The 288,358-nt window shown below is 43.1% G+C and overlaps 12 protein-coding genes and 4 long non-coding RNA genes across 43 annotated transcripts in view; 7 read left to right on the top strand and 9 right to left on the bottom strand.

Annotated features, from left to right (window-relative positions):
* The window catches only part of LOC127595780 (cytosolic sulfotransferase 3-like), a 6,924-nt gene extending 1,918 nt beyond the window's left edge, over nt 1–5,006 (top strand). The window contains exons 2-8 of the mRNA XM_052057559.1: nt 841–985; nt 1,092–1,220; nt 1,357–1,457; nt 1,551–1,677; nt 1,769–1,866; nt 4,477–4,651; nt 4,741–5,006. Coding sequence (XP_051913519.1) covers nt 847–985; nt 1,092–1,220; nt 1,357–1,457; nt 1,551–1,677; nt 1,769–1,866; nt 4,477–4,651; nt 4,741–4,853 — 882 coding nt within the window. The 5' untranslated portion in view covers nt 841–846 and the 3' untranslated portion in view covers nt 4,854–5,006. The remainder of the gene's footprint in view (nt 1–840; nt 986–1,091; nt 1,221–1,356; nt 1,458–1,550; nt 1,678–1,768; nt 1,867–4,476; nt 4,652–4,740) is intronic.
* Nucleotides 5,007–6,264: 1,258 nt separating this feature from the next.
* On the bottom strand, nt 6,265–20,640 carry LOC127595763 (proline-rich transmembrane protein 3). The gene is made up of 4 exons (XM_052057520.1): nt 20,378–20,640; nt 11,294–12,047; nt 10,895–11,209; nt 6,265–9,006 (listed from the first exon to the last, which is right to left on the bottom strand). Exons 2-4 carry the CDS (start codon nt 11,991–11,993, stop codon nt 7,028–7,030), a joined length of 2,994 nt encoding a protein of 997 aa, XP_051913480.1. The 5' UTR covers nt 11,994–12,047; nt 20,378–20,640; the 3' UTR covers nt 6,265–7,027.
* A 4,449-nt stretch (nt 20,641–25,089) lies between these two features.
* Nucleotides 25,090–28,671, bottom strand: ogg1 (8-oxoguanine DNA glycosylase). 2 transcript variants are annotated; one of them, XM_052057545.1, is made up of 7 exons: nt 28,472–28,671; nt 27,724–28,073; nt 27,465–27,644; nt 26,331–26,509; nt 26,108–26,255; nt 25,982–26,031; nt 25,090–25,907 (listed from the first exon to the last, which is right to left on the bottom strand). In XM_052057545.1, the coding sequence occupies exons 2-7, from the start codon at nt 28,034–28,036 to the stop codon at nt 25,695–25,697; spliced, it is 1,083 nt and encodes a 360-aa protein (XP_051913505.1). In that variant the 5' UTR covers nt 28,037–28,073; nt 28,472–28,671; the 3' UTR covers nt 25,090–25,694. The 2 variants fall into 2 exon arrangements, with proteins under 2 accessions (XP_051913505.1, XP_051913504.1); XM_052057544.1 differs by having other exon boundaries at nt 28,360–28,663.
* An 803-nt stretch (nt 28,672–29,474) lies between these two features.
* Nucleotides 29,475–36,572, top strand: qars1 (glutaminyl-tRNA synthetase 1). Its single transcript, XM_052057525.1, has 24 exons — nt 29,475–29,686; nt 29,979–30,129; nt 30,876–30,985; nt 31,059–31,134; nt 31,228–31,292; nt 31,415–31,468; nt 31,755–31,815; nt 31,894–31,968; nt 32,057–32,142; nt 32,217–32,303; nt 32,376–32,475; nt 32,545–32,623; nt 32,723–32,962; nt 33,052–33,144; nt 33,258–33,395; nt 33,715–33,802; nt 33,864–34,010; nt 34,221–34,322; nt 34,400–34,492; nt 34,578–34,705; nt 35,350–35,416; nt 35,502–35,627; nt 35,780–36,131; nt 36,405–36,572. Exons 1-23 carry the CDS (start codon nt 29,576–29,578, stop codon nt 35,828–35,830), a joined length of 2,328 nt encoding a protein of 775 aa, XP_051913485.1. The 5' UTR covers nt 29,475–29,575; the 3' UTR covers nt 35,831–36,131; nt 36,405–36,572.
* A 2,493-nt stretch (nt 36,573–39,065) lies between these two features.
* Nucleotides 39,066–46,093, top strand: LOC127595767 (transcriptional regulator QRICH1-like). Of its 2 annotated transcripts, none has more exons than XM_052057528.1 (12): nt 39,066–39,291; nt 40,369–40,652; nt 40,736–40,816; nt 40,883–41,020; nt 41,107–41,874; nt 42,651–42,828; nt 42,893–43,047; nt 43,124–43,238; nt 43,504–43,612; nt 43,810–43,958; nt 44,047–44,137; nt 44,994–46,093. In XM_052057528.1, exons 2-12 carry the CDS (start codon nt 40,398–40,400, stop codon nt 45,178–45,180), a joined length of 2,226 nt encoding a protein of 741 aa, XP_051913488.1. In that variant the 5' UTR covers nt 39,066–39,291; nt 40,369–40,397; the 3' UTR covers nt 45,181–46,093. The 2 variants fall into 2 exon arrangements, with proteins under 2 accessions (XP_051913488.1, XP_051913487.1); XM_052057527.1 differs by having other exon boundaries at nt 41,107–41,889.
* A 418-nt stretch (nt 46,094–46,511) lies between these two features.
* On the bottom strand, nt 46,512–53,632 carry LOC127595776 (receptor-type tyrosine-protein phosphatase eta-like). The gene is made up of 11 exons (XM_052057553.1): nt 53,480–53,632; nt 53,063–53,141; nt 49,940–50,039; nt 49,622–49,712; nt 49,467–49,540; nt 49,249–49,383; nt 48,066–48,188; nt 47,791–47,951; nt 47,546–47,681; nt 46,853–46,914; nt 46,512–46,734 (listed from the first exon to the last, which is right to left on the bottom strand). The coding sequence occupies exons 2-11, from the start codon at nt 53,065–53,067 to the stop codon at nt 46,557–46,559; spliced, it is 1,065 nt and encodes a 354-aa protein (XP_051913513.1). The 5' UTR covers nt 53,068–53,141; nt 53,480–53,632; the 3' UTR covers nt 46,512–46,556.
* A 6,382-nt stretch (nt 53,633–60,014) lies between these two features.
* On the bottom strand, nt 60,015–93,661 carry LOC127595764 (prickle-like protein 2). Of its 4 annotated transcripts, none has more exons than XM_052057524.1 (10): nt 93,325–93,661; nt 77,238–77,298; nt 71,265–71,455; nt 69,708–69,821; nt 69,433–69,570; nt 68,560–68,763; nt 66,006–66,192; nt 63,097–63,251; nt 62,130–62,943; nt 60,015–62,043 (listed from the first exon to the last, which is right to left on the bottom strand). In XM_052057524.1, the coding sequence occupies exons 3-10, from the start codon at nt 71,394–71,396 to the stop codon at nt 61,109–61,111; spliced, it is 2,679 nt and encodes an 892-aa protein (XP_051913484.1). In that variant the 5' UTR covers nt 71,397–71,455; nt 77,238–77,298; nt 93,325–93,661; the 3' UTR covers nt 60,015–61,108. The 4 variants fall into 4 exon arrangements, with proteins under 4 accessions (XP_051913484.1, XP_051913483.1, XP_051913482.1 ...); XM_052057523.1 differs by having other exon boundaries at nt 71,265–71,452; XM_052057522.1 differs by lacking the exon at nt 77,238–77,298.
* Nucleotides 93,662–110,203: 16,542 nt separating this feature from the next.
* Nucleotides 110,204–111,713, top strand: LOC127595777 (rhodopsin). Its single transcript, XM_052057555.1, has one exon. The coding sequence runs from the start codon at nt 110,300–110,302 to the stop codon at nt 111,362–111,364; it is 1,065 nt and encodes a 354-aa protein (XP_051913515.1). The 5' UTR covers nt 110,204–110,299; the 3' UTR covers nt 111,365–111,713.
* Nucleotides 111,714–112,793: 1,080 nt separating this feature from the next.
* Nucleotides 112,794–209,796, bottom strand: LOC127595759 (membrane-associated guanylate kinase, WW and PDZ domain-containing protein 1-like). Of its 11 annotated transcripts, XM_052057516.1 has the most exons (25): nt 209,499–209,796; nt 189,721–189,837; nt 161,704–161,823; nt 159,848–160,036; nt 152,885–153,152; nt 152,593–152,640; nt 152,278–152,360; nt 151,878–151,916; nt 151,100–151,157; nt 150,845–150,960; nt 149,420–149,542; nt 149,040–149,225; nt 148,076–148,687; nt 131,806–131,840; nt 128,100–128,355; nt 126,471–126,562; nt 124,767–124,962; nt 123,304–123,606; nt 120,906–121,109; nt 120,002–120,089; nt 119,861–119,915; nt 118,800–118,943; nt 118,587–118,725; nt 117,091–117,182; nt 116,190–116,390 (listed from the first exon to the last, which is right to left on the bottom strand). In XM_052057516.1, the coding sequence occupies exons 1-25, from the start codon at nt 209,794–209,796 to the stop codon at nt 116,334–116,336; spliced, it is 3,918 nt and encodes a 1,305-aa protein (XP_051913476.1). In that variant the 3' UTR covers nt 116,190–116,333. The 11 variants fall into 11 exon arrangements, with proteins under 11 accessions (XP_051913465.1, XP_051913467.1, XP_051913466.1 ...); XM_052057505.1 differs by lacking the exon at nt 117,091–117,182 and having other exon boundaries at nt 112,794–116,390; XM_052057507.1 differs by lacking the exon at nt 117,091–117,182 and having other exon boundaries at nt 112,794–116,390; nt 150,863–150,960.
* On the bottom strand, nt 140,202–148,069 carry LOC127595790 (uncharacterized). The gene is made up of 2 exons (XR_007961329.1): nt 147,266–148,069; nt 140,202–146,398 (listed from the first exon to the last, which is right to left on the bottom strand). It is a non-coding gene; the product is annotated as an uncharacterized LOC127595790 (long non-coding RNA).
* On the bottom strand, nt 161,890–171,676 carry LOC127595788 (uncharacterized). Its single transcript, XR_007961327.1, has 2 exons — nt 164,464–171,676; nt 161,890–161,944 (listed from the first exon to the last, which is right to left on the bottom strand). It is a non-coding gene; the product is annotated as an uncharacterized LOC127595788 (long non-coding RNA).
* Nucleotides 209,723–224,325, top strand: ren (renin). Of its 3 annotated transcripts, none has more exons than XM_052057551.1 (9): nt 209,723–209,869; nt 220,113–220,260; nt 220,427–220,550; nt 220,652–220,770; nt 221,476–221,672; nt 222,789–222,911; nt 222,994–223,135; nt 223,239–223,337; nt 223,415–224,325. In XM_052057551.1, exons 2-9 carry the CDS (start codon nt 220,129–220,131, stop codon nt 223,574–223,576), a joined length of 1,098 nt encoding a protein of 365 aa, XP_051913511.1. In that variant the 5' UTR covers nt 209,723–209,869; nt 220,113–220,128; the 3' UTR covers nt 223,577–224,325. The 3 variants fall into 3 exon arrangements, 2 of the variants coding, with proteins under 2 accessions (XP_051913511.1, XP_051913510.1); XR_007961324.1 differs by lacking the exon at nt 209,723–209,869 and adding an exon at nt 217,735–218,041 and having other exon boundaries at nt 223,195–223,337; nt 223,415–223,440; XM_052057550.1 differs by lacking the exon at nt 209,723–209,869 and adding an exon at nt 217,737–218,041.
* Nucleotides 224,326–229,848: 5,523 nt separating this feature from the next.
* Nucleotides 229,849–255,659, top strand: csf1b (colony stimulating factor 1b (macrophage)). Of its 9 annotated transcripts, none has more exons than XM_052057560.1 (10): nt 229,849–230,130; nt 232,499–232,569; nt 238,045–238,164; nt 245,742–245,804; nt 247,689–247,859; nt 247,949–248,150; nt 248,233–248,369; nt 252,606–252,649; nt 252,735–252,772; nt 255,238–255,659. In XM_052057560.1, the coding sequence occupies exons 2-9, from the start codon at nt 232,522–232,524 to the stop codon at nt 252,769–252,771; spliced, it is 822 nt and encodes a 273-aa protein (XP_051913520.1). In that variant the 5' UTR covers nt 229,849–230,130; nt 232,499–232,521; the 3' UTR covers nt 252,772; nt 255,238–255,659. The 9 variants fall into 9 exon arrangements, with proteins under 9 accessions (XP_051913520.1, XP_051913528.1, XP_051913521.1 ...); XM_052057561.1 differs by having other exon boundaries at nt 229,851–230,130; nt 252,738–252,772; XM_052057567.1 differs by lacking the exon at nt 232,499–232,569 and having other exon boundaries at nt 229,852–230,134; nt 238,051–238,164.
* On the bottom strand, nt 250,050–250,801 carry LOC127595789 (uncharacterized). The gene is made up of 2 exons (XR_007961328.1): nt 250,672–250,801; nt 250,050–250,159 (listed from the first exon to the last, which is right to left on the bottom strand). It is a non-coding gene; the product is annotated as an uncharacterized LOC127595789 (long non-coding RNA).
* Nucleotides 255,660–261,276: 5,617 nt separating the features above from the next.
* LOC127595786 (uncharacterized) lies at nt 261,277–262,035 on the bottom strand. The gene is made up of 3 exons (XR_007961325.1): nt 261,834–262,035; nt 261,587–261,700; nt 261,277–261,487 (listed from the first exon to the last, which is right to left on the bottom strand). It is a non-coding gene; the product is annotated as an uncharacterized LOC127595786 (long non-coding RNA).
* A 5,389-nt stretch (nt 262,036–267,424) lies between these two features.
* On the top strand, nt 267,425–281,346 carry eif2d (eukaryotic translation initiation factor 2D). 3 transcript variants are annotated; one of them, XM_052057531.1, is made up of 15 exons: nt 267,428–267,648; nt 268,009–268,199; nt 268,293–268,376; nt 268,460–268,550; nt 268,637–268,744; nt 271,507–271,775; nt 275,174–275,291; nt 275,383–275,428; nt 275,514–275,620; nt 275,702–275,839; nt 277,627–277,716; nt 278,313–278,408; nt 279,391–279,511; nt 280,670–280,844; nt 280,923–281,346. In XM_052057531.1, exons 1-15 carry the CDS (start codon nt 267,593–267,595, stop codon nt 280,991–280,993), a joined length of 1,761 nt encoding a protein of 586 aa, XP_051913491.1. In that variant the 5' UTR covers nt 267,428–267,592; the 3' UTR covers nt 280,994–281,346. The 3 variants fall into 3 exon arrangements, with proteins under 3 accessions (XP_051913492.1, XP_051913491.1, XP_051913493.1); XM_052057532.1 differs by lacking the exon at nt 280,670–280,844 and having other exon boundaries at nt 267,425–267,648; XM_052057533.1 differs by lacking the exon at nt 267,428–267,648 and having other exon boundaries at nt 268,062–268,199; nt 268,336–268,376.
* Nucleotides 281,347–288,358: the final 7,012 nt, after the last annotated feature.

Genomic DNA, 288,358 nt, shown 5'->3' with positions numbered 1-288,358 from the left:
TATATTATTCTGTTGAATAAGTAGCAAAAGTTGGATAAACAGTTACTTCCGCCACTGAGTCAGAAACAATTTCAATGCTCTTCCGTCCACTTTAAATCACAGTTATCTTAGATTTACTATTAGATTAGATTTATTAGAAAATGAGCGACTTGCTTGCTATGTTCAAAAACAGGTTCAAAAGTGTAATACAAAAAAACGTGCATAAATCAAAATTAAGTTGATAAATTTAATACATTTATTAAATATAGTACGAAATCAGAATTAAGTTGATCAATTTATTAAATGTAGTAATGTAATTCAATATCCATTATGAATACATGAGAAAATCAACATATAAATGTGCTCAAGTGTGTATGTATGTAGTTCCGATACAAACCAAAAGTTGTAAAAATAGACCAGTATAGCACATATAAGGGTAAAAGCATTTGTTTATATGCAGACTTTTTCCTTTTCTGATTGATATAAAAATGATCTATTTATATATTAATACATAACTAGGGGTAGGACAAGACAAGGTTTTTACTTCTTCCCACTCCTTTGAACATATAATTGTGTTGTATGATGACTGTTTTCCTTTCTGAGCATTTTACTTACCTTTACTTTCTGTCAATTTATTTATTACTTTAACAATAAACAACCCCCACCCCCAAAAACCAAATAAAACAGAGACATTATTTATCATGACTAAATATTAATTTTTATGAAAATGAAGTGGAAATGGAAAATTGAATTTGATCAATTCATCTGATGATTTCTTACTACACAGTGGTAGGGAATTCCTGTTCTTGCCTGTTCTCACAAGAATTAAGTAAGGAAAATCTTCATTTTGCATTTAAACAGAACCTGATGTTCGCGCCACCTCGACCAGAACTATTTGACTTTTATGGAGTCTCCATGACAAATTTCTTCACTGACAACTGGCAAAATGTAAAAAACTTCAAGGCCAAACCAGAAGATATTATCATAGCCACTTATCCCAAATCAGGTCAGGTTATGGGTATGAATACATACTTCTCATAAATTCATTGACAATCAAACAAATTGTCTTGCTTTGCAATAGCTCTTATGGAGTATTTGTATTAATACCTCAGGAACGACATGGGTCTGCTACCTCCTGGATCGGCTCTTCTTTGGAAAGACACATCCAGAGAAAGACACATCCCTCCCTCTGTATATGAGAGTACCATTTCTGGAGCTCTGCATTCCTGGTCATCCCAAAGGTTGAAAAAAAAAAGCGGTTATATTTGTCACGCACATAGATTAGAAACAATGGACCTTTCATTATGACCTCACATGCACTTCCGGGTGCTTTTAGCTGTGAATGACACTCACTCATTTGTCCAATTCCTCATTAAGGAAAAGACCTGGCAGACCAGCTCACTATCACTCCTCGTCTTATCAAAACTCATCTGCCAGTCCAGCTTGTACCAGATACGTTTTGGGAACACAACTGCAAGGTTAAATGTCCGCCATGTATGCATACAGTTGTGGCAGGTGAAGAATTGAAAGCAGAGATGTGTTGACTCATTTATGGATATCTTTTCATTCAGGTCGTCTATGTAGCTCGTAACCCTAAGGACGTTGCAGTGTCTCATTTCCATTTTAGCAGCATGAATAGCATCCACCCTGCACCAGGAGACTGGGATGGCTTTTTGCAAAGATTCATGGATGGGGAAAGTGAGGTCAACGTGTCAACAGTGTTAAGTTTTTGTCAAACAGGCTTTTCCATCCTTCACTCCTTCATGAATGTGTTCTTCTGCGGCGTCAGTGGCTTATGGAGCTTGGCATAAGCATGTGGTCGGCTGGTGGGAGAAGAAGCAAACGTATCCAAATCTGCATTACATGTTCTATGAAGATATGATTGAGGTGAAATGTTTGCAGGTTCTTTCCTTGCAAACGCTCGCAACTTCTGAGTTTCAGCATCAGAATCAGAATCGCCTTTATTGTCATTGTATAGCATACAACGAAATTTGGGTGCATTTCCAAAAAATAACAAATAAATAAAATAGAATAAAATAAATACAAAACTCAATAACACACAACAATAGCAGCAGTAGTGGTAGTGTGGACTGAGGCGTATATTGCACACAAGACCCATATTACACATGAAATGAAATGGCTCAGATATTGCTCATTATTGCGCAAGTGAGGTAGTAAGTTTGGGTTTAAAATGCAGTAGCTTTGATTATTTTCATGGCTCGAGGAAAAAAAACTGTCCCTGAATCTGCTTGTCCGTGTCACGTCGAGTGTCCGCCAGCAGGTGGCGGGTTTTCTCACCCGCCATCTGCGCACCTGTCCGTAATTTCGGGCTGATTACCCTCCTATATTAATGGGACTCCGGCAGTTCTCCCACTGCCGGAGAATTCCTCACCGTGCCATTGATCTCTCGTGCTAACTCCTCTATTTGTAGATTACTCGTTGCCTTCTTGCCTTGCGGCCTTGACTCTTGCCATTCGCGTTAGTCACTAAATTGAATACTTAGATATTGCCTAATCAGTAGCTCCTCGCACTTTGTTTTTCAGCGAGCGTTTTCAGTTGTTTCCTTATTTCTTCCCTGGTCCTTATTTGACCAGCGTTTTGTGTTTCCGTTTTTTCCCTGTCGGGCTCTTTCTGTTTTTGTCATTAAAGACACTCTTTGCTTTGAGAAAATTCTTTCGTTGTCTGTTTTCCGGGGATCCAATCCTTTATTTTTTCGTTCTGCACGGAGCGATCATTATCGCTTCGGGCAGATCGTGACAGTCCGGGTTTTATGTGATCTGTAACGCCGGCCCGAGGGTAACTTGACAAATAGGTGGTAGCTGTCTTTAACACGATATTTAAAGTCCCTGGAAAGTGAAAACAAAACACGTCGTGATAATTCTGAATGTTAAAAATCGGCAGGTACGCGCTTCAAAATTGTGAATAATCAATCAACCAAACCAGTATCTTTCCCTATCCAAAAGGGAGATTTACTTTTGGGGTGGAGGCAAAGAATGTTTTGGACACTCGGGTAAAGAACGAGTGCGGAGCTGACAACTGATCAATACCTGGTGGTGAGTTGGCTCCGACGGTGGGGGAAGATGCCGGTCCGACCTGGCAGACCCAAACGGATTGTGAGGATCTGTTGGGAGTGTCTGGCAGAATCCCCTGTCATAAGGAATTTCAACTCCCACCTCCGGCAGAGCTTTTCGCACTTCTCATCTGGGGGAGGCGGGGGACATTGAGTCTGAGTGGACCTCCATTGTTCAGGCGGCCGATCGAAGTTGTGGCCGTAAGGTGGTCGGTGCCTGTCGTGGCGGCAACCCCCGAACTGGCTGTTGGACATCAGCAGTCAGGGATGCCGTCAAGCTGAAGAAGGAGTCTATCGGGCTTTTATGGTCTGTCGGACTCCAGAGACAGCTAATGCGTAACGGCTGGCCAAGCGGAACACAGCTTCGCGGTTGCCGAGGCAAAAACTCGGGCGTGGGAAGAGCCAATGGAAGCCGACATCCGGGCCGCTTCGAAGAAATTCTGGTCCATCATCTGACGTTCCCGGAGGGCGAAGCGGTGCACCATTTACACTATGCACAGTGGGGATGGTCCGCTGCCGACCTTGACTTGAGACATTGTGAGTCAGTGGGCAGAATACTTTGAAGACCTCCTCAACTCCACCAACTCAGTCAGAAAAGGATAAGCGATGGATGGATGAAAACCCTCAATGAGATTAACCTGCGAAAATTTGCTCCTCAAATGACGTCACTGATTAGCAAAACTGCTAATAGAGCGCATTAATGTATTAACCAGTGTAAAAATTTTTTTGCAGAAATATTATCCAGAAAATTAATAATGAAGGCAAACCCATGCAAATATAGCCGATAAGAAGAAAGAAGCAGTTATGGCTCAGGCTGAAAAAGAAACCTTGGCCAACTCTAACCCAAAAAGTAAAAACAAATAGCAAGTTTAAGAGGAAATATTTGAGAGAAAAAAAAGGTCAAGGGAAACAATGTCTTATAGTCCTTCCATTCAACGTATTTGTATGAGGATTACAGCATTATATGTCATAAGGTCAATACATTTTGCTTTATGTAAACTAAGTGTGCAAATAGCGCAGCTATAAAATGTTTTAAAACCTGTTGTCTTATTTTTGGGAACATTTGAAAAAAATGCAAACTTGATTTTTAAATCACACCTTGTATTTGACAGCACTCACGTCATTTGAGAGCATTAAATTCAACACTGTGTGACTTCTTTCAGTATAAACAAAGAACGCACAGCAAAATTCCTCAGGGCATATTGTAAACTTCCTCAACTTCTTCTAGGCAACATCTACACAAATGTATCAAAAAAGGCTAATTATAGAGTCTTAATTTCCCTTTCCAACACCCTACCAAACCATTGCGGTGCCAAGCCAAACCAAAAAGTACTGATACTTTGCATAATTTCTGAGTGTGCAATGCATGTTGTGAATTGAATGGAAAATGTTTTGATATTGATTCAACAAGTCTTTTGCGTGTGCAGAACTTGGGACGTGAGATGGACAAGCTGTGCAGCTTCCTTGGCATGTCTCCCTCCGCCGAGGAGAAGGAAAGCGTCATGGATGCAGTGAAATTTGACAACATGAAAGACAACAAATTGACCAACTTTACCAATGCCCCTTTAATGAATCTGAAGGTGTCTCCTTTCATGAGAAAAGGTACGCAGCAAGATGGCTGTGAGTGCTTTGCCAGCTTGTGAGCTGATTAGTTGGAATGCCATCTGAATTGATCTCTCTGCCTTTTGAAGGGAAAGTTGGAGACTGGAAAAATCATTTCACTGTGGCCCAGAATGAGCAGTGTGATGAGCACTACAAGCGCCACATTTGTTTCCCTGGACTGGAGTTCCGCGCTGAAGTTTAAGGCTTGATCAGATCAAACAAACTGGTTCTTCTTACAAGGCGAATGACGTTGAGTGAAAGCAAGCCCTTCTAGATTTCACCTCTTGTCATCATTGTCGTCCTTTTGGCATTAATTCATTTGGGTTATGGAAATAAAGTCAATGTTAAACGGAAACCGACTTTATGATTCATGTATCATACAGGGGCCATCAAACACAATACTGTAAACATGAATCATGATCAATTTGTTTTTTTATTGTATTTATTTGCATCCAGACATGAAATTCGGTGAAATGAAATAACAAATGTTAAATATAATCCTAAAATAAACAGCTGTAATACTGAGTCTCTGCATTGAGACAATGGGGCGGGCACATGTACTCATTTTCTATGGCACGTAGTACGCTTTGCAGAGGGAGCAACACTGAACACACTTGTTACTTTCACTCTGGTCTGGAATTCACTGGAATGTAGAGCACAACACGAGGTCATTGGACAAAAATCACTAAACAACTTAAGCATCACTTTGAAAACTGGACATCATCCTATCATGCTCTGAGACATGAATACAGGTATTGGCCACTTCTGGAAATCCTGCCTGCAGTCTAATAAAGATAGCATCATGATTTTGTCTTGTGCTGCAACCCAGCAATTGCACATGCTCTGTCAAAATCCACCCTGTACACTTCGAATATTTTTAATTACAAAAATACTTGTTTTCTAGTATTATTTTCAAAGAAAATCTAAATATTTTTCCAATACTCGCATCGATATTTCAATCCTCAGCGCCGCTGAGAAACTCCGGATATCAAAACAAGACGGCACAAGCAAAAAGCATTTTCGATTGTCTTTCACAGTGACAAATGTGACTACGTTTCAAAAATATCTGGAACATAAAAACAAAAAAGTATTTACATTGTTGCTTCTACATAATATATTTGAAAGATACTTCTATCGAGAGTAATAAAATACTTCAGTCTCGTGCGTTGCTGAACAGTGAAGTGCTGTGTTCGTGAGTTCATGCCAAGCCGGACGTTGTTTCTTGGCACAGTCCTGGAAACCCGTGGCAGGTTGAAGTTCAATATCTCTATTTAATTCCTGTATAATGCAATTGATGTCACCCAATATTGACAATCACCTACAGTTAAGCACATGTAAGTATGTACTGTGTGACTGTAGTTGTAGTTTTCTACTACAATGTGTCATCAGTTCCAAAGTACATGGGCCAAGCGGCAGCATATTAAGAGCTTAGAAATAGTTGATGAGTCACCATAATGTAGATAATAGGCTGCAGGTAGACACAACAATTACAAGCACAGAAAAAAGTCAAATCATGTATGGCACATTTTTACATGACGGAGGAAAATTGAAATTAAAATTCTCAGAACCACATGAACAAATGAAATAAGTCACTGTTGTTGATATACACACACACGCACACACACACACATGCACGCAGACACACACACACACACACACACACACACACACATGCACGCAGACACACACACACACACACACACACACACACACACACACACACACACCGAAACAAAAAAACACTTTCACTAGTAACAATTCTGATGTTTAGTGATTTTACCAGGCCACCATTTGATGATCTAGTTATATTTTATTCGGATACTGAAAGCAGCAGCCACCTACTCAGCAACCATCCTTAGAATCGGAATGTATGCATGTTCCATGATAAACAAGGAGTCAGAAAAATTTCCACATCAATTCGCAGGTCAATCATTTTGGCCAAACATTTTGAAATGACCTCAGTTTTCTACAGATTGTAGAGAAACAGAGCAAGATTTTATATGAAATTTGGGGTTCAAATTTTGGTTCTTGCCTTTGTATACTCTTGCGGGTATCATGTGACTGATTTTTTTTTTACGACGCTTTGCTATCAGGTATTGGTGATATTGGAATTTGTGTGGATTTTCTACCACATCCTAAAAACATACATGTGTGATTGACGATTCTAAATTGTCCATAGTTGTGTGAATGCTTGTTTGTCGATATGTGCTCTGCGATTGGCTGTCAACAAGTATGCTGGGATAGGGTCTAACCAACTCGATAGCCTAATGTGAATAAGCAGTACAGAAACTGAAGGCATGGATTGATGCTTTATAGTTCAATTTAATAGTGTGTTTGATCTATGTCAGCCCCTGGTTCTCAAGCCTAAGATTTGTTTCATAAATCAATAATTTCACTGCTCACACTGGCAGAGTCGTCGTGTCGGCTGACCTCCAGGTAACTGCCTGAACCGACGGGCTTTGTAGCCATCGCCCACCCTCGCTCAGAGTCCGGTGTGATGAAGGGTCGTGTGTCATCCACTCTATCTTCCCCCAGATATCCCGTTGATGTCCTGGTGGGGTGAAATGACACAGGGCAAGACACCGACGAGGTGACATTTCCCGCTTCATTACCGGGCCACCTGTGACCCTGGTGGGACGGTGTGGGTGGGGCAGTCACCTGCCTGCTTGGGACACTGCTGAGAACGCTGTCCCCCAGAGGCATGGAGGACTCTGTCGGAGCCTCACTGCTTTCTGAAAAGTGAGGGTCACTGTTTCTGCGCAGCCAGAGCCCCGGACTAACTCCAGATACGGGGGAGGGAGATTGATATGTTTGGTTAAAGGGATGAAATAAACTACCCCCTTCGAGTAGGTGTTCTCGGTGCAGGGCCTCATCAATGCTGCGGGTGAGGTTGATAGGAGATGGCGGCCGAAGATCAAACTCGCACATAGAGAGAGAGGTGTCCCTATCCGGCTCCAGACCTCCACTGACTGAGCGCTGTGATGTCAGTCCGAGCGCCTGCAGTCTCAGCAGGGAGCTCGCGGAGCTATCAGATATGCCGCATTCTGCAGAACGGCCTCTGTGGTTGCGTATTCGGTTGCTATCTTTGACGCATTGCGGTTGGGCAGCGGCTTGATCATGATTATGGTTCCTGATGAGACTCTTGGTGATGTCAACTCCAGAACGTTCTTGGCCAGCCCAATTGTTGGGCACCTCTGCTTGACCTCCTGCTGCAACACCGTTACTATCGGACTTTCTGCAAGGTTTCCCCGTCAGACTCTGGACGATCTTGGACCAGCATGTGTGTCTATGAGAGAAGCCTCCAGAATGGCCAGGCGACGGTGTGTCTCCTGTTATTCTTCCTTCTCCTGTTCTTCCCTCATTTCTTCCTCTGCAACACTGTGGCCTCCAGAACACCCACGAGGTCGATAGGAGGAGGCATAATCCCCAGGTTAGCTCCAGGAGTCTGGCCCAGAAATGGACAAGCCACCAGCCCCAGTTGAAGCTCATCCAGTCACCAAGAAGTCCATAGAGCCAAAGGGTGGCATGAACATGTATCCCACAGCACAGCCCTCCAACAACTGCACAAATCGCCAGCACCTTTCCAAGAACCATCCCTTCTCTCCTGCTACCTGTCCAAGCCTTTCTCCTGGCCTCTTCAGCGACTCCAGAGTGAGGAATCGGAGGGCAACGTATTCGCGGAAAGACATAGAAGAGGAATCCTAGACAGAGACCCAGACCCCAGCACAGGGAAAGAACCTGGAGAGTGACAGGTACCACGGGTGACAGAGCTGGCGAAAGCAGATCTGCTGCCAGCAACAGAGTGCACTGCAAGACAGCCAACACGGCCACCAGGGGAGGACGCTCCAACGTTGAAGGTAAAACTGTCACTCCGGCCACCCTCAGGGCCAGCAGAGCCACGGCAGCGTGCGACCACACCAGCAAGTGTAGCGGCAAATTGTAAATGGCCGCGACTGCCGAACGAGGGAGGATGTTCTGTGTCCCGTAGGGATCAATCAGAAAGAGAGAGGCCCTCAGTCCTCCAACCAAAAACAACAGGGCGTTGGCCAGAGAAAGAGCCCCCCGATGAGGACAGTTTGAACCTGGAGACAAGATGATCCCGAGAGCAGACCCAGCAAACAAAAGCAAGAAAAGGGTTGCTGACCCGTAGACATGCAACTCCCACGCAAAGGTCAGATTCCTGCTCAGGTCACCCCAGTAGATAAGGCTTCTATTTGGGGAAGGCTCAGCGTTAGCAGTAGGGGACGACTTTGAAGCTTGATAAGGATCCGCTAACAAGATGGAGCCATTCTTCTGATCAATGAAGCTTGTTTGGCTGACTGGTGCAACACTGTTAGTCATTAATGACAGGTTAGCTGCAAATAGTAAGAAAAAGAATAACGTTAGATATCTATCATTTCAAAATTGTATATATGAATATGTTCATATACTGTACATATATCGACAATATCATGAAATTTGTAACACTTGTATGTGAGGATGAGAAAATAGATTTTTTTTCTTGTCTTTTTGATATCGTGTTATCAGGTTGTTGTAAGACCAAGCAAGATGTCTGTGGTTGAAGTGGAGGCGCCATTTATATGAGGCAGATGATAAGTGCCTGGTCATGTATCTACATATGACCCCACTTCAGGAGAAAGAGTCAGAAGTTTCTAAGTTGCAACCCTCCTGGTTGTACTTGAACTGCCTCCTTGATGCAAGTTTTTATTAAATTGTATCTCTCAATATTTTTCAACCCACTGAAGGGTTAGCATTAAGGTATTATCATACTTATAATTCCTGAAGGGAATCGTAAGAAAAAAACTCCAAAAGAGTAAACATTTGAGATGTGGTGTCGAAGACACGAGTGGGCTGTTGTTCAACATCACGGTAACAAGCTATCGGGCCATCTGGTCCATTCCAGTCTCATTATGCGGCTAACTTGTAATGCAGCTAATCACCCGAGGTCTAAATATGATTTTGACAAAGGAAGGTAACTAAGTAATCTAATGAAACCTCTAAACTATAATTGTGTGCATCATGATGTAAGCCGCAGCACTGTAAATATCTCCTGCCTGAGCCCGACAGTACCAGTTCACAGGGTCAAGAGAATAAATTTGAGCCACTGAAGGGACTAGTGGACATTACAGTCAAGTCATTTCTTATGTAATTCAACTAGAATGGCAAAACATCAGCCGCATAATCTCAGATACAATAATATCACGAGGATAATATTCATTAACACACCAGACATAATGCAGAGCAAGTCATATTTGGAAAAAGGTAGCAATTACGTGCCTTAATTATATTAGATTTATGAAATGAATAGCAAAGTACGCATGTTACATAACGCCATAGAGCATTTCAGTGGAACTCAGAACACTTTGACATTTTACAGGATTATATGGTATATTAGTGTACATCTTAATCTGTCGTAATCATGTTTGAATGCATACCACTTCATTTTTTTGCTCCTGCACCGGGAATACACCATGGGGTGGCACCACGGTGGACGACTACTTAAGAGACAACAGATGTGCGATGTCAAGGGCTAATTTATGTCAATGTAAGCCTCTACATTTTGGGAGTTTGATGGATGGCGGCACAAAGAGGTCCAAGAGTAAGAGTTTCTTAACTTAGTCACTCGGAGCACGTGACACGGAGCCTAATGAGGTATTGTTCAATTCCAAACTCTTCTGTTACTTGAACAGCTCACCAAGCTATTAAGCATGTTTTTTGGTTTATGTCAAAGTGTTTGACTTCCTTCCTTCCAACAATTCCTTACTGGGCTGTGATCTGGACACATTCCACAATGCGCAGCTGGGTATGCTTAACTTACCTCTAACCTGGAGTCGTTCCCATCCCACATGCACCGTTGTGTGTATTGAATGCACACACGTGGCAAGGGACTCATACAAAATGCTGACAAATGTCTACGCCCAGTCAATACCATTACCGTGTTGTCCCCTAACAATGTTTCACACGTTCGCTTTACCATTTCCTTTTCCGCAAACCCGGATTCCGTTTTCTATACATCTGCTTTTCATTACCAACTACATTCTCAGAGTTTCTATTGCTTTTTTTTCTTTGCCACACATTCACCCAACCCAATGCTTCTGTTTCAACAGTCTTTTTGGGTTTTTTTCTGAACCCACTTTCCTCTTGTATGTTTGCATGCCAGCGATTCCAGTTATTTCCCTCCCTTGTCAAACTTGTCAAACTAGTTTAACCAGCTGGCTTGCTTCATGTACACTCTTCAAGTACCTGTTGATGTTGGTTGCACAATTGTCCTTGTTCTGTTTCTCTCCAAATGTTCAGTTTTGTTGTGTTTATTCGTAGCTTTGCTTGGTGTTTTCTGATCCAACTCGGTAGTAAGAGGGATATTAACTGCAGTTGTGACAGCTATTTTCTCTGTCATGATTTTTGGAAGTGGAATCTTCTTGCTTTGATTGATGACCGGCTGTCTGGTAGTCTGTGGGTGTTTGCCAGTAGAGCCGATTGTTGTGACAGTGGAGGGTCGGTTTAAAGTCACTGCAGCCTCAGACTCATTTCGTCTGCCAATGGCGAGTGTCATTTCACCTGAGAATGGGAAGAAAATACAATAACTGTGAAGTGCAAGTGCTGATTGTAATGTGAAAGGCAAAACTCAATCAAGTTCCTCACCTGTTGATACAACGGCAGGAGGAGTGGCATGTGTTGCTACTGGAGACGGCATAGCTCGTGATACAGTTTGTGTTGTCAGTGCCGACACTTGAGGCTCTACAGCCCGAGTGTCCACTGATGAATTGTGCATATCAGCTATTTTAGTCCGGGCTTGTGGTTGATACTCTGTTAATTTATCAGTAGTCGATGGCACAGGAGTGAGCAATTCCTCCTTTTCAAGCATCAGTGTTGCACTACCTGATCCGAGTCCCTGCAATTCATTCGTCTCTTTAAGTCGACTGCGAGCTGTTGCAGGGTTGTCACCGGAGGGTAAAGTGAGCACAGATGTCGTCAATTCTTTTTCCTTCTCCAACGTCCCACGTAGTGGCGGTGTACTTGAGCCCATCTTGGGCCCGGTAACGCTTGGCCAACTCATGTTTCCTCCATGGCTCCGCGTCTGAGAAGAAAGGACTGACGTCGGCTCTTGCTGCTCTGCATTTGTTGCTGTCATCCGACCCCGCGCTGTAACCTTAGCTGGCGCGGCAGTGCGCCCGCTGGGAGGCAAAGAAGACCAGGATCCATCTGTCTGCTTGGTGGGTTGAGAGTCTTCAGGAAGATCCAGAGGAGAGAAGGAGGGCGATGTGCCAATGATGACCTGAGCATCAGATGGATGGAGGGACGAGATGAGGAAGCTTACTAAAAGTAGTGGTATGGAAGCCATGGCCTTAGTAGGTAGCAGTGCCTCTTGCTGTTACACCATCCTCACATTGGGCTTCTGTCGATTCAGAAAAAAAGAGAATCATTTACCATATTTGCTGGTGCTGGTGTCATAACCCACAAGAAATTGTCGATTGTTATACAATAGCGCTGAGCAGTACCGTACCTAACGGGGTTTGGGTAGCTTCAGATTTTTTTTAATGGTCATTTATGTGATTAAAGTCAAGTCAATTATGATTAGTAACGGATGATATTTATGTTATTTTTAAGAGACAGGACATTGTAGAAAGGCAGGTCGTTTGTTGCTTGCCGAAGGCCAAGACAATATTTTTTTTTAAATGTGTGAAGATGTATGTATTCTTCTTTTTAGGGAATACAAATGTGTAAACCAAATTAAATTAAGTTTAATTTAAGTTACATCTTTGCACTTTAAAAGTTGTAACATAAATTCTGTGCTCTAACCACAAAGTCATATTTGGTCCCTGGTTTACGAGTTTAAATACAATTCGGAACTGACCGCAGTCTAGAGCTAAATTAATTAATTATAGGAAATATTTGTATGGGAAAAAAAAACAAAGCAACATGTCTATACCACCCTTAGCATTTAATAGTCTTCGGTTATTCTGTGGATTTGCTATGCTAACTGAGAGGTCATGTTATGGTGAGGTCAGTGAAACTCCTGTCGGGGGTTTTGCAGTCAGGCACGTCACGAGCATTCACACAAGGATGTGTCAAATGTTTGCTTTCACAATACACAGCACGGCGAAACAAGCAGAAACATACACTAAAGGAGGCAGTTTGACTTCATGAAAAAAGCCTTTCCTAAAAGTGTCAAACAAAATGATGCAAGATTCACAATTTATTGTCAAACAGGCACACATTTTAATAGCTGTTTAAAATTCACATTTTTTTAACACTGAATTATCGATGCTGTTTCTTTATGTGAGAGGTATGTCATGCAGTAAATGAACCATTAGTCATCTGGTTTGTCATTTTGACATATTTCATCAAGTATTTTGACTGACAATTTGTTCAAAGCATTGAAATACTTTTGATTCAGAACCCACTGTCACTCAGAAACGCAGCACCTCAAGCCTGAAGGATTACACAATCCCCAAGTATTAAACAGATAACCTTCCCGCTTCCCGAAACGAGTGTCTTCCTATTTTGGCTCATGGCTTACGTAAACCTTTCTTGTTCATACTGGCCTCTATCTGTGACTCACAATGGGAGAAACCCCCGAGCGGCAGAGTCAAGACCACGCTGAAACTTCAGCATGAAACATTAGCATGAAACATTAGCAGAAATCAGTCTGTGCATTTTGTGTGTGTGCGTGTGTGTGTGTGTGTGTTCGTGCGCACGCGTAGGCCTGCGGGAGAACTCATTCTGTCACCAATGACTAACCAAGGCTTCATTCACAGCTGTGATGACTTGCTTGCACCTTTGACGCTCATTTAAAGTACAGTATTGTTTTCTTTGGTGGGTGGAGGGGTGAGTATTCCATATTGGGAAATAACGACAGCTCCCACAAACACCAACCGAGAAGTCACAGACAGTGGTCAGAAAATCCCAATTACCTATGCAGAGAAATTAACAGATGGGTATTTTACCCTAGTTTGTCGGTTCGTCCTCTGTCTGCGACCTGGGTAGTACCCTTCCGTCATCGTGGCCTCTCTCCTTATTCATGCAATAATCGTCCTCTGTCCCTGTCCGTCCTCGTCCTTTTAAAGCGCTTTCGTCCCAGTCCGCCCCCCACTCCAAAAAAAAAGCATTTGTGCATTACGCCAATGGAGAGAGGCAATTAATACCCTACAAACGAGACAGCATTTACTTTGCTCCATACATTCGCGCAAGACTGCTGATCCCATCTTGAATGGCACCTTTTGCGACAACTGCGAGCAAGTACTATCATCGACAATATTTACATGACATACCGTATACAAAAAAAAAGCTGCAGCCATATTGGATGTGGCAAAGCAAAGCAAATAATGAATACGCTTCCCCCTTGGAGATGTACTGTATTATCCAGCACCAACTCACTGGATTAATATGGAATTATTGCTTTTGATTATGTGATGCTATCCGAGCTCAGTTTTACAATATTATTTGCCGAATTTATATCAGAATGCCCATCGTTGGAAATACAGTATACAAGGGAATTGACCAACAGTGCGGAAATATACAGGTAAGTGTGCCGCATAACAGTAGCCTCAGTGTTTATTTTGCTTCCGGTCTCAGTCACTTCTTCTACTTACAGGCTCATTGGCTGGTGTCCAGTTCAACTCCCTTCCTTTCCTCTTTTCCGTTTCTCTTCCCCTTAACCTGAATAATTCTAGCCCAGAAATACAGCATGCCTCTAGATTATTGTTGAATTGGGCCAGTGAAGATAGCGCAGCAGAAGACAGGCCATTTTAACAAAGTGGAGGTATTTTCACGACAGGGGAGGATAGGCAGATAAAGCTTCAAAGTAATAACCAAGACGGTGGAGAAGGCGAGCGATGAGATGAAGTGACAGCGGAGAGGAAGGACCGTGGCAGGATGGAGGGACAAAATGCTCACGAGGAGAACAAGTGAAAGTTTAAATTTACAGCCAAAGGTCAGATCTCTGTTCTATTCTAGTCCAGCTAAAAAGTGTTTGACGGGGTTGAGATCATCTTTCACATAATACTCAATCAATCTGAGCAGGTTTCTCACACTAGGGTGCTGTCATGATGAAAAAGGACCAATAGGAGCTACCTCATTGGTGTCAAATTCAAGGCCTGGGAGCCAGATCCACCCCATCCCAAACATTTAACATGGCCCACGAAAGCAAATCATGTGTCAACCTTGCTAAAATCTGTACCAATATTTTTTGTGTCTCTTTTTACACTACCTTGAACAATCCCAATACTATTAACGATTAGACTAAACTTCTAATTTTACAACTTGCAATCCATCAAGTTGCGTAAATGTAATAATATGATGAAAGGAATAAATACTTATTTGGTTTCACCGTCAAAATGGTTCTCTGAAGGAAGCTGTAACTTCAAAGTGGCCCGCCATAAAAATGAGTTTGACACCCCTGGGACACTTAACTCCTGATTCATTTATAAAATTATGTGTGCCATGACTTCAGTCTATAAACTATGCCCTGTTATAAGACTAAGACGTTCCATTTCCCCTTTCCACTTTGGTGAGGTTTCCATTTCGCCACAGAGAGGCTGCAGGCCAAACATAAACAATATCACCAGTGAGCAATGGCTTTAACAAAGACATCTCTCATATGAGTGAGATGAATGCATCTTGAAAGAATTAAGACTTCCCTGATGTTTGTGTTTGGATCGGCGCATTAAAATCAAACAACTATGTATGATTAGGAAAAGACAGCGCCACTCTGAACACATTTAATCCCCGAAGAGAAAGAACTGTCACATCGGCTGCCGTTGTGGCTGTCCATGGGGGGAGAAGGCAGATGGGTGCAGCCAGTCTGAGCATTTCCATCATGTTAGCCCCCCCAACCACTCCCCTCCCGCCAGGGGCCAAAGGACACATCACTCTGCTCATTCACTTGCAGACGGGTGTGCATGTTGTGGAGATGTCGTCACTCTCTCTTATACAATATGTCCTTTCTCCAGAACAGGAAATGCTTACGGCCAAGATGGAATAGTATCGCAGCGAAACATGGAAGATGACACGATCGCTTACTTTATCACATGGATCACAACAGGCACTAATGGCTTAATCAATGTGGTCCTTTCTGTGTTAATAAATTAACATGTGTAGTCAAGTGTTGGTTGGTTCATATAGAACTGTACAGACAGGGCGGTGGGGTGTATGTGGAAGATTTTGGAGACATTTTTTGTTTCTCCTTTTGTGCCAGCGTCCAGACAGCTTGGCAGCAAAATGTTTCCTTTCATTCCAGAGAAAGTTTAGTTGTAAACTGTGCTATTTCTGCAGTGACTGTAAAAAAGATGTACACATTTGAGCAGCAAATGTTGATCACAAAACACATCTGGTCTGTACTGTATGAAGTATAAGACGGATGTGACGTCAAATGTTACATTTGAATGTTAGCAGCATATAATGTAATTTGGTTCCCCAGTGATGAGATGTCAAACGGAAGTAAAGTAAATGCTAGGACAAATGCTCGTAGAGCCAAACAGAAGCAGATGAGTGGCGCTATTTTATTCCACGGGGGAACACTGTTTCACGCAACGCCGAACACATTTCCTAGTAAAGCTCCACCTCCAACAGTGTATCCAGAACTGAACAAAGCAATGTTCCTTTCCATATGATGCACAGTACTAAATAGCACAGCATTCAAAGAGAAGAAAGCAGCCTGAGTTAAGACCAGATGGAGAAATGTTTCATCCAAAAGAACCTTACAGGAAAGATAGCAGGTGTTTTAACACGTTGAATTTGCCCTTTGAATACTTTTATTTAACCTATCTGACTGTGTGAATCTGTTTTGACTCATCCATTACTGTTTGTGTGTGCACAGTTTAACAATTAGTGACTTGATCACAGAGTGCTCACCACGTAAACTGACTTCACACACTCTACGTTATCAAGGGGGCACCGTGATTAAAAATCACAGTCCGAGAAGAAGCTGAGAGGTAGAGCTGCTTCATGGAGGACGAGAAGGGACCTTAGCGCGTCCGTGAAAATGCAACCCCAAACCTTTCAAGTAAAAATCTGAAGGAAGCGACAACAGAAAATAAAACTGGATGAAATAAACTGTGTTAAACTGTTTTCTATGTTATTGCTGGAATGTCCACTCTCCACAGCAATTTACTGTATGGCATGTTTGCATTGCCTCATGTACTGTAGGGGGACACATGAGGCTGTGAAGCAGCGTATGCACAGCGAGAAATGGGGAAATGGGAGGGAGAGTATATGCGGTTATCTTGGTATGTGGTTGAGTGGGGGGAGGTTGCGGGTATAACCGTTAAAAATTCCACACCTTGGAATAACATGTGGATTGCCTGCATAATATTCTCCTGCTTCTCCTATATATTTGACAGATTTGCTCATCTGAACACAGCTAATAATTCAGTTTATGTTACGCTGCTTAAAACCTAGGAAAATAAACAAGAGTATAATTCATTCTACTGCAGTGCTGAGAGCCAACTAACTCCGCAAACAGTCCATGAGAACCTGCAAAACAACAGCGAGTCACATAGAGCAGCATATACAGTACTGTACTCCATGAATATTCAAATAAATAAATAAATAAAATTATGAATATGTTTGAAAAAATCCGCCATGCACCGAATGCGCGATAAATGAACTGCGAAATAGTGAGGGATCACTGTATTCTTCTTTTTTTTTTAATGTTTAAGACGCCCCAACTTCATTGGAATTGGGTTTGTATGATACCCAAGGTCCCAGGTTTGACAGTAACATTCACCTAACTAAGGAAAGCTGATGAACATTTTTGCCTTTTCTTATATGTTTGGGATATAAAGCTACCCAACTCGTTCCCAAAGCCACACATTCCACATATGCAAAAAGAATGAGTATGTTCAGGTGTCCAAATAGTGGCCCCACATTCCCAGTGACGCACCACAAGTGGCCGCGCGAGACAGGTGCTAAATCATGTGTAACCACCAAACACCCCCCGGCAAAAGACACTATGCACATCACAAGTCCTCAAGTGTTGGCCTGCAACAGAGAATGAAGCAAACGTCTCACTCTGTTGCAGCTTGATGCAATAAAAGGTGATAAATGAAGTGTTGCATGGCAAACACTGGCCATTGAAAAATTTGTGATGCATCTACATGAATATTTCATGCTTATGATACGAAGCTGTTAAAAGCCCGCAATTGTATTTAATGCAAAGGGGGCTTGTGCTTTTTTGCTATACAGAATGTGAGTAATGTTTTATTTCTCAGTTGTGACATCTTACGGTTGTGAGTTCTGGCAAGACAGTCTGCTGGAGTCTGCGAGAAAGTATGGAACTACACCGCTTGGTTAAAAGCCTCAAGGTAAGCCATTATTGTAGTAAAACACATGCAATTCAATACAAAGGCATGGCTTCTCTTCTGTCCTCTTAAAGCCTTTACGCAAAAGCCAACTTGTCCACGAGAAGGACTATATAACAAGCTGTAAATCTTTGTTGAACTGTGTTGGAGGAAAGATGAAGCCGTTTTGTCCTGCCAATGGATCAGGGTGTGTTGTTTTTCTTCTGAATGGAGTTCATCTGGCGGCTTCTGCTTGACGTCCAGTAGCACGTTGGCCCAGTTTCCTTTCTCTGTGTGATGTGTTCAAATTTTCCTAACCCGTGTGTTGCAACCACACACAAACACAACATGCTGTACATCTGCTAGTGTGAAACAATTGCAGAAACACAACTGAATTTGTTGCTTGTTTAAGTGTAATTAATGGCTATTTCCACTCTTTGTGCTCTAATGCTGTTTCAATTTGCTGGGTTATTGTTTAGGATAATTTGGTTCCTGCTTCAGTCTAATGAAACCCAAGAAGGTGATCTTACAACAGATCATTGGGAGAGATGTGACCATGGAAACAAACCCGGAAACCTCTGAACTAATAGAGTCTTTGTAATCCTTGCTTTACAAGTACTTACAACTGCTTGACAACATCTACCCATGGTCTATTTTCATGTTTACTGGGATTTCAGAATGAACTCATACAAAGTCTCTTTGCAGCATGTGGGCTGTGCTGTTTCACTTCCCAATATTCTGCCGATATGATTTCAACAAGCCCAAGCATGACTAAGTTGCAAACCAACATCCTTCTCAAACTGATACAGCAGAATAGAACTGAATGAGCAAAAACTTACTGCAAGGTCCATTGTAATCATGGCGCACCACAAACAAAAATGGCTTGTACAATAAGTCCATTTTATCCATCCATCCACCTTATCTTCACTCGGGCCGTGGGCGTGCTGGAGCCAATCCCAGCTGTCTTCGGCAGTAGGCAGGGGACACCCTGAACTGGTTTGCAGCCAATCGCAGGGCACACATAGACAACAACAACCATTCATGCTCACAATCACAACTAGGGACAATTAAGCGTGTCCAATTAACCTACCATTCGTGTTTTTGGAATGTGGGAGGAAACCAGAGTACCCGGAGAAAACCGACACAGGCACGGGAAGAACATGCAAACTCCACACAAGAAGGCCGGAACTCAGATTCAAATTCTGGACCTGTACTGTGAGGCAGGCGCACGAACCGATCGTCACTGTGCTGCCGTCCATCTTATCCAATGTGCAGAAAGATCTTATTTCTGCACATTGGATGCCAGGGGAATTAGTTTCTTTGAAAGTTCCAACCTAAATGTTCATCACCTGTTTAAAAGAAATGATGTATCTATCTCATGTATTAAAAGCTAATTCTAAAATTTTCTTGACAAATATTTGTTCTATGTTCCCCATTACACCCGTTTGCTGAGTTTGGTCATGTGACATTTGCAAGCTGAGCCATGATTGGCCGTTACTTGAGTCCTGAACAACTGTGAGGTCATTTTCAGTCAACAGCATTTGACTGCCCCCTGAGCTGGATAAAAATGGGTGGATTTTGCTGCTTAGTTCATATTCCACAAACACAATAATCAAATATTCAAAATACTGTGTTTGTACTAGTGGCACCGCATAGAACATATTACTGTAAAGAAAATTTCTGACTTAACTTCCCATTTAAATATAACTAAAATAATTTTTCTTTTTAAATCATGACGAGGAAGTATTGCAGTATATAAAATGGATGTATTAATATTATTATTTTGTTTAGGGGGGCTGGAACAGATGAATTTTGATAAATTGAAAAAAATTCATTCTATATATATATATATATACATATACATATATAATGTAAAATATATATGTAATATATATATATATATATATATGTGGGATATATATATATAATATAGATATATGTGGGATATATATATATATATATATATATATATATATATATATATATATATATATATATATATATAGGGTGAAATGACGCATAATTTTGACTTAGTGTTCCACTGTATTAAAAAAAAAGAATGACTAATTAAAACAATTTTCCCCATTTCCCATCGAGAAAATTTGGTCCACTGCACATCCCATAATCATCTGTATTTAATCAATATCTTACGAAAAAATAATAATTTCATTTGTTTCCACTAAAACATTATTACAATTCATGGAGGCCCCACTTCTTCCGCCACCACTCACTCACACACTGCAATGTTTTCCATTAGAAATAGGAAATTACTCAGATTAACAAGTGTTGTAAAATATTACAGTGGGTGATGTCGTGAGAAATGGACATGACCTGCAGTAGCCTTTACTAGCCTACTATTATGGCCACGACGCTCGTTCACGTTAGATTGTATGACTGAGCAAGAGTGACGCCGTACCGCAGTCTCCACGAAAAATATTGGACGTACCTGCTGGTTGCTACTCTGCGCCACGACACCGGTTGGGATGCGCTAGCTGCGGAACAAGTGACCATAGCCCACCGATGATTATTGGAAGAAGACGAAGAAGAAAGTGAACTCACGCTAGGGTCTGCACTGCTGCAATCAACCGGCTCGACAGTGAGCTCGCGAGGAGGACTGGAGAGAGAGGGTGACGCCCCCCTCCCGCTGACTGACCGCCGCATCTCTCTTCACGTCCAACTGTCCTCTCATGTGCCCCAACAACCCAGCTGGAGAACGCAACAGCTCACCATGGAACACGCAGCCTACACATTACGCAACCGCACCAACCACGCACGCCGTAAACTGGCAAATTGGACCGTGACGACACACATTCAGTGATATCTTGATTTACGAATTTAATTCGTTCCGTGACCACTCTCGAAAGTCATTCGCTAATGAAATGAAGTGAGATGCTATCAATCGGTTCCGGACCCCAACGTTTTTGGTTACGTTTGTTTGTTTATTGAACATATAAAGAACATACAATAACAGATTGACCAAAGTGAAGGCAAGAAAAAATTATATAAAAGGAGATAAATAAATAAATACATAAGTAAATAAAAAATCAGACATCATCACAGTTATATGTTCAAAGGAGTAGGAAGAAGTAAAAACACTTATCTAGTCCTACCCCTTGTTATGTAGTAATATGAATACGTTTAATGAAAGAAATATCACACCGTATTGTATAGAGCAGTACTGTACATGGTTATAAATCTAAAGCCATAATTCCGCTCCAGAGTCCCAAAATCACATACGTATTTTGTTGCGTTTTTTAAAAAAAGTATTGTATATCACAGTGACTGTTTTTTCCCACCAAGTACAACAAAAAAATCTCTGCAAGTACCCCCATCATTACCAACAATAGAATACAGTCGTGCAGTAGTTTCTTTAAAAAAAAAGAGATGGAGGTCGTGTTCACATCAGAATATTAACACTGCATTTAAACACAGAGGGGGGGGGGGGGATACTACAGTATACAGTACTTAATGAGTCAATGTAGGCTACCACACACACACATACACACAAAACTACAATACAAGTGTTTTTAAAAAGTACTGTGCTTGCTGTAAAAAAAGAGCCACTGTAACATTATGTGCAGTTCCAACATGCACATTTCAAATTAAAAAAAAAAAATCTGTCCCAAAATTGTATTCAATTTCAACTTATTGCATGTTACAAGTGTACATGTATGTGCACCTAGACCACAATTTGAGAATAACTGGCATTGACTTAAACACAGACTAAGACATCTGTAAAGGACGCAAAGAAAGAAATGGTTTTATAAAGTGTAATTATTATATGTTGGGGAAATGTTACTTAAGTTAACGTTAAGCGGTTACTTTGTGCTTCCCAGTATGATTAGAATGTATCAGTCAAAAACTCCCACCTTCTTGGATGGCTTCTTCGGAATGCCTGCTCCGCGCTCCTCTCCAGGCTAGCATCACAACATCCGTGTAAACAACCATCCAAGGTCAAGCGACACCAAGCCATCAAACTCCCTGTTGATACTTGCCATACATCTGTTCTACAAGTCTCCACACAAATAGCGTTAAGTCACTAAATTCAACGCTGGGTGCTTTTTTCCGCCCACTGAATTCTAGCAGCAATGACTCTGAAGCTTGCTTGGAGCATAAAGCAAAAAAAATGATAACGTGATGACTAATAACATGAAAATCTATCTCTTGGGGAATTCATACGTCAAGGTACCACATTGTACTATACGGACATCATCTCGCAGCACTAGTGACCCCAATGGCGCGTGTAAATGCTGTATGCGTTTGCAGGGGAAGAGATAGCTGAAACTGTACATATGCATCAGCAGAGGACAAGGGAGAATATGAGCTGACCTCCATCTTACTGCATCATCATGCTGCACTTTGGCCCTGTGCCTGCTTTTTAGCCCCCACCTGTTCAGCTTCTGTGGAGCAATAACACTCCTGCTGGGACATGTTGCTGTCGCTGAGGGAACAAACACACATATAATGACAAAGACCGTATATGACAGTATACACTCAGGAGCCACATATTGTGCAAGTGGTGACTACTTGTACAATATAATGACGTACAAAGGCTGCAAATCATATGCGTCAAACTTTCTTCATTAATTTTACTTTTAATTGACAGAGGTGGTAAAGGTTCACACAACAGGCACATGGGAACTAGGTGGTGCACAAGCACTTGCCCTTTTTTCCCCTTCATTCATCAATATTTTTAAAGATAAAATGAAAATGAACCTCTTCATTCTCTCTGAAATACACACACCCACACTTATTAATATATATTTAATTATTATATAAGTTGTAATTTAAGAAAGGTAAAATGATTATTTTTTATTCAATGAATCAGCAATCAATAAGATATCCTTTATTCGTCCCACACTGGGGAAATTTACAGCCTCCAGCAGCAAGAATGTATGTAGAAAGAAGAAAGAGAAAAAAAAACAACAAACATCTTTCAATTAAATGCAATATGAACACAAAATGGATAAATCGCAGTACTATTTACAATATTCCTTCACATCATTTAATTATTATTATTATGATGATTATTATTTTTTATTCATCAGCCTGACAGCTCACTGACGATCGCAACATTGGTTACCTTTATCTCTCTCTACTTATGGTATGTCTTCTTGATGAACTAAGGAGAACAGGTATCTGTTTTTATGTGTCCGGAATAAAAGTTATTTTTTTTTTTTTAAAGAATAGAAAAATACAGATACAGTAGCAAAGTATTTGTACTGTATTTCATTACATCTCACCACAATATGATCATTATTGTGGTTGTTGTTTGGTGAGGTTTGTTGCAGTACTTGTACATGCATGAAGCAGGAAGACATCATTGGTGTTATTTGTGTCCATGCAGTCTGCATTGTAATCCTAAAATAACCCGCGCACGACATAGGATTGCCATAATGCCATGACATGCTAACTGAGCCAGCGGGAAACGCCAAGTGGGTTCTAGACATGGGAAGCGACAGCTCTTCTGTTTTGTGAACAAAAAAAAGTTATGAGGGGATTATTTTATCGTACTTTATACTAGAAAGAAAAGCGAACTTGTCTGAAACATCAGTTCTGTCAGATTTATACTGTGATTGTTTTTGCGGTTTTGTCTTCTCTCTGTCCTCTTACTCTCAAAAATTGTTCTGTTTAACTGCATTTCCAATCACAACAAAATCACAGAAGGGATATATGTCAGCCTCCCTTGTCGAACAGCAAAAATGTTCTGCCATTAAAAGACATACAGATCTAGCACACTACATGATTGAGCAGGCGAACAGGACAGGTTAAAAATGAGAGAAACATGTGCTTACTGCTCAAGCCTTACTATTACTTCCTTTAGCGCAGGCACCTTCTTGTACAGGAATGGGCAACTTAAATGCTGCGGGGGCCCCCTACATAGGACCATCTACTTCCTGATCAGATAGATGGATGACAAAATGCTATTTTAAATATGGATACAATGCATGTATATGTGCAAAATATGTGCTCTTAAAAATATTTCATTTTTGACAAGATGCATGTTGAAAAGATCATCTTTCCTAAACTGCAAAGAAGCGTTTGAACCAAACAACAAAATAACCACATTATTACCAATTACTTTATTTGAGCATGACAAATTGTTCCATCCCTTGGTGTTGAAATCAATTCAGCACAGTAAAACAAAGCACATGATCACAACCAAGGACAAACCATAAGCTGAAAGCCATCACTTATATAACACAGTGTTGTGTGTAAGTTGTAGCACGTGGCCTTTCCTTTCAAATTCATGTGCCCAGCCTTAGCGTAAAATACCTTCACCAAACCCTCCCTTTTTGTTTCATTTATGCTGCTCTTTTGAATCAATTCTCACTGTGCTGTTCTTCTCTTGCCTGGCTCTACCCTGAAGCAGGGCCCCCAGCTTGTGTTCAGTTTAAATGGAGTGGGCATGAACGCTGACTCACATATTCACGAAATACACATGGGTGCACACTTCAACATAGAAAGAGCAACCACGGTAGTTCGATACACACATAAACGTAACATATGCAAAGCTGTATTCAGGATGTACTGAATTCCCTGAGTCGGCGGGCGGGGGGAATGAAACATACTGAATATTGTTAATGTGGCAAAGAGGCCAGTATTTTTTATACAAAGACCAAAGCAGTGACAGAGACAGCAACAATCCCTGCTGTAAAAAGGCCAGCTGACACAGTTAAACCAATGCTAATAAACACGGGACACTGTTGCACGACACGACATGTACTAAACTCAATAGAAAAGCCCTTAATTGAGATGCAGGATACAAACCCATGACCCCTTTTAGATATGAACTCAAAAGCCATGATGTGTTAATAGCAGAGATACTGGCAGAAAACACTCACTCAGTGAAAATAGGCTACTTGCTCTTCAATGCTTAAAATAGACAAGCAAATGGCCCATGTGTGACATTAACGTGTAAGGTAATATTTTCCGGTCGCTGATGTTAAAGTGGTACACTCTCCTGACTTGTGTGCGAGTAGCATGGGATGGGTTCCCACTCAATGACGGTGTGGATGTGGGTGGGAATGGTTGTTAGTCTCTATATGTGCCCTGCAACTGGCTGGTGACCAGTTCAAGGTATAGTCTGCCTTCTACTGGAAATCAGCTGGGATAGGCCCCAGCACCGCCACGCGACCCTGGTCATGACAGGCTGCGTTGAAAATGGATGAATGAAACATCCTGTAATAAAAGTTAGGCGGAACGGTGTCGACTGGTTAGCCTCATGGTAGATAGATCAAGGGTTGGATTCTGGCCGCGGCCTTCCTGTGTGGCGTTTGCTATGTTCTCGCTGTGCCTGCACAGATTTCCTTCCACATTGTAAAAAAACCTGCATGGTAGGTTAATGGAAGAGTCGAAAATTTCCTGAAGTGTGACTGTGAGCAGGAATGGTTGTTTGTCAATGTGTGCCCTGTGATTGGCTGACAACCAGTTCACTGTGTACCACACCCCCTGCCCAAAAAACGGGATAGGCTTGAGCATGCCTGCCACCATTGCGAGTATAATGGATGGATGGATGCCAGATATTCTAGTACATACTGCCATCTAGAGACCACTTCTGAATCTACTGGAGTTGCTGCTTTCTAAGCAAGAAATAACTGTTTGCGGACTGGGATTTTGCTATTTTTGATTAATTAAAAAAAGACTCAGCACGGTGCTAAATTTGTATATTCAAGGGATAGTTTACACAACAGAGGTTACATGAATCATACACCCAAACTACTATTTCACACACTTGCGGTATTGCAGAAAAATACAGTATGTCATACGACTTGCTCCTCCTTCACAGACCCCGTTCTTTTTTGTTGACATGCTGATTTGGGTTTCCTGTTTTTTACAGTACTACTTTTAACGGTCCTAATATTTGCTCTCTTGCCTGTTAATGTGCTTTCATTGTCGGATTCTTCCTTTGCCCTTTTTAAATGTGGTGCTTCTTTCAGCTTTTGGAATTTCTTGAGATCGGCACAGAACAATACCTAAACAATGGAGAGACGCTATGTGGTTACAATGGACAAAATGCATGGAGATGTTCAACAATACATGCACTTACTGACTGTGCCCAACCGGCGTAAGGACCCCACAGATTTCTGAAAAAATCACCTGTGTACAAGCATAACCAAGCTTTAGCCTTGTGGATACTTCCAAAATATGATCAGTGAGACTTATGAACACACACCAATGTCTTTGTGAAGCTTTTCTGTGATGCTTTTGGGTTCATTGGCAGCAGCATATTTATAGTCACGCTTGGCAATTTGCCACACGTGCGTGTCGATTGGCACAGCATCTGCCTTATCCAGGGACATCAGACATACGCAATCTGCCACCTAAAGAAGCAGACACAGGCCATGTTACCTTTCCAAAGTTCACTCCAGACCAGCTAGTCTTTTCAGCTGCTGTACCTTTGTGCCCACTCCAGGGAGGGCACGCAGAGCCTCACGGGCCTCCACATACGGGACACTGCGTAGACCTTCAAGCCATTTGTGACCATGGTTGTCCAAAATCTGCTTTGCACTCTGTTGCAAGAACCGAGCTCTGTATCCAAAACCGAGTTCTCTAAGGCATGCCTCTACACTGTCGTCTACAAAGTACAAAAGTTCATTTAGATATTGAAAACACTGTGTAGTACAGGCACATTGTTAGCCATGACACCACATACAGTGGATATCAAAACTCTACATATCCATAACAATGTTAGTATTGTTAGATGTCCATATTCAAAGTGTTTGTGACATAAAACAAAGTGAATCAAAAACGTTCTTTTCTCCAGTACAACCAGTAAAAATAAATAAAATAAATTCAATATTAACAAATAAAGAATATTTTCAAATTCATAAAGTCTCAGACTCACAAAACTGCATCGAAAATGTTTCAGGAAAAGCCAACTAGAACATCAGACATGTATTTCAGATGTATCAAAAGAACTTTAAAGAGGATGGCAGGTATGTGCTGACTCCCATTAACATTAAATTGAAGACATGTTTTTAAATTAACTTCACAATAATGGAAGAAAGGATTTTCAATTTTCACCAAAACCTGACTTTTCCAAACAAGCCAGAAATAACATCAATCGTGTTACACGAGCTATCTTCAAGAGTTGCTGAATAAAATATGATCCACATCTAAAGAGTAAGTGATTTGGAGTCACTCTACGTGACAAGTCGGCCATACACCCAGCTCTTGGTTCTCAAAGAGGTCTAGTAGTGACTATACAACACTTTGGGAGCCGTCGTCTGTAGCTCAGTGCTAGCTGCTAATCGGCAGCCTACACATGGTGTTTTAATTTAATTAATGTTCTTGGACATTACGGTACATTTAATGTATTTTAATGCAATTTAAGTCCTCAATTTTTCACAAATGCATTTAATGACTTTTAAAGCGCCTTTGACACAGGACAACACACTATTTGATTAAGTAGATCAGAAAAAAAATGCTGTGGAGACACAGAACTCTCCCCTGGGCCTTGAGGTTGACACTAGTACACTGGCACAACGCAAGGGCAAAGTATGAGTGCATAACAACCCGCCACACTGCACCTGCTAATGCGGACAGTGAAGGAAAGTCGTAGTATGAGGTTTGATCCAGCTGGCAGAGCAGATCACCCCGGGCCTCACACAACCTCTCCACCATGCCCTGGATACGAGATATATGGTTGTTGGAGGTGCAAATGAAGGAAAAGAGGCATTCAGTGGGGTCCTGACGGAGCATTCGCACACCTGTGGAAAGGAAATGTGAATGTGTTTCAATGTGAGTTATTAGATGTTGATAAATTATATCATACAAGCATATACTGACCAGTGAAGGTGTCAGCAATTTTTTGGAAGTGGGGGTCCGCCGCTCCCCATTTTCTGTACAAACTCCTCAAATTCACATTCATTTGGAAGTAATCTCTCAACATGGCTTCGTCCTCATCATGCTGGAGGTTTACAGTCGCTACCTCCTCCTTCACAGATGCTTCACATTTCACCTGTGACTCGTTTTTCTCATTGAGGGAAACACCACCATTTCCTGCCTTGACTTCTCTGTGCACTTGTATGTCATTAGGTTTGTACACGCTGTACCACAAAGTGTCCTCTGTCTGAGTAACAGTCCACACTTTTCCTCCCATCACTCCAGTCCAGTGGTCGACTGCCGTCTCCCTCCAGCTGTGGAAAAATATACGCATTATCTTTATCCTTGGTTTGAATTTGAATGCGACTGGTTGCTTGTCTTGAAGCAATACAAATGATGTGTCGTTGCTGGTGAATCTATGCCACATATAGTACGATGACAGGTCGGAACAATTCAATGCGCTTCCAGTAGATGGAAGAATGTGCATAATTAACCTGCGTCGACATTATTTCAGAAATATTTTGTTAAGTGGTGTGCTGTGAGACTTTCCCCGTGTAAACTGCAGGGTTCACCGTGGGTAACGCGTGTCAACTGACGTACCGGAACGACTGACCACAAGCAAGAGTAAGATCCAATCGCAGCTCTGACTTCTCACAGGACAAAGCCCTCCACGCGTTTGGTGTTGATGAAAGATTTGCATGTGTTGCCATACCTTTACGCATTAGTTTGCCTGCATGGGTGCATCTAAAATATTACTACGGTGGAAAGAATCTCGAGTTGCATCTTTGTCGCCCTTGTTTACAGCCAGTCTGCCGGCGGAACTTCGATGACGTCAGAACGGAAGTGATCAGCTCCCCTGTCAAAGTTGGAAATTTTTCATCCATACGTCCATTATCTGAACGGCTTATCCAAACATGGGCCGGGTGAAAATTATTATTATGAATACTAGTAGTAATAGTAAGGCTTGAGCAGTAAGCACACAAAATAAAAAAGAAAATATTTTGGCAACATACCATTACTATGAATACAGCGATCCAAACGGTCGGCCAACTTCCATTTTTCAAAGGAAGTGACTTTCACGAAGTTGTTTCGTGGGCAAAAATACCAAAATCGGAACCTTATATAAATATTGTTCATTTTAGTGTTTATTAGCGATGGTGGATTATGAAATGTCAACAATGCTAATCAATTTGAAGTTACATTGCGTTTTCATGCAATTATAAGCGTTGTTTCATAATTTCAAAAGACTGAGAAGCAAATACCAATCATTTTACTTTAAAAAGTCTGACTGGGACGAAAGCCCAAATTACACAATTTTTGAGTTGTTTTAGCGACAGTGTTATTTCACGGAAAACAAAAAAAGGTTGCATCATAGCCTGAGACAGACACACACGCGCGCGCACACACTCTTTCCGGAGAAAATGTGATATGACAACATATACCGGGTGTTCCGTTTCGTCTTCAAATTGAATCTAAAATAAGTACAAGTGTGTGGTCCTACTTTCATGATTAATAGAAAAAAATGTCTGTAATGACATTCTGACGCAATAGTTCTCATTTAGTAGTAGTTCGTAACACTAGAATGACACGTCGATGTGATTGGCTATATTCCTTATAGTAGGTGGTGCTTCTATTAAACTATTACATGATTCGCTGACATCGCTGAAATTCACGACTTCCGATTGGCTCATATGTTCTTTGCCTTTCCCCCTTTGATGCGAAAAGGAAGTGGTTTCTCTCTTTCAGAAGCGAGCCTGTGCCTTGTGGAGCTGTGGTGTGTCAGTGTTCGCCTGGACCTGTCGGAGAAAAGTGAAAAATGGACGATACATCGACACTTTTCATTTCCATTGGGCTTAGTGAGCAGAAAGTGAAAGAAACGCTGAAAAATGCAGCATTGAGCGCCACCTTGAAGAGCGCAATCGTTCAGGTTTGACACCCCCCATCTATTTGTGGAACTCATAGTAGGGACAGCTGTGACGGACAGGCGCTTAACACTTATTGTTTTACAACAACCTTTAAAATATGTATTACTCGATTGGCAGGGACGCATTTCTGTTCATTTGAGTGCCTTGCAGCTGTAGTTGTGAGGGTCGCAGGATTTCATTTTCACTTTTAGATGCATGTTGCTGGTGTTTTTTGTTGTTGTTGTTGTTAACGAAGTTTACAATATGTGTTGATGTTCTTCATTATTTCTGGTTTGCTTTCAATTATTTCTCTAGGCTCGCAGTGTCAGTGGAGCAACAGACGTGGACAAAGCAGCAGGGACATTGTTGTACAGCCTGGCCTCTCGCCTCAAAGACACAAAACGTCTAGCATTCCTCGCAGAAAACATAGCTCTGCGCAAAATAACCACAGAGCAACAACTTGCTGGTATTGTGACATTCTGCATGCAACGCCTCACACATAGGCCGGGGCCTACATAGGAATTTTCTGGCCCAAGGCAAAGTCACATTTTACACATACATCTTTCTCTACAGAGCACTTTCACAACAGCAAAAGCTGTAACAAACCACCTTACAGAACATTTAACTTAAAATAATACAACAGGACACATAAGATAAAACATGGGGAAAAACCCCAACTATGGTGCCATCTTGCACTGACAAACATCTTATCTTCACATAACGGTGTTCATCGATTAAACTGAAAATCCTTCTGGGGTTTATTATCTAATGAGTGAATCATATCAACGCTATTATTGTAGTTAATAAGAACATTGATCAACATTGTATGTAGTTTACCATTTAAACTGCTTTAATGCTTGGAGTGTCTTCACAAAGCTGTGTTAATGAAAAGTGTCACTCATGCCTCTCTCCCACTTCATATCTATTGCTACTGCAGGTTTCGGGTCAACTTGGGGCACCAGTCAACTGCCCATGTTTGTCAACTGTTATGTCTTTACCTGCCTTCAGAAATGAGTCACACGCCCTTGTAAACCAGGGTGATTTAGATTAATCGTTACCTAAACCAAACTGATAGTTTGCTTTCAATATCAGGCCAGATTGATATTTAACAGAGAATTTGAATTCTTGTATTATGTTGTTCCCCTTGACCTGCTTGCACACTATAAAAAAACATTGTGCTATTTCTATTCTGAAACATTTCTGAATCTGCAGCTGCTTTGGAATTTGTGAAGACTCATCCTCAGGACCCCCTCAACAATAGTGAATTTAATGAAGCCTGTGGAGTGGGTGTGGTCATTACACCAGAGCAGATTGAAGATGCCGTAAGTAGATACTCACATGTGCGACTTTCAAGTTTTATTGTACACCGCTCAGTGATGGGACATTGTTGTGCAGGTGGAGTCTGTGATAAAGAAGCACAAAGAAGAGCTTGAAAAGGAGAGGTACCACTTCAATGTGGGCCTGCTAATGGGTACGATCACTCTCCTAGCTGAGCAGATATTTCTGAAACAAGTGATGTTGTGCAATCGGGGGACCAAAATCGTGGTTCTGGTGTTTGTTGCAGGAGAGCTGCGCTCCGCTCTTAAATGGGCTGATGGGAAAGTTCTCAAAAATGAAATGGACATGCAGGTTGGTCTGAAGAACGGTGGTTTGGGATTACAGTATGGCACAGATCTGTCATTTTGAATGTTTGAATGAAATGCATTTGCCTTTAGCCGACTAGCTAAAGTACCTCACCTTTGGTTCGAAAGGTCCTGCACCTCTTAGGCCCCAAGACAGAGGCTGACCTTGAGAAGAAATCTAAGGTATTTAGCAAAAGGGTAACCTACTGAAATTGTTTTCAACAAGCAAATAATCTGTTAGTGTGGATCAAAAATACATGACAAATGATAATTTCGGATATTAGTTGTCAACTGAGATTGTTACCATTTGGGCTAGGTTAGGCTTGCTCTGTTTCACACATTCCAGTATTCGAGTTAAACAAACCAACCAACTCCTTAGATCTTCACACAGTGTTATCTCACATATGTCTAGCTGAAGTGAAGCAATTATTGACATTTTAATCACACTGTTTCTCTAAATGCAATGCAGACCCAGAAAAATAAAATTGAGAATGAGGTGAAGATGAAAAAAGAGGAGGTGGCACTTAATGGTAAGGTTCGGGATTGGACAATCGTGGTTGTCTGTCTGCAGTTAAGTTTGTCGTTTATGTATTTTATGCATTGTTTAGGTGAGACCACAGTCGTGGAGGGAAAGTCACTCATGGAACAGCTCAGGGGAGAAGCCCTGAAGTTTCACAAACCAGGTGACCAATGAAACAACTGCAAAATGAGTTCCCGTGAATGTTATCCATACTAAGCATGAATGCGCTGTCCCTCTTAACCAATATGCAGGTGAGAACTATACAACTGAGGGCTATGTGGTTACACCAAACACTATGAACTTGCTCAAAAAGCACCTGGAGCTCTTTGGTGGACAGGTGAGCTCAGGTGTAGAAAAGAAATAATACTAAAAGAATCCATTCAAATTTGACGGACGTCTCAACTGTTGTAGATACGTACCCGTTTCCCTCCTGAGCCCAACGGTATCCTTCACATTGGACACGCTAAAGCCATTAACTTTAATTTTGGTTATGCAAAGGTAGGTCCTTTCTTCCGTTTTAATCTCCCTTCAAACAATGCAGCTTCCTTTTACACGTACCCGTTTCTCCAGGCAAACAATGGGATTTGTTTCCTGAGATATGACGACACCAACCCAGAGAAAGAGGAGGAAAAATACTTCACAGCCATCAAAGAAATGGTAGAATGGCTTGGTAAGTTGGTGATGAGGATTTTCTACATGCAGAATATCAGTATCTGAATAATGTTGCGGTTTTCCTCAGGCTACACGCCGTATGCAGTCACGCATGCATCGGACAACTTCCAGCAACTCTATGATCTTGCGCTTGAACTGATTCGCAGGTGAGCATAACACGTGTTTGCGTGCGTGTGCGCTGTGCATGTGTGTGTGTGTTTGCAAAAGCACAATTGGGATTCATTTTTGAAATTGAATTCCCACAGGGGTCATGCGTATGTATGCCACCAGAAGGGGGAGGAATTGAAAGGCCACAATACTCCTCCATCACCCTGGAGAGACCGTCCCATTGAAGAATCTCTGGTTTTGTTTGAGAGGATGAAAAAGGGAATGTTTGCTGAGGGAGAGCTTACACTCAGGATGAAGACCGTCATGGAGGATGGGAAAATGGATCCCGTGGCATACCGAATCAAGTACACGCCGCATCATCGAACTGGAGATGAATGGTAGGCTAACTGTCTCGAGCGCTGTTCTTTTCACCATTCTCATTTCCCATGAATATGAATGTCCCCAATTCCCGAATGTTTGTCTCCAGGTGCATCTATCCTACCTATGACTACACCCACTGTCTGTGTGACTCAATTGAAAATATCACACATTCGCTCTGCACCAAAGAATTCCAGGCCAGGTTGGCATTGATCACTTTTTTTTCTCCATTTTATTATCATTACCCTTCGCTGAGGCACCCTTAATGGATTTGGCATGAACATTTCCCTCTGCTGCTTGTGTTTTTCTTGGCAGGCGATCATCATATTATTGGCTATGCAATGCTCTGGACTTGTATTGCCCTGTTCAGTGGGAATATGGCCGCCTGAACCTCACCTACACTGTGGTGTCCAAGAGGAAGATCATCAAATTGGTGGAGAAAGGAGTGGTCAGGTAAAATTGCAAATGGGAAAAAATGTTTAACCGTTTTTTTCTTTTATTTATTTTTCACATCAGATGACATTAAAGTGAACGTCCCATGTGGAATCAGAATTTTACATTGGCAGAAGCCTTTAGTCAAAATATACTTTTGACATTCAAACTGTTATTATTGCTCATTTAAACTACAAATATGTAGAGATAAGTGGACATACAAAGCAACCAGTATGCGCAATACTGTACTGACTATTATAACCTCAAAAGTATTCCTGACACAACAGTGTCAAATCTTCATGAAAGAAAACTCAATATGATATATCCTGTGTAATTGCAGAGACTGGGACGACCCTCGTCTCTTTACTTTAACTGCACTGAGGAGGAGAGGCTTCCCACCGGAGGCCATCAACAACTTCTGCGCTCGGGTAAGCAGGATGAATGGAGGACTGGATAGAGAGTCGCACGCATTTCTGACACCTTTTCTAGGTGGGAGTCACCGTTTCCCAGACTACAACTGAGCCGCATCTTCTGGAAGCATGTGTCAGGGATGTGCTCAACGAGACAGCCCCACGAGCCATGGCCGTGTTGGAACCTCTTAAAGTCACCATAGTAAACCTTCCTGAGGACTCAAAGGTATGTTTCATATGCTTTCTGTGGTCAAAGGTTTCAGACTTAAATACTGTAATCAATCAGATCAGGGGCTAAGCTTGAGCGTACCATGTTTTCTTCCTTTTTCAGGATTAAATGTGCCAGTTGACACAATACTTTTGTCGTTGTGTTGTGCCTGAGGACTGTTGATTCTGTCTTGATGATATCATTAGTACTCATCCCCTCCTCTTTTAGTCAGAAGTACGAGTGCCAGACTTCCCTGCTAATGAAGCTAAAGGCAGCCACACTGTGCCATTTAAAAGCAACATCTTCATTGAACAAAGTGACTTCAGAGAGGTTTGACACACACAAAAATACCCATGCCTGAGGTATTCTGTGGATGGAAAATGATGGTATAATTTTTTTTTTTCGAGGTGATGGAGAAAGGCTACAAGCGTCTGACCCCAGAACAACCCGTAGGCTTGAGGCATGCCGGGTATGTCATCTCTGTGAAGAAGATCATCAAGGTACGACACAGTAGGTTTCATTTTGAGATGAGCATTTTTCTTTTGGTAGCGTCTGTTCCTACCCTGCGTGCATCCTCTGTTGCAGGACGCTCAGGGTAAAGTGGTAGAACTTCAAGTGAGCTGCTGCAGCTCTGATACAGCAGAGAAACCGAAGGCCTTCATCCATTGGGTCAGCCAGCCACTTGTGTGCGAAGTGCGCATCTATGAAAGACTGTAAGTTGTCATTCATTCATAACACCACTCACAGTGTATATAAGACATTTGCACACCCTTGTTAAAATGCTTCCAAAAAAGTCCATAACATGTTTTCCCAAGTTTATCTGGGAGATTTTGTTGTATTCTAATAAGAACAAGGTTGAACCTTTTGGTCCTAATTGCAAGCCAACACTGCTCATCACCTAAAGAACACCATACATACCAGCATTATGGATTGTATTCGTTGTATTGGTATAAATGTTGTGGGGAAAAATAGAAGTATTCATGCATGGTACGAAGACTACAAAATGAATTGTAGTAGATGTACAACTGTTGCCATTTCTGGCCTCACTTCCGAAAACACAGGCACCTACTACTTGGTTTGTAATGTATATCAGGAATACAGACGTCTGAACTGACAAGCAAGAACATGTAGTCAAGACAACAGTCAGTCCAGCAGACTAACCACATCGAAGTGGAAAGTAGCTGGTGAATTAGCAAAAATACAGATGAATAGCCAAAGGAGTATGCAAAAATTGCAGTGCCTGGAAAAATAAGTCATAGAAGTAAAATGAGAAAGGATCAGAGCCTGGACGAATTTTGTGCATGTATGTGCATTCCAAAGAATGGATATTAATGTTCTACTCTGAACATGTTTGTAGATTCATACACAAACATCCGGAGGATCCAGCTGAGGTTCCCAACGGTTTCCTGAGTGACATCAACCCAGTGAGTGGTCCTCATATGCCTGCATCATCGGTGGATTGTAGTAGTTTATTTAAAAAACAACAACTTTTCCCTCCCCCAAATGTAGAATTCGATGCAAGTGGTCAACAGTGCCTTTGTTGATACCTCTGTCAAGGGAGCAAAGGTTCTTGACAGATTCCAGTTTGAAAGAGTTGGCTACTTCTCCCTGGACCCTGACAGCACTTCAGACAAGGTACATTAAAAGAGCTGCTTGACGCTAAATCTTAGAAAATAGAATACATTAATAGCCATAATAGAACCACATAGTTCTTTCTTTTTCCTGTAAGCACGTGCTGCCTCTTATATGCTTCTGTTTTGTATTCACTGGCTCCTTTGTCGTTACAGCTGGTCTTCAACAGGACAGTTACTCTCAAGGAGGATCCGGGAAAGATTTAAGTCTCAAAATGTGATCAAGCTATGTGTCCTACTTCCCAAGAGCCCACAGATACATGCAGAACCCCAGCAACTACTTTGGTGAAGATTGCAGTTCCCATATTTGGTCTGATTCATGTCATTCTTCCATATGCATCTAAATTGGAAAATATTTTTTTAATTTGAATTATTGTTTGAAATCTCTACAATGTCCCATCATTTTACTGGAGACTGGAAGTACTTCTTTAGTATCAAAATTTGCAACGTCATTATGAAAGTATGAGCACTTCTAATTGCTCACTGTTGCCTTATTGATTGACCTGGCGTCCACATGTGTGGACATGACATCTTTGGTTTTCAAGACTATAATGTGAAATTTTGGACTAAGGGCCTGGCGTCCACTTACGAGGACGTTACATCAAGTAAAAATATAATTATTTGTTTTTACACTCATCAGGTCCCAATTAGCCTAAATATCAAATAGAAAATAAAAACAGAATAAAAATGCATGCCTTGCAAGAGTTGCAAGAGGTCTTAGGAGTGCCTTCGTTGTGCCTTCGTTGATACCTCTGTCAAGGGAGCAAAAGGTTCTTGACAGATTCCAGTTGTCAAGAATGTACCTGAATTTCGTAATGATATTGTCTCTTGATTTGTATGACACAGAGGTGATGCTGTCAAATAAAAAACGTTATTGCAAAGCATATCTTTCTATCACAGAGGGTGCGCTCGAGTATCAGGGAAAATTAAAATTTATTACGAAATAACAGTTGTCTGGTTTTCAAAAAGGAACAAATATACCTTACTCACGAATCACACACTGATTAACCTAATGAGATCCCATTCACTGAACCGGGAGGGTTCAGTGAATGTCCATATACTGGTTGGGTTCGGTACCACTAAGGATAAAAAACACTGGAATAGAGTGACTACAATCATTCAAATGGGCTCTCATTAGTTTCATAGTTTTTAATTAGTGAAAAAAATAAACTATATATACTGTGTATATCACGTTTTTTTTGTACAATGTACTATCCCGACGGTCATACGTTGACTACTGAACGAACTAAATTTCCCACAGCACTGAGTTGACGAGCAATGCCATGCGATCATCTGCAGCCAGTGATGGGCAAGTGGGCGTGTCATAAGTAATTGACATGTTGAGTCGCGTGTGTCTTACCCTCCATGGTAGAGACTTCGTCGAACCCCTGAGGCCGATTTACCGAACCCCTGGTTAAGAACCGCTGCTCTAATCCATCAAGGGGAAATTCAATACACTACTGCAGGGGTCCCCAAACTACGGCCCAAGGGCACATTTGACCAGGCCCTCTAACCCTCCTGTTGTCCTTGGGTCAAAATGACCCGTCACTGTGTTAAAAACGCCCCAAAAACCTCCTAAATTATAATTTTTTAACTTGAAATTTAATGATTTTTCCTAGATTGTCCCCAACTGCAGAAAAAGTGAAATGTTGTTTTTATTCACATTTCCATGGAAGCTGCACCAAAAAAAGTACAAAGGTGGTCTTCGGGGCAAAATTACCTATGACGGAAATAGGGTTGAAATCAAGGTCACAAAGTTATTTACACACCATAGAATGTTTCAGTGTTTTAGTTGTGTCTCAGATCAATGAGTAGAACACGTGAACAAGACGGTAGCAGACATAAACAAGACAAGATGGGTGGTGTTCTCGTAGATGGCAGAAGTCTTATTTTGTGGATCTCAAGGGGCTATAAAGCGAGAGAGTTATTATTTATTTCCTGTTTTTTCTGTGAAGAAATCAGAGAGGGTTATTTATTTCATTAATAGTGTTGTTATTTGTGTCCTGACTTTTTTTCTGTAAAGAACCTGGAAAGGGTTATTTGGTCATGTGTGGCTTTATGGGAAACAATATTTTTTTTTAAGCTCCTCTACGATCATTGATGTTACAAACTGACACTGGCCCCCATCAGAGAAGGGAAAAGTTATGTGGCCCTCACAGGAAAAAGTTTGGGGACCCCTGCACTACTGTATATTACTAAGAACCGATCACATCACACATGCAGCAATGCAAGGAGAACGTGTAGGGAGTAAAAGACGTGTGGAAGCAATCAACGGGATTTGAGCGAGGTTTGGTACGTTCTGTGGCATTTGAAGCGGGACTCGAACATTAATGCCATGGCTCCTGGCCTGAGTCCTTCTCAAGCAATATTAAACATTGGCTACCAATATGATATTGTTCTGTTTGGATGTATTGTAATTTATTTATAAATATCAATACAATTTTGAATTGTATTTGTTGTAAATTACAAAGGTATACAACTATTAACACCATGGAACCTGAAATGTTGGTCTATAAGCTACTGGGACAGAGGGGCCAGGTCATGCATATGAGATAGCCCTAATAAATAGGGCAAATGTGGATGTAAAATGGATTATTTTACTAATCAAATTATAATTTTTTTTAGTAAGAATAAATGTAACTCTTGGTAACCATTACTTAAGTAAGATAAACACAATTTTGCTTATCACAGGACCCCACTATTCTTTGGAGGGATGAATATTTGGGTAAAATTGCTGCTACAAAAGAAAAAAAGAAAATCAAAAAAGGGAATTTGATTAAAGAATTCATTCCATCAACGGCAAGGCATATTTATTTGTATGGCACATTTCATACTCAAGGCAACTCTGAACTTCACTCAAGCAAAAGCACAACACCTAAACACAAGAACCAGAGGATAGCCATCAATTGAAGAAATATTTCAAATGGAAAAATAAAACCACAGACTGAGACTGCAAGAACTACATCTGAACATTAGTGGAAAAAGGAAATTGACAAGATATTTGTATGAAATTAGACCGTCTGCTGCTACCCAGGCACTTTGTTCCTCTTGGACCTCTTTTAATTGTTTTGTCGTGTCGTTTTCTGTTTGCGTTGTTGCAATGCCATTCATAAAATAAATTTTGAAAAAAATTAAGCGACAAAAAAATTCCCCGCACTGGTGGAACTGGGAATGAATCCTTCATTGCCCGGACCTTGGCAAGAACCACTCGAATTGTCCTAGTATCTCAATGAGACGACCTTAAAACCTTGAGATGCCCGTGAACCACTAAGAACAACTGTCTGGATTATCAAGCTTTTAAGGTAGACCGCTATCTAGCCTTTTCTTTGTGCAGCCCAAGTCAGCGTGTGGCGTCTTTAATGAATGCTCGCTCGGCGCCAATTCCTGCGAGAACATGCGTTCGTAATCCCGCGAGAGCAGGCCAGGTTTACACTTCGCGTGCCCATTGGTCTGGAGGCGCTGTTGTAAAATGGCGCCCAGCGAAATTTAAGTAGTCAAGAAAAAGGGGGGAAATCTGCTTTCAGCTTTAAACAAATTATAAAAAAGAAGAAGCCGAACCGCCATAGGGAGGCAACACAGAAAACATTTGCTTCCTTGACGAAAAAGAAGCGCCGTTTCGCGGCTAGAAAAGCGGGCGGCCCGAGACTCGGCACCGTTGAGGAAGAGAGGTAGCTAATGCTAACGGTCTGCAAAACCGTTGCCTGTTAGCGAGACCGCTAACAGAAAAACACTCATTTGCATATCGTCACAAACATCAAGATGTCGCGCTACCTTCAGACTGTCCCCCGTACGAGGAGCCAGATGCAAACGATTGCGCTCGCTACATAAGCCATATGTGGCTGTGAAGCAAACATGCGGCTATTAGCCGTACGGATGGCTAAACTGGCGTGTTGTGTAATCAGTTACAAACAATATTACATAGAGCTCGAATGTGTCCTATCAAGCAGTGAGAAATAACTGCTCCGTACAGCGGGTCTAGTAAACGTTTATTTCAGTGGCTGCTGTGCCGGATTTGGAAAGTGAGCGCGCTTTTGTCCCCAGCTCGACTACGGGTACTTTGAATTAACCCTTTCGTGTTCTCCTACGATTTTGTGAGAAGGCGCAAGACAGCAAGGGTGCATACCTGACAGCAACTGCAGATGAGTCTACGATCACAGTGTCACATTTTGTCCGAGTTGAGGTTTCTAGATTCCAGTCTAATTTGATTTGTCATGATTTTTTGGCATTGCGAAGTAAGCATTGCTGTCCCTCTTTACGGCCGTCACTTTCAAATTTAGAATCGGTAAGGATGCTCAAGGCAAAGCAGCCATGAGTTGTCCTCTCGCTCTTGGCTCACGTACTGAATAAAACAACTGTCGTGGATACCCCAGTGTCCATGATCTTATGGCCCACATTCAATGGCAAAACTGTTAGTTTGGGTTTGAAATAAATCCGATCCTGGAACCTTTCTGAAACAGGCTTTGTATGTCCAAGATGTTGTATGTGTTCAATGTATATTTTGTTATATTGTCAACGTTGATAGAGTGACTCCAGTGCCTTGTGTGTGATTGGCCACTTCAACTGATTCTGATCATGCGGGTATTAATGTGTGTTAACATTAAGCCATTTCCTATTTAGGTCGTTAGCCACCTCATCGATCTAACTATCAATGACTCATGTGGATTTAAACTGGAGCTTATATTGGGAAAATGATCGTTAACATATTTCGCCAATAAAGATGGTCTTTATTCTCAATCTTTCCACAGCTTCTCTTTTATAAAAACTGTGGGCAACCATGAATAATTCCCTGGATGGCACGAGCTCCTATGAGGAGCTTGTCCGTCAGAAAGCTCGGAGTATCCCCCAGCATCGTATGAAGGAGTTCCTCGAGTCCTTGGCCAGTAAGGGTCCAGATGCACTGCAGGAGTTCAGCCAGCAAAGTGAAGATGTTACAACCACCACCACAACCATGGTGTACCAGCAAGATGCCAATTGCATTTACACAGACAGCACTGAAGTAGCAGGCTCGCTTCTGGAACTGGCGTGTCCGGTAAGACTAAATGCTACACATTGATTTGAACCTGATGTGGGAGCTGGCGCCATCAGAACTGAGATGTCTGTTTTTTTGTGCAGGTTCAGGTGCAAGTTCAGCCGCAGCAGCAGATCCAAGAGTCGACAGCTCAGCAGGAGAATGACGATCAACAAATTATACAGGTTGGTCCATTTTCTCTTTTCATGCATCACTTTCAATGTTGTTATATTGCTGTGATTATGCATCAGGTGCAGATTGGCCAGCAGCCAGGTCACATGCTAGGTCAGGTCCTCCAAGTGCCCTCTGGATCCCATCAGCAGCTTCAAGGTGTGACAACAGCACAGCTGATTCAGCCAGGGGATCTCACTGAGGAGCAACAACAACAAGTATGAACGTTTACAAAGACACCCCTGATGTGGCATTGACAATTACACTTGGCATTCAGCAGATAAAATGTGTTTCTTTGTGTTAGCTCCAAGCCCAGTTGGTGGCGGCTGTTGCCGGTGGACAACAGATCCAAATTCAAACAGTGGGGGCCCTCTCCCCCACTCAGCAACAGGAGAGCGTTGAGAGGAGGGCTCCGGGAAGCACATCCCAAGGCGCAGGTGTCCTCCAGCCTGCCAAGAAACGGAAGGTGGACATGCCCATCACGGTGTCTTACGCCCTACCTGGTCAGCAAGTGGCAACAGTCTTGGCTATTCCACAAGGACAGGGTCAGCAGCAGAGTTATGTCTCCCTGCGACCAGACCTCCTAACAGTGGACAGCTCCCACCTTTACAGTGCTACAGGCACCATCACCAGTCCGACAGGGGAGACCTGGACCATTCCTGTCTATTCTGCCCCTGCTGGGGCCGGAGGTCGGGAGCAGGTCACACACATCGCCATCCCCCAGGAAGCCTATGGAACTGTGCAGGTCGCCGGGAGCAACGCTACAACCATGACCACTATGCCCACACAAGTCGCTGTGGAAAACGACAAATTGAAAAACTCTTCCAGTCAAAGTCAGACAGCTCAGGCCGTTTCCAGCATAACAAGCACCGCAGGAATGGGGGGACAAGAAGAAGTGGTGCACACGTTGGCTGCAAACACACTCTTCCCTGCTCAGCTGATGAATGGAAATATCCACATCCCAGTCGCAGTGCAGGGCTACTCCAATACTACACAGTCACTTATCTGGGACCCGCAGCAGCAAGTGCTACACACACAGGGACTAACAGGGCAGGATGGACAGCAGCTACAGGTACAAGCTGTACAGGTACAACCTTCGTTGCAAGTGCAGTAGATATGAAAAGTCTGAACACCTCCGTTCAAATACAATGTTTTGTGATACGAGAATGTGTGTCCACACTCTTATATAGTGATCTGTCTGTGTTCAGAATTAGCCAATAACATTCAAACTCTTGTTAAATAGGAATCAGCACATACCTGTCACCAGATGAAGTGCCACTGATTAACCTCAAATACGTTTCTAATGCTCTGATAAGCTCTTCTTAACTTTTTTGCTTTCTAGCAGATGCCTGGAGGTTTTATGATAACACAGGGTGCCATATGGAACTATTTATTCCCCAACCTTATGTAATGCCCCCTAGTTCCAACTGAAACAAAGCAGCCCCAACGCATGATATTGCCACCACCACACTTCATTTTAGCTATGGTGGTGGGTTTTTTTTTCTTCGAGCTGGGCAGTGTTGTGTTTGCACAAAACATTAAAAAGCATTTTAAAAAATGTGGTCAAAATGAAACAATAGCTCTCAAACACCCTTGGAAAGAATGCGTTATGAACAGCTTGAAATAGCAATCAGCGCTGGCACAAAACCTTCAGGCTTCCACGAAGAGGAAAACCACTATCAGGAAAAGCCTACAAGAACATATGAACTGTATTTGGAATGAATTCTGGGGAAAGTTTTGAACATACAAGCAGGGGTTTGTTGACTTTTTATTTCCACGATATAAACGCAAGAGTAACATTTCTTGGCATAAACTGGGGAACTGTTTGTCAACATACCATATCTACAGGCTCAAGCAGTTGTTACAGAAGTTGACGGACAAGGCCAGCAGCAAGTGCAAGTTCAGGAGCTTCTGCTCCCCGCCACTCTCAAACCAGATGAGGGGCTGGATGTGTGGTGCGCTTGGGCTCAGCGGAAAAACGCAGAGATGGATAAATCTGATCAACAAAAACTGGCTCCAATTGGCCGTAAGTTAATGACACGTATTGGTCTGCCTTTCCATCAGTTAAGTGAGTTGCCTGTGTGTTGTAGGACGGCAGGCGCTACGCTACCAGGAGGACTTAGTGTCGTGTGCTGTGGCTGAGCTCTGCATGGGTCTTTCGCTAATGACCATAGAGGCCCGCGGCCTGGAAGGGGAGCCCTATGAAGCGGACGTCCTTTACTATGTTTTTCTGTGCATACAAAAGGTAGGCTCCCTTAAAATACATTTGCCGCCTCTGTGTTTGTGTGGACCGCGGTTAAATCCATGCTCTCATCTTGCAGTATCTGTTTGATAATGGTCGCGTGGATGACATCTTTTCAGACCAGTATTACACTCGCTTTGCTCAAAGTTTGCACCAGATTCTCCAACCCTGGACGCCGTCTATCCATCCGCTCGGTGAGAACAAAAATATGTACCATATTCAAATTTGCAGTGGGTCTTTGTGTTATTAACCTAGAACTAAATTTCCCCTTCTTTTTTCCTGTTGGTATGCAGTATGAAATAGTAAATGTACAAACAACTTTGGGGTTATTATTTAAATCTATGTGAATCTGTAACCAAACAATTCCTCAATGACTCTACTCTTTCCATTTTTTTGTGTTGTAACTACAGGCCTGCTGTATATCCATTTAATCATTATTCTATTTATATTCCCGTCCAGGCTATATACTCCCCAGTCATGTGACAGAGGAGATGCTATGGGAATGTAAACAACTTGGGGCTCATTCCCCATCCACGTTGCTTACAACGCTGATGTTCTTCAACACAAAGTGAGTTGTCATGTCATGTCATGTCATGTCATGTCATGTCATGTCATCACACACACACGCACGCACGCACAGACACACACACACACACACACACACACACACACACACACACACACACACACACACGCGCGCACACACATACAGAAGTCGAGTCATTCCTTGTTTGTGTAAGACCATCATTTTAAAATTTTAAACAGGTATTTTCATTTGAAGACAATTGATCAGCATCTAAAGGTTGCCTTTTCCAAAGTTCTGAGACACACCAGGAAAAGCCCAAGTAATCCCAAAGATAAGAGCACCAGCATCCGATATCTGAAAACAACAGAAAGATTCATTGGCCAGAAAGGTAAGACATTAACAGTTCACAGATTGGTTACACACCCTCAATCAAGCCATGCGTTTAAAGGTTAACAAGATTGTAACTGTTTATTCAGTCACAGATGACATGTACTCAGAGCAGCTTGAGGACCCGGAAAATCCTCTGCGATGCCCCATCAAGCTGTATGATTTCTACCTCTTCAAATGGTAAAGAATACATTCGAAACAATACATTAGTGACTTGTTTTTAAATCGAAATGGGAACTGGTCAATGCAATGTAATCCCCTTAAATCCCCCACAATATTTCTCGACTTTAATGCAGTGGTGTGTTGAGATCGTTTTTTAATTTGTGACCATACCAAATGCCATTGATCTTTTGCAACCCACCTAAAGAAAAGGAATGTTTTTAATCAGAGGAATGGCCCCTGATAGTGTGCTCTTATAAAAACACTTATAATATTAATAAAATAGAAAATATCACAGCTTTCTTTCTCAGATTTTATGGTATGATTTTGTTATGCTTATACAATGTGCGCATACATTTTGTCAATCGATCACCAATTTTGTGCAGTAAACGACATGCTATTTCTTTCTCTGAGGCGTATTAAGAGAAAAGGCTAACAATGTCATTAAAATACAAAAATAGCTTTCATTCTAACATTTTCAGAATATGATTTGGACACTGCAAATACATGTGCACATAAATTCAGGTCTGGATCAATCACAGTTTTCAGACGTAGAACATTTCATAGACCTACCATATTCTGGAGGCTAACATGTTGGCTGCATTTGCAGATGAAGGGATGCCTTTTATTTGTCAACTGTGAGACTGTTCTATGGTTAAGGGATGTATAAATCAATTTGACTTGACTGCAATCCTCAAACATCAATCAGTACAGTATGTTTTTTTTGTCATGAAACAATAATGTGTTTTTCTGAATAAAACTTTGGAAAATTTGGATTGGTAGAGCAATATCAAGCAACATTTAATGAGCATGTTTTACAGACCCAATAGTCATTAACAGATGCCTCGTGTAATTGTCCCAATGTATTTGTCTTCAGTCCGCAGAGTGCCAAAGGACGTAACGACACCTTTTACTTGACTCCGGAGCCCGTCGTGGCTCCAAACAGCCCCATCTGGTACTCCACTCAGCCTATCCCAAAAGAGGAGTTGGAGCAGACGCTGACCCGTATCCTTGTTGTCCGTGAAATCCAAGAGACCATCAACATGTCAGAGAGTGCGCACTAATTGGACCGAAGGAAAAAGCCACATGAACAAGACTGCTTCCTTTTCTTCACCCGGCCTTTGATTGCTCACTTAGTAGTAGTTCTCGATCCTCTCACGTACTCTCCTGGGTATGTATGTGTTCATATTATTATGTCTGGGTACACACTATCCTTGTACATGTGAAATGCACATACAATCAATGCAGGCAATTCTTTGTCTTATTCAAAGGAATTATTGAACTACTCTGCTATTTTGTTCCTTTTTTTTTTGGCCAAAGGATGATTGGACCTGATCTCTCTGGTATCATTTGTACCTTATTTTAACTCTGGGTCTTTTTTGTGTGTTTTTTAAATCATTACTCTCTCTCGGTTCTTTATATGCTGTCCAGAAACAAAACTGTAATATATTTCTTTGCTGATTCTCATGGACATCCTCCTTCCATCTGTCTTCAATGAACATCTTGGCCGTAATGAGGCTGGGTGTGGTGTGACGTCTTTGTTGGTTTTTCCCGCTTTTGGGTCTGTTCACCCAAGGACTTGGAAATTAGGGGATGCCAGTTGCGCTACAACAGTTGATGTCATTGACTGTTGACTGGACCTCCCCAACCCCCCAAATGGAATAGAAACGTTTCTGAACACTCGCCACACCATGGACAGGTGGCAGCAGGAGCAGTCCCGGGTCGCCCGTACTTCAATACATCACCAAGCCTAAAATGATTCTGCAATTTATTAATTTGTTTTTTAAATTCACAGCTTAATATATGAGTTGGAAGACTCAAACAAGTGACACAAGCCCTTAATGTTCTATAGTGTATAATACTCTACTCCATGTATCAAGACTGGCTGTGCCTGGGGGTGTTTTGAAACATGAACTTTTTTTTGTACAGCTGCTATATCATGTTTTTGCCTTTCCAGTAAAGTCCAGTGTCAGTTCTGCACCTGCATCCTTAAGTACTACTAGCCTGCATTGTGTAATAATAAAATACTGCACAATGATTTTTCAATACAAAATTTAATTGAGAAAAAAAAGTCACAGTATAAAGCTGACGACATACAAGAAAGACCAGCGGCAAACTTTTGTGACAGACGAATGTGCGGTCGGAGCCGCATTGTTCGCTTGAAAGTAGTCCAGCATTTTGAACAGGTTTGTCCTGCCTTTCGGGTTTGTGTTTTTCTCTCGCCTGGTGGCAGGTTGCTTTGGTTTTCATGTGATAGAGCAGGAGTGCAGTTGCTGCATTGTATGTAGCTATCTTTTCCCAAAATGGAACTATAAACATGATTTGCCCGTGGGCAGGGGTACCATCCGGGATTTGGGGCCTTCTAACGGTGGTAGTGTGTAAAAAAAAAAAAAAATTAACGGGGCCCCTTTCAGTCAATGGCCCCTTAGCCCTTGCGAGGTCAAAAGGCATGTGGGCCTGGATTCAGCTGTGATGAAGAGGGTAGCATTCTCTGCAGTAGCTTCCTGGGTTGTAAAATCTGTTGCAATGTGCTCTGTGCTTGGCCCGGTGGAGATTTCCGTCTATGATGGCGCTTTCTCCTCCTCAGCTCTCGGTTTGTGTGTTGTAAGGGGGTTAAACTGTTCAAAATTCAGAATAAGGTAAACGGTCATCAAATGTCAACTCATATTCCAGGGAAGAAACATAATTTGAATAAGTTTGCTACTCATGGCTCAAGTACTGCTTCTGTTTGCTCACCAAGATGACTTGCCACCACTCAGCCAGTATAGCAGACACTGGTGAACGAATATGTACTGCTCCTAATACGTAAAGAGACAAGAGACAATTAACATTTTAACAAGCCTCCAATCTCCCTTCAATCAACTAATAAGTCATCATGAATTGGTAAATTTATTCCTAAAAATCAATGTATATTTTACAACATTTCTCTTGGTCGTATCTGTGGATGCAAGATTTATTTTTTCTTGTCCAATCAGATTTCAGCCTTTATATGTTGCCATGTTAGCCCATGTAAAATATAGCAACGGGACTGTTTCTTAACTATCCGATTTCAAATTCTCCTCACAATTACATTTTTCCATCCTCTCGTTGGTTCGTCAGGGTAAGCCAAGTAGGACTAGCAAAACAGTTTGCACCCAATAATACATTTAAAAATAAGCATCTCTGGCTACTGTGTGATGTATTTTATTCAATTGTTGTCACATTTTGAGATCAATATTGATTGTGCTACACTTATAGTGATGGTACTAAGGGGGGAATTAGGTTAGATAAGTTCCAACTGAAGAACCAAGTTCCAAACTTCCACTTGTCAATATTAACAAAGATTTAAATGCATTTTCATTGTTGCACACTTTGCTTTTGATCTTTTCTGCAGCAACTGTGTGACTACATATCAAATCGTTTTGTGATCCCCCCCGCCTGTGGGTTTACCAGTATCTGAACCATCCCCATTCGATGTAGTCGTAAGTCAGCCACAGCAGCTCGTATATTGGGCCGGATGCCCCTCACGCACAGCTGCATCAGCCACATCAGCGTGACGAAGGTCCCCGATCGGCCTACACCTGCACTGATATACACAGCACAGATGGATTGTAAACGGTGAATAAGTAAAAAGCCTCTGGATGGCAAGGCAGTTCATCATGCTGCCAGCATGATGATATTGCCAGAGGTCAGACCTGCAGTGCACAACAGCTGGACCCAAACGTGGAATGGCGTCCAAATGCTGCCGCACGTGATCTGTAAAGGCACAGAGTGAGGATGGGTCTCTGGGGATGCCCCGGTCCGGCCAGGATGGATAGTGGTAGTGTGTTATGTTATGATCTGTTGGACAGTCTCTCTAAAAATAGAAAAACACAGTGAACATAGTTTGCGTTATAACCTGTGCGAAAGGCATGCACCTCAGTTAACAGTTGGTGAAAAGTGGCAATTGGGAAGACAAATTGCTTCTAACCTGTCTGAGGTTAATGGTGGACATAAAATAGTCTGGGCCTTGTTTCCGAGCCATTGTCGTGACTTGGAATGGTCCGTGATAAACCGTTCCTGGTTCCAGAGACCAATACTCATCACATAGAACCTGCACCCATAGAAACAGTTGACTTGATTATACATTAAGTGAAAGTATATGTATGTTAAGCTTGCCGGAGTGATAGATGATGTATACCGCCTGGACAAAAAGTCAACATGTAGCTTTAAATAAACAATTTATATGCAAATCTTCACATGTATTTGGTACAAGGGATGGCACTTGATAATTGTATATTTAAAAAAAAAGGCTACTTTACAGATTTCATTTATCACGGGCTCTTTTTGGAAAGTAACCCCCGTGATAAACGAGGGATTACTGTACCCTTAAAATGTGATAAGTTGTTACTGAGCTCTATTAATCGAACTCATTTTTCAACAGATTGGGCGCCTTAGATGATTGTTATCCTACCTATACGTCTGTATTCCTATAGTGTCTGTGTGTGAATAGTCGTTATTTGAAGGACTATCACTCCCCAGGTCGATGCTAATATTCCATTAGCATGTCAGTGGGATGCACTGTAAATTGATTTTAGCACTGGTGATTACTTTAAAAACAAATCATGTCTTATGTACAATGTGTGTAATTTTGTTGTCAATTTAGTTTAACTGTAAACTTCGACTGGGGTGTCATATTTTTCAGATGAAGAGAAGTCAAAATGTAAATCAAGATCAACTTTCGACCAAGAGCCCAGCCTCGTATGTAGTGTATGTGGACAAGCTAGGTCACACAGACAGGTAGGAGAAAAGGTTTGCCGCGCTTGCATCAGCATCTCGTGTTAAGATGTATTTTATTGAAAGGTTTAATATTGACATACAGTATATTGTTTTTGACCTGCTATATTGTAGTGTAGAGGTTTGGAGTTGTTTGTTTCTTGCTTTAGTTAGCCTCACATATGCAAAATATCTCTTTCTGTTCTGTAATGCCACAAAGTTATATTCATTTTTGTACATTATTTTATTGTTTAGACGTGATGGTGTTATTAAGAGTGGATTAGGTCACTAAATGACCCAGGTCCGAAACTCACTGCCCGTCACAATGTTTAGGAATGTATTTATTGTAAACGGATATCTTGATACACACACGTCAACGTCGTCAGAGAGTATCTCACCAAGTCCCTGTCTCGCAGCGCTGTCACCATGACGATTATCCTGACATTCTGCTCCCAAACCATTCTCCAGAAATCCTCCATGGTGTTGCGCATGGGAGCCTGGGTGCAGATGAAGTCTCTCTCAGATCCTCCACCCTGCATGCAAATGTTGAGACATCCGTGCGTCTGTGTAAACCACGCTATCATATTCTTTTAGGCGAGTGTGAATGAACTCTTACGGGGACAAAATTGGCATTAATGTAGTCAGAGTTGGGGAAGTTTTGAATGGACAGCCTCACACGGCAGTGGTCATCTGTAGGAAAAACCGTGGTTGACAGAAAGAAAGACCTAAACACTGCTAAACAAACTATAAAAAATGATGTTCAGCACTTACATGGCAAGATGTATGGGTATCGGTTCTTTTCTCTGTTAGCCTCCAAGTCCGCCGTCCTGGTTGGAAGCTCTTTACCAACATCTTTCAGCTCCTTTACAAGTATATCAATGAGATTTTTGTTCGAATCCAGTCGATGGAAATGTTTAATATTTATAGTTTTCATGCTTGAACTTAATTTATCAAATAATCACATCCGTTCAAATGTGTTACTTATAGAGCATTCCTAAAAGAAGCAAATGGGTGTGCAACGAAATAAAATTTGACCTTTGCCAAAGCAAAGGTATTCTCTCCTCGGAAATATGAAACAAATGTTCTTACCTCAAATTCATGCTTATAGCCCCTGTTGTCACAAGCAGAGAGGGCCTGACATGTCGACTCAAACTCTCTCAGGATCTCTGCTCTTGAGGCGGTCTGCACTCTGCAAAACAAACCCGTCATTAATATCATCTTCACATTCACAGCGATCAAAAGTCTACACACCCTTGCATAAATGTAGTTTTTTTAATATAAAAAATGTGACCACGATAAATCATTGCAAAAAAAAAATCACTCATTTGACCTATTGCCTGCACAACTCAATTATATGACTTAAAAAAATATTTTTGAAGGTGGAAGTAAACGGTTGAACAAATGCACACACCTTAAAAGAGGGGATGTGTCTGTTTTAAGAATTAAACAATCAAATACTGTACAATCTCATTTTAAATGCGAGTCGACACAAAAGTGATTATAGTTCATGAAAATTAATGCAATAACAGCCTAAAATTGAGAAAACCTAATAATCAAATAATAATGAAAGCGCTTTATTAAAAAAAAATCAACACTAACTGAGGGTACATCTTAGAATTATAAAACTAACTGAAATTAACTACAACTATATCAATGTTTTTTGTCAATTAATATCATACATGAGCTCTTGAGATTCATTGTATTTTGGTATTGCTGTACCGCCATACAGAAGAAAGAAGGTCAACCTGTTGTTTGAGAAGTGTAGTTTACATTACTTTATGACACAATACGAAGTGACATTTTTTTTATGTCACTTGACAAATACTCCTTCCATCCATCCATTTTCCAATCTTATCCTCACAAGGCCCATGACCATGCTAGAGCCTATCCCAGCCGTCATCGGGGAATAGGCGCGGGTATACTCTGAACTGGTTGACAGCCAATCGCAGGGCACACATAGACAACCATCCGCATTCACAGTAACACCTAGGGATTATTTCGAGCGCTCCATTAACCCAGTGTTTCTCAAACAGGCTCCGTCAAGGGGGGCGCGTTTGACCTCGGGGAACATGCCTTTTTATTTTTTGACTGTCCTAAAATAACATTCAGTTGCACCTCCACTACGTTAGGGGGCAGTGGCGCTCTCTTTGGCAGAGTTTGCGCAGGGAGCATTCTAAGGGAGGAAATAAGACGAGGTGTATGTAGCACAGGGGTGCCCAAACTTTTTGCATCGAAGATCTACTTTTCGGTCAACTAACCTCCCGGGATCTACCCTTACGACACACGCACACACACACACACACACACACACACACACACACACACACACACACACACACACATGCACGCACCCACACGCCCTGATGAGAAACAGCCTGAAAATGAGGCATGTGACACACTTTTGCAACCCGTTACCTACTGTAGCTCACACGTACCGTTTTAAAGTGCTTCCCTGGGCCCTCCTAGATTCCTATTCTTTGCCCGTGCCCTCGGTGAATTGTACATGAAGCAAACTCTGAATGAGAATAATGACGATAAAAGATAGAGCGCAACAGTTCTGATCACAAGCTGCAATTGCAGACTGCTTAGAGCTAACAGCTTCCGGTGATGTAATCACGCGCCACAGTAAATTCAAGATTTATCTGCTTTATTTATTCTTTAAATATTTTTTTGGGTGAAAATGAGACTGATAAGATGGATGATCAGGGTGTAGTGTACATTAACACACAAAAATTATTACTAACATGTATAAAGACACACAAATGGTTGGTTGTTTTTTTTCTCCTCGACACTCCTCGGATCTACTTGGGACCTGTCTTACATCTACCGGTAGATCAGGATCGACCTAATGGGCACCCATGATGTATCACTTGGCTTCACTGTGACTACGGTGGCAGACGAGGAAAGATCGGTGAGTTTACTGTGTCTGCATATGTTGGTTGCGGACAGCATGAAGCTAAATAAATTAAAGCGCCATTTAAAGACATTACACCCCAATCACGCTGATAAGCTGCTCGACTTTTTTGTCCAGCGAAAACATGCCGAATATTGCCAGCAATCATGCCGCTTTGTGACCGCTACTTCAGTAAACTGAAATACAAGTCCCGGCTACAAATTGAGCAGGAGCCGAGAGTTACTGTGTCCTGCTCCAAACCTCGCTTCGAAAAGCTGTGCATTTCAAAACGTGCTCATTGTAGCCATTAATCCAGACATTTTTGATTAAGTTAAAAGAAAAAGCACAAATACTTTTATATATTTTTGTTTCGCTGATGAAAGTTTTTAAAAAATATTGTTCTCCTGAGATAATGTTGGTGATTAGTTTGAATGCATTATTAGTTATTGATTTTAGATAATTTTATTTTTCAGTCTTTGTATGGTTAGACATGGTCAGTCAAAAAATATTTATAGTTAAATTAAGGATTTAATGTAATTTTAGAATTTCAGATGCACTTTAAATCTTTTCTGTTCCGGTTACTAAAGCTATTCTTTGTTGTAAGTTGGTCCGTATTTCTTTGTTTTTTATTCTCTTATACGTTAATAAGGATACAATGTCATGCAAAGGTGTTCTTTTACAATTTTATAGACAAATGATACAATTTATAGTTGTGGGGGGGGGGGGGGGGGGAGGAGATGTTTTCCTCTTCCTAGTTTTTCCTAGTATTAATTGAGAATTGAGTGAGTAAAAATTGAGAATTAATTGAGTATTAATTGAGAACCACTGCATTAACCTATGGTGCATGTTTTTGGAATGTGGGAGGAAACCGGAGTACCCGGAGAAAACCCACACCGGCACGGGGAAAACGCACGTGCACAGTCCACACAAGAGGGCCGGAGCCGGAAGAGCTTTCACGATAATGCTGACTACTATTTGTAATTGCTCTTCCACTTTGACTAACGCTCCAGTTCCCGTTTAAAACAAATAGCCCTGAAGCATGATCCTGCCGCCATCATGCTACGTCACCTACTTTGTGGGTATGTTGTTGGCCAGCAGAGTTGTGTTTGTACCAAACATGCCTTTTAAAATGAGGGCCAAGAAAAGTTCAACTTTGGTTTGCTAGGACCGCAGCACATTTTCAGTTCATGTGTCGACAAGTCTATTCTGAATGTGTACTGCATGCATGTGTGCGTGAATGTGATTTTACTGACAATAGGGGAAAACTGATCTTTCGAGCATTTTCTGATAACTATGGAGTGAAATTTTACAGGCCTGACCTCATGTTTCTTCTTTAATGTGGAGCACTAAGTCAAGCAGGATGTTGAAGAATGGTCATTACCAGGCTCAGTCTTGATGCTGTAAAAAAGAAAAAAAACATTTCAGAACGTACACTAAATTGCCGTATGATGAAATAAGAACTGGAAGCAGTGACTGTACTGTACAGTTCCTGTTTCCCAGTTTTTCTCCTCAATGTGTTCATGTATTCAATTGTGTTGATTTAAAAGAGAACATATGAGGTTTAGCTCCTCATGTCTAGCATAGCCTTGTGTTGCACCCAACGACATACAGCACAAGCGTGACGCTCCAACAAGAAGAAAAACCTGCTCCAACAAGTTTCTAACCCCAACATTCAAACACGGGCACAGTTTCATGGATTACTGGTTTCATGCGGTATCTATAGAATAAAGATTTACCTTTGAGAACAATGTGTTCCTGAGGCTTTCTAGTGTGCTACAGATCCAAGACAAACCAGCATGCTGTTTTGCGTCTGTTTTTAATAATTTTCCCAGGGTGGCCTGGAGTCCAAGGCAAGCGGTGAGAAGGGTGGAGCCACAGGGTGGAGACTGGAGCTGTTATGAAATGAAGAGGCGCACTGTAGTCTATTGTATATCATGTGCCCTTGGCTATTCTTCATCATTCTTTGTATTTGATAAGCAAGGCATCTCTTCTGGGGAAAATTAGTTGTTGTTCTCAAGAACTTATTTCCCCAAGGTTAAGCCAATTATGCACATTCGTTCCAGACACAGTTTATTGTACTGTATAGTCGTAGGCTGATGTGCTCAGAATGAACATCTTCATGATCAGTTTCATTCTGTCATAGAATAGCAAACAGTATTGTAGTATCGTGGTGCTGAGGCCTCAGTCACTCCTCAGTAATGCTACTCATGTGTGCAACAAAAATCAAACACAAGCTCGCCCACTTTCAAATGGCTACATTTTCCGACATTAATATGTCCAAAGCCAAACTCATTCTCACAGTCAGAACACAGAAACCCAAAGAAGGCCCAGGTACCAATGCACCACCTGTCACTGCAATAATTCAAATAATGAGCTGTAAAAATTATGCGCAGAAGAAAAACATCTTTCTTTGTTGTTGATGTAACGAGATGGCAAATAGTGATTATATTGAATTAAAAAAAAATGAATGTATCTGAGCAGGCGTGAATGTTAATGAGTGATTCTCATGGTAACATCATGAGTGTTTGAAGAACAGACTGTAACCTTGCCTATTTTAAGACTTAATGGAGTGAGAATAAAGAGGAAGACTGAGAATGGTACTTGAAATGGATGGAAAGTACATTAACACCCTATGCACTTCCCTGCCCCCTGCTATAAACTGTGTATGTGTGAATGTGTGTGTGTGTGTGTGTGTGCGTGTGTGTAACTTGTAACACAACCATCATGAAAATAGCCTCGTGACATATGAAAGGTGATTATTGACAAACAGATTCTGTAACCTGTACAATGATTAACCAAGCAAGACGTTTAAATGTAACAATATACTTGTGTTAATGGCTCCGCCCACTTGGTTAACGGAGGAATTTGACGATCCTTTTTTCACCACCGGGCATAATTTACAACGTGTTGTTGCAATTTTTCGCATGTCCATTGGATGGCAGTGTGAGTTTCCCTGATGACAATCAATTTCAAATATTTTGGAGGCGACCAGCTCATGCAGGTTCAAGTGGTTGGCAGGCAGCCAAATGCCAGCAAAAAAATAAAAATAAAAAAATAAAGCAGTCCTACATAATGCTGAGTACCTTTTTCCCATGTCAACACTCTTACACTGACTTAGCTCCTGGTAAAATAATCAGAGTCCATGTTGCTCATATGTTAGTAACAAGAAAGATTTGTTTTGGTTTCAGTGTACAAAGAATATTAATTCAACTCGTGACGTGTACCACATTTTACCATGGAGCATGCTGTCTTGCATGTGCATCTTGAATATGTTGCATTGAACCAGCTGGTTTTCTCCCATCCTCTCTTGTGCACACACTGCATCACTGTGGAGGTGTGTTTGTGTGTGTGAGTGTGTGTGTGTTTGCTCCAGTGATGATGCGATGATGGTGACTCATCGCTGATTTGTGTGTGCCGTATATAAAAGAGAACAGGAGAGGCTGTATATAACGGTACTATTGCCTGCACAGGAATACTGCAGTCTCATATAGCAGCAAATTTTGCTGTACTTTCCTTTGCAAAACCATAATGGTGAGGTGGATACCACGGAAACAAGTCAAACACATCTCGATGTGATAGAGAAAGAGCCATGTAATGAAAAAAAATAATACATATACTTTCATGTCTAGAATCAACCTTGGGCGTTGTTTTCTTTCCAGTGCAGAATTAGTATTTTTTTCCAACTTCACCTCCAGCAGGGACAAGGACAATCAGTTCAAAGGATGTTTGTGAGTTTCACCATCTGCTTCTTTGTCCAAAACAAGGGCATGCTATCTCTTGGATTGTTTTCTAGTCCTTTTTTGTGGTAGGTAAAGAATGCTGGGACAGATACCCTGTTTAAGAAAAACAACATTAATGCGAATGGTTGGGGCAATTGTATACAATTTCATAGAGGTTGATTACCGTCACCTGCACAATGTGATGAATACCGGTAGTTAATATCAGAAGGCTTTCTGCTACAAGATACTTGCTAGCAAGTCAAGCTTCTTGGTTCATCACAAAAGAAGGGAATGCTGAGACCCACTTTGCTTCAGTGCGGCACACAGATCTAAAATTACAACTTTGCACACATTTCTTGGCTGACCCAAACACTGAGAGGAGCAAAGCAGCACATGATGGATCACTGCAGCACTGGAGTCAAAACTGAAGAGATGAGGAGGAATTTTCACGAGTCTTAAATTGTATTCACAACCAAGTTGGCATCGACAAAAAGACCGGCAAGAAAAACACATATGAACAATCATGTTCCACATCCATCTATTATCGGAACCGCTTATCCTCTTGAGCAGGGGTGGGCAAATATTTTTTGCATAGGGCCACATGAGAACCAGAAAATATTATGGAGGGCCGGATCAAAAGGGTGAACCCAATTCGACATAATATTAATTGGATTTCTTTATTTAAAAAGCAGTATTTTGCATTTTTTAGCACGTTTTTCAGACTTTAAGAGTACATTATTCCGTCGTATCAAACAGGATTTGCTTGACTTGGCGCTACTGCGGGCTTCCGTATCGTCTCCCCCTTCCTCCCTATGCTCTGCAACTTCAAGTAATTGTGCCACCTGGCGTTGAAATGCCTGTCATTACAAGTCCAAATGAAATGAATACAGTCGTTGACATCGAACCTTAATTGTGTACCAACCTTCGGCGGGCCGGATTAAAAAGACCAACGGGCCGGATTTGGCCCGCGGGCCGTAGTTTTCCCACAGCTGCTCTTGAGGGTCCCGGGCATGTTGGAACTTATCTCAGTTGTCTGCGCCGTAGGAGGGGTACACACTGAACTGGTCACCACCCAATTGCTTGGCACACATAAGACAAACAACAACCATTCACACCTAGGCACAATTTAGAGCGTTCTATCAACCATGCATGTTTTTGGAATGCACACACACACACATTTTAGAACATTAATTGGTAATTGGAATTTTTTTTATGGTATCTTTTTACTTTCACCTACTTCGTCACCCATCTGGTTGAGTTTTTTTTTCTCAAAAATCTCAATACAAAAATACCAAAGTGTGTTCTATTTTTTTTTTCCTGTTTTCCAAAAAATATTGAACAATGACTTAGGCACCCATGCCATGTGGCTGACGACATGGTCAAATCCGTTTTGTGCAAGCTTTTATCGGTCTAACTAAAACAACAAAAAAAGAAATCTTTCCAAAACTTGATGCGGTCGAAAAAAAAGTAAAGTAACTTTTGAAATCAGCAACAAACATACATTTAGAAACACATAAAGCTCTCGCTGAATAGAATTTGATGTTGACCATTGTAATGAACGAATGTGCAATGCTGAATGCAAAAGAGCCTTTCCCAACTGACTTGGGCCAAATGCAGGTGAGTGACACCCTGGACTGGGTGTCAGTCTATCACAGGTCACCACAAGGAACAGGAAGCAGATGATTGGTGTCCTGCTTGAAATGATCCATTTTAAATCGGTCCGAGGCTAATGAACAGTTGAGGAATCAACCACTGCAAACCACCCCCTACCACTATAAGGCAATCTATCAAACTCTTACATTTCTGATGTCAGTTCATTTGAGCCAAAAGAAATGAAAAACAAGCCATCTGAAGCAATCAATCAGGAATCTTGGCGAGAGGCTAGGCTTTCGACTCTCCCTTGCTCCCATTGAAAGTTGCGTCCAGGCTGTGAAGTGACGAGGAAGTGAGCTATAGCATGCAGTGGCCCGCTCGCTAAAGCTTTTAGCTACTGTGCACAGCGACGGCATCAGTCGAAGCTGACTCAGTACAGTATGCGATTGTGTTTAATAAAGTGATTGAATGGCCAACAGCGGCTGTGTCCATCCTCCCTCCATTCTAACAAGGATTACAGTTCATTCCAAATCGCGGCGCTTGATTTACCGAACGATGTCTCCTTTGTAATTTAGTGAGTGAAAATGTAGCTTTTTTTTCTGGGCAGATGAGCTAACCAACTGTAGCACCCCAAAAGAAAACACGGTGTGAAATCTTTCCGCCCAAACCCCCCAAACAAACCGATCTTAAAAATATGTCAGGCATGCTGTTTGAAGCGACTGTGGCCAAATGTCTGTTGTGTCCAATGTTGAGGCCTCGTCGAGAGACATGTCCTCATGCACTTTGATATGCTGTAAGCTCAAGTGAATCATTTTTTTCCTTTGACATGATTTGATAAAATGTGCCATCAAACAGGCTTAGAATTCACTGGTGCATTGTCGCAAGTCGACATGTGGTGCCTCACTTTCATCATCTTTGAGTCATTCCCAGCTCATCATTATCCCTCTCGAGCCAACTGTCACACAGAAACAGTCCAACTGTTTGGTACCATTTTCTTTTGCAGGTTCCTCAAAGCGGCCGCACACCAAAGCCGAGAAGGAGAAATCACAGTGAGAGCGGCATAACAAAGGCACCAAATACAGCAGGGGGGGAAACCAAAGATCCCATCAACTGAGAACACACGAGGTGGGGAGAGATACATTTTGGGAGAAGTTATAGTTAAGGAAATGAAGACGCAAACAAGTAGATTGACAGGGAAGACTTTACAAAACATTTGCAGACATGGAACATTTATTCTCTGCAGCCTTCAAATGGATGTGGATGTTTTTCTTATCCTAAGGTGCTTCACTTTCATTTGGATGTGCTACTTCTTCTGGTTACCTCGCCTTGCCAGCTCACATAAACGGAAAACAAATCCACGTCCCACGATACATAACGATGTCCATGTAACGGAAGAAGGGAAAGCGGAGAGTTTCAGCTGTTGAGGACAACACATGATCGCGCAAAGAAATGAAAAAGAGCCCTTGATCTGAAGAAAAAGGAAAAACTAAGAAACAAATTGAAACATAAAACAGAAACAAGATTTTCAGACAGAATGATCATTATGTTGGTGCAGCACACCTGTGGGATCTCTCATCTGAAGCGCCGCAAGGATGCGCCAGCCATTTTTCTCACATAATTGCTGACAAGAGAGATGGTGGTGTTTCTGAGGTAAGGTCATAACAGTTGCTCGTCTTTACCGTTAGTATGGATGTATAAAGACAAAAGTGTCGTGAGTTTAATGAAGTATTCAGATCGTACAGGCACTTTTACAGTGTCTATCTCTCTATCTGTGTGTGTGTAAATGTATAGTTCATTGATTTTAATTGAGTTATCAGATGTAAATTCCGACCTTAATATTGAATCATCTGCTCTCTGAGGAAGGAATATTGAGAGCCACTTCATATTAACGTACAGTATGAACTTACTTGCTTTTCATTGGGCAATATTGATATGTTATGGCTGGTGTACGCGATACTGTCACATCATGAGAGAACAGTGATATTTTGACCCACCACAAAGCTCGTTTACACATTGCTTAATGCCAACTCCAGCGCGCGTGTGTTTGCTTGTTATTGTGTGGACGTGTGTTTGCCACCCACTCGGGAGGCAAAATGGCCTCCTTGACACTTCTTCATAGTTGCAGGGCCTGGTAACAGAATAGATGAAAACCTGTCGGCAAATGACAACTGCACACGCTCCCTATTTAGTCGGCACTGCAAGCGAATGTGCAATCCGTTCCACAGATGCTATGGAAACATTTATAGAGGACAAGGCACAAGATGCTTTGTGCCTCCTGCCTCCCGGGCATGGATATCTATGGTGCAAATATCAAGAATCGTTTTGCAGGTGATCCAGTTTGTCGCTTGTAATTTCTGCTGCTCTCAACCATCCATGAAAGCGGCAATAATGTTTGTACGTAACGTGAACTAAAAGTGCTGAAGCCCGACCACAATCGCACCTACTTTTAGTTGCTAATTGTGTCCAAGCACATTCATCCTTCTTTGAGATGAAGCTCAATTTTAATTGGCACTGTCAGGGAGATATTCCGTATGTTTATTATTGGAGCTGTATTTTCCAGTGGTGTGAAATTGCACAGAATCATGCTGGGAGCTGTTTCTATTTTTTTATTATTATTTTATCCCTTTTTTGTAGCTGTGCAAGTAACGGTAAGCAAAATCTCAGGAGAAAAAAAATGGAGTCCGACATTCATGATTTGTGCCAGTAAACCAACAGCGGTCTAAAACAAAATATCCTAAAATGTGTGTGTTGGGTTCAGGAACCGAGTCTGACATTCGGGACACAATTCAATGATATCATGTGATCATAAAACCCTTTTGATTTTAATGGAGGAGAAGAGCAAGTTGTGACCAGTCAGCGTCTTCAACTTTTTTTCTTTTCACAAGGGATTTGAGCATGGAATTTGCCACGTAAGGCCCGAGGGGAGTCGCACACAAAGATCAGTCAGAAATATACCTGATTGGTTGTTCATAGAAGTAGACTTTATTTTAAGTATGCGACAACAATAAAATGACATGCAAATATCCCTATCTCTACATGATATCATACAAATAATGATTGGTGAGTTACAAAATATAGAGATATTTAAGACCATATGTACAGAGCATTTACATCACTATATCCATTTTGTTAATGTGTGTATTACTATATAAACATTTAATAGGTATTCTTTTTAATTTCCATAAGATGATTATTTGCATTATTTGTTCTTACTTCTTTATTATAAGGGTTATTATCTTTATTCGTACGCGTCTATAAGTTACTCTCGAAAAAACAAAGCATGTTGCAGAAGAGAAAACGGGACCATACCTGACGTTACTGTGCCTGAATGGTCAAGGAGCAGAGGCCACCCAGTGAGCGCCCCGTCCTCGGTAAAGCATGGAGAGTTGGCTATGCAGAGCACAAGGTTCAATAGACTATTTGTACAAGGTGCTAACCGGGCTAGCGAGCTGACACTCCATTCCAGCGTCATTTGGATTCCACTGAGGGGAAAACCATGACGCCGTCTGGGATCCAGCACGTAGCCTTCACTAGCCCGACACAACTTCCGCAGTGTCCACATGGATACATTTAATGCCAAAGCCTTTGTTTAGACCTCTGAATGGCGTCATCACTCCAGTGTCTTATTTACCTGTAAAGCGGTTTGGTCAATCTCCCCAGAACATGGACACACGCACAGACACTCACACAAAGTCGTATTTACCTTGACCACATTCATATTAAGCAGTCAAATTAAGCAGTGCTTCTTCTCGCTACTGTTGGCGTCCAACATTGTAAACATTCCTTCTGTTATCTGTTGTGTAAGAAAACTGAGCTTCCTCTTGTAGTTAGATCATTCTGCGTAGGTGTGCACAAACACTACCCGAGTTGTGTAAGCTCACAGCATGAAAAATAGGCCTAATGTCTCTTTACATCCGCCCCTACACGCACACTATTATCTGTCACTATCTCACACTTAGCTACCCACTCTCTGTTGCTTTTATTGTCTCCTCACCTGTCTCTCTTGAACGTTCACATCCCTACTTATGCCCTCACCATGATTTTTGTCTAAATTTATGAAATGATGCAGTTTTTGCTCTTCCTCCGCTGGCGGGCATGCAGCTGGCCATGAATGGGTCCGTGCAGAGGTCCGTGATGGCCTCCCATTCCGGAGGGGCTGTATCGATGGCGTAGCTCCTCGTTGTTGATGTAGCACAGCTGTACGGGGCGAGGGATCGGTTCACCCATGAAGTAGCCCTCGTTTTCCTCCGATTCAGAGGAAGAGGAGCAGCTGGAGCACCACGCGTCAGCGGCTTCCATGTAGCCATCGCCCCAGCATGGCCCACCCAGACCAACAGGTTGCCAGCCAGCATTTTGTAGGGTGAGATCAGAAGTGGTGCGGGGACACGGCCGGTGGGGTTGTGGTCGGCACCCGCTCGGCTCTTGCCCAAACAGCTCCCGAGCTGCGTGACCAGAAGGGAAACGATCGTAATCTTCCTGGACGCGGTGGTACGGCAGCTCCACCGTTTGAGTAGGTCGGTCGGCCACCAGGTGCAAAGCGTTGTCGGAGCGAGAACGGCGGGAGCGTTTGTGGTGGCGGGTGCTGCGGTGCTGACCCCGATGGTGTTTGCGACGTCTCGGTTGAGGTTGTTGATTCTGGGACGCAAGTTCCGGCCCGTTTATGAGTCGACGGGGCATTCGGTCGCTCATGGGAGCCATTCGCAAGTTGCCACTGCTGCCAATCAACCCCACGCGACCTTTACTATCAAAACCCAGGGGCTGTGGCCCATCCCAGTACTGCAGTGGGTAGCCAGCTCTGTGCGGTGTGTACATGTTGTTCAAGGGACGAGATGAGGACAGAGACTCCGTGCTGTGGAACTGAACTGAGGAGCTGAGCGTTCCCATGTTGCTCTTTTCAGACACATTTACACCTGAATCCTTGCTCAGGTCAGGCATGGAGAACCTGGACAAATTCTCCTGACGCTTGCCGACCCCGTCCAGAGAATTGCCTGTGAAAATTAGAAAGCACATTTCACATTTGCATCCCATTCACAATTAGGGCAGAATGTGCACGCCGCCCGCGCAAACTCTTTACCTGTAGCATTGGACACAGTGAGGGAGTCCACGGAGCCATGAGGTGTCTGTTCCAATGGAGTCAGTGGCTCATTGAAGCTCATGGCATTAAAGTGCTTCCTTCTGGTGAGTGGGGGCCTTCCATCTCTCTGGAACCCGTGAAGGCTAATGCTCCTCTTGTCAGAAAATGCTTGGTTCGGGCTTGACATCTCATTGAAACTCATTTGGGTGCGAAGCTTGTTCGGCCTGAACTCATCCTGGCTATGGTGGATCCAGTTCTCATTAAAAGAGTGACCCCTTAGGGCAGCCATAGGTGTCCTCTTTGCATTGCCTTGTTCTTTCCCCCAGGAATCTGGCCTCTTTCCGGGGTTGACGGGACTCTGGGCTGGTGGGTGAACATTTGAGTTGGGATTGTAGCCCTGCCTGGCATTACACTGACCTAAAAAATGAACAGATGTTGGGGTGGGAGATGAGTCTTGCTGGGAACCCTCAAAGGCAGCAGGGACATAAGGGTCATCCCGGCTCATCCACACCTGGTTAAGGCTTGGAGCGCGACTTGGAGTGCGGCTCGGAGTGCGACTGGGAGTGCGGGTAGGTGTCCTACTCGGGGTCTGGCTGGCTGATACACTCAGACGGTCCATCTGAACAGTCAATGGATCAATTTCAGCAGACAGACGGTCGGGCATCGGGGGAGGAGCTGAATGGCGGGCCTCCGCGTTCCTTCGTTCCTGCTCGGCATTCCCGCGCTCCTTTTGACCGATCTTGGTGCTGTGGCGAGACTCGCGAGATCGGGCGCTCTGGAAAGCGGAGTCTGATGAATCGGACTCATCCGGATCCTGATTCAAACAACAAAACAGTTGGCATAAATCCGACTCACCAGAGCATTGTTCCCTAAATTTGTATGCCGTGAGAGATAATCAACAGTATAAAGGTTGGGAAACACTGCACTAGTTTGAATTATTCTCACTTAAATAAATGACTGTTATTACCTGTCCAGCACTGCAGGACCGTGAGCAGAAGATCTGTCCCTGCTTTGGCAAGAAAGGACGGCCGAGCAGAGAACGCTTGCAGTGAGCACAACAAAAACATTCTTCGGTTGCGTGCCAGTGCTGCCCATCGTATGCCATCTGGCCTTGATCAATGCCTTCAAGTAAAAACACACAGAAGTTGAGTTTCATTATCTTTTGAATGAAAGTTATGCTGACGGCACGGATTCATATAGATGATAATTGTCATGATTCTGTTTGTGACCAACAGGTGGCACTGTAGGGCTCTCCCTGCAGCTGCCCACCTGTTGGTCGTTATGAAATTATTGCTTTAAAAGGACTCCCAGCACGACCACTCGGTGTCGGGTCATTGTTTGTTTCTTTGTTGCTGTTATGTATGTTTGTCATGTTTAGGTCGTGTTTTTGGTCATGTTTCTGTTATAGATAGTTGTTTTGCTTCATTCATGGTTTTTTTTGCTACTTTGGATTCGTTTCGTTCTTAGGACTTTGTTTTGGATTTAGTTTTCTGTGTTTTATTAATAGGCCCGGTAGTCCAGTGGTTAGCACGTGGGCTTCACAGTGCAGAGGTACCGGGTTCGATTCCACCTCCGGCCTCCCTGTGTGGAGTTTGCATCTTCTCCCCGGGCTTGCGTGGGTTTTCTCCGGGTGCTCCGGTTTCCTCCCACATTCCAAAAACATGCGTGGCAGGCTGATTGAACACTCTAAATTGTCCCTGAGTGTGAGTGCGAATGGTTGTTCGTTTCTGTGTGCCCTGCGATTGGCTGGCAACCAATTCAGGGAGTCCCCCCGCCTGCTGCCCGAGGACAGCTGGGATAGGCTCCAGCACCCCCCGCAACCCTAGTGAGGATCGAGCGGCTCGGAAGATGAATGAATGAATGAAGGTCGTGTTTTTGGTCATGTTTCTGTTATAGATAGTTGTTTTGCTTCATTCATGGGTTTTTTTTGCTACTTTGGATTCGTTTCGTTCTTAGGACTTTGTTTTGGATTTAGTTTTCTGTGTTTTATTAATAGGCCCGGTAGTCCAGTGGTTAGCACGTGGGCTTCACAGTGCAGAGGTACCGGGTTCGATTCCACCTCCGGCCTCCCTGTGTGGAGTTTGCATCTTCTCCCCGGGCTTGCGTGGGTTTTCTCCGGGTGCTCCGGTTTCCTCCCACATTCCAAAAACATGCGTGGCAGGCTGATTGAACACTCTAAATTGTCCCTGAGTGTGAGTGCGAATGGTTGTTCGTTTCTGTGTGCCCTGCGATTGGCTGGCAACCAATTCAGGGAGTCCCCCCGCCTGCTGCCCGAGGACAGCTGGGATAGGCTCCAGCACCCCCCGCAACCCTAGTGAGGATCGAGCGGCTCGGAAGATGAATGAATGAATGAAGGTCGTGTTTTTGGTCATGTTTCTGTTATAGATAGTTGTTTTGCTTCATTCATGGGTTTTTTTTGCTACTTTGGATTCGTTTCGTTCTTAGGACTTTGTTTTGGATTTAGTTTTCTGTGTTTTATTAATAGGCCCGGTAGTCCAGTGGTTAGCACGTGGGCTTCACAGTGCAGAGGTACCGGGTTCGATTCCACCTCCGGCCTCCCTGTGTGGAGTTTGCATCTTCTCCCCGGGCTTGCGTGGGTTTTCTCCGGGTGCTCCGGTTTCCTCCCACATTCCAAAAACATGCGTGGCAGGCTGATTGAACACTCTAAATTGTCCCTGAGTGTGAGTGCGAATGGTTGTTCGTTTCTGTGTGCCCTGCGATTGGCTGGCAACCAATTCAGGGAGTCCCCCCGCCTGCTGCCCGAGGACAGCTGGGATAGGCTCCAGCACCCCCCGCAACCCTAGTGAGGATCGAGCGGCTCGGAAGATGAATGAATGAATGAAGGTCGTGTTTTTGGTCATGTTTCTGTTATAGATAGTTGTTTTGCTTCATTCATGGGTTTTTTTTGCTACTTTGGATTCGTTTCGTTCTTAGGACTTTGTTTTGGATTTAGTTTTCTGTGTTTTATTAATAGGCCCGGTAGTCCAGTGGTTAGCACGTCGGCTTCACAGTGCAGAGGTACCGGGTTCGATTCCAGCTCCGGCCTCCCTGTGTGGAGTTTGCATGTTCTCCGGGCCTGCGTGGGTTTTCTCCGGGTGCTCCGGTTTCCTCCCACATTCCAAAAACATGCGTGGCAGGCTGATTGAACGCTCTAAATTGTCCCTAGGTGTGAGTGTGAGTGCGGATGGTTGTTCGTCTATGTGTGCCCTGCGATTGGCTGGCAACCGATTCAGGGTGTCCGCCGCCTACTGCCCGGAGACGGCTGGGATGGGCTCCAGCACCCCCCGCGACCCTAGTGAGGATCAAGCGGTACAGAAGATGAATGTGTTTTATTAATACACTTCTTCAAGTTAACCCTGCTCCTCCTCTCTGCCTGCGTTTTGGGGTCCACCACCACCTCTCGCACCGTGACAAAGAAGGCACTATTCAGATCAATCTGAAGATGTTTCTTTTTTGTTCTTTTTCGTTTTACTCTTTCCAAAGAAATCACGTTGTCTCTCAGCGACAAATACATGTCTCCAGCCTTGCTGCTGATCTCAATCAAGCAAGTCATGCTTATTTACAGATCCCATCTGGATACAAGATGGGCTCACACTTAATAGGCATCTACGTCTCGTTGCGCTGGCTCGGCCTCACCACAGCTGTGGCAGAGCAGGCCAGTGCTTACAAAGTACTCTCTCTTGAATGTCTTTGAGAGGTTTTCTCAGGTGTGAGTGAACGAAATAAATGATCATGTCTTGCGACAAGGTCACGTCATTTCAATCACTCTCTTGAATGTCTTTGAGAGGTTTTCTCAGGTGTGAGTGAACGAAATAAATGATCATGTCTTGCGACAAGGTCACGTCATTTCAATCAAACGAATCACGCATTGCATACCTATATGTTCTCCACATGCATCACAGTACTCTGCAAAGAGGGACTCGAAGCAGTTGCAGCAGTGTGGCCGTCCATCCTTCATGATGTAGCGCTGGCCACCGAGGGTGGTCTCGCACTCGTAGCAGCAGAAGTGCTTCATGTGCCAGTGTCTGCCCTCCGCCTCTGTGCACTCATCAGCAAAGATGATCTGCATAGACAAAAACATTAATTTCATTTCAAAGGTCATTTGGAACCCAAGAGAAACATATTTTTCCCCCACTCCAATTGAGGTGGAATACATTTTTTCAGCCATGATATCTGGCCGCTGAATTTCATGATATTTTTTTCATTTAATTAATCCGTCCATTTTCTGTACCACAAGACTGCCCGTATGCATGATACCACATGCCCCGTCATCTCTACTGAAGCCAATCACAAGCACATACATCCTATACTCAGCTCTGCTTGTGCTTGAAAGTGATCTTAAAATATGATAATTTGGTGAAACAGTCCAAGAGAGCTGATTGGTGATATTGTATTTGGTTTTCTTGGGTGTTCGTTGACCATATTCTGAGGTTGCTTGCGTAGCTGCCGATAAGGAAGTAACAGGTAGGCTTCTTGCTCAGTTCGCAGCATATTCTCCCGTTGGCACACATCAGATTTGAGAGACCTCTTTTGGGGGAGAGACTGGTCTGCTATTATGATACCGAAAGGATGATTTGTACTAATTCATTCATTCATAAATCAGCGGCATTGACAGTCAACTATGTTGATATCTGGGCACTTTTATTTTGACATGCAGCACCGGATTTGGATGCGACCTCTTTTGGTGAAGAACTACAGTGATCTAGTGAAATCCAAGACTGATCAACTGGATTATTTTGGATATATTGTTTGAAATAAAGTGTACTTGCAATCATATATGCTTATTTCAAATAAACATGATTTTTTTAATGCATCTCAAGATTCAAATGAACCATTCTGCTTTCTCTCAGGAGTGGACTGGTGGCATTATCACAGAGAGCTTATTTAATATACCGGTAATTATTCCTGACTAGAAGCATTGACGTTCAGGTCAGACTCGTGCCATGCTTTCAAGGTATCTTTCGCTGGTCATCAGTGATTTATTACCGTAATGAAGTATGAAAGAAATTAGGGGCAACTGACTTGACTTTGACTTTTTGAGGCTGGCTTGACCGCTGTGATTTCCGGATCGCGGAGTTTTCATGAGACATGAATTCACAGAGATCCATTTTGAAACTGTAGCACACAATTAACTTGCCTCGTGAATATGGAAGTCATCGGCAGTGACGTATGCGTGTCTCATCCACGGTCTACTTTGCCGTGTTGTTTTTGCATTCACCTTTTTCATAAATCCAACACAAGCATTTTAATCTGAATATACCCTCCTCAGTGCGGAAAGCTTAGGAGACGGTGCAAATTGAGAGTTGACCAGGTTGCCAGGCAACCCGCTGCACATGTGGCGCATCAAATAGGGACACCAGGCATTCCGTCCTCGCGCCCAGGTACTAGATAACCGTTTACCAAGGTGTGTGTTGCTGTGTGTGAAAAGGCCCAAGGTGATCAGGTCTGATGATTGTTGGCCGCAATCAAGTCGGTCGACAGGATCTTGAGGAGAACAGTCACAATAAAGTGAACTGTGCAATCAATGCGGTGCGTCACTTTGGAGGGTTAGGGTAAAGGGTTATATTTAAGTTTGAAAGGCTTTAATTGTAGACACTCAATTACTCTTAATTTTATTCACACACCATAATATCAACCATTATAGTAATTTTATACATATGTGAACATGTTGGAGTAGTCTGTTTTTGGAAGAAAATGGATGTTCTTGGAATTTACTAGTTTTGTGAATAAACCAACCATGATCTCCCCCAATAAAAATCATTAGCTTGAACCTGGAACAAGGAATCATCATTGATGATTAAAAAAAAAACAAACAAACTAATTTGACTGAATTCACAAAATAATATCCTCTGTCATTGGAACTCCACATATTAACAAAGAAGCATTCGCACTCTGATTCACACCTGTTCATTTCGATCAGGGGTGTCGATAATGCGGTTCTCTGGGGTAGATACAAGTAAAAACAACGCGCTTGCTTTATTGTGTCCAGAAATGTCAATAATTGATCATTTCAAGATTTTCCAACTTTAATCATTACTGTTTCAGGTGTCAAAAATACAATTTATGTTTTTTACAGTGTGTGGACAAGACGCATACTCCACACAGAAAGGCTGGTACCAAGATTCCAAACCGCAACTGTAAAGCTGTAAGGCCAATGTGCTAACCATTCATCCTGCCCTCTTTATAAAAGTAGTCTCATAATTATTACAAGACTTTAATTAGTGAAAAGTGCTATGATCAGTTTGCCGTCGTGACTTGCTTGCTTGGCTCACATACGGTGCATCAAAGTGCAAGCAGATTTTCTGAGACATGGCAAGAACACTGAGCCATCTTTTCACACCAGACTAATTCCAACCAGTTTCAAATATCGGAGCTTGCGAGCATTCAGCCTTTTTCAACAGTGTAGGGCAGCAGGCACAGAGAGGCGCACCTCATCACAGGCACAGCAGCGGGGCTTCAGTCTCTCGGCGTGGTGCCGGCCACAGTAGAGCTTGCCATCCTGGTAGAAGTAGATGAGGTCCACCAGCATTTCCTCGCACATGCAGCACACGAAGCAATTTGGGTGCCACCATTTTCCGTGTCCCGCCCTGGCGGCAAACACCACGATGTCGCCTCCCTGTATTTGACCACCGCACTGGGAGGCAGGACAGGGGAAAGCAAATTTCATTGAAAAAAGCAAGGAGGAACTAAGAATTGAATGCTTGACAAGAGTTTATGCTCTTTATTACTCTCATTAGGGATGGGCGAATAGTCTTTAATCACGGCGCACCTTCTCTCAGCTCATCAGCATCAATATTAGTTTTTCCTTGCAGGAAGATGATAAAGAATGTATGCCAGTGAGTACCGTAATATTGGCTGTTTACGAGTGTATAAAGGTTTGTTTGTCCCTCTGAATTGATACTATTGAGTGTTAACATAACCAAGGGCCCTGAAAGGCAAAGCTCACTTGGATGAGGTTGTATTAACCACACAAGGTGTCATTCTCATTTTTTTGTCCCCTTTTTTCTTTGCCAGTGATATTCAACCGGGAGCCTAAATAATCATATTGAAGCCTGGTTTTTTTTACTTTCATGAATTGTTCTCTCATTGCCAAAATGCTGCTTCTTATGAAGAGTTTGTTACCACACACTTAAATTTGCATTCGCAAGTTTGAACAAAAAATGAGCCAAACGACGGCTCAATATTGAACAACTTGTAAACTGAGTCACTTGTATCTTAAGGTGCAGCTGTACGTTTTTCCTTAAAGATAAACTGTAGCTGGGACGACATCCTCGTTATATGAAGCCTTTTCCTTTCTTCCTACCTTATCACAGATGGCCCCATTAATGGTTAAGGGGAAAGGACGGACGTTGCCTCTGCCCAGGTTGTCCTTCTTGCGTTGGTTGCTGAACAGCTTCAGTTCTCGTTTCTCTTCCTCATCCAATGAGTTGCAGTAACGCACCTGGACAACACAGTTTATCACCAGTCCCAAATATGCGGCTCCCGCATGCATCTTAAAGCTGGCTAGACTACACGACATCATGTCAATCTCGTCGAACAGCACAAAGGATTTTCTTGTTCGGCTTGCAAATGCTTTACCTCATTGTCGTGTGGTGGTAACTGATGCAGCAATTGTTTGATGCGGTATTTCTCCCCGGGGCTGTTGATGTAAGGGACCTTCTCTTCGGGTAAGGAGTTGTAATACTGATGCACCTGTTGCAGACAAAACATTCATCCATTTTCTAATCAGGTTATCCTCACGAGGGTCGCGGGGGGTGCTGGAGCCTATCCCAGCTGTCTTCAGGCAGTAGGCGCGGTACCCGCCCTGAACTGGTTGCCAGCCAATCGCATGGCACACTTAGACAAACAACCATCCGCGCTCACACTCACACTTCGGTACACTTTAGAACGTTCCATTGACCTGCCATGCATGCTTTTGGGATGTGGGAGGAAATCGGAGTGCCCGGAGTACACCTACGCAGGCAGCGGGATGATTTTCAAAATATAATACAGCGAGCGATTCAATGGAAACTGTATTGCAACACTAGAAATGACTCTGATTTGATTTGCATTACTAATGGTCAGTTGAAAAATTGATCAACAAATTGAGTCGATTATCCGTTTGGCTGGTTTGGAAATCACTTCATTGCTACACACGTAAGACTGCCGATTTCTCTTGCTGGTTGAAAGATGCTTCAGCCTTTACCCACATTCTATCATAATGGCTGATGCAGGCAATGGGACTGACTGGATGCACAACTTGCTTTCATATTTTTTTTATGATGCCCCCCACAGTTAAAGAAAAACTGTTTATCGGATGTCACCACTGATGAAAGCAACACGTACGGTTTCGTCTTCCTCTGCCATCGATGAAATGAGCTTAGTCATGCATACAATTAAAAGGAACTTAACTGCAAATGAGCCCATTGTGGCACCCAAACACATTAACACACATTTCAATTAAATTCATCCATACACCCATTGATGTAAATGACTTCCATTCCTTTGGGTTTCACTTTGAAAGGCAAGTTTTGAATCCCACTGAAAGTAGGAATCATCAATTCATTTCTGGAATGATACGTTTCTGTCGTATTTCCAGACAAATTGCACAGTTGCTTCTGGAGGAAATTGCTTTTTCGGTCGAGTGATGCAGGCGACATTTGTTCACTACATCACAGACTCTTTTCAAACACTGGAATCAGTCAATCAGTATGGGGTTGCTTTTTAACATTTGGTCATGCTTGTCACTCTGCCGGAATGTGAACTGAATTCCGACACAGTGTTGGCCTTAATGTTGCCTCAGAAAAAAATGTCTTCACAATTATTCTTCCAGGAGAAGCCTGCCGGATTAGTTGCGGTGATTTGTTTGACCCCTCCCCACCCCAATCACCCTAACCAAGTGCAAGCCAAAGACTCCTAACACACCGTGAAGGGAATCAGTGAATTAACCATCTCAGTGTTATTGGGAAAATGCCACTGATCACCCAAATAATTTAATTCTTCTTCCTGATTGAGTTCAATTCGTTGCAGTCTGGCTCCAGCACAGAAACAACATTAGCTAATGGAGCGTGAAAGAGTGGCGGCACTGCGGTGTCACATATGAGACGAAAATCTCTTGTGAGTTGAAGATGAATAAGGAGAAAATTGGGCGTTTACCTGCTCCGGACTGAGGCCGGGTGGAACCCAGACGTATTCCTCCAGAGCGCATCCGGAGTCATCATCAGAGGTGGAGTTCCTCTGGAAGTCATACATCAACTTGGTGATGGTCTTCTCCATCTCCAGAGACATGGCTGTCACAACATGCTCCGTTGCACACGTTGCTTCAGGGGAGGCTGGTACACCTGCTACTGACCCGCCCACAAAAAGGGAGCCAAAAATATGAAAAAAAGAGTGATGAGGATATGGCAGCGCTTGAGTGTTTATCTTCTCTGTTTACAAGGTACCATGTGGACCGCACAGATTTAGTGGCAAACATTAAATGCACCAAAATGTTTGTGGAGCGAGCCAAGTTGCGCTGCCAATTCTGCAGATGCCCACTAACATGGAGGAGCCTTTTGCATTTTTTATATTTAACGGATAGATGGAGATTGCCCGCACCGATGCGGTCTGGCAAACAAAGAGAGAAGATGGCGCTGGCAAGACATTTTATGTTATGAGACCTTTTAATAAAATGAGGTGCAATATGATGTAATATGATATATATATATATCATATATCATATATATATGATGATATATATATCATATATATATATATATATATATATATATATATATATATATATATATATATATGAATGATAGACAGATAAGATAAGAAAACCTTTATTAGTCTCGCCATGGAGAAATTCCAGATTCACAGCAGCAAAGTTAAGAAAGGAAGAAGTAGAACAACAAAATATAGGAGCTACTGGAAAGGCAGCCACTCTCGCGGCGCCATTTTGAAGTCAAAATAACAACAATAACACGACACAACACATAGGACACAGACAGTCATGCAATCTTCACCACTTTTCTGCATACACTTTGTTGTCTGAAGCGGTTCTAGATGAAAGAGGAGAGGATCAAAGTGTCCTTTCACCAGTGGGTCAGAGACGTCATGCTGAAAATGTGCACACGTCTGCTACAAGTTAAGTTTTGAAAGCAAACACTGCAAACACTGTAGCGTCCATGTAGCGTCTCTGTTCTCAACCAAATCGGTTTTCAAACAAACATTTCGATTTTGTTATGCCTCGGATGACGACCGAATTTCGGTTCTCGAATAAACTGAATGCGTCACTTGACTCCTCTCGCCTTCCTTACACAAGGAGGTGACGGTTCCTCAAGTAGACAAGGAAGTGACGCTTCCTCATGTAGCGTTCCATTGTGAACAGACGTGTTCAATATTTATTTTTTATTTATTTTCGAACAAATCGTTTTTCAAACAGCCTTCTGGAACGGATTATGTTTGAAAACCGAGGTATCACTGTACATCCATGTACGGTACATACATGCATCCGTCCATCCAATTTTTGGAATCTTGGTCATTTTAAATGATTTGAATCGATTGGGAAATGTGGACGGAGATCACAGAAAAAGTGGTGAGAGTAATAATGATTAAGAATATTGTTATAAGATAACTTACAATTTAGAATACATTTTTAACCAAAACAACACAACTTGACCTCAGCCAATGAGGTAATGTTCTTTGGTTGTGTGTTTGTACATTAGCAGGATTCCACAGAACAATTCAATACAATACATCTTAATTTATACAGCACTTTCACAACAGCTGCAGATGTAACAAAGAACATACATCCCGTCCATCCCTCATCCATCCATTTTTTTGAACCGCTTTATCCTCACAAGGGTCACGGGCGTGCTGGTGCCTATCCCAGGTGTCTTCGGGCAGTAGGCGGGGGACACCCTAAACCGTTTGCCAGCCAATCGCAGGGCACACAGAGACAAGCAACCATCCACACTCACACAGTTTAGAGTGTTTAATCAGCCTGCCATGCAGCCTGCCAAACCCTCGCAGACCTGGGGAGAACTTGCAAACTCCACACAGGGAGGCCGGAGCTAGAATTGAACCCGGTACCTCTGCACTGTGAGGTCGACACGCTAACCACTGGACCACAGAGCCGCCCGCTTAACAGAACAGTTCATATAAAATAACAAAATATCACAAAACATAACATAAAACATGGACAGTCATACAATCCTAACTGTCGGTGCTATTCCACCAATACATTACGCCTTTGAGGCCAGCGTAACGACGAGTCTTGAACGCAAACAATAGGACAAGGACTTCTTTGTATTGTCTATTTATTAAAGAAGAAAATTGGGTTCTCTTTGTTTGTTTGACTGTTTGGTCAAAAAACTATATCGCTTCAGGCGTGAGCTGGCCTCATCTGTCTCTTGTCTCCAGCTCCTCCTCCTTCTTCAAACTGTTGCCAGTCACGTGACGTCACAACAATTAGTCAAAGAAATATTCGAACATACTACAGTATATTTTAAACAAACTGAATCTAACATATGCATATAATAATAATGACAATTATTTCAACTTGGTGATAAAATATGCCAATTCAACTTATCAATAGTACAAAGCATATGGCACACGCCCCGAAAATGGACCAATATTAAATTGACACCTACAGTAACAATTATTCCTGCAGAACAACATAAAAAAAGCCAAACACTCCACCAGTTTCCAAGATTAGTGGGAGGACCATTCCAAAAAAGTGAAGATTTGTTTTTACTGCTGTAACAGTTTGTCCTTGATGTTGTTGTGCCCCAAAGAGTCCACTGAAATATGAAAATGAAAGTCATTCTCCTGGCATGCAGAGTAAAGAAGGGCAATCGATGAAAATGCATCTTCCATCACAGCCAAAAATAAGCCTCGCCAAATGACATTTGTGGTTCACAAAATCCCAAACCTGAAGTTGCTCTTTTGTGGTTGCTTTTGAGAGCAGCTGAATGCAGGTCATATACAGTACAACGGTAGCATGAAATATGAGTTAACGCAAAACAATTGGATCTCAAATCATCATTTCCCTCCGGAAACAATGGAAATGCCATTAATCCAGCCCCGCACCCCTCTAAAAAATAAAAAACAAAAAAATCCAGATACCAAAATATTCTAAAATTTATCTTAATGAGTCACTCTTATTACAAGGCTGCGCTGTATATTACAGAACATGAGATATTCAAGTATCTCGTCAAAATATTTCAACACAAAGTGTTTCCACATGTGACAGCAGATATTTTTAAACTAATAAGACAATCTGTCGGCCTCTGTCCGGGCCGAGCTGGCAACTGTTTATACCTGGAACATGGGTGCTGCTTATTTCTTTGCCAGGGAAGATTGCAAGTTTGCAACCTTGAGCCGGAGGCTGTTCTTCTTTCGCGGAGCAATGAGAGTGGACACACTGGCAAGCAAAAAGCCTGTTTGGCAGCTCGACATCAGTTCAAACGTGACTTGTCCAATGTGTTGTTGTTTTTTTTTTTTGTACACGTTTACTTTCCAATCCTCGAACAGACATTTTGCCTCAGTTTGTCTAAGCTTGTTTCAGCAGAACAAAACAAACATATTAGCCTTCGCTTACAACTGTTTTCTGTTGTAATTGTTCTCAGAAAGCGGATGTGTTATCAGCAACAGTTCTTGATCAACCAAGGAGCTGTACATTCCACAGATGCGGTTGCTTTACTTTGTAAAACATCTGCAAATTAACACAGATCGTAAGATTCCGCATTGTGCTGCCAAGATTTACATTGGGTATTGTAAAGCTGCTTTTTGTTGGAGCCTTGCTAGCTGTCTGCCCAAGTTTCCTGTCTGCTACACTTTATCAACATAACGCAAGTTATTTCCAAGTGACACATTTATCTGGAAAGCGGCATTATTTTTGGGAATACAGTGCGGCGGTGTCTATCGCTGCATTCCTAAAAACAACATTTTGAAATGAACCGCCTTCACAATGGCCATTGTTAAAAATATATGTACAGTATATAAATTATATTTGCCCGTTATTAATGCCAAGCCACTACCAAAGCACTGTATTTGGCTGAAAGGTTTGTGAACCTGACTCCAACGTCAGTGCTTCACCAGTCGTGAACTTCACAAGTCAATGCTTTTTCCGCTTGACATGGGTTGATGTAGTCCACTTTTCTAAACAGTGACAAAAGGGCACTACAGAAGGCTACCAATGAGTGTGTAACGTTTTGACGTAAAAGTGGCCCGGCCAAGGGTTTAGTCATATCACTTCTTCCCCAGCGTCACAAGAAGCAAGCACGCAGGGGCAAGCTGCTTCCTCAAGGGAACATGTTTTTCAATGAGTTCATGCTTCAGAAATGAGCGGTAGTAGATTCAGAGTCAAGGCAGTTTTGGGGTAATTGTGGCGAGTGCTGATTGAACAGGATATGAAATTAGGATCCACAGACGTTTGTCAGTTTAATTTATGCCAAGTGAGACTTCTGCCTCACAGTTCAACCACATTTCTCATCATGACAATTAAAAGTGGGAGCCTTATGCCTTGGGAAGACGTTTGTTTGAATTATGTGCTGTATTCACTCAGAACAATTACATTTAAAATACTTTGAAGCATTTCAAAGTTTTGAGTCTCGAGAGCTTCCAATTTGTCTTAATTCATCACTGCATTGAGAACGTAAAGAACCAATCAACAGGACGTGCATGACCAGCCTCATCACATGCGTCACCAGCCTCGTCTCTCGAGACATCTTTCCCCATTGAGAATTCCAGCCTCACCAAAACACCCAACAAAAATGTGAATGTGTTTTGAAACGAGAAAAATAGCTTTGGTTAATAACGTGCTTTATAAATGTTGTAACAACATAATTAAATACAACATAAAAACAAAAGTCAACACTTTTTACATGATTATTTTTGCAGCTCCTTCTGGTCTGCATCACTTGGCTAGCGGTGGGTGATATAATAAAGTTATGAAAACACAAATGAGGAAGTGTCTCATAAATTCTGCAAGCAACGCTGTAAGGTAAAGCAGTTTGGGCCGTTTTTGGCAGGGAAAAAGAGGATATGCCCATGATGTATTGTTATATTGTTTGTCTCCATGTGTCGATGCACCATGTGTGTGCGACCATCCATGCCAGTCGTTAGCCCATCCATTGCATTGTAAATTGCGTGTTAGCATTAAGCTAGCGGAAAGCAAAGTCACGTGGTTGTTTTAAATACACAATGTGCAATTCAATTCAATGTTTAATTTGACAGCCAACCTTTTGGAATGAGTTACTGAGAAGTCCGTTGAAACTTTGGTGGTGACGCGCTATAAGAAAGCCTAACTGGAAAAAAAATGAACCGAATGGATTTTCATTTTGTGATGTCATTGAATGGTTATAATCATAACATTATTTTCTCGTGTGCCAAGAAGTGCAAAATAATCTGATTAAAATAGAGAATGAGGAATTTGGGGGAAATCACCTGAGCATGAAATAGTCGTTAATTAAAAGGATAATTGAATTTTAAAGCTGCGCTTCGACCGCTGAATGGAGATCACTGCTCATCTAAACTGGACTCCAGTGAGAAAGGAGAGATGGTGGATCAGTTGGGGAAGAGACAGAAAAAGACGAGTTTCCGTAGCAACCAGTTGGTGTGCATCATCTCGGTATGTGAAGACATGTACGCGTTACTGATTTAACAAGGCAGAATGTTCGTAGAGTGACTTGTAAAAAGGTGTCTTCTGTGGTCTTTGTCATGCATTATTGGTGGTATATAATAAAGGATGCACGTGCTCGAGGCGTATCATGTCTTACAGATCATAAATCCCCGTTTAATCTTTCGTTTCATCATGATTTGCTTCGTCTCCCGTTAGATCCAATCAGCACAGCCTTCATTTACACATAAATTAACGCCGATTAATCATCAACTCTTAGCCAGAGGGGAGATTAGTTTCGCGGGAAATCAGGTATCTTCTTTTTTTTTTTTTTTAATAAAAGGAAGAAGGGAAGAGGCTTTGCACGTGAAGATCAACTACAGCTGGAATTTCTGCAAGAGAAAAAAATCATCGGAAGGCATAATGGATGTGCAGAAGGAAAGTGAAGAGAGAGTGGAGAGAGGGCTGCAGATGCAGCGTTAAGAGCAACGCTTTTCCCTTTTCACGTGTCATGCTTCACCCACCTCCGTCTTTCCCTTCCTCCTCCCATCCTCATGTGCTTCTGACAGCCACTGTGTGGGCGTGCTTGAGAGAAAGAGATGGATGGAAAAAGCTCTTATTTATGTAAAAGCTAAAGAGCTTCTCGGCTCAAGCACACAACCTGACCCAGGCTCTCGTCGTAACCCTTCATGCTGAGAGCAGGGCTTGTTTCAATGAATGAAAAAAATATTGATTTGCTATCTTCTCATCTATTACTATCGCGCACCAATTTGACTTCCTGTTTACCAGGCTTATCTCCTTCCAGGCTGAAGAAAGATGTTGCTGACACCGGGGTTGGATTGGGTAGGAATCATCGGAGTTCGTTTTTATTTCGTTTCGACCGTTGTTGTTTAATTGTTGTTTTTTGGTGGGGGTTATTATTTTTTTTTAAGTGTGTCCTTTTAGCTTGGTTTCTAGAAAATTTAATACAAGTTGAGACTTTTTTTATTCCATATTTCATATTTAGTCATACATTTTTCAACGCAACAACAAAGGGTTTGAAGCAAATAGCAATATGCTGTAATCACATACCGTAATATTTATTTTGGTGTAACCGATGAGTTGTCGATGACTTTTATGCATTTTCAGAAAGCCCAAAATGCCCATCCCACATGCGTCAACAACAGGGCAAAAGGCGCTGAAAGGATTCGGAAGTGATGTAGAAGTTTAGTTGTTGTACATTTACAAAATAATAATATTCAAACTACAGTTACGAATAAGTCATGCTACTAGTGGAGCACTCGGCCAACGTCAGCTTGTTCACAGCGCTAATGCTAGCTTAGTGTTGCTAGCACCGCTGTTCTATTGAATAAGGAGGGTGACTTGAGGCGACTTTCAAATCTTTCTAGCAGTTCAAGCATCGCAAACCCCCAATTCAACTCACAGTAAAACATAAAACATTATGCTTGAACACTAATTTTCCAACTTTTCCAAATGAATGTTGGTGATCCAGAGAATGCAAATAATCTTGACGGTTTATTGGTTGTCAGCTCATCTCCAAAACTGCGTCTCGGCAATTATTCCATTGTAAACAACTGCTGTGTGTAATTGTCATTCCAACACAAGCAAATTAATCACCTCTCTCCTGGTGAGGATTGTGCAACACTCAGAATGTATGCATGCTCTCAAACCACCAGCTTTATTCATGAAACAACTCGTCTTGATACAATCTAGTCATGATGTCACATTGCAGATAATTAATTTAATCTCCTGATGCAGCACGTTTGCAAAAAAAAAATAAAAAAAAATAGATGTCTGCAAGCATAGTAAAGAAAGAGGTTTACTTTATCTATTTTCTGCTTGCTCCACATTTCTTTGAATGTTTGTGCCGTAACAGTAATTCAGCTGCCCCGAAGACCTTGTTGCAAAACTGTTTTAACATCAAACACTTCACCAGTATGCTACCCGGAAATTCCCATGCCACACAAGTGCATGGCGAAACAAAGGAGGCAAAGTTTGATTGGTGGAAAAATGAGAAATTATGCTGAAATTGGCGAAAGGTTGGCGATGCTGGATTGAATTGAATGTTTTCATTGCCCTATTCCATCTGTTTACTCATGTTTCTGACTGTGAATCCAAATCCCAATGCAATATGAAATACTATTGCTAAGCTGTCCAATATTACACAACCAGTATAACTCAGAGCTTTATTTATTTTAAAAAAATGTGTTATATGTTCAAGGACAGGAGAAAAACTGCCTTCGCCTTTTTTATTATCATCCCTTGTTTTGTACAACACAGCATATTTTGAAATATAAAGCAGTGGTTCTCACACATTTTACTCCAAGTAGCAATAATATTATCTCCGTTATTATTTGTTTATTACCTCTTAGTTTTATCTCTCCAAATACCAGCATCATGACCAAATTACAGTAGCTTTCCAAGCTTTCATTCAAAAAGAGGTAGCGACCGAAGGTTAAATTATTGTAAGCCACTCTAACATTGCACATAGTTTGGACAGCAAGGCAATGCAAAAAATAGGAAAATCATAATTTCATTAACGTGTTTTGCATATTACATAAATATAAACTGGACCTGAATGGGTGTTTAAAAAAACGACTCACTGAGTAAATGCAAATGTATAGGACTCCTAAGTTAAATATCATTGAAAATTTCGTGGGTTATTTTCTGCCGTTATTTTGACATATAAAATGCTTTGGTATGTTATGAGGATTTTTTTGCTCTTTATAAGGATTTTTGGGGTATTTTATAAAAGTTGGCGCTCCGAAAATCCATCCTCCATTCTGATCTAGCAGCATTCGGAAATGTCAGGCCGTGGCCAGTCCGTCTGCCTTCCTGCACTCACTTATGTTTGATTAATGATAATAACTGCTTGGAGACACATGTGCAATCCTTTCACTCACTTCTTCGACCTTTGCAGGTTGCACAGTGATCCGCCAAAGATGATAATGGCCACATCGAAGCCAGTCACCATGCTGTCAGCGTGCTTGAGTAAATAAATTAACACCCGCAGATATGCTTTGAACGATAAAAGGTCGAAGGACGGCGGGAAACACTGGCTTCTTGCACTAGCCAGGAGAGTGTCCACCATGTAACCCCCACGCCCTCCCAGCCGCCCTTTAATCAGAATCACAATCATCTTTATTGGCCAAGTATATAGAACACACAAGGAATTTGTCTCTGGTAGTAATGTACACACTGCACTCGTATCATCATAAACAAGGACATGACAAATAAGTATGGAAAGACATTCCATAATGTAAGTTGTGCGATGGTACCACCCAATGTCAACTGTGAGACAATGTCCAAAGTATCAAGCTGAGCTAAAGTGATCAGTGGTAGAATACAAATACTACAACAGTTATACAGTCGGTGCAGAAAATCATTTTAAAGTGACCAGTAGCAATATTAGTAGTACAAGTGTGCAATTATGCAGATGTCCTTGAGCTCTTTAAAGTGTCTGGTGCTGTGGAATATAGTGACAGTGGTTCAAGTGAGTACAGAGCTGGAGCTACAATGATTATAACGGTAATGATGTAAAAACGGTTAACATTTCTTATTTTCTGTTTTACAATGTAAGCGCTTAAGCAGTCTTCATTCCTCCATTTTGTTTCTTAATCCTCATGCGCACCCCAGAGGAGTTGTCCAATCATGTGTGTGCACAGCCCATGTCTGTGTAAATTATCAAGGTCACCGGGAGAGTCTCATCCTGTCTCATCTTGGGAGTGACCCACCTTTCCCTCAACGCACATTTTCTGAACTCGTTACCAATACCTGAAAAATGTCGCCCTTTATTTCAACAACAAACGGCTCTCATGTAGCATCAATCGGCTCATAATTCCTTTGTGGGGATTAAATTCTTACTGCGTCTTATTTGGATCAGGACTAACAAGAAATTAATTGAAGGGGGTTGACCCGGTAGGAATTATGTTCTGCGGTTCAGCTGGCAGAACAGAAAAAAGCTCTGAGTGGGTGACAATACCGCCGATATAATTGAGAACATAACACGCACAAGTTGGCCGCCTGAATTACTCACATGCTATCATCAGTCGCTGGAAGGACTTATTTATTTATTGATTTATTTGATTCTAGGAGCCAATACAGATAAGTGATATATGTGCGTACGCACACACACACACACACACACACACACACACACACACACACACACACACACACACACACACACACACACACATACACGCTAATTGCTGGAGGTGTGTTCCTGAAATGCAAAATAGGGTTCTCTTACTTCCAGCTGTACAAAATTTCACAAGGAGCTGAAATGATGTAATTAAAGGGTGACACATTCAGCCCCCCCACCCTCCCACTACGTGTGGGATGGCCTGAAATAGAATTGCAGGCTTTCAACAACATCTCTCGATCTCGAACATCGCTCGCGCAAGCCCGTACGCTTCTGAGGGGGAAATGGATGGCTCCTGGGCCCATGAGCCTCCTCGCTTGGTGGGGATTTCATCAGATCACTTGACAGGCGTGATCAGGTGTAATGGCAGGCGAGGTGTTGTCGCAGTGAGAGCACAATGTCACAGAAAGCAACCTGGAGGGGAGACAGAGCTCATGACCTCTGTGGGGCGGGTTAGCAGTGCACACGCTCCCTTGATTGCCGTTCACGCACAGAGACAAATCCTCTTGTGTGAAGCCATTTACATGTTTTGCTTGAGGGTACACGAGGCTGTTATCATTGTGTGTGTGTGTGTGTGTGTGTGTGTGTGTGTGTGTGTGTGTGTGTGTGCGCGCGCGTGTTTTCGTGGGAGTGTGCATTTGTGAGAAAGAGGACAGAAGAGAAAGAGTCTGTTGCTATGCATTTTTACACGTCCTCCCACTGGTCACAGAAAACACATCACGGCAGAGAAGAGGACTGGAGCACATGCTACTGCGCACAACATTTTGACACAAAAAAAGCACTTGGAGGGTTGAAAGTCTGAACTCTTTCAATCACTTTGTTCCTTTACTTTGCCGAATTCCTGATATAAATCATGGAAATGCTACTGCAGTGTTGTGTTGATAACGACAACGGGCCTTCTTTAAAGCGCAACGATGGAATGTTTTCTGGCATCATGGTGGGTTTTGCAAATGGACAGCAGGAATATGGAAGACTGGAGAAATACTAAAATGTATGATAACAGAATTCTGATTCATTTCAAGGAGTTATGTAAGGAGGTCTATACTGGGCGCGTGCTTATGCAAGACGCTTTAAGGGCCAATCTGTGGGACGCCATGCATGTGTGCGTCGGGAATGATTGGCCCTTGTTCATCTGGGAGGTCCGAGTTGCAAAGTCGGAAAAAAAGGACCCTGAGATCACTGACCGCCTTCAATGTATGTCACGTGACAATGGCAACCCCCATGGAGAAACAGACCACGAATGGCAAAACATCATTTACAGGATCATAAACATATAAGAAAAGAAAAAGATAAGAAAACCTTTCTTAGTTTCGCAATGGAGAAATTCCTGATTCACAGCAGCAAAGGCATGAAAGGAAAAAGTAGAACAACAAAATATAGGAGCTGCTGGAAAGGCAGCCACTCTTGCGGCGCCATTTTGAAATCAAAATAACAACAATAACACAACACAACACATAGGACACTGACAGTCGTGCAAGCTTGATCACTTTTCTGCATACACTTTGTTGTCTGAAGCAGTTCTAGATGAAAGAGGAGAGGATCAAAGTGTCCTTTCACCAGTGGATCAGAGACGTCATGCTGAAAATGTGCACACGTCTTCTACAAGCTAAGTTTTGAAAGCAAACACTGCAAACACTGTAGCGTCCATTGACGAAAAGAGATTAGTTCCCTTCTGCTGTCCCTCGTAATCCGCTTCAAACTCCAAGCCGCGACTCCCAGTTCCAAATCTGCATCGGCGCTCCGCGCTAACGCTCCTTTCTTCTCATCGTCGGCTCCTCAAGCCTTACATCCATCCAGCCGCAGACCGTTCAACACCACCGATCTCTCTGCTGAACAAAGCGGGGCTATGAAAAATGATGCCCATTACAGGCGCAAGACACAAGCGCCCCTGGGACTGTCCAGCAACGACCGTCAAATGGCGCCGACATTCCTCCCAGTCAAAAACAGTGCTGGTATACCCATGCTGCTGAGAAGGCGCAACCACCGAGCACAGAGTCTCCTCCTTGATGAATGTCGTGGCCAAAAAATGCTGAAAAAAGTCTACATCAGGTCCACACGATGTAACAACAAACACAAAGTGACAAAACAAACACAAAAACAACAAAAAAAAGCAAGGCTCATGAGAGCGCTTGCCGACGGCTGCCTACTCGGGCGCCATCTTGACTTCAAAGAGATATCTAGCTTTGTAGTACATTCATTTACCGGTAGTTTTTCCAAATAACTTTCTGTTAAATATCTTTTTTTTCTACTGTGCTAAGAGAGGCCATTATCTCTCTGCGTTGTGTTATTTGGAAGATTAATGGAATGCTTTGAAAATAAAATATTCCATACATCCATCTTCAAAACCGCTTTTTCCTCACGAGGGCCGCAGGGCATGCTGAAGCCTATCCCAGCTGTCATTGGGCAGTAGGCGGGGTACACCCTCAACTGGTTGCCAGGTAATCGCAGGAACAACCATCAGTGCTCACAATCACACCTCCGGACAATTTAGACTGACCGTTCCATTAACCTTAATTTTCGGAATGTGGGAGGAAACTGGACTACCCGGAGAAAACCCATGCCGGCACGGTCAGAACATGCAAACTCCACACAGGGAGGCCGGAGCCGGAATCGAACGCTGCACCTCTGCGCTGTGAGGCGGACGTGCTAACCAGTCGACCACCGTCCCAAGCATAAGGTATTCCTTGATTTATATATTTTAAGGAAACTATGAAGAATGTTTAGTGTGGTGGTCATGAGGACATGTAAGCTACTGTAGCATGTTCACACTTTGGTAATCAAGTGCACGGGTTCATCTCCTACACTTGGCAACAATCGGGTCAGGGGGGTTACTTCAGCTCCGTTGGCTGTCTTCAGGGTGTCAACAGCATCGGTGAGCGCTGTCAATTTGTTTGTTGTGTCCTGCACATTAATTTTATGTTGTATTTAAAAAGTACAATGGAAGTGATTTCAAGTACCTTGAACAACACATTCTATTTGTCCCTCCACCATTTTTGTACCTGCAGAATTTGTATACATTGTGATACTGTTTTTCTAGCTACATTTAATTTGATTAAAACTAACTTAAATTAGGTCAGTTTCCTTTTTTTTAACTCAGTCATATCAATCCAACATTTTACTCCTGAAGGATTTTCATATTGAAGTCACATGGTCCATAGAAAGTTGTCCCAATCATATCCTCTGCAGGCCCTGAGAAAGCCAAAAGTAACAGATGTTGAAATCACTCCGCAATTATTTTACCCAAATTATTTTTCATGTTATTGGTTTTAAAACGCACGTTTTGTCGAATCCCTGCCATGTGCTTCTTTTTCACGTATTTGCTAATTATATGCTAGAAACTCATTGGCCACTCATGGCCCAAACAATCAAGTTGCTGCATTTGTTGTAATTCGACACTGTAAGAATGTGTCTTAACAGAAAACTCTGGACTCAACTCTTTCGGTTTCTTTGGAGAGCGTTAAAAGCAGCAAATGGCACAGAATCTATGGAATGTCACTTACGTACTGTATGTCACTTTAAAAAAGGTTTTTGTTTGATTTGTTCAGAGGTTTTCTCCGATGTAAAAGATGTGCCTTAGATAAATAACTTCAATGAAGGTTAGAAATGACTGACTTAGACCGACATGATATATACTGTCATAAACTCCTTTTATCTATGACGCCATGCCTGAACTTCATCTGGCGGAAAGCTACGACACACGGCAGCGGGACATCAAGGTGCAGATGTGTTTTGCCATCTCGGCAGCTCGAGATGTGGATGTGCACCAGATGGCTGACATTTTCACATGCTTCACTGTAAAACAAAACTACTTCAACTCAAGTGATTCCCCCCGCTCAAAAAAAAGTCATTTTTAGATTCCCAGAACGGTTAAAATACTAATGATAATGAATTTGGTTGAGACCCAAAATGAAAATGAGCAAAGGGGGTATGATTCATTCCACTCCCTCTGAAAAAAAAAACAAGCTCTTTTGTGCTCGAGAGTAATCAAGTGACTCACATTAGTTGTTCCAACATGAACAAAGGCAGAAAGTTGACTGTGACAAGACGAAAACAGACAACGGTGGGACAAAGGGTGCAGATGGGGGGAGCTCAAGCCAGACAAAGATTCCGACGCAATTCGACCTTCTTGCAATGCATTGACTGTGTTGCCGTGTCTGTTATCTCACCGAAATTCCAAAACATTTACACCAAAATTATTGAGAGTACAAAGACGGACGGAATATCGACCTAGCGAGGCTATCATCTGCGGAGAGGGCCAATACTGTACCTCTAAAGGGGCCTTTTTCACAAACAACAAAGGACAGAAAGTGAGATGCAAGTTCCACCTGTATCTCACATGAAGCAGATGAACTGACAACATTAGAAGCGAAGAGACAAAAGGGTCCACAAGGAGAAAGTTTTCGTTCACGACCGAACTGCAGATTTGAAGGCAGTCATCCTTGAAGCTTTTGAATTTGAGAGCAGCCTCGCAAACCGCCGTCTGTCTGGAGCCAAAAAAGAAAAACGCTTCGACAGGTTGTAATTACACCTCCCCCTACTCCATTTTCAATTCGCCTTGTATCAAAAATCAATTAAAATGTGTCTCTACATTCTGAGAACTACTGAAAAAGGATTGATGCGTCTCCAAATCAAGTAATGTCGGAAAATAAAACAACTCTATTAAATGTATTAAATGCATTTTCCACGTTGATTAATCTCTGACTTATTTGGAATTCCCAGTGAAGTCCTCATCTGAAATCGGTTAGAGCTTCTCTTATCTTCTCGCCTACTGTGCAACTGAATCGCTACTGTACAGAGAGTCATTTTATTGCCGCCGCCGCCCCCAGGAACAGGATGCATTTATCAAAATGGTGGAACACAATCAGATTGAGTCTAAGCGACATGCAGGAGGTCACGAAAGAGCACCAATACAAAACTAAGGTCAAGTTGAAAAAGCCTCGTTATTTGACCGAGTCCCGGTTTGATCACGACTCTGGTTTCTCTCGCAAACGTTTAAGTCTTTTTTACAAACACAGTGATGAAATGGGTTAGTTTAGTCAACTGTTAGTTACTATATGTCCCTGAAAGACCCAAATGGAACATTCAAATGTTTTCAATGTATTTTTTCTGGCAAAATAGACTGTCACGGTGAACTGCTGTAAAATATCATCCATTCCACCCTTCATCCTATGAGATTCACAGTTATGGCCAGACGCAGCCTTTGTGAGGTTACGGTGACTTTGTCAATTCTACTTTTACATGAGATAGAGTAGGGGGGTTGGGGTGAGAGAGAGAGAGAGAGAGAGAGAGAGATAGAAAACCCCAGAAGGTTCTTAGCAAGAGGGGTGTCATCTTACTTTGCCGCTATTACTGACAACTTCTGTGATGGGATGTTTAAATGTGTTTCAAATTGTAAACATGGAACCATGACCTGGACTAGTGTGCAATATAGTAAAGCCCGTAGCTTGCGCAATATAGCATAAAGCTGTAGCAGTACTATGCACTTCATCACCCCTTGCTCAAATATGCAAATTGATAATAGACGCCTTGACAAATAGTGAGGGGGATTCAGGTGCTGAACAATGTGATGTCTCCCACTATGTTCAATATTACAGTTCAGTATTAAAATACGGGAGTCATCATAATCATTTAATTGAAATCCCAGTTACTTCAGGGGCCCCTCGGAGTGCGGATGTGAGTCACATGCGGCCCCCCAGGTGCACAACCCTGTTCTAAACTGCGGATGTGCGGGAGGAATCGTGCGCCCGAGGGTGAAAAGTGGCTGAGCGGTGATCACTTTGTGCTGCTGAGAACCTAATTGTTACCATCTGTGTTTACATCACTAATCAAAGTCATCGAGAGAAATTACAATCTCAAGTATGGAAACCAAACAAAAATTGTTAGGAACTTCTACAAAAGCCTCTCAAATGGATAATTTCAAGGTTCGACTGGGTTTTGTTGATCAATTATTAATTATGTTGTACAGAGTTTCAGCATGAGTATTTTTAAACAAATTAAGTGCAGGCCCTGAAAAAATAATATCTGTCCATAGATGCGAAAACATTTGCTGGGCTCCCCATGCCAAAGCAGCAGGTGGATCAGCTCCAAACATCAAGCCATACAACCAGTTAGTCATCTATCATTTCATGAAAAGGCACAAAAGCAATACTGACCAATCAACGGTAAAACCGTGCAGGTTTCAAAAAAGTTTCCACTTGATCAAAACCCATTTGAGAACAAACGTTTCGTCCTACTTTATCCTCACCAGGGTCATGCGTGACAGTGCCTGTGATGGCTTTTGGAGCTTCTGAATGATCTCGGGGCCAGAGCTGGATGTGCTAACCGCTCGATGACCGTGCCACCATTAGTACAGAAGTATTACTGAAATAAATCTCCTGACAGGGAGGCATCAGTAGGAAGGGAACAACTTGCAAAAAAAATAGTCTGTAGTGGCAGTAGTGTGCAGCTATCAGTATGAATCATCGAGGGGATTGAATTGATAAAGGCTGCCACCAGGGTGAGGTTTAAGATCATCCATCTTGACTCACTCACATCTTTCACCACAGTTTTCATCAACAGTGTAAAAAAAAAAATCAAAAATAATAAAATCTCAGACTTAATAGAGTGATTCATTAAAAAGACATATAATGCACATGGGTTAAGAAAGCGCCGACTGACAGTGTGCAAGGAAAAATGCTACTCCATTTTGACATGTGTCATATGCAATTGTACATGCATGTGGGTGGTACATTCGGTTCATTGTGTGATTACGTGTTCATTGGGCTTTGAATGAGTGCGCCTACACTTCTAAAAGAATCGATGCAACATCGTCACTAGTTTAAAGACAGAGTGAGTCAGCAACCTTGGGGCAGCGTAGCACCACAGAAGATTACCTCAACTCCATGAACAAATGTGACCAGAAGCGGCCGTAATATTTACATCCCACTGTCAGGCTGGCTGAGCGCAGATCAATCCACATGCAAGCCAACTGAGTCCACTTTCTTTTCCTTCCTTTGACTCCCCCAAAGATGCAAATTGTAATTTATTTTTTGGGTGGGTGGGGGTGGGGGGAGTTTGCGGGGGCAGTCTCCCTCTCAACATGCATAAACCGCACATTGATCCAGTCAGCATTTTCTGGGCTCTGGAGAAAGTACGGAAAATGCTGATACAAACATTGCCACAAAACAGAACTAACTCTGCGGTCAATCAAATATGAAGCCCAAGCTTCAAGGGAGACTTCACATATATATGATATTTGCAGCAGTAAACAGTCAATATTTTGTCTATAAGTAATTTGCTGACGTCAATATTTTTCCATGAACATTTAATAACTCAGTCCAGTGGTTAGCACGTCGGCTTCACAGTGCAGAGGTACCGGGTTCGATTCCAGCTCCGGCCAACCTGTGTGGAGTTTGCATGTTCTCCCCGGGCCTGCGTGGGTTTTCTGCGGGTGCTCCGGTTTCCTCCCACATTCCAAAAATATGCATGACAGGCTGATTGAACACTCTAAAATTTTCCCTAGGTGTGAGTGTGAGCGTGGATGGTTGTTCGTCTATGTGTGCACTGCGATTGGCTGGCAACCGATTCAGGGTGTCCCCCGCCTACTGCCCGGAGACGGCTTGGATGGGCTCCAGCACCCCCCGCGACCCTAGTGAGGATCAAGCGGTACGGAAGATGAATGAATGAATGAATGAATTTAATAACTCTAAAACCGATAAAAAAATAATATAGCTGGCCGCCATGTTCAATGAACACATCACTTGATAATTCTCACATGTATGTCAACATTGGATTCGGCTGCATAATGATATACACACACAGCTACATGGAATGGAATGCATCCACAGCATTAGCTCTGAAAGAATGAAGCCATATCGTTTCCAGCCATTTTGATGGTACAAAATACACTTTGAGGAACAAGTGGGACCAAGAAGTGGAGCAGACATGATGCCTGTTCGCTCGCAAGCCACACACGCATGCACACTGCTGGAATTGATCCAGCATGTCCTCTTAACTTGTGCGCATGATGAACAGAGCTTTGCTCCGGTGTCTCTAATTTAAGCAAACGGGCTCCGCTTGAATTATGGACATAATGACCCTCAAACCACCACCTGCTGCAGGGATGGCGAAGGTTTGTGAGGATGCACACAGTTAAGCTCATCTTCCGCCCCGGGATCATTAAAAATACTCGGCACGGCATTGGTTTTTAATGTCACCTGCGTGACATGTCCCCTTTCAAACTGAAAATGACTCCTCTTCATTCTTGTTCGCTGCACATGCATGCTTGCCTGCCTGTTCTTGTGCTTGACAAAGCTTAAGTACACTTTTTGTAAAATACGTGGAATAACATACCGGGGTGAATACTTTATCAACACGACACAATAAGAAACAAAATGAAATCTAATACAAATCGAGTCAACAAAAAATGGTACTTTTTGTTCAAGCCATCAGAACTTCAAATTGGTCCGCGGACAATCCTAGCGGGGGCCCTGCTCCAGTGAGTGCTTGACTTTGTTCACATCCTTGATGGGTTCAATGCGGAGAACAAATTACGTGAATATGAATATAGCATTCATGATACTAAAGATATTATTTTTGCCATTGTCTAGTGTTGACAGAATTGTGCAAGCGAATGCTCATTTATGTGAAGTAACCTGAATATTTCCTCTGCAAAACTGCACTGCTCCTTATGTTTCCCCAGTTATACCAACATTTGTTTGGATCCTCACTTATCTTAAAGACTAACTTTTCCCCCCAAGCGAATATCAACAATTTCAAGGAGTGTGCGTGCCCAGAGGCTGTTTGCACATCCTACTCTGCATCTCCTTGCCACATTGACTAAAGATTCAAACAAGTCACTTTTCTAGCCTTAATGCAGCCTCCCTTCAGTAGTTCTGTGTGGGATCATACTTCAATATTTTTGCGTGAAGTGACAGAGAGGTTAGGAATAACTTTGGACAAGGAGCTTTATGATTGTGAAAGTCTCCATTTTTGTTTGTCATTTATTAATGCTTTGTACTTGATTTCCTAAAGTTTTGCATATGCAAAAAAGTGCAAACTTGCTTGCAATGATAATGCTAACTGTATACATCCCGGAACTGGTGCCTGTCAAAGATGCAAAATTGCCAGGCAATTCATTTTGCACATTCTGTAAGGGGCATAAATACATTGTTGAATTTAGCATGCACAAAGTCATTTATAAAATCCGACATGAAGTGAAACCAGCACAAACCAGCACCCAAAATGATGGAAGCGTAGTGCAGGCAAAATGAGAGGCGGTGGGTTTCATCTTGTGTAAACGTTTTTGAAATCCCCAAAATAATAATGATCCACCGTCTATTCGGCAACTCAATTTTAGAGCTTCTCAATGGTTGCAGGGCTAACTTGGAGCCAGTCACAAGAAGGTGTCATGCGATTTCAGAAAATGTTGCCTCGCATTTACCCTACAGACAATGGATAAAAGCAGTCGTGGGCTGGCATAATAATGGTGTAATGACAGTCTCCAAAAGATCCATTTTCAATTTAAGAAACACATTTGACTTGTAATCTCTGGTCTTAGTGTGCCTTTTCGTGAGTATCAACAAATAAAATTAACTTAAGGCTGTTCCTTCCTTTCAAAATATTTCATTTATTAGAGTGGAATTGTTGTGGGCACTCTGTGAAGTTGCACATTTCAATTTTATGTTTTTGTCTACTTCAAATTAATTTTCAGATTACAAACTGAAAGCTGCAGGTGCACCCGGGTATCATGTCATACTCTCCCAATCTGCACCTCTTTGATACGCTGTGAAAGAGCGACATCTTTGTCGTCATCTGTGGTGAGTTTGTCTCCGAGATGACAGTGTGGGCTCTTTGTTCTGGCACTCTTGTGACGGGTCTGCAGTCTCAGGCTGCGTCACCGATCAACACTGCAGGGTGGAGAAATCTCTGCAGCCAGCTCATATTGATATATACATACAGTATTTAAACCAAAGAGAAAACACATTTTTGCTGCAATTAGTTCTGTTGTGATTAAATTACAGACTGAGAGTCGCTTTCTTCAGATCAGTTTCGACAAAAAGTTATACTAAGAGTAAGACTCTAATTAATAGGAAGTTTGGGAATTTAATTGAATGAAAAGCACCTCTGGGGGAGAACAAGTTGCTCTCCATCATAACTTCCTCGGTGAGAGCAAATTCCCTTTTTAATTTAATCTGGCACAGCAGGATAAACTCTCAGGTTCCCGCTTGGATAGGCTGTGGTGGAAACAACTTGCATTTCTTGTTCTGACACCTTGAAGAATAAGCTTTATCAAGTGACTGTAGCTGCCATCACCATAGCAACACAAGCAATCCTGAACATGGCACAACACGGATTAAACGATGATGGCGGAAAAAATAAAATGCAATTAACTAAAGCTGCTTATTATCATTCACCGTGTGCCCGCCTTGCACGTTCTGCTTTCTCTTGCTTATATAAGAGAAAGGTCATGGCATATCTATTATTAAATGCCCAAGTCATAGGAGCGTGCATTATTAATAACTGTAGTGTCATCTGTAAACACACACACACACACACACACACACACACACACACACACACACACACACGCACACGCGCACACACACACACGCACACACACACACACACACACACACTCGCACACACACGCACACGCACACACACGCACCCGAACACACACGCGCGTACACACGCACACACACGCACGCACACACACGCACACGCACACACACACACACACACACACACAAATCAACCTGAGCACTCCCGATCAAGCTATACCAAGTCAGGAGAGATGTCAAAATCCCCAATAAGCATTTCGAGAAGGAAAAAAAAAAATCAAACAGAGCTCGTCCGAGATATTTCAAATTATGCCAAGTATTAAAAAGGTAATTCAGTCAAAAACCATACGCATCCTATGGGAAAAGTGAACAAATAGCCTTTGTTGTCTTGACATAATTGTGTAACATTTGAGTGAGCCACCTGAGCTGTCAGCATGTCAGGCACATAAAAGCAGCACACAAGCACAAGCGCACTGTGAAAGCACCGTATGGGGTACAGCAGCGAGAACTCTGAGACACCCGCCCACCCATCCTGAATCAGCCGTTTCTGTGGTGACCAGAGCGGTGATGCGGTGCGGGTGGAGTGGGGGCGGGGGTGGGGGCGGGGTGCAGTGCTCACTCAAAGTGAAGAGACAAACATTCCAAATCTGGTGGGAGCAGCATGAAGGAGGGGAAGGATTGATGGGCGGGTGCTTGATATATATATATTTTTTTTGGCGGGTTCACTGGGGAGCTGCAACTGATTCCTCGACGTGACCAAAATGGTTGACAGGTTGACACTTGCAGGGCGCAGCATCCGCATCCCGAGTCGCAAAAACGTAAGGGCAACGTTCACTCACAGGGGCAGCCAAGATCAAGTGGGCCTGTAAAATATCCTCTAGTCATGTGGATCCTTTTACTCACCTCAAACATTACCTCAAACATTACTCTCCTACCGCTCTTCTTGGAACAGAAAAACAAGGCCGCATTCAAGTTTAAAAAGAGTCCACTCCTACAAGTTGCACACGCTGAAAGATGTTCCTTCTTTACATCCCATAATGCAACAGAACAGCAGACAAGGATTCTAAAATGGAGAAGTGGCTGATTTGTAATGTCATTTATATGCGAGATTAGAAACGAGTTTGAGCTCACTCAAGTGAATACCTCTTGGACATGCAACATCAAGCATTCAACAGAATAACAACAAAACATTCCACAGCAAACATACAATCGGGGCTCTTATGGCAATCTTGTACTAGACAAATTGCCTCTTGTCGATGCCACAGCAAAGAAGGATGACTGCAGTTATTCTCTTGTGCGTCTGTGACAAAAGGCTCACACTAATCTGAAGAAAAACAGGCAAAATCTGAAATGTAAACACCTCCTGCTTTACCCGACTGTTGTCGCGTTACAACTGTGTCCACACGCTGTGAGCTGCAATGTGTGTGCACATTGCTTCCAGCATTGCTGGCCGCCTAAAGCGCAACATTAAAAACAGCACGGTCTTTTATGTTTCCCCCTTTGGTTTCTAAACAAGGCTGATAGCGATTGGCAAAGCCACTGCTGAAATCGTTCCCACTCCACCCACTCGCTCTTTCAGGGACACATGGATTTCCACTGGGGGAAAGGGGATACCAGGCAGATTCGCTCCTATCAGAGGCCATGCTTTTCCCCACGTCCCTGTCGTCTTTTTCACCTACCACTCAAGAGATACACAATCCTTCACACTCACGTGAAAAAGAACCCCAAAACAAACACCTTTTCCTTTCTCACCTTATGATAGATGCAGCTGTTTCATTGGGAAAACTTTCAGCAATGACATTTTCTAACTGGTTAAGCTTGTAAATAATGAACATTTTAGTGAGAATGTCAATACGTACTCTTTGTTATACGGAAGGCAAGTGAGCCTGAGCTTGAGGAAAGTGTCAAGATGCTGCTGAGACTCACCTGTTAGTGCGGCAGCTCCTTCTACCGATCGACGCAGTGGGTTGAAGCGAGTCGCTCACACTTGTCTCCTTCCCGCGGACCGAGTGGCATGGCACCGCAACGCACTGGCAGTTTACTGTTCTCTCTCTCTCTCACTCTCTCTCCTTGCAGTCTGGTAGACGACGAGGAGTTCTGCCCGTGCTGGGGGCTGCAGGCTGTCATCAGTCTCTCTCCACCCCCACCCCCTTCTCTGTCTCTCTTTCTTCCTCTCACTGCATTTCGCTCTCTTTCACAGCTGGTAAAATGTGTTTACATTACGCTGTCACCATTTGCACATATCTGTGTGGATGTGATGGTTCGAAAAACAGTAACGTACAACCGTACGGGCTTTGGTTTAATTCTTCGCACTCACCTCCTGCTCCCCCCTTTGCACCTCGAACCACCAACCCATCCTCCCTCATCTTGCCAGCCCCTCCAAGCCTGTTCAAATGAATATATATATATATATATATATATATATATATATATATATATATATATATATATATATATATATATATATATATATATATATATATATATATGCGGCCCGGTAGACCAGTGGTTAGCACGTCGGCTTCACAGTGTAGAGGTACCGGGTTCGATTCCAGCTCCGGCCTCCCTGTGTGGAGTTTGCATGTTCTCCCCGGGCCTGCGTGGGTTTTCTCCGGGTGCTCCGGTTTTCTCCCACATTCCAAAAACATGCGTGGCAGGCTGATTGAACACTCTAAATTGTCCCTAGGTGTGAGTGTGAGTGCGATTGGTTGTTTGTTTCTGTGTGCCCTGCGATTGGCTGGCAACCGATTCAGGGTGTCCCCCGCCTACTGCCCGGAGACGGCTGGGATGGGCTCCAGCACCCCCCGCGACCCTAGTGAGGATCAAGCGGTACGGAAGATGAATGAATGAATGAATATATATATATATATATATATATATATATTTTTTTTTTATTGAACACGTCAGTTCACAATGGAACGTTACACGAGGAAGCGTCACTTCACCTGTCCCTGCTTTCAAAATGCCATTTTCAGCGGCAGGCTTTGTAAGGCTACAAAGGATCAATCACAATTCTTCTGTCTTCCCCATCAGTGGGTTCATTTCATTTCACATCCTGGTTTGTTTATTTTGGAATATCCAATCAGTTCACAGTATGAGATCAGCCGTGCTTAATATGTACAGCAATGAAAAATCAAAATCAAAATCAGAACACCAATAAGGATCACTGCTTTTAAACACTGGGATCAAAGGGTATACCAGAGCACCTGTATTGCATTTGGAGCAAGGGTGTCAAACCCATTTGACTTCATGGGCCAGATTCAACCCAATTTAATCCAAAATTGGCCGGATCAATATATTTTTGGCTTGATAAGATAAATAAATGAGTGCCGGTAGTTAATTTATTCCCATTATTTTGAATAGACAGACAGACAGACAGACAGACAGACAGACAGACAGACAGACAGACAGACAGACAGACAGACAGATAGATAGATAGATAGATAGATAGATAGATAGATAGATAGATAGATAGATAGATAGATAGATAGATAGATAGATAGATAGATAGATAGATAGATAGATAGATAGATAGATAGATAGATAGATAGATAGATAGATAGATAGATAGATAGATAGATAGATAGATAGATAGATAGATAGATAGATAGATAGATAGATAGATAGATAGATAGATAGATAGATAGATAGATAGATAGATAGATAGATAGATAGATAGATAGATAGATAGATAGATAGATAGATAGATAGATAGATAGATAGATAGATAGATAGATAGATAGATAGGTAGATAGATAGATAGATAGAATTCATCATGAATCATCATGGAAGTGAACATGTTTGGTTTGCTTTCACGGGCCACATAAACTGATTTGGTGGGCCAGATCTAGCCCCTGGGCCTCTAGTTTGACATCAGCCACAGAGGTAAAGGAGGCATGAAGACAACGTCATCATCAGGGACGAGAGGGCAGACATTCTCCCACGCACCTTGGACAGGCAGAGAGGCGTGGAGGATCTGTTCAAGTCAGGGAGCTTTATTTTGAAGATGAACGCTTGTGCATAAAGCAGTGAAACGTCTAACAGTTGGACAGTCAAAAGATCACAGGTCAAATGAAGTTCACACGTCAAGGTTAGTGTACATTTTAGATTGATGCTGAAGTTTCCACAGAAAGAATAATGTCCCATCTAACATCAGCTAGATCAGCACCATCATTTTGGTGCTGTGAGTCCAAGAGACTAATGAGCCAACGTGCGGTTGGAGCAGTGCAAGATGAGGTAGATGGAGGAGGATTATAATGAGCCTTGATTAGAGTCTGCGTCATGCTCGATGACCCTTGGTTTCACCTGGCTACCACTTCCACAAGACAGCAAGCATTTAACCGTGAAAGAGGGGCCTCAGATGTGCCGTGCATGGCAACACAATGCAAACAACTAAATACATAAATAATACATACAGCAACTTTGTTGTTTTCAGTTAAAATCAGTACAGATCATTTCCAATTTCTTCTGGGATTCATTTTTTATTTGTTTTCTTGGGTCCCATGTCTACTCGTGACGTTGTCGCCACCTGTTCTTGTCAGCTCTGCTCTCCTCATGTCAACCAATCAGCTCTCTCCGGGCACTTGTGCCTTTGTTTCGGTGTGTCTCCTTCCCAGCGGGCACCATGACAATCAATTTGATGTTGGCGATTTGTTAAAATTTTGACTTTGGTGATAAGTTGAAGCATTTTGCATTGAGTGCGATTTTTTTTTCTTTAGGGATGATAACAGACAAAAGACTTGGCAATTAACACAAAGCCATTACAGTCTCAATCGAAATATTCACACACAAAATACATCAACCAACATCAGCCAATTGGGTTCAACCGAGTTGTTTGTGATCATAAACCAAAAGTCCCGCCTTACTGTGCACTCTGAGACACTCATCAGCACAAAGGTGTTTAGGGACGTGGCCAGATCCGGAAAGTCAGGTCCTCAACCAGCCCCCTTGTGTTGATCAGCATTGCTAAATCATTTCGTTGGCATGTACACACATTTCACACATTATGGTGATAGTGTTTTTGTTTTTTGGTTTCTTTGCACAAATTTGACATCAAAACATGTCAAAATCACAGCAATATTTGGGTGAAATTTCATAGAACCTTCACATTGAAGCACTGTAATGTCAAAATAACATCAATAACATTTAATATGTATCAAAATGCTGTCAAAGGTTTAATGCCATTTTGATTGACAATTTTGACCAAATGATGATGACAATTTGATCTTAATGTTTGGTGTCATCGTGATGTTGAATTGACATCACATGACCATTGGTATTTTAATTCCAGTTTCCTTGTCTGTCTGTTCCCCATATTTCTTTGCTCTTTGGGGTCTTATTTATTTCATACTATGGATGTTTTTTATAACCTGAAGTTGGTTATCTTTTTGTCATAAATACATTTCCCATGAACTCGACTTCTCTTGCTTTTTTTGCCTCAACTCTACCACCACCAACCATCACGGTGTGTCCGAAATTAATGAGCCAGAGATTTGAATAGAAAGTTTGATGGCTGGATGAAAGTCAAATGCAAATATTCAGCTGGTCATAATCAGAGGCAACTGTTGGGCCATTGAGCCAAAATCACAGACGATTCAAACCACTGTCCAAGACTGTGAAAGAGCTGCCATCTCTGCCATACTGTACATAACACAAAAACTAGCATGTACAATATGTGTTTCCTTTGGGTGAAAACACATTTTGCTGTTGAAGTGTGAGCTTGTCTGCGTCACACTTTTCAATTTTTATAAATGACCCTCTACATAGAAACAAAACATATCCATTTCCTCACTCAGGTGTGAATGTTTACAACTCAGTCGACTGTGCTGATGGTGTGATTATGTCCCAGTGTCCCTTTTCGAATTACCTGTCTATTCACGTACATGTTTTATCCGGAAATGTCACCCTCCGTGAACTCATGGGGAACTAAAAACAAAAAGGTATATTTAGATCCAAACAAAATTGATCATTTTTGAAGTAATACTTTTGCCTAAAGGAGGTATATCCACAAATGAATCCCATGTAGGGCTCTGAAGCACTTGAAACTGCCAAACAAAGGCTCCAAGCCTTGTCCAGCCGCCTAAAGCGGTACATGAAAGACAATGACGCCAGACGAATAAACAGGCTGTTCGCAACACAACCTGTGAAAGTGTACGCTCAGTGTCGGGGTCCTAACAACAGAGCTGACCCACCAAGACTGGAAACTGAAAGATACTGGAAAGGCATTTGGGAGAAGGAGGTTGCACATAACAGCAGTGCACAATGGCTGGTGACCCTGAGAGAGGAGCACAGCAACCTCCCTTAACAGAACCCAGTTACCATAACAGTGGCAGACATACAGGAAAGAGTCTCAGATATGAAAAACTGGACAGCACCAGGCCCGGACATGGTCCACACCTACTGGCTAAAGAAACTCACAGCACTCCATGAGCGCCTAGCAGTACAAATGAACCAGCTGCTGAGGGATGGGACACACCCAGGATGGCCAACCGAAGGGCGAACGATCCTGATCATGAAGGATCCCTCAAAGGGTGCAGTCTCATCCAACTATCGGCCAATAACCTGTCTCTTAACCCCCTAAGCCAAGTAATCATCAAGTGGTCAGTGGCTAGAGAGGGCTGGCCTAAAGGACAGCACAGAGGCACTCATCCTGGCTGCTCAGGAGCAGGCCCTGAGCACCAGAGCCATTGAGGCCCAAATATTCCACACCAGACAAGACCCGAGGTGTAGGTTGTTCAAAGAGGCACCTGAGACGATCCAACACATAACTGCAGGGTGTGAGATGCTGGCAGGGAAAGCCTACATGGAACACCATAACCAGGTGGCTGGCATACATAAATACATAAAAACCTTACTGTGCAATTGTTGTCTTCATTCTTGAATGCAGAGCTGTGTGTTGGGGTTGCGTCACCCCAGCGTAGCCTCAGCAAAGAGAAGGATGAAATCCCTGCGCATGAGAATTATTAGAGTGAAACAAGCCGAGGTGAACCCCCCGCCCAACCATTCAAGAACTTCTTTAAGTGCTGGATTATGTTTATTTTTGCAATAGGATAAATCTGATGTGTCCCTAGTTTTGCAGAAATTGTCTAGAGGCCCATCATATTTTTGGCCACATAATTAAAGAGGAATGATCTAATCTGGGCTTCTCATTAAGTGGGTGAGTGGGATGAGCTCAAAGTAGCACAAATATGTGCTTACATTAAAAGGAGTGCCATCATTCATGTTTATAGTGCTTTCTTTTTCAATTGTATGCAAAAGACGATTACACCGGATACAACTTATATGGCCCAACCAAAATCTGATTCAACTCTGCTTGCTATTTATATTTCAGTTATTTGATGCTAACAATAAGATGGCATTGAGATAAGACATCATCAATCAGTTTCACCCAAAAACATTTCAGACCTAGTAAATACAGATGCTGCCTGACAAAATGCTTTTATTTATTTGTTGCTGTATTTCTGTCTGATACTTCGGATGCTTTCAAGACACACTTAGATGTGTCTGACCTGTAGCATGAATTAATAATTGAAAAACACTTTCAGTCAAGGGACAGATGACTACTATTTCCAGGCCGGCACGTTTGTGTTTGGGGTGAAACAAGGCGCCTTCCATCAGCATTCATGCAACAGGAAATGGACACAACGGGGCTCAGCAAGCACTATGAGATTGCATATACATAATGAACGAGGAAAGAACTCCCAGTGAATGCGTAATTAATTCCAAATCAAAACAATGCTGTACACTTCAAATGGCTATTGACTTCAACATTCATGCAAGTATTTAAAATAATGGTTCTTTTTTTTTTGGAACAATGTTTTATATGTGCATGTTTTCTGTGTTCATATTTTTGTTGCACTTTGGATTTCTGTTTTCTCTTCTGCTTTGTGGGCAGTTTGTGCACAACCACATTGTCCACTGAGATGTATATTTCTTAATTTGTTGTTTCTTTTGTCGGAAATTGTGTTACTTCTGTGGCATGGTAGAAACTCAACCTGGCTTTCGTTTTCACCCACTTCCCACCACTCACGACACATTACAAGGCTCATGATTAATGTCCTCCAAACTCACTGGTCCATCAAATCAAGCACGCGATGAATGAACATCCATGAATCAGAATTATGTTGCACAATAAGAATAATCTTGGATTAGTAGATGATTTTTGTTTCAATGTTCAACACTCAATGAATATTAATGTGATTTCAATGAACGCAGCAGTGCTTCAAACACATTGAGTGCCAAACTCTTATTAAACACTCCCATATCCACACCAGTACCAATTTCTTGTGACCTGTCATGTCTGCAGCTTTTAATATTGTGTTGACCACCTAATACTTGCCGTTTACAATTCTCCATAAATACCATTTTGTCAAAGCTCTCCTTTCTGCTGATGTTATTGAATCGGCAAAAGACAATGTTATTTATTGCAGTGGCAGGCCATGCATTCGGGAGCTTGCCCTACAGCGAGGACTTACTCAATTGAATCCACCGCTTTATACTACCATGTCAATATTGTAAAAAAAACAAAAACATCAATATTATATGGAAATACAGTATAACAGTATGCAACTGTGCCACGGTGCAGTACATATCTGGTGCAGGCAACATTCAACATGAATATTTCGCTACAAAAATGAAGAAAACCTAAATGAAAGTGTAAATAAATCATAAATCATACTCACTAGAGATGCTGATTATTCCTGAATGCAGATCACTGTAGACATGTTTTGCTTGACCAACCAATCAGAGGATGGAAAAATGCTGAGATCATCAAAGTTCCAGCACCAGCGGCCCTGTGAGGACTAAAGTGTTAAAGAAGCAGTCCCATTCCTAATAGTTCAGGTCACGTTGGCCAGCACTACAGGTTCTGAAGGCCATATTAGTTCGACATGGCGGAACAAATGCGCTGAAATATGACTGTACAAAAATCAATCAATCAATCAATACATAAATAAATCATTGCCAAAATCTACACTTTGCTGCAGTGATCTTCTTTCCTCTCTTTTACATCCTTAGTGTTCTCAGCAGCCAAGAAGTGGACACTTCCATATTTGGACAGGACAGGGTTTCGGAACCCCAACATTCACTCCTCTAACAATGAGACTAATCCCACTGTAGTAATCACATTTGGAGGCGGGTCATTCTTTCAGATTATTTTTATTGCACGACCTTCACAGTCATTGGCACACTACTGTTTTGGAAATGGTATCCTTGAAAAGCCCGAGATGGTTGACTTTGTTCCACTTACCATAAAATCCTCCTGCGTGTCATTCCAAATATGCAAACAAATACTAGGCCTTCTCATACTGTAGTGTGTACCTGGTGCCAGTGAACCACACGATTGCCATCTAGTGGTTCATGGTGATATTACATCTTAAAAACTATATGATGGAATCCATATTTAAATTCCCCCCCCCCCCAAAAAAAAAGACAGAATACAAAGGGGGAACATTTTTATCAAGCCATGTTAAAAACTATTTTAAAAATACTGAAAAAAATAATCGTGCTGAGATGCGAGTAGTTTGCAAATGGTCAGGAAGTTTAACTAGCCGGGTATTTTAGTTATGTCTGTCAGCCATCACTGCTTTGTGCGTGTGTCTGTTTCTGAGCTGATTGGGGATCAGAATCAACTCCTGTTGGGCACACTGGAGCAGTTTCTGATACACCCAGCTGAGTCTGGCTTGGCCTTCAAGGTCAGTTTGGTTATCACTCGGTAATCAGGCGCAATCATTCTACAGGCTCACATGCATCAGACTTCAGCTTCATCTCTTATCGGGGCATGTTCCTGTCAACAGGCTGTACAATGCTCCAAAAGAGAAAGTATTGCCTGAACAAAAGGCAAGAAGAAAATGGGGTCACATTGATCGAAAGTGTTTGTTGTGTTCTGCTCTCATCATTATGCAGACGTTTGAAGTCCTACAATTTGTGTGGCTGTTTAACATATGAATGATGAGATTTGATAAAAAAGCAGGTCTGAAAAGTGGGTGATGAATATGTGTGAATCTGAAGCGGTTGTTGTGTGATCATGTGCAGATGAGTGTGTGGGAGGTGTGCGTGTATTTTGTGATGCCGCTCACATTTCTACACTGTGCACGACCAGGTCTGGTTCTCTCGATACCTTAAACATTAAGGAGCAGCTGGGTTTAAAAAAACAAGCCCAACTCTGCATTTTCGGTGTGTGTGTGTGTGTGTGTGTGTGCGTGCGCGCGTGTGTGTCTTAAACAGAGGCCATGACTCTCCACACACTTGACAGGAGTTCATCCATTTACACTTGCAGAGTAGATTTATCACCGTAGCAACCAGAAAGATGTTGAATCGTGTGATGGACTGCTAATTACTTTGCAATTCTCATGAACAATACGCTTGGGGAGTCAGAAAACCAAGCACAATTTGTTGTGTACGTGTGTGTGGCTGTGTACATTGAACTTAAAAGACCACAGTAATGAGAAAAAGAAACGGGCAAGATTAAGACGGATCAGTGGATAGAATGGTAAAGACAGAAGAAAGTACGGTAGTGTGGTTGCATTGGATGTCCTTTACATATACATACAGTACACATGTATACATATACAGTACATACATACACACGCGCACACGGACATGTCCATCCATCCATTTTCTAATTCGGTTATCCTCACAAAGGTCAAAGTCATGTTGAACCTGTCCCAGGTGTCTTCGGGCAGTCGGCGGGTACAACCTCAACCTGTTGCTAGCCAATTGCAGGGCACACATAGACATACAACCATTCACGCTCACACCCACACCGAGGGACAATTCAGAGTGCTCCATTAACCTGCCATGCATGTTTTTGGAATGTGGGAGGAGATCAGAGTACCCGGAGAAAACCCACACAGGCATGGGGAAAACATGCAAATTCCACACTGTGAGGCTGACGCGCTAACCAGTTGATCACCGGGCCTCCATATTAATTTAAGATGAAAGATATCCTTTATTTGTCCCGCAATGGGGAAATTTACAGTCAGAGTTCAGAAAGGAAACCACTAAGTAGGGAGAGGGGGAAAAAAAAACCACGCTCGAACTATCCTCTTCTGAGGATAATTTAAGTCCAGGATAAAAAAAAGACCCTCGCACATAAATAGGCATATGACAGTTACAACAAGTCACAAGACATAACATGTAATGAGGGGGCGGATGAATGAGAAGGGGGAGGGGACGGCCCCGTCCGACCAGCTGCACAGTCCACCGAGCACTCTGCAGATCATTCCACGTCGCGGGGGAAAAGAATAGGAATGATGAATACGGTGATGATAAGGATGTGTATGCGCGTGTGATTTTCTGGTTGTGTATGCGTGAAGAGGCCGCAGCTGCTTCGTCAAGGTCTGCTCATGAAGACAGTCCTGGCATATCAGTCCATGGCCGAGAAGGAGGGGGTGATCGTGGGAGCACTAGCTTCCGTGCATACCTTCCATCCAGGGGGAAGGGGTCCAAATAGCGTTGTTTGTTTTGGAGTGATGGCCGCCAACAATTCCAGGTGGTCTTGATTCCATGGCTGTATCCCTTCACTGGCACCTATCAGCCAAATCCTCAATTCCTTTTCGAAGCGAATTCCAACTTCTCCATGTTGTTGTCGATCGTACGGAGACGCTCCAGAAACGCAATTGCGGTTGAGCTCAGTCACCGCTTGAGTCTGAGTGTTGGACATTCGCGCTAGACCATCGAGAATGACCGGCAGCTTCTTCACTTCCAATAAAGCTGCTCCCGTCGGTTGGATTTTGCGATAGAGCAGGAAACTTCTAACACGAAACTGCAGCATACCTGCTATCAGAAGGCCGATAATGTAGATGTCTTCCTCCTCCTCAACGGACAGTATTGACAGGCACACCATTCTCCGCTTCCTCCATGGATCTAGGGTGTACCCGCCAGCAAATGTCCCGAGGGGCAAACAGGCTCCCCACTGACTGCTCTTCTCGTTGAGAAAATGTTGTCGATTGCATCAAGAGACAAGCCAACCATCCATCCATCCATCCATCCATCTTCTACCGCTTATCCGGGGCCGGGGTGCGGGGGCAACAGCTTTAGCAGGGAAGTCCAGACTTCCCTCTCCCTAGCTACTTCTTCCAGCTCTCCCGGGGGATCCCGAGGCGTTCCCAGGCCAGGTGGGTGACATAGTCTCTCCAACGTGTCCTGGGTCTTCCTCGTGGTCTCCTCCCGGTGGGACATGCCCGGAACACCTCACCAGGGAGCCATTCAGAAGGCATCCGAATCAGATGCCTAAGCCACCTCATCTGGCTCCTCTCGATGTGGAGGAGAAGCGGTTCGACTCTGAGCCCCTCCCGGATTATCGAGCTTCTCACCTTATCTCTAAGGGAGAGCCCGGACACCCTGCAGAGAAAACTCATTTCGGCTGCGTGTATCCGGGATCTCGTTCTTTCGGTCACGACCTATAGCTTGTGACCATACCATAGATGAGGGTTGGAACGTAGATCGACTGGTAAATTGAGAGCTTCGCCCTTTGGCTCAGCTCCTTCTTTACCACGACAGACCGATACAACGTTCGCATCACAGCAGATGCTGCACCGATCCGCCTGTCGATCTCTCGCTCCCTTCTGCCCTCATTCGTGACCAAGACCCCAAGATACTTAAACTCTTCCACTTGGGGTAAGATTTCCTCCCTGACCCGGAGGGGGCACAGATTTTAGCGAATACCCACATACCCTCGAGGACCCTGCTAAGGGTGTAGAGCTGGTCCACTGTTCCACGGCCGGGACGAAAACCACACTGCTCCTCCTGAATCTGAGGCTCGACTTCCTGACGGACCCTCCTCTCCAGCACCCCTGAATAGACCTTACCCGGGACGCTGAGGAGTGTGATCCCTCTGTAGTTGGAACACACCGTCCGGTCCCCCTTTTTAAAAAGAGGACTACCACCAGAGGCACTCTCCCCGATGACCACGCGATGCTTCAGAGGCGTGTCATCCAGGACAGCCCCACAACATCCAGAGCCTTGAGGAACTCTGGGCGGATCTCATCCACCCCTGGGGCCTTGCCACCGAGGAGCTTTTTAACCACATCGGTGACTTCAACCACAGATATAGGACAGTCCACCTCAGGGTCCCCAGACTCTGCTTCCTCCAAGAAAGGCGTGTTGGTGGAGTTGAGGAGGTCTTTGAAGTATACTGCCCATCGGTTCACAAAGTCCCAAGTCGAAGTCAGCAGCGCACCATCCCCACTGTACACAGTGTTAGTGGTGCACTGCTTCCCCCTCCTGAGACGTCGGATGGTGGACCAGAATTTCCTCGAAGCCGTCCGGCCTCACCGAACTCTTCCCACGCCTGGGTTTTTGCTTCGGCGACCACCGAAGCTGCGTTACACTTGGCCAGTCGATACCCGTCAGCTGCCTCTGGGGTCCCACAGGCCATAAAGACCCGATATGACTCCTTCTTCAGCTTGAAGGCATACCTTACTGCTGGTGTCCTCCAGCGAGTACGGGGGTTGCCCCCACAACAGGCACCAACCACCTTACGTCCACAACTCAGATTGCCCGCCTCAACAATAGAGGCATGGAACATGGTCCACTCTGACTCAATGTCCCCTGTCTCCCCCGGGACATGGGAAAAGCTTTGCCGGAGGTGGGAGTTGAAACTCTTTCTGGCAGGGGATTCCACCAGATGCTCCCAACAAACCCTCACAATACGTTTGGGTCTGCCAGGACGGACCGGCATCTTCCCCCACCATCGGAGCCTACTCACCACCAGGTGGTGATCAGTTGACAGCTCCGCCCCGCTCTTCACCCGAGTGTCCAAAACATGAGGCCGCAAATCCGATGATACAACCACAAAGTCGATCATCGAACTGCGGCCTAGGGTGTCCTGGTGCCAAGTGCACATATCGACACCCTTATGTTTGAACAATGTGTTCATTATGGACAATGTGTGACGAGCACAGGAGTAAAATAACAAAACACCACTCGAGTTCTGATCGGGGGGCCCGTTCCTCCCAATCACGCCCCTCCAGGTCTCACTGTCATTGCCCACGTGAGCAGTGAAGTCCCCCAGCAGAACAAGGGAGTCCCCAGCAGGAGTACTCTCCAGCACACCCTCCAGGGACTCCAAAAAGAGTGGGCACGCTGAGCTGCTGTTTGGTGCATATGCACAAACAACAGTCAGGACCCGTCCCCCCACCCGAAGGCGCAGATGAGCAACCCTCTTGTCTACCAGTGTGAACCCCAATGTACAGGCACTGAGCCGGGGGGCAATGAGTATGCCCACACCTGCTCTGCGCCTCTCACCGTGAGCAACTCCAGAGCGGAAGAGAGTCGAACCCCTCTCAAGAGAACTAGTACCAGAACACAGGCTGTGTGTGGAGGCAAGTCCGACTATATCCAGTCGGAACTTCTCTGCCTCGCACACCAGCTCGGGCTCCTTCCCTCCCAGAGAGGTGACATTCCATGTCCCAAGAGCTAGCTTCTGCAGCCGAGGACCGCCATCGTCCCCGCCTTTGGCTGCCGTCCAGCTCACATTGCATCCGACCCCTTTGGCCCCTCCCATGGGTGGTGAGACCATGAGAAGGGACCAGCCAACCAATTCCATGGTTTGTTTTTAGAGTGAAAAATAAGGCGGAGGCTAGGAAAAGACAGCACAAGGACAGCACATAGACTGAGTGGCGAGCAAGGGGGGGGGGGGGGGGGGGGGAAGCAGAGCAAAAAAAGCATCCGCCTTCGTCAAGAGCCAAGCAGAAATTGGATTTGGATATAGATATAATGTGAGTATTGAGTTGAAAAATAACCTTTGGGGTTTTCTCCTTTGGCCATGTAAGCCTCCAGGAAATGGACTTGAGGATGCAAAAGTTAATTGGTTTGTGTCCATATTTTTGGGGTGTTTTGCTGCCATGTAATGTGGAAAGTGGCCCAAAGACTCTACAAGATCACTCAGCATCTGAACAACCATCAAGTGATGACTGCATGTCCAAGATGAAACGTCTGTCTGGCGAACCGGCCAGCTGTCTTAGTGTAAAAATGAAGGGAACGTTCACGCACGACATGTGACACTATCCATTTAGGGGTCTTGTCATATATGTAATGTATACTATCGCCACTCACTTCCTGCGTAAAAAAACTATGGAACTGAATGTCTGAATGGAATGTTTGAATATGTATTTGTAGAGTTTTTTTTTATTTTGGTGCTGATTTGGAATATATGCCTTTGTTTAGTAAAGACGTTTAAAAAACTGCGTTAAAAATACATTATGGGACACATAAAGCCGTCTCTGATTAAAATTTGCTGTTGAAAAGTGTTATCTACAAGGCTTAATTGTATGATGGATGAAGTTCCCCTGTGAGGCTATCTTCTCTGCATGCTGGTGAGTGATAAAAAAGAAAAGAACATGATGTCTTTTTTGAGTGGGGGGAGGGGGGCAGGAGTAACCTGCTGACACATCCACAAGGATGGCAATGAAAAAAAAACGAGAGACGGCTTTGCGCCGGCTGTGACCCAACAGGAAGTGAGTCTGAGCAAAGTGTTGCTTTCGCCGGCAGACACTCGTCAGATGTTATCTTGAAAGAGCACTGTCCTGGAAAAGAGCTCCCATTTAATCATGAGCTGAACAGTAGAATCTTGTCGAATCAATACTGATGCTGCGTGAGCGTTGCCATACGTCAGTAAACAGCTCCCACTGCTGGCATAGATACTGCAGGTACATGATGCAGCAAAGATCCACCATTTTATGTGAAACTACAACGCATGAGGTGTTTTTCTTTTCATGGGACTTTGCTCGTGTTCATTCAATGAAATGCCAATGCGGATTGAGGAACGGATGACCGATGATACCTTTCCAAATGGAAGGCATTGACCACATCGAGACCAGCTGCTAGTATTTTTGTTCTGATGATGTATACAGTATCAGTGTGTGGAGTGTAATGTGGGGGCCGATGTGTGGAATGTGCCATGTCCTGGTTGCAGTGTTCCCTTCTCTCTACCGGTCCTTAGTGAGAGAGCATCACACTCTTCCCACTCATTTGTCCTTTAGAAACTTCACTCATCTTCATATGCAAAAGCAGTATTAAAAACCCACCGGGGATCATGGAGTTTTGCTGCATGCACCCAACCTGAAATGAAAATGGTCATAGCCAAACCAATGACGGAATACGTAACACGCCGATTATCCATCATTGATAAAAGCTGAAAACCGGTGACTCTGCCCTGACAAGCCAAGCAGGAAAATGTCCAGTTTTAACAAATGCCGGAAAAGTACAAAATATTCATCATGGTAATTTTAGTTTGCACTGGTATAGAACTGTGCTGTACTTCCGATTCACACTAAAATTCCCTCCAACCCTGGAACAACGACTGTATATGATCGGGAGAGGAACCACTAGAGGACAGCAAAGGCAGGATTTCATTTGAGGCCGTTGAGGAAGTGTGCTGGCTAACACAACAGTATACTGTTTTGCAAAATCTTCATCTGCATTTTCCTCTAACTCTTCACCAATCAGGTACATTAAAATGAGCATAGACGGCGGCTCTCCTTGTGCCTGTGTGGTCTCTCCCTCTGTGTGTACCTCACCACGGACCACGCCTGCTCGATTTACTGAAGACGAAATTGTCGAGAGGCAGAAATGAGAGTGTAATAAGTGTGACTGATACATTTTGCTTGATTTAGGAGGAGTGCAATCAACATTTTCCATGTCCCATCACCGACCAGTACAGTGACAAGGCAAAGTAATGACTGGTTTCCGCAGCCGAGTGTCAGATTGGACCAGAATGTTTCCCACGGGTCAGCCGACGGCAACCACACAACACCCTTCCCCGCGATGCTGCTGGCCTTGAGCCTAACCCTGACAGAAATCATGACACAAGTCATAGAGGTAGAAAAAAGCAGCAGAAAGAAACAAAATTGTAATGAGGTTGAAGATGGCAACATGCCAATGAGTGAGAATGACCCGATCCAACTTTAAGTCCGTGACAGGCCTATGGGAGTAACATATCCATAAGCCCCAAATCTCTTTAATACAACACCCATTAGGAAAGTGCTGAGCTCTTCAACAGCTTAGATGCTTCACCACTCAGCCTGTGCTCTATACACAACCAACACTTGAGCCTGCACCAACATAAGAGGCTATATTTAGAGGCCCATTTAAAAAGCTGCTACATTCTGCGCACGAAAATTACATTCAGAGAAATACACCTGAGTGATATACTGTCCGTAGCGTCTCAGCCTTTTAAAACATTCTCCCTTTTATTCACACTCTCTCTCCCTCTCTGTAGCAACCCACTTCTTCCTTGACCATCACACTCTGGTTTTATGGTTTAATGAAAGTGGTACAGTACAATATATGTCAGGAAGGTTGGCAGTTTGCCTTTGTGCGGGTGTGCGTGGCCACCACAGTATTTTTTAAAAATAATTTTTGGCCGATGATCCATTCCAAATTTGGTTTGGTTGCACCGTTCGTGTGCAGTGGCTCTTAAAGGCCTAATAACAGGACGTGTTCTGCAATGTTGCGCCAACTTGCTTGAGTGATGCTGAACAGACCGGGTAGGTTTATTACCTTGAGATGTGAATAAAAGTTTGAATTGTGGAGTACACCCGGTCATCTGTTGAACCTTTTTTTTTTTTTACACAATACGACAGAAAGTACCAACTGCTGGCCAATTAATAAAGAAAGCGAGGAGCACAAATGAATCCAAGAAAGAACTCCAAGTCATCTCTTCAATAAAGGAAAAAGTGTGTGCTAAATGATCTACTGTAGGGCTGCCCAAGTCCAGTCCTAAAGAGCACTTTTAGAACCTGTTTTAGATTCAATAATCAGCTCATCGTCAAGCTCTGAGAATCCCGACAATGTTCCTGATTATTTGAACGATGTGCGTTGGAGGAGGGAGAAATCGAAAACAAGCTGGATAAGGTCTCTTCAGGACGACTTTCCTTCCTAAAACACGCATGGCAGGTGAAAAAGGAACATTCTAAATCAGGGGTCTCAAAATCAGATCCTGGAGGGCCGCTGTCCTGCATGTTTTCCGTGTTTCCGTGTTGCAACACAGCTGATTCAAATGATCAGATCATCAGCAAGCTCTTCAGAAGCCTGACATTGAACCTGTTCATTTGAATCAGGTGTGTTGCAACAGGGAGACTTGGAAAACGTGCAGGACGGTGGTCCTCCAGGATCTGATTTTGAGACCCCCTGCTCTAAATTGTCTCCAGTTGCGATTTTGAGCGCAAATGGTGGTTTTTCTATGTGTGCCCTGTGACTGGCTGGCAACAAAGTCAGGGTGTACCCTTTCTACTGCTGGAAGACAGCAGGGATAGGCTACAGCACGCCCGTGGCCCTTGTGATGATGAAGTCTTACAGGAAATGGATGGATGGATGGGAAATATTACTTTGGCTGCTTTACGATTCAGTTTTAGTCAAACTTTCTGGATTGGATACCTGCACCGTATTTCTCTGCTTTTGGTTAAATGAGATGAACTTGATATGTGGAGTTTGACCCACTAGAAGGCAGGTACACGTTTTGATAAGTTCTTCTGAAAGTGAAAGCCGATACTTCGATTGAGAGTTTGAGCAACCAAACAACCAATATTTACTTGAGGAGGTTAAAACGCAAAGAAACCCCCAAAGTACAAATGTATAGAAGTTGTGTTTGACATGATAAATGGCTCTTGCTGTGCAAAACGTGTGATGCGTTTGTTTGAAACAGCTCCGAGCAAGTGCAATTAATTCCTTCATATATTGATGAGTGGTCAGTTCTGTTTGCAGGGATGGCTGGATTAGATATTAAACGTGGCCTAAATCACTTTGTGCTGACGGATTTGGAAAGTGATAATCCAAAGTGCGCCTTTTAAAAGGCTGACCGTCACCACCGGGGTCCGATTGTTGCAAGGTCCCTCTCCGTCACGTTCCCGCAACAGAAGAAACACCAGTGAAGGGCTGATCGCGACCGCCAGCTGCAACCATGAACGGCACGGAGGGACCTTATTTCTATATCCCCATGGTTAACACCACCGGCATTGTCCGGAGTCCTTACGAATACCCTCAGTACTACCTTGTCAACCCGGCAGCCTACGCCGCTCTGGGCGCCTACATGTTCTTGCTCATCCTGCTTGGCTTCCCCATCAACTTCCTCACCCTCTACGTCACCATCGAGCACAAGAAGCTGCGGACCCCTCTAAACTACATCCTGCTGAATCTGGCGGTGGCGAACCTCTTCATGGTGTTTGGAGGATTCACCACCACCATGTACACCTCCATGCACGGCTACTTTGTGCTCGGGCGTCTGGGCTGCAATCTGGAAGGATTTTTTGCTACCCTCGGTGGCGAAATCGCCCTCTGGTCCCTGGTGGTTCTGGCTATTGAGAGGTGGGTGGTGGTCTGCAAGCCCATCAGCAACTTCCGTTTTGGAGAGAACCACGCCATCATGGGCTTGGCCTTTACCTGGCTCATGGCTTGCGCTTGCGCCGTGCCTCCCCTCGTCGGCTGGTCCCGTTACATCCCGGAGGGCATGCAGTGCTCCTGCGGAGTCGACTATTACACCCGGGCCGAGGGTTTCAACAACGAGTCCTTTGTGGTCTACATGTTCGTCTGCCACTTCCTCACTCCGCTGGCCATCGTGTTCTTCTGCTACGGCCGTTTGCTCTGCGCCGTCAAGGAGGCCGCCGCCGCTCAGCAAGAGTCCGAGACCACCCAGAGGGCTGAGAGGGAAGTCACCCGCATGGTCGTGCTCATGGTGATTGCCTTCCTGGTATGTTGGTTGCCCTACGCCGGCGTGGCCTGGTGGATCTTCACACATCAGGGCTCCGAGTTTGGACCCGTCTTCATGACCATCCCGGCTTTCTTTGCCAAGAGCTCCTCCATCTACAACCCAATGATCTACATCTGCATGAACAAGCAGTTCCGCCACTGCATGATCACCACCATGTGCTGCGGAAAGAATCCCTTCGAAGAGGAGGAGGGCGCTTCCACTACTGCCTCCAAAACCGAGGCCTCGTCCGTTTCTTCCAGCTCTGTCTCTCCCGCGTAAAAGGGCCGTCGATCCAGAGCAACGCGGTCTGCTGTCCAAGAAGAAGAGTTCGACCCCCCCCCGCCAGGACACGACCGAAGGCTACTGTCGACTTAAACAACTTCCTTTTTTGTATTTTGACAAACAAGTTGGTTCAACCTAAAGACAGTTGCAGGAAAGATCAGCCCATACCAGAGTTGTTCCTGTTTGTACACAACATTCAACGCTACTATCTATGAGATTGTTTCTCTTAGATTGAGGGAAATCTATTTGAATCTTTCACAGTTGGATCATATACGATACCGGCTTATCTTTGAATGTAGAGGCATGTAATCAAGGCAACGTAAAATAAAACGCACTTTGCAAATGACTCATCACGTTTATGTTTTACTTACTATTGGAATGGATCACTGAAATGATGATGTAGTTTATTGTTGAAAGGAATAAATGGGAATGCCATATTCCGAATACATTGATCTACAGAGTCAATTTCTCCCTTCCAAGGGCACGTAGTGCACATCAATTACAGGCATGTACGTCACACACATTTGGAGTTGCATCTTAGTACACTCACGGGTCACCTTGGATTTAGAACTTGTTCTGGCTGGGGGATTATCATAATACATTGCATGACTCAACACCACCTATCATGATGAGTATTGATGTTGTTGAAGTAAAGGTGACACTAATTAAAGACTTTCAGGACAAAATGATGAAAATAATTGAAAAAAAAATCAAGTCCTTTTCAGATAAAATGCCTCCAAATAATGGCCAAATCTAACTTGCAGTTAGCAATGTGATTCTGATTCAAGTTCCTTGTTTGAAAGAGTGCCATGCTGGAGCATTATGACCTTCATGTGTTGCCAAGGCAACCACCACGAAAATGTATCTGGCCTGGAATACAGATCTGCTACGTGAGCTTTTTTTTTTTTTAATTGACTATCGATGATACCTAGCCCCTTTAAATAATGTTATTCGTGCTCTTACAAAACAATAAAGATCAGCAAGATGAAGTCCAAATGAAATTAATCCAATTAAGAGCAGAGGTACCTTGGTCAGAGTGTGCAGTAATTATTTTATAAATTCGTCAATCGTTTGAACTGTATGGCAAGTATAAGAAAAATGACACAAGCAGGATTTATGTTGTCTGAAACAAGCGCTAAAGGAAAGGATGTGGTTTAATGGGAGATGGTGGGGGGTCTAATAAATGAGTTAAAGTTGTCCAAAGTCGGCGGCTGACAGCTTGTGTCTCATCTTTTCACAGGATGTTTTTATAAACTGATGAAAGTGAGTAAATCTGAAACACATTTAGCAAGTGTCAATCTTCAGGAGAAAAAAAAGGTCTGTGCATCTTACGGTGAGATCCTGGTATTCTGACTGGCAAAACAACCGTGTCTCCGGAAAGATAACTGTGTGAAATTAGCAAAATAAAAATGTGAAAATTGCTCTATCTATTTGTATGGAAAACTTTATTTTGATATTAAAAATAGCATTCACAGACTTCTTTTGATAGCTACATATACAGTGTATTCATCTCAAGGAAAGAAGCTGGATAAATCAACATCTACTTGTACTTCGACTAATGCTATGTATAGCTTGATGGATCAAATAAAGCTATGAACAATGTAATATTTATGTATGCATAGATTTATAAAACAAACAAACACAAAAAAACCCCCCAGCCCATATACATTTACTGCTCTTATCAACACACACAGTCTGGAGCACATTGCAAGAAATAATGCTTGAAGAACACAGACCGTATACAAGTGCTTTATAATACAAAGGCAGGCTAACCATCGAGAGATTCAAACGAAAAACAGCTTGACCAATTCGTCTTTCGTTCGAAAAGGTCTTTACATACCTGATCCAGAGTAAATCCACAAAGATCCCGTAAATCATCAGGTCCATTCAGAGATAAAAACACTGTCACATTCCTCATTGCTGAGGCTCATCGTAAATTTCTCTTTTGTACATGAAAAAGGCAACATTTTGAATTCTTCCGCAGGTTCCCAATAGTCACATAGGAAAAATCTATCCAGGAGATGGCCAAGAGGTGAGCATCAGATTTTTTTTTTTTGGTAGTACCCTGATTGGACAACAGCGGTCATGTATTTTAGCATATAATCATATTTTAGCCGAAAAATAGAACCGCATATAATCGAACGTTGCTAACCAGGAACCGAAGTCAACTTAAGGCGGCAACACGGGAGGCGGCCCTGTCTTGTGGAAGTTTTAGAGTCGACCACCCACGCACATTGCATTCTGATCTCCTGCAAGTTTGTTGTGGCAAAGGTGATAAACGGTATCACGAGCTGACAACACGGCAGATGAGACACTAGCTGATGACAGCTCACGCACGTGCGCCCGCCGGCCAAGAGTACAAAATCATTTTCAAAGTGATCTTTGAGAGGTCCATCTTGCCGGGTGGCCAAACCAAGAGCTCTGCCTTCTCGGGAACGGGTTTGGATTCATTTTTGGTGAATTGCCATCTCCTTTTGGGAAAGAGGGTGAACTTGACTTCAGTCTTGCCCTCGTGTCAAAGCTAAGCCAGTGTGGCAGACGAGTGTGCCTCTCAGTAGCCTATGCGTTTGCTGTGAAACAACAACAACAACAATCACAACAAAAGAAAAAACAGTCACAAAACACGTTATTAAGCAGCAGTCAGATTCCAGTGGGGTGACAGTGTGGCTCAGCACGGCAGATTGGTGGTCTCCTGTGCGAGGAGCCTTGTCGTAAGAACTGTGCAGGATCTCGGTCAAAGTGTAAACGCGTGAGTGACAATCAACTCATGTGTTCTCATGTGGAAGGGGTTTGTGATTATATCCTGGAATTGTATTCAAATAACATGCAATGGCTACTTTGAAGTAGTGTTTGTAATATCTACCACGCTTGTGGGCAGGTGGGGTATTTTCCTTCAGAGGGGAGGCTAGTATAGCCATGCTGGCCAAGTCATGTTGCTAGAACGGAAGAGTTTGGAAGCAAATTTTGGTTTGGTGTTTTTTACCTTTGATTTTCATATTTTTTAGTAAGAATACGTTGCATCTTCTGCACACGTCACCAATGAAGCGCGTCAGCTGCTTGTGTGTGGAGTTAGGAGGTGGCGGCCAGGGACAGGACCACATGAGGTCACAGAGCCAATTGGATGTCGATTGGTTCGTAGCAACGCGCTCATTTGAAAAAAGTGGTTGAGTTCAACTTTAATTCGCCTGCGCATCTTGCAAATGGATCATACAATTTTTTCATCCATTCTCTCATTTTTGCTTGTGGCGGGGATCATTTGCGGAGGCTTTAAACTTTAGAATGTTCATTGTTTAGGGCGTGTCACCATTTTTCCCTCCTTTTCTGATTTCTTAGTTTTGGGAGCACAGAACTCAATAAGCATGCTTTTCCAACAGAAATCATCAGGATTTAAGCAAGCTCACTCGGGATATGTGCCATGTTAAATAAAAACACACGCGTGAAAGAAATAAATTATTTATAAATTCAGCACTCCTACTTTATCTCCAGTTCTTCATTTTTGAACATGTCCCATTGGTTTTTGTCCCCCCTCCCCCTCCACCATTCTTGTAAGCCATTGGCGATTTGTGCTATCATTTGTTCATTAAAGTAAAAAGTTGAAAAAAAAGCACAACTGGAAGCTTGTCTCACATAGTAGGTGGGAGGGAACAAAAAAAAACATTTAGATTCAGCAATGCAGACAAAAAAAAGCAAAATCACCAATTTCATATGCAGGCACATACAATACTTCTATTATAATACAACAACCTGTTATGAGCAACGTAACAATGACAAAACAACCAGTGTAAGCCGATGGGATTGTACTCCTGCTGTTTTAGGAATCTCCGGATGGGATCGGGACAAGTTAAATCAATCAATAAACCGGTTGGCTCTTCGGGTCTTCATCGGTCCAATTTCAGTGGATGATCGCGTAGGAGAGAGTTTGCGCCGCTCTAGATGCTGAGGTCTTTGGGGCTTTCCGTGTACAACTTTCTCTTGGGCTCAGGGAGCTGCTTTGGGCTTTGGAAAACTGTGTTATTGTTGTGGCCTGTGTTCTTGTGTGCAGCATTGTTGTGTGCAGCATTGTTCTTCATCATGCCGTAGTAGTCTTTGAGCCTGGGTGCTGCTGCATAGTTCCGCTCGTCCCGGCTGTAGTTGCTGTCAGGGGACGAATCCCGCTCTGCCTGAGACCGTCTCTCTGGTGTTCCGTTGATCCGATATTGCTCGGAGGAAGAGTCTCTTATCAGGTTGCCGTTCTTGGTGGCTCGCTCATAAGCGCCGCCTCTGGGAAGGGACGAGGAATCGACGCCGTTGTTGTTGGAGCGCTCGGGGGCGGCGACTTCCCAGACTCGCCCGCTCACCCGGGCGTCCTTGAGGAGCCTTCTCTCGTAGAATTTGCGCTCAGGGGTGACGGCGAGGAAGCCCCCGTCGTCGTGCTCGCTCTCAGGCGTGCCATCCCGATGCGCTCGCTCTGCCTTGCGCTCCATCGACTTGGCCCGCCTACGATCGGGGGAGGAGGCGCGCTTTGGCGTGGGTGAGCGATCGAGGGAGCCACGGCGCTGCACGCGAAACCTCCCGTCCAAAGTAGAGCTACTGTTTGAGAGTCCTTGGCCCCTGAGTTTCTGCGCTGCTGCAGCCTTCTTCCCCGCGGTGTCTTTCCTCAGAGTCTTTAGGAGCTTCGAGATGCCGCTTTCGGACTCGGACTTTTCGACCTTGCGCCCTCGGATCTTCTTGTTGCCACTGCCACCGTTACTGTTGTCTGGAGACGGCTGTCTGGGGTTACTGTGACGGTGATTGTTATTCCAGGTGTGGTGAAGGTGAGGGTTAAACTGTCGGGCTTGGTAGTCCGTCTGATCTGACCCGGCCCTGTCCCCGTTCCTGTTCCTGTCTCGCCCACGCCCGGCCTCCTCCCGGCGTGATGGTGTGTGAAGGTCTGGTGGATAACTGGAATCCAATGAGGTGTGATATCGGCTGTTGGGTGGCAGCGTTCTCACTTCCGTAGTGTTTTGTGCCCCGAGTGTGGGAGGGTACCCGTCATTGCCGCCGTCTGAAAGAGAGAACAACGACGAGGACGACGACGACACCGAAAGATGGTTAAAAAGAGTGATAGACGTCCCATGTGCACATACTTTAAACTGTGGTGACGTGACAGAATCACTGGGCGGGGATTCAAAGCGGCTCATGCATACTCAGTTGTATGTAGCACACGTTTGCAGTTATGGCTCACACTGATGCACAACGATCTTCCTCACAAATAGACTTGGAGGTTGCACTGAAGTGACACGTGTCTTCAGTACATTTTGCCTCCAAGGCTGCAGGTGAAACACGAGGTGATTTCAGCAACAAGAGCGGGTGAACGTCGGCAAGTGCGGGGCGGGGTTATCAATGACAACGCAGGCGCCTGAGAAAGCATTCAAAACAATATGGTGATGTGTATCGTTGGACCAACTAAGTAACAGAAGAAAGAAATCCAAATTAGCCAGGTTGCTATGGCAGCGGCATTTGATGACTGGTGGCATGATGTCAGTCCTGCTCCTTTCCACATGTGTATATAAACTGATGTGGAAAGCTGGATTCAGGCACGACAAGACAGAAAGCTTGTTCGTTTTGTCACGTACAATCAAAGAAGGATGCAGGTCGGGGGGAGCGGATGAAGGGGTGGGGAAAGAATCAAAAGAGAAAGATGACCAGAGGGCAGGGAGGGGCGGGGGCGGGGAGTGGATCATGGCAGACTTCTGGCTACAAACCGTGGTCTGATTTTGGCCCATTAGGTAGAAACAGGGCTCTCCCATCTTGTCATTTCTCATTGTACCAACAGCGAGATGAGGAGCCATCATCGCTGGAGAGTGGAGGAAGAGCCCAGCAACAAGAGATAGGTCAGAGAAACAGAGAGAGGGAGAAGGAAAGGAGAGGAGAAAACAAAATAAAACAGACAAGAGGCAGTTTTACATTTCATCCCAAGAGACAGTATACCGCAAAAAGCACGGGAACACTTTATACTCTATCAAAGAAGGGGAGAAATACAGTGCGTTCCAACATTAAACCTTAGAAAAATGACAGAGGGACAGGCAAAGTCCATCAGGAGAAGCTACAGCTTTTAGAAAGGAATTTCTCTGGCCAACATTTCTTCATTGAGGCTGATTTGCTGACAACCCAGTCTTCTAATTAAACAATAATTGAATGAACATCGGTGGGGGGGTAATGAGTTTTCTCAAATCGCGTACAGAAATAAAATATAGAGTCACGGTCTTCTGACCGGACTCCTTCAGCGTCAAACAGCCGCACCGCTTTTAGAATGCTGCAGCTCGGGTTCTTACCAGACCAAAGAGATCAGAATGTATTACTTCGGTCCTAAAGACTCCCAATCAGTAGAATGGATTTCAAAATGATGCTGCTACACCTTAAATCATTGAACGTCTGGGTTGCTGAATGCTTTAAAGCGATGCTGAGGGAAAACAAACCCAGTAGGGTTCTGACTGATATCGGCAGACTCAATGAGCAATTTTCACGAGCATTTCTATAATCACATTTTCAAAATCGCGCTCGTGCGTTCTTTTAGTGATTTTAGTGAACGATATTTTATTTCATAAATGTCTTCAACTCTGCTCAATTTTAAAAGTCTTATTGTTTGCTTTTAATGTGTATAAATCAACCTCCCCAAAATCTTGACATTAGTTCTATGTAGTACCATTAGTCAAAACACGGCATTCTGTTTAATATTACGTTGGTTGAATATGAGTTGTTGTCCGTCTCAGGGGCCGGCCATTTTGCCACTTTATGCTTTCGCTTGCTTTCTGAAGCGGAGCCACGACTGGTCGTTACCTGAGCCCCGAGCGACCGTGATGCCGTTTTCACTCGACGGAACGTGGCAAAACGGACATGGATAAGAAACGGTGGACTTTCCTGCTTCACTCGTATTCCACAAACGCAATGTTGATGAGAATGCCCTGTTTAGACTCGTGGAGGAACATAGAATACATTATTGTCAAGAAAATGTTTATGCAGACTTCCCCCTTAAATATTTATTTTGCCTTTAAATGTGTGAATGAAGTGCGCTGTATAAATAATGACAAAAACAATGAGACACCAAAATGTGAGCTTGGATGCCCAGTTCCCTCTCTTCCAACTCATGTAGGACGTGGTTCACAATTACCGGTAACAGCTTCCAATTTGTGGTTCACCATTACGATCTCGATATTGTAGCACAACAACCCGAGCAAAGAATACGAAAATGTAAACCTACCATACTCGGGTACAGATCCATCCCCACGTTTCAGGACAAGCCGTGCCCATCGCCCGCCGTTCTTGATCAGTTCAATGGCACGCGAATGCTTCATGTTCTTTGTGCTCTCGCCATTAATCTCCAAGATTTCGTCTCCCACCTAGAAAAGAGCAAAATTCTCTTTGTGAGCAATGACATGAGTAACGATCGGCTCACTTTGAAGACGTTTCATACCCGCATTTTGCCATTCCTGACAGCAGCTCCGTCCTCTGCTAGTCTCAACACATAAAGGTCCATGTTGTATTCCCGCCCTCCCCTCAGGCTAAAACCAAAACCTTTGCTGTCGCGTTCAAGGTCCACCGAGTAGAACTCATTGTCCTGCGAATGACAAAGAAAAAAAAAAAAGAGAGAGTGAAGTATAAAATGCACAATACACAGCGTCAACACCCAGGAATAATCCACCATCATCCCGCTGAACTCGCCTAATGTCAGTGATTGCAACGCTAGTGAATGCATGAATGATGAATAGAATCATGATGGCACAGTTTGAGCAGGGTGCAAATCACTCGGTTACGTTCGGTTATGTTGCTGGCGGCCAAAGCGACCCGGTTTCAGGCCACCATGGAAAAAATGGGATGGTTGTGAGACCGACCACGTGGGGGGAAGGAGATGAAGCAAAAATGAAAGGCTGTGATTGCCATGACCGTGGAGATTTTTGAGCTGTCAACAAAAATGCAGGTAAGAAACCTAAATGCAACGAAAGTTGACAGTACATACGGTGTGCATAACTTGGAGGCGGTCGACATGGATTACGATAAGATATCCTTTATTTGTCCCACACTGGGGAAATTTACAGCCTCCAGCAGCAAGAATGTAGGTAGAAAGAAGAAAGAAGAAAGATTCCACTGCATCCCACACTCACCGCAGACAAGACAAGCGAGATAGAGAGAGATGCTTTGCAGTGTGTTAATAACGGCCCCGCTTGCGTATGTTGCTCCGAGAGATGGATTCGTGAATTAGCGAATGAATACCAAAAATATATTAAGTGGCAGGAAGTGCCTCCAAGCACTGATGCCGACTCCGGAAGAAGTTCAATGGACGCCATAAGCGTGGCCCCCAATCACCGGTCTGCGGACTGGTACCGAGCCGCAGCCCATTCGTTACCAGAAGCCGATTTTTTGGGGGGTGGGCCGTCTTTTTGGGTGAAAAATTATTAATGTACAATATATATTATATTATTACGTAGTTTTTGTTGCACTAATATAACACTTGATAACTGAAGTATGCTTTCTCACCTGTACAGTTTGTGTCGGTGGAGGAGGAGGAACTCCTTTCGACTTGGAAGTGTTCCTTCAAAAACACACGAGAACACAGCATTCAGCATGTAGAAGCGGGAAAAAAATTGCTTCTTCGATCAATATTGCATGTGCACCGACCGAGACTCTTTGGACTGTTGAGGAGTGTGTGTGGTGGTAATAGTAGCGATCTTCTCAGCATTGGTCAGCAGAGAAGCATTGGAAGACTCTGGGGAGGATCATACATACAACATGTCTTGAATCAATACGAAAGAGTTTCTAAAATGCATCGAAAGCATCCCCATTAAACGTGACCAATGTCGACGCTATGCGACTGTGCTATAATTGCTGACATTATTTCCTCATTTAAGATGGGAGAGAGGAGAAATTTCCCTTTTTAATCCTTGCAAAGAGCAAAATACACCGCAAGCACCCAGGAGATAAGTTGAACGGATGCTGCTGGGCAAACTCATCGGGCCTGATTTTGTACTACTTTCATGCAATTGTTGAACGGAATAGCCATTTATGTTGGGCTTCATTAGAGTATTTCACAGCTACAAATCTTTAGCGGCACTTCAGTTCATTCCACGCTTACATCAACTTGGAATTTCCGAGGGGACGGAACTTGGCAAGCAAAAGTTGCTCGCTTTGAAAGGTCAGGCAGAAAAGCACAGCCAGTTGTTCTAAAAACTCAAAACGAAAACAGGACGAGGGCAATTTATGTGTGCCCATGTGTACGATGGGACTTTTTGCAGTAACACAGCAAAAATTGTGGCTTGAGCCTCTGACCGGTTGGCCACTCCTGCCTTAGATCAATCAAAAGCTAAAAAAAAAAAAGGTGTTTCCAAATATGTCGTGATCATTTTTGTTGACCGCTCTGCAGATGCCTTTCTGGTTGCACCCAGTTAGTCGATCAGCTTCCACAAGTTTTTGCCTGTTTCTGCAAGCGCAAAGCTTTTAGTAAATCAGGGCCATAGTGAGATCTCAGTGTTCGCGGCTGCTGGATTCCGAGACGGCCACGAGACGCTTCGAGCCAAAGTCTTACCATCACCGGGGATGATCCTGAGCGAGACCGTGTTTCCGGCTTCCTTGATCAGGTTGACGATGTCCGAGTGGGACTTGTTGGTGATGGAGCAGTTATTGACGGCCAATATCCGATCGCCGACTTTCAGCTTACCGCAGCGGTCTGCTGGGCTGCCTTCGATGATGCGCCCTATTTTGTGGGGCATGGCCACACAAGCGTTTCCAGCTTTTGTGTGCACGACACGTTCGTTTGGGTGTGAAGTGGTTGATTGATCATATTGATTAGGGAAAAAGAGAAGGGAAAGGAGGAGACGGGAAAACTATTAATCATCACCGAATTATCTTACCCCAATTTAGCGATACCCATGGTCAGTTCAACATATTGAAATCCCTTCACATGCAAAGGAATATAACGGCAACATTTGTGATTGACAGGGAAGCATTTTGTCTGATGTTCAAATCAAGGCACGATCAATCAAATGGTTTCACTCTGATACTTCCGTCATAGCACCATGACGGCCACGGGCCCTCCCAGGATCGATGAGACCACAAGATTTATCGCCGTTTACCAAGGCCAAAAGAAGTCGGCTTTGGGCTCCCAAGTGCCTCTCCAAAAACGTGCGCATTTCTAAAGTGGAGGTTCCGCAGGTGACATGTGCAGCCGAAGTACAAAGGTCAAGCATGAGAAGAACAGCAATTATCTTGATCTGAGTGAGAGCAATCAACATGGCGCAGAAACTGCAACTAGACCCTGAGGATCTTCTGTCATCGTGACCGTCTCACTGCGCCTCACCCCTTGATTTCTTCCCCTAATCACACAATCCTCCATCCAGCGAGTATTCTTTTTCATGACACCAAAATTGATTAGAGCCCTCCGCTCCCCTTCCTCTGTCTCGATTGAAAAAAAAAAAAACACACTTGTATCCTGTCACTCTGCCCAGATAAAGAGATACAAGGCCTCACGGGACGTGACAGGTACGCAGATTGAATAACCCATCTGCTAATCGCACCACCAAACCCAGGTCACAAGGTGAGAGAGGGTGGAGAATGGGGGAGTGAGGGCCGGTTGCGAGCTATGCGGGTGATTGAATCACCTAAAGCTTCGCCGTTATGCGCTGGACTGAAGAACTCCTCATAAAATATATTTGTTCATCCACCCATCCGTTTTCTAATCTGCTCATCCTCACGAGCGTCGCGGGCATGCGGGAGCACACAGAGACCAACCACTGGCATTCACAATCACACCTAGGGACAATTTAGAGTGTTCCTGCCATGCATGGTTTTAGAATGTGGGAGGTAACCGGAGTGCCCGCAGAAGAACCACGCAGGTAAGGGGAGATGAAACCTCACACAGCCGGAATCCAACCCTGCACCTCTGCACTGAGAAGCGGAGGTGCCAACCAGTCGACTATCATGCCGGCCCATATTTGTTCATGTTTGTCAAAAGAAAAGTTATTTTGATATCTCAACTTGAGCCCTACAACACCAGTGGGAATGTTTAAAGCGCATCACATGAAAGTTCGTTCACCTTACAGGAATCAGCCGTGTGAGAAAACAGCAAAACCAAAAGCCTCCAAGGCTTTGGTGGTATTAAGACAGGCGTGTTGACGCGCGCACACACACACACGCACACGCACATACACACACACACACACACACACACACACACACACACACATACCTGTCACAATAAGTAACGTGCGCATTGCCTTTTTGGTAAGTAACATCATCATCCCGTAGTCAATGCGCCTGACACCCAATTCAAGTGTTTTGCAGACAAGTCGCACTACATCATCTTTATGGCGATACAAGAGACCTTGGCATGACATTGGGGACACGGATCCATTACTCAGGGGGTAAATCATATCAAACGTGTTCGAGGAGAACATCTACAATAGCTCATCACTCACAGAGCAACTTTTGATAGGTGCAATTTTGCCGTTTACAGACGTTAAGTGAACGCAGCTGTGAGGTCGGAATCAGCCATGATGATGTTTACGATAAAGCCGCGGCCGGCCTGATCCTGTCGGAATGAGCGCTGCTCATGAAGTGATTTCTAAATCCCTAAGCTCACGGTAGCAGGTTTGTGACCTTGGTGTTAAGCGAACCCCCGGTCAAAGCGCCACCTCATGCTATTCTCGGGGGAAGGCAACTTGGTGGCGAGTACGACTCAGTGGTGCAAATGTGCTCGGTGCCTCTTTGCTGAATTAAGCAGCCAAGTCTCTGGAAAAATACAAATAAAATAGCTCCGAGACCCAAATATCGCAGCTTTGAAGTAACTGGTGCATAAGGATGATGAATCACAGAGAAAAGTAATGATTTTCAGAGAGATGCCAAACGGTTAAGGCAGATTAAAATCAACTGAAATGATGACACCTTTTTGAAGTGATTTGCATCATCACGAGCTCACATTCGCTCACCAAAGGTAGTGCCCGCATCGGGCCTGGAGACAGAGGACACAATGACAAAACCGAAGCCTTCGTTTTCTCCACGTTGGATTTCCACGTCGTACGGCTGCAGAGAGGCGGGAACCACGGCGCTCCCGCTGCCGCCTCCTCCGCCGCTGCCTATGCCGCTGGTGGACCCGCTGCCCGAGCTGACCGTGTTGAGAGAGTTCTGGCTTCCTTGCGGGGTCCGCTTGCCTTCCGTCAGGCTGGGTGCCTGGGTGCTGCTGTGGTGGGAAGAGGCTGGCGACGGCGGAACGTCGCCTTCCCCTTTTGACACTGGTGATGAGGAAAAGAGTGCTCAGGAGACATGACACCGTATTGACAGTTCAAATTTTCCAGTATTTCCCAACAGTTAATTACTGCGTAAATACCCAAAGATACGTTGAATGACATCCGGTAAACCGTTTCAAGTAAGTGCTAGTGGGCATAATTGTTTGCCTATGTCACATCAGTTTGTTTGTGTTGAATCACGTGACCACTGAAAATGGCAAGTCTCACGGGTTCATGATTGTGAACATGCTAGAAGAGGCCTTGCTGTTTACACTGGTAAAAAAAAAAGGTTATTATTTTTTTTTAAATGAGAGATGCAAGTAAAGATTTGAGAATCTGCCCTCATTTTTCACACAGCAGATTTTCATAATATATGTAATAGAGTCATATATATCCTACTACGCAAAAGACAGGAGGCAGAGTTCGAGGTGGCTGAGTTAAAAATGCTGAGATTCTCCTTAGGAGTGACAAGGATGGACAGGATGAGAAATGAGGTCATCAGAGCAACAACTCAGACAGGAAAGCTTGGAGAAAAGGCCAGACTGAGATGGTTTGGACATGTGCAGAGGAAGGACAGTGGTAGGAGAATATTAGACATGGAGCTACCGGGTAGGAGACAGAGAGGAAGGCCAAAGAGGAGATTCATGGATGCCGTGAGGGAAGACATGCAGGTAGTTGGAGTCAGAGTAGAGGATGCAGAGAACAGGGAAAGATGGAAATTAAGGACTCGCTGTGTCAACCCCTGAAAAGGGACAAGCCGAAAGGAGGAGAAGAAGGAGAAGGAATCATATATGTCGTAATATTTATTGGTATGCTCAGCAACAGGTGCATGCTTTTTTTCCTGAAACGTCACTGGCAAAATCTGTTGTGCTTTCATCGGTCAAAGAAGGAATACATCTAAAAATCAGATTTTTTTTATCAAAAAAAGTTGACCTTTTTTTCCAATCTCTTTTCCAAATTTGCCGTTGAACATTGTTATTTTTTGTCTGCGTCGTTTCAGATGACACTCAATGTAGTAAATGGAAATCTCCAACGAATGCTTTGCGACCATATTGTGGCATCTTTGCACCATTACAAAGCCTTTTTTAAGTGGATGTCAACAACTCGCAGATTATTGCAGGATTTGGCAGAATATTGTGGGGTTAGGTTGACTAGTGTAGGCTCACCTGGGTATCCCGGGGTCTTCCGCCTGACCGTAAGGTTGACATGGCCTTGTTTGGCGGCCTGCTGCATCAGCTGCACCACCAACTGGTGAGACTTGCCCACCACTGCTGTGCCGTCCACGCAGATGAGCTCATCACCTGAACGCAGGCGTCCGTCCTCGTCGGCGGCGCCGTACTTCACTATGTGACCGATGTAGATCTGTAACAATCAGGAGATCCATTGATGAATTGCACTTCATAACGTTTTTAATACTCTGTGGATTGTAACGTCTATTCAACAATAAACTGCCACGTCAAGTTTGAAGTGGCAGTCTCTTCTGTGGAGAATTTTGACAAGAAGTTGGTGTTTTTGGATTTTGTCTCTGAGACATTTTCTTTTGTCCATTATAAGTCTTGCATTGTGCAGTTGGGCAGCCCCCCACCCCCCCCAACCTTTTTGTCATGCCATGAGTGCTTGTCACTCATATATGTGGATGATTCTCCAAAAGCATAGAAAAAAAACATGCCTTGAAAATGAGGTGAAAAATATGAAGCAATATTAAGAATAAACCTGGCTGGATCTATTATGCATGAGCCCCCTTTTAAACAGACATTTAAGTTGAAAAGACTGAAAAAAAAATCGGATCCACGACATCAATTTTACTTTCTATTCATCAGTCATCTGAGCTTTAGTGAGATGTTTCAGTTGACACGTGCTTGCTGTGAGTCTGGCTCGGCTGTGCCATAGATTTTGGATCTGAGAAATAAATGATTACATGTTTCCACGTACCCCCTGCAATGTGCTCACATCCCCCCAGCAGTGTGTCTTCATTATTTTCTGTTACGCCACCGCCAAGAAGAAGAGGACATCTCGTGCCCCCCACCCCCAAGTCTCAGCGGTGACTATAAATTGTATCATTGTCTATAAAAAAATGCCCCACCAATTTACAAGGAATGCCAGAGGGGTACATGTATCCATGATTGGGAACACTAGCACTCGGGGACAATCATGCCAAAATGAAAAAAAAAAGCCATCCCTAAATAATGTCTGCTATTTATTAAATAATGAATCAAAGAAGACGTACCAAGGAATGGAGAGAATTTACACCCACAAATCTAATGGGAATCAATGGGTTTTAAAGTGTGACGTAACACTTGAGTTCACGTTGTGCATTTTTGAGGGGTGTTACAAAAAATGATTTAAAAGGGTTTTGATTTACAATTAACGACATCATGAGTGCATTGCTCCATTAGAATAGATCCACATATGTATTGAATGGTGCTTTCTTTTGTTTTGTTTTTTTTTCATCAGAGAGACGTGTTTGAAGGAAACGCTACATTTACAGGACTGACGTTCAAAAATAAAAACAAGAAACTCATTGCATTGTGGCATCTCAAACTGAGCCGTATCATATTAAATTGAACCAAATTGAATCGTTGCACATGGAACCGTCCTTGAATCGTATCGCGATATAGATTGAATCGTCTCTTATTGGAAAGACGCAAACCTTGAGCATCCTCTGATTTGAAATGAGTCTGATACATTTCCAACCATGTATTTTGCAGCCTCCTTGGAGTACGTGTGTGCTTGTGATGGAAACAAGCACCCAAGCACTCGCTCTGGCATCAACAAAAAGACAAAACTGGACTTTACGCACCTCCAATTTGAGCTAACCAGTGAATGTACCGACCACGATTGACCAGACTCAAAAGTAAATGGATACTTACAGGCTCCCCGGGCTCATTTCCCCCAAGAATACGGAAACCGAAGCCCGTATCCTTTCGCCAAAGGAAAATGTCCTGCTCCTGGCAATCTGGCACTAAAATACAAAGAGAAAGCAATTGTGAAAATGTGCCCAAAAGAAGTCTGCGACATCCTCCACAGACGGATTAGCCTTTACAGTAATCACGGAGCGCATTTAGCTGCAATTGATAGCGTCTGACACCCATTTTGTTGAATTAACGCACACCCACGGTCGTTTGTGCAATTATTGATCAACAAAGCGCGTCTGCTTTGGATTGAGGGGCGGGCAGGATCAACAGCTGCTCCTCGCCTCATTGAGCAAGAGCCCACAAATGAGGATGCAAACTCACTGGCCTTGACCTTGTCACATTCGCAGTCGCAGATGTGCACTCTGACAGATCGCTAATCACAATTTCCATACAAGGGCAGATCGTAAGGCTCCACTGACCACAGAGCAGAGTGAGGGAAGGAGGGCGCATTTGGGATTCGGCGTCAGTCTGCTCAGTCCATAGGAGGATGATTTCCTGTTGTCTGCGTCGCTGCCGCATCATGTCCGTGTGGGTGAAGCGACTGGCTCTGTTCTGTTGCTCAGAATGAATCGGAATACTGCAGCTCGCGATGAACCTTTCAATGACCTTGAACTCAAGGCTCAGTAAGTTGAACGGCAGAGGCTGCTGTTCAAAGAGTTCCTAACTCATAGACAACCATCATCGGGTCTTGAAGCTCGATGGATCAGACCATAATGTCTCAAACAATAACAAAAAAGCGAGTGCCTTTTGTCTTTGAATGCAGTTGTGCTCCATCAAATATCCCCAACTTTTTTTTTCCTGTCCATTTGTTTCTTCCCTTTGAATACTATGAACACAAGACAGAATAAGGCCTCTTTGACAATCTTTGCGTGTTTCTTATCCTCACCATGTGACTCTGGATCTCCTCCCCGGGTTATCAAACACAAACTGTATCCTAATCAGCCGCAGCTTAAAGCAGGCCTTTCTGGGCCCAGTTAATATTTAATCAGCAGCAGTCCTAGATTCCACAAGCAGCCATGATTATTCACTACCCCTGCACTACACGATGGAGAGCTCACATCTAGTGGCAATGAGATAACGCGGCAAGGCTGTGATGGATGAGGTGCTGAGTGAATAATGCGATCGTATCAAATGGAGGTGGATGGGAGATTACTAATCACAGAACCAATGAGACTAAAAACGGTGACGGCGAGGACCTTTGTCTCTGGCTCTGCAATCCCAAAATGGACTTCAAGCTCATAAATGACCATGTGGAGCTTCATATTGATCATGCAGAATAGCGTAGTCTTCGTCTCAACGCACACAGATTTATTTTGGTGTCCTGCAGTTACAAATGTGTGTATCCCTTTCTCCTAGGCCTTTCTTGTTGTGAAACATTTGTTCACATCACCGATGGCACCTTGCTAGTGGTTGCCCACCACCTCAATAGCAGTGCATAGGACACACATACACGTGCACAACCCCCCAACAGTGTTCACACAAGTGCCTGTGTGATTCACGCACTCTGCAATGGATCACACATCCATCTTTAATATTGCGTTTAAATCGCATAAATATTTACAATTTACACTCTGTGCTACTCACGTCTGCTCTCGTACATGCTCCTTGACTGAGCCCAGATCTTAAAGGGATCCGGCTTCTTCTGGAGGGTGAGGGTACCATCTGGGAGGTCCTGAGGGGGCAAGCCCGGCAGTGGCTGGTTGGGGGCAGCGGGAGTGGGCACCGCAGCCTCACCGGGCATCGCAGAGGGCGGGTGGCTGGGAGAGTCCGCGTGTGTGCTGCGATGGCTGCACACGCTGTGCTGGGAGCTGCTCTGGCTGTCCTTCCTTTCTAACTGGTGCTGAATGCACGAGAAAGAGAGGGGTGGGGGAGAGAGAGAGAGAAAGAGGCTAGTGGGCAGAGGGCAAAGTGTTCCGTGCATCACTTTCAGAGTAGGGATACAGCAGTGGGCAAATGTGGCAACATTCCAGCTTGTCTCTTTTGTAGCATCAGCCTTTTGCAGCTCTCCTTCGGAATGTTTGCAGTGAAAAAAAAAGACTTGGTTGCCATGGTTGCAAGACAAAAACAGATGAAATGCTGAAGTGGACAAGCTATTTCCAATGAATCCGTTTCTTGCAAAAACAAGGTCGGCTCGATTGCAGCAGCTTCATCGTAAGGAATGATGTCAAAAGAACAAGATTCCTGTGAGTCGATCCCATGGTTACTGAAATTTTCAAATCTTTTTGATTGCCTTGAAATGGCTTTCATTGAAATAAAAAAAGCTTGATTCCAGAAAAGAATGAACGTGGTGTGTGTGTTTTTAAGTTCCGTAAACATAAATATCTATATATATATATATATATTCATTCATTCATTCATTTTCCGAACCCCTTTTATCCTCGCTAGGGTCGTGGGGGTGCTGGAGCCTATCCCAGCTGTCTTCGGGCAGTAGGCGGGGGACACCCAGAACTGGTTGCCAGCCAATCGCAGGGCACACAGAGACGAACAACCATTCACACTCACACTCACACCTAGGGACAATTTAGAGTGTTCAACCAGCCTGCCATGCATGTCTTTGGAATGTGGGAGGAAACCGGAGTGCCCGGAGAAAACCCACGCAGGCCCGGGGAGAACATGCAAACCCCACACAGGGAGGCCGGAGCCGGAATCGAACCCACGACCTCTGCACTGTGAGGTCAACGCGCTAACCACTGGGCCACCGGGCCACCCTTGTGTGTGTGTGTGTGTGTGTGTGTGTGTGTGTGTGTGTGTGTGTGTGTGTGTATATATATATATATATATATATATATATAGATAAATCGTATAATTTAACCGTACGACATCCTTTTTTTTTCATTGTTCTCAAGTGTAACTTCTTTTGAGTATTCTCATGACTTCTGTTTGGCTGAGAAATGGCTTGTCCTGTGGCATCCATTTTGAAATGATGAATAGTATGACATGAACAACTCTCGTTGATTTAATCCTGCGCCGACAGTCATTGTTCACTTTTATGAATGCATTTCTTTGGATTCCGACTGAGCATTCATGATAGTCGGGATCACTTGTTACTTATCTGTGTTTTATCAGGGAGAGCCTTGTTTCAATTAAATGACTTGTTCTAATTAATATTCCTTCTCGAATCAAAAGATATTGGCACATCCTCCCATGTGCATGAGACCATGGCTTGAAAACAAGGCAGGGAAGTGTCTTTCGTTTGAAGCCTGACTACATGCCTGACGAGTTGAGACAGCGGAGCCGCTCTTTGGCACATGGGAGTTTATTCGGAGCATCTATTTAGATTCCTAACTAGAATGGCTGTTGTGACGGCGCAGGCAGCGTGACATTTCCCTGGCATAGCGCAGAGGGGAAGAGTGAGTCTGTGGCGCTGCCTCGATGGGAAACGAATACAAAATGACAGTCGGGCAATGCTCGCGGCGCCCTGTCGTCATCTGTGCCATGTGACCACAGGAGCTTACACCCATTGAAAAGTAATCCTAATCCAAATATCCGGAAGACGAGCGGGACGGGGGCCTTTTTAATTCCAATCGAGAGTGATGAGGTGACTTTCCGTCCATAAAACTGGGGGAAGGTGACGACTCTGTTGTGGCTTTCTCAGGATGCTTTCAGGTGACAGTCGTCTAAAATTTGAGGTCAAATGAAAAAATGGCGACTCATTGATGGTCAAACTGTTTGTCTTTCGATTCCTTGTCCGCTTCCTCTTTGTTGCCCTCTCATTCCATGTACATGGGTTGGAGGGGGGCGGGAGATTTCATTAGCAACCTCGCCCACCTGTTTTTTAAAAAAATCTAGGTGTAAATCTATTCAAGTCACTAAGGCTGCGGCAAAGATAAGAAAAGAAATTTAAAAAGGAAGGGCAAGAATCTTAACATATCTAAAGTGTTACCTTGAGAGCAACTGTGCTTCTTGCTTTCGTAAAAGGGGTACAGTATTGGTCCTCAAAAAATGCACGTCTATTCTTTAATGCCACGCATATTTACTGAATAGCGCCTTTTTGTAGATCATTTTGTGACGTGATGGTGTTATTAAAAGGCGGATTAGGTCACTTAAATCTCCACGGAAGGCCCAGGTCAGAAATTCACTGCCCGTCACTGACTATACACGAGCACTTTTTTTTCTCCTTTTTTTGCCTTCTTCTCATACCTTTGAAGTTTTGGAAGACGACATAACCACCGTTATTATCTTGTAAGTATTAAAGCCTTTTATCTTGTCTGGGACACGGCCAACAAGTAGAGACTTCAATGGGCACGACTGGCAAAGTTGACGTATCCATAACGTAAATCAATGCCAGCATCAAATATGAGCAATTTTCTTGTAACCGTATTTTAAATGAGTATTTCCTGAAAAGCAGTGGTTTTGGAGACCTACCCCTGACAGTGGCGTTGTGAACATGTCGCATTCTGTCAAAGTAGCACAGGCACAACCATCTGCTAGTGATGCCAAGGGAGCTGAGTGCTTTCAAACTTGGACGAATATTTGCCCCTCGCCCCCACCGTGTTAGAATTCATTGTCCGCTCTGAAAAACTGTTTTCAGACCAAAGGCGCACAATGCGCCCTAAAAAAAGGCCCACTTGGTTGAGCTGGAGCTTGAGAGAGACTTAACTTGGACACCATCGCTTATAGAAAAGTGCCTACACTCGCCGCCTCCAGCTCTTCTAAAGCAAAGCTGTGTGTGTGTGTGTGTGTGTGTGTGTGTGTGTGTGTGTGTGTGTGTGTGTGTGTGTGTGTGAGTGTGTGTGAATGTGTGTGTGAGCGCGCACATCCGTTTGTTCGGGGCAATGCGAGGATTGGTACAAAAGATGAATGATTATACTTGACGTTGACAGAAAACAAATATAAGTAAACATTTATGTCGTGGCATATAATCTTGCACCTACGCCGACATTGACTTTTGGGTGTTCCCAGCAACCCTTTCTCTTTGCATCACACCTATCTCCAATCCTCCCTTCGTAGGGGGGCTGAGGAGCTGGCCACTGCTGAACTATTCAAACAACACTTTTTGCTTAAATAGCGATCGGACAGCAGCGGACAGGAAAGGGAGGCATAATAGCCGAAGGAAGTGGATCAAAAAAAGAAGCACAGTGTCTGGCCGAGGAAGAACAAGTGAAGAGGAGTGGTGGTGACAGGACAAAGAAGAAATGGGAAGCTATTGATGCGGAGCAGGCAGAAAATAGTTTGATGTCATCTCATATCTTTGTGTCTTTTGTTCTTTAAATAGAACATCTCACTCAGGCGCATGCACACACACACACACACTCAAGCATGCTGGGTTTTTTTTTTTGGTCATACTCACCACCAGCTTCGGACTCCTCTTGGCAGGCACCACTCCTGCAAAGCAGCGGCAGAGAGATAGAGAAATCATTAATGACCTCTCCACTTAGCCGCTGTTGATGAGAAACTCCAAGGGCCGAACAGATGGACCCGATCACGGTACTTCCCGCAGCCTAGCAGGGCAGAGGCAGCTCTCTCACTCCTCTCTGCCCGAGCAACAGTGAGCTGCTCGGCTTCTCGCTGATCTAAGTGATCTCCTCCCCCTGTGCTCATTCCAGCTCTGCGCAGCGCTTTCGGGCTCGCTATTCGCAGAGGAGCTTCCTGCATCTGACAGGCTTACTGAGGCTGAAGTAGCAGCAGCAGCTGAGGACGGCCGTTCTCAGCCACAGGTCTCCACGTGAGCGCAAAGCAGAGACCGCCCACCCCAAACACCCGCAAGACTGCCGTCAACGATACAGTGAGCTCTCTCAGCAGCTCGACTTTTGGATCAAAAAGGAAGGCTGAGCCCCAGCCTAACTCAACCACGCTGCTGAATGCCCATTCCTCTTCCTGCCTCGGTTTTGTTCGTCGGGACGCTGGCCTCTTTTCGTGTCCTCCCCCTCCTCATTTGCTGTGCCACCACTCCCCCTTTCTCATACAACATATTGAAGATCAATCTCATTTGTGCTCATGAAATACGAAAACGTTCGCGGCAGTGTTGCGAATAAGCCCCATTGCCGCTTCACTGCTTCTTATTCACACCCAACCCACCTCGGCAACACACGCTTTTGATTCATCTCCATGCTATGAACGCTGACTGACTGTCTATCTTCCCTCAAGTTAGTATATGCATTTTTTCTAGAATAGTTCTTCTCCCTGCTGGTGCTGCTGCCTCTGACAGCAGGATGCGTATGTGAGTGTGTTAGTATGTGTATGTGTGTGTGTGATAGTGAGAGAGAGAGAGAGACAAAAATAGACAAATGAATGCATGAACAGCACCATGGGAATATAAAAGCTCATACAGCAGAGCGGCACTTTTTTCACTTTGAAATGTTACAGCGTTGTTTCACTATTCCTCATCAATGTTTCTCTTATGTGACCAATTTATGCAATTATATGCAAAGAGAGAAATCAAACATCAAGTTACAGCAACATTTGAACATGCAACAACATGCACGCGTTCATCCATCTTCAAGCTCTTACTGCTGCACTGGGTAAAAAAAAAAAATCCATTAAATGTTAAAACTCTCTGTTGCTGCAAAGCCCGTCTCTCGACATGATTCATAATTCATCCCTGCTATTTCCCCTCTCTGACACTCGCTACTTCTCTTTCTCTCTCGCTCTCACCGGATGATGGCATGGGCGCGACTGGAGCAGCTGGAAGCACATAGCTGCTGACAAGTGTGCATGCTCGCATCTGTGCAAGTAGTGTGTCCGTCCCTCAAGGGTTACATATTACAACGTCAGGATTCAATGACAAGCGTTTCCTTATTCAACAGCAGGTTAGGGGACCAGGTGACACAAAATGATACCCGCGCATGTCAACGGAAACATTTGACTTGGAAACGACCAAGCTCGGCAAGTGTTGAGACTAATGACAAGATTAGCAACGGGAAAAGAATGCATAACTCCAGCCTTATGATGTACTTCAAGACAGAACAATGAACAGAACAAGACGAAAGACTCAAAAGGCTTCACACGCGTAACCCTCTCCAGCATTCCGCAACTGCGGCATCTCGAGATGCAAATCAAAATTTGACGCACAGTAAATGTGTAATTCAGAGTCAATGAACCATTTATGAGCCGAGCATGCTTGCACACACGCAGGTCTGATGGCGCATACATAAATGCAGGTGAGCAACACAACACTCTGTTGTAATATCAGCATGGAGATCGAAATGTTGCACAAAGCTGAGGGCAATATGCCGCCATGTGCCTAAAGCGGTTCGGGGCAGGCGCGGTTGTGCACTTTTCTGGCAGCGCGGATTCTGCCGTAAACTTAAGACCGCCATTTATGCACCTTCACGCCAGATACTCGCCTAAAATGTTGCCATTGCCCCGTTGAATCCGACCTTGTGCGTCGACTGAATTACGCGCTTCATTGGCTGTCCTAAGTCAAACGCACGAGGAAGATGAAAATGCGGTTCAAGTTTGCATGCAGTTATAAAATACGCCATAGGTACTGATAACATTGTAAAACAGATGGAAATAGATTTGATAGCTTGCTGAAAGTTGCCCCTGTCATGGAGTTTTCTTTTATATTTGTATTTTCTTTTTGTCTTAATGCAGTACGTCAATGACCGCAAGAATTTACCGCTGGGCAGGGTCTCAAACCGCTGCGCGTGGCGACACAGAGGGACAGAACGAAAAACATTTGATCGAGTTGATCAAATAGTCGCTGTGAGTCGAGGTTGCTACTTGTTCGTTGTGATGTTTATGGCAGAGAACACCGTACATTTCGGAGAGGACATTTTACTCTAAAAAATATTCAGAGTAAATTATGTTCTAAGAAATTGATTCATAGTCGTCCAAATGGTTAAAATTTGATGGAAATATAAGTTACCCACATTTTACACCGGCGAGAGCCTCGTGTAATCTGAGTGGAGAGATTTTGATCCATTCTGAAGATTTGCTCCCATTGTAGTGCACTGAAAAAAAATGGAGTGATAATTTACAAAAAATAAAAAATAAATCACCGCAAAATTTGACAGAAGTTTTACAAGGACTGTTTTTGAGGAATATTTACTCGTAAACATAGTGTTAGTTTATTCTTTTTTTTCTTTCTTTTTTTTTACAACACTTGAGTTGAGGAATAAACCTACAACCTTCAGTCAGCATATTGCTGCTCCCCTTCATGTGAAGGATACCGTTAGCCGATATCAGGCAGAGAACTGGTAACCCCCAAAGAAAACCCAAACATTTGGGCTCTCCTTTTTGGGGACACCAGTGATTTACAAACTCAAGGAACGAGTGGCATGGCTCATGAAGGTTGTGGTTTAGTCTCTCAATCCTTGAGTGAAACTATTTTAAAAATAAACTTTGCTCGTAAAATTTACTCAAAAACTCTCCTTGGCAAATGTACCCCCCCCCCCCCCCCCGCAAATAAATCTTGCTTCCAATTTATAATATTTAACTCTCTTCCAAGTTTAAATATGACTCAGTTTAGACTGGCTCCAATTCTCATCTTTTTACAGTAAAATGTACCCTACGGCATCTACTGTATACACGCAATACACATGCTGTGAATATAGTGTATTGTTGAGGATACAGCGGTTCAGTAAATGGATATGTGAATGGATTTTTTTCAATGCACGTATATAGAAGCTACACTGTCCCAACTACCAACCCAACATTAAAGGGTTTGAAACAAAAGTGCAAGTTTGTCTCCTTCGGGTATCCGTAGCAGAAAGTTGGGGGGCGAAACATGGCGGCCTCCCATAGGGCACCCTATGATATAATTAGCCATTACTTCACCAACAGTTAAATTGAAAAAATTACATTGATGTGATGTAACATTTTTTTTACATATTGTAGAAATTATTAGTGGGTTTTTGAAATAATGAACAGTCAAAAAAAAAACAACCACACAGAACTCATTTTGTACATTTTTCCCTCACATAAAAACAGCTCTCTTAATTAAAAAAATAAAAATAAAATATATATATATATATATATATATATATATATATATATATATATATATATATATAAGGCGGCCCGGTAGTCCAGTGGTTAGCACGTCGGCTTCACAGTGCAGAGGTACCGGGTTCGAATCCAGCTCCGGCCTCCCTGTGTGGAGTTTGCATGTTCTCCCCGGGCCTGCGTGGGTTTTCTCCGGGTACTCCGGTTTCCTCCCACATTCCAAAAATATGCATGGCAGGCTGATTGAACACTCTGAATTGTCCCTAGGTGTGAGTGTGAGCGCGGATGGTTGTTCGTCTCTGTGTGCCCTGCGATTGGCTGGCAACCAATTCAGGGTGTCCCCCGCCTACTGCCCGGAGACAGCTGGGATAGGCTCCAGCACCCCCCGCGACCCTAGTGAGGATCAAGCGGTATGGAGGATGAATGAATGAATGAATATATATATATATATATATGTATGTATGTATATATAAATCCCTCGTCTCACCCCCCCTCGGGTGGTGTCCATCCCTCATTCAGCTCGGGTCCTCTACCAGAGGCCAGGAAGCTTGAGGGTTCTGCGCAGTATCCTTGCTGTTCCCAGCACTGCACATTTCTGGACTGAGATATCTGATGTTGTTCCCGGGATCTGTTGCAACCGCTCATCTAGTTTGGGGGTCACTGCCCCGAGTGCTCCGACCACTACAGGCACGACTGTCACCTTTACCTTCCAGGCTCTCTCCAGCTCCTCTCTGAGCCCTTGGTATTTCTCGAGTTTCTCATGTTCCTTCTTCCTGATGTTTCCATCACTTGGGACCGCTACATCCACTACAACGGCTTTCCTCTGCCCTTTATCTATGATCACGATATCTGGTTGGTTCACCATTACCATCTTGTCAGTCTGGATCTGGAAGTCCCACAGGATCTTCGCTCTGTCATTCTCCACCACCTTCGGAGGTGTTTCCCATTTTGACCTTGGGGTTTCCAGTCCATACTCCGCACAGATGTTTCGGTAGACTATGCCAGCCACCTGGTTATGGCGTTCCATGTAGGCTTTCCCTATCAGCATCTTACACCCTGCAGTTATGTGTTGGATCGTCTCAGGTGCCTCTTTGCACAACTTACACCTTGGGTCTTTTCTGGTGTGGTACATCTGGGCCTCAATGGCTCTGGTGCTCAGGGCCTGCTCGTGAGCAGCCAGGATGAGTGCCTCTGTGCTATCCGTCAGGCCAGCCCTCTCTAGCCACTGATGGGACTTCTTGAGATCGGCCACTTCAGTTATGGTCCGGTGGTACATCCCGTGTAGGTGCTTGTCCTCCCATGATGGTCCCTCTTCCAGCGCCTCATCTTCTGTTCCCCATTGTCTGAGACATTCTCTGAGTACGGAATCTGTTGGAGCCTTCTCCTTGATGTATTCATAGAGCTTGGATGTTTAATCCTGGACAGTGGCTCTCACACTCAATAGGGTGCTGGATTTGGGATGGAACCCTCCATGCATGGTAAGGAGCTTTCGGGTCTTAACGTCCGTGGTCTGAATCTCTTCCTTTGGCCACCTTATTATTCCTGTAGGGTATCTGATCACTGACAGGGCATAGCTGTTTATTGCCCGGGTCTTATTCTTGCCATTGAGCTGGCTTCTTAGGACTTGCCTCACTCGCTGGAGGTATTTGGCCGTAGCCGCTTTCCTTGTTGCCAGTTCGAGGTTGCCATTGGCTTGTGGTATACCAAGGTACTTGTAGCTGTCCTCAATGTCTGCTATTGTTCCTTCAGGGAGTGAGACCCCTTCAGTGCGGACTACCTTTCCTCTCTGAGTCACCATCCGACTACATTTCTCAAGCCCGAATGACATCCCGATGTCGCTGCTGTAGATCCTGGTTGTGTGGATCAGGGAATCTATGTCCCTTTCGCTCTTAGCATACAGCTTTATGTCATCCATGTAGAGGAGGTGACTGATTGTAGCTCCATTTCTGAGGCGGTATCCATAGCCTGTCTTGGTGATTACTTGGCTTAGGGGGTTCAGTCCTATGCAGAACAGCAGTGGGGAGAGTGCATCACCTTGGTATATGCCACATTTGATGGACACTTGGGTAAGTGGCTTGCCATTGGCTTCAAGTGTGGTTTTCCACATCCTCATCGAGTTCGCAACGAAGGCTCTTAGGGTCCTGTTCACCTTATACAACTCCAAGCATTCAGTGATCCATGTATGTGGCATCGAGTCATTTCTTGTAATCAATCCAAGCTGTGCACAGGTTGGTACGTCGGGACCTGCAGTCTTGTGCGACTGTTCTGTCAACCAGGAGTTGATGTTTGGCTCCTCTAGTATCTCTACCAATGCCCTTCTGTGCTTCGCTCATGTATTGATCCATGTGTCCACTTATCTTAGCCGCAATGATGCCTGACATGAGCTTCCATGTTGTGGAGAGACAGGTTATTGGCCGATAGTTGGACGGGGCTGCACCCTTCGAGGGATCCTTCATGATCAGGATCGTTCGCCCTTCGGTTAGCCATTCTGGGTGAGTCCCATCCCTCAGCAGCTGGTTCATTTGTACTGCTAGGCGCTCATGGAGTGCTGTGAGTTTCTTTAGCCAGTAGGTGTGGACCATGTCCGGGCCTGGTGCTGTCCAGTTCTTCATATCTGAGACTCTTTCCTGTATGTCTGCCACTGTTATGGTAACTGGGTTCTGTTCAGGGAGGTTGCTGTGCTCCTCTCTCATGGTCACCAGCCATTGTGCACTGCTGTTATGTGCAACCTCCTTCTCCCATATGCCTTTCCAGTACCTTTCAGTTTCCAGTCTTGGTGGGTCAGCTCTGTTGTTAGGACCCTGCCACTGAGCGTACACTTTCGCAGGTTGTGTTGCCTGTTTATTCGTCTGGCCTCATTCTCTTTCGTGTACCGCTTTAGGCGACTGGACAAGGCTTGGAGCCTTTGTTTGGCAGTTTCTAGTGCTTCAGGTATGGTCATCTGGATGTACTTCTCTGATATCGGCCTTTTCATCACACCTCTCTGGGCCTCCGTCAATTGACTCACATATTTCCGGGCCGCCTTGATCTTAGCCTCCAACCGTCTTTTCCATGGTGGGTAACGTATCTCATGGCTTCCATGGTTGCTCTTATAGCCCAGAGTCTCCAGGATCACTGATGCTGAAGCGTATATCAGCTCATTGGTTTCTGTGATCGTTACGGTAGGGATCGCCCTCAGTGCTGCATTCACACTTTCTATGAGACTTTCAGATGGTACTTCACATAGCCGTTGTAATCGGTTTCTAGGTTGCCCAGCTTCCATTCTCGCCATGATCTTAGCTTTCAGGTCAGTTGCTGCCTCGCTCAGCATTTCATTCATTGGGGCTGGCCACCCAATCTCATCATCTGCATTCATTGGGGCTTGCCTCCCAATCTCTTGTATGACCTCCTCTGATCTGGCAGCCTGGGGCCCTTCGCCATGGAACCTGCGTTGTACCTCATCAATCTCAAGTTGTGACAGCAGTTGCCGTTTGTGGATGTTGGAACACTGAGCTACTAGTTGTTTCGTGGTCAACCGTGACTGTGGGTTTCGAAGTAACCATTTAGCCCACATTCTCTGCATGTAACCCCTCTGACTAGGGTTGCTTGAGTAGTAGCATTCCAACAGAGCCATGTTATCGCCTCTCGCCCATCTCCGCTTTGTTCCAGTAGCCCATTTTTCATCAAGGTGCTCTGGTTCCCCAGCACCTGACGCAGACCTTGTTTGGCCGGGCGACGTCTGAGCCGGCATGTCATTCGTTTTATTGTCTCTCATCATTGTATGAGGTAGGCATTAGCGTGAAGGATCTTGCCCAAGGACCCACACTGGATGGTGTTATGTGCTCATTTTTGCCCCAAGCGGGATTCGAACCACCGTCTCCCGTATGCCAAACCGATGCCTTACCAACTATCCAGCCGCTATTATATATATATATATATATATATATATATATATATATAAAATAAATATATATAAATAAATATAAATAAATAAAACCTTTCCTCTCACATGAACACTTTGAGACAGTAATTCATGCCTTTGTCACATCCCGGCTCGATTACTGCAACGCCCTGTACTTTGGAGTCAGCCAGTCCTTATTTTTAAGATCCTCCTCTTTGTTTTCAAATCTCTGAATAATCTCGCGCCACCTTACCTCTCTGAGCTCATACACCCCTACACCCCTGCCCGGCGCCTCAGGTCTGTGGACCAGTCTTTGCTAGACGTACCAAGAACTAAACTGAGGCTCAGAGGGGATCGCGCCTTTTCTGTTGCTGGTCCATCTCTCTGGAATAACCTCCCACTGAACATTCGGCAAGCCTCCTCGCTGCCCATCTTTAAAGCCCTCCTCAAAACTCACTTGTATTCTTTGGCGTTTGACTCAGCATGACTTAGATTTGCTCTTGATTTTACTGCTTGGTGCTTTCTACCGCCTTATTACTTATTACTTATTACTGATTCGTCTTACTGTTTATTGTATATGTTAAATCGCTCCATGTACAGCACTTTGTATGCACCGATGGCTGTTTGAAAGTGCTCTATAAATACTGTTGACTTGACTTGACTTGACTTGATATATATATACTGTATATGTTTTTTTAAGGTACTAAGTTGAGCGTGCATATCCTTCCAATTGCATATCCTACTCAGGTCGCAATATATCGATCCAACCATTATCCAAGCCGCTTATCGTAGAGCAGTGTAAAACCCAGTGCAAGTGCAATTTCAAGATGCCTGCCATCTCGTGCTGATTGGTTACTAACTAACTAACTATAATTGACCCCTGCATATTCGCAGTTCGACACCCACGTATTCACGCATTTATTTCTCTTTTTCAATTTTTTTTCATGTTTCGGATTATTACCATTTTTTACGGGATTTTAACGCCCATTTCTCTTCCGCGGGCTTCCAGCATTTTCTTTATGCACTTTCCGAATAATGATTGGTTGGTTGGTTTGTTTGTTTATTGAACATAAAACATATACAGTAATAATTTGACAGAAAATAAGGTAGATAAAAAAGTAAAAGAAAGAAATCAGTCTTCATTCAACACAGTTATTATGTTCAAGGGAGTAGGATGAAGTAAAAAAACTTATCTAGTCCTACCCCATTATGTGTTTATATGTACTAAATCATTTTTATATCAATCAGAAAAGAAAAAGTAAGAAGAAGTCTCCATTAAGGCTCATACTTTACCCTTAACCGTGATATTTTCACAACTTTTGGTTTGTATCGGGATTATATACATCCTCACCCTGGCACTCTTGTGTCAATTTTCTCTTGTATTCATAATGGATATTGCAATACCTTTCTCTATTTATCAACTTAGTTCTGATTTATCATTATATTTAATGTTTAGAATTTATCATTTTAACTCTGATTGGTGTAGGTTGTTTGTACTATTTTTTTGAATTTGTTTTTGAACTCAGCAAGCGATTTACTCATTTTTAGGTCCGTTTCGAGATTATTCCACAGATTAACACCTTTGCTAGATACACTTCTTTGCTTGATGTTTGTTCTTGTTTTGAGTTTTTTGAATAAGTTGGTACCTCTTAATTCATAGTTGCTTTCTCGAATTTCAAAAAATTTCTGAATGTTTTGGCAGAGAAGGTTATTGTGTGCTTTGTACATTAATTGGGCGATTTTAAAGTCAACCAGGTCATAAAATTTCATCGTATTTAATTTGATAAATAGTGGATTTGTGGGTTCCGTATATTTTGATCTATTAATAATTCGAATTGCTTTTTTTTGTAGTTTGAGAATAGGGAGTGTGTTTGGTTTGCAGGCATTTCCCCATATTTCCACACAGTAGGTCATGTATGGTAATAATAATGAAGTGTATAATGTGTACAAGGATCTCTTATTTAGCACTTCCTTGGTTTTGTAGAGGATCCCTACGGTCTTGGCTATTTTTCTTTTTACGTTACCGATATGTGGTTTCCAACATAGTTTTGAGTCTATTACTAATCCGAGAAACTTGGTTTCATACGCTCTTTCTATTTCAATTGAGTTTACCATAATTTTAGCTTGGTGTTTGATTGGTCTTGTGCCAAAAACAATTGACTTTGATTTTTTCAGGTTAAGTGACAATTTATTTCTGTCGAACCAGTTTTTTAATTTGTTTAATTCGTTTTCTACGGTTGTCAGGAGCTGTTTCAGATTTATTCCAGAACAGTAGAAAGTTGTGTCATCAGCAAATAGGACATATTTAAATAGTTTTGAGACCTTGCAGATATCATTTATATATAAGATGAATAGTTTTGGACCAAGCACTGACCCCTGAGGTACTCCGTGAGTGATTTTCAGTTGATTCGTTTTTTTATTGTTGAGTTGCACGTACTGATATCTGTTTTCTAAATAACTGACTTCATAAATACTATGAACAACTTGAACTATGAACAATGCTTAGAGCCAAGGCAACCTTCCAACACAGAGGTTTAAAAGTGTGTTCATCATTATTCAAATGACAAGGAGAATCCAGTGAATAAATTGAAGGTGGTTGTCAAGGAGGACTCCAGCAGCAAAATCACAAAATCATTGCAGGAATAGAGTCAGAAGCAAATATGCTGCATATGCAACCACACCTTCTCATTGCCGTTTGTGTCTCATCTCACCGTACAACAAAGGCGTGGAGTCAAGCCGAAAAAAAAATAGCATGTCGAATAAAATATGCAAAGTGCTATTTGTGTAAGCGTTGGGTCGAGTGAGTTAAGGTGGCCACCATTCCTCATTCTGTAGGAGCTCACTTCTTTCAAGGTGAAGCAGCGAGCGGTTCAGAAGAAGTGGCATTACTGTCTCTCTGCACAGCCTATGTATACACCGGTCCTACTTGCAGGTTTTCGTCATGAGTCGTGTTCTCTTTTGTTGAGACAAATCTGCTAACATTTGTCCTTGTTCCGTTGAAGTTGCTGCCCTCTCGCTTTCTCTCGACATTTGATCATCTTGTCCCCCTACATCCGTCACCGTATTTCACTCCTCCCGCACGTCGTTTTCCCGCTTCTCCGAGTCGTCTAATTTTCTCTTCTTTTTTTTTCGTGTCTCCCAGGGGACAGGCGCACTGTGCACCATTGTCATGGCAACTGGAGCGGGAAGACAAGATGGAGGACTCTTTGCTGCCTGGCCTCCTTTTTCAGGGGAGGAACTGGTATGCGAAAACAACAGATGTTGTTGTTGTTGTTTATGATTGTCATTTATATGGGTTGAACCCCAGAGCACAGCTTTCAAGTTTGTTATTGTGTATAAGTAGGTAAGGTATTTTTTTCCCCATGTTCTTAAAAATGATAACATCCATACAGTGCGTACCTGATTAAGACAGTCAAGGTTGAGTTCACACATGGTCTTTATGACATCATTCAGCAAATGCACGCTTGGTCAAACTTTTATTTAGACATCAGCTTCACAGCTCTGTCCTTCCATCCATGCACATGCTCCTGAACATTTTCATTTTTTAATTCACAATGTATGGGTGAGTAATTAATGCCGTAGCGGCTAATATCTATATATATATTGCGCGTCGTCCCGCACGCGGTGTGTCCTTCCGTCTGTCCCTTTTCAAAACGTACCTACTTCACCGCGCCGCTGCGCGCCGCCACTGCGCGCCGCCACTGCGCCGCTCAGGCAGTGGCTCACTACGATCGCGCGGGCATCTTTGCGAAAAAATGTTGTCTACCCACAAGCATTGCAATGAAATTGTTAGTTATTTAGTAGAGCTAAACATCTCTTTATTTTCGCGATAAGCAATGAAGATGAACAAAAAGTTGAACCAAGAAACAACACTTTTTGTGGGCCGAAGGCCCACCTTACCAGCCTTCCGCAGGAACTAGCTGATGAGCCGCCCGGAGGACGGCGAACCAGCTAGTTTAATATAAGTTGTAAATGACCCATCCCGCTTACCACTATTGTATTATTGTATTTATGAAGCCACTTGTCATATTTTAACCAGTTCTTCAAACTATATTTTTTTCTTTTTTGAAATCATTTTCAATTATTAACCCCATATGCAATTGCACCTGTTTAAGACCATGAGCTACTGGCATCATAAAATGCCACATTTGTATTGTTCTGTTTTTTTTCTGTTGCTGATTTTACTTCGTCAGTGGGCTTCAAGCAGATTGATAAAAATATTGATAACCTCCTTTAGCTGAAATCAGCTTTGTTCCTCAGCTCATTTATATATGCTTAGAAAGCTTTTAGATTTGTTCAAGCCACTCTCACACCCTCCTCACCGCCTCTCTCCTGAAACTTGATGCTCGCCCTTCGTATTTATTTCACCTCTTATCGGCCTAACCTCACCCTTCTTAGCACCTTTCCCTGATGCCATGCGCTAGCTACTAATCATATTTCTCGCATCTACAACCGAGAATAGCATAAATGTTTTGATTGGGGCAAATGTCCATTACAATTTAATAAATAAAAATGTACTTTGTGTGCATTTTTTTTAAATTGCATTTTGGCTTTGCCGATCCACAAAAAAAAACAACTCACAAAAACCACATTAAAATGCCAATGGGGGGGGGTGGGGGGGGGTCAGTGTAATACATGTGATGCAGACACTAATGAAGAATTTCTCAACCACTGTAAGTGATTTTTCTGTGCAGAGGATAAAGAACAGATGCCTGTGATTGTGAATGTTGTTATATTGTCTCTCCACACGCACAACTTTAGTTTCAACATCATTGCACAAATGGAGATACGAGAAAATATTTAAGTTTGTGTCCCTTAACATTTACAATAAAGATATAAATCACATGCAGAACGTTTGACAGTTTGACTTTGCCACTTTAATATGTCCATTCGGTTTTCTTTTTCACTTTACAACACAGAAAAATTGGTTGGTCCTGAGCTATAATAAAGGATATCTTATCTTATCTTATCTTATCTTATCTTATCTTATCTTATAGATGCAGCCTGTCTCCAGTGCTTGCCATTATGGGTTGGCATTAAGCGAGCGCATTTTCGGTAAAAAGTTATGAAGTGGTTTAAAACACACAATGTTTCAGCCTCTTTGTTTCATGCTTAGTTTGCTATACTGCTTTTGGAAGAATTGTTCAGTTTGCCAAACTCTTGCTTGTTGTGAAATGAGTTGAAATGAGAGTGTTCACCGCCAACAAAGCTCATATCTCAAATTCTTGTTCACAAGTCAAAGTAAAACAAAAAACAAACAAAAAAACTAACAGCTTGAGCCAAAAATCTCCTGAGTCTGCTCATTTGGATCTGAAGACACAACTGCGTACAAATCCATTTTTTATTTGACCATGAATAGCTTTGTTTATCAATATTTGGAACACACTTTTTTGCACACTCCTGTCTCTCATCAGTCTGCCACTCATCTGGAAATGCAGTAATGACACTGCAGTGTCAAACTGAAGAAAGATGGCCTGTAGGCTGCATCGGTGACAGAGTCACTCTCCATCCTTTCTGTGCACCTCCATTCGTTTATTTTTTTTTGGTCATATCAGGCAACACACACACAGACACACACACATCAGGACATGCTGGTCTGTAATGATGCTGACATTTAACACAATGTAGATCTGTTATTGCAGCAGCAGCACACAAGTTCAACTCATCAGAGGGCATAATTAATGTGGGGTGCTTACACCAAACCTACCAGTAATTGGGATCCAGGTTATGATGTTTAACGATGGGGACTGAACATTAAGGATGGACTCTGTGTGTCCAGTGATTACGTTACCACTGGGAAACCTATTCTGGATTTCATATTTAATTGAGATAGAGACACAAAAAAAACCAATGGCATTTTCTACATGTGACTTCAGGGAGCTAGTCCTGAATGCTTTAGAATGCTCTGAAAGTATCCGTCCATCCATCCATTTTCGAATCTGCTTTTTCCTTACGAGACACACACACTGAACTGCTTGCCAGCCAATTTCTTACAGTACACTAATAAAAAATTACTCAAATAAATGCCCAACCGTGGAAAAATTAAGCACTTTTTGACAAAGATGAATGAAACATTTTACACTGAATGTACAGACAATGTTGTTTTGGGTGAATACAGCATTACATTTATAAAGCTGTCCATTTCTAAAGCATGCGTAGAGTCGTGTGTATGTCTGTGTGTGTATATATATATAAATATATATCCGAGGTTTTATGTTATGTGTTGTGTTTATTATTTTACTTTATGTTACTGTTTTGTTAAGCGCTTTGTTACAGCTCCCACTGTTGTGAAAGTGCTGTATAAATCAGCATGTATTGTATTGTATTGTATATATACATATATATATCTATATATATATAGTATGGCGGGTAGGACTCCGCCAAGGCTGCCCTTTGTCGCCGATTCTGTTCATAACCTTTTTGGACAGAATTTCTAGGCGCAGTCGAAGCGTTGAGAGGGTCCGTTTTGGTGGCCACAGTATTGCATCCCTGCTTTTTGCAGATGATGTGGTGCTGTTGGCTCCTTCAAACAGGGCTCTCCAACTCTCACCGGAGCGTTCGCACACACACACACACACACACACACACACACACATATTATATATTTATATATATATATATATAGAGAGAGAGAGAGAGAGAGAGAGAGAGAGAGAGAGAGAGAGAGAGAGAGAGAGAGAGAGAGAGAGAGCTGTCAGTTTAGCGCGTTTTTATTGGCATTAATTTAATGAATTTTAAAAATTCAAATTAAATTTTTTTCTCGCGAGATTAACGCGGCACACGTCACAAGCGGATGTTACGTTGCTCTATAAATACACCTGAAACAAAACAACAAGCGAGCTGCAGAAGTCCACGCCCATGTCCGTTTTGCCAGCCATGGCAGCGCGAGACACCGAAAACGGATACTTAAAGAGTTTATGAATGGAAAGTTTACTTTTAAAAAGTTGCCATATTGCTCCACTGACAAGACCAAAGTTATCTGTGCTTCTCTCTCTCTCTCTGTATCATTCAGTTATACGATGTATGCCACTGACGCGATTGTTACTTGTTTGGAACTATTTTGTGTGGAAGGTTACAGCGTTCTGTGTCCATATAAATAGAGCGGGTGGAGCTTCTCTGTGTTCGTCTCACAGTGACAGTGCGCTACAGCGGTAGCGACCTAGCGAAAGTAAAATGTCTCCAGTGTTGTCATCGAACCAAGTGTAGTCATTCGATATGAGGTCTACACAAAACCGTAGAGAGACTTCCGCGCAAGAAGGACCAACACAATCAACATAGCCTGACTGTGTTAGGGGGAGTGAACCCCCCCCCCTTTCAGAATGGTTTGCCCCTGCAGCACGGGGGAAGTGCGTGTGCTTGTTGTACGGCCGTTTCCAATACAGCGGCACATAATGAACACTGGTGTCCGGTGTCTCATTATTCTTCAACAAACATACAGAAAAAGACTGCTGTGTTGAAAGCAAACTTCAGAAAAATGAAGTATGCAACCATGGTTTAAATCCACTATAGGCTGAGTACTAGTGTACCTTAGATGTGCACTTTATAATGTTATATTGCTCTGTTTTGATTTTATTAAAAAAGCTGTTAAAGCAGCTGTTGTGTGACAATATTTTTTTTCACCGTTATTGATGGACAGTAATATTGTGTGAGAGATTATGTGTGAACAACTGCTCCAAGTGAAAAATGTTCATGTAAAATTGAAAATCGAAATTGTTATTTCAGTTAATATTTGCATTTGGCACATAGAAAACTGATTCATGATTCCATGTTGATGAGAGCATTAAAATGGGGGAAAAAATAGGACAAAAATGTAAAAGGAAATTCACAAACGATAAAAAATGTGTGACTAATCACGATTAATTTTTTAGTTCATTTGAGTTAATTATGACAGTTGCATTTTTAATTAGATTAAATATTTTAATCGTTTGACAGCTCTAATATATATATATATATATATTATAAACAACACAATGAAGCACACATCACTGACAGTCTTTGGGGTTCAGTTCAAGAGCATCTGCGTTCACAATGACTTTCTACGCCTTCATGCGCTTTTTCCGTTGTATGCCCAGAGCCAATCTCCCACTTCATCCACATTCGCCTCCTCACCACCTCTGCTTACACGCCACACACTTATTCTTTTTCTGCTTTCTCACTCACTCACACAGTTTTTTCATCCGAACCACCCTGTCCGCTCCTCACCAGATAAAACGCTTGAAATGTGCTTCGTCACACATGATTTCATTTCAGAATACAGTGAACCCCACCACTACTACATCACCAATGTCGCACATTTTGAAGTGATGTCTTAGAATGGGTTTTTAGAGTCTATATGCGAGTTAGAATTTAGATTTGGGTGCCTCCAGCGTTGTGCCACTTTGTTCTGCAACAGGCCGGGCAGCTCTGCGATCTACCGAATGACATGCATTGTAATGAAGAGCAAGAAGACGAGACAGAAAGGTCCCCCAACTAAACCCACGTGATCATAATTTTACCTATAGGGCAGAGAGAATAAACTGTGTGCCTGTGAGTTGTTGCTGCATCATGTGTGTTACAAAAGCATGTGACAACTCTGCTAATTTCCGTTCTGTGTGTTTAAAAAGTGTGCTTTGATAAGTTCAACTGTGTTTTATAAAGCGTGCGGGTGATTTGATTATTATAGGTTTTTTGTGCTCTCTCTCTCTCTCTCTATTGCAGATGTTCACCACATGGGTGGGTCGGGGACATGTTCCCTGGGATAAACAAGTGTTTGGTGTCTAGCAATAATGTGATACCATGAGGCTTTACATACCTCTTTGCACCAACATTGTGACTTCACTCCCTCGTGGGCATTTGCTCAGCAGGTCCACCACCTGGTTGTGGCTCATGTTCTGGACATTTCTTTTGTTAACCTCCATCAGGATGTCCCCCTCCTTGAGGCCCCGGCAGCGTGGGTAGTCCACGATCTGCTTGACCCGCTGCCCACCTCCAGTCAGGCTGTCTGCGATGGTGAACCCAAATCCTTTGTCTCCCTTCTCCATGTGAATGGTGATGAGCTCAGGCTGGGTGACGATCGATGAGGCCAGGGTGACCACGTCGCTGGTGTAGCCGAGCAGGTTGTTGGACAACGCCTCAGCGGACGGGCTGTGCGCCCGCGGCTCTCTCTGACCGTTGAGCGGTCCACTTGGGTTGGAAGGCGAGCCAAAGGTTTCCTGCCCGTTGACGATAATGGGCTCCTTGTCCAAGATGGCCACCGAGGTGACCAGACTGGTGTTGGGGTCATCAGGGTCAAAGGGCAGCGGGTAGCCACGGCATAAGGCCAAGTCCACCATGGAGCCAATAGGGATGGACTGGAAGATCTTCACCACCTGAGCGTGGGTGTAACCCAGCACGATGGTGTCGTTCACACTGACGATGACATCACCTGCGTCACAAAGATTAAATGTTGCAGAAGGCAAATTATATGACTATGTGCCGCCTTGGTTATCACAACAGACTCTATCCCCATCTCTAAACAGCGCCGTATAGAGAAACTGCTTATGGGGGCGACTGTCACTCAAATGACCACAAAAAAAAAAATGTTTCGCTCTTCAATTTGACACAAAAGTGGTTCAGTGCACTGTACACACAAAAAAAGTCACTTTTCTATACTCGTCTATGAACTTTATAGTGTTACATATTACCTTTCAAGTGCCCTTATCAAGTAATTCATGTGATATTTAGCCATTCTTCAGATGGGGACAGTGTCTCCTACTGATGCCAAACATGTACTGCACCTGTCTCCATCTTGCCATCCACGGCCGCAGGTCCGTCCAGCACCAGACTTTTGATCTGTAAGAACTCATCTGGTTCATCACCTCCGACCACTGTGAAGCCGAAGCCGCGACGGCTCTTCTTCAGCTTTGTGTTAATGAATGTTCCTTTTAGCTCTGCAGGGTTTCTGGTGAAGAACGGCTTCCCTCCTGCACAGTGGTGCAGAAAACAATTTTTAAATCTGCATTTCAGATTTTTCGCTCGAGTGGTACTAGTCATTGATCAAACACTGATGAAAATGTACACCACAAAAAAAAACTGAAAACTACAATGCAGACTATTATGTGAAAGCTAAATACAAAACACCATGCCACATGATCAGATAGGGAAACTGGACATTTACGTTTGGCTCCTGTGGGGACCGGAGGTAGTGTTGGTGGGACTTGAGGGTCCCTGTAGGTCTCGAGGTGGTTTGGAACGTAGTTTACCAGTGGTGTTGCAGCTGAAGAGTGCTCCTCTATCCACTCTATCAAGACAAACCTTTCAGGTCAGTCCCCACATATGCATCTCAAAGTTGTATTTCCATGGTACATATGTCTCTCTCTCTCTCGCTCTCTCTCTCTCTCTCTCTCAATATATATATATATATATATATATATAAATCTATTAAAGCAGGACAAAGTACGCCAACGAGAGCATTTATTTGCCACACAATGCAGCATATGTCGAGCTCCAACACAACGACTGATAATGATCACTTTTGATTGGCACAACCAATAATGTAAACAAAATGCAGCCATGAACATGTATTGTTTATTGTGTGCACTATTACATGATTACACTGGTTAACAAAACATTTTTTGAATCAGAGATGCAAGTAATTTTTTTTAGAGGATTTCTTTCTGCGCTGATTCTTTGTCTGGCCACATGAGGCTTTCATAATAACTATATAATATGTAACATATTTTGAATATTTATGAATTAAGGGTTAGGTTCAGCAACATAAACACCGGAGCTATTAATTACAACGCAAGGGAAAAATCTGTATTGCGCACGTTTTTTTGGGCAACCTTAAAAACCACACATCAAAATATCTGAAGAACCTGATGTGCAAGAAAAAAAAACTGCATCAAAAATACGTTTCAGGGCACACAAAGCCATCTCTGATTAAATTTTGCTGTTGATATTATTTGGATATAATTTCCAACCTATGGCCCAGCTCACGTGGCTCAATAGGGAAGCAAAATATATGTAACATCTCTCGATATGTTGAATTGCAACACTACAATGACAATAAGCATTGTTAAACGTCTGCAGTTGATCTTTCCCACTTTTAATCTAAAGTGAGCATTATTTTCTTGACAGAGGACTGTGGTTTGTGAGGGTCAATATTGAGCACCTGTTAGTTTTTATGTTCTCTTGAAACAAACATATCAGCATGGAACAAAGTTATATTCTATATAATTCTAGATCATTATATTGATCATGGAGCAAATCAATGTGTAAATTGTCAAGTTTCTCGAAAGGAAGAACTAACTTCTCATGGTAAAGCAAATAGAAAACAACGTACAACCAATGTGTATTTCCATCACTAAAATAAAAACTACATAGAGCAGCACCACGGTTTGGGATGGTTTGAATTGAATTAATAAACATGTCCAATACATTTGACTGATTTGGCAAGCAAATGCTTTTGTCTTCAACATACAAAAAATGGAGAGTTTAGCACCCAAACCCCGGTTAGCAGTGAACAAGACACTCAAGAAACATCAAGAAAGAAGGAAAGAAAGGAAGAAAGAAAGAAAGAAAAAATGGGCAGGAAACCAACCTCGAATGTACCGCTCACCTTCTGGAGGCTGCGGCTGCTGCTGCTGCTCCTGCAGGATTTTGCGACGCCGCGCCTCCACCACTGGGTTCTCGTACTGGGTCTTCCTGTTTATATGACTGACACAGAGGGAAGGAAATGTTCATTGGATTTGACAGGGCTCCCGTTTAAATGAGCTGTAAACTGTATTTGTGAGAGGGGACAGCTTGATTTCCTTTGGCGCCGCAAGGTGATGTGCCAACAAGGTGATTTACTTACTCGACATAGTAAATTCCATACACTGGGTCATCTATCCTCTCCCATCCTGGCGGCAGCTCTGAAATAAAGGAGAGCGTAAAACATTGAACAACAATCAGCGAGCGGTGAACTACCGCAACATCAAATCAGCACATTGACAGCCACATGACAAATTGATGATTTGTGTGACCAATTCCTGTTGGAATAATATTTAGCGACAACCATTTGTGCAGAGATGCCGTAAGGGCATCATAAATGAAACCATGAGCTGGTTTCCTTCTGATGTCAACAATCAGACTACTGATCAGCGCCATCATAAACACTGAGTACTGCACTGTAACATTTGTGTCGCGAATTATCTGCTGACGGGGTAGTATGCAAGCAAACAATGGACTACGTATTTTGCCTGTTTGAGTACAAAGGATGTATTTGTGAATTTGTTGTTGACAGAAACATTTGTTGAACAGACAGTACGTGCCCCCTTCACTGATGTGCAGATGAGATTTTGCAGTCTGCCAGGGTCACAAACACGCGTCCATGTGTCATCCTTAGGAAGCGATGACAGAGCATGAGGATCATGAGTGACCCCATCTGAATGTGCCAAAAGTTAAGCGCATTCATTCAGGCTTACAGAATTTCAGTTTTCACTTGGTTATTTTCAATGTTTTTTGTTTTTACGACTGCAACCCCTCTGTCCATGCACCATTCTATTGAGCCAAAACTTGTGTTTGTGTTTATGTCAAATATTGGCAATAAACCCGCTTCCGGTGACCAGGTGGGTAAAACAGAGACATCCTACCGAGATCACTCTCCAGGTCCTCCGTATGTATCCCCTCTTCTCCAAGATGAAAGCAGAATGAAAAATGAAAAAACAGAAAAGGGATGGGGAGTAGAGGAGAATCAGGTGGGGGAAGGAAGGAATAAAGAATGAAAAGAATGAAATGACAGTGGTGACATGAGAAAAACAGGGAAGAAGAGACCCCTTAGAAAGTCACAGCAAAACAGGAGGTGGCATCACCTAAAAATATCACCTACAGTAGTAGTATGCTCCAATACCACTTGGTGGTGCCAATTCCCGATGTGTGTTACTTGCCTCTTGGACCCTGTGTTCTCGCCAACTTCAAATTTTCTTCCCAGACAGCTGGACATTACTTCTCATTGCTCAAGTAGTACGGACGCTGAATTCTGTGGCAGCTTACCATCATCATCGCACTCCTCCAGAGGCCTGGAGGCTTTGTCTCGACACCGGGGATCCAACCATGATGTGGTCTTTGTGTTGTGGCTGAAAGAACACAAAGAATAACGAAAACATGTTCAAAGGATCCTCTTTGCGAAAACTCAAGTCACATGTCAGACGTTTGCATATTCATCAAGGAATGCAGGCCTCTGCTGCACAGACAAATATGAATAACAGAGCGACACAGGCAAGATATAAACAATCAAACCCTGGATCCCCCCCCCCCCCTCCCCTTCAATGTAAAAAGAAACGATAGTGATTTGAAAAATGAACATACAAGCTCTTTAAATGCACAGCCATGTCCTGGTGGTGTGCCTTTGTTGTGCTGCAGAGAGGACAAAGAGGTGGAGGTAATCAGGTGATCGGGGTTTGATCTCCTTTCGAGATCGGCGCATGCAGGGATTAACAGGATGGCCGGGCAGGCGTTAAAGCCACATCATTGCGGGGCAAGGCGTGCAACGGGGGTAAAATGCAGTGACAACTGTGTGAGCTGTGTTGGCTATATCAGTTCGAGCAAAGAGTGAATTCATGCTCTTGCAATGGGAGCTCTTTCAGGCTTGAACACATACTCTATAAAGTAAAGTTCTCCATTCTCAGTGTAGGCCATCTCCCAGTTTTCGGGCAGCGGTCCCAACGCGTCTTCCGGGGAGACCTGCGGCTCTGCCAGGGTCTGCTGCCCGCTGTCCGCTGTGGAGATGGCCGCATTGTTCAGACCACAGGAAGGAGCGTTGTCACGCGCGGGGTACGGCCGGAGGATACCGCCGCGGCTCTCATCCTGGTCGCTAGGGTTACCTGCGCACAACAAAGGAGAGGGGAAGAGACTACGCACTAAGGATCCTGGGTAACAAAACAGGCAAGACAAGGAACAACATGGAAGAACAAAAGATAGTTTATATCTCACACAAGCCAGAGAAGAACAGTGGAAATAAGCAAGCATGCAACCTCACACCCTTAGCCGGCACCTTCGCCCTCATTGATGCACGTTGGGGGGGAAAAAAAAACGTGTGATGAAGTTACTCAATTTTAGTTGCATTTTTGGTGGCGTGAAATAAAATGGTTAAAAAAAAACGTGTGATGAAGTTACTCAATTTTAGTTGCATTTTTGGTGGCGTGAAATAAAATGATATGGATTCAGATACATTCAATATATTTTTTATAACAGCAACTTAAAAATGTATCTAAATCCAGATGGTTCTGTTGCTTGCAGCCAGTTGACGAAATAAAATGGAGTAAATTCAACACATCATTTTTTTCAGAGTACCGAAAAGAGGCTGTACAGGAATATGTCCATTTTCCCACGACGGTCTTTTCTCTACTCTGCTTTGGATCACCACCCTCTCATTTTCTCATGATCCATAAATTAGCTTTCTCGGCCAATGCTCCCACCTCTTTTCCAAGCTCTGGCCCAGCTAGTCTTAGACCACTTCTGTGCTCCTTTCATGTATGATTAAAATGCTAATTCAACATTCTGGCACCCTGGCAAGTGGACACAAGGAGGGCACACATCCACACTGTTAAGAGCGGTGGGAAAAGAGTCACAAAGCAGCAAAGAGCTTTACAGAAACTGGAACTGATGGGGGTATTTTATTTAAAATGTCTTCTTTTTAAATCACTGTGAAGTCAATACGATCATATTTTCTGAATTTGACACATCACAGAGAGGAGGGTTGTTAACAACCCTGCGAAATTGTAATGATTTTTAAAAAAATCATCATAATAATGAACAAGTATTGTATATATCTCAGCGGCCCGGTGGTCCAGTGGTGAGCACGTCGACCTCACAGTGCAGAGGTACCGGGTTCAATTGCAGCTCTGGCCTCCCTGTGTGGAATTTGCATGTTCTACCCATGCCTGGTGAGTTTTCTCCGGGTACTGCGGTTTCCTCCCACATTCCAAAAATGTGTGTGGCAGGCTGATTGAACACTCTTAATTGTCCCTCGGTGTGGATGTGAGTGTGAGTGCGGATGGTTGTTCGTCTCTGTGTGCCCTGCGATTGGCTGCCAAACGGTTCAAGGTGTCCCCCGCCTACTGCCCGAAGACAGCTGGGATAGGCTCCAGCACCCGCCGCGACCCTTGTGAGGATAAAGTGGATTGGAAAATGAATGAATGAATGTATATATCTTTTTTAAATCAGGTCCTCACTCTCAAATGCTTTGGGTACATCTGCTGAATGCACGCTAATAAACAGCTTTTTAATGCCCATGTATACATGGATGTAGCCCATGTGTACATACATATTTGTATGTTAGCTAAAAGCTTCCGTCCGGTGGCTGGAATACATCCTATCGTCCTCTCATTGGACATTCCACGCAACAGCAAAATTTGAAAGCCACCACCTAAAAGATTCAAGGGCTTCTTTCAGAGGCGCCAGAGCACTTTAATATGAAATAACAAAATTCAGCTGTAAATTCGGTCATCCCCCAAAATATATATATATAAATATATAATAAATATAATATATATACGGGTATATATTCATTCATTCATTCATTCATTCATCTTCCTAACCGCTTGATCCTCACGAGGGTCGCGGGGGGTGCTGGAGCCTATCCCAGCTGTCTCCGGGCAGTAGGCGGGGGACACCCTGAATCGGTTGCCAGCCAATCGCAGGGCACACAGAGACGAACAACCATTCGCACTCACACTCACACCTAGGGACAATTTAGAGTGTCCAATCAGCCTGCCATGCATATTTTTGGAATGTGGGAGGAAACCGGAGCACCCGGAGAAAACCCACGCAGGCCCGGGGAGAACATGCAAACTCCACACAGGGAGGCCGGAGCTGGAATCGAACCCGGTACCTCTGCACTGTGAAGCCGACGTGCTAACCACTGGACTACCGGGCCGCCCACGGGTATATATAATATAATATAATATAATATAATATAATATAATATAATATAATATAATATAATATAATATAATATAATATAATATAATATAATATAATATAATATAATATAATATTTAAAAAAAAAATCCTCGTCTCACCCCCCCTCGGGTCAGCTCATTCAGCTCGGGTCCTCTACCAGAGGCCAGGAAGTTTGAGGGTTCTGCGCAGTATCCTTGCTGTTCCCAGCACTGCACATTTCTAGACTGAGATGTCCGATGTTGTTCCCGGGATCTGTTGCAACCACTCATCTAGTTTGGGGGTCACTGCCCCGAGTGCTCCGACCACCACAGGCACGACTGTCACCTTTACCTTCCAGGCTCTCTCCAGCTCCTCTCTGAGCCCTTGGTATTTCTGGAGTTTCTCATGTTCCTTCTTCCTGATGTTTCCATCACTTGGGACCGCTACATCCACTACAACGGCTTTCCTCTGCCCTTTATCTATGATCATGATATCTGGTTGGTTCGCCATTACCATCTTGTCAGTCTGGATCTGGAAGTCCCACAGGATCTTCGCTCTGTCATTCTCCACCAACTTCGGAGGTGTTTCCCATTTTGACCTTGGGGTTTCCAGTGCATACTCCGCACAGATGTTTAGGTAGACTATGCCAGCCACCTGGTTATGGCGTTCCATGTAGGCTTTCCCTGCCAGCATCTTACACCCTGCAGTTATGTGTTGGATTGTCTCAGGTGCCTCTTTGCACAACTTACACCTTGGGCCTTTTCTGGTGTGGTATATATGGGCCTCAATGGCTCTGGTGCTCAGGGCCTGCTCCTGAGCAGCCAGGATGAGTGCCTCTGTGCTATCCCTCAGGCCAGCCCTCTCTAGCCACTGATAGGACTTCTTGAGATCAGCCACTTTGGTTATGGTCCGGTGGTACTTCGTAGTACTACGTAGGGGCTTGTCCTCCAAATGATGGTCCCTCTTCCAGCACCACATCTTCTGTTCCCCATTGTCTGAGACATTCTCTGAGTACGTCTTCTGTTGGAGCCTTCTCCTTGATGTAATCATGGAGCTTGGATGTTTCATCCTGGACAGTGGCTCTCACAATTACTAGTCCCCGGCCTCCTTCCTTTCGGCTTGTGTACAGTCTCAGGGTGCTGGATTTGAGATGGAACCCTCCATGCATGGTTAGGAGCTTTCGGGTCTTAACGTCCGTGGTCTGAATCTCTTCCTTTGGACACCTTATTATTCCTGCAGGGTATCTGATCACTGGCAGGGCATAGCTGTTTATTGCCCGGGTCTTATTCTTGCCATTGAGCTGGCTTCTTAGGACTTGCCTCACTCGCTGGAGGTATTTGGCCGTAGCCGCTTTCCTTGTTGCCAGTTCGAGGTTGCTATTGGCTTGTGGTATACCGAGGTACTTGTAGCTGTCCTCAATGTCTGCTATTGTTCCTTCAGGGAGTGAGACCCCTTCAGTGTGGACTACCCTTCCTCTCTTAGTCACCATCCGACTACATTTCTCAAACCCGAATGACATCCCGATGTCGCTGCTGTAGATCCTGGTTGTGTGGATCAGGGAATCTATGTCCCTTTCGCTCTTAGCATACGGCTTTAGGTCATCGCTGTAGAGGAGGTGACTGATTGTATCTCCATTTCTGAGGCGGTATCCATAGCCTGTCTTGGTGATTACTTGGCTTAGGGCAGGGGTGGCCATTAGGTAGATCCTGATCTACCGGTAGATCTAAGACAGGTCCCAAGTAGATCCGAGGAGTGTCGAGGAGAACAAAAAACAAACAACCATTTGTGTGTCTTTGTACACGTTAATAATGTATTTTTTTTGTTAATGTACACTGCACCCAATCATCTTATCAGTCTCATTTTCACCCAAAAAATATTTAAAAATAAAATAAAGCAGGTAAATCTTGAATTTACGGGGGTGCGTGATTACGTCGCCGGAAGTTGTTAGCTCTCAGCAGTCTGCAAAGTAGCTTGTGATCTGAACTGTTGCGCTCTATCTTTTATCGTCATCATTCTCATTCAGAGTTTGCTTCGTGTACAATTCACAGAGGGCACGAGCAAAGAATAGGAATTTAGTAGGGCCCAGGGAAGCACTTAAAAACGGTACGTGTGAGCTATGATAGTCAGATAGACGGGCCGCAAAAAGTGCGTCGCATGCCTCAGTTTCAGGCTGTTTCTCATCAGGGCGTACATGTGTGTGTGTGTGCGCGTGCGTGCGTGCCGGTAAGGGTAGATCCCGGGAGGTTAGTTGATCGAAAAGTAGTTCTTCGATCCAAAAAGTTTGGGCACCCCTGGCTTAGGGGGTTCAGTCCTATGCAGAACAGCAGTGGGGAGAGTGCATCACCTTGGTATATGCCACATTTGATGGACACTTGGGTAAGTAGCTTAACATTGGCTTCAAGTGTGGTTTTCCACATCCTCATCGAGTTGGCAACGAAGGCTCTGAGGGTCCTGTTCACCTTATACAACTCCAAGCATTCAGTGATCCATGTATGTGGCATCAAGTTCTTTCTTGTAATCAATCCAGGCTGTGCACAGGTTGGTAACTCGGGACCTGCAGTCTTGTGCGACTGTTCTGTATATAAATACAGAACATTCGCATATATATCTATATATATAGATATATATATAAACTTTACATATGGCGGCCCGGTAGTCCAGTGGTTAGTACGTCGGCTTCACAGTGCAGAGGGTTTGATTCCAGCTCCGGCCTCCCAGTGTGGAGTTTGCATGTCCTCCCCGGGCCTGCGTGGGTTTTCTTCGGGTGCTCCGGTTTCCTCCCACATTCCAAAAACATGCGCGGCAGGCTGATTGAACACTCTAAATTGTCTCTGTGTGCCCTGTGTTTGGCTGGCAACCAATTCAGGGTGTCCGCCGCCTACTGTCCGAAGACCGCTGGGATAGGCTCCAGCACCCCCCGCGACCCTGGTGCGGATCAAGCGGTTCGGAAGATGAATGAATGAACTTTACATACATATATATATATATATAATATATATATATATATATATATATATATATATATATATATATATATATATATATATATATATATATTAGAGCTGTCAGTTTAGCGCGTTTTTATTGGCATTAATTTAAATGAATTTTAACGGGATTAAATTTTTTCTCGCGAGATTAACGCGGCACACGTCACAAGCGGATGTTACGTTGCTCTATAAATACACCAGAACAAAACAACAAGCGCACTGCAGAAGTCCACGCCCATGTCTGTTTTGCCAGCCATGGCAGCGCGAGACACCGAAAACGGATACTTAAAGAGTTTATGAATGGAAAGTTTACTTTTAAAAAGTTGCCAGATTGCTCCACTGAAAAGATCAAAGTTACCTGTTCTTCTCTCTCTGTGTATCATACAGGTATACGATGTATGCCACTGACGCGACTGTTACTTGTTTGGAACTATTTTGTGTGGAAGGTTACAGCGTTCCGTGTCCATATAAATAGAGCGGGTGGAGCTTCTCTGTGTTCGTCTGACAGTGACGGTGCGCAGAGGCGGTGACATGACAACAAAAGTTCAGCGGTGCAGTGGTAGCGACCTAGCGAAAATAAGACGTCTCCAGTGTTGTCATCAAACCAAGTGTAGTCATCCGAAATGAGGTAGACACAAAAACCGTAGAGAGACTTCCGCGCAATAAGTACCAACATAATCAACATAGCTTGACTTTGTTAGGGGGAGTGAAACCCCCCTCTTTCAGAATGGTTTGCCCCAGCAGCACGGGGGAAGTGCTTGCGCTTGTTTGTACGGTCGGCAGTTTTGAATACAGCGGCACATAACGAACACTGGTGTCCGGGGTCTCGTTATTCTCCAACAAACATACAGAAACAGACTGCTGTGTTCAAAGCAAACTTGAGAAAAACGAAGTATGCAACAATGGTTTAAATCCACTATAGGCTGAGTACTAGTTTACCTTAGATGTGCACCTTATAATGTTATACTGCTCTGTTTTGATTTCATTAAAAAAGCTGTTAAAGCAGCTGTTGTGTGACAAAAATTTTTTTTTCACTGTTGTTGATGGACAGTAATATTGTGTGAGAGATTATGTGTGAACAACTGCTCCAAGTGAAAAATGTTCATGTAAAATTGAAAATTGAAATTTTTATTTCAGTAAATATTTGCATTTGGCACATAGAAAACTGATTCATGATTCCAAGTTGATGAGAGCATTAAAATGGGGAAAAATAGGACAAAAAATGTAAAAGGAAATTCAGAAACGATAAAAAATATGTGAGTAATCACGATTAATTTTTTAGTTCATTTGAGTTAATTATGACAATTGCATTTTTAATTAGATTAAATATTTTAATCGTTTGACAGCTCTAATATATATATATATATATATATATATATATATATATATAGCATTCTATCATATCCAAACACATGATTCAAAACCTGACAAATCTCGCTCCCCTCCTGACAGGCAGATGGCAGTGTTTGGAGGGTTGTGAGTAGAGAACTCAGCCTAACAAAGACATGATGTAACCACTCGACATGGGAGCTCAAAGACACATATTATCTCCCTCCCATTATGTCGGTGATCTCGGACAAACACTTCTCATACGCACATACAGTACTCTTCTTGCGGGTGGAGAAGATAAATGGCACAGACAGACAGTGAGAGAAAGAGACATTGAGGAAGGAAATGCACTGTGCTGCTCTCACCTGTGAAAGTGTTGTTCATTTCCGAGGCCTGGTCGTCATCGTCGTCGTCAGCAGGCACTACTCGGACGCTTTGCATGTCATTGTAGGACTTGGTGCGCTTGGGGGTGGACTGCTGGGAACCTACATCTCCGAGAATCACTGTCCCAATGACGGGTTGCCTTGGCGGCTTGGGGGTCCCATAATAGTTACCTAGGCAACAAAGAGGACATTAGTATGCTTGAGAGGCAGAAGGAGAAAGACTCAAGAACAGACACTAGGTGCAAGGAAAAAAAAACTTTCAGAACATCTATGAGTCTATTACTACCAACAGCTGGCATGTGGCTCAGTTCCTGTTTTAGCAATAGCCTGGCTTGCTTTATATAACAGAATTTTGCGAGATTAATATCATTTGTATAAAAGTGAGCTCCAATACACCGGACTCAATATGTTCTCTATTGTCATCTTGGTAACCAGTGAAAAGGGCAGCTGATTTATTGCAACGACACAATTTTTGAGTCATCTTGTCAGGCCTAAAGTTTGGATAATTGAATCTCATGAAAACACACAGGGATAATCCTGGACCTTCACAAGAAAATGATTGTGTAATGTTTTAAAGCCCTCACTGAGATGAAAGGGTTCCTGTAAATGTCAATAAGACCTCCGCACCTGTCGTCAGGTGTTTCTCTAACTGTCTCCAGGTTTGAAGGGTGCCTTCTCCGGTGGTATGTTGCAATGCCTTCCACAGATTTAGATAAGGCTCACCAAGGCCCCTTCAGAAAAGTTGAGTGTGTTGCTATTACCCATTCTTCGGTCTTTTGTGCCAGTGTGCTGACCGATGACCTGTGATTGAGACCTAGCTTTCTGACACAAGGCAGCGTAGTTTCTTCCGAATGCGTTAATAGTTTTAAGATTTCATAGTACCCTGCACCGATTCCAAGACACCCCGTGCCAGATGCAGCAAAGTCTCCCAAGAACAGAACCGAGCCTCCGCCATGTTTCGCAGTAGGGACAGAGTTCTCTTATCTTCACTCAGGACATTTAGAATTTCACGAATGTGCATTGTGACAAATTTCTGTTTCACTTTTTTTATGACTTGATTGACCGTCTCTTAGGGTGTGCATCTCTTCACAAAAGATGATTCGATACGGTTTTTGACACGTGGGGTGCGAAATGATACAAGAACGGTTTGATTTGATAGATAGATGGATAGATGGATCGATCTCCATCAGTTTGCCCGTCACAGACTCCTGCGGACAGGTTTGTGACATTGTCTGTGTGAAAGAGAGAAATGTGCCAAAATGCCAACAGAGTCGCAGACTGCTGCCAAGCAGATTAGTGTTGTAACATTCTCTCCCAGGCTCTTCCTTATACACACACACATCTCTCCACATGTGTCACGTTTATACATGCACACAGGTTTGTGTAAGTCTGAGATTTAGAGCATGGGAAAACACAGTCCTAATCAGAAGGAGACGGGCAGATGTAGCGTGAGCCTGGTCCGGCAATCATGTCTAATCAAAATCAACTGTACAATCTGACGGCCCACCTGCACGTAGGGAACATTTATTTGGATTATTGTTATGCTCGTTTTTTTTTAACCGTGATGAATCAGAACACAATGTTACACACAGAATGTCCGTCCGATCCGATCCTGTGCAATCGGCCCCCGTCAGGGACTTGCCCCCCCTCCCGGGTCCCACATCCGGCACGAATCCCGTTGGTGTCTCGCAAGGTTCCCCGCCAACATTTCCTTCCCACACCTCCCGCAAGCTACCCTTCTCCCTCCGCGCCCCCCCTCCCCATTCGCCCTTCGCCCCTCCCCTGCCCTCCCTTCACGCGCGAATGTCCGTCTTCATCGTTATCACAGTCATCCTCACCCTCATATGTTCCAATTTCAAGCAGTGTACCACTCTCTTCAAGTTCTAGGAAGTCATCCACTGACAGGAAGTTGTAATCCACCCCTGGCAACTCTCCGTCTCGGGGGGCGCGTGTTGTACCTGAAGAGAAGTAAACAAAATTATGTTTGGTAGGTTACAATAAATAACTGTACTACAATTTAAGTCGGGGGGGCGAGGGGTGTAGAAGGCAAAAGGGGATTTGCAGCGAATGTTCAATAACCTTGTTCTGTCCTGAACTAACAGCTAATCTAAATTTGAGTGGTGTATTTAAGTTACACTGAAGTAAGTCAAGAGTATTTTCTTTATGCAACGTAACTTTATTGATTCATTGTAAGCAGCGTAGTTCACAATCGGACGTGGCGTCATCATCATCATATCTTGTCGCGCCAGTACTGGATCCATTGCTTGGCAGCATCACTAGTGTCTAAGAGGTCTTGATCTGTGCAGGTGGGCCCCAGTTCACAATCCCGAAGAATGCGCTCCATTGTTTGTATTGGGTGGCCACAAGGACATTTACTGCTGAGTGAGAGTCCCCATTTATAGGTGTTGTTCCCAGTCTTGCCTACTCTGGTTTTTGCTCTATTCAATGTCACCCAGTTCTTTCTTGAGAGGGCAGTTCCACTTGGAAGATGTTCGTTTGGGCTTTGGATTGCACCATTTAGTGCAGAGCTGTCCCATTCTCTCCATTTTTCGAGCCTGTGGTTTGTTGACTGCTGAGGATCTAAACGTTGGACGGTCATAAAGCTCTTTCTGGACTTCAGTCTTCTTATTGAGTCACTATGACCATAGAGGGGGTGTCTTGTGTCATTTTCTTGACTATGCTTTTGTGTCCTTGCATGAATGTCTCTACGTATGTGTGGTGGTGCGATGCCCGCCAATCTGTAGGGTGCTGGCAGTGGTGTTGGTTTTAGTGTGCCAGTTACTATTCTGCATGTGTTGTTCAGCTCAGGATCTATTTTGTGAGCATGACATGATCTTGCCCATGCTGCTGAGCAATATTCAGCAGTAGAGTAGCATAGTGCTAGAGCTGTTGTTCTTAGAGTTTTTGGATCTGTTCCCCAGTTAGAGTTAGCAAGTTTAGCTAAGAGGTTGTTTCTTGTGGCAACTTTTGACTTGAGTTTCCTTACATGTTCTGCGAAGGAGAGCGTTCGATCTAATGTGACTCCAAGATAGACGGGATAGTCAACATGCTCAAGTCTCTCATTATTCCAGTAGATGCTTAATTTTCTATTTGCCTGGTGGTTATTTAGGTGGAATGCACACACCTGCGTCTTTCCTAGATTGGCATTAAGTGAGTTTTGTTTATAATACTCTGTTAGATGTTGAAGAGCAGCTGATAGTCTCCTTTCGGTGGTTTGAAATGAGCGCGATTGGGTGGCAATACACAAATCATCGGCATATATAAATCTTCGGATGTTTACAAACTCTGGCTGGTCATTTGTGTAGATGTTAAAAAGTACTGGCGCAAGAACAGAGCCTTGTGGGAGACCATTTGTTTTGTGTTCGGTATCTACTTTTCTTGTCATCCATTTCTACAAAGAAGCGTCTGTTTGTAAGCAGTGATTGTATGATTTTCACAATCGTTGTATTATGATTGTTTCATGACGTGGCGTCATGAAAGCGGAAGACGCGTACACGGAAGCAGGAAGTAGAGCGATAGATCGTCACCAAGAGAGAAATACAATACAATACAATACATGCTGATTTATATAGCGCTTTCACAACAGCGGCAGCTGTAACAAAGCGCTTTACAAAACAGTTAACATAAAGTAAAATAATAAACAAAACACATAACATAAAACACGGACAGTCGTGCAGTCCTAACCACTTTTCCGTCACACGCTTTGTTGTTTGAAGCGGTTTGAGATGAAAGAGGAGAGAATCAAAGTGTCCTTTAACCAGTGGATCAGAGACGTCATGCTCAAAATGTGCACACGTCGGCTACAAGCTAAGTTTCAAAGTCAACAAGAAGCTGTAGCATCCATTGACGAAAAAAGAGATTGGTTCACTTCTCCTGTCCCATGGAAATCCATTTCAATTCCAAGCGGCAACTCACGGTTCCAAATACGCATCGGCGCTCTTCGCCAACGCTCTTCTCTCCTCATCCTCAACTTCAGCAGCCATCCATCCAGCCGCACCAACGCCAACTGTCCAACAGCGCTGACATAGCCACTGAACAAATCGGGGTTGTGAAAAATGCTGCCCATTACTGGCGCAAAAAACACAAGCGCCCCAGGTCTGTCCAGCACCGACAGTCAATGGCGCCGACATTCCTCCCAATCAAAATCTGTGCTGGTACAGGCGTGCTGCCGAGAAGGCGCAACCACCAAGCACAGATACTGCTCCTTTGACGAATGTCGTGGCCAAAAAGCGCTGAAAACAGTCCATATCAGGTCCACACAATGAAACAACAAAAAACATGTGACAAAACAAAAGACAAAAACAGCAAAAAAGAACAAAAAAGCAAGGCTCTTGAAGAGCACTTGCCGAAGGCTGCCTACTCGGGCGCCATCTTGGGAAAAAAAAAAAAAAAAAAAAAAAAAAAAAAAAAAAAAAAAAACGTATGGTAGTCAAGTTTAATCCAGCACAATCCACATACATCTAACGCCTTTGGTAGCATCGTGGGTATGTAAAAATTTGTTTTGTTATTGGTGAACAGTTCTGTGGAACTTTGTGTCAGAAATGCTGCTCGACAATGAGTTTAGCTGACTGTCCAAATCTGGCCGAGACAGTACAAACCTTATATTGCTACTAAAAGCTAGCGTATCAGAGACAGCACACAGGAAATGAATGAGTGTTGGGGAAAAATGCTTGGCTCACGCATCACAGGAAATGGCAGCCTGCTCAATCAGACAATAAAATAATGATGGCGTCCTAATTTTGTTTTACAGTGGGGCCATTTCTAATAGGTGAGCCACAAATTTGCGATTACACAAGCAGGTTTTAGATTCTTTTCATGATATGAATTTCATACTGTATGAAGGTTTTTCAACCTGACCTAAGAAAGCCCAAGACACGTTCATTATAAAAGTTGAAATTAAGTTAGTACAGTAGTGCCTTGATATTTTGTTGTTTTTTGACCACACTTGTGACTCAAAACTCTCATCTCGAGTCATCTGCCCCCAATGAAATGGATGTAAATGTCATTAATTTGTTTCAGCCTAACCCCCAAAACAAGAATGAATGTTTTTGAAAAGAAAATTGTACTCTTTAATCTAGCAGTTAATAAATACATGCAGTAATTATATAATTAAATAAGAGTAAGAATTTAACAATTTCTGCCATTTTTTTCCTTTTTTTTAAAACTTAGTTTCAATGGACATTGTGCTGCATCCTTCTTGTGTGTGAGCCTTGGCCACTTAGAGCAGGCATGTCCAAAGTCCGGCCCGCGGTCGAATTTCATCCGGCCCTCGGCCCCTGTCATAAAATCAGTGCCGTCTGGCCCGCAGGTTGGGCGCAATGGAACACGTGTTGCATTGACTGAGGTCTCGTAGACTGGTGAGTGATGTTTCATAGAGTATTGCTTCCCTCTAGTGGCTAAATGAGTAATAGCATTCACTAAATGAGTAATAGCATTTAGACACTAGAGGGCATCACTCACGAGTTAACAAGACATCACTCCGTGTTTATAAGATAAGATAAGATAAGATAAGATAAGATATCCTTTATTCGTCCCACACATACTGACTGATATGTCATATTTCAAATGATCCTTGCAGTTATGGATATGTGTATTGCTTGTTCATTTACCTGTTGTTCGAGTCAAAGGTTTTGTGACTATTGAAAAGTCATGGTGATGCATTTTATCTTTCAAATCAATCAATTTGCACTCAGGAGACTTCTGTTTAAGAAAAAGTCAAGTGAATAAGCAGTTGCATGTGATATACCTGTTTCAAATGAACCAAAAGAAATTCTTAAGATTGTTGAAATTCAAATAAAAATGGAAATGTGAAACAGACTGGCTTACTAAAATTTGTTGAACAATATTGTTGTTCAATGTAAAGAATGTCAGCCAAGGTCGGCCCCCCGACATTTTACCACATAAAATCTGGCCCCCTTGGCAAAAAGTTTGGACACCCCTGACTTAGAGGCACTATTATACAGCCATACAGAAATGCAAAAGCTGCAATCATTTTAGTAGTTCTTCACAGAGGATGAAGAAGCCTGTGAGTATTGTTATATTATCCGTGCATATGTGATGCTCCTCCATTTGTGGCGATTCAAATATCCACTGCTGAAATAGTTCTGACACCGTGATACTAGTGCGGTTAGCGTTGTTTGTTCGCATTAAGCTAAATGCTACTCTGTTGTTTTAATGACACAACATAATTTGGAATTCAACTGGGAGTGGATTTAAAGGGCGTGAAGCATCTTTTCTGAAGAGTTGTTTCCTATCTGCCAAACCGCGCCTTCGGCGAAGTGGGTTGAATCCACTGCCACCATACAGCGCTCATAATTTTTTGCTCGCAAGTCTACGACAAAAATCATCCGAATGAAATTGGATGGCAGGCCAGGTGACAGATTGAATCTTGTGTTCATGTTTCGTGTTTGGACGTGCATATAAACATAATGTACGACAATGACATCTCATCCTCACAAGTGGTAGGAAGGTTTGACTTAATTCTGTCTCCTATGCATTGAACCAAATTCGAAAAATCTCCCAACCATCAATGCATTCTATGTGGGATTAGCAAAAAAAATCATGTTTGACACACAAGCCAAGTTTTAACCTCACCAATGTACACAAACACCTGATCATGAGATGCTTCTACATAGAGCAGGTTTTTCCCTTCTTGGCTTTTTTTTTTAACCTGAAAAGCCAACGTTAAACTGAAGCCATTTAGCAGACAAGACAGAGAACCACAAAACAAATCCCTCACGTGAAACATGAAGGCTCATCTATCCGCTTTGCATTCACCTCAGTGGCGCGAGATGAAAGTGAAGTTGTCTGGGAGTTTGACTGGTAGGACTGGGTGGTCCCATAGTGGGAGATGCTTCACAGGCTCAGCAAGCTCTAATGAAGCCGTCTGCCGAGGCGGGGGTGGAGCTGTTATTTTAGGCTATTCCCCAAAGTGGAGGGCTCGAATGAGATGAAGAATTCTGGTGTGCTCATGTTGTTGAATATTGACAACCACAAACCTCCAGGCTTTCTCACTCTATTACATCAGCATATAATTAGCAAGCAACTGTTGTCTAACTTGTACTTGTGATGTCTTTCCACTTTTTTGTTTTAAGGAGCCATATTCCGTGGTGCACTGCTATTCGTGGCATTGACGCCCATTATAAATGCGTTGAGGAAAAACAAAACGCTTAGCACGCTAAGCTGCAAGTTAATTACCCCGTAATTGTATGATACCGCACAAGTTTCCGCCATTATTTCTACACTTATTTATTTATTATTCATTTACCCTGTGACTGGCAACCAGTTCCGGGCGTACCTCGCCTTCTGTTCGAAGACTGCTGGGACAGGCGCCATCATGCCCGCTGCCCATATGATGTTAAACGGCTCGGATAATCGAGGGATTAAATGATGGATATATATTTCTGAATTCATTATAATGATAATCTGCTGTTACACACCACCTAATTTATCCCTTGTTTTTTCCACTTAAAGCACCGTTTAGGCTCCTGTTCAAGATGCAGAAATACAGATCTGAAGCATGATGTTGCCACAACAAAGCTTCACTGGAGGTATGGTGTTCTCTTAGTGATGAACAGTGTTGTGTTTGCACCCAACATTTCTTTCTTAATTATAGTAATCCCTCGTTTATCGCGGACAATGGGGACCAAAACCACCCGCGATTAACAGAAATCCACAAAGTCGCGACCAATTAACATATACAGGTAACTTTTATTTATTTATTTTTTTAAAGTCCGCAAACAGTCCGTGAAAAGCTGCAAACCAAAAGCGGGTCACATAGAGCATCATATACAGTACTGTACTCCGTGTATATGCATTTTTTTTCTTTTTATGAATATGTTTGAAAAAATCTGCGATGCACCGAATCCGCGATAAATGAACCGCTAAATAGCGAGGGATAACTGTACGGCAAAAGGTTCAACGTTGTGTGGTTGTGCATTGCACATAGACAGCCGGAGCTTTTGCAGCATCTGACATAGAGAGACTGTGACATGACTGAAGTGACATAACAAACCATAGCCTGTTTGTTTTCCAAGTTCAGCTGTTCATGTCTAATTCCTTGGATTGCTTACTGAGCTCAGTTGATGCATAGCTGCAACACTTGACAGCTCTTTGTGTACTGTATTATGCCCGAGCAACACTATTCCCCCTAATAGACTCATCAGAAAGACAGTTGAACCGTATGGCCACAAAGCAACTGTAAATTATAATTCAATTCCACAACCAATTAAGGTGAAACCACATTTTTAAACCTTTGCATGATACCTCGTGAAACATCAATTGCTTGGAATACATCTGAAAAAAGCTGCAGTGACTGAGAAGATTTTAGTATGTTTGCAGGAGGGAAATTCTGAGGAGGAAAAAACCCAAATTGATTTATGAGTGGTCATAAACATTGACTGTGTGTTCCAGGGAACAAGAACACTTTCAGAACAAAATCATAAATGAGTCTTAAGCCACGTTGATGCATTTGAGTGATACAGTAATTCCTGGCTTTATTTGCACACAACAAGGTTGCTGTGCTCTCAATGTCAGGGGCTGAGCGACGTGGTAGCCAGGGGCGGCCAAGGGCGGCCAAGGCCATTTTCACATGGATGGAGCATTCTTGGAATCCTAATTTCTTGGAAGTTATTTATATTTAATTTATATTTGAAGAAAAAAAATGATCAAAATGCAAGTGTTGAAAGACTCTAGATCAAGTAAAGAACAATCCATTTTTACATCCATCCATCCATTTTACAATCTGCTTATCCTCATGAGACTCACAGGTGTGCTGGAGCCTATCCCAGCTGTCTTTGGGCAGTAGGTGGAGGACACTCAGATCTGGTTGCCAGTCAATTGCAATTGATTTCAAAATTTATTTATTTCTTTACAGTCAGCATCAATCAAAATAATATCTTTCACACCACAGCAAGCAACATGGCTGAGAATTCATTGTTTATCATATTTTCTGGGGCCAGGGTGTCACGAAATCACATGTACAGGTACACACAGACCAATCTTGCCCAACACACTCGAAACACATGCAGAAAAAAGTAAAAAGCAAAGTTTTAAATTGTGAAGAATTAAGAGAAGCTTTTGTCAACTTTTTAACTCGAGTTTTATATATGATTTGAATGAATGAGCCATTGATTGAAGTATGCAAAATTGGGTCAGTGTCAATGACAATCAGTCATTCTGATTGGCTGTGAGCTAACAAATCAGCGCATGAGGTAGAAATAAACTCGTTTTTTTTCCCCTCCTCTTCCCGACTGTTTTCCTTTCACATCTAAGATATCGGGGCGTTTAACAGCGACCTGCCAGGCTTCTCGTTCTCTCTCCCCCATGTGGGTCATTTCTGTGTCTTGTCTACAGTATGTTCTTCTGAACGGGTTGTAACTGGGAAACAAATTCCTTGTGTGTTTCTTGCATATGTAGTCAATAAATCTGATTCTGATTAACGGGTATATTAAGTTCAGAAAAATCTTGCTTTGTATTGAGACCTCTTCCTGTTTGATTTTACTGGCATTGTTCTGCATTGGCGTACATTTTATGTCATGAAACCCTGACTGTGCATGGTATGATAAAGATTGACGAACGCACGCATGCACGGCCACTCCTCACTGAGGTGTTGCAGCACAATGGCCACCCCAGTGAAAATTGCGAGCAACTCCTGCTCAATATGGTCCAGACTGTTTGCATGAATGCAAGACTTTTGAAATGCCACCAAATCCAGCCAAGAGTCATCGTCAAAAATAGGTTTAGTTTTATAACTTGGCGATTTTCTGTAATGTTGTTCTTCTTATTGGCTTGTTCCAAGGGATGAACATCATGAAAATAAGGCAAGCCTGACAAGACATGACAACACAGACTGTTACTTCAGTGTGGCTTTAGAACTGGAGCACTGCCTCCTTAACACTAATATCAAATGAAAAATGCAAGCCCAACATGCCGGAGAACACATGCAAGCTTTATGAAGCAACCACCATGCCGTGTCTTTCCACGTCTTTCAGCATGGGTATAAAACAAAACAAACAACCCCCACCCCCCAAAAAAAACAATCCCAAGACATCTAATGTAGAATCTAATTTATAAAAAGTCAAAAAGAAATTGATGACTTAAAAGGTTAGTCACACACAATTATTAGAGCTGCACATGATGCATGTTGTTGAGGGCTGTTATTTTCAAGTCATGTTCATAAGGCCCTGATTTTAGCTGCTATTCCACTGAGGGGGTGAACATCTGCGACTGTTGGCGAAGGTAAAAAAAAATGCACGGCAGAGTTCATCAGGGTTCCTTCAAGGTCGTAGTACAGATGGGTTGGGCCAACTTCCATGCATCCTCGAGGACCCTGCCAAAGGTGTAGACATCTCTACAGTTCCACAGCCGGGTCGAAAACTACATTGCTTCTCCTGAATACGAGATTCAACCTCCTGATGAACCCTTTTCTCCAGCACTCCTGCAAAGACATTATCAGGGACTGAAGAATGCGATCCCTCTGTTGTTGGAACACACACTCCGGTCCCTTAAAATGGGGCACCACCAACCCTGTCTGCCAATTCCCGTGGGGGTTGTGTCAACCAGGACTGTCTGACAATGTCCAGAGATCCTCGGAACTCTGGGGGGGATTTCATCCACCCCTCTGGACCTTTGCCATTGAGGCGCAATGTCTATCCTCTTTTTCCATTTTCAAACATTTTTAAAAAAGCTCTAGGGAGCCACTGGGGGGGGGGGGGGGCGGGGGGCGCTAGAGAGCCGCATGTTGCCGACCCCCATTCTAGTGTAAGATGAGGTGTGACCTATTTTTGGAATTACCAATTACTAGACATACTACAACGATATAAAACAATGTACGTTGATGTGATAGAGCGCGCGGACACACACACACACGTTTTTTAATTCATATTTTTAATATTAATAGTGGATTTTTAAAAAATGGTTTTGTATCAAAAAAATAAAAAGAGTCCTACATATTTATGTAGTCTCTTTAATGACTATCTACATATATTTTCTAAATATGTTTGTGTTTTGGAACAAATTCGAAAGAATCCATTTTTGTTTTGTATTTGGTAGCTAGCTACTCTCCACTTTTATGTGTTTTTGAGGGATGGAAACAAACACGACTGTGTGTTATGATTTTGTCCCCGAACAACACAATTGTATTCGTAGCTCCTGTCTGTTACAACTGGGGAAAGAGGAACACGTCCTGTGAAAAGAGGGCATCTGCCAAAAGATGGAACAACAGAGAGAGGGGAGAGATAATGTCGACTACGTTGGACATTATCCAACACATGACACACAAACAACAACAGCCACTAAACAAGCATACGATTACCTTATGGGCATGTGAAATCTCAACACTAACAGTTTGCACTTTCTCATTGTCACCTCTCGCTGTCCGGCAAATAACCGCCACATGGACAACAAAGCATACACAAAGGGCAGCACGATGGCGTCTCTGTCATCTCCTCCCTTAGAGATCGTGGTACTGACTGAGCAGCACATGCTGGACGTAAGAAGGTCTGCGTGTACGCGGGAGGGAGAAGCATATTGATGTGAAAGCGCCTCAAGGGATCAGGAAGCCCAGGCAAGCCTGCCCTCACAACGGTCATGTCATCAACATTGTCACCACGTGGCCTTCAGGTGCTGCACAGGCTACAATACGAACCACCTTGCTGATTAAACAAACCTCTCTTTGATTGCATCTTTTTTTTTCCAAAATAAAAAACGCAACTTTATTCACAACCTTTGGAACATACTCAAGCAAAGATCTATGAGTTTGGGAGGCGGTTGACACCAAAACAGCAGCTTCAGGAGGCTCCTCAGACATCCTGCAAAAAATGTTCACTAGATGATGGATTGCAAAGCTGCTATCAAATAAGTCGTTCAGATGTTTGTAGCTTTTGATTTCAGCAAATACAACCTCCTAATGCCGCAAATTCAACGAATGACTATTTTCAGTTCTTTATAACCAATAAAATGTTGCAAATTATTCTCTAAGAGTTGATGACTTGAACATTTTAATGATCACTGTTTCCACAGACTATAAGAGTCAGAAGAATTTGCTGAATAATTTGGAACAAGGTGTAAGGATGCATGTCGGTACGATCTTCATTCCAAGCTTTTAACTATTGACCGACAGTCGGCTGCAAGCACGACCGAGGCTGAAGGATGAGCGTGGATGTTTGAAATAACAATGGGAACCAGAACTGAAGCTCGAGACTTCAGTGTAGTGGTTTCCAGGTGCCTGTACTTTACGAGAATATTTATTTTTTCTCAAGACATTTTACTTTTACTCCCTACATTTGAAAACAACTTACAATTTATCTTCTGCATATAACAACACGATGTAAACAGCGCGTTAAAGTCAACTGCAGTCACGATTTTGACTGATTTATTGATTGAGCTCATGGAGCCTTATAAGCAGGACAAACAGGAAGTAACATGGAGTAACGTGAACCAGGGCAACAACAACAGATGGTAACAGGTTCAGATGAACCAAGATATTTAACAGACTTGCATGATGTTGTCCGTTCAGTCAATATGAGTGTACCAAAATTCAATGGCCTCCTCCTTGACCTGCCTCACCATCAAATTTTGTGCAAGTCATGTAAGTACTGTACTTCTAGCATAGCTTTGTTGACAAAAAACAGCAGATTTACTAGAATGTCTAACACACCTCTCGACGGAAGAGTTCTTTTCACAGCAATTACTCAAATGACTCATATAAAAGCACTGGCTTTGAGTTGTCCGGCGGTGTACGTAAAATCACATGGAAGAAATTTCGAGCATCCTTCGTGACCAAAGTCGTAGCATCAAGAAAATCAGCGTGCAACCACATTTAAAGTTTATTCAGTGCACAGACTATAAATACATGTCAGTTGCTGTCCTCACTGTAAACTTAATAAAAAGTTGTGGCCCAGGGACGTATGTACCCTGGAGTGACCTGCTTACGAGCATGCATCATAAACTTCAGGGTCAAGTCTTTGACAGTAGCCTTGAAAGAAAATGTGACAGTAGTGATGAAAACACAAGTATCTCATATGATTGTTCTCTAATGAAAATAATTGAACTACCATTAATCTATTTCAGCCCATCTAAAAAGCATTTTTTAATAAGAAAAATAGCACTCTGCAATATTGCATTTTATAAAAGTTCCACTTTTTTTGCTTCAGTTCAATGGACATCGTGCTGCTCCTTCTGGCAGGCACCCATTGCCCAACTGAGGACAGTATAAGGCAAACATAACGATATACATTTAGTCGGTCACTCCTCATTAGGGCACAGTAATATTAGTCATTTTCCACAGAGGATAGAGGATATACTCCAGGATATGCCCGTCAGTATATGTAATTGTAAAATTATAAAGTATCAATGTTAAATCATTGTTTTAAAAGTTTGAATTAGGGCTGTGCACAAATTCGTGGCAACTCAAACTGAAATGCAAATTGGTCATTAAAAACGTCTGAATAAGAATTTTTGGATCAAGTCACAACGAGCCATAACTAATTGCCCCAGTGTGTTGTCACAGAGGAACATTTGGATGGCACTCACGTCTAAGTATGAGGTCCGATCGTGGGGAGTGCACATGTGAAAGCGCGCAGTATTCAAGCACGGCGCCAGGAAGCCTTTGTGTGTATGGGAAAATTTGGCTCGCTATTGAGCATTAAATTTAACTGCTAAGCAGTCAGTCAATAAAGCCTAACTAGGCAGTGTATCAATACAGGTATCCATTGTTTTTGTTACTTGACTGCTGGCCTCTTGTGACGAAACAAGAGCAAACAAAGGCCATTTGGACATCGGTCAGATGGGAGACAAATGGCTAGGATATCGTGAGATATTTACGACACAGTCCAGATGGATTCCTCGGACCAAAGCAAGAAAATCATTTTGGTTTCTGCCATTGACCAGGGTATGATGAGGGATCATGGAATGTGAAGGAAGCTATTTTAAACCAAAAAGGACAACTTTTCTGTTGATTAACACTACCATGTCAACACTCACTGTACATTCTGGTTCAGCACTGTACCTGGATATATTTTTTGTTGGACAAAAAGGAAATGGGTGGTGAAAGTGGATCACACACATGTATTTATGTCATGATCTCTTGACATAAATACATGTAAATATTTTAACATTCATCTTATGTTGGACTTTATAATGAAAATTGTTTGATTTTGAAAGGCGAGCACCACAAACGGGCATCATAGTCCTTCCTATGAGTCAATGCTGCTGTTCAGTGAAAACGTTGTGACGAGTAAATATGAGTACCGGTAATTGAATATTTTTCTGATACAAGGCATCCAGGTGTTCATCCTAAATTCCTCTTCTATTTGTACACAATGCAAATATATACACAGCATGTGATATTTGATTTTGTGGTTGTATTTTGTGTGTGTGTGTGTGTGTCTTGTCTCGATTATTTATGTTAAGATGTTGTTATGATATGCTGGTCATCATCAGCGTTTTTCCGTCTTCCCATTGGTTGGTCAGAGCAAGCAAAACACATCTGTAACAATCTGCACACATTAATCTATTATGAAGCTGCATCTCTGATGAGTATGATACAATGATGCAATTTCTTCTTTTTGTCATATTATTAAACAATGATTCTGAACACAGATGATGTTCATGGCACAGATGGAGAGATGCAGTATATTGATTTATTATATAGGATTGATGGTCTCTAAAACTGCGACATGATTGCGGTGGTATTAAAATTCCTGGATTGGATTAAGATGGCTCCTGAAGGCCACGTTACCAAATGCCCATCACTGATTATTTTGCACTTTAGCGTCATTGACTTCACACCCAAAACAACAAAGCTTATCAATCTAAGAATTTCACACAGCACAAGTGACACATTTAGAGGCAAATGTATCTGGCATGAGAGTAAATACCATCTGGCTATTGAATCATTTACAACGTACCACTCGATTGGAGTGCTTTGGCAGCTATGAATCATCTTCCTTATGACTCTACGTATCAAATGACATCATAACAATCAAAACAAACACTGCTGACATGAATTAACATTTTTGTCAAAGGCAAAATGGCAAACATTTGGAGTTTATGGTCTTAAAATGCAAACATACTCATACATATTTTGCCTTCGAGTTCACTTAGACCTGGAGCTGAGCATGCCGCGTGGGTTTACACTTTATATAGGGCTGACTAAATATTTCAGATTTTGCTAGCCCACCAGTGACACCATTTATGAGCTTCTGAGAGCGGTCGGCTAAAATGTCCAAATGTAATCTACTAATATTCTATATTCTAACTGCAAATAGGCAAGTGCTGTGGTATATTTATGCATCTGAAAGAAGTCTAGGACTTACTTCACGCAGTATTCATAATGCTTATAATGCCCACACAATTGTGGGGCCCAATGGATGTCACTTGCAATGAGTACAATTTCATTAATTTATCTGTTCGTTCCAAAATAAATGTGTGTTGTGTGTGCAACATTGAGAAATACAGTAGAGAGACATATTTTAAAACTGTTACACTCCTTTCAGACTCAAGCAGAACTAACTCAATCAGAACTAACAAGAAAATATTAGGAATTTAAAGTTATTTTGTTAGCCATTATTAGGTCCTTTACTTTTTTGCTGTGATCGTTACAGTGCCACATAGTATGAAGTCAGAATTTTGGCACCGCGACCACTGAGCACTCACTATACCGTATTTTCACGACTATAAGGCGCCATTAAAAGTCTTAAATTTTCTCCAAAATGGACAGGACGCCTTATGATGCGGAGCGTCTTTTGTATGCGCTGAGTTCCGAAATCTGACTGACAGACGACACGCTGTTTTTATAGAGAAAAGGCGGAAGTGACTGTGGCCAGGCATGCGGGAAAGAAGTCGGCCAATCAGGGAAGGGTGGGTGCGTATATATACATATATGGAGAGGGAGAGAGAGAGAGAGCGAGAGAGAGAGAAGGCAGATGTGAGAGAGGACGGGCATGCTGGGGAGCAGTCCGCCAATGGGTGAAGGGTGGGCGTGTAAGTGGACGCTAAAGGATCACCCCAAGCAGGTACCAACACCTGTATAGAGTGTGGCAATGTGCATTGTTGCAAAACAACTTCGGTTTTGGTTTCCAAGAACCCCCGAAAATAAATTCGACAAAGAGACACGCCTACGATGCTCAGTTCAAACTTCAAGCCATCGGTTATGCTTTTGGCATGCGCGCCCATCTCACAGCAGCGGTGAAAAACCAAGTCAAGCAAATGAACTCTGAGCTTCCCGTTATTCCCGGAGGCTTGACTAAAGAACTCCAACCGCTGGACATCGGCATCAACCGGGCGTTCAAAGTAAAGTTGTGAAAGGCCTGGGAACAATGGATGATCGATGGCATACACAACTTTACAAAGAGTGAGAGGCTGCGCTGGGCGAGTTACGCCACAATTTGCAAATGGATTGTGGCTGCTTGGACGAACGTGTCTGCTTGCACTGTTGTTCGAGTTTTTGGCAAAGCCGGCATCATTTCTGTGGAGCCACATGGCAATGAGAGTGACTCTGACAACGAGAGGGAACACGGCGTTTTTGATGGATTACGGTACTTGCACAATTGTTCAATTCTTTCTACACACACACGCGCTGCCACCATGTTTCGCTCTGTTCTTTACTTTCAAATGTGGGAAAGCTTCACACGAGAGAAATGTTGACTTTGCTGTTGCTGCTCCTTCTTTCCGCTCGGCAATGCGTAGCAACTCACACTTTAGCATGTGATGCGTTCAATGACAACTGGGATGTGCAGTCCTCTGCTTCTGATACAGAGGATGAGGACTTTGATGGATTTCTGGGTGATGATTGATTGAAAAACGTGAGAACATTGTACGATGGCTAAATAAAATACACCCGAACTCAGTTCTGCTTTCGTTGCCTTTTTAAAAACTTGTTTCAGCGTGTATCCGTATGTCTTGGCATGCTACCGTATGCTTCAAGCTAACGTGTTAGCGTGCGGGCATGCATGACGTATGTTTAAGCTGGCGTATGTTTTACCACTGTAAAACTGTGCCTATTAAGACAGTGCGGTTTGTCTATGTGTAAAATACAGAAATGGCACCCATTAATGAGACTGCGCCCAACCGTACGGTGCGTCGAATGGTCGTGAAAATACGGTACCTACCGTATTTGAACAACAAGAATACTTAAATACGTCCACACCCGTGTGACCCAAATCGCTTCTTTACTCTTGGGATGAGTCTAAGACATTCTGACTGTTGCTTCAGAAACAACCCAATGACAAGCACACACCCTCCCGCCACACTCCCACACATACACAGATTCAGATGGAAAAATGACCTCTCGAGAAAGAACAATCGGTGGTGGATGTAAACAGCACTCTGTTGACATTTGACACCTTCAATCGTCTTCCCGCTCTTTATGGCGTGGGGAGCTTCCAGTCATTGTCTAACACGGACATACACGCCACACACCCACGTGCAGCCAAACATCTGCTGTCTTTAACCCCTGCTGTCTGTACTTGTGAGCGGGGCAAGAAAGACAATAGACAAGAACTTCCTAGCTGACCTGAGAGTGACATAAGCCTGACGGAGGGAACGTAAACTACAAGGACACGATTAGTTTGACGAGTAGAATATCCAAAGAATATAGTCTCAGAAAATGCAAGTATGGATAACGGGCTGTGTTCGCGGAATAAAATCCTCTCGCAGTGTATGCTGAAATCAAATGGTGTCGCGTTTGTGCGTTGTTTCCAGGAAAAACACGTGCACACTTGGTGCGGTGGTGAAATGTGTGTTTTCAAAACAGCGGCTCAGGGGCGATGAAGAGAAAGGACGTAAACGGCTCAGAGCGGCCTCAGCAGACGAGAGGCCAAAAAGGCAAACAGTCACAAAGGGAGTGTGCGGGGAACTCTCCTGGGCCTCAAAGCCTGTTACTGGAGCCGTGTTTATTGAGGCAGCATTCTAAGGCTTCATCTACATGAGAAAGAATGACTACAGTACTTTACACCTGGCGTGATTGCGTTTAAACTGCACCTCAAAAGAATTGCTGGGCCCCAGTAAGTGCAGTAACAACGAATGGAAAAAGACATTATTTATCTTTAATGAGCTTCAGCTAAGGTTCAGGTGAGATTCTTTCACGGATTTCATAGAACGTCAAAAGTGAAAAAGTTACAGAAAGGTTGTCACCTTCAAGATTTCCGGCTGATTTGGATATACTGTATGAAGTGTGTCAGGAAAGTTCCTCGAACAAAAGATGGCACAAAAGATGAATTTCAAATCAAAGGACAAGTTTTTCCCCGTTAAAAGAATCCTCCGCAAGTCTAAAGTACTTTTCCAAAGTTCTCTGTCACACCTTCAAGGCACTTCAGGGATCCTCCGTCGCTCCATCGCCATGGCCATGTTGTCTGTCATGCCTTTCACGTCTTCAAAATAGATCCCCTCGATGACACCTCGTTGAGCCTTTGGAAAGACAAAGTGCATCACAAGGAAACCTGTCGGGTGAGCAAAGAGGTGACCCCAGCACGGCCAAGTTCTTTTCGACCAGGAGGTGTCGGATGCTCAGGGCATTGTGAGCACATTGTCATGGTGAAGCACCCATGAGTAGTCCTGCCAGAAAGTACTGAATTCAGCAAGCTGGTTGATCATCGGGCCCACACTGAAGGTGAAAGCTTGTCGGATGGATGTAAAATATATCTTTTGTGACATCAGTCCTGGAACGTTTCCGGCACACCTCGTCCACACAACTCAATGAGATCTTTGGTCCAGTACAGTGTGAACCGTCAATCCCCCCCCCCCACAATTTTTTTATTAGTATTTTTAATTATTTTTAATCATTCACAAATGATTTCCGGCATTTTTCTTTTCTTACGCTACTTGTGATGCATCAAAAGTGAACACTTCAGATGTTTTGATCTACCTCAAACTACTTTTCCATTATGCGCATTTTGATTTGGTCTCCAATTGTGTCCATCCTCTAAATTCCTACATTGGATGGAGCAAAAATGAATTGAATCCCAAAGGAAAAAAAAAAGCTCGAATGAAACTTTTGCTTTGCTTTTAAGAAGAGCAGGGGATTATTGAAATAAAGGGATGATGGAGTTGCCTATTATAGTTGAAAAGGAGGACGCGGAGAGAGAAAGACCAGACACACAATACTGTTGCTGCCCAAACACAACAGGCCATTCTTTCACCTCGCGCCACAGCACTCCTCACAGCTGAGTCCTGGCCGCTATTCTCCTGCTGTTCCCTCCTATCCCTCTTTCCCCTTTCAAAATGGGGGAGAGGAATGAGTGAGGGGGGCTGAAATTGAAGAGTGGGTTAGCACCAACAGTCTGAAGCGTCCGTCATGAACAGGAAAGCTCATGAAATTGTACAAAAGATCCCAGGGATGTGTTTCCTTTCAATAAATGAATGAAAGTTCAGTTTCATGGGCAGGAGATTTCAAGAAGAAATGAGCAGGGAGGAGCGAGTTCAAATGAAGGGAGTGCAAAAACAGAGCTATGGAAGGGGCGAGAACTCATTTCCTTCAAGCAGCAACTGGGTGTCTACAACTCAGCGTTTTTTTTTTTTTTTTTAGTTTAGACTCTAAACAAACACCATATCAGAGACCTATACATGCCTATGCGTAGACAGATATAACCCGTTTAGAATTTACAATTTATGTACCTCAATTTTATAACACCTGCAGAGAAGCAGCCTGCAGGCAGAAATTGCAGCTGACTCTTTCTCTCGCTCTCTTTCTCTGTGTGCCCCCTTCCAATCACCATCCTGGAGGCCGGGACGTCACCCCAAAGCCAAGGAAATGTCACAGAATTACCTCAACACTGCCGCGTCCGCTGAGTTCCGTCCGGTGCGATATTCCACAGATACAATCAAGAGGATAAATCCACGTTGAATTGTGCTCCATCCATCAGTCATGCGCTGGCTTGACTGTGAGCAAGTGCGATGGATCCCGGCTCATTCAGGCAGCTGCCGTTTTCCTTCAGAGCTCCACAAGCAGAGCAAATTAGAGGTCCAGCCCAGTTTAGGGGCTTAGCCAATGTGAGCTCTTCACACTTCGGTTCCTGTGTGCGGCCAATGGCTGCAGTCCCACGCTCCCTCTCCCGCATGCTCCCGCCCACAGCCGCCCTTTGCTGCTCCTCTTCTCTGTCTCACTCTTCTTCCCTGCTATCTTAGTCATAAATATAGACTCTTGACATTACCTAACACATGGGCTGTCCTGATAAACAGCCTGCTTCGTGTGAGAAAACCTCTCAAGGGGTGAGAGGAGAGTTAAAAAAGAGTGTGGGGGCCAGCAGGAAAAGGATTAGGTTTAGAATTTGCGATTCTACATGGGAGGGGCGGGCACAGTGACATACTGCAGATTGAAATTAGCAGATTATCAACATGCCAGGAGGGAGAAAAGACAAAACGTTCGAATCACAACGATGGCCGCTCTTCTCGGTCTTGGATTCAATTCCGTGTTGGATTTGTGTACAGTGCTTTGACCAGAATCGAGGACGATCTTGAAGAGGATCGTGGCAGATTAAAATCTTAGTGGTAGACCCAAAGAAGACTTGGACCAACACATGTCTGTCTGTGCATGCATGAAGGTGGATTGCTGGCCAGGCAACATACCCACGAACTCCAAGAGATACCCTAAGGGAAGAAAATGGCAGCTTTCTGATTTGCTCGGGCCCACCTCAATTGACCTATGACCTCAAATAAAGAAAATACCAGCAAGCATAACAGCTGCGGGATGTTGTTGTTATGTTATGTCTTTCATACAGAATTACAATAATTGGGTTAGGCTTCATATGAGTCATTCTTTTAAAATGATGACTCTTCAGATTCAATACAATGGATTCCAGTCTTCATATACCCAACATAACATTATAGTCATTTGCAAAATGCGAGTGATATTCAATTAAAAGACAACGATGCATGATGTCAATTTCGGAAAATAATTGTCGCTGGTAGCCACGTCTTATATTGTAAAAATGAGGTCAAAAACAAAATGCTGAAAAAACGGAAGCTACAGGTACAAGTAAGCTAGTGAAGCGCATGGATGCTCACACGTCGGCCAAGACAGCTTGTAACCTGCAGCCTTACTCAAAAGACCTTTTGAAAGTTGTTGATGTGAAAATTGGGGCGGCGTGGCTCAGTGGTAGAGTGGTCGTCCTTCGGAGGTTGCGGTTTCGATCCTCAACCTTGTGACCATGTTAAAGTGTCCATGAGCAAGGTCCTGAACCCGCAGTTGTTTCTGATGCTGCGTTATTCAGTACTCCTACTTTTACCAGAGTACTTTTTTCTGTGCTCTTCGGTCAGTTATCTTCCTGAAGGAAGAATTTGGGCAACAGCACTTTAAGTGAAAGACATAACAGTGTGCAACAGGTCCTAATTTTGTGGGCTGTTGGTGTATTTTCACTCACGGTCGTGCGTTTGATTGCACTTTTGCTCCCTTCCAACCTAGCTAGGTCAAGCACTGTTCAAAGTGGGTCAGGACGGACAAAAATCATGGGTCAGGACGGACAAACAATCACAAAAATCATGACTGACTATCGTCTCCATATTGAAGAGAATGGAAGACTTTCACACACACGTTCTCGAGACAGAAGGCAAAAAGTCACCAAAGAGGATCTTTGTCCTTTGTGTAATCCCTGGTCACAGAACGTTTCATTATACTATCTGTACACAAATTAATAATGTGGCCACACAGTCCATGTAAATGCCTAAAGAAATCCAGGTAGTGTATCCTGAAGAAATTTGAACAATATTGTCTTTCTCAAATCCTTTTAGAACAAACATGTAATTCAGTCAGTCAGTCCAGGTGTTCTTTTTCTTCCCTTGTGCAAGACTCCTACTTTTGTCAATGTGTTCGACTGTCAAGGACTAAAGACGACAAAAGATAGCGGCAAATCCATCAGAGACGGATCACTCCAAACTCACTTGACTGACCTGCAAGTGCTTAGTGAGGAAAATCGCGTACATTTATTTATTTATTGATTGATTTTAAACATCACAAACTCGGCAAGGAAATGTTCACACAATGTGCCTTTCAATTTGAAGAGCAACAATGATGACTGTGATCTACGTTGTACAGCCATTAACCCAGAAAGTTCCCCATGATTGTCAAGTGAAATACAAAATGATGCTTTTTCAAGAACCACAATGAAAAAGATTAATTGAATATCAGTTATGATGATGAATGACTATGGTCGACATTTGCAATAGGTCAGAAATGCACAAATACACTGCAATCTGAGTTGCTTGTGATTTTGTAGCCACCTCATTAGATAGAGTGGATTGTTTTTAATATTTGCAAAACATATATAATGCATACTTGTCTGGAGGAGTTTTGTTACTTCTCTCGTATTGACTGGCATTTGATTGTGCAGGTGTACCTAAAGAGGTGTCCAGTGAATGTATGAGGGAATGTAAAGAGAAGCTCAGAAAACACATTGATGTGAGGTTTTGAGGAATGCGCCATTAAAAATCCACATCGGGTGATCCGGGACCACATCATCAAGTGCTATCTTTAACATAAACTGTATGCCATTCCCGCATTGCAACTAGGAAATATCTACGCAGCACTCTTTGAAATGTAGGTGTCCGTGTTTGCTTGCCACTGAGTGAGTAAAATGCTGTGAATTTGGCATTCAAAACACTCACCCATATTGCATGTAAACACACAGACGACACCTGTCCCTACATGTCATCACTATGTAAAAACAGTTTTTTTCTCAGCTTCCTCATGACGCTTTGAAATGGCTGTTTTCGATCCTTTGATTATTTATTTTTTTTTGGTGACGTATGCAGTTTTGGATGGATGAGGAAAATATCAAGGTTGTGTATGTGGAAGGCAGGCAAGCAGAAGCTGGGGCCACTCATCCGTTGTAAGAATGAATGGCCATCATTAGCATGAGGCTCCCCGGCAGCACCCTGCAATGCAGCGACACACACAATGGCGAGTGCCACGCTTCCCCCTCCTGTCCCCCCAGAGAAGCCCTTTTGTTCGGGCAGCATCTGGACCTGACCTCCATGCATTTGCATTTGCTGACACACACACACACACACACACACACACACACACACACACAAACACACACACACACACACGCAAACACACACACGATCCCTTCTCAGTTAGCTCCTCTTCTCTTTACGCTCCCTCTCCAATGCCTAACCTCTGAAAAACCTGCCTCAACGGCAAATCCCCATCGCCCCCTGCCTCAACTCTCCTACACCATGTCCGTTCTTCACACATAGACACCGCCTCCTCTTTGAGTGGAGGAACCATGTCTTGCTTCTTGAAAAGACACTCTGTGTACTTGGGGGCCTCATACAAAGCCTGCAGGGTGAATTTGAAAACCGATAAGGAAAATGCACCAGGGCTACTAGCCATCTGTCCCCCTGGGTTGGATGTGCCTGCTCCTAGTGTGCGCCTGCCCCCCCTTCTTTCGCTCACATGATTCCCACCTCTACACCCCCCCCCCCCCACACACACACCTTCCCTGATTCCCTTAGCCTATATACACAGCATCCACCACAAACACACAAGGCTTCTGCCATGCATACATCACAGACTCAGGCATATGGATGGTGAGCGAAGAAAAGGAGATAAATGAGGAGCTGTCACTTGCCTGCGTACAGAGAGGATGCAACTCAAGATGTAATCCGTTTCTTTGTAGGGATGGCAAAGAGAAAAAAATTGGCTCCGACAATCATTTCCCTGAGATCGACGGTGGAGTGGAAAACAAGGAAGCGAGGGATTGAAGGACAGTGAGTTGGGGAGGGAGGCAGAGAGACAGAGAGAAAGCGAGGGAGACAGAGAAGGTGGAGGGAGTCGACGGTAGCAGCCAGCGTGTGACAGAAGAAGGCAGCAGCCACCACCATGCCACGGGGTCGCTGCCACTCAGGAGGAGGATACAAAGTCGAAAGGAGCACTGACAGAGGAGAGAAAATGAGAGAGGGGAGAAAGAGGGCGAGAGAGAGCCAGGCACCGAGAGGGAGAGAGAGATCAGATGGGGGAGGGAGGATTGGTTTCCTCCATATAGGCTCAAACGGCAGGATAACACCGAGATAACCCTCCTCCCCGAGCAGCAGCTGTAGACGTGAGCGAGAAATGAATCTCACGAGGGAGCGACTTCTCTATCAATTGTGACATTTGCAGCACATGATAACAATGGATAGGAGAGAGGAGGAAGGGGATGAAGCCTGGAGGTAGCGGCACCTCATGTGCCCTCGCATAGAAACACATGTTCACACGCAGGCAAAGTAGAGAAAAAAAAAGAGACAAAAAGCCCCCACTTCGGCCAGTGGTGGAGGGATAGGCACCTGTTCGAGTCCACCAAGGGGGAGGTGGTCAGGCAGGGGGAGGAGGGGCGGCACATGTGCTCAGAAGAGGGGAAGCAGACCAGGGAAATGCAAAGATAAATAAAGCGAGGTCTGGAGAAGTGTGGCCTTTATTTGACTGCCTTTGTCATTCGGCCTCAACATGCCCTAAAAAACATTTGCACGTGTTGCAAAGTCGGAGAGACAATCAACGGGAGGTGGCAGAGTTAGCGGCTCATCAGGAGAATGGGAGGACGGACAGGATGAAAGAATGGATGGGGGGTTTCGTAAAAACAGCGTAAGAAATAGAGGGCAACCGACAAATTCAAACAGCCCGATAGGTCACACATTCCAGGAAAGGGCCCCAATTTTGTGGAAATAAAACTCACGCCTTTGAAGTTAATTTAGCAGTCAACAAAAATGTTGAGGCTGTTCAGTCATTTGTGCCACATTGCCAGGGATTCATTTGAAACTCTAACTGCAAACCTAACTACCTTCCCAACACAATTTTGAAACCCATAGTTGAAAATGCTGACTCTGTCTTGACCATTAATTTCAAACCATGAGCCGGACTTGAAGCCCTAATTTGGTACACTTGCAAACATAATTCGAGCATTTGTTATGTCTCACGTCCCATGACTAGTATTAGAAGTCTGCAGTGAGTACAAAATGCTGCAGCTGGACAACTGACAAGGACGAGACAGTTTGTGCATACTACCGCGATACAATCCACTGGCATTGTCTCCCGGTCTACTTGAGATGCGATTTCAAGGGTTATTTTGCCAAATATAAATTTGACTTGACTTAAAACTCTCATCAGGAATCCTAACAGAGACTTAAAACCCTTATTTGAATTCAAAGTCAGAAGACTGTATGTATTTCAGTGCTCGACCAATGTGATGGTATCATAACAAAAATATCACAAAATTGTGGTCTTAAAATTACAGCATCAAAACATACTGCTTTCTCTACATAAATCAGTCGTTGCTTCTCTGCTCTTCTCCGCTTTGAGGAATTACATCAGGGTGGAAAGGAGCTAACGTTAGTGATGCTAGTTAGCCATCTTTACACATGCAGCACATTTGACAATAAAGTTGTATCCAATCCAATCCGTCATGGTAGCAAGTTGATGAGAGTTATTTCTGAAATGGTATTTTGACATGCTGGTTTATCATCTGGCCCACATTGACAGGGAAAGCTCCGTTTATGACGCCGGTCCTGGAACTTTTCGAACACAACCCATATAAAGTTAAATTGCATTTGTTTGTTATGTACCACAACGGTGCGGCCACTATCTCCTCCAAAGCATACCACAGACAGCAGTATAAATGACCTATATTAGGCTCCTATTGTACTGGCATTTGCCTTTTGAGTTGAATTACAATTTCACCGTCTATCCTTTGTGTGCCACAGGGCCTTTTCATCATCCTCTATCTTTGTCAGAGCCCCGCGTGTTCACCACATAATCAGGGAGGAATCTATTTTCAATAAATCAGAACATTATAATCCCGAGCAGGGCAAAAGAGGCGGATTTGCCGGTCACATGGCAGAGCAAGAGAAACGGAGAGAGAGAGAGAGAGAGAGAGAGAGAGAGAGAGAGAGAGAGAAAATCAGAAGGCCAGAGAAAATAAAGTACAGACACTAGCAAACTAAGGAAAAACAAATATATATATATATATATATATATACACAGTATATCTTTACACACACGTCTAAACCCGAATCCAAAGACAGAGGAAGTTGAGATCATACTTGACTGATTAAATGGTGCCATTGAACAAAACAATTACACACCATATTACCGATTGCTCTACTGTGGGCATATCAAATGAAGAAATGCGTTTTGCAACACAAACAACACATGACGAGTGTGATCGGTACGCCTGGCCACAAATCAAAATGAATTTGGTGTAAATATGACCAGCTGCGGAGCCTGGACGAGTGCTGGGTGTTTGATAGATGGACAATGTATGGTGACTTGAACGGTGATCCGTGTTACATAGTACTCATATTTCTCTTTCATTCGTAGCAGTTGATAATGTTATGGTTGTTATGGTTGATAATGTTATACCAACCATGAAAGGAAAAAAAAGACAAGAATAATAGATGAGACAAAGAAGATGGGAGCCAAAGAAAGTGGGTCGACCGGGTAAAGATCAGGAAATGATGCTTGAGACTGCTTTACCCCTCTCCGTGAGCCGTCACCTTACCGTGGTGGAGGGGTTTGTGTGTCCCAATGATCCAAGGAGCTAAGTTGTCTGGGGCTTTATGCCCCTGGCAGGGTCACCCATGGCAAACAGGTCCTAGGTGAGGGACCAGACAAAGCACGGCTCACAAAGCCCCTTATGACAAATAAAATCGATGGTACCCAGTTTCCCTTGCCCGGACGCGGGTCACCGGGGCCCCCCTCTGGAGCCAGGCCTGGAGGTGGGGCTCGTTGGCGAGCGCCTGGTGGCCGGGCCTACACCCATGGGGCCCGGCCGGGCTCAGCCCGAAGAGGCAACGTGGGTCCCCCTTCTCATGGTCTCACCACCCGTGGGAGGGGTCAAAGGGGTCGGGTGCAATGCGAGCTGGGCGGCAGCCAAAGGCGGGGACCCTGGCGGTCCGATCCTCGGCTGCAGAAGCTAGCTCTTGGGACATGGAATGTCACCTCTCTGGCAGGGAAGTAGCCCGAACTGGTGTGTGAGGCAGAGAAGTTCCGACTGGATATAGTCGGACTTGCCTCCACACACAGCCTAGGTTCTGGTACCAGTCCTCTCGAGAGGGGTTGGACTCTCTTTCACTCTGGAGTTGCTCACGGTGAGAGGCGCAGAGCAGGTGTGGGCATACTTATTGCCCCCCGGCTCAGTGCCTGTACATTGGGGTTCACACCGGTGGACGAGAGGGTTGCATCCCTCCGCCTGCGGGTGGGGGGACGGGTCCTGACTGTTGTTTGTGCATATGCACCAAACAGCAGCTCAGCATACCCACCCTTTTTGGAGTCCTTGGAGGGTGTGCTGGAGAGTACTCCTGCTGGGGACTCCCTTGTTCTACTGGGGGACTTCAATGCTCACGTGGGCAATGACAGTGAGACCTGGAGGGGCGTGATTGGGAGGAACGGCCCCCCCGATCAGAACTCGAGTGGTGTTTTGTTATTGGACTTCTGTGCTCGTCACGGATTGTCCATAACGAACACCTTGTTCAAACATAAGGGTGTCCACGTGTGCACTTGGCACCAGGACACCCTAGGCCGTAGTTCGATGATCGACCTTGTGGTCGTGTCATCGGATTTGCGGCCGCATGTTCTGGACACTCGGGTGAAGAGAGGGGCGGAGCTGTCAACTGATCACCACCTGGTGGTGAGTAGGCTCCGATGGTGGGGGAAGATGCCGGTCCGTCCTGGCAGACCCAAACGTATTGTGAGGGTTTGTTGGGAGCGTCTGGTGGAATCCCCTGTCAGAAGGAGTTTCAACTCCCACCTCCGACAGAGCTTTTCCCATGTTCCGGGGGAGACGGGGGACATTGAGTCCGAGTGGACCATGTTCCGTGCCTCTATTGTTGAGGCGGCCAATCTGAGTTGTGGCCGTAAGGTGGTTGGTGCCCGTCGTGGCGGCAACCCTCGTACTCGGTGGTGGACACCAGCAGTAAGGGATGCCGTCAAGCTGAAGAAGGAGTCTTATCGAGCCTTTATGGCCTGTGGGACCCCAGAGGCAGCTGACGGGTACCGACTGGCCAAGCGGAACGCAGCTTCGGTGGTCGCCGAGGCAAAAACCCGAGCATGGGAAGAGTTCGGTGAGGGCATGGAAGCCGACTTCCGGACGGCTTCGAGGAAATTCTGGTCCACCATCCGACGTCTCAGGAGGGGGAAGCAGTGCACCACGAACACTGTGTACAGTGGGGATGGGGCGCTGCTGACTTCGACTCGGGACGTTGTGAACCGGTGGGCAGAGTACTTCGAAGACCTCCTCAACTCCACCAACATGCCTTCCTTGAAGGAAGCAGAGCCTGGGGACTCTGAGGTGGGCTCTCCTATCTCTGTGGTTGAAGTCACCGATGTGGTTAAAAAGCTCCTCGGTGGCAAGGCCCCAGGGGTGGATGAGATCCGCCCAGAGTTCCTCAAGGTTCTGGATGTTGTGGGGCTGTCCTGGTTGACACGCCTCTGCAACATCGCGTGGTCAACGGGGAGAGTGCCTCTGGATTGGCAGACCGGGGTGGTAGTCCCTCTTTTTAAAAAGGGGGACCGGAGGGTGTGTTCCAACTACAGAGGGATCACACTCCTCAGCCTCCCTGGTAAGGTATATTCAGGGGTGCTGGAGAGGAGGGTCCGTCAGGAAGTCGAGCCTCAGATTGAGGAGGAGCAATGTGGTTTTCGTCCCGGCCGTGGAACAGTGGAGCAGCTCTACACCCTTAGCATGTGGGAATTCGCCCAACCAGTCTACATGTGTTTTGTGGACTTGGAGAAGGCGTTTGACCGTGTCCCTCGGGGAGTTCTGTGGGGGGTGCTTCGTGGGTATGGAGTACCGAACCCCCTGATACGGGCTGTTCGGTCACTATACCACCGATGTCAGAGTTTGGTCCGCATTGCCGGCAGTAAGTCGGAATCGTTTCCAGTGAGGGTAGGACTCCGCCAAGGCTGCCCTTTGTCACCGATTCTGTTCATAACCTTCATGGACAGAATCTCTAGGCGCAGCCGAAGCGTTGAGGGGGTCCGTTTTGGTGGCCTCAGTATTGCATCCCTGCTTTTTGCAGATGATGTGGTGCTGTTGGCTCCTTCAAACAGGGCTCTCCAACTCTCACTGGAGCGTTTCGCAGCCGAGTGTGAAGCGGTTGGGATGAAAATCAGCACCTCCAAATCTGAAACCATGGTCCTCAGTCGGAAAAGGGTGGAGTGCCCCCTCCAGGTCGGGGGGGAGATCTTGCCCCAAGTGGAGGAGTTTAAGTATCTTGGGGTCTTGTTCACGAGTGAGGGCAGGAGGGAGCGAGAGATCGACAGGCGGATCGGTGCAGCGTCTGCTGTGATGCGGACGTTGTATCGGTCTGTCGTGGTGAAGAAGGAGCTGAGCCAAAGGGGGAAGCTCTCAATTTACCGGTTGATCTACCTTCCAACCCTCATCTATGGTCACGAGCTATGGGTCGTGACCGAAAGAACGAGATCCCGGATACAAGCGGCCGAAATGAGTTTTCTCCGCGGGGTGTCCGGGCTCTCCCTTAGAGATAAGGTGAGAAGCTCGGTCATCCGGGAGGGGCTCCGAGTCGAGCCGCTTCTCCTCCACATCGAGAGGAGCCAGATGAGGTGGCTTGGGCATCTGATTCGGATGCCTCCTGAACGCCTCCCTGGTGAGGTGTTCCGGGCATGTCCCACCGGGAGGAGACCCCGAGGAAGACCCAGGACACGCTGGAGAGACTATGTCACCCAGCTGGCCTGGAAACGCCTCGGGATCCCCCGGGGAGAGCTGGAAGAAGTAGCTAGGGAGAGGGAAGTCTGGGCTTCCCTGCTAAAGCTGTTGCCCCCGCGACCCGGCCCCGGATAAGCGGTAGAAGATGGATGGATGGATGGATGGACTGCTTTACCGACACAAATCAACAATCCGGCATTAGACCGTCATGTTACTCACAAGGCACTGCATGGCGATACAGATTGGCCCGGATGGTCTTCTGCAGTTCGTGGTCAGGGGAAGCCTTTTGGAACCGCAGACTCAGGTAGTGCTTCAGGTCTTTGTTCAGCTTGTTCCCTTGAAATAGCAGACACGGGCCAAGTCAGTATAGCTCACATGGACAAACAACATTGTCATCAAAAACTAGGTTTTACAATACTGTGTTTGTTGTTAAAAAAAAAAAAAAACACCAAAAAACCCGAAAGAGTTCCCAATACCTTTCATTTGACGTCAATTATATTCTCGCTATTGGAGGGGCCTATCAACTGTAAAATGTAATGTAACTCAGCCCCCAAAAATAAAGGGTTAGGAGAAAATAACTTCATGAATCAATACATTTGAAGATTTTAAGATAAGATATCCTTTATTCGTCCCACACTGGGGAAATTTACAATTTATTTGTGTGTATATAAGAGAGGACAGGGAGAGGGAAGGGCAACATGAGCTGTGCAACGGGTCAGAAGTAGGGATGGGCGCCGAGCCCCAGTGCAAAACTGGCTCCGGGACTGAATTTTTAAAAGTGCACACAAGCTCCACCCTTAATGGTTCTGTCAACAGTCTCGGAGAAATTACTATATAAGTAATACTACAGAAGTAATTTTCCAGTGACATCTTGATGCAGATGAATCTCTCAGTAGCACTCAGCGATATACTGTACACCAGGTGTCACCAACATTTTTGAGGGTGAGAGCAACTTCATGTGTACCGATTGTGTGAAGGGCTACCAAATTGATACACGTCTGAAATAACATATTTGTCCAAAATACCTTCAATAATATGAGGATGTGTTATTTTTAATACTTGATGATTTAAATTGTCAGACTTTGATCGTGTTTCGAAATGTCTCACAGTACTGCCAATGTTTGCATTTTTAAATCATAATTTCTACTAGCAAATCACAATGTCCAGGCACTGGCGGGCTACTCAAGTGGTCTTCACGGGCTACCTGGTGCCCGCGGGCACCATGTTGGTGACCACTGCTGTACACCATAAAAAGAACATTCATAATGTCATTCAACAAATGAAAAGTGTATTTGGAGCTTCTCCCAGACTTAATGGTATCAGTGTATGACAGACATTGTGGTATTTTCAAGAGAGAATGGTTAAGTAAACGTAAGTCGAGATCAGGAGTGTTATGAACGTATTGTTGTTGTTGTTTTTTTTAATAAATTGGACTATAAATAGAAATATACTGTAAATATAAATACATAAGTGCTCTATAAATACAGTTGACTTGACTTGACTGCTGAAGGCTGCAATTGGCTGACAACCTGTTCGGGGTGTCCCCCGCCTACTACCCGATGACGGCTGGGATAGGCTCCAGCACTCCCCGCGACCCTTGCGAGGATAAAGCGGATCGGAAAGTGGATGGATAGATGGACCACTAAAGGTGAGGTGCTTAAATGTACACAAAATAACTGAAGACAGAGAAACTAAGCTATGCTGTGAATGTATAACGTGATATTCCTCCATTGAGGGGGGAAAATCCTGAATCAGCAATTCGCTGCAATGTACTGGCAGATTTTTGAGAATCTCTTTGCAGTCTATTCCCAACCAAAAAGAAAATACATTCGGACTATGATATCCACATCCATTGTCTTTAGCTCCGGCCTCTACCTCTGCCTTACCATTTCCATAAAAGGAGTCCTCAATTTGCTTCCCCGCTCCTTCAGAAGGGAGCTATAAATTTGTGTTGAATTGCCACAAATGAGCATGTTGTGGACACGTTACATTGATATTGTTTCTACAATAGTAAAAATACTTTTTAAAAAAAAGTTCCATGTGCCCCCTTATCAACTTTAAATTCCTACCCCTCCAAAGATATCTGTACGTTCCCGCTGGATATATACGGTACACACAGATAAATGTCTGTAGTCATTGTGTGTGGGTAGCCTCACAAAAGAGCCTCTTATTGGCTAGATTTACCAGGCCTTCACTGCATCTATCCAATGACAGGTTGGGACATACTGGCTAAGTCTGAACATGACACGGCCACTCACAATGGAGCCAGATGGTCAGGGCTCGCTCTCACGCCAGGGTCTCATTTAGGACCATTTAATGATCTCCAAATTTATCATCCAAGTCTGGGGGAGCTGGCAAGCTTTTCTTGGGGGAGGTGCCTTGTCCTCATGTTGGCCTTCCACTGAAGAAGGAGATTTTCCCCTGGCTCTGTGCTTCTGGACATCAGCTAATATGAAGGGGAAGTCATATATTGCAGCCATGAGCCAAAAGACGAGTGCTAAACGAGGGAACCAATCCAAAATGTCGTCACGTGAAATAGATATGATTCTAAGTGTCTTGTACGCCATTCTAGATGCATGTAAGTGCATACATCCCATATTGAATAAAGAAAATTGATTATGGGATTAGTCCAAAACAGTGGTTCTTAACCCGGGTTCGATCGAACCCCAGGGGTTCGGTGAGTTGGTCTCAGGGGTTCGACGGAGCCTCTGCCATGGTGGTTAAGGCAGACCCGACTCAACATGTCAATTACCCGGCAGTGTTGACACGCCCGCATGGCCATCACTTACTGTATGCCTTGAAATTTAGTTTTTTTTTCTGTTTTTAATAAATCTGTTTTTGAAATGTCTTGAATTTGTTTTGTTTTTTATTGTATTTTTTTTCACTAATGAATGGTTCGGTGATTGTGCATATTAACTGGTTGGGTTCGGTACGTCTAACAAGGTTAAGAACCACTGGTCTAAAAACACGGACATCTACAACATCTTGACAAAGTAACAATGGAAAATCGCCCGAGATGGATTTGTCAGGATTTAAAAATAGTCATCCTTTATAAATTAGACACTACCATTCTAAAAATAAAAGTCAGGTAGTAAATCAAATTGAAAAGGGTGAGCTAACATGGTGGTAAAAAAAAAAAAATCAGACAAAGCTTATTCCAGTGGGAACACAAGACGGGGGTCGACGACTTTGCTGTATTTTTCCGTTCTCGCTACACAAACACGCTCTTGCGCATACACGTGCACACAAATACACATGTGCGCGCACGCGCACGGACGCACGCACGCACGCACGCACACACACACAGACACAACACTGTGTAGCTCACGGAGGCAAAGCACAGTCAGGTAATTGTTACCTAGCAACCAGCCAGTTCTGACGAGCATCATTATGGTCCCTGTTAGGCAAGCAACAATCACATTGTAAAGAAACACACTATATGCAAACCTTTCTTCAGTACATGGTGGTTTCCTTTATGATAAAAAAAACAAAAAGTCATACTCAAAATCGGTTATTTGATGTGTTTGCCCAATGAATTATGTCAGTTTCGCTCGGCCCCATGTTTTCCCCGAGACAAGGACCTTTGTCAGGAACAACCATCTCCTGTAGGGATGCACAGTGAGTGTCATGCCTGATCAGTAAGAGAGTCATCAAATATTTAATATTTATGAGGATTTATGCCACGTGGATCACAGATTACACACACACACACATGCAAAGACAAGTGGGCATATGCACTGCTTGTACCCCACTGGAGGTCTCTGTGGATGTGGAAGAACAAATTTAGTAAAGGCATCACAGGGGAGTGTGTTTGAGACTCAAGTTTTACCCCGATGTAGTAATGTAGATTACAAACAATGGGGCAGTGAATGTAAATAGAACCTACAGCATCCTACAGTGGCTCTAAAAAGTCTGAACACCCCTGTTCAAATGGTTTTTGTGACAGGAACACCATATTATATTTATGGTACAGGTCGCATGTTTCTGGGACATGGTGAACGACAAATATTGCCTGATTACAGAATTGATTTCATATGCACTTTGACTTCATTAACACAACAACAATGTTAAATCCAGGGTCAAATGACTGAAACCGCAAAAACATTGTTCATAATACATATGTACAGTAACGAATCAAAACATCTTCAGTTGCAAGAGCAGCCAATCAGAATCACGATATAATCCAGTAGGACACTCATGACAACCCGCACCGCTTATAAGCTTGGATAAACCATGAAAAGAATGGAAGAAGGCCCATCATGACAGAGTGGAAACTGACAAGGGTCCGACGAGATGCAGAACTCCTTCTCTGGGAGCGGCAACGTTCACGGAGCTGGCGGCTAAAAGACTGTGTGACAGACATTTTTTTGCTCCTCAGATGGAGAGTCGCGAGGCCGCTGTCCCCTCACAGAGAGTGAACGAGAGAGAGATGGGTTTAACCCAAATAAGAGTGGATTATACCATCCTCCATGCCTCCAGTCAGCATTACATAACCTTAAATCTAGTTAGACATCCCTTCTCATTTTAGGACAGGAGGATGGTTTGTGCCCGTTCAAATATCTCATGAGGCCATGATTTACACTTCGCTGTCAAGGTGCAGACGCCGCACAAGCCCCTCGGAGAGAGGTGACTGAGATGGTTAGTGCAGTTGAAGCATACAATGCAAGATAGCAGCTGCTCTACGCACATATCTTATAGTACCAATTCACTATAATTTATCACTACACACCAATGAATCATGCCGCTGGATATTATTAATAGACTGGTAATCATTTACTTGGCATGCAATGGGGGATGCGGTTTGATCGTCCGGCAAATTCAAGGAACAACATGTAATGGACGAGTGACGCACTGGTCCGTGTCGGTGTGCTTGTTGTGTGGAAGGCTAAATTCAGCTGCTCATTGGCATTCAGCAGCCATCTTCCGACTCAACACTGCCCTCTGTGTCTCCCAGCCTCGCCACTCAAAGTCAGCTTCGTGCAGAGCCGTTACCACGGCAACCCAGAGCCAACCCGGCAAAGGAGAGGCGCAAAGTGCAGTCTTTGTGGGCTGCTGCCCCCAAGTGGCCAGTCTCAATTGACAAAACAGGCTTCAAGGGTGTGCCTGTACTGTATTGAATGATACAGTTCAACATCCTGGTGATTGGATCTTTGCCCCCACACCAACAGAGAACATATTGAATAGATTATACAACATAGTGGAAGTGAACACTCACCTATTGGAAGGCGGAAATGTATTGTTTTAACGGTCTTTGTTTTTACTTCATGTCCAGTGTTTTGTATGCAGCTGTGGAAAATGAGTAAAATAACGATAAATCCAATTGAGTTTAAAAAAAAAATCTCCGGGTGCTCCGGTTATCTCCCACATTCCAAAAACATGCATGGCAGGCTGATTGAACACTCTCATCTAAATTGTCCCTTGGTGTGTGTGTGAGCATGAGTGGTTGTTCATCCGTGTGTCCTGCGATTGGCTGGCAACCAGTTCAGGGTGTACACCACCTACTGCCCGAAGAGAGCTGGGAGAGGCAGCTTATATATACTAATTTGTGAATATAAATAGGCATTTGTCAATCAATCATCAATCAATCATCTTCCGAGCCGCTTGATCCTCACTAGGGTCGCGGGGGGTGCTGGAGCCTATCCCAGCCGTCTTCGGGCAGTAGGCGGGGGACACCCTGAATTGGTTGCCAGCCAATCGCAGGGCACACAGAGACGAACAACCATTCACGCTCACACTCACACCTAGGGACAATTCAGAGTGTTCAATCAGCCTGCCACGCATGTTTTTGGAATGTGGGAGGAAACCGGAGCACCCGGAGAAAACCCACGCAGACCCGGGGAGAACATGCAAACTCCACACAGGGAGGCCGGAGCTGGAATCGAACCCGGTACCTCTGCACTGTTAATAAATAGGCATTTGTGTACATGAAAATGTCCTCGTTCTGCTCATGAAAAGGAGCAAAAAAAGTTTATGGTTTTTTTATACAGTATACATGCATACGCTAGGCTGGTCTGATAGAAGTAACGCTGATGATATTTAGCCATCTGTCAATTTCACATCTTGTTGGTCATTATCACATGTCCCTCTGCACCTTTCTGCACAGGGCAGTTACGTTCCAAAATGTGTTGTTTGTTTAATAACACACCAGGTTTAGCGCAGTAATAATAGAACTCAAATTCCAAATAAACACCAAATTGTGCAAGTTCCTCTTTTGGACAAATAATGTAGTATTTCCCTTTGGCTGACTGAGACCAGGAAGCGGAAATGCAGGCTGCTTAAACAGTAAATTCAATTGTTTCAGTAGCTTCCTGTAGGTCTCAGGACATCCTGCCAGTCTCCTGTTACTTAGGCAAGTGTTTAACTGAATATTACCCAACAGGACAGGGAGGGGCTATCTGCAAGGGGTCAATTTCCACGGGGATGCGATAGACACGAACAATCCATTCCTCACACTCTATGGTGGACTTGCGCTACAGTGGCTGTCACCAGGTCTTACTCACAGACATTTGCCTGACTCTGAGAAATATAATTCAATAGAGAAATAATGTCATCACATATTGACACTGTGGCAGCCAAAAATAATGTTTTACTGTGTTCCACTTTAAGTCCGGTTGGTGCTTTTCGTTGGATGGAAGACAGACAAGGGAGTAGAGAGGGAACAAAATAACAATCACAGAGTGAATTTAAAGCCACCTCCTCTCCTCCTCTAATTATAACCAACCACACCCAGGGCTGCTTTCATCTGGTTCTCATCTAAAGCTGGCGATCATGTACATTAAGTCCCAAATGAGACCAGGACGTTAACATGTTTTCTCCGCTCGATTTTTAGGCCGACTCTTATATTGACATACGTAAAGTCAACAGAAGAGCTCAATATTTTTTAGGCAGAACTTTGCATAAAATGTTTAGAGAACCACTGATATAGACAAAAAAATGATGCTTTGTATTGTAAGGTGGACAGCTACTGGCCATCTCTGACCCATTTCGTCACCGCTGGGCTGCTGAGTCAGAATCAGCGGTGCATAATTGGAAAACTGGTATGACGACAGAGTCAGAGACAAAGATGCACACACACACACGCGTGCAAGCATGCAAGAAGAGCAGAGGCGGCATGTTCCGCTCCAGTGCACTGCATCTGTTCAGTTCTAAATATAACCAGAAGAACCCATGCTCAACGCTCCCCCTGCTCTGTGTTATTATTTGAGCAGGCCAAAAGATGGAGAGAGAGAAAAAAAAGCCACATCAGAGACAAAGAGGTCGACATGTTTCGTCACTTTAAGAAGGAAAAAGCTAAAGATGGCTGAGTGGAGGATCACTGAATGATTCCAATGTGGGAATTTACTGCTGTACAATAAAATATATATATTTGCAGAACAAATACTACTTATCGTATAATTTATTATTCTGACATTTTTACTTGTTCAAAAATACCCCACAGTAAAGCACACAATTTGAATGTGTTCATTGCATTTTCATCGGGCCAAGATGGGATGGATCGAAAACAGGAGTGGTCGTGTGAGGATGTAATCAGTTCTATCTGGCCGCCTCACCTAAATGTCATTGGCTGCCAGGGCATCACATCAAATCTCGCCCCAAGTCATATGTTTGAGCACAGACAATGCGATGGACTTCATCTCTTCACACAGACAGTGAGACTACGGTTGTGCACATATGCACGCAGGGCGAGTGGAAATGCAGAAAAAATTTACGACAATGCAATGCTAATTTGAGTTAAGGTAGGTCATTTTAAACTAAAAAGAAAAACATTAACGCAGTTAATAAGCGGCCATGCCATCCCCATCATCTTCGTGGGCTGCCGCAAGCAGAGTGAACTTCGCTCATGTTAATTTCTGAATGCGTCCTATAATTTGGGGCACTCTGAATAATCCCAACTGCACATTTGAAAAATGTTCTTTCAGTGAAGCAATGCGCTTGGAGCATATCAAATGGACCCACGATGAGGGAGCAGGGATTCTGGGGGTGACTAGCTCGAATGTTCTTGACCTTGTTTTTTTTTTGGTTAAACAAACTTTGCCTAAAAATAAATCGACACTTCCTGGCTGTAAGGAAGAAAAATAGCACGAAAACCTGCGAAATAGCAAGGTAAACCCGCAATAGATTATGTAAAGATTACAAATGGAAAACCAAACAGAGTGAAGCCACAATAACCAAACTGCGGAGTAGTGAGGACAAACTACAGAAAATAAGCCTACTCTTGCTTACTTTAACTGTGGCCCTTGGAAACAAGAGAAGAAGGAACACTGGATTCAGCTGGTCCCGTTATGAAACCATGATGTTCCATTGCGATGGCAGAGAGGCACTACAAAACACTATCGGAGAATAACCCGAGGTGGGTTATTATTACTGCTGAGTCAATTCATTGATACACGAAGGATCTCATTAAATTGGGATACCATACCTAATTTTGTGGCCAGTGGTTATATAGTACTGTATATCTTTCTAAATTGCCATACATGCAGAGTTGATGTCATATTCTTCGGATGGGCATTCCTTGCTTTTTACACACATTTGAGAAAGGTGACAACAGGATGGGAACTTTTTCACATCCTTCCCAAAGCAGGAAGGATGTGAATGTATTGCAAAGTAAATATACTTAAGACCTTTTGGATTAAAAAAAGCCTTTCCTGTTGGAAAAATGTTGGACAATGAAGCACAACATTGATTCTCAGATTTCCTGATGGACACTTATGATGCGGTCACGCAAACTACATCTGCCTGTAGGGAATGTTGGCATTCTGGCTGACAAGTAACAATGATATCTTGTGGATTTGTAGTGATGTGGGTGTTGCCTAGAGGAAGAAATCGTACAAATACAGTATTACATTAGAGATAGCATCCTGCTACTGTGACTTGGGGGTGGGGCGTACTCAAATAAAATGCTTTTATCATTTGACAGTTTTAAAAATACACACCACTTCCCTTTTCATTTTCTGCTCTGTGATGATTACTATGCTGTATGCAGTGGCTGTTCATTGCTGGAACACTTACAACAACCAAATTAATCAGTGCTCTATAATGAGACTAGATAACTATAAAATAGTAAAACACTCTTTTCTCTTCTGAGAGTTGAGCAAGATTTGAATCCCTGACATAGGCGGCATTAAATAAATTAGGGTAAATATAAAAAGAGAATCTCCAGGTCAAATCAAGTTTTAATGACCAAAGCAAAAATTTTGTCATATTAGTTTGTCTATATTGACTCCACGATCGACGCATCGATAGTCAAAATTTACAGTCATTTAGAGCTGCAGTAAAGCTGGAAGACACACAGTCACTGATTTTATAAGCAGAGGCGTATGTCACATTGTGGTAGATTACATGCGTGCGCACGATTGTGTACGTGCGTGTGAGGGTGTGAGTGCATATAAATGTGTGTGTGTGTGTGTGTGTATGTGTATGCCACGGGCACGACTTTGGCTTGGCAGATGCACACTCTTATGACAAGAGAGTCTCCAAGCATCAACGGAAACAGAAATCTCAATCAAAGAGATAAGTGTGGCAACATTTAGGGACAGGACACCTTGATGTGACAAAACAGAAATGTCTTATGGGTATTATGCAAATGTTTTCCAGCTGCACACGCAGCTGTTTACATGTAACACATCAATCCCACTTGAATGTGCAAATGGGCTCTCCAGGCTCATTCTGCTAATTGTTCTAAAAAAAACTTTCCACCTTCACCGTGACCAACACAAACCACCACTACCGTGCATCGTGTGAAGTATTCTTGACAGAAATGAGAATGCCTGACGGAGGACAACAAAAAAAACAAAACACTGACAAAGACAAGTCAAATGGCACATGGGGTGACCCATGTAACCCTTGTGGAGGTTTGTGTGCCTTTTTGTGAAATCAATTGTCTTCATAACTTTTGTCTTTCATTTACTGTCTTGTTATACAATTTTTATTAATATGTTTTATGTCTAAGTTTACAGACTTCATTTGTTGCTAGGAATGCATGATAGGCCAACAGCAAAGTAACGACAGAGGGGTTGAAACACTGCCAAGCTGGGTTTTATTGACTGACTGCTTAACAGTTGAACTTCATACTCATTAGCCAGCCAAATGTTCCCATCCACATGCTAACATTTTCGGGCGTCCGCTCGGTCGTGCTTAGGTATCTTCCATGCTTGTCCTCTCTCCATGTAGATTTTTTTTTCTGTTAAGTGTACTGTAATACCTAAGCAATTATTCTCTTTTGGGGGTATTGCTACGATACACGTTTCATATTATTTTATCAGTTGCCATGTGTTGTTGCTTGATTATGCGGCTCCTTGTCTTCCTTTAGTGATAATACCTGGCAGAAGTATTCGTTGCCATGGAGGTGAGGATTAGGGATGATGTTTCAGCATGCTAGCTATGATGGCGCAGCTCATAGCCTGAGCGGAGCATGTTAGTTTAGTGACTAGCATTCCCCCGGTGGTTCCCCAACAGACAGGAAAGCAGGGAGGATGGGTGACTGTTGACTGTAGATGCTCGTAGGACGAGCAGCTCCTGCAGCTCATTGGATTGACATGCTTGAAGCTATTTTCACACAGAGGCAAATATGACAGAAATCAACAATTTAAATTGTTAAATTCAAAAACGACTGCCTGACTTGAAACAAAAAATATTTCATTTTACACATGCAAAAGCAGAGCTGTCCCAGAAGCCATTATACTTTATAGGTGTAGTGTTTTTCTGGCATTGAATCAATGTTACACTAAAATGCTGCGTTGTAACATCTGTAACATTACTTAATGCTTCCTCACACAAAAAGCATTATTTCAGATTAGCGTAGCGAGGACATTAGCATCAGGATGTCAGATGATAGTACATAAAGCGTTTTACACACGAGTAAAGCGGGACTGGATCAGGTCAGCCTCTCAAGGGCTTATGAACAACCTGAATCTCTGGAGATTGACACAGTATATGAGGAGTGGATGGGAGAGAGAGATCAGCAGAGAAATCCTCTAAGAATCATCTGCTAACCTTTCTCCTCAACAATTTTTGTCGAGAAATCGTCTAATGTGTGGCCGCACTTTATTTGATCAACAATAGTGTATCCGGAAATACTTCCCGTCAATAAGAAATTTCTTTGTGCACCAGCCTCTAAAATCCATCGAGACAGACGAACATTGAAAATTTTTAACATAATGCCGACACAATGTTTTATTTACATCTGAAAGAATGTGTAATTAGTGTCCATATAAATAACAGAACCAAAGAAATTGACTTTAAATAGAAGTCAAGTGAAAAAAAATGCGTGCAATGATTCGTAATCCTTTCCAGATGTGTGAAACTAGAAGTAGCACAGATTAAATGTCAATTTATCCCCACTATGCAGAGCACTCTTACACTGTTGATGCTTGATCGCGGGTGTGACTTAGAAGCGCGTGTACGTGTGCGCCCCTGTGTGTCATTGCACATTCAGAAAATGAATGAAGTGATGCTGCTTAACTGGATCGTCCTTCCCATTTGTTGAGTTCTGTTAAATCGGATTAGGTCGCAAAACATCAAACTGTCAAGTCATTCGTTTTTAATTTGAGATTTATTAAGACACATCTTACTGTATAATTCATTTAACATCATGGAACCAATGGACTATCTGGACTCCATACAGGAAATTAGCGTGCGCAAAGTCCATGTTAAAAAGAAATTCAAAAAGATTTTCATTCGTGGATGATGTAAATTTGGGGGGTGCTTTTAATAATACACTAGATGATGATAATAATTAGTTCAATGAAACAACTTATACAGTAATTCTGTGGGTTCCATGCACACTGATGTCATATTTCTGAATGACGTACGATGATATCCACCACATTTGCCTGCGCCTCGAGCAAATCCATCATAATCGCGTGGCACCACCTGCCCCGCAACTTCGAGCTGTTCTAAAATGTAGTCGATGTTCAGCCACCAAATTGTCAGATACACTGAGGGCGTGGAACAGTAAACGACCTCGGTTCGCCAGAACGCCCAGAACGGTGCAGGGCAGTGTGCCAAATTCCGGACAGATGGATGAAAGACAACTGTTCATGTGTAAATACCATTTTTGTAGCAAAGGGGATATTGCAGATATTCCTTTATGGCCACAGAAAATGAGAAGGCAAAAAAGTGTCTTGGTTGATAAGGAGAAAAAATCGGGAGGAGGGGCAGCAGCTACAGATTCCATTGAATGTGAAGCATTCAACATCACTTTTAAGACTGTCAGTTGAACATGATCAAGTCAGACAGATTATTCCTATTTAAAAAGTGAATTGCTTCCATTCTGGAAAACGAACATCACAGAACATCGGTGTCTGTAATGCTCTCCCATCCTCACTGTGTGTCTGAGCTTCCCACAAGGCACCTATTTAGTCTAAATATACAATTCCCTAGTGGCCAAGCATAAAGCATAATGTGCATTGGTGAATGCTTGTCATCAACTAATACCTTCTAACCATGCTGTAATCTGCACAAGTCGTTCGCCCAACTCAGAAATTGAGCACTAGAAACGTCCTAACGGGTTATCATTCAATTGTGTTTCTGTTGCCTGCATCAGGTCAGGAGCTACTGCATTTAGTTTTTTCATAAAGGCATCAATCCTTTCCAGCGTTGGTGAATATAACCAGACTGAATGCCAATATCTGAGGGGCAAGCAGACATTTTTTATTTTATGAATGACTAGCTGGTTCGCCGCCCTCCGGGCGGCTCATTAGCTAGTTCCTGCGGAAGGCTGGTAAGGTGGGCCTGCGGCCCACAAAAGTGTTGTTGCTTGGTTCAACTTTTTGTTCATCTTCATTGCTTATCGCGAAAATAAAGAGATGTTTAGCTCTACTAAATAACTAACAATTTTATTGCAATGCTTGTGGGTAGACAACATTTTTTCGCTAAGATGCCCGCGCGATTGTAGTGAGCCACTGCCTGAGCGGCGCAGTGGCGGCGCGCAGCGGCGCGGTGAAGTAGGTACGTTTTGAAAAGGGACAGACGGAAGGACAGACCGCGTGCGGGACGACGCGCAATATATATATAGATTAAGCCAAGTGGGTCCATGATAACATTAGCAACAAGGAGGCCGGCGATGGAAGACAGTGAGAAGTGGCTTGATAGCAAGGTGACAAAAGAAAGACTATACCTGGACCTGAACTCTTGGGCTCACCTCACAGGAATTGCCTGGCATCACCCTGCATCCCCAACTCAAAATCACCAGTGATTAAAATACCCCTGACTGTTAATTTGCTGCGGCAGTATCGTCAAAGAGCCGGCAATGATCTGGTCACTTTACTCCAAGGCAGCGGTTCTTAACCTTTTTAGAGGTACCGAACTCAACTACCTCTCCGTGAGCCGTCACCTTACCGTGGTGGAGGGGTTTGTGTGTCCCAATGATCCTAGGAGCTAAGTTGTCTGGGGCTTTATGCCCGTGGCAGGGTCACCCATGGCAAACAGGTCCTTGGTGAGGGACCACACAAGCCCCCTTATGAAAAATAAAATCGATGGTACTCAGTTTCCCTTGCCCGGACGCGGGTCACCGGGGCCCCGCTCTGGAGCCAGGCCTGGAGGTGGGGCCCGGCCGGGCTCAGCCCGAAGAGGCAACGTGGGTCCCCCTTCTCATGGTCTCACCATCCATGGGAGGGGCCAAAGGGGTCGGGTGCAATGCGAGCTGGGCGGCAGCCAAAGGCGGGGACCCTGGCGGTCCGATCCTCGGCTGCAGAAGCTAGCTCTTGGGACATGGAATGTCACCTCTCTGGGAGGGAAGGAGCCCAAGCTGGTGTGTGAGGCAGAGAAGTTCCGACTGGATATAGTCGGACTTGCCTCCACACACAGCCTGGGTTCTGGTACCAGTTCTCTCGAGAGGGGTTGGACTCTCTTCCACTCTGGAGTTGCTCACGGTGAGAGGCGCAGAGCAGGTGTGGGCATACTCATTGCCCCCCGGCTCAGTGCCAGTACATTGGGGTTCACACCGGTGGACAAGAGGGTTGCATCCCTTTGCCTGCGGGTGGGGGGACGGGTCCTGACTGTTGTTTGTGCATATGCACCAAACTTTTTGGAGTCCTTAGAGGGTGTGCTGGAGAGTACTCCTGCTGGGGACTCCCTTGTTCTACTGGGGGACTTCAATGCTCACGTGAGCAATGACATTGAGACCTGGAGGGGCGTGATTGGGAGGAACGGCCCCCCCGATCAGAACTCGAGTGGTGTTTTGTTATTGGACTTCTGTGCTCGTCACGGACTGTCCATAACGAACACATTGTTCAAACATAAGGGTGTCCATATGTGCACTTGGCTCCAGGACAACTGAGGCCGCAGTTCGATGATCGACCTTGTGGTTATATCATCCACGCTCACATTCACAACTAGGGACAATTTTAGAGAGTTCAATAAGCCTGCAATGCATGTTTTTGGAATGTGGGAGGAAACCGGAACACCCGGAGAAAACCCACGCAGGCCCGGGAGAACATGCAAACTCCACACAGGGAGGCCGGAGCTGGAATCGAACCCGGTACCTCTGCACTGTGAAGTCGACATGCTAACCATTGGACTACCGGGCTGCCCTATATATATATATATATATATCAAGAGATAAGTATACTTTTTTTTGTACGACGTACTATTACAACAGTCTCACATTGACTACTAAGCGAACTAAATTTCCCACAGCACTGACAGGACATGCAATGTCATGTGATCATCTGCAGCCAGCGATGGCCAGGAGGGTGTGTCATAACGAACATGTTGAGTCGCGTGTGTCTTACCCTCCATGGCAGAGGCTCCGTCGAACCCCTGAGACCGACTCACCTATCTCCCGGGGTTCGATCAAACCCAGGTTAAGAACCACTGCTAGAAGGAAAAACATCCAAATTTAAAGACACTAACTCTACTCCTTTTCTGAAAAATAGAAGAAAAGACGGAGCTGTAGCATGTTTAAGAGTAGGCAATTTCTTGTAGGCAATTTCAAGCTTGTAAACAGTGGTCATCTCGACATTAAATTTACAATCGCTTTTATTCGTCGTGCATCTTCATCAGCCATCTGGTCCGCCTGGCTGATTTACCGCACAGTGGCAGGCCGTGATCATATGTTTCACCATTTAAGGACAAATGCTTATTTGTAACTGTCAAAACATCTTAAATGTAACTGATTATTTATCCAACACACTTGAACTATATACCCGAGTGCATGTCAGATAGCATTTATTGAGCCAAAAGGAGATTTGAACCTGGATTGAAAAACATCAAATTGCATCATCTCAATCTATTAGACCGACATCATGCTGTCAAAAGCGTTTGGCCACATTTGGTGAAAAGTCTGGTAGCAGCAGATAATTAGCTCATGTCTCTGTCGTAAGATTGCCGTTGTGACAGAATTTCTTGTACTGCTCACTTATCATGTAGCCTGTGTGCCATGGCTACACGACAGCAACAAAAGGTTAATTAATGAATCCCAGAAGTCAAAGCAAACATGGCGAAGCAGCATTTAGCTGTTACGCCGCACAAGAATGGAATAAGATGCAGGCGTAGGTCAAGCCAGCATGAAGTTTTTTTTAAAGCATTTATTAAGTGCTTTTTTTCAAAATCTTGGACTTATCGTTCTGCTCTTATACTCAGTTTGGTAAGCTACTTTTATTTCTTTACCTTTGCTTTTAAATGTCTTTGACTCTTGTTTGCCAATGTTGTCAAATGTTGAACTTTTCATAATGCGAAGCACATTGAGTTATCCCGTGTATGAAATGGGCTCTATAAAATAAAGTAAACTACAATCTTCAGCACACCACACCAATATCATCTGATAACAAGCAGAGTGTGTGAGATGAACCTTTGAACACTTCACTGGATTCCGCCGATGATAAAAGATCACACGAGTAGGTTAAAGTGCAAAATCTCTGAAGGGACCAGGAAATCATAAACGTATTCATCACTCGCATGAGTATGTGTAAACAACACACGTTCTGTAGACGGTGGGATTAAAAAGAAAACTCAAAGTTGAACAAAAGTAGTGTTGTCATTCCCGTGTGACAATAAACATTTGGCATCCCATTGATTCCTTCTCAATGTCAAGTACTGTTTGCAGAGAGATAAGTTAAGTCCAAAGTAGCGCTTGCAATGTTTCCAGCCTACCCTGCCCCAGCCCTCAATTCAGGTGCTTTTCTTCCTGCATTCCTCTGCAGGAGCACACCTGCAGGGCTCGCTCCTTCCAATCATTTTGTCTCCTGTTGGCAAGGATGACGAAGCCCATGTAATATGACCCACGACCCTGTGAAGTGAAAAAGGGACAGATAGCCCCGCAGTCCCTCATCAGGCCTGGCATATCACGGATCATGGAACACAATGGGTTCCAGTGCACAATTAGGCACAATTGAAGAGTTGTATGGCTGCAAACAAGTCAAGAGTTGAAGAACATTTCAGTCCTCTAATTAGAGACCAGAACAATCTGTTGATGCACGTTGGACAATAATGACGAAAACAACAAGGAGGGATCAGGAAATGCCATAAATCTGCAGTTTCAGGGATCTTTTAAAATGAAAGCAAACTATAGCTCATCTTTGCGCATCAAAAGTATGACTCTGTTTCAAAATCAGCTCTTTGGCAAAAGCAAAGCAGATGTGTTTCTGAGCCCTCTTTCCAGGGGCCAGGACTTTGAGTGTCGCTCAAGCGTTCACAAATGGACGTACAGTACAGTCGAAACTAACCTGAAACTCTTATGTAACCTTATTAATGATTTCCTCGGAGGGACTGCAAGCTTTATCAGATGGGCGAGCGTGTCAAACGAGGGTATTGGGTGGGAACCAGGATGACAGGCTGGCAATGCATGCACAAATGCGTCCAAATTTCAGTAACCATTGAGGCATCACATAATGTCCGCTTTTGGTTGAGTTGTCACAAAAAAGACACAACTGACAAGAGCCGAGGAAACAAAAGCTGGAGTTAGCATCTGCATTGCTGTCGCTGAGACAGATGCGGCTTCAGCAGACCGTGGGCAATGGATCATCCGGCACATGAAGAGCCACGCAAATAAGGACAGCTGCCCAGAAGAGGGGCCTGGCCAAAGCAAACAATACAGCGCCGTTCGCTTCCCATCAACACTAATTGACAGAACAAAGAACAGCAACATCCCGCACTGCCGACTGGAGACAAAAATAACGTTCTATTGTTACAAGTTTGGTTGACTCACACATCTCATGTCTTTTGGGAGTTGAGCTCAGGCTCTCAAGATGCCCTTTTGGCTTTCTGTGTAACCCTGTGTGTTTGACAAACAAGCACAGAGGGGGCTGTCAGTGTCACTTCATGTCAAGCTCGTGGGACTTCTGAGGTGCTGTGGAATGACAATCAGACCCAGAAATCCTTACTAGATGGACGGACGGACGGACGGACGGACGGACGGACGGACGGACGGACGGACGGACGGACGGACAGACAGACAGACAGACAGACAGACAGACAGACAGACAGATAGATAGATAGATAGATAGATAGATAGATAGATAGATAGATAGATAGATAGACCCTGTTCAACTGCTATTATTTTGTGATATAAATTAATGAAACAAAGATAAATCATGTTTTTCTTTATTTCCACTATTATGTGATATATAACCTATACAACTCATTTGAAATGTTTTGTTTTGTATCGTTAAGAATTGCAATAACATGGTTGCACACCTTTGCTTGGGTGTGGCTTTGTTCAGAATTGACCAGTCACTTTCAAAAACGCATTAAGTGGGACTCGGCACATAGTTGCCGAGCATTTCAAGTGTCTCTGATTAGCCCCAAATACAGTTCAGCTGTTCAGAAGTATGTTTCTGACTTTTTTGTTTGTTTTGCTCACAGTAACTGCTATTTGGGATTTTTAACGATTCCATCCACCACGCCTTTGGCTCGGGTTCGAAGGAAAGAAAAACGGCTTCAACATATAATCTGACTGTCACTTGATTCTCTGATGGTGTTATTTTGATGATGAGCAGTTTCTGTGTTTGTGCCAAATCTGTTGGCGTTACGGCACAGACACTCAACCATAGTTTCATTGGACCATAAAACTTTTTTCCACATTGTTTGTGTTTGTGGGATAGATAGATAGATAGATAGATAGATAGATAGATAGATAGATAGATAGATAGATAGATAGATAGATAGATAGATAGATAGATAGATAGATAGATAGATAGATAGATAGATAGATAGATAGATAGATAGATAGATAGATAGATAGATAGATAGATAGATAGATAGATAGATAGATAGATAGATAGATAGATAGATAGATAGATAGATAGATAGATAGATAGATAGATAGATAGATAGATAGATAGATAGATAGATAGATAGATAGATAGATAGATAGATAGATAGACAGAGTGCTGTGAAAAAGCATTTGCCCCCTTTCTGATTTCTCTCATCGCCCACAAAGATTTCCACCCATCAAACCAATTTTAATATCACACAGAGACTACCCAAGGAAATACAAAATGCAGTTTCCAAATGATGATTTCATTTACCAAGAGGCTCAAGGTGAAAAAGTAACTCTCCCCCCCCCTCCCCTGTTAAAACACAAAGTAATTGTGAAATGATAGTTTTGGAAAAGCTCAGTTCAATATCACAGGCAACACCCTAGCACCACATTTGTTCAGTCAGGAAATCACATAAATCTGTCACACAAAGTGAAGTACGCTACAAGATCTCAAGAGACAAATGCACGCCACTATCCAAAGAAATTCAAGAAGGAAAGGAAAAGTTATTGAAATCTATCAGTCTGACCAGCCATTTCCAAAACTCTGGGGCTCCAGTGAACCACTGTCAGAGCCATTATCCACAAATGGAGAAAACTGGGAACTGTGGCAAACATTCCCAGGAGTGATCAACCAGGTAAAATTCCTCCATGACTGTGACGACGACTCGTCCAAGAGGTTGCAAAAGAACCTGAAACAACAACCAAAGAACTCCAGATTTCGCTGACCTCAGTTCAGGTCAGTGTTCACGGACACTGGCCAAAAATGGCATCCATGGGAGAGTTCCTAGGTGAAAACCACTGCTGTCGAAAAAGAACGCAAAGGGTCATAACACATTTGCCAAAAGACACCTCGTTCATCCTCAGGACTTTAGGAAAACCATTCTGTGGACTGATGAGTCAAAATTTGAACTTTTTGGAAGATCTGCAGGCCCTTAAATTTGGTGTAGAAATGGCACAGCATTTAATTATCAAGAACATGATGCCTACGGTGAAGCGTGGTCGTGGCAGCGTGATGGTCTCGAGCTGCTTTTCCACCTCGGGACCAAGACTACTTGCTGTGATTGATGGGATGATGAATTCTGCTGACTAACAGTAAAATCCTGAAGCACAACATTCACCCATCAATTTGTACCCTCAAATGCAAGCCCCCTGAAATTATTCAGTCGAACAACAATCAGAAACACACCAGCAAGTCCACCTTTGAACGCCCCCATCCCCCCAAAAACTGAAGGTTTTTGAGTGGCAAAGTCTGGACTTGAATCCAATTGAGATCCTGTGGTGTGACCTTAAATGTGCAGTTCATGCTCGAAAACCCTCCAAAATGGAGGAATAGAAGCAATTCTGCGAAGAAGAGTGGTCCTAAACTCCTCCCATTCGATATGAACGACTCATCAACAATTATCGCAAACGCTTGATTTTAGTTATTGCTGCTAAGGGTGGAAGAACACATTTGGCTCATGGGGCAATTACTTTTCGCATAGGGACAGGTCGGTTGCGATTTTTTTTGTGCCTTAATAAATTAAATTGCCATTTATGAGCTGCATTTTGTATTTCCTTGGGTTGTCTCCATGTGATATTAAAATTGGTTTGGTGAACTGAAACCTTTTAATCAGATAGATAGATAGATAGATAGATAGATAGATAGATAGATAGATAGATAGATAGATAGATAGATAGATAGATAGATAGATAGATAGATAGATAGATAGATAGATAGATAGATAGATAGATAGATAGATAGATAGATACTTTATTCATACACAAGTGAAACTCGCTTGAACTGGTGCCGCTGTCTTACCTTGACGCACCGTCTTCAAAATGATGGGACCTTTTGTGCAGGTGATGACGGTTAAAATGTCATACAGGGGTAATCCTGACACAGGCAGCCCCTCAACCTCCAGTATGAGTTCCCCCTCGTTGAGTTTCCCGCCCTGGTAAAGGACCGCATCCTCTCGGACATGTCCAATGTAGGCAAACTGTCCATGTTCAGCCCCACCTCGCAGCTCCACGTTCAGCTCGCCGCACGCGTCCCGCACAATTACGCACTCGCTGACTTTGGTGATCCAGTGGTTTTTCTTTTGGATGACTTTTGACATGGTGACTCGGATCCAAATTAAATCCCGTGGTGCCGCCGAGAGAGCTACAAGCGTGTTGATGCATAGCCCAGAGGTAAATCCGTCCCTTAAAAAAGTTCAGAATGTTGGTGAGTCAGTCCAAGTTGGACCATTTTCACGCGCGTCCCGAGGCAAGACACGCTGCTCGCACTGCATGATGCCTTCCCGACGATTTAAGTCTATTTGTTGGTTCCTCTGTTGTCGTTGTTGTTGTTGTTGTTGTTGTTTCCGCTCCTTGAACATTAAACACGCTCTGATTCACCGCAGTGGCATCTAATCCGCTCCCCGATTGTCTTTGCTCTTCTTGCATCCTCCACTTTGACTCTTTCTCCATCCACTGCCTATTCGTTAATTGGCTTTTTTGAAAACTTACATAAAAAGAGTGTCTCTCAGCCAGACAGCCGATAAAAATTGGTCAGCGGCGCCTTTAAGCAGGTAGCACAAATTCATCTCATCTGCTCGTGCGCTAAACGTGCAGGATGAGTGGACAGAGCGGCGCATGTTTCCGCCTACCATGGCTGTCAATGCTCCTCCCACCAACTTCCAAACGGATTACACGAATGACAATGAACGCCCCTAAGAGCTTTTACCGGTACTTTTTATTCATAAATAATAGAGGTGTAGGATAGTATGTAGGCTGATTGAGAGTGGAGTTTTTTGATGGGTGTCACATGAGGCGAAGTGTTGTCTACAGACAGAAAAGTTATCAAGCACTCAGAATAGAAACCACGAACAACGTATGAGCCTTGAAATCAGATGTGTCAAACCCAAGGCCCGGGGACCAGATCTGGCCCGCCATATATTTTATGTGGGCCGCGAAAGCAAATCAAACATGTCAACTTCGACGATGCTTACTAAAATCTTGACCAAAATGTAAAAGTCTCATATGAAATGTAATGAATATGAGAACTATTGCAAGCATTTTGTTGTTACCAAAAACCTATTTACAGTAATTGAAACAATAGTTGAAGAAACGGTTATTCTTGACTTATGGTTTCAGTGATAATGGCCCTCCAAGGGAAACTGTCCCACGAAAAAATGAGTTTGACACCCCTGCTTAAATTTCAAACTGATTTTAATCCCTCAAATGAACTGAATTATTATCTAAGTTTTTTTTTTATATAGCACAGCATTAATGTTCAACCTGCATAATGTAACAGTGGCTAACAATAATTTCAAATATATATATATATATTTTTTATTATCAAAGTTCTCACACACTTAAACTTACGATATTACTGTATTTTAATGTTGTCATGATTTTGGTACTTGGCAGGCTAGGGATTTTTCTAGGTGGTACTTTTTATTTAAAAAAAACGCTTGAGAACCACTGGTATAGTGTAGAATCTACAGTCAGATACTCAGACTACAATGTAAATGGATATCTTACATTGTTAATGTAAGATGTCGATGTAGCTGAGTAAACATTTCTGCACATTATCAATGCATATTATACACATTAATATCACATTTGAGTAACTCAATACACGGTGTGTATGTGTGTGTGTGTGTTTGTGTGTGTGTGTGTGTGATAAATTACTGCAGCTGTGCTTAGTAATAAGTCTGAAAAAAAAAATATTGTCTTGTGTGACTGATGGTGATCCCAAGGTACATTTGCAGAAGCACGCTAGCAGTGGTGTCAGGTGAGAAACACAATGCCCCTGCAGGAAGTTCCTGGGTGTTTCAGTTGAAGTCGAGAAGCGGGGCCTCTAACACTGTTATGAGGGCAGTGGCCTGAATAGGTATGCGCAGGATGAAAGGCAGCGTTCCATTCCATTTCATCTTAATGTTAAGTGCTGAGAGAGTTCATGGCTCATGGCTCATGAGCTGCACCTCTTGTACCTTTATTGTATGTCATGCGAATGATCGCCATACTCTTCCATGGCTATCGTTACCGCAACATATGTGATAATGTGCTCTATTTTATTTCATGTTGGCTCCTCTTCACCAGTCGTGTCCCTGAACATTCTCAGTGGGGTCACCGCCTAGCTATGTTTTCCTCACTGTGTTGTTCATCCTGCCCATTGATCCAACTGTCAACTGAAAAACAACAATTTACATGCACAAGTGCTTGATTACTTGTCCTTATTCTGAGTTTGATATGCAGTATATGCCATGCTTGAAGATTCAAGTAGCAGTAACCACAAAGTAAATATAGAGAAATTCGAAAGCCTTAGCGTGAAAAAAATAAAATAATTAGGATAAAGTGAAGCTGGGATGTGAGAATCATAAATCTTTGCCAAATCCGAAACCAATAAATGTAAGGACAAAAATAATGTAATATTCATTTCTTCGATCTTATGAAATAAAAAGTTGTTAGTGGTTGCCATTTAAGTCATTCATTCATTCTTTCATCTTCCAAGCCGCTTGATCCTCACTAGGGTCGCGGGGGGTGCTGGAGCCTATCCCAGCTGTCTTCGGGCAGTAGGCGGGGAACACCCTGAATCGGTTGCCAGCCAATCGCAGGGCACACAGAAACGAACAACCATTCGCACTCACACTCACACCTAGGGACAATTTAGAGTGTTCAATCAGCCTGCGACGCATGTTTTTGGAATGTGGGAGGAAACCGGAGCACCCGGAGAAAACCCACGCAGGCCCGGGGAGAACATGCAGACTCCACACAGGGAGGCCGGAGCTGGAAACGAACCCGATACCTCTGCACTGTGAAGCCAACGTGCTAACCACTGGACTACCGGGCCGCATCCATTTAAGTCAATTCAGTCCAATTAGTTGTTTCCATGCCACGGTTTTGGTCTTATTTGTGCTTACAAACCCAAATCGATAGAAAAGATGACAACATTCATTAGGTTCAATGGGCCATTTGATCAAGCCGATGACAACCAGCAGATGCAGTTTCACTTTTTGGCATGGGAGCGCTTACATCATATACGGTGTATGGGCCAGTTATAATACTGGGGATTATGACACATCCATTGAAGAGAGCTGTCTAAAAAGACAGACAGGAAAGAATATTTAAAAATAGGAGTATGTTTACAATGTTGAGGTCACATTACCCAAAGTAAGAATCTGCCTTTGGCACTGTGTAACCAAGACTGTTTGTTTTGTAAAAGGCAATAATCTGGCGACCAAACCAAGAGTCAACAATCAATCGGGAAGAGTCAAATATTAACCTGCAAGTTAAATGTCGTATCAATTCGTCATGGTGACCAGAGAATAAAAAGAAAGAATGCGTATTTAAACAATCAAACGAGAGCCTACTGTCGTGAAGTGTTTTCTATTCCGTATATAATCCTTTTTAATTAGCCAAGTTATCTGAGTGTTTATATTCAAATGCACATTCTTCCTTTCCAATTCCTCACATAGCCTTAGGTTATTGTAAGTCACAAAACAAATGTATTAGACGACAGTGACAGTGTAACTCTAGACCAGGTTTTATTTGGGGGAGTTTTGGACTCTGTCCAAAAGGTATTGATTGATTCATGATTGTGGTGATTCAATACTTTACTGCATCATAATAAGATTTGTTCCGACTGTTTTTAAAAACTCTGTCATTATGATACCACACTGAAAACGACAAGCACAACAACCGACATCATGAAACAACGAATACGTCAATCAAAAAGAAACATTGCAATGGCAACATTTTTCATAGTCTTTGTATTGGCCCTGGGACTGTCCCAGTGGGCATAATGTTGTGGCTGATGACTGTAAACACAGTATTTATGACAGCTACTCAGGTACAAGTTGAACAATTTGGTTATTGTTTCTCAGAGTTAACAACAGCTCCTCAAAGGAGTGTGGCAGTGACGTCAAAGCAAACATTACAATTAATCTCTTATCCTGTTGCGCTCTCGTGTGGTTACATTGCAGAATGCAGCAGACTAGATTATGTTAATTGTTACGTTGGATGGATAGATGGATGGATGGATAGATGCAAGGGGACCAGGTAGCCCCCGAAGACCACATGTGTAGCCTGGGGGACTGTTCTAAAAATAAGTTAGCAGTGATGGAACATTGTGATGATTTCCTAGGATTGTGGTATCAGTGAGTATTCGAAAATGGATACCGTGGCAGAGATTAGACTAGAAATAAAATTATTGCACATCGATATTTATCTGTTTCCTAATTTATTTGATAAAAGATTAGCCTGATCAGTGTCTTCACATAAATAAATATCGTTTAGCATCTAAACGGAGCTATTCAAGCCTTAGCGAGTTGATTAAGTACAGCATCATTGATGAATATGTAGTAGAAAATCAGAAAAGTGAAGGGTTATTTTTCAAGAATTTTGAAGCTAAAATGCCCTCCAATTCCGGAACGACCCAGAAGGTAATTTGAGCAAAGTTCATTCAGAAGTCTGTGTGTGTCAAATTTGGTCCCTCCTCGTACTCGTCAGTCCTCAAATAGCTCTCAGTTTAAAAAGCACAGCGAAAACAAAAGCAGAAAAAATAAACGCATTTCAAAGTTCTTTCAATGAGCTTAATCGTAAACATGAGACACACACACACGCACACGTCCATTTGCTGGATGGCGCTGACTTTTTAAATTCAATGCCGCACCCTGTTGGCCAAACGCGATGCATTAGGCTTCAAAATCATTTCAGACATCTATTTCTGGTCTAAAATATGGAAGAATGTGAAGTCTGAGGACAACCACGAGATAACTGCCACACCAAGAGATTTCATAGTTTCTTGGTCTTGCTAGCTGGGATGGAACATTTTGACGGGGGAGGAATCACATTTGGTTGTTAGTTAGTTAGTTAGTTAGTTAGTTAGTTAGTTGGTTAGTTAGTTAGTTAGTTAGTTTGTTTGTTTGTTTGTTTGTTTGTTTGGGAAAGATAATTCCTTTCAGTCCCATTTTCCTGAAAACAGCTCTGCTTCCCTTCACTCTTATCATTATGTCTAGCGATAAGAAAATATACCGTATTTTCTGTTTTTGACTATGGCAGCTACCTGTTTGAGCTTTGCATTGTGCCATGTATTTCAACACCCTTTCCCTCCAATCTGAAACGCAAATCTGTTTTCTCTGAGGTAAAAAAAAGACCAGTGTCCTCCGTGAAAGACTTGAAAACCTCTGGCCTCTTGAGTTTCCACTTGAAGCAAACGGCTCCAAGATAACACACAGTATGTTGCTCTTCAAAAAATACACGAGACAAACACTTTATCTTCCCGGAGTTGCACTTTTTTCCCATGCATGGCCACCAATCAAATTGCCGCACAAGGGGTGTAAGGCCAGACAGGAATGACGTTAAGGTCTCCCTCGGCAATGTGGGAAATTTCAAGCTGGTATCTATTTAGCTTCTGGGTCAAAAGTCAGATGTCAAATGTGAGCTTGTGCGCAATTGCAGGATATAACTGGAGAGCTCACATTCACGCTGAAGAAGCCGCTAGATAAAATGCTAGATAAAACAATTTTGAATAAACCCCTTGACAGCTTTAGTTCTCAACCGCATAATTGAGTTCAAGGAAGTGCACAGCGCTCTTTTTCTTCACAGACTAGCTTGTAGCAGGTCCTAAGCACATGCGCTAAAAGCTGGTGGAGTGAGAACCTGCAGTCCACCAAAAAGAATATTTGCCATGCACTCAGTTGATGACTCTTGTTGATTCTGCTGGTGTGAGTTGACTGACACACACAAAATAATAATAGGAAAAAAAATCATCAACTTACGATTGTGTGAAACTGTATGTTCACTAGTTTGCATTGAAATAAAAAGTAGTTGTGTCATTTGATTTTTCTTAGGTTTTTAAAGTAGTAGAATTGTAGACACTTTTTGATGTGTATAGCCCATTTTAAATCAAATGCAACGTTTTTCACTTCAAATGTATTTTGACTGACAAGTTGGCCAACGCATTTACCGGAACTTAGACAACCAATCCTATTGAAAAACAAACAATCATTTTCCATTCGAGTATTCTTTCACAAACATAAGAACACAATTTTCCACCAAGTGCAATGATATGGAGAGAATGAGAAGCAGATTTTTGAATGGACTCCAGCATATATGCAGTATATTAAAAATGGACAAGTTCAAGCTTATAAAGCACTTGCAATGTCTTTAAACACATTTATGCTGTTTTAAATCTTGCCACATTCCAGAAAACTGTAAACCGTCAAATATGTACCGGTACGACTTGGCCAAAACCAAATAAACCATCCATCCAATTTCTGAACCGCTTAATCCTCACTAGGGTCGCGGGGCGTGCTAGAGCCCATCTCAGTCGTCTTCGGGCAGTAGGCGGGGGTGCATTTGCCAGCCAATCGCAGGGCACACAGAGACGAACAACCATCCGCGCTCACACTCACACCTCGGGACAATTTAGAGCGTCCAATAAGCCTGCAATGCATGTTTTTGGAATGTGGGAGGAAACCGGAACACCCGGAGAAAACCCCGGGAGAACATGCAAACTCCACACAGGGAGGCCGGAGCTGGAATCGAACCCGGTACCTCTGCACTGTGAAGCTGACGTGCTAACCACTGGACTACCGGGCCGCCCCCAAACTCGGGTCGCTGGGGGTGCTGGAGCCTATCCCAGCTGTCTTCGGGCAGTAGGCGGGGGACACCCTGAATTGGTTGCCAGCCAATCGCAGGGCACACAGAGACGAACAACCATCCACGCTCACACCTAGGGACAATTTAGAGTGTTCAATCAGCCTGCCAAGCATGTTTTTAGAATGTGGGAGGAAACCGGAGCACCCGGAGAAAACCCACGCAGGCCCGGGGTGAACATGCAAACTCCACACAGGGAGGCCGGAGCTGGAATTGAACCCGGTACCTCTGCACTGTGAAACTGACGTGCTAACCACTGGACTACCGGGCCGCCCCAAATAAACCAACAGTTGACTAAAACATATACTGTATCTTCTGTTGTATTGTGAGAGTAAGCGTGCTGTGAGTGCATTTTGCTAAATAATAACGTTTGTGCCTAGGCAAAAACGATGTGCCAGGAATTAGAACAGAGAAAAGTTTCATATTCACCTGAGTGCACAAATAGACTCTTTTTTTCAACATGTTTAATTTTCTATGATTAATTATTATTTAGAAAGAAAGTTCCAGCCCTGATTAAAACACACACACACCCGCGCGCGCGCGCACACACACACACACACACACACACACACACACACACACACACAGTTGAAATAGAAGTTGTATTCGCATATTTATAATTGTTGCCGCCCATAAAACAAAATCCTAGATTTTGTGGAAAAAAAAAAAGAAAGAAAAAAAATTACTTGTCAATCTTACTGCCCCGTTCTTGTGCGTCATGTAGCCACGTTATCTTCTCCTGGAACGTTTGCCCACAGTGACCTTATGTTCTTGGAGGCTAACCTCTGACCTCTACCGTGACCGTTGCAAACCCTCCCGTATCTGCTGACTTGACTGGGTGGTCAGTACAGTACCAGCACATGATCACAGGCTGACAGGCCAGATACTGTGGGAATCCTCCCAGGGGTAAAAACCGCTGAGAGTGAGCCTGCAATGAAGAGGCGTTAGCCATGTTGGGTCTGTATCTCGCAGCAAGACGCACACTCTCAACAAGTCCGACATGGCCAAAATCATCACAACACACTCACCATGCACCAAGTTCACTTGGCAAACATTTCGATCAGGACCTTGTAGTGAATACACAGATGTTCATTGTTTATCGTCTTCCGTTCGAGGGAAAATGTACACTTCAAAAAGAAATTGCATTAAATGGGGAGTACGGTAACTTGGAAATGAAGTGAATCCATTAAAAGCTTGATGGCCATTCAAATGGTAGAAATCTTGCGCAGCTGCAAAAATCAGCCAAAGATGAACCCCTTGCTTTCTGTCATAAATGAGATCCATAAGGTCAAAGTGCAGACATCTCATGGGGACCTGTTTATCACAGGAGGGGATGGGTCACCGATGGGGAAGTGCCAGGAGTGGAGGGAGTGGGGGGGGGGGGGGTCAGTGGAAGCGCAGCTCTTTTTTTTAAGAGGTCACCTCTAAGGAAGGCTCCCATGCAGAATCACTGCCGCCTGTCGGTGAAGAGGACAGCAGTGATGGTATAAAACTGTTGGGATGCCCACACCGCTCAGCCAGAGCCTCAGTTTCCATATTGTGGGACTCATCATTCATAGAAAAAAGGGATCCAGTCATATTAAGACATCTTCCATCAGTGGCCTGAGACATTTTTTCTTCCTGTCTGCGAGAAGCCACCATGGCAGTGTTGACGGCCTATTGGGCATTCTTGGTTGCCGTGTCAATGACAATGAGTGCAGGCCATACTTTGAGAAGGTAAGAGGCTCCTGTTTTACACCTGCAAGGGTGGTCAGCTGGCAGAATTTTTCATCATTGCTATTCGGGGGACCACATAGAACCACACATTTGCTCACCAGATGCATGACAAAAATGCTATTTCAAATACTGTATGGTCAAAATATGTGCGAATGTGTAAAATAGGTGTCCTCAATACTGTATATTTCATTTTCCCCATACATTTTACAATGCATGGATAAAGCCCAACAATGAAGGGTTTCAAGTAAACACCGAAATAACCGCATTCTGCATTTTTTTCCCAGTGCAAAGGGTGTCTCTAGTTTGAAAATTAAAATTCAAGGACATTCAACAACAAGTGCGAGAACTCATTTTGCCCCCCCCCCTAAGCCCCCACAAAAATCAATTCACTCAAAATTGTGATATAATTTAGGTACTATGCTTGTCCTGCATATCATACCAAATCAGCAACAACAAAAAAATTCGGCCTACTCACATTGTAATATAACGCAGGGGATGACCCAGTGGAAGTGCAACTATGACATGTCTGCCTACTAATGGTAACTTAAAACTCCAGTCGAACCCTGCATAGTCACAGTTTAGCACCCACAGATTTGTATATATGTATATTTGCATATTTGCCAATTTCTTTCTTCCCCCCACAATATGGTTTCATATTTTGAATTTTATCAGCAGTTTGGGGAGAATTTTGGGGCGGTTGTAAAAACAAAGTGTCAAAATATTTTTATTTTTAATTAAGGGGCTATTCAGAGCATGTTCACATGCGGTCTGTGGTCCAGACATTGCCTGTCCCTGAGCTGGTGGAATTCCAACGACTGAATAGATGAAGTGGTTTTAACAGTGCCCTGTAATTGATTGATGATCAGTCCAGCATATATTCTGCAAGGTTCCACAAAATTACAACAGCATAGGTGGGATATTGCCATCCCTGTGTGTGCTTTTATACAATGTGTCATTCGCCCCAAAAGACAAAGTGGCTTCAGGAGTCTATTCGGCACTCTTGGTTCTATATAGCACATTTGCACACTCTGTATAGCATGTATGATTCTACTGTATAGCACGATGGAATCCCTTAGTTCACATATTGGGATTTATATCCAAGAACCATTTGGTACTCATTTGGTGCTATGTAGTACCACTCAGAACGGGGTCCCCTCAAAGGCTATGCATAGAAGTCACCAAATCACATTTGGGTACTATATTGAGCCTTTATGTATTTATTTATTTATTTATTTATTTATTTATTTATTTATTTATATATGTTTAGGATGTCTGCACAGATGTGATTTGTAAAATACTGAGTGACAGCAATATATCATAGAGCTCAACTCAACTCAACTCAACTGTCTTTGTAGAGCACTTCAAACAGCCATTGCTGCATCCAAAGTGCTGTACATGGAGCAAATAACATACAACAGTAAAGCAACAAATCGGTAACAAAGACGGTAGAGAGCACCAAACAGCAAAACCAAGAACAAATCTGAGTCTACAAGTGAGTTTTAATGCTGGTTTTAAAGATGGGCAGCAACCTAGAGAGAGAAAAAAAGTCAGATGTGAAACACTGATAGCCTGCCATTCAGCATTCAGCACCGACAAAAGTTGTCTGACACTACATCCAAAGGAACAATATTGGCTGTGCCATTTATTAGACTTCCCCTTCCATTCCATCGCCATTTATAGCGAACAGAATTCTGTTTAAAACAACAACAAACATATTTTAAAAGGGCCACAGTTTGCAATCTTATCCAGCATCTGGGAGAAATCATGACAAGGAAAACTGTGAGGACTGACCACACCAGAGAGCTCAAAAGACTCGGGTTTCTTTGCAACTTTTGCTTTCAGTTTTGGCTTTTCTTTTTGTTTCTGGCTAGGAAGCAAACGGTTTCAGAAGTCTACGTTTTATTCGTGGCTAGAAGTTGTAATGATTTCCATTAATATGGCGTGTCAAATACAGTATAGCATGTACATGACCTCAACAATATTCTTTTTGCATTCTTTCAGCAAGCATTACTGTCTGTTTTTCTTCTGGCTCACGGGGAGTGGTTTTCTTGCTTGTCTACTCTGCTTGCAGAATAAGCTTGAAGAAGATGCCGTCTATCAGGGAAACACTGCAGGATATGGGCGTCTCAGTGGATCAGGTGTTGACTGAGCTAGCGCAGATGAGCGTGGAAGACTTCAGCAACGGAACTGCTCCCACTCCCCTGACCAACTATTTGGATGTGAGACAAATTGGTCCACACAGTGTTAAGGAATTCAGATCACAAGTTCTTTGTCGAACATTAAACTGTCAAGATTAAGCAAGTAACCCGGCAATTTTGAACTATTCCCGTTGTCAGCACGTGGGAATTTGCAGCATGAATATCACATTTGCTTTCGCTCCAACAGACACAGTACTATGGAGAAATCAGCATCGGCTCTCCAGCTCAGATGTTCAACGTCGTATTTGACACGGGCTCAGCCAACCTGTGGGTTCCCTCGCAAAGCTGCTCCCCTTTCTCTACAGCCTGCTGTAAGGATCACACACGTGCAGCAGGAGAACTGTTTGTTTTGCATGTGCGTGCGCAGGCTTCCCGCAACTTCATTTGACTCAAATGAACTGTGAACTTGTAGTTACTCACAACAGGTATGACGCCTCCATGTCTCGTACCTACATGGAAAATGGAACAGGATTTTCCATCCAATACGCCTCAGGGAACGTCAGGGGATTCCTCAGTGAGGATGTGGTCGTGGTGAGTACAATCCATAACACGCGCTTGTGTGTCAACATGCTATGAAGGGAAAAAAAAAGCATACATATTTATGAGGTTTGGGGAAAAAACAACTTCATGAAGACTTCTTGAAAGAATGTATATATCTCAGCAAGTGCCTGTAAATTGCCAGTAATTAGCATTCAACATTAGGAGACGTTTTTTATTTGGCATTTGCTCTTAAACAAACCCCCCCGTTGCCCCCCCAAAAAAATCACTTTTGTCAAATTTGTTAAAACTGTCATCCTGACTTGGGAATAGTACATGATAAACTTCTGCCTGTAATTTGATAGAGAGCGCACCTCTGATATTCACAAGGGTGAAGGACCAGACCGGCCTGCAAATAACAAAAATGGGGAGGGGTGGGGGACAAAACCTTTTTTTTTAAATCTATCAATCCATCCATTCATTTTCTAATCCATTTATCCTCATAAGGGTCACAGGTGTGGTGGAGCCTATCCAAGCTGCCTTCGAGCAGTAGGTGGGGGGGACACCCTGAACCGGTTGCCAGCCAATCACAGGGCACACATTCATCTTCAGAATGTGAACAGAACAACAATTCATGTTCACAATCACACTTAGGGATAATTTACAGTGTTCAATCAGTCTGCCATGCTAGTATTTGGAATGTGGGAAGAAACCAGCGTACCCGGAGCAATGACTTTCACCTCATTCTATTCCTTCAAGGTGGGTGGAATCCCAGTGGTTCAGGTTTTTGCAGAGGCAACCTCCCTTTCTGCCATGCCCTTCATCTTTGCAAAGTTTGACGGCGTCCTGGGGATGGGCTACCCAAATGCCGCCATCGACGGTATCACTCCAGTGTTTGACCGCATCATGTCGCAGCATGTCCTCAAGGAGGAAGTGTTCTCTGTTTACTACAGCAGGTATGCTGTGGTTATAGGACCCCCGCTCATTTCCTTTGTATTTCGGGGGGAAAAAAACAAACAAAGGTACATTCTTCATGAATTAGACAAGGCAAGGCACGACGGCTATCGCATTGCATACACAAAGTTAACTTAATGTGCTTTACACAATTAAAGCATTCAACAAACAAGAGTTAAAGTCTTTTGAAAGCAAAGTAAAGAAATAAAAGTAGCTTTGTAAAAAAGAGAATGTACATTATGGGGTAGCAATGAACTTAAAATATTACCAGCATGCATCATCATGTTTAAATGAAGCAAAGAGGCTGCGGTAACAAGAAACTAGCGGTAATGAACAATAAGCAAAAACTTGATGACACTTGCAATAAAAGGCTCGCTGTTGAAAATCAAGAAGCCGGGTTTGTATAAAAGACTAACAAAAATTGTGGTCTTCGATTTTTGTCACACTTGAAGCATTTGATTCAGTCCTGGTAACAAAAGACATCAAATGCTGTCCTCATCAGAATGAAAGATCAAAAGATTGTGTCTCTGGAAAGGGGGTGAGATTCTTACAATGGGGGGATTGATATTTAACACACTTAATTACACTGGTCAATATCACATTTCAATCAGAAGCTTTTTGTATGTATGAAATGTATTTTTGATACCGAATCAAAAAATGTTTCATGATACTTACTGTCAAGCACATCAGCTTTTTGAGATCTTTCCATTTTTTTGTTTTGAAGTTTGACCTGTAAAAGCTTGTGCAAAATGGAGTTTACCATGAATTGTAATTTATTGCTATGACCTTTCAGACAAAAAAATAATTCCACCTGTTACTCAACATAACCCTTAATTCCTAAAAAGAACACTAAATACGCTAGATTTGATACATTTTATATTTTTATGGTGATGATGAAAAAACCTGATATGCTAGAGTAAAAACAAATGTACATTTGTAATCACCCCCCAGACCACCAAAATATCAACTACAAAAGTTTCATGCACTCTGTAAACTGATAACACGATAAGCTGTCCACTGTAGTTACCGCTGTCCCTGAATGTGTTAAAAAAGTGTCGTGCAAATTTGTTGCCCGGTGCTATTTGAAAAAATCCTGGAAGAGAGTGTATTCATTTCAGGGACCCCCAACATTCCCCCGGTGGAGAGCTGGTTCTTGGCGGCACAGACCCAAACTACTACACTGGAACATTTAATTATATGGAGACCAAAGAGATGGGCAAGTGGGAGGTTATGATGAAAGGGTAAGTTTTCATAACCTTCGTACCTCGTATAGTTCACACATAACATCCGTTTGACTGTCCACTGGTTCATTCACTCTTTCAGTGTTTCTTTGGGAACCGAAAGGATATTTTGTGCAGAAGGCTGCACAGCTGTGATCGACACAGGCTCCTCCTACATCACCGGCCCGGCCTCCTCCGTTTCTGCGCTGATGAAAAGCATTGGAGCGCAGCTGGACGAGAGTGGTGTAAGTTTTTTTTTAGACACGTCCAGAGTGGTTTCATGCTGAAAATATTTGCCCTCTAGAATACCCTGCCCATCATTGCACCATAACTGATGTTTTCAATCAGTACAAAGTCAACTGTGACACTGTGAAGACATTGCCAAGTGTCGCTTTTCATCTTGGTGGCCTCGAGTATTCCCTCACATATGAAGATTATATTCTGTGGGTAAGTTGGGTTACAAATGCTGAGTCAATTCAACTGATTGTAAACCGTCAGTCATGGACCATTTACTGTGTCTCCAGCAATCCCAGACCGAGGGCGATGTCTGCATTGTTACCTTCAGGGGCTTGGATGTGCCACCCCCTACGGGTCCCATCTGGATCCTGGGAGCCAACTTCATCGCCCGCTACTACACAGAATTTGATCGGCGCAGTAATCGGATAGGCTTTGCTGTAGCAGTCTGACAACATTCAAAAGGAACACGATTTGCAACTTCCTACTACCGTCCTACATATCACTTTGGTCGTTTATATGTAGTACTTTATGCAACCTGTTAAAGGGGACGTCAAACTAAAAATTTGCTTTTCAGCAATATGTTCTATTACTACTGTAATTGTGGAGTTCTAATTAATATTGCATTTGTGGAATATGAGCTTGGCAACAAAATACACTGGAGTTTATTTTATTTTATTTTTTTTGCCATTTCAGCGGGTGGCCATTTTGCCACTTTTTGTCAACAGAAAACGACATCATAGTTGCTCAAGGCTCAGCTAACGACCCATCATGGGCCACCTGTTTTCTAAATCATGAGCCATGATTATACGTTCCTTGAGCCCTGAGCAACTCAAATGTCATTTTCAGTCGACAGCAAGTGGCAAAATGCCTGCGCCCTGTGATGCTCAAAAACGGGTGGATTTTAGTGATTAACCCATTTACCGTGAATGCAATATTCATCGGAATGCTGTGTTTAGACAAATAGGGCTGCGTGGAACTTATTATTCCAGGGAACATTTTTGGGTTGACTTCCCCTTTAAGGAATTAACCACTGTCATGCTTTGCTTATTTGCATTTCTTCCATCCTGTTCTGCTAAGTTTTGTTGCACTAGGAAACACCTTGTATTCTCTATTTATGAAACATGTAGAAGACATTGTAAAATGTGCCCGTGTGTCTCGCCTGTTGATGTCAACCTGAAATAAAAATTTTGAACGTCTACTGGATGGGTACCTTTTGTTGATTTCATTCTGTGATTAAGCAGTTTGATGTTCACTTGAAAGTATGCACTTTTTTTAAAATCATGTTTTCGTCTGTTTTGTTTTGGTAGTCGGCGGGAACGTAGGGAGTGTGTGTCCTTTGCTCTGCACCTGTTCGTCAAGCTCATCAGCCACCTTTAAAGACTGCCAAGATCACGACTTGTTTGTCAGATTATTGTTGCCTTGCTCACATCTGTTGTACCAAGTACTTGAATTCTCTCAACGGTCCATGCTCTCATTCCGTAGTCTGTTTTGTCTCATTTTTAGTTATTCCTTGATCATAGAACGTATTTGTTTTGTGCTAATTTCGGTTTTGTCGTTCTGGTATAGGCTTTCTCTTGTCCTTTTGAGACAAGTGATTCATGTTCTTGTTTTTTCTCCCCCTTGCCGTTTGGTTGATTGCATTTTCTCCTGTTTCATTGTTACCCTCGTCATTGTTTATACTTTGTACTTCAATCAATTTTTGTCATTGGATCTCTCTTGGTCTACATATGTGGGAACTGATCTTTGATTCCGGATTGCCAGAATAGCAGATTGCCAGAAGTCATATTTTTTTTTTAAAATGCAGAGAGTATGTATTCATCAATCACTGTCCCAAGTTTTGTACAGTTTGCGATAGCTGGACATATGGTGGACATAAAATGAGGATCATCTGACCCAAACAGCCTCTGCCAAAAAAATCTCCTCTGTATACATCTTCATTACACCTTTTGCTTACTTAGCAAGCAGAACTGCCTCGTAGTTAAACAAAAGTGCTGCCATTCACAAGAAGCTCTTGTCAAACATCATATCCTACAGTTGTTTACCATGGGTTCTGTCTTCTGTTAGTGATCTATAGACGCATGTTTACATTCATACAGCAGTTCCCTCAATTCAGAATCACCAAAATGTCCTGACTGTCAAATCAAGCTTTTTTTTTTTTTACAACTCCTATTTACAATAGCGCAAGGCTATTCAATAGGTTTATGTTGGGTTGTTTGCAAGATGGAAAGATCATCTGGCCTCGAGCCACACTTGACTTTGTCCAACTCAATACAGCATGCGAGCATCAGTTATTTGCCAAACGCGTGGTAACCATCCCCACCAGGCCACCCTGACAGCACTGAGCAGCTCCTTCAGCCAGAGACTGATACACCCGTGCTGCAAGAAGGAGAGGTACCGCCGCTCGTTCCTGCCAACTGCTGTCAGGCTATTGAATAGACAGTCTTGAAAACCTGGACTCACCCCTGTTCACCCATTTTTAATATGCTTATGTTTATATACTTTTTGTCTTCTACTTTCTCCATTTCATCATTTTGCTGCTGTAAATTGAGAATTTCTCCATTGTGAGACAAATAAAAGGGTATCAGATCTTATCTCTTCTTACGCACTAATTGAAAAATAATTTCCTTCCTCATGCGTTTTTGGTTGAGTCAGCATGAGGAGATGGTCTCCATGCCAATGTCATGATTTGGGGAGTAATAGAATTCATGAACCAGTGTTTTGTAAGTAGTTAATGAGAGCACATGGTAAACACTAAAACGTAATCAAATCACAGGTACATTCAGTACAAATTGAATTAATTCGCTGGACAACAATTTTAATGTGGTAAGAGGCTGATTATTGCTGACTTGAGCCTGACAGGATAGCATGCAGTGGAGCAAATGGTGAAGTTGGCACAATACACCCGAATGGGCCACCGAGACTCCATTGGCGGAGACAGATATCCAGTGAGATGGGCCGGCGTGCATAGGGTAGTGTGGCTGATTCTCGCAGTCAAAGCCAAATTCAACCAGCCATCCGTTTTCTCATTCGCTTAAGCACGAGGTATTTTTAAAAAATGGCACTTGGTCATAAACAGCAATCAAGGTCAATAATCCGACAAAAGAGCAGCAGAAGTCAACTCCTTAAATACACAGCAGCTTGATCGCTTGACTCGACACAGGTGCACTGTTGAATGGTCACTCCCAACACGCCAGTAGCAGAGCAGAAATATGATAACCTAACGGACGTGCGAACCAAGCATTCACCGTGCCACGCCTAACCAAATTCTCCAGTCGCAAAAATGTAAAACTTTCTCAACATGTAAATTTCATGTTTTATAAAAATTATAAAAAACGTGAAGCTACGGCTTCGTGTTTGCTTTCAAAACTTAGCTTGGATCAGATGTGTGCACATTTTCAGCATGACGTCTCTGATCCACTGGTGAAAGGACACTTTGATCCTCTCCTCTTTCATCTAGAACTGCTTCAGACAGCAAAGTGTATGCAGATAATTGGTGAAGATTGCACGACTGTCTGTGTCCTATGTGTTGTGTTGTGTTATTTTTGTTATTTTGACTTCAAAATGGTGACACGTGAGTGGCTGCCTTTCCAGCAGCTCCTATATTTTGTTGTTCTACTTCTTCCTTTCATAACTTTGCTGCTGTGAATTGGGAATTTCCCCATTGCGAGATTAATAAAGGTTTTCTTAAATGTAATAAAAATGTAGGTTTAAAAAAAAGGAAGAAGCAGGGCGAAACGTACTGGGCTTTTCAAAGTGGGGAGATATCCAAAAACATTCAGGCTTAGCCCAAAAAGAACATACTGTATAAATTGATTGTGATTGCTCCCAAGACATGGCCTATGTTATTTCTGGACATATTTCTGTACATATAATCCATGGCCTGAATTTTGAAATGGATATAGTTTCAAGTCAAGTCAAGTCAACAGTATTTATAGAGCACTTTCAAACAGCCATCGCTGCATACAAAGTGCTGTACATGGAGCAATATAACATGCACAATAAACAGTAAGACAAATCGGTAATAAAGACGGTAGAAAGCACCAAACAGTAAAACCAAGAACAAATCTAAGTCATGCTGAGTCAAATGCCAAAGAATACAAGTGAGTTTCGAAGAGGGTTTTGAAGATGGGCAGCGAGGAAGGTGCAAATAACGTGAGGCTAAACGGCATCTGTTTTTTCGTGTCACTCCTAATGTAATCTGAGAAGCACGGTATATGTGTTATTAGTATAGTTTGTGTAATAGAAAGATTTACAAAGTAGCGGCAGCGGTGGAATCTGGTCCAATGTTGCAATGTGGAATTTTTCCTGTTGCTCGGCCGCCAAAGGATGTAATACCAGAATTAACCACAGCATGGCAGGCATCACTCACTAGCAGCTCCAACCCTGAGCCTGTGCATTCAAGAAGAAGATGGTGTAATTGCCGCCACAACACCAGTCTCAAAATTACATGAACAACAATGGTGTTACAAATGTGTATGTTTGCTTGATCGACAAGCGGCCATAGTGGGCTCTGGTCATACAGTATGAAAAGTTGATTTTTATGAAAACATGCACAAAATGTGTTCTTACATGTAATGCTGGTTTGATGTTCAGTAGTGTGCCGTCTTCGAATGGGACATTTCACACGAGAACCTTTTGCACAGGGTCTGGGGGCTCACTGTGTGTTGAGCAGTGGATCTTTTACATATGCATTTGAAAATCTAACTATATTAAGATACTCTTCCGTACATTGGTTCAATAAAAACAGACATGCACATTTGCCATTTTTGTCCTACATTTAAACAGCAGTGTGTATCGTCAAGACCCAGTGCCCTATTCACGGTTTCCCAGCCATTGTGTCAGGAAGAAAAACTGGTGTAGAAACTGTGGCAAACGTCATGCGAGTTACTCACTGTGGCAACCCCTGATTTTACAAAAGATAAGGACTAAGCTGAGAGTCAAAACAAACAAGATGGGTAGATAGTGTGCCCCCCCCCCTCCCCATTAGCTCTGACGAATAATTGCTCCCAAATATCGTCACATACGACCCTGCCAAAGCGCAATATGATGTGGATAATAAACAAAAAGTTCAGGAATCCTTGGGCAGGACCGAACACCGCCTGGCTCCTCCAGCTTTTGCAGAGGCCCACTGAGTCTTCAGTCTGTTCTATTTTTCTTTCTCACTTACATTTCATCGCGCCCGAACATGTGATAACAAAACTATTTGGGGAACAGAATGGTGTCTGGCACTCCATCAAAACTCTTCAAAAATATTTTAAAGGCAGGTTTTTCTCAAGAGATATCTGTCGAGAGAAGATGTTTCTTTTTTATGCCCCAGCCCTATCAAATCAGTTCCAACGCTGAACCAGTCCGGGTGCAATACGAGTGCTCGAGCCAGCATTGTGAAGTTTGTGTCAAGCTATGGCAAGGTTGAGGACCCAAATGCAAGGAGGGAGAAGCAAGGCGGGAGTGCGGAGTGTACTAAAACCATTTCTTAGTCCAAACAAAAACGTCAACAATGGTTACCAGAAAACAAAACAAACGTTGCTCTGCCGTTCAGAAAACGACACATCATATTCGTCTTTTTATCAATTTTGGAGATTGGTGACATGATCTTTAAACATGCCTCTGTCTTCACAGTGAAACCACTGGACTACATTGTTCACTGTGCATTTCAATTAATTGCTGGCAGTAGTTAATATCAGAAAGTGAGATAACTTACTAACGTTATAACTGTGACAAGAAATGCAGCTCTTCATGAAACTGGTCCCATAAAAACCCCTAAATACGTTCATTTAATGTAGCACCTGGATGATGAGGCTCACCTTGGTAAATACGTTTTCACTTTTCCTACAGCCTACTCGGAATACTCAACATCAGCGGTGCCCATTAGGTAGCTCATGAGCTACCAATAGCTTGCAATGGGAGTGTCAGTGGCTCTCATGGCATTAACTCAGTCATTGGCAGCCCTTTGTCTTTTATGCTATTGCTATCGGTGACTGTCAATGGCAGTGAAATACATTTTAAAAAACAGAAAAGAAAAAAGTAGACTCTCACTTATCCTCTGAGAAATTTTGACTTAGTGATTTTATCATTAGCTCGCATGCTGAAAAAGTGCGGGCACCCCTGCTCCATGTCCAGTCACTCATATTCAACACAACTGTTGCCATGCGCCATTTCTAAAAAATGATCAAGAACTTTGAATAGAATTGTTTTCAATAATGCTTGCTCTGTACTTTTTCTGCTTTGGTGCTGTACTTCTGACATCTTTGACAACGCGGGCATGTTCTCATTGATCCTTTGTGTTTTGAATGAGTGTTTGGAATTTAATAAAATGATAATGTCAAGAAAGAAAACTACACGTCACATGGTGTGACTATTCCAGATGCGTGCATGGCAGCAACGCAAACGGCCCAAGATTAGCACAATGCATTTTGTACAAAATAATGTGACAGTAAGCCTCCATTGTTGCGTCCTGGTAGTCTGGTTGCAGTAACTTTAATCTTGCCCTGCAAGGTTTTGGCTCAAAGCAGGCATCACTTTTTCTTGGCTCCAAATTAGTTCTGGAGCTGAGATGTTAATATGGGTATGAGAACTTTGATAGGGATCTGTGTATAAGCCCAATACAATATTTTATACAGAGGATAGAATGAACTTTAAAAGTCCATGTACAGCACACACAAAACAACAACAACCAAAAGTCATCTTTAAATGTGCACGGGCTCAGATAGATCTTGTCTGCTTGACAAGAGGTGGGAGGTCTGTATAAGGGCTGTCTGTCTGCTGACACAGTTAGTCTCAGTTTGGACTCTGCAAGAGGAGCACGTCAGCCAACGCGTTACAAGTACGCCACACGACAAGGCGCAAAGCTTGCCCAGCACAAGAGTCCTACCTGTGGAGTGAAACTGAATGTAAGAGAAGAATCGCTTTGCTTCAATGTGTGTGAAAGAGGATTTGTTTCCCATTGTCAAACACATACCAGATGACCATCCTTGTGCAAACCCTGATTCAGAGCAAGGCTAAGGTAGGTGAGAACTTCTCGCTTCTGTTGAAATTCATTTGCCACCTCTTGCATGTGCTTTGATTACCTGTACTTGCACCTTTGTTGCAGACATCCTACACTGCGTGTCATCCGCTCCTGCACTTGCAGCATGCAAGTTAAATTATGAATTGTATTTGATTGCGTTATTGTCATTCCTAAATGTGGTTTGTCCTTAACAATACACACAAAACGAAAAGAAAATATAACTTGTCACTGGCCCTAGGTGGCATGAGAACCAATTTCATGCATCTCAGATGTTGGCCAGGCTTCAAATCATTTCTGTCTTGAAATCATTTCAGTTCTGTGCTTGTCTGCCACCCATTTGGATCTTATTGTGGAGAAGGCAGAATCAAATGTGCTGCTCGTGTGACAGAAAACATTTGAGCCTCGACTGTGTGTGAGGCACATCTGCTTATCACCGTATTTTTCTCATAAACTCGAGTGAAATAAAGTCCATCTGCCGCCCATTTCACAGTTACACTTGCCAAAATGCTTTGGTAGCAGCCATAATCCAGTATGAGGAAACCATTTTTTTTCCACTTCACATTTTCTGAGCCGATGACGTTGATTTACAACACCAAAGTCATCCACGGTCCCTTTTATGTTGAGGTCATGCACTATTAAACATCACTCACTGGCAAGTTTCCAGTGAGGGGCATGTCAAATCAACTCCTCGCTTGCAATATTTCATTGTAATTTAAGGTATCCCTTCCATGTCAAAATAGATATGAGAATATGAGAAGAATGAGAAGATGGAGGTGTACTCTTACTGCAATTCTTTGCAAGTTAGAAGAATGTACACAATGATTTGCCTTTAATTGTATTTAGCCCCTTTGAACCGCACTCTACATTGAAATAACCTTTTTGTTGTATTTACACAATTTTATTTCATCAAGTGGCTGTTTCTCGATACATTTTTTTAAAGTAAAATTATCCTTTTGACTTATCATTTCTTTTCTGTCTCTAGTCTTTTGTTGATTTCACTCAATTTAAATAGGCTACTTGTTTTTTTTATAATAAAATTACATTAAAGAATGTTTCTAGATTTCATTTCACACGGTTACATTTTTAGATGAGGTATAAATAAAAGTCTTTTTTGACTTGACATTAAATGCTGTCCTCAACATTCATCAAGTGCATTTTTATCATGATTCAATTTGGTACCTGCTCTCACAATCTTTTGGGACTTTTACTTTATGCTTGAATGCGTACTATGCATGGCTCTATGTTTTGTTTGTTTTTTAGTTTATTGAAGCTAGGTAACACTCTGTGGACAGCAAAAACCTTAAGATTTTTGGGCAATTCTCTCTTCTTCTTCCGTTGCTGTTAATATAGTATATAGCCTATAGACACATGAGACGTCAACACAAAGAAAACGGGACACTGTACATATGTAATGTCACTCCCGCAGTCGGGAATGTGAAGTAGAAGACGCTGAAGATGTTTTGCTTCCTAGGTATGTATTTAACTTTGTGTTCTTGCCTTTACAGTATATATTTGACTCCTGCCGAGGACGCTGCAGCTGTTGTATGCCATTTTGATTCTATCTTGCAGAAAGTGGCCACACAATCGTGTGATGTGATAAGCAAACAGAACCCAAGCAATTCTGTTTTGTTAAATTAATGAAAATATGACTTAGGTTTTATTGTTGCCTGTAGCGGTTTTCCTGGTACATTACGTGACCTTTGTAAGAGCTACTTCTTGGGTGTTGAGTAATGTGAAGGACAATCAATTTTATACACACTTCTAAAAGAACAAACTTGCTCAGATGACTTTAAATACGATGTGATAGTTCCTCTTGAATGCTATTCATTTGTGTGAATAAAACTGATCGTGTTGCTGATTTCATACAGTCATGATGAACAATAAATTAACAAAGTTGGAAACAGGTATACTTGCCTGTGGGTATCACCTTGGTGATCTCTGTGTGAAGCCTGTGCTGACCTAAATGGAATTCTGTCAACAAGAGCAGGGGTGGTCCTGGAGAAATGTTCATCTTTGAAAATTTAGACTCATTCAAGTTAACTTTAAAGAATGCTTGGCTTGAGATATCCTGGAAAACAAACTTGGAGCACGCTGAACATGGCTATAATAATGTGAGGTACTAGTTGTAAATGTGGATGGCACGCAAGATGGTTTACTGGTTAGCACGCCCACCTCACGGTACAATGGTCTAGGGTTCAAATCCGAGCTTTGGCCTTACAGTGTGGCTGCATGGGTATTATCCAGGTACTCCCTCATTCCGAAAACATGCATGGTAGATTCATGACACCTTAAATTGTCCCAAGGTGTGATTGTGAGTGTAAATAGTTATTTTTCTATGAGTGTCCTGCGATTGCCTGGACACCAGTTCAGGGTCGGATAGACTGCAGCATGCCCGCGACCCTCGTGAGGATAAGCTTCTCGGATACTGGAAGGATGGTGAGCTCTAAAGCATCACTGGGTCCTTTGAAAGATGCTACTGTATAACTCTCAACTTTTGTTTTTACTGCAAAGGTACATAGGCCTCTTGTTCACAGTATCATGCTTTGTAAGCATAGTGTAGTCCCGTGCAGAAGCATATATGGTCGAGCTTGATGACAAAAAAAAAAGTCACCAGCCACAGCGTTACACTGTATAACATGCACAATATGATAAAACCCTGTAGCGCTGAAACAAAATATATGGTATGAGTTATGTCAAAGTTGATAATCAAGCATTCAATGAAACCATAATGCATGTCAAAAACCAAGTCTGATGGCAGGGTAGCGCATCTCATTGCTCACGCAGGCAAAACACTTACTGCTTATCAACTACTACACAATGCAAAATCACGGATGACATCTCTATGCTGCATGCAGCCCATCGGGAGCATATCCCTCCATCATTTTTCTGTAAACCGCTTCCCCTGCTCATGAACCCTCCAAGGTTATTCTCACTTTATGTGATGTATTGATGGTTACATCGATAGGATACTACAATTCATTCCCATGGCACATACCTCGCTGAACAATATGTTTATTCTATATGATCTTTGTAAAGGCAGATACAATACATATAAATTAAGAACACGGAAAAAGCAGAAATCCTATCCAATAATTTGAGAATAAATACAATTTCACAAAGGTCTGTTGAATAACCGGATGGGTGAAAAATAACGCAAATTGGACCAAAAATTGACCGATCCACCACTTGGGTAAATTTGACCAAATTATCTGGGCTGCTTTGGACAAAACATTTCCTCAAGTTGTTTTTTTTTGTTTTGTTTTGTTTTTTTTTTCAAAACGATCCAATTATTTTTCGAGTCATTCAGCAAAAGTACTTATAGACTTCCAATATAAAGTCGTCCAGGAAACATTTTGGAGTATAAATTTGACAAAGGCCTCCTCATATGCTCAGAATTTTGACTCGTTATCTCACGACATGTTTCACTGGGAATTATACAAACACAACTTCCTTTCCATGAACTCCCACGTAATTCAGTTTACCAAATTCTCTTCAAACACATGAGCACAATGGCGTTATTGATGGCATGCAAACAGTCATTTTCTGTCTGCATGCTTTTCTGTCCAATTCTCAGAATAGAATTACCACATATCCACTCATAGATAGACAATTAATTTGTCAGCATCTGGAAATAAAGGTAATTTGATGTGCAAAATATTTTACATAAAGTAAGCGTATGAATAAAATGTATCAATTGAGTTGAATTATTATTATTTTTTTATTATTATTATTATTATTATTATTATTATTATTATTATTATTATTATTATTATTATTATTATTATTATTATTATTATTATTCCATCCATCCATCCATCCATTTTCTGATCCGCTTTATCCTCACAAGGTTCATGAAACAAACAAATACAAATAATCAAAAATACATTTTATATCACACGTACTGACTCAAACAATGTGAGAACACCAGTTGTTGCGGCTTAGAAGAGACGGCATTTCAATCCCGCTTCCCGGTAATGTAGTTAGGTTCAAAGGACGACAACAACAAAAAAGAGATGTCGTGACCACGTAGTCACATGTTTAACTACTTTTAGAACTATTTCACTTCAGACGTCAGGCAATGAGCAATCTCAAAAGCTCTGAGGAGTATCGGGGCCGACACAGTAATAAAGTTGATTGCGTTTTGAGAGGTTGGACACAGTCTTATTCAGCTAGCAACAGACGTAGGATCCGGCCAAACCTACTCAGCACACTTAATGTGCACTATTTTCATGCCACTTGATGTCATAAAACTGCGATCAATCTTCAAAGTTGATGTGAACATCTCTACTTATGTCAACGTCCACCACCCACTGCAAATTATTAGAATAAACAGCCCCAATATTTTGAATTTTATGATCATAACGTGCATGATCATGCTTCCTGTCCAAAAAAATCCAAACTATTGTGGTGATCTTTCTAATAATTTGGGAGGTTCACTGATTCTAATACACCGAAAAACATACTTGATGTTCAAGTGACACTTGGCATGGGGTGAATCTTCGCCGGTGGTTTGTTGCAATGCAAGCACATAAGCACAAAGTTCAATGTCTGTGTTGCGCTGTACTTTTTGTCCACAAAAGAAGCACAGGTACAACATTGAAAAGCTCACCTTTGCAAACAAGGTCTCTCAGACTAATTCTTCTGTGATCCTCATCACGGGTTAGTGCTCGGAAACCACTGTCACAGCAATGCTCTCTCCTCATCTGGGCTGCCAGATCATAGACACAAACAGATTCAACTTCCCAAGTCGTAAAAGATACAACCTACAGGACATTTTTTACAGTAATTCACACACATAATAATTTCTCTATGAGAGCTCCTTAGGATAACAGGAATAGCAATAAATCAAACAGAGAAAGGAGAGGGAGAAGGTAGACAGTGACACCCCCACCAAATCATGTTCCGATGAACAAACAAACAATACATGATTTCGAGGCTAATATGGAAACAAACAAACAACATGCACACAACTCAGTGGCCTTGAGATTATCGACCATAAAAGGCATATCTGATGCAAACAACAATTGGCTGGTTCCTAAGACAAGTCAATTATTTTTTGCTCTGGCCAGGAGGAACAATTCTTTCCCATTGATTTCCACTTGCTCACTTAAAACATGAGCCGTTAAACTAGACCATCAGTGCCTTCCACAGTTTCAGCCAACAAGGGTCGCGGGACGTGCTGGAGCCTATCCCAGCCGTCTTCGAGCAGTAGGCGGGGGACACCCTGAATCGGTGACCAGCCAATCGCTGGGCACACATACAACCAGTTGCGCTCGTACTCATACCCAGGGACAATTTGGTGTCTTCTATCAACCTGCCACGCAAGTTTTTGGAATGTGGGAGGAAACCGGAGTACCCGTACCCTGCACCTCTGCACTGTGAGGCCGACGCGCTTACCAGTCGACCACCAGGCCGCCCATGAAAACGTCTCATTTAAAATTGCAATGACATACATGCCACTAACAGCTGTCAGTCATGTCAACTGACGCATTAAGTGTGTTCTTTCTTTGTTCAGAAAAAGCCCCAACCCCCAGCCATCCACCCCCAAAAAATGGACCAGCACCTAAGATGGTGGGTAGCGAGCAGTCAGGACTGTCTGTTCTCCAAAAGGAAATTGATGTAATGAATTTGTTGAATGACACTACGGTTGCTAATCAGTTAGCAGTTTTGCAGTTAGTATACTTTCCAGTGTTTCCACTTTTGTTTGGATCACTCTTTAAAGACTGTACAGTATACCACGTGGTGTGCGCCACGTCCAGCCTCTCGTCATTAGTACGAGGGCACTATCTTCCTTTTGGCCAGTGCCGATAATCCAATCGAAGGATGACTTAGGTCCAGTCACATTAATGCGGCAAGACCAAAAATTCTGACGAGACAGAATTTCGTCATCGCAGCTGTGAAGCATCCCAGATGCCTCACGACCAATTGTTGAGTATGTCTCACTACAAGGCCCATGACAGGTCAAGACAACTCAAAATCGGCTACGGGACACTACGTTTGTCTGCGACACATCTGCTGGCTCAAAATCAGGATACATTCATGTTGTGTGGTGTCGGCATAACTCTTGTAGTTGGAAGTCTGTTTCTAGGACCTTCCACACATCAGCAGCAGGTGATAAGGTTTCAAAAAGATGTGATCAGTGAAGTGCCGTACACTTCATGGGAATGTCAGATTTTCCAACCGGGTTAAAATCTTTTGTGTAGGCATGTTTTATTTGGAGTTTATTGTCAGATTTGAATCCAGGTAAACCGCTGATTGATTTGCTCATTATCAGTAATTCTGCTAAAATGAAAATGAACTCCATCCAACACAGCAGCAAACTTTTGCCAAAATACAAATAGAATCGCTCCGTGTATTCAGTAAGGCATAATTCAACGCAAACATCCAAACGGAGTACATGCATGTTCATTAATAAATCAAAGTCTCCCCAGTCAACAACTTCTGGCACAAGCAAACAAATGATATACAGTAGAAGCGATAAATTACACAGAGAAATCTAAATGCTTTTGATAAAGAAGTGAAGAAGTCACACTGTTTTTATTTCACTTGTGCATCATTGTATTTCATACGGTGTTTTCCAATTTTTTCATGGGACTTTGCTGGCAGTCTGATTCTTGGAAGAATATTTCCACCCGCTTGTAGCAAAGAAGGGCCACGTGCTGCATGGTCACGAGATGTGGGTCTTGACCGAAACAACACAATCTCGGATTCTTTCTTTTTCTTCTGTCTACCTACATTCTTGCTGCTGGAGGCTGTAAATTTCCCCAGTGTGGGACAAATAAAGGATATCTTATCTTATCTTGTCTTGTCTTGTCTTGTCTTGTCTTGTCTTGTCTTGTCTTGTCTTGTCTTGTCTTGTCTTGTCTTGTCTTGTCTTGTCTTGTCTTGTCTTGTCTTGTCTTGTCTTGTCTTGTCTTATACAAGCGGATGAAATTAGTTTAGTTTACAGTGTGTCCGAGCTATCCCTCAGAGATAGGGCGAGAAGTTCGATCATTCCAGAAAGACTCAAAGTCAAGCTGTGGCTCCTCCACCATGATAGGATTCAGCTGAGGTGGTTCGGGCATCTGCCTCCTGGATGCCCCCATGGTGAGGTGTTCAGTACATGGCAGGAGGGCCCGGGGACGACCAAGGGCACATTGGAGAGACTATGTCTCTCGGTTGGCCTGGGAATGCCTCGGCATCCTTCCAGAAGAGTTGAGAATCGTGGCTGGGAGAGGGTAATCTGGCTTTCCCTGCTGAAGCTGCTGCCTGCGTGACCCGACCGCAGATTGATAGCTCACAGTCTCTGAATGTTTTCATGAATTATCTTAGAACTAGTTTTTCTCTTTAATGTTCTACTCACGGGCTTCACAGTGTACAACATCGCCGATTTCTTCTCTCCAGTTTGTGACCACTTGCCTGATAGCCCTGAGCAATCATATCAGGCTATCACTATCTTACAGCAAATAATTCACAGTTGCCTTTTCTCTTTTCCCTTTCTGGCTTTGAGTGAGACTAATATTTTTTCCACGCCTTCCATCTACTTGCATTGTCTAATTATAATCACATCTGCATGCTGCTCATTGCTGCCAGGCTTGTTTTTATTGGCATTCCGATACCTTTCGAATTCCGCACAAATTATCTTTAAAAAATTGTCACTATTTGAGTGATTTTTTTCATTAAGACTGATGAAGCGTTAAGCATAATTTCAGCTGCTCTCAATGTTCCTGCGAGCTGGACTACTTGAATCATGGGAACCACAATGTCACACATAAAATGTCACATTTCCTATTTCAAGTGGCTATTTTAATTTTTGTCATACTTCCTGTTGAAGTGCTTTCATACATTCCCACACAAGTGCATAGCAGTTTGCAATATGCAATGTTTGAAAATGTGCTGACAGATGGTGACTTTAAAATGGGCTTTTGTCAGTTGCAGGTAAAGTGTTTGTGTGTGCTTATGTTCCTGAGCTTCCCACTGTCCATGGCTGAGGTCCCTGGACCCTGTAGACACTCCATTACTAAGGACCACCTGCTTACACTCAAACATCTGGTAGGTGTTTTCAGAGGTTTTAAAGTCAAGGGAAATTTTGCAATAGGGCACCAGGGCCCAAAGCACAGGGGGTCTTCTTGGGCTTGTGCAAAATTTTGAAGAATCAGCGTCAGTACACTACACGTGTGTGTGTATATATAAACTATATATATATATATATATATATATATATATATATATATATATATATATATATTAGCGCTGTCAGTAATGCGCGTTTTTGTTGGCATTAATTTAAATTAATTTTAACTGGATTAAATTTTTTCTCGTGAGATTAACGCGGCACGCGTCACTCGCGGATGTTACGGTGCTCTACAAATACACCAGAAACAAAGCAACAAGCGCGCTGCAGAAGTCCACGCCCATGTCTGTTTTGCCAGCCATGGCAGCGCAAGACACCGAAAACAGATACTTAAAGAGTTTATGAATGGAAAGTTTACTTTTAAAAAGTTGCCAGATTGCTCCACTGACAAGACCAAAGTTACCTGTTCCCTCTCTATATATATCATACGGGTACACAATGTATGCCACTGACTTGTTTGGAACTATTTTGTGTGGAAGGTTACAGTGTTCTGAACTTCTCTGTGTTCATCTGACAGTGACAGCGCGCTGTAGTGGTAGCGACCTAGCAAAAATAAAACGTCTCCAGTGTTGTCATCGAACCAAGTGTAGTCATCCAAAATGAGGTCTACACAAAACCGTAGAGAGACTTCCGCGCAAGAAGGACCAACACAATCAACATTGCCCGACTGTGTTAGGGGGAGTGAAACTCCCCTCTTTCAGAATGGTCGGCAGCACAGGGGAAGTGCTTGCGCTTGTTTGTACGGCCGGCAGTTTTGAATACAGCTGCACATAACGAGCACTGGTGTCTCGTTATTCTCCAACAAACATACAGAAACAGACTGCTGTGTTCAAAGCAAACTTGAGAAAAATGAAGTATGCAACCATGGTTTAAATCCACTATATGCTGAGTACTAGTTTACCCTAAATGTGCACTTTATAATGTTATATTGCTCTGTTTTGATTTCATTAAAAAAGCTGTTAATGCAGCTGTTGTGTGACAAAATATTTTTTTCACTGCTGTTGATGGACAGTAATATTGTGTGAGAGATTATGTGTGAACAACTGCTCCAAGTGAAAAATGTGTATGTAAAATTGAATATTGAAATTGTTATTTCAGTAAATATTTACATTTGGCACAGCTCAGTTGGTAAGTCATCGGTTTGGGAGACGTGGTTCGAATCCCGCTTGGGGCAAAAAATGAGCACATAACACCATCCAGTGTGGGTCCTTGGGCAAGATCCTTCACGCTAATGCCTACCTCATACAATGATGAGAGACAATAAAATGAATGACATGCCGGCTCAGACGTCGCCCGGCCAAACAAGGTCTGCGTCAGGTGCTGGGGAACCAGAGCACCTTGATGAAAAATGGGCTACTGGAACAAAGCGGAGATGGGCGAGATGTGATAACATGGCCCTGTTGGAATGCTACTACTCAAGCAACCCTAGTCAGAGGGGTTACATGCAGAGAATGTGGGCTAAATGGTTACTTCGAAACCTACAGTCACGGTTGACCACGAAACAACTAGTAGCTCAGTGTTCCAACATCCACAAACGGCAACTGCTGTCACAACTTGAGATTGATGATGTACAACGCAGGTTCCATGGTGAAGGGCCACAGGCTGCCAGATCAGAGGAGGAGGTCAAACCAGAGATTGTGAGGCAAGCCCCAATGACTGCAGATGATGAGATTGGGAGGCCAGCCCCAATGAAGGAAATACTGAGCGAGGCAGCAACTGACCTGAAAGCTAAGATCATGGCGAAAATGAAAGCTGGGCAACCTAGAAACCGATTGCAACGGCTATGTGAAGTACCACATGAAAGTCTCATGGAAAGTGTGAATGCAGCACTGAGGGCGATACCTACCATAATGATCACGGAAACCAATGAGCTGATATACGCTTCAGCATCAGTGATCCTAGAGACTCTTGGCTATAAGAGCAACCATGGAAGCCATCAGATACGTTACCCACCATGGAAAAGACTGCTGGAGGCTAAGATCAAGGCGGCTCGGAAAGATGTGAGTCAATTGATGGAGGAGAGGTGTGATGAAAAGGCCGATACCCGAGAGGTACATCCAGATGACCATACCTGAAGCACTCGAAACTGCCAAACAAAGGCTCCAAGCCTTATCCAGCCGCCTAAAGCGGTACAAGAAAGAAAATGAGGCCAGACGAATAAACAGGCTGTTCGCAACACAACCTGCGAAAGTGTACGCTCAGTGGCAGGGTCCTAACAACACCCACCAAGACTGGAAACTGAAAGATACTGGAAACGTCTCTCTCTCTCTCTCTCTCTCTCTCTCTCTCTCTCTCTCTCTCTCTCTCTCTCTCTCTCTCTCTCTCTCTCTCTCTCTCTCTCTCTCTCTCTATATATATATATATATATATATATATATATATAAAAATCCTCATCTCACCCCTCGGGTGGTGTCCGTCCCTCATTCAGCTCGGGTCCTCTACCAGAGGCCAGGAAGCTTGAGATTTCTGCGCAGTATCCTTGCTGTTCCCAGCACTGCACATTTCTGGACTGAGATGTCCGATGTTGTTCCAGGGATCTGTTGCAACCACTCATCTAGTTTGGGGGTCACTGCCCCGAGTGCTCCGACCACCACAGGCACGACTGTCACCTTTACCTTCCAGGCTCTCTCCAGCTCCTCTCTGAGCCCTTGGTATTTCTCGAGTTTCTCATGTTCCTTCTTCCTGATGTTTCCATCACTTGGGACCGCTACATCCACTACAACGGCTTTCCTCTGCCCTTTATCTATGATCATGATATCTGGTTGGTTCGCCATTACCATCTTGTCAGTCTGGATCTGGAAGTCCCACAGGATCTTCTCTCTGTCATTCTCCACCACCTTCGGAGGTGTTTCCCATTTTGACCTTGGGCTTTCCAGTCCATACTCCGCACAGATGTTTCGGTAGACTATGCCAGCCACCTGGTTATGGCGTTCCGTGTGGGCTTTCCCTGCCAGCATCTTACACCCTGCAGTTATGTGTTGGATCGTCTCAGGTGCCTCTTTGCACAACCTACACCTTGGGTCTTGTCTGGTGTGGTATATCTGGGCCTTGATGGCTCTGGTGCTCAAGGCCTGTTCCTGAGCAGCCAGGATGAGTGCCTCTGTGCTGTCCTTCAGGCCAGCCCTCTCCAGCCACTGATAGGACTTCTTGAGATCAGCCACTTCAGTTATGGTCCGGTGGTACATCCCGTGTAGGGGCTTGTCCTCCCATGATGGTCCCTCTTCCAGCGCCTCATCTTCTGTTCCCCATTGTCTGAGACATTCTCTGAGTACGTCATCCGTTGGAGCCTTCTCCTTGATGTATTCATGGAGCTTGGATGTTTCATCCTGGACAGTGGCTCTCACACTCACTAGTCCCCGCCCTCCTTCCTTTCGGCTTGCGTACAGTCTCAGGGTGCTGGATTTGGGATGGAACCCTCCATGCATGGTTAGGAGCTTTCGGGTCTTAACGTCCCTGGTCTGAATCTCTTCCTTTGGCCACCTTATTATTCCTGCAGGGTATCTGATCACTGGCAGGGCATTGCTGTGTATTGCCCGGGTCTTATTCTTGCCATTGAGCTGGCTTCTTAGGACTTGCCTCACTCGCTGGAGGTATTTGGCCGTAGCCGCTTTCCTTGTTGCCAGTTCGAGGTTGCCATTGGCTTGTGGTATACCAAGGTACTTGTAGCTGTCCTCAATGTCTGCTATTGTTCCTTCTGGGAGTGAGACCCCTTCAGTGCGGACTACCTTTCCTCTCTGAGTCACCATCCGACTACATTTCCCAAGCCCGAATGACATCCCGATGTCGCTGCTGTAGATCCTGGTTGTGTGGATCAGGGAATCTATGTCCCTTTCGCTCTTAGCATACAGCTTTATGTCATCCATGTAGAGGAGGTGACTGATTGTAGCTCCGTTTCTGAGGCGGTATCCATAGCCTGTCTTCGTGATTACTTGGCTTAGGGGGTTCAGTCCTATGCAGAACAGCAGTGGGGAGAGTGCATCACCTTGGTATATGCCACATTTGATGGACACTTGGGTAAGTGGCTTGCCATTGGCTTCAAGTGTGGTTTTCCACATCCTCATCGAGTTCGCAACGAAGGCTCTTAGGGTCCTGTTCACCTTATACAACTCCAAGCATTCAGTGATCCATGTATGTGGCATCGAGTCATCGGCTTTCTTGTAATCAATCCAAGCTGTGCACAGGTTGGTACATCGGGACCTGCAGTCGTGTGTGACTGTTCTGTCAACCAGGAGTTGATGTTTGGCTCCTCTAGTATCTCTACCAATGCCCTTCTGTGCTTCGCTCATGTATTGATCCATGTGTCCACTTATCTTAGGCGCAATGATGCCTGACATGAGCTTCCATGTTGTGGAGAGACAGGTTATTGGCCGATAGTTGGATGGAACTGCACCCTTCATGATCCTTCATGATCAGGATCGTTCGCCCTTCGGTTAGCCATTCTGGGTGAGTCCCATCCCTCAGCATCTGGTTCATTTGTACTGCTCGGCGCTCATGGAGTGCTGTGAGTTTCTTTAGCCAGGAGGTGTGGACCATGTCCGGGCCTGTGCTGTCCAGTTCTTCATATCTGAGACTCTTTCCTGTATGTCTGCCACTGTTATGGTAACTGGGTTCTGTTCAGGGAGGTTGCTGTGCTCCTCTCTCAGGGTCACCAGCCATTGTGCACTGCTGTTATGTGCAACCTCCTTCTCCCATATGCCATTCCAGTACCTTTCAGTTTCCAGTCTTGGTGGGTCAGCTCGGTTGTTAGGACCTGCCACTGAGCGTACACTTTCTCAGGTTGTGTTGCGAACAGCCTGTTTATTCGTCTGGCCTCATTCTCTTTCGTGTACCGCTTTACGCGACTGGACAAGGCTTGGAGCCTTTGTTTGGCAGTTTCGAGTGCTTCAGGTATGGTCATCTGGATGTACCTCTCTGGGCCTCCGTCAATTGACTCACATCTTTCCGGGCCGCCTTGATCTTAGACTCTAACCGTCTTTTCCATGGTGGGTAACGTATCTCATGGCTTCCATGGTTGCTCTTATAGCCCAGAGTCTCCAGGGTCACTGATGCTGAAGCGTATATCAGCTCATTGGTTTCTGTGATCGTTACGGTAGGGATCTTCTATGAGACTTTCAGATGGTACTTCACATAGCCGTTGTAATCGGTTTCTAGGTTGCCCGGCTTTCATTCTCGCCATGATCTTAGCTTTCAGGTCAGTTGCTGCCTCGCTCAGCATTTCATTCATTGGGGCTGGCCACCCAATCTCATCATCTGCATTCATTGGGGCTTGCCTCCCAATCTCTTGTATGACCTCCTCCTCTGATCTGGCAGCCTGGGGCCCTTCGCCATGGAACCTGCGTTGTACCTCATCAATCTCAAGTTGTGACAGCAGTTGCCGTTTGTGGATGTTGGAACACTGAGCTACTAGTTGTTTCGTGGTCAACCGTGACTGTGGGTTTCGAAGTAACCATTTAGCCCACATTCTCTGCATGTAACCCCTCTGACTAGGGTTGCTTGAGTAGGAGCATTCCAACAGAGCCATGTTATCGCCTCTCGCCCATCTCCGCTTTGTTCCAGTAGCCCATTTTTCATCAAGGTGCTCTGGTTCCCCAGCACCTGACGCAGACCTTGTTTGGGCGGGACGTCTGAGCCGGCATGTCATTCGTTTTATTGTCTCTCATCATTGTATGAGGTAGGCATTAGCGGGAAGGATCTTGCCCAAGGACCCACACTGGATGGTGTTATGTGCTCATTTTTGCCCCAAGCGGGATTCGAACCACCGTCTCCCGTATGCCAAACCGATGCCTTACCAACTGAGCTATCCAGCCGCGCTATATATATATATATATGTATATATATATATATATATATATAACTATAACTCTATAACTCGGTGGTGGCCTCGGCCATCCATTATGGCATTGTCTGCTGGTCAGGCAGCATCTCGGCACGGGACAGAAAGAGACTGGAGCGACTGGTCAGGAAGGCCAGTTCTGTTCTGGGTTGCTCCCTTGACACTCTGGAGGAGGTGGGCAACAGAAGGATGCTAACTAAGCTAAAAGCTATGATGGCCAGTCCCTCCCACCCCTCCAGCCCGCCCTGACAGCACTTGGTAGCTCCTTCAGCCAGAGACTGTTACACCCGCGCTGCAAGAAGGAGAGATACCGACGCTCGTTCCTACCGACTGCTGTCAGGCTGATGAATAAAAAATAACAATCATAATAATAATAATAATTCTAAATAGTACTGTGATTTATCCATTTGTGTTCATATTGTATTTAATTGAAAGATGGTTGTTGTTTTTTTTTTCTCTTTCTCCTTTCTACATACATTCTTGCTGCTGGAGGCTGTAAATTTCCCCATTGTGGGACGAATAAAGGATATCTTATCTTATCTTATCTTATCTTATCTTATCTTATCTTATCTTATCTTAATATATATATAGATAGATAGATAGATAGATAGATAGATAGATAGATAGATAGATAGATAGATAGATAGATAGATAGATAGATAGATAGATAGATAGATAGATAGATAGATAGATAGATAGATAGATAGATAGATAGATAGATAGATAGATAGATAGATAGATAGATAGATAGATAGATAGATAGATAGATAGATAGATAGATGGATAGATAGATAGATAAAATGATAAGCTGTCCACTGTAGTGACTACAGTAACCGCTGTCCCTAAAAGCTTTAACATTAATTTGTAAGTACATTTTGCTGTGAAAGTCCAATCATGATCAAACTAAGGCCATTTAAGGATACCTACATTCACCTTGCATAAATGATAAATGGTTCATTCGACCAGACTCATTGGTAGGTAGTAGCATATCTTGTGGTCGTGGCACACGCAGCCAAACCCACAAATGCCACAAACCTCTGAATCTGAAACACCGCTTAAAAGTGCAGCAGCAACACTCTGATCTTTGTATTAAGAACAGTGTTTTACGCACAGAGTGAATCAGGTGACAGCTACACTCGTTATAGTAGTAATTTCAGAAATTTTAAAAAAAGGGGGCGGGGGGAACAAATAATTAAATCACTAGAAAAGAGATAAATAATATAGTTAAATGAAGAAACGGAAATAATGTAAAGAAGTTTTTTCTCTTTGTTGTTGACTAATAAATAAATCCCCGCCAACCCGGAAATTCATGTGACTCAGCGTCAGTGTGTGGAACTCGAGGCATCTGGTTTTAATAGAATGCTTTTGAAATCATTAACACATCCAAGCTGTTTGCAGATAATAAATTTTCGGGGTCAAATGTCAACTGCTTAGGTCAATATTAAACAACTCTTTTTGAACAATGGTTATTTGTTATTATTGATAATATTGTTGCCTATTGTCATTTAAAAATCAAATTAATCATACAAGGGTGATGGTACTTTTTCTACAAACTATTTTTGTATTGTGAGGAGTGGGGCTGTGCTTTTTTTTTCAAGCCGCAGCTTGAATACTTTAAATGTGAGAAAAAAACATGCTTCTTTCTCTATTTTCTTTGTACAGATGGATAACCAATTGAGAAGCGGGTGTTCGATAACCTACACATTCATCGAACAAAAATCTCTGGTAAGGTACCTTTTAATTTTATGTGGCAGTTTCTTAATGGTTTGAAGTATTCATGAACAGATTTGAAGACATATGGGCACTTGACCAACTCATCATAACATTACATGATTGGTCAATTAATATTTTTTTGGAACGATTAATGCGAGATGAGATAGTGTATTATTCACAATGAAGCACCAAATTCTGATGAAGAAAAGACAGGCAGTTTAGCTCCACGGAAGGCTTCATTCATTTTATTTGCGGCAACATTTTCAACACACGGTTACGTCCATGTTGGGTTCAATGAGGCACAGCTGTAAGGGATGGGCCAGCCAGGCCGCCTTCTCAGCCAGGGTGGTCTGCATCTCACACCTGAGGCTCACCTGCAGCTCATTAGCTTGGTAGAGCTGGGATAAGTTGGCTCCCTAGCCATCTTCAGTGTATGTTTGTGCCGCAATCACTTGCAGTGAGCTCTGGTTTGCCTCTTATGGACTGTTCTCAGCCTGTGGATTCTTTGTGTTCCCCATTGGACTTTCGGTGAGATTCAATTTGGATTTTTCCTGGAGTAGATTTCTTTTGTTTCAAGTTTGGAGCCTGAAAGGAACAGTTTGCCTGTTTACCAACCTCGGCAGAAAGTGTGGTTGTCCTCCAAGGATCTTCTGCTTCTGTCCAGTGCCAAGAAACAGAATCCCTGTTTTTTTGGACTCTTTGAAATCCAGAAGATGCTCAGTCCTGCAGAGGTGCACCTGAAGCTCCCTGGCCCCATGAAGATCCATTCTATTTTTCATGTGTCCTGGGTCAAGCCAGTCTCCTACAGCCCCCTGATCATCTATCCCCACCTCAGCCTCCCCTTGCGATTGCGGACGGGCACCCCCATTGGAAGGTCCGTCAACTGATGAGCATGCGGCGCCGGGGACGAGGGTTCCACTATTTGGTTGACTGGGAGGGCTTGATAATTTCTTAGTCTCGGTTGATGTGTTCTGTACTTCAGCACTGGTCGGATGACAAAGTTTATTAAATCCAGCATTGTCTATGCGTGTGTAGCTCGCAAACGAACACCGTTGTCTGCTGCACTTTCTGATCCACACGTTCTCCAAAGTGTATTTTGTGTTGTGAAAAGAACATCCGTCACTGCATCTTTCACATCAAAAGTGGAATCTCACTCACCAGACTTAATATCAGTATTAAGTCACAGTGTTGGCAATCCTACAGATGCATTACATTTAGTGTAGCTGCGAGTGTGTGTATATCATTGTGCATTCAAACCCAACATCCCACGTGACAGTTGCCTAGTGATGTGGTCAATGAACATCGTGGACAGCTTTTTTATTTTTCAAATTGTTATTAAAGTTATTGAATGGACATGAAAAATAAGTTTGACAAATTAGTTATAGACAAAATATTAACTTTTTATGGCTGAAAATGGCATACATATGTGAAGTATCGCTGCTACTTCCACTGAACCTCTTAAATTTAAATGCTATAAATCAAAAATGAATATTTGAACATGTCATTTTTGCAAAGAAACACAAGTTAGACAAGTTAAACACAAGATACTCACTATTACTATTCAGGAAGTAACGAATGACTTTACTCTGAAATAAATATCAGTGTTAAATTATGCACCAAAAAAATAATAGTAGAGCTCAACTTCCTATCGAGGATATCACGGTGTTCTTTTGTTATTCTCTACTATGGTGCAAAATTATTCGCGATCTAATCAACAATCTATGAGGTGCAGCCAACTAGCGCACTCCATTTGGTCTTGATTGCTTCAAGAAGAAATAATAATGCAAATTTTTATCCAGTGGACAGAACGTTTTTACGCTCACTTCAATGATTATGGCCATCCTTTATTGTAATAGTCCACCTTCCTGACCACACTTTCTGATTTCCCACATGCAGAGCAAGTGTTGCTTCGTGAAAGCTGCCTTACCTTGGATATTGGAGCTCCTCACCACCCACTTCAAATATAACAGGGGTTCAGTCAACTACAGCTATGTTCAGTCTTTGAGGGCACTCATCCTCAACATCTACTCGCAGAAATGTGTTCCTCAGATCAACGAGGAAGTTGAGGTGGGTGTGTTGTACATCATTAAAAACATACGTCGCAAAACGGCTATGTCGAAACTGACAGAACCTATGTTTCTTGAAACCCATTGCAGGACAAGCCCGAGAGCTTTGAAGTGCTTTACAGAGGGGCCCCTGCAGAAGCACTGCAGAGAGCTTTGAGGGTGCTGTCTGTTTATTTGGAGCTGGTAACGATGAGTGATGCACCAGTGGACTGGAGTTGCCAGTATGAATACTCAAAGTTCTTTGAATCGAGCACGGCGCAAGCTCAAGTGTCCCCCACACAAGGCTGCACAGGTGGGATCATCAATCTGTTGAGGGGGTTCTCTGATGTTACTTGGAGCCTCAGAGGTCACAGATTGTGTGTAATCTTCTACAGACAGTTATGTTACGAGGTCAGTGAAGGCCTCTCAGAGAAGACCACTGAGAGACCTGTACAAGCTCGGCTTCATCATCACCTCCATCTTCGGAGCACTACTGCTCATATTTACTCTCTTCTGTCTAATCACACAAAAGGTACCGGTGCATCCATTTTGTTAATTCCCAAATAAGTTGTACCGCTAAAATCCCGAACGTGATTGCGTGTGCCTTGGCATCTTGGTTGTGCCCTCTGACAAAGGCCCATTGAGGAATGCAGAAGAATAATTATACACTGCATTCCAAGTGAAAAACTTGTTCTTAGTGATGGCTCATTTAAGATGATGTGACCGTCCTATACTACAGCAAAGCTGTGGTCCTCAAGTGACTGAGGTACCGTACTTTGACCCTTTGTAAAGCGAGATCATTTGAATTTAATCACAGTGTAAATGCATTTGCATGCCTTGAATTAGATAAAAAAATGTAAGAGAAGCTGTGGAATGTTTAAAAGGCCCTGCGATTGGCTGTGAACCAGTCTACACGTCTGGGAAAGGCTCCAGCATACCGGCGACACAATTTAAGATAAGGGGCTTGGATAATGGATGAATGGATGGATGGATAGAATGTTGTAAAATCAAAGAAAAACTGCAGCTGCAGTCAATTTATATGAGGTATAAGCAGATACATTATACAAGAATCCTAACAACACATAATAACTCAGGATGTTGTTCATGTTAAAATACGCACACAACTGCATTGAGGTGAAATGTATGATCTTGCCAGTAAATGTACACAAAGTCCTCTAAAACACTTTATGGTCTTGGCTAGTACGCTGCAGATCTGTTCAATTTGTCAAGCGAGATAAACTCTTGCACTCGCTGTTATTATTCCATAGAGACAAATCAGTCTTCTACATCTGTGTTCTGTCTTGTGGTGTTGTTTTTGGCAGGCATTTTAGGATTCGTCTCAGTCTTTTGGACAAAAATACAGATTAGTCCTAGTCACGTGTTAGTCATCTCTATATGTGATAGTTTGACACTAGTTTCAGTCAATAAAAACTCAATGGTTTTAGTCTCGTTTTTTTGTAATCAATAATAATTTATACTTATTGAATACAAGTTTATAATAAGTGTCATCGTTTTGATAAAATAGTTGGCCTTAACTATAAAGCAAGCAAAACAAAAATCCGATCACCTATTAATCACATGTCTGGCACTCACCCTTTACTTGGGCTTATTGATCTTTCTCTCAAGCAGTGTCCAAAAATATATTAAAAAATATATAAGTAAAGTAAAGAAAGTAAAGAAAATTCATTGTGGGAAATCTAGACTTTGAAATGTGAATGTTATAGGGTTGCAAAGGTTGTAAATGGGGTACGTTGAAACAAGGTTCAGTATGTGTTTGAAGACACTTGTTGAAAAAATGTGCGAAGAGAATTATGTCGTACTGAATTGTGGAGAAACAGTGTGAAACAGTTTTATCGTATCTGTGTTTCTGATTTTTTGAGGGAGGGGTCTTGGGGGTGGGCAACATGGCTTCCCAGTGATGTATGCAGATGACAGCATGAGGCTATGATCTTCCACTGTGCTGTTCAAGACAGATGAATCAATATACATTAGAGCTTGATAAAACAATCTGCATAAAATGACAAAACATATCTACTCTGTTTATTGTTGGCCCATTTTAAATTGCTAACATTAGCTACACTAAAAGAAATTTTAAGTTGCAAGATAAAGTAGTATCTGGTTTTCAGGTCAACAGTGGTTGACAGTTGAAAAACTAAGCGGGGCGCCGTGTAAGAGCATTCAGCGGCCCTGAATGTCGAATGTCGAAAGCAGAGACAATCGAAATCTTGCAGGTTTGTTAACAGCACGCTTGTCTGTGGTGTGTCAACTTTATTTGTATTTTTGCTTGACATAACTTGATGTCAAACGTACATGTAGCGGCAACTTAGTATCCTTTTGTCGCTACGTCAGCAGGACATGTAGGTTTTTGACTCGTGCTTTTCTTCGACGGGCTTTTCCTTTCCACGGCGACGACAAGGAATACACGAGGCCGCCATCGTTGATCCCCCAAAAAATGAATTGCTTTATTTTCTTGAACACAAATTAAGGCTTTATCAAATGGATTAATAAAACTTCTACAATACACTTAAACGAAATACGAAATCAGTTCACATGAAGTACGGAATAAGCAAACACGAATTACAGTCAAAAAAAGGTGTTGCTCCATGCCCTACTGTTTTCCTAATGATGCTTACATAAATCTAGCCTCTTAACAGACTAAAAACAGGACAACCAATGGAGCCCAGATACTTCCATGTTCTTAATAAATTTGTTCTAAATAAAATATCAAATATAAACCAAACTCCTTGCATCTATTAAATTCTAATTATTCAAAAAGCTACATCTATAATTTAACCAAATTTTCCTTATGGCTCTAACAGTGCATATTTCAACACAGCGATTCCTGACCAGTGTGCCAGGGCACATTAGGGTCCCATGAGAGCTCTTAAATTGTGCCTTGGGAAATTTCACTCACCGGTAATTGGTCAAAAAAAATTGAAGAAATCATGTATATTGATTCATCTACCTACGTCAAAAACCTATAGTGAAAGTCAGAACAAAAAAAAAGATTTTTTTTTTAGACAGCAGAAAAAATATAAGAGACATGTGTATCCACTTTTCATGACGTTTTTGTTTGGTGGTGTGTTGTGAGATTTTTCGGATTTAAAATATGTGTCTTAGCTTTAGTGAAGGTTGGGAATCACTGTTCTAAAGCATTATATACCGTAATTGTTCTGTCAAATGTACCATATTTCTACCATATTCCCCATGAACTCACGTGGATTTCAGTTCAAGCCTTCCCTGTACTGTAGTCATATTGGAATAAAACTAATCACTTTCAAAAGGCTAATAATATATGTCACAGAAATGGGCAACTGGCGGCCAACCCCCACACTCTGAGTAGCCACTTGATTATGGGGGGTGGAATGCCCAGCGGTCGACTGGTTAGCATGTCGACCTCACAGTGAATGTTCTCCCTCTGCTGAGTGGCTTTTCTCCGGGTACTCCGGTTTCCTCCCACATTCCAAAAACATGCGTGGCAGGTTAATGGAACATTCAAAATTATCCCTAGGTGTGAGTTTGAGCCCGTCTGGTTGTTCATCTATGTGTGCCCTGCGATTGGTTGGCCACCAGTTGAGGGTGTCCCTCGCCGACTGGGATTGGCTCCAGCATGCACTGCGACCCTTGTGAGGATAAGCAGACCAGAAAATGGTTGGATAGATTTACAGAAGTAAATGAAACGGTTTTGTATGATAGCTTAGATTCAAAGATATATTCTGTATGGTAAGGTAAAAAGTGAACTCAACATGACATGATTCATGCTTATATGATTATGGCCAAAAGCTCAGCGTACAGGTTCGTACATGGATCTGATTACATGCGTTTACGTGATCCTATTATCTTTGGCTGTGTGACTGATGTTCCCATAGAGTGTTCATCGAGTGAGTGCTTCCAGTCTTGTGCGCAAACATGGTCAGATTTCACCAGGCTGAGCTATGATATGCATTTCATCGCATATTGCTGGCCAAGAACGAGTTCCTGCCTTTAACTTACAGCAAGTAACGCTAATGACTCAGTTAAATGTGAGCTCTGACCATCAGTACCCTGAAAACATTCTGGTCGCCTTGGTATGAACACTTTGCTGGAAGCAAGTCCAGAACAGCATGAAAACCCCTACATATGGATCACTTTAGAACCTATATCAAGCTAAAGTCTTACTAACTTTTCCCATTGATATTCTTCTGCAACGTATGTCAAAATTGTGAAGTTCAGAACGTGGAATCTGTGAGACTTCTAAAAGTAGATTTACTTTGGCCGTGACCGTCCCAAACCACAACCGGAACCCACCAGGCAATACTTTGCTTTACCAAGAGGCTACAAGACAAGACAAAATAGTTTGAACATCACCAGCCTGTGATCATCTTCAGTAACCTTGTTAGGGGCAAATTGTGCTTGTCTGTTTATGTTTTATGTTTATGGCTTAACTAATGAATCGACACTAGTAAATATTTTTGCTCCCAGCTGCAACGTATGTAATTGCCGTTATTCCAACTCATAAAAGGGTGTGAACGCGTGTACGGTCACATATGTTGAATTTTGCTTGCCCTCGCAAAATGAGTTGTACAGTTTGCAAGTAACATCACTGATGAAAAAGTTGTTCAATGCCTCATCTTGGTCTGTTTTATTTTTATATCACAAAAAAACTGGCATTTGAACAGGGCTTTGTAAACTTTACCACTGACTGTATGTCTGCATTTTATGAGAGCTGGGCCTCTGCAGTGTATTTTTACTGCAATCAACTCATGATGTCCCTTTCTTTGAAAAACAGAGGACCCACACCTGTCACAGATTGGGATCTTATATGATTTCTAGGTAAGACCACATTGCATATTTTTTTTAAATTAAAACACCTTTCTTCTGGTAATCCCGATACAAGTTGTTGTCATTTCATTCCAAGCAGAAACCAAAGAGGCACAGAGATGGAGCTACAATAATGTGAGTATACTTGGAAATTAAATTTCCATGCAAAACCTTTTGCTAAGGTGGGGGGGGGGCAGTTTTACAATTTCATGTCAAATTGATGAGATCACAGACATTTCTGGGGCATTTTTGAAGTTGGTCAATCTTGGAGAACTGGGCAAACTGGTTGATTCCTGTGATGAAGTTGTTGGAATGATAGTTGGGACATCTTCCAGTGTGTCATACATGCATAGAGCATGTTCCCACAGGTGTCAAATACAGGTCCAGATAGTAAAAACACTGCCACAGTTTGGCGTGTAATTTCCCTTACTTTCCGGTTGAGGAGGACGCGTGGCAAAAGCCAAAGTCATGTGAAAGGAGGGTATTGACCTTCTGCACCTGGATCTGACACCTCTGTATGTTGTTCAATTTTCTTCCTGTTTGTCTTTAGGCTTAAACCTGTCAGGGTGGACGAATCATCTTTCATCTTTCCTTCTCCACTCAATTGTGGGGTTTTCCTCACCACCTCCATAAATCATCTCTTTGATCTTCTTTGCTTCCTACTTATGGCTCCATTTCCATCTTCCTTCCACCGCTACAGTGAAAATCCTCTACAACAAAATCATGTTTGCAGCAAGAAATTTTTCACAACAGGGGACTTTTCACTGTAGCAAATTTTATCTCAGACGTAAACACAAACACACACCAAAAACTTATATGTGTACTTTTGATTTTTATTCCAATTGTGCATAAGTATGAGCATACACTTATTTGACACTTCATATAGCCAGCGTAGAAAGGAAAAAAAGGGAAAGAAATTTACGATCAGCATTTACTTTCACTTACATCAATTTCTTGCATAATATATTTTATTTTGCTTCCTCCATCTTTCATTTGTATTACTTTTATCCTGTCCAAAGGTCCATTTTGTCGCCATTTTAGCAATGTAACGCTCGTGCTGCGTCTGAAACAAATACTTCATGTACGACTGCGCATGTGTAAACCAGTATGGTGGTTGCTGTTGCCGTTTCAGAATGAAGCAGTAGAGAGCAGCAGAATGAAGCACGCTGTGGCATGCTGAGGTTGGATTAGACTTTTGCAGAAGGGTTGTTTTCGTTGCGAGGCGACAGCAGAGAAAAAGATTTCATATAACGGAACAGGGGGACTTTTTGTTGTAGGGGGAGCAGAAAAGTGGGAATGGCTTTCATGCATGAAAAATAAATTCACATTAGGGGGTATTTTCACCCATGTAGGTTTCGTTGTAGAGGAGTTTCACTGTATAACTGATTCATTGCTCCTTTGTATTAGTCATTTTTCGACTGACTTTTTTGATTGATTCACTTTGAACCTTGCTCATATCAAACAGGAATTTACCACTGACCAACCCTGATTCCAAAAGCAGTAGGCGATTCATTGCTTTGTTGCCATTCAAATACTACTGAATGTTTCATGATGCCAAAGCATTTGTTGTTATGCCCCGACTTTCATGCAACGGCGCAAAGTTTGGTTTTCACAATAAATTTCAACTTTTGGAGATTAGTTTTGTTTGTGCCAAAGTTGGCTGTTTTGGTAGCAGTAAACTGCAAGCCATCTCAATTTCAACAGGCTTGTGAAATTTCAGTTTAAGGAGATTTTTTTTCTATTTCCTTTGACTGGACTAGTTTGGGGTCAGTGATTCATGACTCTAAAATAATGACTGACATAATTTTCCACATGGGAAGTCTTTCAAGTCAGTCTAAACCCCAGGCTGTTTTAGCTGTGTAAACATAGAAGATGGGGCTCACCAATCTTCTTGAAACCGGGGGCCTACTTCTTTGGCACTGATTAACGTGTGCAATTTCTCTCAAACTACCTTTAAGTAGAAGCTATTATTAAAGATAAATGAAATTCATCAATGGAAGAAGATTGATCATGTTAATCATTTTCACAGTGATGATCATGAACAAGGTAGAAAACAGATAAATATTGTTTGTAACATATTTACATTTTCAAATGAACACGGCCACAAGGTCACACAGTCCTGTTAGCCCGCTGGCTTATCATGTGGTCCTTGGATGTGAACCGATATAATCAATCTGGACTCTTTTGGTTGTCAAAACACAAACATCATTTGACACACACACAAAACAACAACGACTGCTTTAACTGAACTATTTTCTGGACATTTGGTGATTTTGTGGAGGGAAGACAAATGCATACAACAACAATGGGCACCAGACAATTTTCTTAATTCACTGTCATTTAGTTTCACCTCTTTGCTCCTATTAAACATAAAATAGCAACACAAAAAGTGGAGGGAGGATTAACAACCAAAATGTTTGTCGACTTGAAGATAATGGGAATGTTTGCACTTCACCATCCCACATTAAAGCCGAATTATACCTCCGGCATCTGTTGTTTTGGGACACCAGAAATGATTCAATCGTCAAGCACCAGACGGCACTAGATGATTAATCAGTGTGATCTGTGCCTGATGTGCATGTTTGTCTTTGTATGCGCAGTGTGGTGAGAATGCGGGGGCAGATCGAGCCATCACGGAGAACTGCATTTGAGCTACAAAGTCCGGGATTTCATTCCAGTCATTGGCCATGCTGATGAGTTTCATTGACGAGGAACAATGCCGATGGACCTTGTGTAGAAGAAATATTCTGTGTATATTATGTTTATGCATCCTATTACAAATACATTTCCAGTCCACTAAATATATTTCTCCACGACACGTAGACTCTGTGTTTATCGCCTAATCAATTGTTTGTATCGTTGTTCAAAAAGTTATTTATTAGTTTGATTCTATACAATTGCTGTATTAGAAATGCAAACCAGAATGTATATTTGAAATGACCACATTAGTCGTAACCTCATGATACGCCTGAAGCATTTTACAGCGTTATTCTCGTTTGACTTCACATTTTACGAGGAGTCCTGTTTAGCATGCCGCATTGTTTATCCATTTATGGGCACGGCGTGTTGAGCAAGGACAAACAATTCCTGTTGTATTGGAGAAAAACTATGCAGTATAATATACAATACACAATAGAATACATGCTGATCTATATAGCGCTTTCACAACAGCGGCAGCTGTAACAAAGCGCTTAACAAAACAGTTAAAATAAATAATAAACACAACACATAACATAAAACACGGACATTCATGCAGTTCTAACCACTTTTCCATCACACGCTTTGTTCTTTGAAGCAGTTTGAGATGAAAGAGGAGAGAATTAAAGTTTCCTTTAACCAGTGGATCAGAGACGTCATGCTCAAAATGTGCATACGTCAGCTACAAGCGAAGTTTCAAAGTCAACAAGAAGCTGTAGCATCCATTGACGAAAAAAGAGATTGGTTCACTTCTCCTGTCCCACGGAATATATAATCTGACCTACGACACTTCAGGCTGTTTCTCAACGAACAATCTGTCCCATAACATTGCTTTATTATCATCAAATTTCTTCCAAAAAAAATGTTTGTACACATTTTTTTTCTCTCGTTCCTTTTTTTCCAATTATAAAAACAGCTTCGTGACTACTCAGGCCCAAAGTAAATATTTTAACATCAGTCGTTTTAACAAATGCGTTTTGACGATAAAAGATTTATCCTTCAATTTAGATTGAATTTAAAAATGGATATTTACCTGCAGTTCCAAAAATGTTATTTGGAATTTACTTGATACAAACATGTACATTGGTAAAAACGTGATTATAATGTTTTAAACTGATTTTTAAAAAAAAAAATTCCGAGGAGAAAATTGGAAAATTGCCTCCGTTAATGACAAATCAATCATGTGCAACCGATGTACATGAACAAATTATGGCCTGTGACACAAAGCAGCTGCGTCTTGGTTAATGATGTACATAATGTCATAAAATAAAGCCAGCCAAAAAGAATCAACATTGGGATGCACTCAACTCCCTGGCGGCTGTACGCTTTTAAACAGCAGCCATGCCCTTGCCCGAAAGGCAATATCACTTTATTTATTTTTTGGCAGAGTGGCTTTATACAGGAAGATTAATTCGCTCATTGGCCATAATATGAGCTACACTGTCAAATTGGATGAAAAGCTGTATCAGAAATTCCACACTGACTTATTTACCAAACAGCCATCCATCCATTTTCAAATTCACTTCTCCTCACGAGGGTCACCGGGGTGCCGGAGCATATCCCAGCTGATTTCGGGCAGTGAGGACACCTTGAACTGGTTGCCAGCCAATCGCAAGGCGCACATAGATGAAGAACCATTCGCGCTCACATTCACACCTCGGGACAGTTTAGCGTGTTCCTGCCATGCATTGTGAGGCGGACATGCTAACCAAACAGTATGCATGAAACAGTACCACTTTGTAATAAGATCACATCTTCAGTTGAAACCGTTTACCTGTTTGTTTTACATGGTGCCGCATGAAAGGAGAAATTCTCACATCCACGCAAGACACCACTCCGTTCTGGTTTAGTCTGACAATGGTATTCTAAATGACTTCTGTGACTGTCATAAAGGATCCCACTGGTGTAGCCTGCATGGGACACGAGAGAATACACAGCTGTGGCATTTCCTGTTGCCGCAGAATGAAAGTTTCCAGCCCTTGGATCAATAACCCTGAAGGAATGTGCCTGGAAGAATCTGTGATGACGCCAATATGAATCCCTTGTCATGTTTACAAGACAAAGGGATGTTAACCACAAAGTATTCAAAGAATACCTTACCTGTGTTATAGATATGTAAATGTAGGTCAATCTCAAAGCAACACTCAGAAAGTGAACTTTTTCTAATGTGCATATTTCTTGTGTCAATAAATACTACATTGTGGATTAAAATTTAACAATGCCATGTCATTTTACAACGTGGGTGAGCGGGTAACTTGTCGTCATTTAAGTGCCAATCAGTCAACTCATTAAGATTGATAAATGAAAACCTTAAAAGCTTCCCACTGATGCTGTTTATGTTCCACATGCAACAAAAGCAAGATGTTTTACCTTGGAGATAATCTTGTTCTTCCTGAAAATCTTCACTCCACCCTAAAATGGAGGTTTTTTTTTTATGAACAATTTTTGCTCATCTTGTTTCAAATGAATTCTAATATTCTGGACCCTGAATACACAGACTGCCCTGTCTAGTACGGGAAGACAAAAGCATAATTAAGGTTCAGTTCTCAACTTTATTTTTATCATCACGTCTTTACTCAGTACATACATTTTCAATTATAAATCTACTGTATGTTGTCCACATGAAAGAAATTGTGTGAAACAATCGTAACGTTAGAAGGACTGTTTTCACTGTTAGTAAATCATTCAACAATATTTTTCTTTGTTCATATCTTTCAATTTTATGCTCTTCAAATGAACTCATAGTGAGTACCATCAGTCTCGTTTCACACTTCAGCTTGTGCTAAAGTCATCGCCTTAAGCACCAACAAGTCCGTCCGTACCTTTGATTTTATTGCTTCAAGATTTTTTGGTTTTCTGCTGTCGATTGGGATTCACTGGAGCTAATTGATGGAGTGGTTGCACTCAACCAGGGTGCTGCTGTTGAAGACACTGGAAGGAAGACCATTACCCATCAGTTTGTTGCCAGCCTCCATGCTTGTCCAGTTGAATCACTGCCTCGTACTGAATGGAATATGTTGTTGCTACACAGTATACTGTATGTTGGAACCCCCCGCCCCTCCGCCCACCTCCTCATGCACCCACACAACAAAACACAGACCACCCACCCTAACCTCATAATAGGGCATTTGTTAATGTACAGTATGTATTTATTTTTTTGCACCATAGCATAGCACCTGGAGCCATTTCCAATCAGTCCCATCTGTGTGATGGTGCGGACATCTGTGTAATTCTACCTTTGTGGGAATTGCCTTATCGTCACTCAAGGTACAGCTTGGAGTGAAGCAATCTGAAGGGACTCATTCATAACTAAGAAAAAGTCAAAGGTGTAAGGTCTAGTCAATTGTTCAAAATCGACTTTGGCACATATTTTTCCTTGTTTTCGTTTCCTGCTCCATGCGGGTGCTCAGCTCGTTAATTACAGTTTTCAGGGTTGGTGAAAGGTTAACAGCAAGTTTGTGCTGGTGCCTGGGCCACATAATTTGTGTCCATTCACTAATAGGGGGAAACAGAAGCAGATGTATTCTACCCTCCCCGCATATTGAAGCAGCTTTCACGTATAAGTACACAGTCTGCCTTCGGAAATCAGTTTAAATTCTGAGACATGCATTTGCAAAAACCTGAGTCCATGCATGAGTCTGATCGGCGCGCGCAAAGTGCATTTACAGAAATAGGAACTGCAAAAAAATCCCCATTTGCGGATGATGTAAAGTTGTCTGCTGTGGATGGGCACTTGGAGACCGCCTTGGTGCCACACTATCATGGAGAGCTACTAAAATACTTTCAGATGATGATGATAAATTCATTCATTTTTAATTGATTTCTATAATGATCCTGAGGCATTGTCCCACACTGTTGTCATATTTATGAATAACTACCTGTTTGTATCTTATGCAAAATGTTGGCACAGCTCTCCAAAATACAGTATGTACACCATATTTTTCAGAACAAAATTTACCTGCTGGGAATCCAATAAATTCACCAAAAGATGCAAGCTGTCGGTTCATTCTGATCAAACTCACTCATGTCTCAAGTTTCTCTCCTCTCAACATTCTGACTTTTCTGGGTAACACACATTTGGACATAAACTGCATAGAATTGGTCCATTTCCTGGTTGCTGCCCAAAGCATCTCAGGCAATGCCCCTGTGACTCCCTACATTTGAACTTCCCACATTAAAGTCTTAACGCTGATCAAATCTGGCCCTGAAGCAGATGTGGGGATGGAGGTTCCGTGGATGCTAAACATGGAAAACTGCTCTTGATTTAAACCTGTCCAAAAAGGATCTGCAAAAATCATATAAACTGGAGGACACCCAATTGGAGTGGACAGGTATGTGCAAAGAAAAGCAAAACTAAATCCCTCTTTTGGAATGGGAGAGGATTCTGTTTCGCACAACCAAGAATCTTTCTTTCTGACCCCCCATCGAATAATTACCATATGTTAAGAGGTCACCACCAAAAGGTCAGGGTGTCACATAGCAAGGTGGTGGTGTACCCCAAAAAGCAGGCAGGAGGGAGGAGCGGGGTGTATTTGAAGAATTGTATTTAAAACAAAGAAAACTAAACCCAAAACACACAAAGTCCAAGGTATCAAACAAAAAACATGACTAAATCTAAAACAACAATGAACTAAACATGACAGAAAACAAGCGCAAACAGTAGTGATGGGTCCATGAGGCCTCATGAGGCGTGTCGACACACTGACACACTGTGTTGAAACTGTGCTGATACTGTGTCACTGACCACTGCCACCTGCTGGACCTTCAAGATCCCTGCAGCCAACCCACTTAACAGACTGAACTGACTGATAAATTGTTTTGTATATTGAACATATAAAATGTACAATTCGGTAATAAATTGGCAAAAGGTGAAGGTAAGATATAAAAAAAGGAAAGGAAAATAGTCATCATCACAAATATGTGTTCAGAGGAGTAGAAAGAAGCAAAAAACCTACCCCGAGTCCTACCCCTTCCTATATATGAATTGATCATTTTTCTAAATAGGAAAGAAAGTCTAAATATCAACAAATGCTTTTACCCTTATGTATGCTGTACTGATACATTTTTACATTAGGTTTGTATATACAGTACATACTCTTTAGAGCACATGTATATGTCGATTTTCTCATATTCATAATGGATGCTACATTTCATTAATATATTAAATAATCTCATCAATGTATTTCTGATGTATTGCTATATTTCATGAGTGCATCGAATTTATCATCTTAATTCTGATTTGTGTAGTTGTCTTGTACTACTCTCGAATTCATTTTTAATCTCAGCATGAGAGTTCCTCATTTTACTGGTCCGTTTCAGAATCATTCCACAGATTTACACCTATTACAGATACACTCCTTTGTGTGATGTTCGTGTTTTGGATTTTTTGGTATAGATTAGTACCCCCTAAATTATGACAACCTTCTCGAATTTTAAAAAGCTTCTGGATCTTTTGGCAAAGGATATTATTGTGTGCTTTGTACATTAATTGGGCGATTTTGAAGTCAATCAGGTCATGAGATTTCATTGTTTAATTTGATAAACAGTGGATTTGTGGGTTCCGTCCATTTGGAACCAGTGATTGTTCCGATTGCTTTGTATTGTAGTTTTAAAATAGTGTTTTACTGGCATTTCCCCATATTCCCACACAATAGGTCAAATATGGAAGTAATAAAAGTATGTGTACAAGGATCTCTTATTCAGCACATCCTTAGTTTTTGGGAGGATCCCTATGGTTTGGGATATTTTTCTTTTATTATCTATTATGTAGCTGCCAGCACGGTTTTGCATCTACAACTGTTCCAAAACATTTTCATAAGGTCATTCATCGATTTGATGATGAAGTGTATACAATATCATTCACATCCATGCATTCATTCATTTTGCAACATTCAATGTGTTCAAATAATGTGAAGATCATTTGAATGAGGATGCTTGTGGGCTTTGATTTCACATTTTTATTGAGAAAAATAAGATGCTCCAATGTTTTAAACTTCAGCCTGTTGAGTCTTTTACAAGCAATTTCTCCTGCTGTGAAGAACACACGCTCACAAGGGACGGATGAGGCTGGCGTACAAAGGAACTCCTTTGCGAGGTGGGAGAGGTTTGGGAAAGAAGTGCGTTGGTCCTTCCAGTACAGCTGCTTCCTGGAACCTTGATTGTCAAACGGAGTGGAGAGTCAACCAATAATTACTGATTGTCAATTAATCATCAACATAGCAACCGTGAAAAGATGAGTGAACGTTTGTATACCTGGCGTAATAGCGGGTGTATCGCGAACTTCATTCTCATGCTTGGTCCGATAATGCCTCAGCATGGTGGAGGTGCTTCTGTTGGCGAATTGACTTGGCAAATTCGACATTTCACCTGTAATGAAATGTGAATAAGAAGTAACTAAGAGTTACCTTGAAATGTATTCGGATTAGAATGGTACAACACGTCAATAATCTGAGAGGCTCTCGGCGACAGAAGGCGATTTGAATAAATAAATAAATAATACCTTATTCTCCAGGACATCAAAATGGTCCCACACGGCGGATGATTTGCGTCTCTGCTCCATAATCGGCAAGGAAGGCAAGGCACGAACACGAAGTCTGCACTGACACGGGCTTCGACAAGCGAGCGTGAGTGAGGTCTGGCTTGTTTCGGCAGGTGTTCCTTATAAACACTGTGTGGCGGGCTTTTGCTGCGTCAACGCCCTCTGCACTGAGTCGACGCCCCCTGGACTAAGTGGCGCAGCCTGTACTGTGCCAAGCAGCCGATGCGGTCTAAACTGCACCGGTGCAGTTCACGTGTCAATTAGCAGCCTGGACTGTGTCAACGCAGCCGGTGTGTCAATTAGCAGCCTGGACTGTGTCAACGCAGCCGGTGTGTCAATTAGACGCCTGGACTGTGTCAACGCAGTTCACGTGTCAATCACGTGACTTAATGAGCCAGCACATGCATCAACACGTGGTTTGCTCTGTGAGCCCGGTGCATGTGTCAATGCATCGGTGTCGCTGGACCCATCACTAGCAAACAGCAACACACATGACAGTAGCGAGAAGCAACACAATGACCCGACGCCAAGTGTTCGGGCAGGAGTCCTTTTATACAACTAATTACCAAATGACCAACAGGTGTGCAGCTGCCGGGGGAGCCCTACAGTGCCACCTGTTGGTCCCTAAACCGAATCATGACAAAGGGACTTCTTTGTTGTTTTTGGTAAAACAAGATTTGCCACAAAAATGGTTGCAAAAAATACCGCACACTGAGTTGTCCACGCAACGGCAGGGGCAATAAACAGGTTCATATAGTAAACAATTCAAACTGGGCTTACGCATAGCAATTTTCACAAGTGTCAGTCTAAAAAAAAAAAAAAAAAAAAAGGCAGATGGAAATCTTAGAATTTTAACTGCCGTCTCTGTGCACTCCCGTCATCTGTTAAGTGTTAGGTGGTAATCTCAGCTGTTTTCATCAATAATCAGTCCTTTCCTCGTCTTGGCCTTACGACAATGTCAAACGTGTTTGATATTATCCCAAGTCTTTTGATCTTTTCTGTGACGTGTCACAACCAACAACCTAAGAACACGCTCTAACAAAACCGTAAAGATATGAAACTCGACCAAGAGCGCAATGGGGAAATCTAGTTGTATGAGTGACTCTGTAAAATTCAGTCTTTGTGAAATTTCAGTTTTAAAACTGGACTTTGACTAAAAACTCTTAAACTTTTTTTTTTTTAATGTGAGCATGTGTGAGATGATAGGGCCTTTTCCAAATCCTTTCAAAGTCTTCTGATCTACACGTGGCATTAGTATGACGCATGACTAGATCACACTAATAATCATCCTATTTTCCTGCCAAGCGCAAGTCTAGTGCAAAGTGAAGTCTCACTGCAGTCATGGGTTGAGATGGGTATTTTTGTAGAAGGTTGAAATTGGCACGAGCAAAATGCATTTGCAAGAAAGTGCAATTGTGTCTCCACTTGCGGATGTTGTGAAGTTAGCTCATGTGAAGTGGGCACTTGGAGACTACTTTGCAGCCCAGATCGTGTGTCTATGTCTTAACACAAGTCAAACACACACACACACACACACACACATCAGTTGTAGTGTGGTCACGTTGTCCGCCGCTTACTACCCAAAGACAGTTGGGCTAAACTCCAGCACGTCCGCCACCCCCGTGAGACTAAGCGGATAAGAAAATGGATGGATAGAATATATCCACCTTCAAGTGAAGCATGACCTCTCTCTTTTTTTTCTTTTTTTTTTTACTTCTTGTGGTATCGTTAGACCAGGGCGCACATACAAAAAGAACCATTCACAACCAACCAGTGTGAGAGCTATTAAAAGTTGTGCCTCGGGAAATGCTCAAATGTCACTAAATTGGTCAGAAATGTTTTTATTTCGTATGACAAATAGTGTATCCTTGCCCCTAAACCTAGACCAGAAACTTATCGTAACAGACAAATACATTTTTTGTATTAGTTGGCAGAAAATATATCAATATATCATATATCCTGGAGGCGGGTGGGGCTTGGGAGCGTGAGATTTTTTGAACTAAAAGTCTGTGCCTTGGCTCAATAAAGTTGGGACTCACTTCGTTAAACATGTCAAGTCTTGCTCTGCAAGTGCCGTTTAGTGCATTCCCTTTGATTGGTCAGCTATCGAGTCTCGACATTGCCGCAATCTTTGTCTTAATTGCAGTTTTAGTCCATTCTTATGTCCTTGTGATCTCAAAAAGCATCATCAGTTGCGGCCCAAGTACTATTCCAATTGAAAGTACACATAAATCAAGAACACATAAAACACCCAAATGTTCTTGTCTGCTCGCTAAAACCAGGGATGCATCAGTTGGATACTTGTGAAGTCTTGGCTCGGAAAATATCGCAAGCTGCATTTCGTGCCGCTGTCATGGAACTAACTATTCCATTCAGGGGGAAATAAACGACTATACAACCTTTCCAATTGAAAGGACTTACATTCTTAGGAAGTACGTTCTTAGGAAGACCGTACTTGGCAAGCTCATGAAACCGTACTCTGCGCTCTTGATGTTGAGAAACCATCCTTAAACACATTGTGCTAATTTTGGGCACCTGACTAGAGTGCTTATGCGCAATGTATGTGCATATCTGCATCCATTGCACATATCCAAATCCATTTGCGCAAAGGCATTCCCTCACGCAATATGTGGCTACTCTACGCAGGATGAGGCTCAACGCATAGTGTGTGGTCTGCATTTAGGGAGGGGCAGTCCTGACTGTACCGTAAGTTAAACTGACTTGAAAGTACTGTAGATTCATTGCACTTACGGACCCTGTAAATTAAATTGTTCTCCTCCTGCAACTTCAGTCACCACCGATATGAGAGTCTAAAGAAGAAAGAAAACCAAGAAAAAGTGCTAAACTGCACGGAGCAATGAGGGGCACTCTAAAATTATATTTTACAAAAAGAGCATGCCGGTGACAGATGAGTGCAATATCCATCCATCCATCCATTTTCCGAACCGCTTGATCCTCACTAGGGTCGCGGGTGGTGCTGGAGCCTATCCCAGCTGTCTTCGGGCAGTAGGCGGGGGACACCTTGATTCGGTTGCCAGCCAATCGCAGGGCACACAGAGAGAAACAACCATCCACGCTCACATTCAGACATAGGGATAATTTTAGAGAGTTCAATCAGCCTGCCACGCATGTTTTTGGAACGTGGGAGGAAACCGGAGTACCCGGAGCAAACCCACGCAGGCCCAGGGAGAACATGCAAACTCCACACAGGGAGGCCGCAGCTGGAATTGAACCCGGTACCTCTGCACTGTGAAGTCAACGTGCTAACCACTGGACTACCGGGCCGCCTGAGTGCAATAATCCTTAATAAAAACAGAATGGGGTTCCTAACTTAATCTTGTGGTGCTGTTGTTTTAAGTGAGTGTTTAAAGTTGTGATGGCTCTGTGGGGAAACTAGCCTCTTGATCTGAGTTTGCGGGTTCGGGCAGACCTGTATCGCCTTCCTGAAGGAAGTAACTGAAAGTGTCCATGACCTTGATGTGGAGAGATGATGTGCTATTTTCATGAGGCTATGTGCTAATGACAATCATTAGGAACCAGTCATGTAACGTAATGTTCAAGGTCACTTACTTACACACATACAATGTCCCGCACGTGTCCCGCACCTTGTCTTTCACCAGTGGTGGGCGGTGAGCTTTGGATCTGGCCCTTCAGTGGGTAGTTGTCTCATCCACCTCTTAATAAAGCGATAAAATCACAATGTTCGAAAAATAACAATAATAATACAGTATAACTATGGCTACGTTCACATTGGAGAGCGTGTTACTAAACTGTTTCTGAAAACACCATTGCAGATTTACAGACGATTGTCTGTATGGTCTCCCTCCCAACCACTCTCAGAAGCATGCATTGATATGAAAGACGCCAATGTGTGGCATTAAAAGAAGAGCACTTCATGTATTTGAGGGAAAAAGAAAAAAATAATGTAGTTTTTCTTCCACTGTACAATTTAGTATATCAAATTAATTTTTATCGATTTTAAAACTTTAAATAAATGTCTAACTTTAATCACCAGAGATGCTAACGCAGAATCTCCTCCCTGTCTGTGTAGGCTAAATTGTTCACTCATAAATACAGTAACTCCTATGAAACTCTGTAATTGAAAACAAGCCACTCTGTAAAGTCGTGTTCATTGAAATAGCCTCATAAAGTCCGTTTTTTTCTTGAAAAGTAGTGAAATTAAGACAAAAGACTGTTTGAAATCAATTATTTTGAATTCATTTAAGGTGTAAATGTAGGGTTGTGTTTTCCTAATGGAACGCCTTGTTTACAGCTAACATTGAGTCTCTCTCAAAAGCAGGACCCAAAATCGAAATCTCATGGGTTATACGTAAAGGCATTATCGACACGTGCTTTTGTCAGAGCATTCTCTTTGCTCTCCTATCACAAGAAAATCTGTTATGTTCATCAGTTGCTCATTATTAGTGCACAGTCAGGGATGACGGTGACCTCCAGTCCCAAAATGTACGCTGGATGTATAACTTGTACCTGTAAACTAATAATTGAGCCCAAATGACTTAAAGCCCAATGCATTACTCGCACTGCTTTCAAGTATAAACTAAGAATAATAGCCATCGATCATATTGAGAAGTTCAAGTATGATGGTTACATAACACAGTTACAGGGGAAAAGACAAAAATCAGCGGGTGATTTTCAGCTGCAGAGATCAGAACACGAGATCTATTTTCAAAGGTAGTCCGTGTAAAATGCTGGCCATCACCCACAATCAAAATGGATGCACATAAAAATAACATCCATTGCCAGATGATGGGTTTATTTTGTTCAAATTAGGAAATATGCACATCCTAAACTATCTTCTTGATTAATTTCCTGCACTAAAAACCTGAGTAATGTCCTACTCTGCCACTGTTCCCTGTGGACCAGTGAGGAAGGAAGTTGAGTATAGGAGAAATGTTTGTCCCAGGACACAAGAAACATTTGCTCTTCAGTACTGTTTGTTTGTTTGTTTATTGAACATAAAACATATACAGTAATAATTTGACAGAAAATAAGGTAGATAAAAAAGTAAAAAGAAAGAAATCAGTCTTCATTCAACACAGTTATTATGTTCAAGGGAGTAGGATGAAGTAAAAAAACTTATCTAGTCCTACCCCTACTGGAGACCTACTTTCTCACGCACTGCTAAAGAGCATGAGATGAATCTGAATTGATGACATGCCTTCACATTCCTAACTTGTCTCACAACTCCAGCAAACAGACATGATGTCTTTGCAGGGAATAACCTACGATGTCAGATTGGGTTTTAGTATCCGACAGAGAGCAATCACTTGTCACAAAGGAGTAAATGAAACCGCTTTTAATTTAGATACGCCACGGTTGGTTCTAAATTCGCAGCTCAAAACCACACACAGATTTCAATGAGATGAAATACCCTCACGCGAAAATCATTCAGTGCTCAAAGCGACTTCAAACGCACAAAACAGTCATGACTCATACCACACACTGTCGTCTCTAAAATTGAGAATGCGAAGCGTGTGTGGCTGGACCGGTGCTATTTTTGGCCTTGGCTAGCGTGTCTTTCCTAGCGGAACATAAAGACCCTCCACTTGTTTCACAGAGGAAGTCAATACGCGTGGGACGGTTAAATGCAACGTACCAGTAACTGATACGAGTTTTTATCATTGTATCTTCCATACTAGCATGTAATATATTCGATAGTGTTTTCCCCATAATTGATTTTAATTCATTTTTCACATAAGATGTTTGCAAAACCGTTTCGTGTAAAATCCAACACCGTAATGAAGGGCTCCGACAGGTGAGTGACAGCGACAGACTGCAGAGCTTGTTCCTCAATATCAATAGCTAACCTGTCATTTAGTCCACAAAAAAGTCAAAAGCCCGTTTGCCAGTCACTAGTTGTATGTTCAGCAGATGCTAGTCAAAAAGTATTGCTTTAGTTTGAGGTTTTCCCAATGAGTCTAAAATAATTCCAAAACTGCTACAGACGGCTAATTAAATGTGTTCTTTTATTGGGAGGGGGACTCATTTTGGCTAATTTACTATAAACAAATTATTTGTACTTACCATTTAATGCTCTACTTAATAACCTCTTTCATGAAGTGAATTGTGGACCACTGCGTTCTCTCACTCAATTAACACTGTGGATTTCATTTAGGAGAAAGCTCAAGGCTGACATAGCAGCAGCCTTCCCTTCCCTGACTTCTGATGAATTAACAGAGCTGGTCCCGAACAAAGAGGAATTCAATGTTGTCAAGATTTATGTGCACAAGGGAGACTCTGTGACGTTATATTTTGGTCATAAGAACCCGCTCTTCTTTGAACTGGAGAAACAACTTTATCCAACAGGTAATTAAAAGGCTGCTAAATCACATGACAATAATGGAATGCTAGTGGAATTGAAGTAGCTCAATTAATACGTTCATTTTCATATTGTAATAGTTTATATGCTTTGGCGCTGCCCTGCTGCCCTGCCTACATTCAGGACATGGCCCCCTGTTCTTCACAAGTTGATCGGAGGAGCTGGTAAGATTCTTTTTGAAGAGCTAAACAGATTTTTACGTTTTATTTGAATGATGGGAAAATTACATCCATCTTCATCTCCACAGACCTAATGCTTCCAGGTGTAGTGGTTCCTTCCGGTGGACTCCCAGATGTAACACAGGGTTGCCCGTGTGCTATTACACTTGTGAATAACAAGTATGTGAGATTTTTTGTTTGTTTGTTTGTTTGTTTGTTTGTTTTAAGGGCTGCTTATTTGACGGAACTCTCTGTAATGATTCCAGAGCTCCTGTTGCAATTGGCACTGCTGCAATTTCCAGTGCAGAAATGCTACGCATGGGAATGAAAGGAAGAGGAGTGTGTATTTTGCACACATACATGGATCATCTCTGGTAAGTGGCTTCCTTCCACCGGCCACAGCTTCAATGATTGCTGTTGGAATAGATTATCCACAGCGGGAAGAGATAATTGGCATGAAATACTTTTTTCAACATATTAGCAGTCGCACTTTTCAGCCGATGTCCCTGCTTGTAGTGATCAGTGATGGCACCATTGATACTGTTGAATGTTTAGTTGAAAGGACTAGCAGCAATTTCATAGCAAGCACAGTTTTGTCGTAATGTGATTAAGTTAAGAATATTTACACAGTATTTTCAGTGACAGTGATTATCGCAATGTAACTTGTAGTGATAATCTATCCATCCATTCGTCTATTAGTCAAACCTCGGTTTTCGAACGTCTCTGTTCTCGACCAAATCGGTTTTCGACCAAAAATTTAGTTTTTTATGCCTCGGATTACGACCCAAATCCGGTTATCGACCAAACTGAGCGCACTTGAATGTGCCACTCCACTTCTCTCGACTTCCTTACACGAGGAAGTGGCGCTTCCTCGAGTTGACGAAGAAGTGACGCCTCCGTTGTGAGCAGACGTATTCTATAAAGTTGTTTTTTTTAAAGAAAGAGCGTCCATTGTGAGCAGACGTGTTCAAATATTTAACAAAAAGAGTGTTCATTGTAAGCAGACGTGTTCAAAGATTTTAAAAAAAGAGTGTCCATTGCGCGTCCATTGTAAGCAGACGTGTTCAATAAAGATGTTTAAAAAAGCAGACGCGTTTGTTGAGATCGCCGCAAATTGTTATTTCTGCATGGCACCGAAGAAAGCAATTTGAAGTAGTAAAGCTGCTGAAAAAAAGAGGAAAATATTGCGCATAATGTATTGTATTGTATAACTATTGAATTTAAGAAAGATTTGACAGTGAAATATGAATCAGGTGTGCATGTGTCTGTGTTGGCTAAGGAGTTCGGCATGCCGAAATCAGCAGCATCCTAAAAAAGAAAGACCATCATAAAGTCAGTGATGTGACTGAAGGATCTCGTGTGTTTACTGAACAAAGGCCACAAATATGAGAGGACGTGGAGAAACGTTTGCTTATTTTCATAAATGAGAAACAAGGGTCGCGAGGCGTGCTGGAGGTGATCCCAGCTGTCTTTGTCTTTGGGTGCACACTGAACTAGTTTCCAGCCAATTGCAGGGCACACATAGACAAGCAACCGTTCGCATTCACAGTGACATCTATGGACAATTTGGAGTGTTCCATTCGCCTGTTTTTTTGGAGAGAACATCAGACATGGAGAGAACATCCAAACTCCGCGTAGAAAGGCTAGAGTTGGAATTGAACTCTACACCCGTGCACTACGAGACGGATGTGTGAACCAATCGCCCACCGTGCCGCCTCATTCTAAAACCCTCTTCCTCGACTGGCGGACCGCGATCCACGACCGGACCGCCAACCTCCTCTGTCCGGACCCTCGGCAAATTGTATAAAATAATAATTTATAAAGTGATTTTGACGTTATACATTTTATATTTGTGGACTATAATCTGCGCATTACCGCGATCGCTTGTTAAAATTATCCGTTGTATTATTTTCGTGCACTAACAGATGCAATGCAGAGGACCGCGGCAGTGTGTATAATGTTTGACTCACTGGAGATCCTGGCTGAGCAGGGCATGTCGGTGATAACGATGCGCTGATTGGCTCCTCTGAACTGAAGGTGTGGCCATACATATGCGTTAAAGTTAAAGTAAAAATGTCTTATTTCCCTAAAAGAGCTATTTCTATTATTAAGCAGGCACAACTTAACAAAATAAAAGAGTTCCTGTGCCTCAACACAATACCTCTCATTATTTGCTGTGTACTGGCAAAGTGAATAATTGTTATTTTCATGTACCCCATTATTGGTTGGTTGTGAGGAGTGTTGATTTGTATAAGCTTGGCTTGACCATACTAAATGGGCATATAGCTCTGCTCCCCATGACCGCCGTGCATGGGACCGGACCTTGGTATTATTAAAAAAAAAAAGTGGACCGACAGCATTTCTAGTTGAGGACCACTGTTCTAAAATTAAAAAAAATTAATACACTTTCACTTTTAAAATATAAGAAAGATCAAATGTACCCGAGGATTTAAACTTTATCAAGGGCTGACTGAATAAACATGTACTTTGTTCTCTCGACATGAGACACTTTCATAAGACTCCCGCTGCAAGGCTCTGTTGTTTGTTATTTATGCATCTTAATAAAGCCTTAAATATGTGCTTGGCCCCTCGTGGCTGTCAGACTAGTGGTTAGGGAAGTGCTTGTTTAGATGTGCAGCAAAGCTGAGCCATGAATAAAAATATCACCAGCAATCGGGATGATTTAATTGTGACCGGCAAAATCGTGATCACAATCACTTGAAATTGGATTAATTGTACAGCCCATATATACACAAATAGCCTCACCACATTGAAAACGTAATTGTGAAGTACAGTGAACTGATTATTTTGGTCGTGGCAGTGTCTTAGGCTGTGGAATACTTGAAATTTACAGATCTTCAAACAACCTCACTGTCAAATCATAGGCGGGGAAACTCGATATGGCAGTGGTTAACAGTCAGTCCCACTGACATTTGTTTTGAACTATATCAAGTATTTTGAAAAGATTAATGGCAATTGCATTCATTCATTAGGAAAGATGACATGCAGTGTGGGTGTTTTGTGTTACGAACTTAATCATAGAACCAATTAAACTCTTATCTCAAGGCACCACTGCATTTGTATCCAAGCAATTAAAAGTCTGTCTTCCATATGTCCCTTTTAATTTGTTATTCAGGGCTTTTGGAGATAAGTCTGGTCCTCCCACTTTCCCAGAGGCAGAGGGGGGACCACCTGATGCGATTGATGGTAAATATATGGCTGATGAGCAAGAAGAAGGTGAGGAGGTAGAGGAGGAAGGTGAGCAGAGTGCAGTGCAGGACCAGCAAGAAAGTGAGCCGGTCAAAGATCAAGTCTGCCCTGCTGTTGCTGAGCAGGCGGAAGAGGAAGTTGAAAAGGGCAATGAGGAAGGGGTTGAGGCCCAGGAAGATCAGAGGTCACCACAAGGTACCGGATTTTGGCCATCTTCTCACAAACATGTTCACATTTTGTACACACTCGCATTCACTAGCATCAGAAAATATGTCTAAACTATGGACTGGTACGCAAAATATAAGTCTTTGTTTCCCGTTCATCCACAAACAGCCTTAGTGAGGAAAAGTGAAGCTTTCACCCCCAAACTTCGGAATGCCCAGTGAATATAAAACATCTTCAAATTCATGTTAAATGGAAGTCAGCTCACACCTGCTTCAAGTTCCTCTGATTTACCCTAAATAAAGGTTTTGGTAAAGGTTTTGCACTGAGTGCTATTTAGAACTTTTCAGAATTCCCTCCACTAAGTCTGTGCAACATGGAGAATATTTCACATCTCAACATTTTTGCCAGCTATCTCTCACGATACAATAACAATATGACTATTGGTTCACTGAAAATTAGGCATTATTCTTGAAAAGAAAAAGCAAACCATCAATCCAAAATGATGTGGAAAGTGCAGGGATTTTTTTCTTACAACTATCTAACAGCCATCGTCATTAACAAAGTGTGCAGTAAATAAAAAAGAATGAAACTGACATTCTACGGCAACTGTACTTTAATTATGAATAACAATTTAGTTCTACCCCTCCGTGAGTCGTCACCTTACCGTGGTGGAGGGGTTTGTGTGTCCCAATGATCCTAGAAGCTAAGTTGTCTGGGGCTTTATGCCCCAGGCAGGGTCACCCATGGCAAACAGGTTCTAGGTGAGGGGCCAGACAAAGCACGGCTCAAAGACCCCAATGATGAATACAATAAATGGATCTAGGTTTCCCTTGCCCGGACGCGGGTCACCGGGGCCCCCCTCTGGATCCAGGCCTGGAGGTGGGGCTCGTTGGCAAGCGCCTGGTGGCTGGGCCTACACCCATGGGGCCCGGCCGGGCACAGCCCGAAGAGGCAACGTGGGTCCCCCTTCCCATGGGCTCACCACCCATGAGAGGGGCCAAAGGGGTCCCTGCTGGGGACTCCCTTGTTCTGCTGGGGGACTTCAATGCTCACGTGAACAATGACAGTGAGACCTGGAGGGGCGTGATTGGGAGGAACGGCCCCCCCAATCAGAACCCGAGTGGTGTTTTGTTATTGGACTTCTGTGCTCATCACGGATTGTCCATAACGAACACCTTGTTCAACCATAAGGGTGTCCATATGTGCACTTGGCACCAGGACACCCTAGGCCGCAATTCGATGATCGACTTTGTAGTTGTATCATCGGATTTGCGGCCGCATGGACACTCGGGTGAAGAGAGGGGCGGAGCTGTCAACTGATCACCACCTGGTGGTGAGTAGGCTCCGATGGTGGGGGAAGATGCCGGTCCGTCCTGGCAGACCCAAACGTATAGTGAGGGTTTGTTGGGAGCGTCTGGCGGAATCCCTTGTCAGAAGGAGTTTCAACTCCCACCTCCGACAGAGCTTTTCCCATGTTCCGGGGGAGGCGGGGGACATTGAGCCCGAGTGGACCATGTTCCGTGCCTCTGTTGTTGAGGCGACCAATCTGAGTTGTGGCCGTTAGGTGGTTGGTGCCTGTCGTGGCGGCAACCCCCGTACTCACTGGTGGACACCAGCAGTAAGGGATGCCGTCAAGCTGAAGAAGGAGTCCTATCGAGCCTTTATGGCCTGTGGGACCCAAGAGGCAGCTGACGGGTATCGACTGCCCAAGCGGACCACGGCTTCGGTGGTCGCCGAGGCAAAAACCCGAGCGTGGGAAGAGTTCGGTGAGGCCATGGAAGCCGACTTCCGGACGGCTTCGAGGAAATTCTGGTCCACCATCCGACGTCTCAGGAGGGGGAAGCAGTGCACCACTAACACTGTGTACAGTGGGGATGGGGCGCTGCTGACTTTGACTCGGGATGTTGTGAACCGGTGGGCAGTATACTTCAAAGACCTCCTCAACTCCACCAACACGCCTTTCTTGGAGGAAGCAGAGTCTGGGGACCCTGAGGTGGACTGTCCTATATCTGTGGTTGAAGTCACCGATGTGGTTAAAAAGCTCCTCGGTGGCAAGGCCCCAGGGGTGGATGAGATCCGCCCGGAGTTCCTCAAGGCTCTGGATGTTGTGGGGCTGTCCTGGTTGACACGCCTCTGCAACATCGCGTGGTCAACAGGGAGAGTGCCTCTGGATTGGCAAACCGGGGTGGTAGTCCCTCTTTTTAAAAAGCGTTTCGCAGCCGAGTGTGATGCGGTTGGGATGAGAATCAGCACCTCCAAATCTGAAACCATGGTCCTCGGTCGGAAAAGGGTCGAATGCCCCCTCCGGGTCGGGGAGGAGATCTTACCCCAAGTGGAGGAGTTCAAGTATCTTGGGGTCTTGTTCACGAGTGGGGGTGGGAGGGAGCGGGAGATCGACAGGCGGGTCGGTGCAGCGTCTGCTGTGATGCGGACGTTGTATCGGTCTGTCATGGTGAAGAAGGAGCTGAGCCAAAGGGTGAAGCTCTCAATTTACCGGTCGATCTACGTCCCAACCCTCATCTATGGTCACGAGCTATGGGTTGTGACCGAAAGAATGAGATCCCGGATACAAGCGACCGAAATGAGTTTTCTCCGCAGGGTGTCCGGGCTCTCCCTTAGAGATAAGGTGAGAAGCTCAGTCATCCGAGAGGGGCTCAGAGTCGAGCCACTTCTCCTCCACATCGAGAGGAGCCAGATGAGGTGGCTTGGGCATCTGATTCGGATGCCCAATGAGCGCCTCCCCGGTGAGGTGTTCCGGTCATGTCCCACCGGGAGGAGACCCCGAGGAAGACCCAGGACACGCTGGAGAGACTATGTCACCCAGCCTGCCTGGGAACGACTCGGGATCCCCCGGGGAGAGCTGGAAGAAGTAGCTAAGGAGAGGGAAGTCTGGGCTTCCCTGCTAAAGCTGTTGCCCCCGCGACCCGGCCCCGGATAAGCGGTAGATGATGGATGGATGGATGGATGAATTTAGTTCTACAAGGGACATGTTTGTTGTGTGTGTGTGTGTTCGCCGCATCAACGTGTATTGTTCTGGACCAATTTGTCCATGTGCGTGTTGTGTGGCTTGGCATACAAGTCACTTTCCCATGCTAAATTGTTCTGCAAATGAATTTTTCTAGGTTGCCAGCTCTGTAAGATGCTCTATGTGTGCCACTGTGTGTATTTGTCTTTGCCATAACCTCTCTTCTTTTAATGCGCCTCAGCTTCACACGAGACAGTGAGCAAGATTCCTTTCAAATGTAGAAAATTAAGTCATTGGTTGCCAGGCATGCTGTGACGAATGCGGAGCTGTTTCCTGACCACATGATCGTGTTCTTTTGATGAAACTTCATCATGGTATTTTCTGAAGTGGTGAAAGGCGAAAATAACATGAACCCGGGTCACCATGTTTTTGTTTGTTTGTTTGTTTGTTTGTTTTTCCACAGATGTCATGGATGCTTTACTTTGGCAGTGTTTCCTCCTTGCTCTCAAAAGCAAGGTGAAGAAATCAGAGCTCCCGCTGCTGACAAGCACTTTTCTCCGCAACCACATGTTCTCCTGCTGGTAAAGACTCAGCGATTACTCACAAAGCGCTCAAGAGGAATTCAATTACTTACCCAACACATTCTGCGTTTTTTTGTTGTTGTTTTCCCAGCCCGAGTGGAAAACAGCTAGATATAAAAAAGTCCAGCTACAAAAAGGTATATGAGTCAACTTGCACATTGGTGATGTTATGAGTCAGTTGGAATCCTACAAACTTTTCTTTGAACTTGAATCTTCATACAGCTCTCCAAGTTTCTGCATGTCATGCAGCAGCAGCACAGTATTATTCGTGTGAAAGAATTGACGAAGGGCGTGGAGAGCATTGTCGAGGTGGACTGGAAAAGCCCAGAGTGAGCTTGCCATTTACAGACACCTACATTCGAGCTGGAAACTCTTTTTGAATTTGTTTCCTCTGTGTGTGTCATTCATAGACTACGCTTCTCCATTCCTGAGGAGACAGACATTGAAGAGGTTCCACTTGTAGAAACACTGTATCATCCTCCTGAGATCACCCCTTTATACTCGGTGTCAGCTCGACTGCAGCCTCTTTTTCAGGATGCAGACAAAAAGTGTGTGCAGATGTGTATTTTCATTCCCCAATGCGACGCTTAATAGAACACGTCCCTATGGGTTCAGAAAGCTTATGAGTCAGCAAGTGTCCACATGTTTCGTATTTCCTTGAATTTGGCTCAGACTCTGCCTGGGATATGCCGTGGTATACTTTAACCACCAAACAGCTTTCCAAGGGTGGTTTGGAATAAAGTTAGCACAGCAAACTGCTCTTTTAGAATGTGTCCGAACTACATGACTTCTCTTTTATTGCTTTACTTTTACCAGCTGAATAACTCAATAGGTTACATACAAGATGCAGCGTGTATGAAATTGTACCTTGCATGCTTCAGTATTGTCTAACTCTAAACCATCAGATTCCTTGGAAATCAAAGTGTTGGGTGACTTCAAAGTAAATCCTCTTAGATATCTCCACGGTCTCTTTAGTGTTATTTTGTCAATCTGCAAAATGTGATGTCAAAAGCTGCTTTTACCTTCACTCTTTGGTTCTGCATGGGGCAGATCAGTGAAAACTTTGCTCTGAGATTTTGGTCCATGTCAAAATTGTATTTTCAGTGAGCACGGCCATACTCTTTAGGGAGAATTTGCAATGTAAGCCCACGTACGTCCCGTCCCTGCGAGTCTCAAACCAAAGCCAAGCCCCTCGCTAACATGAACGAGATGTGCCCCGTACATAACATGAAGTGCTACTATAACATTTGGGTACCTTTTTGTGGTAGACCGTTGCGTGTGATTCGTCACTTTGATTCTCTCCTCTTTCATCTCAAACCGCTTCAAACAACAAAGCGTGTGACGGAAAAGTGGTTAGGACTGCACGACTGTCCGTGTTTTATGTTATGTGTTGTGTTTATTATTTTACTTTATGTTCACTGTTTTGTAAAGCGCTTTGTTACAGCTGCCGCTGTTGTGAAAGCGCTATATAAATCAGCATGTATTGTATTGTATTGTGTGCACTTGGCATAACGACAGCCGTACCTTCATTTTCGTGCCAGCGCAAGTTTAGTGTACCGTTTTTCAGGCTGTGTTGCTCCTCTCTGTGCGTTCCAACACACGGAGTTGCCTCTCCCCTGAGTCATCTGACAATTTGGAAACTGAAAGTAGCCTGCGCTTGGCATCAAAACGTGAGGATCATCATTTTCATGCCGCTGGTCTGGTTCAGCGTGTCTGTGAATCTGGAAAAAGTAGACTAATTTTAAACTCGTACTAACCAGATCTAATTTGAGGTGTAGGTGGTGTCGGGCTCTGGCAGACAAATTTGACATTCTGCGGCCATGCGTGGTTAAAGTCATCGAATTTAATTCATAAATATGCCACCAGCATGGGACAATCCATCTGAATCATTGTAGAAATCAATTAATTGAACAAATAGTAATCATTATCATCTTAAAAATATTTTAATAGCACACTGGTATACACGATCGGGGTGAAAAGCGGTCTCAAATTGCCATGCTGACGACATCATCTGCAAGGGGCGATCTTGCAGTTTACCTGCCAATGTCATGCACGGACCCCAGTGAGTCTATTTCTGTTTCTGCAATGTCAAGCAATTGAAATTGAAATTCAAAAAGCGTTGATGAGTTCTCTTCTTTAGAGCAGAAATGTTGCTCTCGCGTCTCTTCTGAATCCTTTCTGGTTATTCTGCCCTAGTTACAGCCAAGCTCTTGAAACCCTTGTTAGCAGGTCAGCATGGGGTCACAGGAGTGCATGTCAAAATGATTGATACCTCGACGGTCACGCCTTATGTCTCTGATCTATTCAGAAATGATGTTCTCTGGTGCTCCAACAGGAAAGGCGTGGCACTTCAGCCTGCTGAGGTGAGAAACATTGTCACCGAGTATGTGAAGAAGAATGACTTGGTGGATAAAACAAATAAGAAGTAAGTACATTTTCGATTTCTGCAAATAGATATGAATGCGTTGTTGCTATGTAATAAATGCATTGAAAATGTTTTACTTCCACAATACCGTTTCAATTTTTGAAGCTGATTGATTGAAAATGACGTACAATATTTACATTCCATGAAATTGTTCATTTGGTCAACAGGCAAGAGGGAAAGAAAACTCTGTTCCTGGCAGTCGGTAATAAACACTGGAAGAATAGAACCTCAGTAAGGGGCACCGGCTTGCTTCAGGGTTAAATATAGTTCCGTGGTGAAAGGGCACTGACATTCACATCCCCCGGGGCATGTGATGCTGCAGTAATCAGATAAAATCTTAAAATGTGACTCCGAATCTGAAGAGGCATTTTTGTCCTGTTTTTTTTTGTTTGTTTGTTTTTTTCCCCAAAATGGTGTCTTTTGTCGTTTCATGTGCCACATAATTTGATGATTAGCGGTAAGGGAGATGTAACGGATTAGACCATGGAAGCCTAACAAAGCGGCATGTTCCTTGCCATCCCGTTGCGCGTCGCGACTCGAAACGAGGCACTCATTTTGTGTTTTTTTGTTTTTGTGTCCCCCCACTCCCCAACCAGTTACGTGAGAATCAACCCAATACTATGCGACTGTTTGCTTGAGAAATCTGAGTACCAGGACATAGAGATTCTCAAGTGGGATGAGCTTTTCAGCAGGTAATAACCTGAAATTATCTGTACTGTACATTCTCACGTCGAGGAGTTATCAGTATCAGCGTTGCACGGTAGAGTCGAGCCGTTCCAGAATCAACCAGAACACGGTAAACTGACCGGAGTTTGAAAACTGCCATTATGTAAAGAGATTCAGGACTTTTCAAGCAAACGGCAATGTACTTCAGCTTTATGATTGACGGCAAAATTGTTCATTTTTTTCCAAAAAGTAAAAAAATGGGCCTGATTTCTACAAACTGTACGTTTGCATTGATATGATCTTATTCTTCACCGCAGTCCTGACCGGTTGGCACGTACCAGAATTTTCACACATGACAACAAATGGGATTTGTTCCAGTTAAAACAAGTCCATGTGTAACTCCGTCTTAGGTTTTCCACACATGAAAGAACAACCCGGGGAAACATCTCTACGCGTATTGATCATGGATGGAAGAACCGATCTTATTCCCGTACAGTGAAAAGAGCAAAAATGATTTCATCACCGTCTGACTTGATTTCAAAAACTGTCAGGCATGTACATAGCTAACTTACCCCGACACAGATTGTCCGTGGCGCCATGCCAGCACTACTGTGGGAATCGTAACGACAGAGTCGGGAATACAGGAATACGACACACATTCCTCTCCAGAATGTGTGTCGTGTTCATGCCTCACAGGAATACGACACACATTCTGGTTTACTTCATGAAAATACTGACAAAGATGACGGCAGACTTTCATGCTCACAGCAGTTACATTTTTGAGAATACCCCGCCCAAACTAAAACACATGAAATCACAAAATGGCTCTTGTTTTCATGCGCCAGAGTTACTTGAGAGCACTGAATCGAAGCCAAAGCTTAAGTCCGTTATCCAATTGTCTTCCTCACTTGTGATTGACGCCGTCGGAGAAGTATTAGCGTAACAATGGGTTTATTGTTGTGCATGAATGGAAGAGATGAAACATTGACGTTGAACTCGTTCTTACAGAACATTGGGGAGAATGCAGGAGTGCTATCAAATAGTGTTTCCTGGACAAACGCCGCTAGTAAAGAAAGGACGTATCGAGCCTATTGATGTCTCCGTAGCATCCCGAGGCTCCAATAAGAAGGTGACCAATATCCCTTTGGTTCTAACCCATCAATTTTGCAGGACTTGTAAACTCTGTTCCCATTTGATGTGCTGACCTGCATGCAGAAATTCACTCTTCTCTTACAATTGGTGGTTTGCTGAGGCTGAAAATGGAATTTGAGTGGTGAAGAAAATGGATGGATGCATATACCATGTGTTCCAAATTTCACTTGACACAACTTTTTCCTACTTTGCATCGGTTGTCGTTTTAACAGACATACAACCATGAGCATTTGACGGCTCACGCTTTGTGGCTTTTGGAAGCATCGCATTCCCTTGGCTGTGAATCGGGCAATTTTTTCTTGACCAAGATTATGCTATAAATAACCAAAATTAATGTAATAACTAAAGCTGATATTGAAAAAGAATGTGAGCAAAATAGAATTAAAAACAAGCTTTTAAAAACAATGATCACTGACTAAACCTACATTTTTTGTTTATTAAATTAGAACTGTAGTTACAGCAAACCTCTTCATTTTTGTTGTTGTCAATTGAAGACGAAGTCAACCCAAGAACAGATGCTATCTCAAGAAACTTGCCGTGGATAGTGTAAATTGTGTTGGAACAGCGTGATGGCTATGATATGGACTGCAGTCGCAGGAGAGAAAAACCTCATGCCCGGCAGAAATTTTTCAACACTGCACCAGTGTCATTTGGCAAAGAGTGACTGTTTAAACTTGGCTTCACATCTCTGAATGATGCCTGAAATGAAATTGAAAAATTGACATGTATTGTCATTTTGGGACACCGTGCAAGGTCGCTGTACAATGAAAAACATTCCAATCACTTTTTTTTTTTGTTTTGATTTTAAAAAAATTGCAAATGTGTTTCTTTGGATGATGAAAATGTGTGAACTATTTCAAGCATTGTGCTCTCCATTTTGCGTTGCATTGGCTTCACCTTCAAAGCAGGGTCTGTGACATCTGACGTTAATTTAAAATAGTCTAGTTTTGGTCTGAAAATTGTATTTTCCAGTATGTTCCCCTGGAAATTGAGTTTGACAACCATGCGTTACATTATGAGGACACTGTTTTGCAGTTTCCATTTTAACAATGCACAGCTGTCATTGTTTTCTTTAGAAACCAAACTTGATTGATTTATTAGTCTAGCCGTGATGGTTTTCATGTGCTACGTGTAGGTGACTGTTATAAAAAACCTGGAGGTATACGCTCTGGATCCTTCTGCTGTTGCCACCGCATTGCAGCACAGAGTTCAAGCCAGTTCAGTCCTGCAAGCCATTCCCGGGGCAAAAGACAAAGTCCTGGTCCAGATTCAAGGCAACCAGATTCAACAAGTTGGACATTTGCTGCTAGGTTCGGAGCTTTTGCTCTTGTACAGCTAAAGCCGATTGATTGGTGTATGTCAACATTCTCTGTAATATGTCATTTCAGATCATTATGGAATTCCTCGCAAGTACATCCAAGGGTTGGACCAAGCTCCGAAAGGCGGAAAGAAGAAGTAGCATTTCAGGGTCGGACCTGATAGATGGCCTTCGTCGCTTCTAAAACTGCTCTACGGTGTATCAACATTCCTGTGAGCCTTTTGTTTGATCTACAGTCATCCTGTGACAAATGGCTTATTAAATTTATGTGTTGAGAGTACTGTCCATTGGCTGATAGTGTCCATCATATACTCAAATGTTTCGGCGATTAGAGTTGTCGTCTTAAAGCAGTCCTTAAGGTAACCAATAATAGCACATGACTTTCCGGATGTCACTACCCATTTTGATATCATGTGGACCTGTCTCTGTCATGATATGAGTGTTTTCATCATTGAAATGTCACTGTATAAAATAAATATTTTGTCAAAGTACAATGTGTTCTGCATTGATCATGTCCGCCGGTGTGATGGTGGCAAATAGATGATGTGAGGGCAAAGTAGAGTGACATGCTGTAGTACATCATGGCCCCGGGCCAGACGTTCACAGCCATTTATGACTATGTGCACAGTGCATTGAACACACTGCACTACAATTTCATTTCTTCTTCTTGCAAAATGATTATTTTTTAAGGCCTTGTTTTCAACGGCCAAGTTCACTGAAAGCACACTAAGAATTCGAGTATAGCAAGGTGTAGCGACTTTGGCCGCTCGTTTCAGCGAAGAGTTGATTGGATCTCAGTTTTTTTGTCACTGTGTATTTTGAAGGAAAATATATGTATGCATGCATAGACAGATGGATATGACAAACAAAAACGACTGGTCAGTCATCAGCAGGTGGAAAAGGCACAGTCAGGGAGAGCCACCTTATCATCTCCACAAAGAAAATTCCTGTTCCCTGTTCTTTCCCCTATCTAGTGTTAAGATATGATTCCTCTCTGTCAGTTGGATTTGAAAGAAACAATGTCGAATGCTGTTGAAGGTATTCCCTGCCTACTGTGATTAAAATCACCTTTCGTACCCCCTCACGCCCACCACTTTTAGGACCCTTCCAAAGGACATGTCAACATCAAAAGAGGAAACTGTTATCGGTAGCTCAGAGGTGGGCAAACTACGGCCTGCGGGCCGAATCCGACCCGTTGGTCTTTGTAATCCGGCCCGCAGAAGATTGGTACACAATTATGGTTCGATGTCAACGACTGCATTCATTTCATATTGACTTGTAATGACAGGCATTTCAACGCCAGGTGGCGCAGTTACTTGAAGTTGCAGAGCATAAGGAGGGAGGGGGAGACGACACGGAAGCCCACAGTACCGCCAAGTCAAGCAAATCCCATTCGATACGACGGAATAAATGTGTCTGAGCCGCTATTTTTTATCAATGGATCCAAAACAGCGACATGCAAGTGACTCTTTATTGCAGTGAGGTTTACTGGAATAGCGAAAATATTTATGTCCTGTAGATCCATCCATCCATCCATCTTCTACCGCTTATCCGGGGCCAGGTCGCGGGGGCAACAGCTTTAGCAGGGAAGCCCAGACTTCCTTCTCCCTAGCTACTTCCAGCTCTTCCCGGGGGATCCCGAGGCGTTCCCAGGCCAGCTTGGTGACATAGTCTCTCCAGCTGGCCTGGGTCTTCCTCGGGGTCTCCTCCCAGTGGGACATGCCCGGAACACCTCACCAGGGAGGCGTTCAGGAGGCATCCGAATCAGATGCCCAAGCCACCTCATCTGGCTCCTCTCGATGTGGAGGAGAAGTGGCTCGACTCTGAGCCCCTCCCGGATGACTGAGCTTCTCACCTTATCTCTAAGGGAGAGCCCGGACACCCTGCGGAGAAAACTCATTTCGGTCGCTTGTATCCAGGATCTCGTTCTTTCGGTCACAACCCATAGCTCGTGACCATAGATGAGGGTTGGGACGTAGATCGACCGGTAAATTGAGAGCTTCACCCTTTGGCTCAGCTCCTTCTTCACCACGACAGACCGATACAACGTCCGCATCACAGCAGACGCTGCACCGATCCGCCTGTCGATCTCTCGCTCCTTCCTGCCCTCACTCGTGAACAAGACCCTAAGATACTTAAACTCCTCCACTTGGGGCAAGATACCCCGCCCCACCCCCGACCCGGAGGGGGCACTCCACCCTTTTCCCATGGCTGGGTTCAAAAGTTCATTGCACAACATCTGCTGAGCAACGCTGTCTTGTGTGGTGATCGAGGGGAGGTCAAGTTCAAGACAGTGTGTGAGTGGGAAGAAAGCCACCAGGTCTTTTACTCGTCTCATTTTGTAGCAAATAGTAACTAACTTTGTTAGATTTTGTCATTTTCCTGTACTGTATGCTGCAGTTTTGGGGCAATGTATTGTTGCACTTTGTTGCTTGTGTTGTCACACATGTACTGTATGTTGTTAACATACTTGGACGTTCATACAGGACATACACCATAGTTGTTTCACTGTTCTCATTTTAAAAAGTATGGTAATACTTTAATGCTTTTGTTCTGATGAAGTTTGGTATGGACTGTCAACATATACAGTTTTTTATATGTACCGTATCTTGTGCTGACCCGGCCCACCTGTCAAATTTAGAAATCAATGTGACCCCCGAGCCAAAAAGTTTGCCCTCCCCTGCTCTAGTTTCTGTGTCGCAGCTATTGAGGGACTGCGCTTTACTATGAGTACTATTGATCCCAGTCTCTTTCCTGAACATCTGTTTGCACACTTAAAACAACGTCTGTAGTGCTAAATTTGATCTTCTTCCTCCTTGGTTGATTAACGGCCCCCCAGGTGTCTTCTGTTGTTCCCCCGCACCTTGGGCCGATCCCTGATTGCTGTTAAGCCCTCCTGGGAAGATCTCATATCTCAGGATGTATGCACAGCAGGGGTTTTGGAACTTGCAATCACACCAAATGGTGGGTAGTGGTGGTTTGGTCTCACCTCACCACTCCCAACTTCTTCCAGCCGCACCAGGCAGATGACATGTTACTTTCTTTGTTACCAGGATTTGCATTAGAGGCATATCTCCCCGCCTCACATTATCATATTGTCTCTATATAATCTCATGAATGTGTTTATTCTACGCTTCCTGATTCAATCTGGACCCCTCTGTAGCCCGAATCGATTCGTAAACTGCAGAAAAATAAATTAAACCCTTCGAAGTAACTGTTCATCGCCTCCTGCCTTTATTTGGATTACCAACATTCTCCTCGTCCGAAATTCAACGAACACGCGGGGAATAGGAGGCCACTCTGACCCCAACACTAGCTAAAAAGAAAATCAATTCATTTGAATAAGACAAAGACTTAGCTGTATTTGCAAGCAAGAAATAATCATACTTGATCAAATAAAGAAGAGAAAGACTGACTAATTGAAATCTTTAATTTGAACATGTGACAGTGAGCTCAAACGAGATTGATGTTGGTTGATACTAGGACATATGTAATGCCCCAAACATCTCTGTGTTAATTCAAGAACGATAAAACCGGCAAAGAATGACGATTTGTTGTCTAAAGTTGGATTTATTTTCTTGCTACTGACTACAATAAATTATATCTTGCTCAAATTTAGAAAAGGCTTCTTTCTGTCAAACTATTTTTTTTTTTAATTTTGATGATTTCTGAAGCGGTAACGGTTTTCTCACTGAAACCAGATATGGTTTTGTTGTCAACAAATAAGATGAATGTGATTGTGATGTCTTGCATGCAGTGAATCTGGAAAGTAGTCACAGCTTTTCACTTTTTCCACATTTTGTTACATACTCATCCAAAAAATCCATACATTTTTATTTCCCTCAAAATTCTTCAGGCAGCGCTCCATAATGACATCATTCCCTTTTTTTAGCATGAGACATCACATGTACAAATCCAATTCCAATGATGGTGGGATGTTGTTTTAAACATAAATGAAAATAGAATACAATGATTTACAAATCATGTTGAAACTATATTTAATTGAAAGACAAGATATTTAATGTTGAATCTGATCAACTTTGTTGCTTTGACCAAATATTCATTAACTTACAATTTTATGGTTACAACACCTTCCAAAACAGTCGGGACAAGTGTCAAAATCAATGAGAAAGTTGAGGAATGCTCATCAAACACCTGTTTGGAAACTCCCACCGGTGACCATTCTGTGACATGATTGGATATAAAAGGATCTTCGCGAATTTGCTCAGTCATTCACAACCAAAGGTGGGCAAGGTTCCCCGCTCTGACAGCAAATGTGTGAGAAAATAGTTAAACACTTTAATTAAGGGCAATGTTCCTCAATGAGCAATTACAAGGAAATTAAGGATTTCATCATTTATGGTCCATAGTTTGATTACCATAATGAACGGTGTTTGTTGTGTGTGTGTGTGTGTGTGTGTGTGTGTGTGTGTGTGTGTGTGTGTGTGTGTGTGTGTGTGTGTGTGTGTCGGCGGCACGGTAGTCGACTGGTTACATGTTCTCCCCATGCCTGTGTGGGTTTTCTCTGGGTACTCCAGTCGGATACTCCAGTTTCCTCCCACATTCGAAAAACTTGGTTAATTGAACGCTCAAAATTGTCCCTAGATGTGATTGTGAACGCGAATGGCTGTTGTTCGTCTCTGTGTGCCCTTCGATTGGCTGGCAACCAATTCAAGGTATCCCCCGCCTACGCCCCGACGACAACTGGGATAGGCTCCAACATGCCCGCAACCCTCATGAAGATAAGTGTATCAGATAATAGACATATATATATGTATACACACACACACACACACACACACACACACACACACACACTTGCGAATGTCATATGATCAAACCCCAAAAACATGTGAGCCGTGACAGTCGTTGGCTGACCCAGAGGTGCTGTGATGTCAATTTCAGATGACAACAATGGAAGACTTGCGCCCTGAGATGCATAAAAATGGGTAGATGAACGAAGCAGAAATCAGACTACTGTGTTCAGACCAACGGGGTCACATAGAACATCTTATTGTAAAGAATATTTTTGACATGACTTCCCATTTAAAACAAAATTTCCAGTTAAGTGTTGCCATTGGGCATTTCATTAGCTTGCTACTTCTGCTTTACTTGCTCATTAAAGTTGACATGCTCCCAAACAAACTGCTGCCCCCACCTCTGGAATGACGGCTGTGACCCATGAGTCTCATGAGTGTGAAAGTGTCGTCTCATGATGAGACTGCAAGGGACACTTTCATAGCGACTTGAAAAAAAGGAAACCGTCCGTAGAGAGGTTGGCACAAAACAATACAAGGACTCCTTGAAGTGCTGCAATATCAATCACGAGTCCTGGGAAGACACAGCACAAGACTGCGCCACCTGGAGGGCCTGGGAAGCCCCTGGGGTCCTTGTTATGAAGCAAAGCATGTGGAGGAGGGACAGCACAAACGTCAGCAAAGGAGAATAGCAAATGTTGTCTCTCAGCCTGGTTTGTTGAGCCTGCAGCCATCCAACGTCCTCATTTCCACAGTTTTTTCAGGGCGAGAATTGACTGTGCAGCCTTCATGGCACTCACCTTCACAGTCGTGAGACAACAAGTCTTGGGTGTCTTTGCCAGGGACTAATGAACCAGAATTAAGTGCAGTTGAAGGCATTGCCTGCCAATCAAGGGACATTGCAGGAGAGACATTTTTGATTTTTCAGGCACAAAATAGTCAAAAGAGAGATGTGACAAATTTATCAGCGACAACAGGGGGTCCCAAGTCCGGTCCTCAAGACCCCCGATTCAAATGATCAGCATCGTTACCGATCTTCTGCAAAGCTTGTTGATTAGCTGATTATTTGAATCAGGTGTGCTGTAGCCTCGAAAACAGGTTGGATAGGGGTTCTCGAGGACCAGACTTGGCCACCGCTGAGCTGCAAGTGCAGTACCGTTTTTCCTCCTCTACTTCAAACAAGGCGATGTGTCATCTTTGTTGCCATCTACTGGTCACACTATAACATTACAACCACTGCGCCAGTTGAAAAAAAACTGATGTAACATATTTACAAAGCGAACCTGAGAGCAAAAGTATGCTCACGATCAAGTCATTTCATTTCAAAGGGGAAATCATATACATTATTTCCTTTTTTTTGTTTGGTGAATGTATTCACAAACACATTACACTCACTAGATCTATCTATCTATCTATCTATCTATCTATCTATCTATCTATCTATCTATCTATCTATCTATCTATCTATCTATCTATCTATCTATCTATCTATCTATCTATCTATCTATCTATCTATCTATCTATCTATCTATCTATCTATCTATCTAGATAATGAAAAAAATATTCATCAAATTGGGTTAGAATGACAATAAAATCAAAAGTAATGGTTCAGTATTAACCCAATAAATTCTGGCTTGGTTACATTGCAAGGTGCAAATGAAGGAGGTATCTTCACAAATTGCTTCCCTTCGTTATGTCCAATACGGCGTTGATGTCCTCAAGATAACCTCCACTGCACTTTTCCGTAGGTCAGCACGACTGCGTTAGTGCGTCATTGTACACTCCCACGTGTTTACAAAAAGTCTCCAATCTCTTGTCCAATACATAGTTAATCTTGAATGACTCTTGATGTTTCCATATTTATTACTAATGGGACTTATTGCTTTTTAATGACTATTTTCATTATGGTGGGACTGATTACTCTTTAATGAGTATTTTTCCGTTATTTTGTTTTATTCTGAGAAATGCATTATTGTAAAACCAGCATCCAAGAAGAACAAATCTTCCATTCTCAAACAAGAATACCAATAAAGTATTCATCACAGTCACAATGTTTCAAAACATGTAGCCCAAAAATGAAGTCAAATGGGGTAACAAAGTGTATTCCGAGTAAATTATAGCCAGACATCAACACAGTTCTCATTTTCATAACATAACCTGCAATAAGCCATCAATCTTCCCTCTTATTGGAATGCTTGCTGCCAATAATGACAAACATGAGAGAGCAGTTTTACATGTTCTCAAGCAGTCAGTTCTGGTTTATAGATACCTTGACCTAACGCAACGCATAAACAGTGACAGTGGCAGACGTTTTCAGCCTTTGGTTAGAACACACATGGCGAACACATGTGTCTGACGCTCCTAAGGTTCTCCCTTTTAATCTCAATCTCAGGCCTTGATTTGCATGTTCTACATGTGCTTGTATCAGATTCCCAAAATTTGTGAACTTCATTGGGAATGGTTGTCTGCCGATGCCAGCAATGGGCAATTTAAACAGGGGTCCATCTTTTTTTTTTTTTCTTTAATCTACTGTACTTGGGGGCCGGAAAGAGTCGCACGTTTCCTAATCAGGTGTATGACAAAAAGGTCATTTTATTGTTTGCTTGTTTTGCAAGAGAGCCCTTTGCACCAGAAAAACACAATTACAGTTTGTGGTTATTTTGTTGTTTGCTTCAAACTATCTGTTTTGGGGTTAAGTTAGTGGACCTTTTTTATTCCTGCATTGAAATATATTAAGAGCATGTATTAT

This window comes from Hippocampus zosterae, chromosome 2, assembly GCF_025434085.1.
Source record: "Hippocampus zosterae strain Florida chromosome 2, ASM2543408v3, whole genome shotgun sequence".
In the NCBI taxonomy this organism is placed as follows: Eukaryota; Metazoa; Chordata; class Actinopteri; order Syngnathiformes; family Syngnathidae; genus Hippocampus; species Hippocampus zosterae.
This window is presented reverse-complemented; position numbering and strand designations above follow the sequence as displayed.

Excerpts from the sequence above, each read along its gene's own strand:
- LOC127595776 (XM_052057553.1), bottom strand. Across the intron at positions 48,189-49,248 it reads CGCTGCGAGACAGGGACTTG|GTTCTATGTGATGAGTATTG; the intron begins GTGAGATACTCT and ends CTATGGGTGCAG. Across the intron at positions 47,682-47,790 it reads CCAGCTGTTGTGCACTGCAG|TGCAGGTGTAGGCCGATCGG; the intron begins GTCTGACCTCTG and ends TGTGTATATCAG.
- LOC127595759 (XM_052057505.1), bottom strand. The coding sequence starts at position 209,796 with ATGTCAAAAGTCATCCAAAAGAAAAACCACTGGATCACCAAAGTCAGC. Across the intron at positions 152,641-152,884 it reads GGAGAACTTTACTTTATAGA|CACAACAAAGGCACACCACC; the intron begins GTATGTGTTCAA and ends TCCTCTCTGCAG. Across the intron at positions 121,110-123,303 it reads CGATGCGGGCACTACCTTTG|CTGGAAACGCTTGTGTGGCC; the intron begins GTGAGCGAATGT and ends TGCACACAAAAG.
- eif2d (XM_052057531.1), top strand. The coding sequence starts at position 267,593 with ATGTTTGCAAAACCGTTTCGTGTAAAATCCAACACCGTAATGAAGGGC. Across the intron at positions 275,292-275,382 it reads AACCACATGTTCTCCTGCTG|CCCGAGTGGAAAACAGCTAG; the intron begins GTAAAGACTCAG and ends TTGTTTTCCCAG. Across the intron at positions 275,429-275,513 it reads AAAAGTCCAGCTACAAAAAG|CTCTCCAAGTTTCTGCATGT; the intron begins GTATATGAGTCA and ends ATCTTCATACAG.
- ren (XM_052057550.1), top strand. The coding sequence starts at position 217,965 with ATGGCAGTGTTGACGGCCTATTGGGCATTCTTGGTTGCCGTGTCAATG. Across the intron at positions 220,261-220,426 it reads CCCTGACCAACTATTTGGAT|ACACAGTACTATGGAGAAAT; the intron begins GTGAGACAAATT and ends TCGCTCCAACAG. Across the intron at positions 220,771-221,475 it reads TCAGTGAGGATGTGGTCGTG|GTGGGTGGAATCCCAGTGGT; the intron begins GTGAGTACAATC and ends TATTCCTTCAAG.
- LOC127595763 (XM_052057520.1), bottom strand. The coding sequence starts at position 11,993 with ATGGCTTCCATACCACTACTTTTAGTAAGCTTCCTCATCTCGTCCCTC. Across the intron at positions 11,210-11,293 it reads TCCTGCCGTTGTATCAACAG|GTGAAATGACACTCGCCATT; the intron begins GTGAGGAACTTG and ends TCCCATTCTCAG. Across the intron at positions 9,007-10,894 it reads TGTGCAACCAACATCAACAG|CTAACCTGTCATTAATGACT; the intron begins GTACTTGAAGAG and ends TACTATTTGCAG.
- LOC127595764 (XM_052057524.1), bottom strand. The coding sequence starts at position 71,396 with ATGTCTCTGGAGATGGAGAAGACCATCACCAAGTTGATGTATGACTTC. Across the intron at positions 68,764-69,432 it reads ATGGGGCCATCTGTGATAAG|TGCGGTGGTCAAATACAGGG; the intron begins GTAGGAAGAAAG and ends CCTGCCTCCCAG. Across the intron at positions 62,944-63,096 it reads GGTCCTGCAGTGCTGGACAG|GATCCGGATGAGTCCGATTC; the intron begins GTAATAACAGTC and ends TGTTTGAATCAG.
- LOC127595777 (XM_052057555.1), top strand. The coding sequence starts at position 110,300 with ATGAACGGCACGGAGGGACCTTATTTCTATATCCCCATGGTTAACACC.
- ogg1 (XM_052057544.1), bottom strand. The coding sequence starts at position 28,481 with ATGCGTAAAGGTATGGCAACACATGCAAATCTTTCATCAACACCAAAC. Across the intron at positions 28,074-28,359 it reads GCTTGTGGTCAGTCGTTCCG|CTGGAGGGAGACGGCAGTCG; the intron begins GTACGTCAGTTG and ends ATTTTTCCACAG. Across the intron at positions 26,510-27,464 it reads TTCACTGTCCGCATTAGCAG|ACGACAGTGTAGAGGCATGC; the intron begins GTGCAGTGTGGC and ends TGTACTTTGTAG.
- LOC127595767 (XM_052057527.1), top strand. The coding sequence starts at position 40,398 with ATGAATAATTCCCTGGATGGCACGAGCTCCTATGAGGAGCTTGTCCGT. Across the intron at positions 41,021-41,106 it reads CTGAGGAGCAACAACAACAA|CTCCAAGCCCAGTTGGTGGC; the intron begins GTATGAACGTTT and ends TCTTTGTGTTAG. Across the intron at positions 44,138-44,993 it reads GATTTCTACCTCTTCAAATG|TCCGCAGAGTGCCAAAGGAC; the intron begins GTAAAGAATACA and ends ATTTGTCTTCAG.
- qars1 (XM_052057525.1), top strand. The coding sequence starts at position 29,576 with ATGGACGATACATCGACACTTTTCATTTCCATTGGGCTTAGTGAGCAG. Across the intron at positions 30,130-30,875 it reads CACAGAGCAACAACTTGCTG|CTGCTTTGGAATTTGTGAAG; the intron begins GTATTGTGACAT and ends CTGAATCTGCAG. Across the intron at positions 33,145-33,257 it reads ACCAAAGAATTCCAGGCCAG|GCGATCATCATATTATTGGC; the intron begins GTTGGCATTGAT and ends TTTTCTTGGCAG.
- csf1b (XM_052057560.1), top strand. The coding sequence starts at position 232,522 with ATGCCCGCGACCCTCGTGAGGATAAGCTTCTCGGATACTGGAAGGATG. Across the intron at positions 245,805-247,688 it reads TCATCGAACAAAAATCTCTG|AGCAAGTGTTGCTTCGTGAA; the intron begins GTAAGGTACCTT and ends TCCCACATGCAG. Across the intron at positions 247,860-247,948 it reads AGATCAACGAGGAAGTTGAG|GACAAGCCCGAGAGCTTTGA; the intron begins GTGGGTGTGTTG and ends AACCCATTGCAG.